This window comes from Nesoenas mayeri, assembly GCF_963082525.1.
Source record: "Nesoenas mayeri genome assembly, chromosome: 20".
NCBI lineage: Eukaryota > Metazoa > Chordata > Aves > Columbiformes > Columbidae > Nesoenas > Nesoenas mayeri.
This window is the reverse complement of record NC_137569.1, coordinates 3096882-3338898: the sequence shown is the minus strand read 5'-3', so window position 1 is coordinate 3338898 and position 242017 is coordinate 3096882. Positions and strand designations below refer to the sequence as shown.

General features: G+C 49.3%; 14 protein-coding genes across 27 annotated transcripts; 10 read left to right on the top strand and 4 right to left on the bottom strand.

The window, feature by feature from the left end:
- Positions 1-560: 560 nt before the first annotated feature.
- On the top strand, positions 561-18064 carry AKAP10 (A-kinase anchoring protein 10). 7 transcript variants are annotated; one of them, XM_080357191.1, is made up of 16 exons: positions 904-932; positions 4484-4531; positions 4969-5118; positions 6185-6367; positions 6673-7227; positions 8695-8793; positions 9241-9325; positions 9656-9779; positions 10625-10761; positions 11790-11934; positions 12656-12829; positions 13232-13341; positions 14171-14253; positions 14826-14878; positions 15529-15624; positions 16630-18064. In XM_080357191.1, the coding sequence occupies exons 4-16, from the start codon at positions 6286-6288 to the stop codon at positions 16633-16635; spliced, it is 1749 nt and encodes a 582-aa protein (XP_080213317.1). In that variant the 5' UTR covers positions 904-932; positions 4484-4531; positions 4969-5118; positions 6185-6285; the 3' UTR covers positions 16636-18064. The 7 variants fall into 7 exon arrangements, 4 of the variants coding, with proteins under 4 accessions (XP_080213315.1, XP_080213316.1, XP_080213317.1 ...); XR_013923103.1 differs by lacking the exons at positions 4969-5118; positions 16630-18064 and adding an exon at positions 14444-14637 and having other exon boundaries at positions 561-932; positions 15529-15605; XM_080357189.1 differs by lacking the exon at positions 4969-5118 and having other exon boundaries at positions 561-932.
- Positions 18065-18729: 665 nt separating this feature from the next.
- NLE1 (notchless homolog 1) lies at positions 18730-24930 on the top strand (the record flags this gene model as incomplete). Its single annotated transcript, XM_080356829.1, has 11 exons — positions 18730-18870; positions 18944-19161; positions 19253-19332; positions 19606-19682; positions 20904-21001; positions 22158-22350; positions 22771-22906; positions 23578-23624; positions 23777-23979; positions 24601-24760; positions 24856-24930. The coding sequence occupies 11 exons, from the start codon at positions 18730-18732 to the stop codon at positions 24928-24930; spliced, it is 1428 nt and encodes a 475-aa protein (XP_080212955.1).
- Positions 24931-32287: 7357 nt separating this feature from the next.
- ULK2 (unc-51 like autophagy activating kinase 2) lies at positions 32288-66784 on the top strand (the record flags this gene model as incomplete). Its single annotated transcript, XM_080356953.1, has 27 exons — positions 32288-32380; positions 33670-33762; positions 34803-34844; positions 43029-43061; positions 43436-43472; positions 44642-44815; positions 45903-45976; positions 46855-46956; positions 47309-47367; positions 47675-47757; positions 49688-49738; positions 50115-50203; positions 50941-51112; positions 51961-52021; positions 55251-55388; positions 56477-56622; positions 56852-56932; positions 59549-59835; positions 59948-60141; positions 60602-60711; positions 61521-61673; positions 62394-62602; positions 63900-64078; positions 64984-65102; positions 65456-65613; positions 66488-66623; positions 66717-66784. The coding sequence occupies 27 exons, from the start codon at positions 32288-32290 to the stop codon at positions 66782-66784; spliced, it is 3141 nt and encodes a 1046-aa protein (XP_080213079.1).
- Positions 66785-73484: 6700 nt separating this feature from the next.
- Positions 73485-80755, top strand: LOC308048309 (aldehyde dehydrogenase family 3 member A2-like). Of its 2 annotated transcripts, none has more exons than XM_080357352.1 (11): positions 73485-73524; positions 73934-74105; positions 74309-74540; positions 74641-74726; positions 75578-75786; positions 75914-76031; positions 76166-76307; positions 76475-76641; positions 77127-77226; positions 78094-78344; positions 79535-80755. In XM_080357352.1, the coding sequence occupies exons 2-11, from the start codon at positions 73944-73946 to the stop codon at positions 79556-79558; spliced, it is 1491 nt and encodes a 496-aa protein (XP_080213478.1). In that variant the 5' UTR covers positions 73485-73524; positions 73934-73943; the 3' UTR covers positions 79559-80755. The 2 variants fall into 2 exon arrangements, with proteins under 2 accessions (XP_080213478.1, XP_080213479.1); XM_080357353.1 differs by having other exon boundaries at positions 79416-79554.
- Positions 80756-81942: 1187 nt separating this feature from the next.
- LOC308047989 (aldehyde dehydrogenase family 3 member A2-like) lies at positions 81943-85347 on the top strand (the record flags this gene model as incomplete). The annotated part of the gene is made up of 10 exons (XM_080356828.1): positions 81943-82121; positions 82325-82556; positions 82658-82743; positions 82830-83038; positions 83166-83283; positions 83418-83559; positions 83727-83893; positions 84496-84595; positions 84981-85216; positions 85330-85347. Exons 1-10 carry the CDS (start codon positions 81960-81962, stop codon positions 85345-85347), a joined length of 1470 nt encoding a protein of 489 aa, XP_080212954.1. The 5' UTR covers positions 81943-81959.
- A 1327-nt stretch (positions 85348-86674) lies between these two features.
- On the bottom strand, positions 86675-93009 carry LOC308047988 (multidrug and toxin extrusion protein 2-like; the record flags this gene model as incomplete). The annotated part of the gene is made up of 17 exons (XM_080356827.1): positions 86675-86895; positions 87265-87409; positions 87879-87973; positions 88299-88431; positions 88705-88774; positions 88851-88926; positions 89094-89202; positions 89714-89781; positions 89914-90027; positions 90558-90655; positions 90834-90931; positions 91307-91351; positions 91695-91737; positions 91843-91991; positions 92235-92303; positions 92475-92576; positions 92893-93009. The coding sequence occupies 17 exons, from the start codon at positions 93007-93009 to the stop codon at positions 86675-86677; spliced, it is 1752 nt and encodes a 583-aa protein (XP_080212953.1).
- Positions 93010-94909: 1900 nt separating this feature from the next.
- Positions 94910-102826, bottom strand: LOC308048265 (multidrug and toxin extrusion protein 2-like; the record flags this gene model as incomplete). The annotated part of the gene is made up of 17 exons (XM_080357281.1): positions 94910-95145; positions 95488-95569; positions 95803-95897; positions 96258-96390; positions 96562-96631; positions 96967-97042; positions 97128-97236; positions 97494-97561; positions 97775-97888; positions 98025-98122; positions 98345-98442; positions 98842-98886; positions 99557-99599; positions 99753-99901; positions 100229-100297; positions 100819-100920; positions 102716-102826. 17 exons carry the CDS (start codon positions 102824-102826, stop codon positions 94910-94912), a joined length of 1698 nt encoding a protein of 565 aa, XP_080213407.1.
- Positions 102827-109122: 6296 nt separating this feature from the next.
- On the top strand, positions 109123-152562 carry NXN (nucleoredoxin; the record flags this gene model as incomplete). Its single annotated transcript, XM_080357213.1, has 8 exons — positions 109123-109440; positions 140749-140866; positions 142152-142285; positions 142622-142722; positions 143242-143348; positions 147997-148176; positions 149779-149903; positions 152380-152562. 8 exons carry the CDS (start codon positions 109123-109125, stop codon positions 152560-152562), a joined length of 1266 nt encoding a protein of 421 aa, XP_080213339.1.
- A 2137-nt stretch (positions 152563-154699) lies between these two features.
- Positions 154700-157088, bottom strand: MRM3 (mitochondrial rRNA methyltransferase 3; the record flags this gene model as incomplete). Its single annotated transcript, XM_080357120.1, has 4 exons — positions 154700-155328; positions 155496-155663; positions 156046-156290; positions 156826-157088. The coding sequence occupies 4 exons, from the start codon at positions 157086-157088 to the stop codon at positions 154784-154786; spliced, it is 1221 nt and encodes a 406-aa protein (XP_080213246.1). The 3' UTR covers positions 154700-154783.
- Positions 157089-157132: 44 nt separating this feature from the next.
- GLOD4 (glyoxalase domain containing 4) lies at positions 157133-162118 on the top strand. 3 transcript variants are annotated; one of them, XR_013923095.1, is made up of 10 exons: positions 157133-157251; positions 157445-157494; positions 157982-158102; positions 158867-159011; positions 159190-159326; positions 159642-159728; positions 159948-160061; positions 160149-160235; positions 160814-161494; positions 161749-162118. XR_013923095.1 is itself a non-coding variant. In XM_080357121.1 (9 exons), the coding sequence occupies exons 1-9, from the start codon at positions 157162-157164 to the stop codon at positions 160877-160879; spliced, it is 897 nt and encodes a 298-aa protein (XP_080213247.1). In that variant the 5' UTR covers positions 157133-157161; the 3' UTR covers positions 160880-162118. The 3 variants fall into 3 exon arrangements, 1 of the variants encoding a protein (XP_080213247.1); XR_013923096.1 differs by having other exon boundaries at positions 160814-161580; positions 161749-161791; XM_080357121.1 differs by having other exon boundaries at positions 160814-162118.
- Positions 162119-162234: 116 nt separating this feature from the next.
- On the top strand, positions 162235-165659 carry GEMIN4 (gem nuclear organelle associated protein 4). The gene is made up of 2 exons (XM_080357066.1): positions 162235-162355; positions 162438-165659. Exons 1-2 carry the CDS (start codon positions 162253-162255, stop codon positions 165629-165631), a joined length of 3297 nt encoding a protein of 1098 aa, XP_080213192.1. The 5' UTR covers positions 162235-162252; the 3' UTR covers positions 165632-165659.
- A 1992-nt stretch (positions 165660-167651) lies between these two features.
- On the bottom strand, positions 167652-171413 carry TLCD3A (TLC domain containing 3A; the record flags this gene model as incomplete). The annotated part of the gene is made up of 5 exons (XM_080356993.1): positions 171281-171413; positions 170647-170730; positions 168620-168833; positions 168350-168445; positions 167652-167921 (listed from the first exon to the last, which is right to left on the bottom strand). The coding sequence occupies exons 1-5, from the start codon at positions 171400-171402 to the stop codon at positions 167652-167654; spliced, it is 786 nt and encodes a 261-aa protein (XP_080213119.1). The 5' UTR covers positions 171403-171413.
- A 336-nt stretch (positions 171414-171749) lies between these two features.
- VPS53 (VPS53 subunit of GARP complex) lies at positions 171750-231097 on the top strand. Of its 5 annotated transcripts, none has more exons than XM_080356949.1 (23): positions 171750-171853; positions 174515-174595; positions 176032-176081; positions 176726-176785; positions 176913-176979; positions 188703-188789; positions 189073-189188; positions 190284-190403; positions 196388-196466; positions 197380-197523; positions 198624-198766; positions 199381-199519; positions 200963-201064; positions 203734-203828; positions 208081-208323; positions 209756-209903; positions 210792-210874; positions 214352-214430; positions 219209-219357; positions 224440-224509; positions 226844-226981; positions 228788-228892; positions 229246-231097. In XM_080356949.1, exons 1-23 carry the CDS (start codon positions 171773-171775, stop codon positions 229414-229416), a joined length of 2550 nt encoding a protein of 849 aa, XP_080213075.1. In that variant the 5' UTR covers positions 171750-171772; the 3' UTR covers positions 229417-231097. The 5 variants fall into 5 exon arrangements, with proteins under 5 accessions (XP_080213075.1, XP_080213074.1, XP_080213076.1 ...); XM_080356948.1 differs by having other exon boundaries at positions 199381-199522; XM_080356950.1 differs by lacking the exon at positions 176726-176785 and having other exon boundaries at positions 199381-199522.
- Positions 231098-234367: 3270 nt separating this feature from the next.
- RFLNB (refilin B) lies at positions 234368-237771 on the top strand (the record flags this gene model as incomplete). The annotated part of the gene is made up of 3 exons (XM_080357279.1): positions 234368-234571; positions 236054-236163; positions 237441-237771. 3 exons carry the CDS (start codon positions 234368-234370, stop codon positions 237769-237771), a joined length of 645 nt encoding a protein of 214 aa, XP_080213405.1.
- Positions 237772-242017: the final 4246 nt, after the last annotated feature.

Below are 242017 nucleotides of genomic sequence, written 5' to 3'. Positions count from 1 at the left end.
CTTCACACAGCACTTCAGCTCTTGCCAGTCCTGCCATGCTGCTCCTTCCTGCCCTCCGGGGACACTGTCACCCTTCACCCAGGGACGTGCAACTGGAACACAAGAGGTTCCACTTAAATTTGAGAAGAAACTTCTTCTCAGTGAGGGTGACAGACACTGGAATAGGCTGCCCAGGGGGGTTGTGGAGTCTCCTTCTCTGCAGACATTCCAACCCGCCTGGACACCTTCCTGTGTAACCTCATCTGGGTGTTCCTGCTCCATGGGGGGATTGCACTGGGTGAGCTTTTGAGGTCCCTTCCAATCCCTAACGCTCTGTGGTTCTGTGTGCTCGAACTGCCAGAACGTCCCCAAAACACCCTATTAAAACCCCTTTGCCCCCATCAAAGATGGCTGCCCCCCCGCCATGAAGCCCCGTGAGCTTAATGCCCTTATCCAAGATGGCCACCCCGGCTCGCGAATTGGCCCGCCTGCCCGACGCCGGGGCGGCCATGTTGAGTAAGGCAACGGGCCGCGTCCGCATCCCGTCATGCTCGGCGGGCCGCCGGCTGCCCGGAAGAGGGAGCGGGGCGGTTGTTGACAACATGGCGGCCGCTGGCGCCTCCGCGGGAGGAAGAGGCGGAGGGAGAGGCGGCGGCGGGCGGAGGAAGGAGTCTCATTCATAGGGAGCCCAGCTCGCTGCCCTTGCCCTCTCCCTCCCCTTACTCCCCCCCCCCTCCCCGTCCCCAGCGGCCGCCTGCGCCCCCTCCCCGACACCATGTCCTTCTTCAGGCGGAAAGGTAGGGGGACGGCGGGCGGGAGGCCCGGGGCTGAGGGGCGCCCGCCGGCCTCGTCCCCCGCAAGGCCGCTGGGCCCCGGCCCGGCCCCACCGGGGATGGCGACCGGGCCCCGGGAGGACGCTCGGCCCCTGAGGAGCGGGCTCGCTGCGAACGACGGTCAGTCCCGGGATGCCGCGGCCCTTTTCCTGCCTCGGGGTCGGGGAGGGGCAGGGGGGGTATAAAATGGAGCGGTATAAAATGTCTCGTGCAATTTTTGAACCTCTCTGACTGTTTGCAGAATGTTTTTTTCACAACGCCGATATACATTTTTGGTTTTTTTCATAAAAACATAATAGGCTTAACGATGTTGCAGCAGTAGCTGGAAAACCTAATTGAAAGAGGGACTGCACCGCATCGCACTGAGTTCTTCCCGAAAGCCAAAGAAATCGTTGACCGTATATTTTCTAACGCGTTTGATGCTCTGGAGCACAAGCTCAGGTTTTAAATTTAGGACTACTGAAATATTTATAACATCCCTATAGCAGAAATGGATGTAGTTTAAATGTTGTTTGCGAGTGAAATGTTTTGGAGGCGCCCGAGCTGCAGGCTGAGATGTGCTGTGGTGCCCTCTCAATCTGCACAATACGTGGTTTGAGTGGTTTTTGTTGAAAGTGGCACCTTTTAGGAAGGGGAAGCAGCGCTGTTATCTGTAATGCTGTAGTTCAGGCAGTGCGACCATTGCTCCTCCAGCAGCAGCTCATCCAACGCCCTCCTGAAGCATTTCTCAGTTACTGAAGCCCAGAATGTGCATCTTGGGAGGCAAGGCTGTAAGTTAGGAGGAAAGAAAGTATTATCTGAGGTGATGTTTTTGCTCTTGACCGACACATCCTGTTGTGAGCTTGCTCAGCCAAAGTAGCAGCGTCAAAAATTTCATTCTTTGTGGAGGTTTTTGCAGTAGTCTTGCAAGAAATGAGGTTAAACTTCTGTTCACATCAGCAGTTTTGAAGTCCACCGAAGGTTTTGCAAGTGCCATAATCCTTTTTGGAGTGTTTACATATTAATGTTAAGCTGCAAAATAAAACTTTTGTATTGCATATAAACTGCTCAAAAATAGCATCTACTGCTTCATTGCTGGAGAGGATTGTGGAGCTGATGTTCCACCGTGATGCGTAATCACAGAAACAATGTAAGCTTTGCTGAAAACTTTCTCAGGGAGAAAGTAATGAAACGACTAATTGAGTATCTGTGTTGCTGTGATTAAAGGATCTTTGGTCAGAGAAGCACAGTCAGGACTAAGTGCCCGAGAGAAGCACTCTGAAGGACAGAAGTAAGCTTTCATCTGGGTTGTACATAAAATAATATTGCTTTGTATAATCTCCATTTCAGATACTGCCTTTTAGAGAAGATCTTAAGCTGCAGCTGGGAGAAAAGCAACAAATTAAGGCTTGTGATAAACTGTAGACTAGAGGCATGCAGTCCAAAACAATATGTGTTCTTGGGTTGAGCCTTTGTTGTGCAAGAGAATATAGCATCAGATAAAAGTTAAAACCACCTTTTAAATGAAATCAGTGAGGGTCATAAAAACATGACATAGAGAAAAATAAAAAACAGTAATGAGACTTTTTTAGCGTAGACCTTAAAATAAAGGTCTAGAAAATGGAGGATGGATATAGGTTGAAAAATTATAACAGTTGGGTGCATGAGGGCAGATTAGGAAAGTGTTATTGGTGAAAACAGCTGGACTACACGCTCATTCAGTGGGGATAACGTGGAAATAACGCGCACAGTCCTGCGTGGCTGACCTCTGACATTATGTACTGGTTTTTGTGCACATACATGTGTGAACAGTTTAGATTTGTTCATTCTTCTGTATTTCAAGACATGAATTAAGATTCTTAGGTCTCGGGTGGCTGGCTTGCGGTGGTTTGATGCGTCACCGCTTTGTGAATGGGATTTGCTGCTGGAAATTGTCACAAACTTTTAGCCCCCGGTCACCAGATACCGCAGTTCTCTCTCTGGTTTCGCACAGACACTGAGTGACATCCGCTTTTTGGAGGGAAGCGAAAGGAAATCCCTCTGGTGCAACTTCACTCTCTAAATTTGGGGTTTGTCGCGTGCAGTTTTGGTTTGTCCTCTGCTGTTACTTGTTTAGTTTTGTTCTGCTTGAAGCCAGTGGGGACAAAAGCAGCCTGTGTGTGAAGAGGTTGGAAACATGCACCAGGAGTTTGTACTACAAGTAGTAAGTAGGTAATTAGACAGGGAGGAACAACTGAGTAGTTAGTAGGAAGGAACAGATGTATTTAAGCTGAAAATAGGCATATGGAGGACTCTGAAACTTGAGAATCATTGCCGATAGGGATTGGTTTGACGAACCAACTATTGGAATAATTTTGGAAAGATAGTTTATAATACTGTATAGGGGTTTCTTTGTCCCCATCGTCCCTCAGCATTACTTAAGATGTGCAGATTTTTGCAGTGATTTTCCACCTGCATATCAGCACGTCCCCAGTTATGTAAAAGCTGGTTATTCTCACTGTCCACGGCTGCATCTGGCTGCATGAGTTCGGTTTTAGCAGAGTCCGGCTGTTGTAACGGCGGCTGAACCCTCTGTATGAGAGGGGGAATGTGCCGGCCGAGGGTTTGAATCCGAAATGCTGCGTTGCCGGTTCGCAGACCTGCAGCATGGGCAGAGCTGCAGCCGCCACCCAGCAGCTCAATTATGTAACCGGAGACTGGAGTTTCCCTTTAAAATATTTTAAAAAAACATAGGTCAGAAAAGGAAGGGATTATTTTTCTTCTCTTTTTGAATCTGCTGGTGCTTTGTGATGTAAATGTTTGTCTGGGTTATGTGGTGGTTGGGTTTGGAAGGGCTGGCAATCGGTGTTCTGAGGTGACCTATTTGTAGGAATAATCCCAGCCTGGAGCGGCCAGAGGTGGTTTCACTGGTAGATCACGTTCTTCGATATCACTGCTTCACTTGTTCCTCGTGCTGTCCTGTTTATGTCCTCCTTCAGTTTTGTTTTAAACACATTTCCTCAATCACTTCCTTCAGGAGCTTCCTATTAAAAAACCCAAAGCTTTTCCATTACAACTTTTAACCGTTGTCTTCCCGTGAGTTGCTCGCCATAGGCGGGTCGGTAGTTAAGCAGGATTATGTGTGAGTGAATTAACTATTTGCAGTTTGTTTCCAGGCTGTTTCTGTGGTACCCACTGTGTGTCATGGGCTGGCTCTGGCTTTGTGGGGCAGGTTCCATGTCTGTCTCTCTGCCTGGGTGTATTTTACTGCTCTTCCTCTAACACAAGGGAGACATTGGGTTGAGATGTGTGATTTCTAGTTCATAGAGAGTATCTGTCGGTGTCCCACACTTAAAACACATCTATGCCATCCTTTGCAGTTAATGCTGTTTATTAAAGTAACCTTGAACATGGCCTTGCTTTCATCATATAGAAAACAAGCATCCTAATGTTAATTTGAACCTGCTGTATTTCATTAGACTTAATTCACAGATGATAAGGTTTGTGCTTTTGAAAGTGAACCAACAGAAGAACTTTGAAAGTCTCTGTCAGTGACTAGATGTGCAGATTTAAATATGATAGATTAGTTTTAACAAAATGATAGTTGATTTGCCTTTGGTACTTGCTGAAGTTGGGAATTTTTTGTGTCCAGTCTCTGGTAAATGCCATTAGTCACCCAAAATAGCATTAACATTTTCCTGTGTGTTTTACAGTGAAAGGCAAAGAACAAGAAAAGACCACAGATGTGAAAGCAATTAAAAGTAAGATCAATATTTATTTTGTCTATAAATTGAGATATCTAATATAATTTGCTATTTTTCTTTTAACCAGTGGAATAATTTCCTTATGACTGAGCACAGATGTGACCTATGCATTAATACCAAAATAAACCCCAAACTTAATTCTGAGTATTTATAGTAACTAATCTTTCCTGGTCATCTTGCTGAATCTGGAAGTACAGGAGGTTATTAAATTAAGTCAGACATGAGCTTTAATTCACAGCGATCATGTAATTCAGTCACCTTTCAAATAGTGGTTATTTATCTGTAACAAATCACTTCTAAAGTTTCTTGCTGATGTGTGGCATCCTTTGCAGTTTGAAAAATGCAGCTTTGCTGTGTCTAGTAGAGGCTGCAAGTGTCTGATTTAACGTTGATGTGGCTGTTGAGACTGAAGATCTGAATCTTGGTCTGGACAGCTGTCCCAGCGCTGCTCTGGGGATACAGAAATCTCGCTGCTCAGGCTGCTGCGGGAGAAAGAAGTATTGACGGGAAGGAGGTTTATAAACCGTGGGAAAACAAGATTATTTACCTTGACAGTTTTTATTGCAATACTAAGAGGACTTGAGGTAATTTGTGTGAATCTGACCTGTTCCTTTTATATCTTCAGCCAAAATCCTGTTTCTGTGCTTGTTAATGTGTTATCTGGGTATTGAGAAAATTAAAGGTGTTTTTCACCTTGTTGGTCTGTCTTTCGAGTCAAATACAGGAAAGAGACCTTTTAATAGCACAGCCTGTGATTTCAGTGCAGCTACAGTCTCCAGTAACTGACTGAAAGTTTAGCAGGAAAAGGCTCCCGTATGGTGACCCTGTAAATAAAAATAAATTTGAAAATGTATTGTATTACACCTTGTGAGCTGCTGCACAGAGCATCGTTCCAGTTTGGCAAGCAGCTACTCCGTGGGCTGTTAGGTCAGCAATGTGCTGCTGTCTGGAGGTTTTGGAACTGGTGCTTGATGCTTAGATTAATTTTGCCTCAAATGTTCATGATATAAAATGAAATTTGAATCTCATTCACGAAAGCCTGAACACGTATGAGGAGCGTGGCTCTGGTTCTACATGAGAAGCCTCCAGCCAGGCAACTGTCTGCCACCCTTTGGCCTGATCATCTGAGTTTCGTCAGAGATTGCCTTTCTCTTAAAACCAAACAGAGGCAAATAATGTATTTTTGAAAAATATCCTTATTAAAACTCTATTTTCTCATTCAGGCTTTTGTGACATGTTTTAGCCTTCAAAAAGTTAATGGAAATGGATTTGCAAGAATGTTGCAACAAAGCTCTTAACCAAGTATTAAGCCGTTACAATAGCAGTGATAAAGGAAGTGGGAAGACCGGGGGATAATATTTCACATATAAACTTAGACTTGCTGTCTTTTAGCTACTGAATAAGGAAAATATAGGTGGTGGGTACCACTGATCTATTGGAAGCGAGTTTATTCTTGCTATAATAAAACTTGTTTCTTTCTGTGGTCTTTTATCAGACCCTTGATCAACGACGAGACAGTAATACAATGAGATTTTTAATAAGATTGACTCTGGAAAACTCTCTGGCGTGTCTTGAGGTGCTTGGCATTGGATGCTGCTTAGAAGAGGTCTGGGGATCCTTGTCTTTTAATGGTTCCCGTCTTGGTTCCAGCTGCAGGACCAGTACATTCCCCTCAGAGGAGCACCAGGAATCACGCCTTGCTGGAGGCCGCAGGACCAAGCCACGTGGCCATTAACGCCATCTCTGCCAACATGGACTCCTTCTCCAGCAGTCGCACAGCTGCCTTGAAGAAGCAGCCAAGTCACATGGAAGCTGCTCATTTTGGAGACTTAGGTAAGGCTTCAGCAGCTCCGTAACGCTGTCAATATTCCTTTTTATTCTTTATTACTGGTGTGCTCGCCATCCTTTGGTTCTCAGGCAAGTACATATAGTAATTGTGACTGTTCCAGTAGCATCTTTGTTATCTGAGAAGGGTTTTAATGGGGACAGCACATTCATTTGTTAAGAGGCTTGTTTACCTTGTGTACCACCATTAAGTTGGAATTGTCTCTTCATCAGTTGCATTGCAGGGCATTTTTGTATCCAATACAAGTGTCTGTAGTACAATATGGAATTATTCCCTTTGTATTTTCCTTTAGGCAGATCGTGTCTGAATTATCAGGCTCAAGAGACCAAATCAAGCCTTTCAAAGACCCTTGAACAAGTTCTGCAGGACAATGTAGCGCTCCCTTATTTTATCCAGTTTATGGAACTGCGCAGGATGGAACATTTGGTTAAGTTTTGGCTAGAGGCTGAAAGCTTCCACTCCACAACATGGTCCCGTATAAGAGCACACAGCCTGAACACAGTTAAGCAGAGTTCGTTGGCGGAGCCGGTGTCACCCTCAAAACAGCAAGAAGTCGCGTCGTCTTCTCCAACTGGATTGCTCGAGGAGAGACTGGAAGATTCCAGCATGGTCTCTCTGCTCAGGACCAAGCCGGTGGCTTTGGACAAGAACGACAGAACTGGCAGCAGCCAGAACCACGTGCTCTCTGGTCAGGAGAGCGACAACTCCAGTCTTCTTTGTCTAAGAAAATCGGAGACGGGGACCTATTCTGTTCCAGCTGATCAGCAAGAATCTTCCAAGCTTACAGTATCAAATAGAAACAGCCCTTCTTCTGCACTAAAAGACTTGTCAGGAAAACTAATGAAAAGTAAGTGCCGTGGGTTCCCTTTCTTAAAAATTTGGGGGAATGGGGAACATACCTGCTGCTGCTTTGTACCATGAGCTGCCGCGCTCCTCGCTTGTTCTTTGTGAGCGTGATAAGATGTTGCAAGGAGGAAAATAATCGTGTATGTCGGTAATGTTAACTTGCCACATAAGCTAATGGTCAGTTTGAGCTATGTATTATTTGACTGTCTGGTTGTTCAGAAATAAATGTGCTGCTGAAGAGACTTCAAAATCATTATGTACTCTAATAAGCTTAGGTTACTTCTGTTCCTACACATGTAATATTAAGAAATGAAGATGAACATTGCAATGTCCCCTCTTCCCTCACCCATCCCAGCCCCAGCTTAAAGGAATTGCAGAGAATTTGGATGATGGGACTGAGAATTGATAATTAACTTTCCACAGAAGGTAAATATCCTGTGCCATGCAAAATGACATAAGTAATCGTTACAACAGACTTGTAGAGATTCTTGTGTGGAACATACTGGTTTTGTTCTTGGATTTATTTGATAGAGTTCCTCCCCTTGGAACTGATCTGTTCTCATTGGGAGTCCATGTCTTCAGAGGCTACAGGAAGTAAGGATGAAATTCAAATATTTACATTTGATAGAAAGCTACACACACAGTAACCTGTTTCTCTACTTTGCATCTACTCAGTCCTCCCTCGTTTGTGCAAGTCTATAGACAGAAAGGAAGCGCTCTGTTCTTCACATTGGTTCCTTTTGTTTGCCCAACCGTTTCCTTTTGTTGCATCCCTTTCTCTTGCAGTTTGTCTTGCTCACATAGTTACCGATCATGTAGCTCCACAGTACATAACCTCAGCCCCAAAGTATCTTAAACACAATGTTACTGTAGTCATGTAGCACAGCTGCTTTCTGACATGTGAAAAGAATTTGGAAGAACGAGGTTGGCTTGGGGAAATCTGGAAAGTCTGGAGTATAATTTCTTTTCTTCTCTTCCAAAGCAATGTCCCAACTCTCTTGAAGGATGACATGTAAAGTGTGCATGTTCTGAGGCTTCCCATTTTCAGATTTTTCTTTTTCCTTTTAATTCCTTTATGATGTGAGCGCTTTCTGTTCTCTGTGATGAGAGTGAGAAATTGGGAATTTCACTGCAGTTCTTGCCAGAAGGGCATTACTTCTGGGACTTAGGGGTGCAGCTGAGGAAGAGGGTGCTCGTCTCACCTGCTGGAATTCCGAGCTGTGTTGCTTTGTTCCATCTCCCAAGTCCCTCCATGCTGGGCTTGTTGTGACCTGGCTGGAGATACCATGGGCGCTGCAGCTTGGCAGTAGAGAAGTATCAAGGAGTGGACTGAAAACCTCATTGGATGGAAACTTGTCACTGATGATTAGATACTCACTTTTCTGAAGAGCGGGCCTTTGTTATTAACTCCTAATTTTAGACATATACCAAGGAATTTAAAGTTTTATTCTGTATTTCTTCCTTGTAGGTATAGAACGGGATGCAGTTAGTACTTTTACCAAATATATTTCTCCAGATGCTGCTAAACCAATACCCATTACAGAAGCAATGAGAAATGACATAGTTGGTAAGAATTCCTACTGCCTCCTCATTTCAGAGCTTCCTCCGTCCCCATCGAAATGTACCTTTATTACCACACACACTCGTATTTCTTTTTATTTTAAGAATTTTAAAGGCGATTGTAAAGAGATAGTGGATCCCATTACATGCATTGGTGGATCTGACCTTTCAGTAGTGCTGTGCAGTATCCCCAGAATAACGTTCAGAGACTTTGCTTAAATTAGTGAAAGAATTCCTGGCAGTTATGGAGGGAATCCAGATTTGAGTCTCAATCCAGTATTTTAGCTGTAATATCATCATTCAGCTATCTGCAGTGCTTTGAAAGCTCTTTTTGCACAGTCAGAACCAGCTGGTTCTAGTTGCTTTGAACTGCAGTTTTTCATTAACTACTCATCGCTCGTGTCTTCACGATCGGTCAAACACACGTTAAAATTAACTTGGTCTTTCATTGCAGCAAAGATTTGCGGGGAAGATGGACAAGTGGATCCGAACTGTTTTGTTACAGCCCAGTCAATAGTGTTTAATGCCATGGAACAAGAGTAAGTTGATTGAATGGCTCGGTTTCTTGTGCCTACCATCCTTTTGCAAAAGGTGGTTCTGTTAAAAAAGTGTGTGGAGGCAAAACCATATCACTTTTTTTTAAGTTTTCCTCCAAATCCATTCTCGTGATCATTTGTTGTAGTTGCATGTGTGCGCTATTAGTGCGTTCTTGATATCTTCCTTGTGTCATTTGTAAACCTGTGCGGTTTCTTGCTTGTTTTTCCTATATCTGACTAAAAGTATAAGAGTTCTGGGGCAAGAATTGGTTCATAAGGTGCCTTGAATGCTGTTGACCCTTAGTAACTAATGGTTATTCTGTCTGTGTGCAGGCACTTTAGTGAATTTTTGCGAAGTCATCATTTCTGTAAATATCAGATTGAGGTGCTGACTAGTGGGACTGTTTATTTGGCTGACATACTTTTCTGTGAATCAGCCTTGTTCTATTTCTCCGAGGTGAGTGTTAGGCTTTGTTTTGTTTCAATAATTCCTTTCTATCAAATGGAGAAAGCTGTTAATTCCCTCATGGCTCTAATAGATACCTCAGATATAACCAAAAAGATGAGGTGTGTCTTTTTCTTGGAGAAAATGCATTAAACTTTTCCTGACTGTGTGTAGAAGTATCTCAAATGTTCAAACCTGCACACTGTGTTGTAGAACGAGTATGTGTGCAGATCTTTTCCAGTTAGTGAGTGTTTCCAAGTGCCCCTCTGCTTGTAGAGCCTTTCACATAGTCACCTTAATCTTGCCAAACGAAGCAGTGACTTTGAAAGCCTTAATTGTTATTACAGATAACAAATAATTCACTCGTTTTACAATGGAGAGGGCACCAGATTGGGATGCGGTAGGTTAAATGTATGATTTTGCAGTTGTGGTGTCCTCGGCCTTTAGGGAATCATCTGTGAGTAGTAAAATACTTGTCCTGAGAGTCAGACAAGCCGGTGTAGTTTGAAACAGCAAGCTGGGAAGACAATACGCTCAGTTCACTGTAAGCTAAACATAGCATGAAATTTGTCTTTGCCTTTAGTATCATACAAATAGTTGTTTGGAAACGTAATGTGAAAATCAGTACAGAAAAGAAATGTCAGGAGTTCCTTTGTTTTTTTTAAATGAACTAAATCTGTCTGTGACACTTCACCTGAAAATTCAGAATATTTATATGCCCTAGTGACTATTTTGCATCATTAACATATGGACTATCTTTCTTGTTTTAAATGGGAAGGAGCAGGTTTGTCTGTTCTTACTAAAAGTTTCTTGCTAAAACTTTTTAAATTTATCTTCTTTTTTAATTTCCCTTCTAGTACATGGAGAAGGAAGACGCAGTTAACGTATTGCAGTTCTGGTTGGCAGCAGATAACTTCCAGTCTCAACTTGCTGCCAAAAAAGGCCAGTATGATGGGCAAGAAGCACAGAACGATGCCATGATTTTATATGACAAGTGAGGGAATTCAACAGTTACTTGTTTTTGAAGCTCTGATTTTGTGCTTATACTTCTGCGTTGCACTGTGCAAAAGGAACTTTCCATCTGCAAACCACACTGTGCAGTCGTGCACTGTTATGCTGAAATGCCTTTTATTAAGGTGGCTTTCGATGTCTATGCACAAAGTAACTTTTAAATGTTTTTATACATATGGAGAAAATCCTTATAAGAACTCCGTTCTTAAACACAGTTCAGAATTTTCAGGACTCAATTACTTGAGCCAATTGATTGCCAGTTAAAAAGGTAAAGGATATAAACCCAATAGCAGATGCATCACTATAGAAAAACCTTAAGGCTATCAATTTAAAATAGGCTGTAGGAGCTGTTATCACACATAGTAAAAGCCAAATAGGACTTGTTAATATTTAAAAGACTTTCCTTTTTTTAAGGAAGTGACCAGATCCCTTTTGATGTCAGACTTTCAGTACTGTAACTTTTGTCCTTTATTTTGTACTAAACCATCACAATAATGCAACTGGAAGATGGACATCAAAACTGCTTCCAGAAAAAACTTTGTTCTTAAGCTGAAGTGTGAGAGACTCATTGCTGTGAGCTTGTTATTACCCTAATAGGAAATAATATTTGGAGAGGAAGCAAAACAATTCGCTTTGATCAATCATTCCCCCACTTCATCCACAAATTCAGTTTTCAATGATGTGATTAGTAGAGAAAACGCCACTTCAGAGTTTCAGGTGTTCCCTGCTGCAAAGCTGCGTGTGTCAGATTCTGCTCGTCAGTAGCCGCATGTTGCTTGGTTTCTTTTATCTGTGTCTTAAGGCCAAGGCTTTATCAAAAATATTTCTGTGAATCGGGGATGTTTTTCGCCTGTTCTTGGTGAGGATCAGTTGTACATATGATTTTGAAGCCAGCACCATCTGGTGGCTGCAGCACAATGAATGGCTTTCGGTGGAAAGGCTGGGTACCAACCACCTGCGGAGTTTCACTAATCCCTTTGTGTTGTCTCGTTCCCCCGCCCGGCGCTGCAGGTATTTCTCCCTTCAAGCCACACATCCCCTGGGGTTTGATGACTCGGTGAGGCTGGAGATCGAGTCCAACATCTGCAGGGAAGGGGGTCCTCTCCCCAACTGTTTCACGACTCCCTTACGGCAAGCGTGGACCACCATGGAGACGGTGAGATACCTTCTTCAGAATGGCTTTTATTCTGCAGCGTGTTTAGCATCCACTTTAGCGTCTCTGATTTGTTCTGTTCTTTTCCTGACTTCCTCTTTACCTCGATAATATTAGATAAGAGCTTTAGCCAAATTTGCTGGCCTATTTTCGCCAGCCTGATTTTAAAAGATACCACTCACTGACTTCTGTTAATTCGCTGTGAAATGTTTGTCTTGGATGATTATTGCATTTTAATGGAAGTAACAGAATTTCATCCCATGTGAGTAGCTATCAACATCTTATTATGTACCTTTAGAAAACTGTCCTTCCTGCTAGCAGCACTTGTTTGCAAATCCAGTACCAGTGGTGTGGCCGATAGTGTAACTCTGGGCTGTGTAGGTACTGGAGCTTAATGGTTTGATTCTGGAGCTGCTGCTGATTTTTGAACAGTGTAGCAAAGCAACTGTAGAACTGTTGGGTTGTCAGGCCATTCTAGAGGTAAAAAATACATTGAACTTCAGTTCCAGCTACTGGAGATTTTTGCTTAGTACATAGTTGTTTTGCAGTAGGATTCAAATTTAAAGCAATGCAGTTGCTAATCCAGAATAATCCTGTGTGTGGACACTTACCAGCGTAGCATCTACACAGAAACTGAGACGTTTGTGTGTCCCCTCTGTTCTGCAAACGATCTACAGCAGTTGTGCAGCCGTGATTAAAGAAGGTTCCTTCTTCTGTCTCTCAGGTTTTTTTACCTGGTTTCTTGTCCAGCAACCTTTACTACAAATACTTGAATGACCTCATCCATTCAGTACGAGGAGATGAATTTCCAGGAGGGAATATTGCCCTGAGTATTCACGGCCCTGGTAGCTCTCCTGACAGCGACTCTGTTGGGGGCCCGGATGGATCTGCCTCCCAGGTATGAGTTTTAGGGTTTGATCTGTTAGAGGAAATGCTGTGATCACTTTTCTGTATCAATATCAAAGTTCCTGTGCTGTAAGGAAGCATCTTGTAATTTGAAACTTCCCGTTCCACTTTAACATGAACCTCTGTGTCCTCAGGACGTGTTTGGTTTACTTGCTGCTGAGTTCCAGCAGCGTTGACATGGAAGGGTGTGCGTCAGATTTGTTGTAGTCCTCTGTTTAAAAACAACGTCGTACTGCAACGGGATTTCAATGCTGTGTAGATGCTCTCTAATCCTTTTATGCTTGCTTAGAGACTTTATGGAGGTTTATCTAAGTGTAAAAGCACTAAAATTGCAGTTTTGATAAGCCATTGGTTGTCTGCATTGGACACTAATACTTAGAATTTTTATTTGTAGTCCAATGTCAAAAAGGCTAATGTTAAAATCCTGAAAAATTTTGATGAAGCAATAATTGTAGATGCTGCAAGTCTGGATCCAGAATCTTTATATCAACGAACATATGCAGGGTAAGATTCATTCAGTGTATCTCGTTCTTTCTAGTTGTTTCACCTCTCTTTCATTTTTGCTGTGTCCTCCTGCACTGAGAATACGCATAAATACAACGTGTTGCAATCTTAGTATGTGTTAATATTTGAAAGTTAATTTATTTCAGTATTGTGATTTAACACCAGTGTCATAGTGAATGTTTCCCTGACCAGAAAAACATTTCCAATTGTTTTTTCTCTTTCTCCTAGTTATTATTCCTCTTTGAGTCCAAAATACAGCAAAGTAGTTCCTATTTGGGGTTGGAACAGAAAAGAATAAGCTCAGGTGCCTTTGATAATGTAACGTGCGATTTTTATTGCTCCCTACCCCTGTGGTAGAGAAGGGCTTGTGCTTCATTTCTTTAGCAGGTTGCAAGCGATTCTTTTGTTTCTAAAGTTGTTCTTTGTTATAAAGCTCTTCTGCTCTGTGGATCTCATACAGAAATTCATTGTTTCTGTAGCTACTTCGCTTTTCTGTTGTGTACCAGTCTCTTGTCCTTGTAGGTCTTGTAAGCTCTTTTCTCCCTAATGATGTGCCTTTACGATTGAGTCATTGAAGCATTTCCCTACTTCTAGTTTCTAGAAGAATTTTTAAGATACATTTCTAATTCATATATGTGAGAAGAGCGGGAGTTTTTTTTCCCTAATATATGAATTTTAGGTGGAAAAGCTGGTAATTGGAAAAATTCCAGTCTTGGGACACTAGAGTCTTTATTGTGATGGCCTTTTTTGTTTTCTTGACTGGTAACTTTCCACGGTGCCCAAGTTCTCTTGGTAACCCATGTGGTTCTTTCCCTCCTCCTCTGTTCAGGAAGATGACGTTTGGCCGAGTCAGTGACCTGGGACAGTTTATCAGAGAGTCTGAACCGGAGCCTGATGTCAAAAAATCAAAAGGTTTGTTTTGCTTTTTCTCTCCATTTCTGTAAACATCTGCAGAACCGCCCCTACTGCAGTCAAGATAAACAAGGTTCTTGACTCTTTCCAGATGTGTTTTAAGGCAGAGATGCTTAGGGGATTGTCCTGTACTGAGGCAAAACGCATCTCTGGCCCAGTTTCCTACCCAAATTCTGCTTTTCTGGTCCAGCTGGACTCCTGGGAGTATGAGCAGCCTGTGGGAGTTGGAGCTGTCGATGGAACCTGGCAGGGATGAAACCCACTAACAGCTGAGCTGATGATCAAACCTGCAAAGATTTGGTCTCGAGATGAAAAAGAACTTCAGCTCTCCACACGCTTCCCACCCAGTTTGGGATCTGCTGTCAATGCCGCTTTGCGGCTCTGGTAAAGAGAAACGGCTGGGGCTCGGTGTCCGTGAACCATGGCTCCACGCCATCCCTTGTCCTTCCCGTCGCTCTCCTGGCTTCTGTATCACCAGCAAACCCGTCAGAAGGATGGTAGCAATTAGCGTTTGTAGAGCTGTGCCACAGTTTGCTAATATACCCTGCTTGCTGTTTTTTTATCTCGACCAGGGTCCATGTTTTCACAAGCAATGAAGAAATGGGTTCAAGGAAACACAGATGAGGTATGTCCTCTTTTATGTTGTCCTTGTGACTTACTTTGGGGTGTAGATTATGGAAGTAGAGTACTGAAGTTCCTAATCCTGGCTGTTTCTCTGAGGATCTTTTTGATGCTCCAACAAGAACTGTCAGCCTCTGTGTGCTAAATATAATTTAATGTGTGAAACTAGTTTTATTTTTGCCAGTGCTTGCTGGTTTAACTAATATAATGGTGAACTGTGTGCTTGCAGTCAAGATTTTTCTTACTGTGCTGTTAATAAGATCTGCAAATAGGAGTGGAGGTGCTGTTGCTCTTTGGTTTTTACTGTGGAGTGACCACTGTATGTGGATTACAGGCTGCATTTCTTCTCCCTTGGAGAGGCTTGGAAAACTGCCCAACAGATAAATATAAATATAAATTTATATATATATTTATTTATTTTTATATAATTTTTTGGGAAATAGCATCAAGCCATAAATATGATAGTTGAGGTTAATGCTGTACATGGAAACCTGGTGCATTTCCATCGAGGGAGGATACGTTTACTCCAGGTTGCTGAGTTGTGAAGGTTAACGGCGTCTCCAAGGCCGAGCGTGTGAATTGTACTGAAAGCATGGTATTTTTACTGTAAGAACGTGAAGCTATCTGCCTTTTGGGACGTCTTTTCTCCGTCAGGCTCAAGAAGAGATGGCGTGGAGGATAGCGAAGATGATCGTCAATGACGTTATGCAGCAGGCGCAGTGTGAACAGCCTTCGGAGAAGGTCACGAAGGTAAGAGGGGGCGGAACTGCCTGCGTCTGAGTGACGCCGGCCTGTGGGGTGAGCAGAGCTCTCTCCTCTGGAACCCACGCTGGTAAATGTTCAAACGACACAGCGTCACGTGAAGAAACGGAGGTTGGAAGCATTTCAGCCTATGTATGATGTCAGAATTTCTTAACAGTGGTTCTCTTGTGCAAGCGATAAAATTCTTTTCATTTTGAGTCTTTACAAGCTGCCATGTCAGTTAAAAGGGTTATTTGTGTTGCAGGATCAATGCTGTAATTCCTGTTTGAGTTCACGCTTGCTGTTTCATGTTAATGAATGCTGGTGCAATCACCTAAAGTGTCAGTACAGCTGGAGCTTGTCTGTTGGGTGCAGTAACACACACAGCAGCCCTGTCCGTAGGCTGATGGTTTAGTGTTGGACATTGTTGTTTAGCTACTTGTTGTTGTACAAGTCCACACATTCTCTGTTGTTTTTAAAACAAAAAGGTTCTGATGCAACAGTTAAATTTTGTGACAATGACGACAGCAGTTCACCAAGTCAATGTCTGATACTTTCTGGCTTCCAGGCATCTGACTGTGTTAAATTAACCTGTGCTTCTATTATTATTGAAGGTAAACATGTGCCTAAGCCCAGTGATAAGACCCAAACGGATGGATCCATAGTTTCACTATGTGACTGTTTTATTTTTAATAGAGGAGTTAAATGATTTGTATAATGATTTCACTTAATAGCTCGGCTGCAAATGACATGATTCCAGGCTGGCTAGATGAAGAGGTCTCTCAGCACAGTATTTAGAAGTACCAAGTGGCTGCAGATGCTCTGGATTCAATTAAGCCAGGACAGTTACAATCATTGGAAGGTTGAGTGTGTTGTGGGATTAGTGTTTTTTCCTCTCCCAAACTCCAGGGTACCTGGCTGCAGCATTTTTAAACACAAAACATCTTCCTGTTGAGCGATTGCCTTGTACGTTTTAGGGTCGAATGAACTCTAACCCTGTTCTTCGTTTTCCAGCTATGATTTTAGAAACACCAGAACAGGAAATCTGGTTTTCCGCTTCGAGAATGAGTGAACTTTCCCGTTTGGTGGATTCTTTAACACAGCCAATAAAAACAAAGCACTGTTACTCCAACCGCCGAGAGCTCCCTCGTTTATAAGGAAGAATTAAAAAGAAGCAATCCTGTACCTCCACTGTAGAGCGTGAAGAAACACTTTTTCCTGTTGTATGTGGCATCACAATAATGATGGTTTTTAAAGAGATGAAGACACAGTTTGCAGATGTGTCACTGAGAAACTGTGATCAGCTTCACAAATTCTTGACCTGTCTCCAAAGGACTTTTAAGCAAAATATCTGGAATGGGACACAAGCCACAACAAAGAGGGGAAGGTTTTGCTGTAGTTTCTAGTTCTACTACTTGTAATTTTTGAACACGTAATTGGAAAGGCCACGGGGCGCGTCCCCAAATCGGCCGTCGGAGAAGTGAACCTGAAACGGTGAATTTGTTGGCAGTGAATGAGCTGAAAAGTTTTAAGGTTTATTTTTCCTTACTTGAAATAGGTGTGTATTCAACTGTAAGATAAATGTATTTGACTTCATAACTGCATTAACTCTGAAGGCAGCGCAGAATGAAGGGGAGCGAAGCCTTGAGCTCTTCTGCAGGCGAACGCCCGTCCTGCCCTCCTGCCGCCCTCCCAAGGAGCCGTACCCTCCACACCACTCCATTTTCTTTCCCCTCCATCCCATGAGCAAGGAAAACAGTAATTGCTGCCATTCTCCATAGCTTGTTGTCCTCCAGCCCACAGAGTATCTTAATTCCAGATGTTTGGTTTACAAAGAAGTGATTTTTAATGACCTCTGGCCTTTTCCTTGGCATTATCAACATTTGCAAACCCCTTAGCTGAAGTAAAAAAGCCACCATGTTACACAACACCTCTGTTTTGATTTGGTTTCTTTTCCCAGTGAATTGATTTTGCAGGGTATTAAAACCACTCAGTGTGTCACCATTATGTTATTGCATTTTTAGGCTACAACACTTTGATTTTGGGATTTTTATTTTACGATTGCTTTTTTCCTCAAACTTGTGCAAAAAACAAAATCACTTTGCAAAGAACTCAAATCATCTCCAGTGTTCAGAATATCTTGATTGACTAGCAAATGTTATTCTGTTGCAATATTCGATTGTATAGAGACACTGTATTGTCTATTAAAAAAGCAAAAAAGGCTGTGTATAGGTTTTTGGTACTATGTACCACCTCTTATTTCTCTCATGCCTGATTATTCATGTACTTAAAACATACTATATTTAATTGTGTTTTGATTTAAAATATATAAATATTAAAATTTGTGTCTGTTTTCTGTTTTGATGGGATTTGACTTTACAAGTTTGTTTGTTTGTTTGTTTTAAATGTGAGTCCTGGGGGTTTATGAAAGAAAAGACAAACCAACCCTTAAGCAGTTTGTTCTTAGTATATTTGCACATTTTTTAAATGTTTGAATGGATGTCCAGCCCCATGAGCTGGTGTTGATGTGGTGAATAAACTGTGTCTCATTGCAGCCCCAGCCCTTCTTACACGCAGCAACTGGGCAGGCAGCGGCCTCGGGTTAATTTCTTAGCGGAATGAGATATTTGGGATATTTTTTCCTGGTTTTGCTGCTGTTTTAGAAACTCGATAAAAAGCGCCTGTGTGGTCACTGTGGAAGTTGCCCCGGAGCGGCCTCGAACCCGTGGCTCTGCGGTTTTGCGCTGTTCCCACCGCCGGCCGCCCGGGGGCAGCAGCGCCGCGTCCGGGGCCGCCCGCCGGGAGGCGCCGCTTCCGGCGCACGTGGGGCGCGCGGACACATGGCCGCGGTGAGCGGGACCGGGATCGGGACACCGGGGGGGTGCTGGGGAACCTCCTGACCCCCGGGTTCCCCGGCGGGGCTCCCCTGGGTGCTGGGCTCCTCCTGCGCCCCGGTCCCTTTAGGGTGTTTCTCCCCTCCACAGAGTCCACGCCGCGTTCCCCCGTAGCGGCTCCTTCTCCCCCCACGCGGGTACCGTTTCCCGAGTGGGGTTCTGTGGGTTATCCCCGCTCCCCGCGGGGACTCCCGGTGCTGAGCCCGCTGTCCCGCAGAGCATGTCGCCGGACGAGGACGTGCAGCGGCTCCTGATCCAGTTCCGGGACGAGGCGGGGGAGTCCCTGGGCTCCCCCTTCGACGTGCCGGTCACCATCACCCCGGACAAGCTGCAGCTGGTCTGCAACGCGCTCCTGCAGAAGGTGAGACCCCCCGGCACCCCCGGAGCCCAGCCCGGGCTGCCCCTCGCTATGGCACCCACCCTCTGTCCCGCAGGATGAACCGGTGCCTCTCGCCTTCTTCGTCCACGATGCCGAGATCGTGGTGTCGCTGGAGAAGACCCTGGCGGGGCAGAGCGTGGAGACGGAGAAGGTCCTGGACATCATCTACCAGCCGCAGGCGGTGTTCAGGGTGCGGGCCGTGACCCGCTGCACCAGCTCCCTGGAGGGACACACCGAGGCCGTCATCTCGGTGGCCTTCAGCCCCACGGGAAAGTACGAGGGTCCGGCTGCGGGTGGGGGGCTCGGAGTGAGGCGGCAGCCGCTGGGGACATCGCGCTGAGCTGGGTGATTCCTCCCCTCCCAGGTACCTGGCGAGCGGGTCCGGAGACACCACCGTGCGCTTCTGGGACCTCAGCACGGAGACACCGCAGTTCACGGCCAAAGGTGAGTGTGGGGTATCCTGGGAGGGCAAATCCTGATCCCCCTCCCTCATAGACCCCCTGCCTGTTCATGGGGACAGGGCAGAGCCTGGATGCTGCCTGAGCCGCACAGCAACCGCGGCTCAGGAGGAGAGTGGCTCTATTTGACTAACAAAGAGGAGGAACACGGAGCGTTCCCCCCACCTCCGGTCCTGCCTCAGGGTGGCTGCAACGCCAGGACACTGGGGACAGACAGTCACAGGTCTCCACTCACTCCCGCTCGCGCTCTCTCCGCCAGGTCACCGGCACTGGGTGCTCAGCATTGCCTGGTCGCCCGATGGCAAGAAGCTGGCCTCGGGCTGCAAGAACAGCCAGGTACGGCTTGGCAAAATCTTTCTTTCTCTGGGGCATGAGGGGTGTATCCAGTTGTTCTGAGCGGTGTCCTGTGCCCCGGAGGAGCTGTGCACATGGATGTGTTGCAGCAGTCTCTGAACTCTGCCAGGCAGGGCTCTGGCTTTGTCACCTTTGTTGACCTCGCGCCGCTGAGCCCTGATATCTTGTGGCAGATGCGTTTCCCTCCGTGCAGGAAAGAGTCCGGGTTTTGGACGTGGTCCTTGGCAGACGGCTCCGTCACGAGGGAGCTGTCTGGAGCGAGAGGGGGTATCGCCCAGCCAAGCCAGGGCTGCGGTTTGCGTGACCCAGACGTGCAGCGGCAGCCTGTTTGCAGAGCTCCCGCTCAGACACGGCCAAATTCCCTCTTACAGGAGCGTAAAGGGGACCCTGCCCCAGCTCTGGGGCAAAATCTGTGAGATTAAGGTGTGCACAGAAATGCCTGGGGAAGCGGGAGCGCTTGTGGGCAATTCAAAGTGAGTCAGCGCCTTGCTGAGCCACAGACGGGCACACGCTCGCTCTGGCTTTTGAACAGTTTGGGGGCAACACGAGCGGCCCCGGAGCTGCCGAGCACTGCGGTCCCACTCGGTTTCTGAGCAGCCGCTCCAGCCGGCCGCTGCGATCCCAACCCCAAGGAAACGGGCCAGGCCGGGGTGGTTCTGCCCCAGTTTGGTGCTGTTCTGGCTTAAATCTAACCCAGGGAGCCGCTTGTCCTCCGTTTCCCTATTTCTCCCGGGTTCTTAAGGAGGAGATGACTAATGACTTGGCTCTTGGGATGAACATTTATGTAGAGAGAGAAAAAACAAGAGAAAACCAGCATGTGTCCCACCCACAGAATCCAATAATAAGTAGCATTTAGCGCACTCTGGTTTTCGTAGCACTCTGCAAACATTCACTAACGCTCTGGCACGGAGCATCAAAGGCTCAGGCTGGCTTTTTGGGGACCTGGATTGGTTTAGAGTTGAAGCAGATAATGTAGCACCAGCGTTTTAGGCAGAGAGGAGGGCGATCAGGTCTCATGGCTTTGAGATGTCAGCTGATTGCTGCCGGGATCTGGAAAAGCATCTGCCCCCCTCCCTCCCCGCTCCTTGCCAATGTAAATGCAGCCCCAAGGACACTTATGCTTTCTAAATGGAGCCCGCGCATCCCTGGGGTTCACATGATGCGTGTGGCCTGACGTGACCCTCTTGCTTCTCTCCTGGACAGATATTTCTCTGGGACCCGGCCACCGGCAATCAGATTGGCCGGGTGCTCGCTGGCCACTCCAAATGGATCACGTATCTGTGCTGGGAGCCGCTCCACATGTAAGTGAAGGGGGCAGCCCAGACCTTCCCCGCGCTTGTGCAGAAAAGAGCAGCCTGACCTGGAGGGCACAGCTCCCATTGCGGGGTGCGGGTGGGACAGCAACTCCCAAAATGGGCTGGGAAAAAGGCACCCAGCTCGGAGGCAGCTGCTGCCCATGGTCCCCATGGGGAAGTCACTGCCTGGCTGTGCTGCTTTTCCGCTGTATAAAAGATGTACCTGCCTATAGAAAATAATGATTTCATGGTGCTGGACAAAGATTTGAGATGCTCCTCCCCAGCGTGCTGAGCCGGGAGTAGCAAAACTGCTCACGTGTGCCCCCCGGCATCCTGGTTGCCTCTGTCATCCTGTTTATTTATTGCGAGGGCTGATTAACGGTGCAATCCCCTTATCCCTTCGATCAGCTCAAGCTCTGCCTGGGAGGGGTGGGTGGGGGAGGTCAGTTGTAGCCAATAATCCAAGACATTATAGAAATAAATAAATAACCGAAAGAAATGCCCCTGCAGAGCAGAGCCCTGCAAATTGAGTTTGCCAGTAGGAAACTCCAGCTGTTTGCAAGCAATTAACTGAATTAGCAAAAACTGATTGTAAAGGAGGATGAGGAAATGGAGAGGAGCGGGTGACCCTCCCAAGGCTCCACTTGTCTGTCTCCAGCCAGCTGCTCTCCCTGCTCGGCTCCTGTGTGACAGGAGGGGCTGAGCTCTTCCTCACTGCGGCCGGTGCCAGGGACAGCTTTCTTTGATGTTAAAACCACGCTGAGTGATGGAGATGTTGTTAAAAGGACAGAGGGCTGTGTCTCCCCAGCCCAGGCCCAGGGAAGGTGCCAGTTGTGGTCCCCTCAGTAGCCAGTGGGTTGGAGCTGTGGAAACAAGGTCATTGCCAAGGGCTCGGGTTCCAGGTTTAGTGTGGATTGATGCCTCCAGCATGCAACCCCGAGCTGGCTTGGAGGGAAGTTCTGTCTGCTTCTCCCCGGCCTTGTGGCATCCTGTTCTCTGTAGGTCAGCGCTCTGTTTCTCCCCGGCCTCTCTATGATCTTCGGCCAAAAGAGAAAGTTGTTTTTTATTGACTTCTGGGGCCTCAAATCCTCGGGGGCTGATGGGAAGAGCTTGGTGGAGCAGCTGTGCGCGCTGTGCAAATGGATTTGAGCTTTTTGTGCAGAAACCCAGAGTGCCGCTACCTGGCGAGCGCCTCCAAGGACGGCAGCATCCGCATCTGGGACACGCTGATGGGCCGGTGTGACAAAATCCTCACGAGCCACACGCAGTCGGTGACGTGTGTGAAGTGGGGGGGTGACGGCTTGATCTACTCCTCCTCCCAGGACAGGACCATCAAAGTCTGGAGGAGCCAGGACGTAAGTGCGGCGGGAAGCCCCGGGGCTGCTGCGAAGGGCGCTGGACACACTGTGTTGTAGCTTTGTCTGCTCCTCCTGGCACAGATTGTGCCCTCGAAGATGGACGTGCTGTGTCCTCTTGACCTGGCAGAGCCTGTTGCTTAGCGCTGTTTGGAAGGGTTAGCTCTTCTGCAGTGCTTTTATCCCTAAAAGCTTAAAATGGGGTTAAAAGCTGAAAACGCCCCTGGAACGACCTGTTCTGGGGAGTTCCCTGCAAGGCCCTGCAGGAAACTGGTCTCTGAAGCTCAGCAGCGTCGTTTCTTCCCTGCTAAGCCTTGCTGCAGGGTTTGGGAGGTTCAGGGCTGGTCCCTGCGATGGGTCTGGGTGTCCCGCACAGTCTGTCCTCCCCATCCCTGTCTAAGCGAGTGGTTTTGCTTCCAGGGCGTCCTCTGCCGCACCCTGCAGGGCCACGCTCACTGGGTGAACACCATGGCCCTGAGCACCGACTACGTCCTCCGCACCGGTGCCTTCGAACCTGCCGAGGCCACCATCAACCCGCAGGATCTGAGCGGCTCCTGTGAGTGCAGCACCCGTGTTGTGGGCCGGGGGAGGAGGGCGAGGAGACCTGATGTCTCTTCTTAATGCTGCCGTGAGCCAAAACGATCCTGAGAGCTGGGAGCAGGTCCTGTGCTCGTGTCGGTTGAGCTGGCAGCCATGCGTAGGGTTGACCACCCTGTTTTCAAGGGCTTTTCCTCCCTGTGACAGAGAGAAAACGGGTGAGCAGTCACAAACACATCTGCTTGGCCCACAGAGCCAGGGTTGGAATGGGCATCACAGGGTTATAAAGTTTCCTTTGACCTAATCTTTTCTCTTCTCTCTTCTCTCTCTTCTCTCTCTTCTCTCTCTTCTCTCTTTTCTCTCTTCTCTCTTCTCTCTTCTCTCTTCTCTCTTCTCTCTTCTCTCTTCTCCTCTCTTCTCTTCTCTTCTCTTCTCTTCTCTTCTCTTCTTGTCTTTTCTTGTCTTCTTCTCTTTTCTTCTCCTTCTTCTCCTCTCCTTCTCCTCTCCTTCTCCTCTCCTTCTCCTCTCCTTCTTCTCTCCTTCTTCTCTCCTTCTTCTCTCCTTCTCTCCTTCTCTCCTTCTCTCCTTCTTCTCTCCTTCTCTCTTTCTTCTCTCCTTCTTTCTTCTCTCCTTCTTTCTTCTCTCCTTCTCCTTCTCCTTCTTCTCCTCTCCCCTCTTTCCCTCTCTCAGTGGCAGAACTGAAGGACAAGGCACAGCAGAGGTATGACCAAGTCAGGGTAAGTCCCTTTTGTCCCTCCGTGGTTTCTAACACAGTTACTGCTGGAAGCAGTAAATGCGCACAGTTGGCCATTGACCCCTATGTTGATGTGCTTCCAAGCTCTCCACACTTGGCTTGTGCAAGACTTGGGCTCTTTCATCCCTTTTTCAGGGCCAGGAACCAGAAAGGCTTGTCTCGGGATCAGATGATTTCACGCTGTTTCTTTGGAGGCCAGCAGAAGACAAGAAGCCACTAGAGAGAATGACGGGCCACCAAGCATTAATTAACCAAGTCCTCTTCTCGCCAGACACCCGGATAATCGCCAGCGCTTCCTTTGACAAGTCCATAAAGCTCTGGGATGGCAGGACAGGGAAGTGAGTTGGTTTGTTCGGTTACAAGGTGGTGCTCGTGTGGGGTCTGCAGGTAATGCAGAGGTTATGCAGAGATGGGCCCTGAAGTCATTGTCAGCAGCTCCCCAGTGTGTCCAGCACCTCTGTAGCCTGAACTCATGCAAATTCTGGGGCGTTCCTGCCCTTGGGAAGTCCCTTGTCGGCTCTTCTTGTGTGACGGGGTCTGGAGTGCTGGCGAGCTCGCTGGGGCAGCAGTCCTGCCCTTGTTCTGCCTTCTACTGATGAGCTTGGGTTCCACGTTAGTAATTTTAAAGGTCCTTCAAAATGCAGTTTGCTCAGCTAGAGAGGGGAAGGACACATCTGCACAGCAGGGCTGTCGTGTTGCCTGCGGGATGAGGGTTCTTGGCAGAGGAGCTGGGGTCTAGCCGTCCTCTAGAAGACTCTGAGCCCATCTGGGAGGGTTTATAGACTGAGCCGCCTATGGATGCTATAGCAGTTGAGTGCCTTGTGTGTGCTGGCTTGGGGTTTGCTGGGCATCTCGTGACATTGGCTGGGGAAGAAACATGAAGACTGGGAAGAAGACGGGTTCGGAACAAACTCAGCTGCCTGCTCTTCTAACAGCTGCTTCACGTCTCCTTCACCCAGGTACGTGACATCGCTGAGGGGACACGTCTCGGCTGTGTATCAGATCGCCTGGTCAGCCGACAGCCGCTTGCTGGTGAGCGGCAGCAGTGACAGCACGCTGAAGGTCTGGGATGCCAAGACGAAGAAACTGGCCATCGATCTGCCCGGCCATGCAGACGAGGTGAGGTGGCTGGTGGAGCTGAGGCGTCTGGGAGAGGCAGGAATGACTCCTCCTGCCATGAAGGCAGAAATAACTGAGTCTTTCCCCAATACTAGGTGTACGCAACAGATTGGAGCCCCGACGGACAGCGGGTGGCAAGTGGAGGGAAGGATAAGTGTTTGCGGATGTAAGTAGCCTGTTGTCTGTCCATAGAGGATGTTGCAGCTACTCCGTGTGTCCTTCAGAGCTGCAGTGTCTTTGCAGAGACCTACATGGTTACGGCATGATCTTTCCTTGGAGAGAGCACAGCGCTGGGCCAGATTCCATCCCGGAGACCTGACCTCCCTCGAGGCAGGAGCTGCTGCTGTCCCCTGGGACATGACTAGAAAGCAGAGTCCCTCCAGCTGGGTAGTCAGGGGTGAAATTTGACTCAGATATTTTGGCTCCTGGAGAGGGGAAGGAGCAGTTGCACCAGTCGGTCAGACCCGTTCTCACCTTCCCCCATCTCCCAGTTATGCAGACAGACAAATTCCCTTGAGATGGTTGTCGCTTGTCCTTGGCTGATGAAGGAACCCGGTCCCCAGGCCCCCGCTGTGCTGCTCTCGTACGGTACCACGTGGCATCGCTGGGGCTGGACCACAGCAGCTCTTTCTGTTTGCAGATGGCGCCGATAGGAGCAGCGACACGAAGCTGCTGGTCCCGTCCGAAGCCGCCTGTCCTCATCACAACCTGCCCGGGAGATCTGCGGGGTGATGGACAACGGAGGCCGATCGGAGCACAACGCCCTGCTCCTGTTGGCTGCTCTCTCTCATGGACTCTTTCCTTATATTTATTTAAGGAAATTTTAATTCTAGTTCTTATTAAGAGCTGTGCTTTGCAGGATGGTTTCCTCTGAACATTACAGGAGGGTTATCTCATCTGCCTCCATCTCAGCTGGCTTTTTTATTGAGATTTCAGCCTCATGGCAGCCTGCTGCCTTGAAAGGGGCAACTGAAGGGTGGGGACAGCTCCTGCCCCTTCTTGCTGACAAAGAATCTGCAGAGAAGAGGCTTTTAGTGGTAACAGAAAGGGATGTCCTTATGTGACCTTCAGAGAGGGAGAGAGGAAGGGCACATGACTACACTGCAGGGTTGTGCTCGGCTATGTGACTGGGACAAAGATCTGCTGAGAATAACTTCTCGTTCTTCCAGTGAGGTTTTGCCTTTCCCCTCAACCCGTTTCCCTGTGGGCTGTGCTGAGTGTTACCTGTTAGTGTTACCTGTTAGTGCTTCTCTGCATCCACAGCAGGTCACTCATTCGCTCATCCATTCGGGGTGCAACAGGCATGGACTTCAAACAGCTGGTAGAGCTGTGCTGAGTTTTCAGATCTCAATGGCTCTTGGAAATAGGGGAATGAAGCACTAGTGCCTCTGAACAGGGGAGGGAGTGCCTGTTTCTCATCCGCTGCTGGCTCGGGAGGGAGGAAGGGGGAAGGAGAAAAAGGGAGCAGGCATTTTAGGTGGTGTTTGTCCCTTGCCCTGGATACGTGCTGACAGCAGGGCTGGGACGGTCACACTACATGGCAAAACTTCCATTGCGCAGAGTTGGCTCCTTCTGGAATTTCTCAAATGCATTTACTTGCCCAGTGGGTGAGAGGGATTCAGTCTGTTATATGTTTGTGCACTTGGGTATGAGCCTTTTTGTAAGGCAGTTCAGGCCTTCAGCAATCATGAGGCAAACAGTGTTTATTTCCAGGATGGTTGGAAAACAGTGAAAATGAAGATGAATAAGACACAGGAATTATATTCTCACATTTAGTTGCAGCAATCCAGCATGAAGGCCAAAATATTCTCTGTAACCCTCATATTGCAGTTTCTACTCCATGATTACTACAACTCAGAATAGGAGTTTGGGTATCAGATGCTTCCCAGCTACAGAAGGTGTATTTTAGGACTTAATTCCTGCTGGCAGGATTGCTTTGGAGAATTACGAAGGGATGGCACAGTAATGGCCATTTGCTTGTCTGCAAGTGTTCAGGTGAGCAAGAGACTGGAACAAAGGGTTAAATCTTTAATGTGACTGAGAAGAAATTGTGGTTCCTGGTGTTGGTGTCTCTGCCAGCCAGCTCAGCAGGCTCCATCTTCATGGGATGTGTTGGGAAGAGCTCAATATCGTGTACCTGCGCTTTCACCCATGTGCTTCCTCCAGCTGATTCTTGCTGACAGTCAAGGCCACGTTGCATCCATCTGCATAAACAAAACCTTTAGTAATTTGCTAAGGCAAATGTTGTGGGACAGGGTGGTTTAAAACCATAGCTGACAATTCTGCCTCCCCAGGCTGCCGTGTCCTTGGGAAGGAGAGGAGCACACGTGCAGCTCCGGATCTCTGGTAATGGCTGAGAAGTCTCCCTGTTTCACGAGGTTTTTGGGGTTGCCTGTGCTAAAGGACACAAACCATATGCAGGAGTTGAGCTCTGAAGCTGCGTTTGAGTTGCTGAAAGCAGCGGTTCCTGCAGCTCCTGGTAACTGTGGCTCTTTCCGAGGGAAGCAGCATCGCTCCCTGCTTCCTCTCCCAAAGCGCTGCCTGGGGTCACTGCGCCCTGTTAATCCACGGTGTGTTTTGTGTTAGAAGTGGGGATGTATCAGGTCTGGGGGAAGCGATCCTGCCTGCGGGGACTGGCTGGGACATGTGCATGTGTCTGTGCTCCTCAAGACCATTTCCTTGCCCACCGATTTCCGAACCAGCGCTGTTACCACGCTCCTGCCATCCCTTCCGACCCTGCCTGTGTAACATTAAGCACCAAGCAGAGCCTGATTAACCCCCACCTTCCTAACGCAGGAGCAGAAAACTTCCAAAGCAAAGCATGACCGTTTGAAGAAAGAGAAGGCCTTGCGAGTAAGTTTACACCAAAATAAGCCATCTCAGCCTTAATCTTTCTGTGACCTGATCGTGGGCAGATTTTGAACCGTGCTGTGTGATGGGTTTGCACGTAGACCAAATCGTATTTTCCCTATCTAAGCAGCTGCTACTATTTTTATCCTTCCTACGGTACCAGCCTGCGTGCATACCAAGCGCTGGCCCCATTCCAGCCCGATTCCCAAGCAATCCCGTAACTCTCCTCCCAGTTTGATTCGAATGCGGCGTTTCCCAGCCTGGCTCTGCAGCCAGGGAGCAGCTCCTGCCCTTCTCTTCGGGGCTGGATCCTTTTCGGCAGGAGGCGAAGCGAGCGTGTGACCTCCCTTGCTCTCCTGGTGGTGGTGACGTGAGCTTTAATTAGCCAATTTTTAGAACTGCGGTTGCAGATTTGGGCTGATGGTGTTAGTAGCGGGGAAGACGTTGCCTTTTGTTAAAGGACAGGTCTAGAAGGCAGGCCGGAGCTTGCTGATGATTGCTTTTCTGGGAAGCACATCGCTTGCAGGAAACCTGCTGAAACACCTGAACTTTCCCTGTACCGTGTGATGCGAATATCAGTGTTGCTGCTGTGTTTCAATGCAGTTTCACCCAAATTCCTGGTTGAACACACCGCACAGGTGTGTCTACCACAAGGGCATTATTTCTCACTGGTAATATAAGAATAATTTTAAGCCTATCTGGAAGCTGTCCCGCGGAGCCCTCTTGACACTTTCTCCTTTAAAAGCTGTGATGGCTCAGCTGATGCAACCATCAATTTTGTTACAAATCCCCAATGGGAGGACAGTGAGGATAAGGACTGGGAAGTGTGCCAGTCCTCTGAGAATGGTTTACCTGGCTCATAAATTCTTGGGTATGATGGAGGAAGGGGAGAAGAAAATGGTCAGATCACCTAGAGTGAAGAGAGCTGTGCGGTAGCACTCAGGTGAGCGGGACGGTGCCAAACTCCAGCCTTTTGGGTAGATTTAGACCTAGTTCAGGCCTTAGCATCCTTCTGAAAATGATTTTCAGGGCTGTGTGTTCTGCTTACTCGCGCAGGATCGCTGGGCAAGCAGCGTATGTGTTGTGCATATGGGTCCTTGGAGCCACATGCTCATGTTCTGGTCAACTCAACTGGCCTCTTGATTATTTTCCCCAGGTCAGTAATTTAACTTCTGTGTGCATGTTTGTAGCCTGGGGAGAGATATAAGAAATAAACTTTTGGTAAACAGGAAGAAAATAATCTTCATTCATTGTTTTGTGTGGACGTGAGGAAAAGCAGTCTTCTTTCTGCCTTTCTTTGGGTCAGCCCAGGCACTGTTCAGGTGATGCTTCTATCTCAGAAAGGCTGAATTTCAGCGATATGTTGAGAAAAGGCTTCCTGTGAAGACCATTAGCGCTTTTGAGGATGAAAGGTGTGGTGGAAACTCAGAACAGTGTTGTCTGTGTTCTGGGGAGCCGCTACCAGATGAAAGTGTACTTCTGTACACCTGAAGGTGCTAATTCCTTCGCAGATCTGTTGTGCTTGTGATCATGAGTCCCAACTCACATCTGAGGGACTAATTTGACTGAACCAACGTAGTGCAGCTGGGACAGAGCCACGAATCCACCTCCAGTGCTGTTACTCTGTGTTTTCTCCGCCCTGGCCCTGTGGTCCTTGCTGAGCTGTAGGTTGGTGGTCTCAGTCAGTGGGCTGCAGCTCTTGCACAGTACAATGTTAAAAATCAACAAACTCGGTGCTTTCACCCTGTGCTTTTGGAGGGTCACCGTGCTGGGTCAGGCACGGTGCTGGTGCCCGCTGGCCGGCCGTGCTTTTTGAGCATGCTGAGTGTTTTATTGCCCTGCCTCAGGGTTTGTCAGTGCATCCCTGCGAGTGCTGCAGTGCTGGTGCTAAATGTGTGTATTCCTCGAATATCTGTGTGTTGGTCGGGCGAGGGAGGAGGAGCACAAGCCCCGCAGGTTTATCCTGCATCGTTCTCCCAGTATCTCCAGTAACAAGGCTCCCTTTGGGGAAGGCGGGCAAATACAGTCTTGCACTTCTTTCTGCAGCAAAAGTGAAGGTGCTGTTCATAACCAGGTTTATTGTAGCCCTCCAGTGCTGGAAATACCGACAATTAAAAACCTTCCCAGAGATGAATCAAGGACCCAGCTCAAACGAGCGTCTCGCATGCAAATCCCGCGGCCCTTCACCAGGCGGTTTTTCAGACTTCATCCCTTCAGATCCCGTTCAAATCCCAGCGCGACAGCAACATATTTAGTTATTCTGGTCAATCCTCCCCGCCGCTGCTGCCTGTTTTGTCCTTGCTGTGCTGAGACAAACCTGCTCGAGGGCTCCAGCCCCGTTATGGGGACAAAAGGACATCAGATGTGTCTCGACTGAAGCAAAATGTGTCTCATTTTTGAAGTGTAACGCAGAATGGGTGGCTTAGAAATTCTTGAAGTGGCTTTCTCTGTCCAAAAGGCATCTTGCTGGATTTTGGGGGTTTTAGCTTGCTTAAAATGCAGCTTGCGACATTGACTTTGGGGTGAGGATACATGCTGATGCTCAGAGGATTAATACTGAATGTGGGAATTGGTGGATGACAATGAACAGCCAATTCTCAGGGAAATTATTTTCTGAATCAGAATATTTAACACATTGAGACTTGTGGGCTTTTTTCTGTTTTTAAATGGGCACTGTGAACGCACACTAGAAAGTGTCTGTGTTACTACCAATACATTAATTTATGATTAACTCGGAATATTTTTACATATCATTTATTCCTTCCACGGGGCTGTTCTGATCTGCAGAAATTACTCTGTCAGCTTTGCTTTCTCTGTTTTGTTTGCTAGGTTAGTGCTATGGATGGATTTTGGATGGGAGCTCAGAACTTCAGAAAATAAAGGGAGGATTTGGTCCTGAGGGAGTTTAAAGCCCTTCGGTTCTCTTTGACACAAAATAGATGTCTTAGGATTCTTCTGATGCCTCCATATAATGTCTAGAGCTTACAACAGCTTTATAAAGCTGTTGATATTCGCTTAAGTGTCTCCTGATGAATATGGAGGTTTTGAAACAGCAGGCAGCTCCAGTAGTGCTTGGTTTTGAGTGCCAGAAAGCAAAGGGACATAAGTGAAGAACAGGGAGAAGACTCTGTGTGACTCTGCTCAGTCTGTATTTTGATCTAATGGTGCTGGGGAACCTGAGACAGCTTGTGCAGGTGAAACTGGGATGGGGACGTGGTGTGATAGAGAATGCAAACAGAGAGGAAGGGCAAGGGAGCAGTGGGGAATAGAAAGCAAAGGCAAGGAGTGTCATTATGTAGATCTGGAGGTGAAGGTCAAAGGCTCCATGTGACTGGTGTGTGGTGGCTGGTGGTTTGTTTTTTAGTGTTTGTATGTTGCTTTCAGCAGCCCCAGGCTGATCTAAAGGCGCTGGGGGGCAGAGGCTGTAAATTAAAGAGGTTGTTCTCATAGAGAGACTGAGCAACTTGAAGTGTCTTTGGCTTACAGCATCTAGCGGGCTTGTTCCTCCATTGTGTCTCCATTGATTTAAGTTCTTGTATTGGGTCTGATGTAGCATCTTGCTCCCTAACGGTGAGCACTGTTGCTGCCCCGGTCCTCGCTGGAGCCCCCGGCCCTTCCCACTCTCCTCAGCTTCGTCCTTGCTGCCAGGTGGGCTTGAGGTGGCCGAGAAAACAGCTAAAGCAAAATAGAACAAGCATTAAGTGCGATAGCCAGGCGTGGTGGGGCTGAACTGGAGTTTGGCCTCTCTGCTTGGGTGCTGGGCTGAAGACAGGGAGTTACGGGGGTCCCCTGGGCCTTGGGTCACTGACCGACCCCAGCAGCCGTGGTGGGGTGTAGGGGACCGGAGGGGCAGCGGGGCCGGGCTGGCCGCACTCCTGGGGGGATAGCGACGACAGAACGGCGTCTGGCACTCCCGCCGGGTGAACCGGGGTGAGGCACTCTTTGACCGCCGGCGGAAGCAGCCGAGCGCTGGGGCCTGCGCGATGCGGCCTATAAAGTGCGTAGGGCGGCGCGGAGGTCTGGGCAGTCGGAGCCGGGGCTGGCGGGGAGCGGATCGGCTGGGGGAGGCTGGAGGAGCAGAGGGAGCCTCAAGAGGCGGTGGCGGCCTGAGAGACCCCCCCCGCCCTGTCCGCAACCTCCCTCCTTACTCTTCTTTTGCGGGGGGTGCGGCGGCGACAGCGGCAGCCACCCCCGGAGCTGCGGGCCGCACCTCCCCCCGCCTTGCTGGATGCTCCGGGGCTCGGTCCCTGAGAGGGGCCGCGGCGCCGGCAGCCCCCGCTGTGGCGGAGCCATGGGGGCGGGCAGCGGCAGGGCGCGGAGCTCCCTTCGCCGCTGAGCAGGCCCCTCGTCCCGGCGCCTGTGCCGCGCTGTGCCCTCACACCCGGCCCCTGAGAGCCTTCCCCCCGTCTCCCCTTCCCCGCCTTGCCCTCCACATGCCAGACGGAGCCCCTCGCCTCGGAGACGCCCTGCAGCAGCCCCGCCGGGCCGGGGGTCTGCGGCTGCCCCCGCGGGATGATCGGAGCTGCCCCCGCCGCCGGGGGCAGCCAGCACAGGGGCAGGATCCCGCCCCGCCGCCCGCTGCCGTGAGGCGGCTGTAGCTGCCTGGGCTGGAGGAAGAGCCCCTTTGTTTTCCCTCCCGCCTTCTTTGCTTCCTGGGGCTTCATGCCCCCCTGAGGGATGATGGAGGTGGTGGGGGACTTTGAGTACAGCAAGAAGGACCTGATAGGACACGGAGCCTTTGCTGTGGTCTTCAAAGGTCGCCACCGCAAGGTAAACAGCGCTGGGCTTCGCCCGCAGCCGGGCTGGTTACACAAGCCCTGCCCGGCCGGGGCCGCTCCCGGTGGGTGACAGCTGGGGGGGGGGTGTCCTTTGGGGGAGTTTGGTCGTTATTTGGGTGTTTGGGGAGGAAAAATAAAGGCAGGACGGGAAGGTGTGCGGTGGGCTGAGGTACCGGGCGGGGGAACTGGGGCCTGCGGCTGCTGCGGAGCTCCGCAGCTCCCTCCATAAACCATTTTATTTTATTTTATTTTATTTTATTTTATTTTATTTTATTTTATTTTATTTTATTTTATTTTATTTTATTTTATTTTATTATTAATCCCCCTCCCCTATAAAACCAGCAACCCCTCTGCGTTCCCACCTCTCCTCTCTGCTGTTTGGTAGCTCCCTGACATAACGGCGAGGGGAGAGTTGCAGCTGTAGGGGAGGCTGAGCCCTTTGTTTGTCAGGAGGGTCATGTTTATCTCGCTGTTTGACGAGGGATCTAATGGAAAATTGTCTCCTTTGGGATTGGCTGAAGATTTCTTAAATTCGGAGATGTCTGGTTTCCTGGCGTGGCTTACTAATCGCCCGCAATATTCATAGTTACATTATGGTTTCTTGATGCTGTGGGAGTTTATTCTGGTGTTGGTGCCTAAAGTCCTATGCTTTCCAGAAAAAAAACCACTTCAGATTTACCATCTTGGAGCGCTAGGGTAGTATTCACAACTTGGAGAGGCACAGTGCAGTGATTTGGGGGTAAAAGAATAGGGAGAAAGGAGAACAAACTTTAAAGGCCAGTGGAGATGCTTCCACATTGAGAATAAATAAGTGATTTATTTTTAGATAATATATATAAATAGACAATATATAAGTTTACCTAAAAACACCCAGATATTTTATTGTGTAATTTTCAGCTACACAGAATAAGGCAGCTGTAAATGGGAAGTCCTTAAAGGAGAGTAAAAGTAACTTGATCACTGAGAGAGGACTAAAAAGCAGATACATAGCACCACTACCAAAAAATAAATGGAATATGATTACTTACCCCCTTTTTCTTTTTTTTTTAAATGCTTTTAAGTCCATGAAAATGCAGTGTAGCTGCAGCTGGATTTTAATAGCTGTCTGAGCTATTGTGGAATGAAATCGTTCTTGATGGTATCATGTGATGCAGTAATCACTGGTGGGTAGAGTAGGGGTGATCTCGCAAGGTTTTCTCCAGTGGTTTGCTAGCTAGCTGTTAGTAGATAAAGCTAGAAATATATAAAACTGACAATACTTTTTTGTTTGTTTCCTTCCAGAAAACTGACTGGGAAGTAGCCATAAAGAGCATTAACAAAAAGAACTTGTCGAAGTCACAAATCCTACTTGGAAAAGAAATAAAAATCTTAAAGGTATGTTAATTTGCAGTGATTTTTAAAGCTGCTTTAGTTGAACAGGAAAAGAGACTTTTGACCCGGTTCATTCCAGGTCATGGGTAGTATCACAGTAATGGCTGTTCTGCCTGTTGTGTCTTTGTTAGTTCCAGAAGAAATCCAGAACTAAAAAGACCAAGAAAAAAGGAGAAAAATACAGGTTTTTTTAGTGCTGGAAATGGTCTCAGAACAGGTTATGGGTGTGCTTTTGTAGCTAAAAGCGGAAAATTGTTGTAGAACCAGTCTCTGTGCTTTGCTTATTGCACATGTAGAAAACTTTGTCCTTCAGGATGGCTAATGTGACGCTTCCCTAGCAGCGCATAAACAAAAGTCATACCTGAGGGTAAAACATCAGTCTTTGATCTTTTCCTCATCTTCTTTGCTCACATGCCTTGAGAGTTGGAATTGTCATGCTGAATTTGATTCCTGAAGCAGCCTTCCCGCTTCTGAGTTGTTAATTGACTTAAAATTTGTAGTGTGACTCTAATGAAGGAAAGAAGACAGAGCATCATTTAGTTTTTCAATGTTATTTTACACAAATGTCGTCTTGAACGGTCTCTTGGTGTTCTTCGCTCTGAACTTCACATCTCATTTTACGTAGCTTTGCAGTAATAAATAGTGCTGCTTTCTTTCCATGTTTCCAAGCTTCTTGAGATATGTCAGTATTTTAAATACTAATATCTACATACTATATTCTAGTATATTTATTGTATACCAGAAATTGTAGTGCTGGGTTTATTACTGTGCTGCAAGTACTTAGCAAAGACAGATGCTTTTTTGAACAGTTAAAATTCACAGGACAACTCATGCAATTACTTTTATTTGATGTTATTTTTGCTCAAATTCGTGTTCCTGTAAATATTGTCTAAATAGCTGAGATTTCCCCCAAATTCCATCAGATAGTCTAAAAAAGATATTACCTTTCTTTGCAAAATTTGGTTCACTTTGATTGTCAGCTGGCATGTTAAAATAATAACAACAACAGGCTGTTTCCATAATATAAATATTTTGTTTTATAGGAACTTCAGCATGAGAACATTGTAGCTCTCTATGATGTCCAGGTAAAATATATTTTGATACCATTTTCTTCCTTAAAGTTTATGTATGAAAATACAGTTGGCCCTTTAATTGGAAAGTGGGTGTTTGCGGATAACGGCTGAATACACCTGAGGGAAAATGTACCAGTAGGAGTGTTCCCAGGATATACATTAGGCAGACTCAGGTTTTATTGTGTGTAGCGCTATGGGATATACTAACTTCTGCTGACTTTTGGTACAAAGCGATGGTATTCATGCAGTGACAGACTATGCATCAAAACTTCCTATTTGGATGTATAGATTCTCTTCCTTCTGGGTCTTGTCTTCAGAACGCTGCATTCTGAATTATTTTAGCTGCTCTGAGAGGGAAAGTATAATCTCTTATGCTTCTCAGAGACTGGGCTTTCCTGTGTATTGCTAAGTGGAAATGATCTCTCAGCATCCTAAATTTAGTACATTCAGACATCTTAAAAGAAACTGGAATTGTTGACTGAGGGCGTTGGTGTGTGAGTAAGCAGCTGAATTTCAGATTTATCATTTACAGTTGTTTACACGTGAAGATGACTTAGTAAGCTTTGCAGCTCAACCTGAGGGTAGTTGACTAGATATGTATTTTGATAATTTAACATGGTGTGTCTTCCAAGTCTTGGAGAGGCTCTTGCTTCTTTTGATTTATGCACAGATGATCCACAAAGGAAGAGAGGATAGAGCTGTACACTTGTCAATGATATTTTCTTTACTTAAAGGTTATTTAAAAGCATAAATTTTAATGTTTTCCTCTTATGCCACAAGAAAGAGTGTCCTTAGAGTGACAGGACTTCTTGAATGATCAGTCCTGTATTCACCTTTTGAGAAGGGAGTGTTCCTGCTTGTCACTGACTTGCATTTAAATAATATGAACAGTTAAAGCAAAGAGAAGGGAAAACCTGTGTCTCATACCTTGGATATATTTCAAATACATTCATGGCAAACATAAAGCTTGGCAGTATGATGCTACTTCTATGGAAGAAATTGCTTTGCAAAATGTGGTCTAAAGAATGTGACGCTTGCACAAATAAGCTTTTCCCTTTCTGCACAAGGTTGTGTTTGTGAAATATTATACATCATTAACTGGTATGATTACATTAATTTATAACCCAGCAAGAATGAACACTATGCAAGGCATTCACATGTCTAGTGGGCTGTCACACCTACTAATTTTCTTTAGCATGTCATGTTCTAGCATGTATTGCCCTTTTTGTTTACCATTGTATCAAGAACATAGCAGATAAGACTTGAGGATTTCAAGCAGTTTTTAAGTTAGAGAAGCTATATTTTTTCCGCAGTGCTAGAGCCAGTGGAGTCTGTGTCACAGTAGGAAGTTCCAAGTGAGACTGGAGGTTTATTTTTGTAGTTCTGTTGGTCTGAAGGTTTTCTTAGCCTTGGACAGTTTGAAATAAGAAGATGCTCGTATTTCAGATGCACTGTTTGTCAGACCGTTTAGCTGAATAATCCAAGAACTGGTTGTTTTACCGAGTTTTCACATAGAAAAGATGATGTGCAATGTGTGTGGCAATTTAATTGCAACAAATAATATTTTTACATCTCATAATACTAAATGAAATGCTTTGTACTAATGGCACTACTACTTGATTTCTGTAAGGTGGTTGCATGCAATGGTGACAAGTTTGATCTGCATTTAAGCATTTTACATGAGCAGAGCATAGGCCGTTGGTGGTTGTGCCATCTCAGAAGGCCGGGGAAATGTACACACCAGGTGTGGAGACCAGCAGTTCTAAGAGTGAAGGCATTTATGGAGATACTTCAATATGAACTCTCCATCTGTGAGAAACAAATGTTTTGCCATAGCAGGTCTACGAAAAATAAGAAGATGCAGCTCACATCTAAATGTGAAATTAATTTTTCATGAAGTCAAATGCTCAAAAAACACCCGAGAATATAATAGATGTGTAGTGAGGTATAACCTGCTGAGACGTTTTTTGCTTCTTGGGGAAGAGTTCTTTCTTTCAGGAATAAAAAGCTCTTGACTCTCTAAAATGGTGTGGGAATGCAGCTCTTTTCCCGTGGTGTTGCTATGGGATATCATTCATTCTGCAAAGAAGATGAGACAGTCTTGAATCATGTTAATTGAGGAACTGGAGCCCACTGTTTCTCACAAGCAAGAGGAGTCTAAAATAACCTCTTAACTCACCAGCGTGAAGTACATTGAGGTCCTTGGATAAAGTATTATACTAAAGTATGAAGGTATCAGTAAGTTATTTGGAATGTGCTATATTTAGGGCATGAATTTACAGTTTTGTGCAGTTCATGATCCCAAGTGTGTGCTGAGTAGAACTAATCTCACACAGTGCCAGACAGTGCCTGTTTTAGCAAATAATTTAGTTCAAAACCTCTTTAGCATGTCAGCCATCAGAATGAAAGCCTGTAATGTATCTGGGAGAGAGCGTTTTAGGAGACTGAATTAACGACTTCACTGCATGGAGTCTGAAGTTTGGTATTTGAACAGTAGTTTAGGGAGAACTAATTTCTAGTGTGTTATTGGAGAAACAGTATCTGAACAGAAATTGTTCCTTGTCTTAGCTTGTTGCTACATGGCAGATAAAATAACTGCAGCTGTTCCTGCTGCCTGTGAGAGCTGGTGGGAACGAAGCCCGTTGTACCCACACCTCAGCCTTTGCTCATACACAAGTGTCCGTGAGTTCCTATCAGGGGTGCTTGTGGAAAGAACCACGTTTATGTGTACATGTTGTTTTACCAGTGGGAATTAAGTATTGCGATTTGGATTACCCAAGGACTCCAGTTGGTCTGGCAGTATTGCATATATTTCTTGAGGTGGTTCCTTCAAGTATTCTTGTGTGTGCTCTTGATCTTGCTGTCTCACAGCTCGGACTACTTTTGTACTCTCATCACAGCTGTTTCTGAACTGTCGTCTTTTTAAGGAGAATGTCTCAATATCTTTATTTTTTTTCCCTTAGCAACTTGATTAAGGCCCTAGTGTTTCCACTGTGTGTGGAAATAGTCATACGAAAACATGCTGTCCAGACAAGTTTTCAGATGAAAAATCCTGCCCTGTAGAAACCGTGAAGGTTTTGAAATGCTCCCTGGCAGCTGATGCTCACTGCAGGTTTGGTTGTGACAATATTGGACTGCAAGGAATGACGCCAGTGTAGGCGTTGAAGGTTGGGGACAACCAGTTCCGATTTGTTTTGGCCCACAGAACCCCGGAGCTGAAGTTACTACATAGTCCTTAGCCTGTGGTGCCTAAATGCTGTAATTTGTATTTCAAAACTGTTTGAGAAGATCTTAAAGTGTGCGAGCATGTTAAATTCTTCGGTGTGAACAGTTTTGCTTTTCCTTTGTGCTGTGCAGTGGGCCAGTCTCTTTCACTACCTCCCATATATATGAGTATCTGGGTAGGAACAGCCCCAGGTTCCAGTATCAGTTGGCGAATGACCTATTAGAGAGCAGCGTAGGGGAAAGGGACCTGGGGGTCCTGGGGACAGCAGGATGACCATGAGCCAGCACTGGGCCCTTGTGGCCAGGAAGGCCAATGGTACCTGGGGTCGATTAGAAGGGGGGTGGTCAGTAGGTCAGAGAGGTTCTCCTGCCCCTCTACTCTGCCCTGGGGAGACCACACCTGGAATATTGTGTCCAGTTGTGGCCCCTCAGTTCCAGCAGGACAGGGAACTGCTGGAGAGAGTCCAGCGCAGGACAACAAAGATGCTGGAGGGAGTGGAGCATCTCCCGTGTGAGGAAAGGCTGAGGGAGCTGGGGCTGTGGAGCTGGACAAGAGGAGACTGAGGGGTGACCTCATTAATGTTTACAGATATCTAAAGGGTGAGTGTCAGGAGGATGGAGCCAGGCTCTTCTCAGTGACAACCAGTGATAGGACAAGGGGTAATGGGTTCAAACTGGAACACAAAAGGTTCCACTTGAATTTGAGAAGAAACTTCTTGTCAGTGAGGGTGACAGACACTGGAACAGGCTGCCCAGGGGGGTTGTGGAGTCTCCTTCTGTGCAGACATTCCAACCCGCCTGGACACCTTCCTGTGTAACCTCATCTGGGTGTTCCTGCTCCATGGGGGGATTGCACTGGATGAGCTTTCGGGGTCCCTTCCAATCCCTGACATTCTGTGATTCTGTGAGTTAAGTACAGCATTTCACATAACAGAAAATGAGTGATCGAGCTATTGTGGTACATTTCTCCATGGCTGATTGCTCTTTTTGCTCTTTTATGTGACTAATTGGCAGCTTGCATGCCATTTGAATCCGACAGGCACATGTCAACTGGTATTTAGGCTGAGACTTAACATGTAGTCAGAACTAACAAAATGTTCAGTCCTTTAGACATGAAAGCAGCTGAACACGTTAGAAGCTGCTGCAGTGGTGCACTCGCAAAGCACAACAAGAGTATCTGTAATACAGTAAGAAACAGCCTTAAAAAGATCTGGACCAGTCCTTCTTCAGTAAATCATTAGAACGTTTGCCAAATGTATTTAATGCTCAGAAAAAAATGAGGAGTGTATTCTTGGTCAAAAAAATTAAGCAAATATAGCACAAATTAACATATCAGAAAATTAATCAGATAATAGCAGTGCACAAGCTGTCAGGTTAATTCTCATGCTCTTGGGAGTCCAATCATAAACTACAGCTAAACAGAATCTGTAAACTTGGAACAAAAACCTAGTTAACTATTTCTGTGCCACAGTTTCTGGTTGGGCAACTCACTAGACTTCCAGCTTGTTCTAAAGGAGGACTCCCTAATCCAAAAGAAATCCAGGGTATGTTCCTGGCAGTATGTTAGAGTTCTAGCAACAGCTGTCAGCAGTAACCATGGATGTTTTGACTTCTTTTTCAATTAATGTCTTTAAAATGGAACTACTGTGCTGAGCCTGTGATTTGGGTTGGAACTTCACATCCCCTGAGACAACTGTTGGAAGTCTGGGATTAAAACACAGCATGTTTTGGCAAATACATGGCCTCTTAATCGCTTTCTAGTAGGTTTATCTGTTAGCTTTCAGAGTTGTAAAATGGTTTCCTATTAACCTTTGCTATCTTTTTCTTCAACTTGCAAGTAAAACCTGGATTCGGAATAAGAAGGAGCAAAAGTAGGTTTTTGTCAAGAAAACTTTAAGCAACAAAGCAAGGCATGCTGGGCAAAACTGTTCTGTAATTGTTGCAACACAACATACATTTGTTTAGCTTGATTATTTTTCTAGGTGGAAGTGTAAGCCAGAGCAACTCCAGCTGCAGGAATTTTGTGAACTGTATGTCAATGTAAATTTTTGAACACTTTGTTATCTGTTTCAGGAAGCAGTTTAAAATAGCTTGCTGGGTCAGCTTAATTCCTGAGTCTTAGATCTGAAACATGCTGGTTTACTGATCTTTTCCTATTTGAGCACTTTGCTTAGCAAGTCAACAGAGACCACAAGTCTAGAGGATGATCATGGAGACAGCTTTGTTTTTCAGCAGGATAATTTAGAAGGGAAAAATGCGTCTACAGAATTGACTGGTGTTTTCTGAGTGTATTCTTAAAATGGAGATCACATTCCCAGTCGGGCTGGCCGAGAACGGTAATGCAAAATGTGCAACTGCGAAGGGTTGAAGAACTTCAGCTGTTTTGAACTAAAGTTTGCATTGATCAGATGTTGAAAAGTGTCTGGTTATGAATTAAAGTTGGGATGAGATGCAGGTGGGGAGCTTGGTACCAGTACTGCTCAAAATATTACTTCTGCAATATGAATTAGATGTGACTTTTGACCAGTCTGGGGAAAACTCATCATGGGGAAAACTCTAATCTGCTCTGCTAATTTAATAAAAAAAGATGATCCCAGCTACAATAAGGAAGCACACTCTACTTCTCACTATGACTTTAATGCAGTGACTTTTTTGTTATTATTAATCAAGAATCTCAGTCAAAAAAAAGATGAATAATGCTATTTGTGGGAAATCTAGTGTAGTTTGTAGGAATGACTTTCTTTAAACAGGTGAGGACTAGCACAACAGGACAATTTGTCAGCTCCGTGTTTCTGAAAGGAGCAGTTTCATTTGAAAGGACTTTGTTTCCGAAGGAATCCAGAAAACACATTCTCTTAGTTCTGTGATGGATGAATAAACGTCTGTCATGAGCTAAGCATTACATACTGCAATAAGCTGCTGTTTTTGTACAGAGTGTGTTGTGAGTGGAGGCACTGACGCTGTGGAACATCTATTTCTGATTCATGGGATTGCAATGTTCGGCTGGAAATCCACTTGCTGAGCTGCTTTCTTGTCACCGGCAAACGGACCATTTCCCTGCTGCTTAGTTGTGTTATTCTTCTACATATCACAGTTTTCTTTAAGTTGAATGATCCTCAGCTGGCAGAATTTTCAGTTTGATAAATGGGGATCTCAGAGTTGCTTTTTGGCATCATTGGGGTTCCTAAAACAGCGTTTGTGTCTTGGAAGATGTTGTTGCAAAGGAACAATGTAGAAAGAAACAACCTATATCATTTTGTATCCTCAGTAATTTACAGAGCAAGTAATTACTTATCTTTTTTTTTTTACTTTAATGTATACACTTAGGTTTTGAGGTATTTACAGGATTGCAAATTATGGTTCTTGTTGGCAACAGCTGTTACAGAAACACTGAACAAATGGGACTTCTGAAATGTGATCTACTGCTGCTTTAATATTCTATATTGGTTGGAGTTTGCCTTTCATTTCCAACAGATTTGACTAATGTTCCTAGAAACTTGCTTTCTTTGAAGCTGATTTCCAAACGTAAACAAATCTGTGATGTGCTTGATGTTCTGAGCTGGAAAGAACCTCACATGCATTTCTGTAACACAGACGAGGGTGGCTGAACTAAATGTTTCCAGAAAGTGAAGCAGCCTAATACAGTCTTGAATTAACCTTAAAACATCCAGTTCATCTTGAACCGCACTCACTGCAGTTATTTGCGGTCGATACCTGTATCTGTGATGGATTGGTAGAAATCGACTTTACTGGTTTGTACCATCCATGCGCTCTGGGCTGTGCTTGGTAGTTGGTTTTCATAGCTTGGGCCCATGGGCCCATTTTTCCTTTATTTTTCTACAAACTGTCAAGTTTTGTTTGTTTTTAAAGTGAAAGGGAGGTAACATACTATGTAACTAAAACCATCACCCTGTTTATTGTCTACTTGCCTTATGTTTCCTTCCAGTTCCCTTTGTGTTCTTTCCTTTCAGTCTTACCTCACAGGGCAAAAATGCTTTTACTTTATAGATCTCCGAGTGTCTCCAACTTTGTAGGCACAGCAGAACTATTTTATGCAGGAGACTTTGTGGAAAACAATGTTGATTATTGGCATAGACAGGTAGGCTCTTTCTTCCCTCACACAAAACAAATATTTGTCAAAAAGATAAATGTTCTTGTTAGTCGGGTTTACGCACAGACATTTTTACTGCGTTTTTGTGGAGCCTGTAGATAATTTACAGTAGAAGTTAGCTAATCTGTCTTTCAGTAACTTCCACCCAGTTAGGAGGGAGGGAATTCAGGTTGTAAATAGGTCAAAAGGGGTCAGTGCTTTGGAAAATCTGAGTGCAGAATATTCCGCCTTGGCCATAAGGCATTTAGGTCCATGGCAAGGATGCACTTCTGCCAGTGACTTGCTGAGAGAGATGATAGTTTACAGATGTATCCATGGATCCTGAAAAACAGCGTTTGGGAATCGGTTCATTCAGTTAACCGCTCTGTGTTTGTGACCGACCTTCGCCTGCTCAGCTGGCAGAACCAGAGCTCGTGTGACCCAGGAGTGGGGAACCAAACTTTGGAATTCCCCCCTAGAAAACTGCTGGTCGTAGTCAAATTGTCTTGCTTGCAGTTTGTAGCTTTGTCTAGTACATTTGTGACTAAATATCACTGTCCTGTTAGTGACTCATTTCAGTGATGTCTGATAGTGGAAGTTCACTTATTTCTAAGAGCTCTTAATAAGAGGTTGTGTTGATAGAATAGTCCAAGGCAGCTGAAAGCTAAGGGAGCAACATCTTTTTACATCTACTAATGCTTTTGAAAAATGTGAAATACTTAATGGTGGGGAACGTACGTATTTGCTACCCTCTAAAATAGTGACTTTAACATAAGGTGTCTCGGTTGATTAAAAATCTCGTGTTACACTTGGTTAATGCAGGTACTGAAGGCTTTGTCTTGTCACATTCTTAAATGGGATTTGTTGTCTTTCTCTTTTAGGAAATGCCCAATTCTGTCTTTTTGGTAATGGAGGTATGTGTTAACATATATGTTTCTTTCTGCCTGATTTTAAAGATGATTTTTAGACAAAACTTGTGTTTTTTCACAACCGCGAAATAACCATGACTTGTTAAAACAAGCAATTCGGAAAACTGCGTTATTAATTTCCTATGCACTGCTGAATTTATCAGCAGTGTTTGTTCCACGATTTGGTTTCGTTTTATGATACTGTAAGTGTTGATGAAGTATTACACCTTAAATTATTAATTACGAATAATTGACGAAACAATTCTAAGGCAAACAGCTGGAAAGGATCTTCTAATGTTCATGAAAATATTACAAAGTAAAAATTATATAGCAAGCATTTTAGTCCTTGTGTTTTGAATAAAAACCTTTCTTTTTAACAGTACTGCAATGGTGGGGATTTGGCAGATTACTTACAAGGTAATTGATTACTGTATTTCCCGATTAAGAAGCTGTTGCGTTACATGTTTGTATTTTGTATTCCTGTGATCCATTGGTGTTCCTCTGAGGTTGTTTTTGCTGATGGTTTAGATGTTTTTCAGTCCATGGAATGTCTACGATTCCACAGTGTGTGTCCACCCTGGTGTGATTTTAGAGTAACTGAATTCCCCAGGAATCTCTTGAGGGTCTATTGTGTCCAGCCAAGGTCAGCAGCAAAGAGCTGTTGGTTGTGTTTGTGTTCTATCCTGCGAACCTAAAAACTAAATTTTGAAGCTGCAGGAAGACAGGAAGTATTGCATTTATTCCAAATATTTCCCAGTGTTTTTAAATGCAACTCATAATTGAAAATAAAGCCCACAAAGTAGCAGTGAGGTGAATAAAATAATGCACAGATGGAAAATGCTTTTTGCCACTGGTTTCAAAACAGCCGAATGTAACATTCGTTTATTTGTAAATGAGGGGGAAGGTGTAGCTAACCATAAATAACGTGCTGAAAAACATATGGTTTTCTCTTTCTAAGGTTGTACTTTGGGGTCTGCTCCCAGTGTTTTGATTCCACCTGCTTTCTTTTCCTATATGTGAACTTAAAAAATACTGAATTACTTATATAATAATGCTGTCTACAAAGAGGCATTTCTTGCTTAGGAGAAATTTCATCCTTCAACATTGCTCTGCCCAAAGTTACAGAATCGTGACAAGTGGATTCTTTATTACAAACAAAATCTTGAGCAGAGATGTTAATCTTCATGTTTTTCTTGATGAAAATATTCTTCTCCTTGTGTTGCATCTCAGTATGTTGAAGGAATCTTTTTGTGAACAGCTATTGTTATGGTAACTGTGTATATTAAAAGCCTAATTCACTTCCCATTAAAATCCTTGGTAGGACTCATACAGTATTATCCTGTGTTCAGTACTTTTTCAGCCTACAGAATAAGGTAATACCTTCTGAAGAGGCTTTTTGAGTGGAGTGGTTATCTGCATCCCCATAATTTGTTTAAAGAAGAGGTTTTACAGCTTCAGGCTGTAACATGATTGTAGATACATTTAATGTTCTAAATTGTCAAGTTCTTTTATTTTCTTGACTCCTTAGCCTACATAATAATAATGGTATTTATTTTCTCATCTGCTAATGTGCATGTTCTTTCCAGCCAAAGGAACTCTCAGCGAAGATACCATCCGAGTGTTCCTCCAGCAGATCGCAGCCGCCATGCGGATTCTGCACAGCAAAGGAATCATCCACAGGGATCTTAAACCACAGAATATTTTGTTGTCTTACGCCAGTCGCAGGAAGTCAAGCGTCAGCGGCATCCGCATCAAAATAGGTAAATACGCTTTTCTCTGATCTAAAGGTAAATCGTCACTGATTGTTTCTGTACTCAGAAGTGTCATTGTAGTGAAAGCGCAGAGGGTGTACTGGATATAGTGTGTATTAAATTGATGCAAATCAGACTGTAAGTCTAGAATGATGAGCTTCATGCTGTAATGCAGATTCTCACTATTACAATGATTGAGTCATAAAGACGTTTTTGATTAAATCTGTAGGAAAAAGAAACCCATTTAGCTGATGTTTCTGCTATTAAACTACGTTAATTAGACATAAATCTGTAACCTTTGAGACTTCGGGTAGCCTTTAGCCCATTTCAAAACTGTGTGTATGTGAACTCCAGTTGCAGTTCCAGCTGGGAGTTTTGTGCTAGAACTTCCTAAGGGTTATTTGAGAAGTTTAGAAATGTAGGTTATGACCTATTTTTGGCAGATGGAGGTTTGGCACTGTAACTGGGGAGAGATGTCATCTCCTCAGGATGCTACCAAACTCCAGAGGACACTGCAGGAGTTCTAATTTCTCATTGTCTGTTAAGTGTCTGTTTAAAAACACCTTATTTTTACCAAGTTTCTATGCTTTTGCACAACCAAAATATGAGATCTCTTCCAACTCCATCTTCTGAACAGCACAGAGCAGACAGAGCAACTTCTCTCACTGTCCCTACTGAATAGTTCCAGGCTCTTTTTGCCTGTGTGGAAAATTCAAGCATCGGAAACTTAAACTTTTACCTGATGTGATTTCACTGAAGCAGATTGTATATTCCTCATTTTTAATGAACCATTTATATTTAGCGACTGACTTTAATCCTTTCCTGCTGACGCCAGACAGCACGCTCTGCAGCTGGGGAGATGGCTGAGCAGCAGTTTGTGCAAATTATGCCACTGCTGTTTCTTGGCTTGCTATTTGGAATACATCATGCTTTCAGTGGAACACATATTTTACAATTCCATGTAGTTTGCTTTATATTATACCTGTCTTTTTCTCTTTAACTGGTAATTGTAGCAGATTTCACTAAGATCATTTCTAGACTTCAAAAATTTTAAAATGATCTTTCTTTTCATTGACAAATGTGTTTCTTTACATAGCTGACTTTGGTTTTGCTCGTTATCTGCATAGCAACATGATGGCTGCAACTCTGTGTGGTTCCCCTATGTATATGGTAAGCGACAGTGTATTTCAGATTATGGTGTTTATCTCAAACGTTCTCCTACCAGAACAAAATAATTTACTGCTTGCAGATCGACAAATGCCTAATGTTGCTTCAGAAGTATTGGGGAGTATTTCTTGAGATTGTTAAAATCAGAGAGACATTGAACATTACTTAGCACTGCAGGGAGGAAAAATCTTAGAGAATTAAAAAGCAATGCATCTTAGAATTCATTTTTTTGGCAGCATCATTCCCACTTACATACTTTATTTTCCCTGAAAACAGGGCATTATCTCCTCCTCAGTTTCTAAGAAAGTAAAAAGTGATGAAGTACAGGCTAGAAGAGCTTTACACTAGTAGTTAAAAAACTACTTGATGTTTTCATTCTAGTTAATGTATTCTCTCACATTTGTGGTTGGTTTTGTTTTTAAAAAACTATTTGGAGTTAATTGCCATTAATTTTTACTAAATGTTGTGGTAGGCAATCAAGCTCTGAACTGTCTGACTTCAGCACTACCGCTACTGTCCTGTATGGTCATGGGAAGATCATTTTGCTTTCCCTTGTTTTTGTATATGTAAAATGGTGATAATGATATTTCTTACAAAATGCTTAGTTATATATCCACAAGGAGAACTGCGTAAGTCACTTATCTCTTATTCCCACACATACCTATCACTGGATGCTTTCTTTAGAACATCAGCGTTTCTAGTTTTCTGTGTTTTGAAGCATAGCTTTCATTCTAGATAGAACTATTACCTTTCAAGTCATGTGATGCAGATTAAAATGCCAATTTTGTCTTACAATAAAGTGGTCTCTGCTAATACTGTAGAATTCCTCTTGCTGTGTCTTTGCTTTCTTTTGCCTTCTGAGATTTTGCTGTTCTTTCCAGGCCCCTGAAGTGATTATGTCTCAACACTATGATGCTAAAGCAGACCTATGGAGCATAGGAACTGTGATTTATCAGTGTCTTGTTGGAAAACCACCTTTTCAGGTAACACTTTATTTCTTTTCCCTCTTTTTAGTCTCATGGAAATTCCTAGGGCTTTTCCTTCCGGTCATGAAAACAGAATTAGTGATGTTTGGGTGTAGTGTTGGAGATTCAAAGGCCAGATCGCTTGAGGATCCTGAGGGAGAAGTTGCTCGTATTTGGTCTGTAATGTCCGTGTGTTCAATCCAGAGGAAATACGTAAAAATATGCAATACTGAAGTCACTGCTGTGCTTGGGGTTTTCTCCTTTAATGCCCATATGCCAAAGCCACCTTTTTGTGTATGTGCGCATACGTACGGAAGCTACTTTTCTCTGTGAAACTGAGCTTTAATTAATGTACATTTTTATTTGACAGGCCAATAGTCCTCAAGATTTGAGAATGTTTTATGAGAAGAACAGGAATTTGATTCCTAGGTATGTCACCATGGCCTTTCCTGTCACTTACATCTGTTGATTGAACACTTTTTCACCTTTGGGAATGCCTGGGATTCATAATGATGTTGGATGTTGCTGGCTGACAGGGATGTAGTACGATACCAGTGACTCGTGTTGCATCTTGCCTTTGTACCTGGCTGAGTTGAAAGGGTCCTGTACTGTATAGAGCGTGTGTAGCGAAGACTTAGGGACCTGGCAGAATGCTGACTCCTGAAATGTAACGTACTATGCATTATTTAATGCAGGTATTCAATTTAATGCATGCTTTGCTTTCTCTTGTGTGCAGTATTCCTAGGGAAACATCAGCTTATCTGGCTGACCTGCTGTTGGGTTTGCTTCAGAGAAACCAAAAAGACAGAATGGACTTTGGTATGTAGCTTTTCCTTTTGCTCTCTTGACTTTCCTTGTTACTTGTATTCATGTCAGGCATTCCCGGGTTTTGTTTTTGCTTATGAAACTTCAGCATTGCTCTTTTTTTAATGCATGCAAGCTTGGTCTTGCTGTACTGAAAAACACAAATTGACTCATTCATCACATGTGGTCCTTGTGTATTTGTGATAAGAAGACTGACTGGTTAGGCTGTGGAGAGAGAGGAGGATTCAAAAGGTGTTCTAGTTCTTCACTTGAGGCTCGAGACTCTCCTAGCTACAGTTGTTTTTTCCTTTTCAATTCCCGCCGTGTTTTGCTCCAATAAATATCAGACCTTTTTTGTTGTTTGTTTTTAGTAATTTGGAATTTAAAACATCCATACCAGCATAATTAAGGTGCTGCTCTTCTGAGAACCAGGCATGGGTGTTTGTGTGTAGATGTGACTGACGCAACTCCATTTAACTGCTCTATGTAAAATCCTAAGTAGAAGTCAGATCCAGAAAAAGCTCATGAAAATTGGGTAAAATGTCTCAATGATAGTGACAGTATTGGAGGTTGATACATAAATCTGTATGTGTAGAAGTAGTAATACATCACAAACATGGACTTTGAGTAACTGATTCCACTCTGCGCACTGAGTGTGCTGATCCCTACAGTTTCTTCAAACATGGGAAACTCCCTGTGTTGTTTGTGGTAGTGGGAGAACGCGTTTGTGCTTAGAAAGAAAAATAGAAAGCAGAGTGGCCGTGATGAAAGTCGTGTTTTCCTTGGCTGAGCCTCGTAAATGGCCTCAAAGGGGCTGCTCTGGAATGTGCTTAGCCGAGGGAGTGAGAGGGAGAGTGCAGAACTGAGCCCGGTTGCCTGTTGTTAAAGTAAAAATAGCATTGGAAATCTTGTTGATCTTCCAGCAATATAAAGTAGAACAGCAGGTGTTGTACAAAAGCTCACGAACACCTGATCCTTGTGTCGAAGTTAATCATTACATTGTTCCTGCGTTAGAGCTGGCCTCCCTTCTTATCGAGTGGTGGAAGAAAGTGGTGTTGAAGGAAGAGGAGATACTGCAGGCCTCAGATTCTTTCTTTTTTTTTCCCTGTTATTTGCTGGGGTCTGATGAACAGCGTTGTTTTTCCTCCACTGTCAGAACGTTAAAGTTCACAAAACTCAGCAGCTAGCTTCTTCCAGCCCTCAGTTTCCCCTAACTAGCTAGAAGTTGCTTCTTGGAGAATGAAACTTTCCATGTAATCTCCTAGCCAACTGGTTATGCCAGGTCGATTAAATACATCTCAGCACGCCCATTTACAACAAAAGCAAAATGTTTCTGTTGTAACAGCAACAAGTTAATTGAGGAAATTGTTGAAGAAATTGTGCTTAATTTGGCTTTAAGCTGTGAACCAGCTGCTCAGGTTGTGCTTTGTTGGGAAGTGGGAAGGAGAACGGCTGCTCCTCCCTTGTGATTTTTGGCCACCTAAGAAGTGGCATTAACGGGTTCAGAAATAAGCATTCAGTCCTTGGGAAAGGCAGAAGTGAAAATAGTTTCAGTGTTTGATGTGTGAGATGCTCATAGTTTTGAAGAGAAATTACAACTGAGTTAGTACCATATTGAACAATGAGGATGTAATTTCATGGTGAGTATAGAATGGCTTCTTGTGTGCATGACCCTTAAGTGCAGTCATAAAATGCCCCGCAGTAATTGTCTGATTTGCCTTGCTGCCTGTTGTTTGAAGTTATTCAATTGATTTTTTTGTTTCCTTTCCAAATGCTATAGCAGCATATAACATAGAAAGCTTTAATCTTTTATAAGCGCTTCACCCTCTGGCTGTGAAATATTGATTTTGGGAAGGCAACCATTTATCACTATCTGCAATGTAGTCTGTAAATTCTGTGTCATTTGTACCTTCACTCACCGCAGTTGTTGTTTCTTGTTCTATAGAGGCATTTTTCAACCACCCTTTCCTGGATCAGATTTCAACCGTCAAAAAGTGTAAGTAGTTTTGTTATTCCCCTTATTTGTGTAAATGATGAATGGTGGGGGCTGGAATGGAGAAAGATCTGCCAAGTGTCACGCTAAGTGTTCATGGGACATTTTCCTGAGTCTGAGTTGTTGTTGTGCTCTATTGTGAGCCTAAGTGTTGAATCCTTTTTTGTATTATGCCAGACTGAAATGTGATACTTATTTACTAGTTCCTTTGGCATTTCAAATGAACTTAAATACCCTCGTGTGTTGAAGGATGTGCTGTGCTTTTAAGTTGCATGAGGGTTTATGAATGAAAAGCAGTGAGGAAATGAGTTTGTTTGAAATTCAGCCTTTCAAAATCTTTGTCCTGGTTTTTTCTTCCCCTTGGGTTTTCCTCGTGTAGCGTGTCCTGTGCCAGTGCCCACGTACGCAGGCTCAGTCTCCGGCAGTTCCTGTGGCAGCTCGCCTTCCTGCCGCTTTGCTTCTCCTCCAGTAAGTTCTCTGTTTTACAGAACAATCTCTAGAAAATATTTTCTATAATGTTTATCCAAGAGTTTATCCAGTTCTGGGCCCCTCAGTTCCAGCAGGACAGGGAACTGCTGGAGAGAGTCCAGCGCAGGGCAACAAAGATGCTGAAGGGAGTGGAGCATCTCCCGTGTGAGGAAAGGCTGAGGGAGCTGGGGCTCTGGAGCTGGACAAGAGGAGACTGAGGGGTGACCTCATTAATGTTTACAGATATCTAAAGGGTGAGTGTCAGGAGGATGGAGCCAGGCTCTTCTCGGTGACAACCAATGATAGGACAAGGGGTAATGGGTTCAAACTGGAACACAAGAGGTTCCACTTAAATTTGACAAGAAACTTCTCAGTGAGGGTGACAGACACTGGCCCAGGCTGCCCAGGGAGGTTGTGGAGTCTCCTTCTCTGCAGACATTCCAACCCGCCTGGACACCTTCCTGTGTAACCTCATCTGGGTGTTCCTGCTCCATGGGAGGATTGCACTGGATGAGCTTTCGGGGTCCCTTCCAATCCCTGACATTCTGGGATTCTGCGTTACTGAATTTTAGATCTTTCCATTCTTCAAACAGTGTCAGTGTAATGAATGTTACAGATAATTTTAGGGATGATGATTCTTACTTTAGAAGCTTCATAGTTAAAAGAGCAATTCTACCTTCCAAACCACTGGATTTACAGTGGGTTTTTTTCCTTTCTTTTGTCCACCACCCCTCCAGTCTCTGCCAGACATGCAGCATATTCAAGAAGAAAATTTGTCGTCCCCTCCGTTGGGTCCTCCTAACTATCTTCAAGTCTCTAAAGACTCTGCCAGTACCAGTAGCAAGAATTCCTCTTGTGACACAGACGACTTTGTTCTTGTCCCACACAACATCTCTTCAGACCACTCATGTGAGAACCTTCCTTATTTTTACATTTTAAAACGATTTCCATTCATACCTTTACATCTTGTTACGTTTTGGCTTTCGTTTCTCTAAATGTGTCTCGGTTCACATTGGAACTAATTTCTTTGATTACTCTTTTGAATATCAAGGTGATTTAAAGTCATGGAAAATATTGGGGTTTGGCAACAGAACAGTCAGTTGTAACCAGTTGCTGATGAGAACCTGAGGGTTCTCGTGATGGAGGCGGGACCGGTGTTATGTCCAGACTAACCAAACATTGATAGACGATGCTGTAGAGCTTTAGATAATAGGTAAAAACATAAGAAAAACATTTAATGTGAAAGGTAAGGGATAAAACTGGTCTTAATATAGTAGAAAGGCTTGAATGTAGCACGTTGCCATTTTATGACATCTGACATCCTGAATTTTCACTAGGAAGCTCATCAGCTCATTCTATACAATGCCACCAACCCATGCTAAATAGTTTACTAAATGAGTGCCTTGATTTCTGAAGGGTTTCTGTGATTTGTTATTGTAAATTTCCCAATGCTGATACCTTGTACTCTTAAACAATGTAGAATTATTATGACTAGTATAGAAAGAAACAAACCAACCACCCACAAAAAACCCAAACCAAACCACAAACACTTGTTAAAGAACTGCCTTCCCCAGTCACATTTTTGTTGTTGGTCACATTTGAATTATCGTCATACATAAAACTGTTTGTGGGAAACTTAATATGTTCATAGGAATAATCACTTCTGACACATTTCTATAACAGAAATATTGGAGATGTGTGTTGTTTTAAGATTCTGCTTCATGCCGAGGGTTTTCACTGTGTTGTGCTTCCTGTAGATGACATGCCGTTGGGCGCAGCTGGCAGACGAGCTTCGAGCGAGTTCTTGCTGTGCGGAGGGTAGGTGTGCTGAGCTCTGTCCAGAAGACGTCTCATGTTCTAAAACGGATACTGCAGCTGGAGAAGGGGTTGCTGGGGTGTTGGCACCGATGGGATTACGTAGCTGTCTATGGATTTAAAGGAATATGCCAAATTGAATGTGGTATGAACATGTAAACAGCTCAGATTCAGAAAGTCTACGGCGAAGTCAGTAGTTTCTCTGATGGAAGACCTGCCACTTGACAGTGGTTTTTGTTTTCACAGGCAGTCGCCACTAACTATTTCAGGAAGCTCAGGAACTGTACAGAAACCATCCTCGGCCTCTTCTCGAAGTACTGCTTCTGGTACTCCTAACAGGTGTGTGATGTCGCATTTTCTCTTTTAAAAGGATTCTCTGCTGATGTATGTTGGGTTTTTTAAATTGTGGATGGCTACTGTAATCTGAGTTGAAATAGAAGCTCAACCTGATTTTGCAGGCACTCTGCACTTAGTGCATTGTCATGTCCGATGGTTGCGTAGCTGGCTTCTGGCTCCGAACCCCTAAAAGATTCCTTAAGGGAAGAGCAATCTTCTGTCTGTTGAAATATTGACCTGCTTGAAAGCAGAAACTTCAGAGACATAACTGACTCGTCCTCTTTGGTGTTATAAAGCACAGCACAGTCTTCGCTTAGTGAGTCAGGATGTTGAAAGCTGTGTACATTTTAAGAAGTAGCTGTGAGAGGAGAGGAACTTAGAAATCCCAGATTGCTCTGGATTTGTGTCTTGTGGCTGGATTGTGTTTGGTAACTGGGTGTGGCTTCTGTGCAAGCGATTACTGGGAATTTCGTGTTTGTGTCTCACAAGATACCAAAGAAGCCACACGAAGGAGATAAACATGTATTGCAGCTTTTCCATCAGCAGGACCGTTAATAAATCCTTTTTCTTCCACATAATTGTAGATGTTTCTGCTATTTTGAAATAAAACCGGTATTCATCAGTGGTGCCCAAAATCTTTATTATATTGGTAAATGTAGAGCTTAATCATGCTGTTTAACTACTTGTGTAATATTGAAACAGAAGGGTTAGATTTGTTATTTGATCAAGTGATTAATTTCATCATGTTTTCAGTACAAACAGAAAGAGGATGAGCAGCCAAATGAGGAATAAAGCTATTATGTTGGGTGTATTTTTGGCTTATGCTAATACTACAGGGCTGCAGGTCAGCATTATTTGTTTAGAAATGCTTGTCACAAGGAAAGTTTGCTACTTTGTGCTGATCTTTGTGCAGTTTGTGAAATGTGCTGATGTGGACTATCAATACAGCTTTAGTCTTACCTTTTATGTTTAAGGGCAGATAATGGGGGTGGTTTCTCTGTAAAGATCTGTCTGCTCTGGATTGGCCATGTACAACATATTAGAAATACATTGTAATTTCCTATTTTAAATTGTGTTTAGAGTTACAGGTTTTATGAAAATCTGCCAGTTAAATTATTTGTACATCACTAAGTTAAGAGCTAAATAGTTGTATCATTAGAAACAGGTGTGTACTGTTCAGACTTTTGTTGTTTGTACTATAACAGCTTGATTTAGTTTTTGGTTGAGTAAATTTGACTGCTTGCGGCACAGCCTGAAGGGAGCAGAGTGTGTGTCTGATGTTCTCCAAGATGCTGCTTTGGGGTTTTGGTTTTTGATTTCCTGAGAAATGTTATTCCATAGTGTGTGATTTTTCTTTATCCCCCCGCCCAATGAAACAGTGCATCTTTCCGATTAGTTGATCAAACGGAATGAATTGTCCCCTTAGTTATGCTGCTTTATGTTAAGTAGAAGCAGCTGGAACACTTCTCAGGCTCCAGCCAGAATGTGCAGAATAGGTCGAGGCAGTTCATTCCCCTGTGGTTAGTTGCTAATTTTATTCTCTGGATCTCAGAGAAACAAGATTTGCATGCGACTCTGCACGCATCTGTGTTGCGTTTTCTCCAATCAGTAACAAACCACATCAGACTGGGGGATGCTGGAGCTGGGGAGCCCTGATGGGCGGGCAAGTACTGCCCTGTGCCTCCCCACCACGCCAACACAGCATCGCTGCCTCCACATCACTCGTGGCTCACAGAGCTCGCTCGGCTGTACCTGCAAGGCTGTGGGAGAGCAGGAAAAGGCATTTTCCACGCTGAGGCCTTTCAAAGTTGAAGTGCCTTTATGGCCTCCTCTGTGTCACTGCCACAGGTTAAATAACATCTGCTTCTCTTCTGCCCAAGGTCGGGCTTCGGGAGCTGCCCTGTGCCACCTCGCTGTGTTTCAGATCTTCCACTGACCCTGCTCACTGCTGACTTCCAAGTTACTCTGTAGTATCTAGAAACTGGGTAGCAATTGAAGGACAAAAAACTTTTCCTAAGGAAGTTCTCTGCCCGTTAGGAAGTAGTATTTCATTTGCAGAGGTAGCAAAGCGAAGGGGACAAATAGAGCCAGAAACCCAGCTGTAGCCATGCAGTGAGTGCTGTAACTGCTTGTTTTCTAGAGATTGCACTAGAACTTTTTTGGCATTTTCTTTCTCAGAAGAGATGATCAATAAAGGACCAGATACTAATTATCTTCCAAAAAAAGCCCATTAGATTGAAATTTATTCCACTGAATTTTCTCTTCCTTTAAAGTGTTGGTAACTGATTACATTGCAGTGGTATGATTTCCTTATCAGCCAGTACACTGAGGTAAGGCAGGGCACTGACACTGCGGTTGAACTTGGGTAATGTTAATCTGCCGTTCTGGTCTGTGGATTTAACGTTCAGGTGTGTGGCTTTGGTCATTTTATCAGGGGTTGCTTACATAACATGTTTTCCTTTTGCAAGTTCACCGTGTCTCTTGGGATATCTCTGGCCGTGCTTTAGTGGCTTTTGTGCGCATTCCAGCCCCGCGGCTGAACTTCCTGTTCTTAGCGCAGCGGGTTTTCCTAGAATGCTATTTTGGAGTGTGGTAAACAGCGCGGGCCGATGGGCAGGAAACCCGAGGGACCTGGAGGTGGCTGCGGTGCGTGACCGAGTGCCTGGGCTGGTACTAACCAGTGTGAGAGAGGCAGGTAGTAACACACAGTTCCTGGTCTTCTGCGAAATGGTAGAGCTAGATGAGGAGAAGCTAAGAACAAATTGCATCCAGCAAGAGCAGAAGCAACTTATTTGCCTGTCTCCCAGATTATCTGAGCAATTTCAGCAATGGTACAATTCGGAGAGATACCTGTCTACCTGTATTCATCTCCTGTCTCCATACCTTTCAACCTCAGGCATTGTCAGCCTTCCATATCCCCCCGCAGCGAAACGGCACCCATCCCGGTTCCCACTCAGCTACGGAATTACCAGCGGATAGAACAGAACCTCTCCTCTACTGCCAGCCCCATGTCAAACCCCCACGGGTCACCAAGGTGAGTTTGGGCTTGTTTCTGTGTTTTTTTGTTTCTGTGGTTTGTTTTTAACTCCTTTTTCTTGGTTCGAGTTTGTGTTTGTACCCTGACAGATGTCCATGCTTTCTCGCTGATGTAATTTTTTTCCCCACACACAAACATCCTAAAGAAATATTTTAATGATAACAAATAATGGTCCTTCACAATCTCAAGATTGCTGGGTGGGCACTTGACATTTTTCATGAAAACAAAATGAACTTGTTCTTTCACTCAAATGCAACCCAAGAAGGTAAAAAGATGAAGTCTTGTTCTTTATTCCTCTTTGTCTATTATATGGCATTACATCATAAAGTCAGTAATAGGTTATGTTTTGTTTTCACACATGTAGTGATGAGATTAACGCATTGTTCTGTAGAATATCAAGGAAACAATTTTTGGCATGCTAGTTAACCAGTTGATCTTATTACAAAGCTCCAGTGTGCCCAGCTTATCCTCTGCCTTGTGGTCTACAGGACCAGGGTGGTGAAGGTTAAAGACTCAGATTACTCAGAACTCTAGAGATCTTTACAAAAACAAAACCTATGGGTCCTTGCATTTTTTCAGGATATCTGATTTTGTAATAGTTGCCTCACTTGGAGAAGTGTCTTTCCTCTAAATAATTGGTTTTCAGTTATCTGACCTGCATACCAGACAAAATGTTTAAAACTTTATCATAATCCTTGTTGTAGATTCCTTCCTTTTCCTACCATAAAAATGGGCATTTGCAGCAATACATTGCACTTGATAGTAAAATTAAAAATTTGATAATTGAGTTGTTTGACAATTAGGAATCCATGTACTTAGGGATATCTGTTTTCATTTTCTCCAGTTAACAGACTATTATGGCATTAAAAATTAAAAACACTGTATGAAAAAAAGGGAATTAAATCTTGCTTGTTTTCAGTATGGGAAGTTTAGCTGAAGTTATTAGCTTAATAAGCTTCAAGTCATAGCTTTCTCTTTAAATATCAGTATTTAACTGATCATTATACTGCTTAGGGGATTCCGAAGCTTGTATTGAGGAACCACAGTTACTATAGTGTGTGTAACCGCACTTTTCACCCTCTTAGAGCTGGAGTTGTGAGACGCTCAAATACCAGCCCAATGGGCTTCATGAAGATGGGCTCCTGCTCTCCGGTACCCGCTGACACGGCCCAGGGCATCGGGCGCAGGCTGTCCACAGGGTCTTCTAGACCATATTCTCCTTCACCACTAGGTAAGCCCGTCCATTCTTGGCAGTTAGTGAAGGTTTATCTCAAGCAGTAATTCAGAAAACTAATTCTTGCTTGAAATTCTCTTAAAATCTGCCCAGCTAGGTCACATCTGCAGAAATAATTTATTTTAAATGACTTACAGAAGTAAACCCAGTAGGGTTTATTTTGCTTCGCCTTCACCTGTAGGTGAAGTATAAAGTATAAATTCACGTTTTGGTTTTGTTTGCTTAGTTGGAACCATCCCCGAGCAGCTTGGACACTGTTGTTGCGGCCAACTTCAAGGACACGAGTCAAGGAGTAGAAACTTCTCAGGTGAGTGACTTTGGTCAGTGCGTCGGGTGCTATTTTGATGGAGTTTCTACAGCGTTTTGTGAAGGGGGAGGAGAGCCAACAGTGCATTAGTACAGGTTGACAGGGACACTGGGTAGGCGGTTTGCCGAGTTTCTGTTGAAACATAGCCCCGTGGTGGCTCTGTCAATTCACTTCTCCCCATAACTAATTCCCTACACAATAAGAGTGCGACTGAAGTTTGTTTCTCAAGATGAAAAAGCAACTGTGACGATGTCTGTCTTTAAACAGGGATGGAGGTGGCTGGATTACAATGAATGGTAGTAACATGCTTCCCAGAATCTGGTTTTGCTAGAGCAGCTCTGTCATACCGCTCCAGAACTGTCAGTGTACAGTGTGCAACGTGTTTTCATCATTCCCCTAGGAAATCGACTGGGATCTGATGTTAGTGTTGCTAAGCATTCAGTAAGCTTTCCAAGTCGTAAATTATCGTGGCATGCCAGCAGGAAAAAAGAAAATCAAGGAGAAATAGGACTTGAAGATGTTCTGAGACTGTTCAAGATGGAATCACAGTGTGATGCCAGAAGGATTAGGCATAAGAATTTGCAATTCAGCAACATGTTCTTTTGCTCTGTGCATATTTTGGGTGCAGTTTCTTTAACTAAAATGCTAGGTATACTGTTTATTTTGACTTTCTAAGATGTGGTGTTTGAAACTGTATTGTGGGTTTTTTCCCCTATTTAAACACTTTCCAAAATAATCTGGAGATGACAGGGCCCTCAGTCTTGAAGTAGACATATTTAAAATATCTGGGAATGGTTTCATCCATATGAAATAAGATCTATGATGTCTCACAAATTGCCTTTGTAATTGCTGTGCCATTGTCAGTCTCAGCAGAAGATGAGGAACGAGCGAATCCTCAGATTTGAAATAGTCTCTTGAAAAAAGTATGTGAAGAGAATCCAAAGCTGTGTATGCTTTTTGGCTGCGTCTTTTCTTGGGATAGCATTTTGTAGGGCTGTTGGTTTAGTGACTTCGCCAGTGTTAAACTGACTTGTAACAGACCACAGCACTGTTTTTATGGCTCTAAGGGTATTTAATGTTTCATTTCTTCATCTGCTTCCTGCATTCTTTTCCTCAATTTCAAATGACTGCAATGGTATTTCTGTTTGTAACATACCACAAACTGCAGCAAGTCTGTTTCTCAGCATTTCAGTGGCTCTGGGAAAGCTGTCTTTTGCTGCTGGGTGAAGTGAGGTCATCTGTACTGAGAATTTCTAAGGACTGGAGGTTCTGTTGTAATGTAGCTTCTGAACTAATTGAGTTGCTCTCGCTGCCAGTGGCAGCAGATGACAAACTTCTAATTCAGAAGCCTTCCTATGGTGGCAGTAACACAGAACAGTAACAGGTGAGATTTAAGACTGGTTTCTGAAACAACAGGTGAGGACTTTCGGTGCTACGAGAGGGATTTTGAACAAGCGAATTCTTGGCTGGGAAGTTAATGAGAAATAGACTCGATCCCGCTCCTGGAGCTGCAGGCGGAAAGGCTGTTCTGAAACCTACTGTTTAATGGAGTGGAATGAAATCAAGATGAAGTAGCTCATATTCGGAATCTAACTGGCAAAAGCATAGGATTAAGGAGGTTGAAAGATGTGTCTTAACAGATGGGCACTTCACTGAGCAAACTGCAAAGGGTTTGTGATAGTTTTTTTGAGCATACGTGTACGACACGGAGCCTTTTTCAAAAGATTGTCTTGGCCAGCTCTTGAAAGTCTCATTACGGTTCACTTTCATTTTGCCTTTTTCTTTTTTTATAGTGCAATTGTCACTTCAGTGTCAGCTCTTCGAGGTTGCAAAGACAGGCGTTTTATCTGGGAAGCTGTGGCCATAAAGCTGAAGTCTTATGTACTGTTTAACTGTGCACAGTTCCTCATCATGAGACATAAACATACCACAAGGAAGAGACCATTTCATCAAATTTCAAGTTCCTTATTTTGAAAGGGGAAGGGCACCTTTGAGTATGTGAGATGTTCGTAAGATTTGGTCTGGCAGGCTGAAAAGTAAATGACTGCCCAAAGTAATGATCCCAAACTGTTTCATTGGAATAATTTGGTTCTTTATAATACCCAATTTTGCTGCAGAAGCCATGAGATGAGCTGCCTTTTGTGGCTGCAAATGAAGTCGTTATGTACAAAACAAGTCATTAACATGCGATGTTGCATTCATGCACTTGTTTGCAAGACTATAATTTCAGTACTTTAGAACCTCTATTCAGCCTACAGTCTTGGCGGCTACACTTGAAATTTCAGTATCGGTTATGCCATTCCTGCCAAATCCAACCACTTTATTTGTCTCGATGCAGGTTGCCAGAGGTACCGCAGCTGCCAGTACAGCTGTCACCCTGAAATCTTGCCTGTTTGGCAGCTCAAACGTCCCATCAGTGTAATGTAGCCTTAGTTCGAAGAGCCGACAGGCTAAATCCGTTCTCCTTGCCATCTAGCAAGCTGATGATCACATACATCTCGCGATATTTACAGTCCTATCTCCTTTCAGCTTAATGTTGATCTCTGGCATTTTGGGCTTCATCGATACAGTTTCCAAGCAAGTAGAATTTTCCTTCATTGTTTTCCATCCCCACAGGTTCTCCAATACCACCATCTCCGTCTCCTCAGTCACTTTTGATGGGAGCGAGGTTGCAGAGTGCTCCTACTCTTACAGATATTTACCAAAACAAGCAGAAGCTCAGAAAACAGCATTCAGACCCAGTGTGCCCATCCTATGCTGGGTATGGATACAGTCATTCTCCACAACCGAGTAGGCCGGGTAGCTTGGGAACATCACCGACCAAACACATGGGATCGTCACCCAGGAGTTCAGACTGGCTGTTCAAAACTCCCTTACCAACCATCATTGGCTCTCCTACTAAGGTTTGTTAAGTTCCCACTGTCAGTAAAATGTAAAGTGATGACACACTGCTTGAAACAATTCCCAAGAACATTTTGGGGTTCTAACTTGGCTTCTTGGTCTTGATTCTTAAAGGCAACAGCTCCTTTCAAAATACCTAAAACTCAAGCGTCCTCAAACTTGCTGGCCCTGGCTAATCGCCAGGGCTTGGGAGAGACTCCCTTGCAGCCTAAAGACATCACCGACCCAAGGGATTTCACGCACTTCCACTCGACCCAAGGAGCTGAAAAGCAAGCAGGAGAGCAGCACAGTAAAACCACATTTGGCAGGTGGGCACTGTAGGATTTATAACCTGTAAAGCTGGGTGGGTGACTTGGCAGAAGAATGTACATTGCATGCAGAAAGCTCGCTGTGAGGAGATGCTGAAGTTTGCGTACAACAAAAACATTTTGTACTGTGTATAAATATAGAGTGGACTTCCTGCAGCACTTTGTGTTGCTGTCTAGTTCTCTTTTGTTTTGATTATCTGAATATGGAATTTTCATTGCCTCTGTCCTGTTCAGTTTTTGCTTGAAAAATTTATACGATAAAGTTTGCAATATAAATTTTTGAGACAAAGTCTCTATGGTTCGCTCTGTGAACTGTGAAATGTTGAGATTTTCTGCATTTTTGTTGAAGAGTTCTCTGTAATAAATACCAAGAATCTGAAAGTCAGCCTTGGTTTCAAGTCAGTTAGGAAAATCTTGCTGAAAAGAACATTTTTGTGAATTCATATGTTTTTCTGTCTAGGTCTGTTAGTACTGGGAAGCTGTCAGATCAACAGGTAAAGACGACCCTTGGTGGCCAGTTGTATCAGGGCAGTACGGACAGTCTCAACACAGAGCGACCAATGGACACGGGTAAGGAACACACTGAAACATCCGCATTGTCTTTATGTGCTGGGGTTTTTATGGAGTGCCAACCAGATGCAGTTCTGCTTCCAGCTTTGGTAATGGGCTCTGACAGTTTTTAGTCTCAGTACAGAAGGCTTTTTAAAAAAAAATCTTTAAGGGAATATGTTCCGTTTCTTTAGCATAGCCTTAAAAATAACTGAGACAATAAAATATCTATTTCTGTGCTCACACAGAAATATCTCAACTGCCTATACTGGTTAGAGGGGTTTGGTTTTTCGGTTTGGTTTTATTTTTAATACCATGTTGTTTGCTGTTTCATTTCCTAATTCTGCCTTGTTTTCACATGAAAGCCAATTTATGTAATTCTGGGTCATTTTTCTCCTCCTCCCTCCCCCAGCTTGTCCCTTGCCCTAAGTGGCCACCAGGAGCTCTCACCTTGGTTCTGCAGACAGGGCTGCTCTGTTACCCCCCAAACCTGTTGTGCTCTGCCTTGAGAGTTTTGCTCTTGTATTAATATCTTGCTGCGGGATGGCATTGTCCTCAGGCTCTCAGAGAGCCTCCGTTGCTCTTTTTTTAGGCAGAGAGAGATTGGAAGTAAAAAATAGATACTTGAAGGCTGCATCTCGACTCTTTTTGTGTATCACCAAGTCTGTCCACTCAGCTGGTTTTATTTGCTGTCAGAACTTCTAACCAGTCCAAGTCTTGGATTAACATCAAAGCACGTTGTGTTGCTGTGTTCCAGTTTGCTGCACATAATTACTTAGTGGTATGATTATATGTAATAGAGACTCACTTGCTGCAATTTCCTCTTGCAGCTCCGGCAGGGGCCTATGGAATTGCAGTGGCACCTCCTGCCGTGGGAAGCGGGGCGAGTTCTCGGGCTGTCATGTTTACTGTCGGGTCCCCTCCGAGCAGTGCCACCCCTCCCACCTGCACCCATATGGTCCTCAGAACAAGAACCACCTCAGGTAAGACTTTCCTAACTATAGACTGTCCTCAAGCGGTATTTAGGCTTGTCCACTTCTGCTTACTGCCTCGTGCAACGGCTCCTCTAGGCTGTACAGTAAAAGTGCTCTGTAAAGTAGATTAAGATCAGACAACCTCTGCCTTTTCCTCTCCTAAAGAGAGCGCCAGGGGTGTGGATTTACAATACAATGGTGGGCAACCTCCTGTGTATGCAGCTTTACTCCACCACAGGACATAGAATAGATCTTTATGACAAAAGTGGAGAGGAAAAGTTAGATTTCTGATGCTGCATTTTTGCCTGCTGCTGTTCATTGTACCAGAAGCAGCACATAAGGGCTGTGAGCTGCCTGCATTCCCGTACGTGGCAGCTGTGTTGCCAAATCTCAGAGATCTGAAGGCGAAGGCCTCCGTCTGCTCGCGATGAGCAGGGCTCTGCAGCAGCGTGCTGTTGTGAACTGTCGCACAACCTTTGCTCTGTACCATTGGACTGTCTGCCTTGGAATCCCTGTCAATCGTTTCCCAGAATTTGTGTTATAAAAAGTCACTTTTCATTAAGGTGTAGCCCTTGCATTCTCTACAGAGCGATGCAAGGAACGGTGAGGAGAGCCTGCCGAGAACGAATCGGTGATGACTACTGATTTTCATTTGCTGTCATCCGCAGCCCCAGCGCTGTGAGATGGAACCACCTTTTAGACTGAATGTATGTGTTATTTTTCTTGTAGTTGGATCAAACAGTTCTGGAGGGTCTCTCTGCTCTACTAGTGGCCGTGTATATATGGGCTCTCCTCCTGGTATTTATATGGGTTCTTCTCCTCCGGGAGCCGAGGCAGCTCCGAGTCTGAAGTACATGCCTTATGGTACTTCGCCTCCCAGCTTAGAGGGCTTTATCACTTTTGAAGCTCCCGAATTGCCTGAGGAAACTTTAATGGAGGTATAGAAAAAATAATTTAATGTTTTATAATGTATAATGCTGCTAAAACAGAGACATGGTAAAAATGGGACTGCTCAGCGCACTTTGTAGTTTCCTCTTCACTATCTCACGTATTCCTTTTTAAGATCTCAAAAATATTCCTGTGTCAACTGTGGCTAATTTCTCTTTGGTAGTTACTCCTGGTATTTAATGTGTTCAAATAAGTAACCAAAGGCACGTGGCTGCTTTTGTTCACCGGAGCCTTCCAGAGAGGCCTCTGGTTTAGTGCCAAGTCTCTGGACGTGGGTGCTGACAGCAGCAATGTTCCTCTGGCCATTGTTTTTAACCACTTCTTCACAGCCAGTGGATGACATTAAATCCTACTTGTGGGAAGAGCGTCCTCTATTTTTCAAAATGTGTGGAGGAGTGATACTTTAAAAACCCAAATTGGGGTAATCTTTCACCAGAATGTTATCGTTGGACTGTAAATTTCACAAGGCAGATTGCTGTTCTGGTTTGTCATTCACATCTTGCTGGAAGGTGTTTGGATCCCTATCAAATCTATATGTTATAACATGAATGTTTGACAGTACGCTGTATTCTTCCCACAGGCAGAGTTTAAAATTTATTTAGATCTGCATTGCTAATGAAAAGATTATAAATATTGATAAGATATGTTTGATTAGTTTTGATGGCTAATTTTTTTGAGCAGAGACTATGAATGTAGTATGTGTTTAGTCTCCAAGCAGCAGTGAGTTATCTCCAATTGAAGCTGTTTAGTTTAAATTGTAAAGTTTGGCAACAGCCACCATTTAACACAGTGTAATTCCAGGTCTAAGTGTAAATTAGAGTGAAGCAGATCAGTATGAAACTTTACATCAGTTCTCTTGTAGGTATCAGGTCTGTTATGTAATAAAAACCAAATGTTCCTTCTGGTTTCTCGTACAAGTGCCGAGCATATTTTTGGGTTGCTGATAATACAGTAAGAAGTAATATGTCCCACTTGTGATTTCTTTAGTTGCTCAGGTTTCAACAAACATAGAACTCCATGTCCGAATTCCTTTGGCTTTGTTGAAAGACTCTTAAGGATAAGCTACAGTATCTTGAAATCATTAACAAAGACAGAACAAGTTACTGTTTGTTGGTCTGTTTGGACCCGTTTGGTTCTGGAGTCCCTAGTGCTGACTCTGCTACAGTGTGATTTCTGCCTGGAATTGACATACCAAGAAATCCTCAAATGATTAGCAAGAGTTTTAAGTGTACTCATTTGCCTTACGGCTGATAATGGTTAAATTGTTGTCGTCTTTCCCTCTGACAGAGAGAACATACAGATACACTGCGTCATCTAAACATGATGCTGACATTTACAGAATGTGTTCTGGATCTGACGGCAGTACGAGGAGGAAACCCAGACCTGTGTACTTCTGCAGTGTCGCTGTACCAAATCCAAGAGAGCATAGTTGTTGATCAGATCAGCCAGCTAAGCAAAGAATGGGGGTAAGTATGCGGTCAAATAATATCAAGAGAATTAGTGAATGTTGAATACATCAAAAATGTATTCAGGCAAACTGTGCCCTCTTTTTGTTGGGAGCGGTTGTTTTACTGTCTAGAACGTTTTATAGGAAAACATTTTTAACAACAGAAGACAGATCGGAAGGATAGAGAGACAGCTGCTAGCAGACAAATAAAAGGACAGTGTTTTCTGTCCTGGCACAGAAGTTGGGGAAAGTGGTGAGGAGTTTGGGCTGGAGGTGCAGGAGAGCATTTCTAAGCCTGGAGCTTGTGTTCCAGGTTCTGCCAGGTCTGAGCCCTCTCCTGTTCCTGCTGGCCAGGCTGAAGCGGTAGCACTGGGGTTGAGGTTGGGAAGGGGGAGACTGTGTCCAAATTTGACCTTTTTTAGTGGAACCAATCAACAAAATGAGAAGCAAGGAGAAATATGAGAAATTTGGAGTGGTGGGAAAGGGCAGTTCCACTTCCTGCCTTTTTCCTGAAAAAAAACATAAAATAACAAACCACCTGCAAAGTGTTTGCTTTTCACAACTCAGAATTCCAGTGGCATAGGAAATGACACTGTGAGAAAAGTACACCCAGTCGCTTGTGGTAAGACATTGACCTCGGACAGTGCGTCCCCACAAATAAATGTTCCTTTTGAAAGTGTCTACATTAAAGCAGTTTGTATTTGCTGCTGCAGCTCCTGCATGAGCAGATGTACTCTCCACTTGTGACAGAGCGTTTGTGAAGGGAAGGGTGGAGTTGCATTTTAAACATCTGTCTTCCTTTGCTGCCGCTACTGGGCCCTGTGTAGGGTTGTGATTAAAAAGTGCTGCCTGCCCATGGCTTGAATGTGTTCAAGAAAGGTCTTTTGATACATAATTCCTTTTTTTCCCCCCCTTCCTCTCTAGACAAGTAGAGCAGCTGGTGTTATATATGAAAGCGGCCCAGTTACTCGCATCTTCTTTGCATCTTGCCAAAGCACAGGTCAAATCGGGGAAGCTGAACCCATCTACCGCTGTTAAGCAAGGTATACGCAACATAATCTAATTTGCTTTGCTTGTGGATTTTCGTTGCTGATCCGTCACTCAGAAAGCTTAGGTTGCAACATTTGTTTGTTTTCTTCTGTACAGGAGAATTGTAGATATGTAAAATTGCACAATTTTGATAGTTAACAAAGATACTGCCAGAAAACGTTAAGAAATGGGCAGTTACTAACTTGACAATGTTTGATACATACTGAGTTCATAGAAGAGGCAGAGTAGATCAATAAAAGCACAAGTTTAAACAGGTTGACTTTGCTAGTGCTGGGAAAAGCTGAACTTAGGTTATGTTGTTGTTGGGTTGGTTTTTGTTTTTAATTTCTTCTTACCTTTCTTCTAGTTGTGAAAAGCCTCAATGAGAGATACAAATTCTGTATCAGCATGTGCAAGAAGTTAACGGAAAAGTTGAATCGGTTCTTTTCGGACAAGCAAAGGTTCATTGATGAAATCAACAGCGTAACTGCGGAGAAACTCATCTACAGCTGTGCTGTAGAAATGGTAAGCCACTCCTTTTACCTAAATGAGAGGACATTGAGATGAATTGCTTCCTTCTCTCACATACCTTTTCTACATAACAGGAAAAGAGAATGTATGTTACCAGAATTCTGCTCGTGGTCATTTTTGTTAGTTTTTCACTCTCTTTCCTGCCCTGCCTTAACTGTGGCTGAAGTTCCTGGCAGATGCTGTTCCTCGGGGACGTTTCCCCCAGATCAGCACATTTGGTACATAAACACCAGGAAATGAGTTCCTCAGCCTCCCGGCCTGTGCACTGAAATCTCCCCCACTAACGCTCACTAAAGCCTGGAAGCAACAATAACAGCTTCATCCAGCTACCAGCTCCATTTGAAGAACATCAGCCTGTCCGTACAAAGCACAACCAGTAGCAAACATGCAGAAGATTTTTCATGTAATTGATAAACTTTGGTGTGGAGCAGATGCAGTAATCATATAGGAAACGTCACTGCTTTTGTGGTGAGAGGGACATCTTTTTAACACACTTGTCACACAAAGACACAGGCAAATATTGTGTTTCACCCTGATAATGGTGTAGTCATGTACAACTAACTTGTCGTCTTTACAGGAGAATGTAGATGTAAGAACAAGCATATTTATTCAATATTGTAACACACGTAAACACGAAAGATCAAAAAGTGCTTTTATAGCTCACATGTGCGGAATACCCTTATTTAATACAGCACAGGTGCTCCGTTCTCTCAAACTTTTTGTTGTCTTACAGTTATAAAAACAGATCAGCTAAATTAAGGCTCAAAAATAGTTTCATAACGACACTTTCATATCATTCCATTTGAATCTTTCATTTCATTACTTACCTAACGCAGTTTATGTAACTGAATCTTCTGATTGATTCCAGGTTCAGTCAGCAGCTCTGGATGAGATGTTTCAGCACACTGAGGATATTACGTATCGATACCACAAGGCAGCCCTGCTGCTGGAAGGACTGACTAAAATACTGCAAGACCCTGCAGATATCGAAAATGTACACAAGTGTAAGTTTGTCGAATAATGAAAGTATTGAAATTTGCATGGAATTAATGTAAAATAACACTGAAGTCATCACCTATTTTTTTACCCCTCTGCAGATAAATCAAGCATCGAGCGAAGGCTTTCCGCGCTTTGCTATAGCACAGTGGCTGTGTACGAGCAGTAGGGATATCCCGAGGACCAGATGGTGTGAACATAAGGGACCACATCAGTGATACTGCACTTTTTTCACTACGGCTTCATTGTTGTCCTTGTTCTGCCCCACGTGGAAGATGCTTCTTATATTTCTGTGGTGACTACCAAAGAAACAGCAGCGTATTCAAAGAGGAGAAATTCCAAAAGTACACTTGCCTTACCAATCCAGCAGCTCCTTTTTCTTCCTAAAATGTAAAAGAATCTCTCTTAACATTTCAAATTGATCTTCGTAAGTGTGCTTTGAACTTGAATGATCAGGTTTGTTGGTTCTTTTTTTCCTTATGGAGTTTATAGAGTGGATCCTTCTGCATCAGGTACAAAAAGACATTTCCCTCAGAAGATTCCCTCAAAAGTTTGTGGAAAATACTTTTTAAGTTGTCAGTAAGATGTGGCTGAGTGAATGTGGGAAACCCGAACCACGTGCACGTACTGTCGGAAGCTTTTGGGGCAAAGCTGGCTCGCGTTGGAGCTCACATGTTGTAAACATGGTTCAGCTTGTCATGCGAAGGGATGGCAAGAAAGCGCTTTTACACCGGGGAACGGTCGTAACGGAAGAAATTGCGTTCCACCCGTGCAGAATCCCCAGTGAGTTTTCATCTGATGCGGATACAATTTGATGATCTTCTTCCAAAATATTTTATTTTGCACTAATTTACTAAAGCAACTGTATATTCATTTTCAAAGAACTATATATATATAAAAAAAAATTAGAGAAAGAAGGCACAATGGACTTGGCTGAATTCCATTTCAGTGTACATAAAATTCTTTTCAGAATTTCAAATGTAGCTTCTAGAAGACTTTCAAACAAACTGTAAAAACTTGTATTCATGTGAACCTTTCCATTTTATACCTATTTGTCTAATACTTGAGTAACTACTGCTCTGGACTTTCTCTGTAATAGCAATGTTGAGCTGGTTGTTTGCTTTTTATATAGATTTGGTTGCATCTTTTGTTGTGCATGCAATAGGTGCATTAGTGCCTGCAGTCTCTAGGGGTGTGATGACAGTTCTCTGTAGTTTGTCTCTCGGGCAGTATTACAATAAATACTGTAAACTGAAAGGTTCTGCGAGGAACCATGCAAAATGGGAAAATAATGGTGAGGTTGGAGATGCTGATAAATTGATGTAGAATGTCTACATACAGTGTGTGAAAAATCAGGATTATTATGTGTGCATTTGGGGGGAGAGGTGGGAAGCGTCATTTAGCCTTATAGGCATTATCATTCTGAGCATCCCATGAGATCATCCAGACAGCGATTTGCAAAGTATTTAGGCAGATCAGCTTCTCTGGAAATGGTTCCTATACTTTATTTTTGGGACTTTGTTTTGTTACTCAACTGCTTGAATACTTGAATAAACCATTCTCCAGGACAAAATCATTTTAATCCTCTTAAACACAGTGGTCTGAACTGTTGGACAAAGTTGTACAGGGCTTACACATCAAAATATTGTTTCAGTGTTCGGATAACCATGTGTTTCCTTTACTTTGACAAGAGTAATGTACTTTTTACCTTATTTATCTGTATGAAATTCCAACAGTTAATTTGAAAGTGTTTGTTTATATAATGTTTGTATTTTTAGGTCTTTAATACGGTGTTTCTACCTCTCCTTTGTAATTGCATGCATCATTCTCAAAACTAGGTAATAACTCACTGAACTGTTGCGTAATAGCCTTTTTATTATGGCCTGTATAAATGTATATTAAGGTAAAATAAATACTGACACTAGAAGTGTTTCTATGGTAAAACCAAGGTTCTGTGTGTCTCTAACCAAAATCCAGTGGTGGTAACTTTGAAGAAATAATCTGGTGGACCTTGGTGCTCTGCTCAGCAGCTGGATGGGGCAATTTGCTCGAGTTTGTTATCTCTTTCTTTCACTTGCTTTAGGAAAATAATGTACCATGCCTTTTTTTTTTTAAACTTGAAGACAAATCTGGTGAGTATGTTCCTGGGTAACAGCTGTATGTTCTTTCAACACGGTGTTTATTTGTTGCCTCTAGCAAAGAGGAGCTGTCTGGGCTGCCAGAGCAGCAGATACAGAGCTGACTGACAAAAACGGGTGGTAAGTTACAATTTCCATCCAAGCCTTACAAAAACCAGGCTTTGTCCACCCTGTAGCCAATATCCTCCTGCGGCTGAGGTGTGCTGTGGGAGCTGGTAGGTGGCTGTTCTATTTCTTAGTTGTATTATCAAATGTTTATAATTTCTTTTTTTTACAAAACCCCTTTACTCCTGCCACATAATGATAAAAGAGGATGAGGAAGGAGTGAGCGGGGAATGCAAATGATATGTCTGAACACGAATCCAAGAACAAAGCGAAAGCCTTAATGCACAAGTCTAGGAGATAGGCTGCTTTTCCCAAGAACTCACTGCTTTTTGTTGGCTTTTTCTTTCTCAGAATTCAAGCTCCTTTTCCTTCCCCTCTTGCCAGCGAGACTCCAGCTGCACAAACAGGAGGAGAAGAAAAGGGCTATTCTTGTTTGCTGCGTTCAGGAGGAGGAGACCAATGTTCACGGCCTGTCTTTCTGCATAAACTCATTCCACAAAGGTCCTGAAGCCGTCCTCTGTCTCCAGCTCTCCGCTCTGAACAGCAGGTGCTTGTTTCTACCAAATACTTCTATCTTTTTTTTGCCAGTCTTTTGAAAGATAGAGCTTGAAAGGAGGTATTTGGTGCGCTGCTTTTCTAGTTCAGCTCTCCACCATCTACTCAAGCACCACATTCCGTTCTTCTCCTCTCTCCATAGTGTATGATGTTGACAGAGGAATCTAAAACATTTTGGTTTTGACATTGGCTGCTTTTTATAAGCAAGAAGTTGAACTCTGGGCCCTTCCTCTGATGCAGAGAATGAACTCTAGTTAATTTAACTTGCAACTAAGATGCTAATAATTATTCTGAGCAGCATTTTTCAGCTGAGAGGTGCGAGTTGTTCGTGGCACTCGTTGCATTCTGTGTAGTTCTTGCTGCTTCCTTGCACAGCAATGTCAGGTATTACTGTTGTATCTTGTTGTGATCACAGCCCTGTGCAGGACACAGCCCGGCTGCGCTGGAAAGGGACACTTGTGTTTTTGTCTAGAGCGAGTAAAGCTGGAAACTGCTGCTTTTGAAGCTTGTGGAGGCTTTGAAATTCGGATGGGCTGGCTTGGGACCCACCTTTGGACTCCTGCTTTCTCTCCTATTTTATGTGTGCTTTTTTAAAAAACTTTTCATCCTTTGACTTCTTTTGCCTGCTCTGATCTCTGCTTTCCACTATTTTTTGACTGTCTAGAATGCCTTTCAGTCTTTAAGCAGATCTCTTACCCTGAACTTCCCTCTCCAACCTGTGCCTTCTTAGTAAGCGCCTACATATCATAGCTCCTCTCTGCCGATCAGTGAAGTGTAGCTCTGTAACCCCTCTCTTGAGGTCTTTAAGTCAGCTGGAGCCCAGTCTAACTAAATCTTGGCACCACTTCTTCGGACAAACACCTTTTCAATAGGCTTTTGTATGTGGCAGGCTCCCCCCTCCTCTCTGGCTGAAAGCGAACGAAATGCCAGCGGTGCTGTTGAGTCTTGTTGCGGTCTTTGTGCCAATCATTTCCATTGTTTCTTTGTGTTGCTTTCCCATTTTCTGTGGCCCCAGCTCCCTCCACAATGCAGCCCACAGACCAGGGCTCTGTACTACACAGTGTCTTGTTCTTGCAAATGTGAGATCAGCCGCAGCTTTCAAAACAAGTGATGCCATAAATGAACTGAGCTGCATTTATTCGTGTGGGTTCCTTAAAAACCTCTCTGTGTTGTTAATCTTCTGTGCCTGCTTTTATGATTGAGTGCTGTTTGGGCTGCTGTATCCACCCATCTTTGTGTGCCACTGGCCGGATTGTGTGACTTTTAGAAAACACTTGGAACTCGAGACTAGGTAGACATTTAAGCAGAAATTGAGGATTGTCAGCCTAGCTAAAATCTTGAAGTTCTGTGAGTGTGGTGTGTGAGCTAAAAATGATTTCTTGATTAGCTGTTATTTGGTGGACTCTTGAAACCAACTACTGCACAGCTTATCTTCTAAACCAAAGTCCTCCTTCCCCAGGCTCTGCTGGATGCTCCCCCAGCCCTGTCTCACAGCAGTGCTTTGCTAAAACGGAGCCCAAGAGGGGAGTGAGAGCAAAGGGGTGTGAGGAATGGAGGGAGAGGGGAGTCTTGAGCTCAGCTTCTCCACAAAACATCTCATGCTGCTCTAAGTGCAGCCCTGGGGATTAGAGCACCCCCGGCACTGCTTACCTCCCGATTCCTCCGGAGTTCAATTACTTTCCCATAAATAGTTCCCCTCCTTATTGTTTCTTAGTGACTGAATAAAAATAGAAAGCAGTGTCAGATCCGAGGCGTGGGGAGCACGCTGCAGACCGTGCGTTTCACAGCGTGCCGTCTGGGGGATTCTTCGGTCTCACTCGAGATCCCACACTGCCCTGAAATCCACGTGTCTGGCCCAGCTGCTTCACAGGGGCTCAACTGATATTTTGCAACGTTTAAAACATCCTCAGCTTGTTTCCTGTCCATAATTGGCTAAAAGATGTCCCTGACAAGGACCAGAAGGGACCGTCTCCCAGGATGCAGCTGCTCTGCTGCTGTCCCATTCCTGCGAATACCGAGGAGCCTGATGAGCAGGTGTCTGTGAAAGCACAGCCCTGCACCAGCCTGCTGGCCACGGGGATGGACTGGGAGCCAGGACGTTTGCCTCCTGCCTGCGATGCCAAGCACAAGCAGCACTGCTCCGGTGTGAAAACCCTCGGGCTAAAGGCTGAGAACAGGCTCTGCAGAATGAGAAAGAGCATCTCCCTGTTCCTGCAGAGGGTGACCTGCAGCACCATTTCCCCAGGTGCACAATAAGCGCAAGGACTTTTACTCCGACTGCAGCAGCATTTGTTCCTTATCTAATTTTCCTTAGACCTTCGGACAGCGTGGTGCCTGGACAGAACTCCTGCCTGCAAGGATGCTAACAGGATGGAGGCGAGCACGTTTGCATCAGGTAACGCTCCTGCAAGGAAAGTTACTATTTCTACCCACATCTCCTTGAACACAAACCCAGCTCCTTTTCACGCACCACAGCGCAAGGGCTCTGTCAAGCCCAGCGTGTTTTTCTTTCACGTGTTGCCTCCTGCATGTGAGCATTGGCAGTTGCTCTTGTCATTCTCTTTCCAGGCTGTTTACTGCTGAGATCTGTGCAATAGCTTGTGAAATGTTCACGTGGTTGCTGAACCACAGCCCACGAGTTGCAAAGCTCAACTGACTTCACTGAAACCGAGCTTTGTGTTTGAGGGTAGTCACGGCTCAGGCACAGACTGCTGAGCGAAAGGGCAGCCCCCAGCCTCGGAGAGTCACGCTGATCTGGGAAAATGTCATGAAATTTTGGAAGAGGAGCATCTGCTCCGCAATAGCCCCATGCCCAGGGCAGGAGCACCCAGGGGCAGAGATTTTGCTGGGTGCAGTTTTGGCTGAGGAGCATTAGCAATAGATGGCTTGTGTAAGAACACAGCAGAAATGGTCCTGCATAACAACCCGGGAGGAACTTTCAAATAATCCCCTTGTGTTACTTAGAACAAGTTGCAGCAGGACTATTTTTAACTGGAACGAGCCCAGCCTTGTCTCAGCTCCTTTTCCCTGCTTTTTTTTTGGCTTGTTTCCCACGCAAGTGCTGTATCAAAGTTAATTTGACTGTCCTGGCCAGGCTATTCCTGTTGCCTGTTCTGCCTCCTCCCAAACACCAACTGCAGCCAGTTTGTCTCTCCCCCCTGGACCCCACGCAGGAGGTTGGGAAGGGGCACCACGCTCTGCGCTCAGCCAGTTCATGTGCTCTGCAGGGGAAAACCACGGGTGAAGCTTCCCCGTGTCAATGACCTCCCTTAGATAAGTAACCCCGAGAGGGGGACTTTGCCTCCACCCCGAATTCTCAGGAAATACGTTTCTCTGCCCTGCTCCGCATTGCACAACCTGCTGCTCTTCCCACCCCCGCAGGGCACCGGCAGCTCTTGCGAGCAACCGGCGCTGCTGCAGCGGAGCCGCCGGGAGCGGGGAAGGAGCGTCCCGCCTTGCGGAGCCAGGTGCGGGCTGCGCGGAGCCAGGTGCGGGCTGCGCGGAGCCAGGTGCGGGCTGCGCGGAGCCAGGTGCGGGCTGTGTGGAGCCAGGTGCGCGCTGCGCGGAGCCAGGTGCGCGCTGCGCGGAGCCAGGTGCGCGCTGCGCGGAGCCAGGTGCGGGCTGCGCGGAGCCAGGTGCGGGCTGCGCGGAGCCAGGTGCGCGCTGCGCGGAGCCAGGTGCGGGCTGTGTGGAGCCAGGTGCGGGCTGCGCGGAGCCAGGTGCGCGCTGCGCGGAGCCAGGTGCGGGCTGCGCGGAGCCAGGTGCGGGTTCCTCATCCGCCTCTGCTCTTTCGTTCTTTCCTCTCTCCACTTGCGCTCTTGCCAAACTCCCTGATCTGCCTGCAGCTTTCGTGCTCCGGCCCCTTCCACCCGCTGCCGCGGCTCGCACCGCGCTCCGCTCCTCCGGGGGGCGATCGTTGAACCGGGGCCGAGCGCGAACCCGCGGCCGGAGCGGCGGATTGACGCCCCCCGGCCCTGGCCGCTTCCATTCTGCTCCAGCCCGGGGGGAGACACGGGTGTGGGCGGAGCGTGGCCTTGCGGCCTCTCCCATTCCACCTCGGGCGGCGTCACGTGGGCGGAAAGCGGAAGCGGCTGAGGCAGCGAGGACCCGGGTGGGCGGAGGGGCCGCGGGCGCTTCCCGGGAAGAGGGGGCTGAGGGGCCCGGTTTGCAATGGGGGGTCCGTGGGGCTCCTCGGAGGGGCCGCCGCCTCCCGGCCGCGCCGCCCTCGGGGGCCCTGCGCTCGCCGCGGCCTTGCTGGGTGATGCCAGGACGCGGGGGAGGCGGCCGGCGTGACAGCGCGGCTGTGGCGCTGGGGATCGCTCCCCGCGCTGCTCCTTCTCAAACTTTTCCAAATGAAACAGCAGGAAATTATTCAGGAGTTGAGAAGCATTAGGGCTGCGTGATAGTGGGTGTTGGGGGGTGGGGTTGTGGGTGGGGGTGAGTGGCCAGGGCTGTGAGGCAATGGCAGCTGCTGCCTGGGGAGGGACCCCGGGCTGAGCTGGGTCCGTGTGTCCCCGCAGCGTGAGCGGCATGGAGAGGATGCAGCGGGTCGTCGGGCAGGCGAGAGCCGCCTTCAGGTCCGGCCGGTGCCGCTCGCTGGAGTTCAGGCTGCAGCAGCTGAAGGGCCTGGAGCGGATGGTGCGGGAGAGGGAGCAGGAGATCCTGGCAGCCATCCATGCGGATCTGCACAAGGTCAGGGGCGGCGGGAGGTTTCCCCCTTCTGCGCGTGGACCACGGTCAGCCCTGAGGAACATGGAGACCCCAAGGGCTGCCTTTGCGCTGCCAGGTGGCTTTTGCCGATGTCCCCCTTTGTCTTGGATGACTTTGCCCTGCTGCGGTGGGTGCAAGCGGTGAGTGTCTTTGCTGTCCTCTCCCCAAGCTCCCTGTCATTGCAGAGCGGGCCCAACGCCTTCAGCCATGAGATCCTGGGCTTGCTGGGGGAGCTGGCCCTGGCCATGGACAAGCTGAAGTCCTGGGCAGCCCCCCAGCCCGTGAAGAAGAACCTGCTGACGCTGCGGGACGAGGCGTACATCTGCCCCGAGCCGCTGGGGGTGGTGCTGATCATCGGCGCCTGGAACTACCCCTTTGTCCTGATCATGCAGCCTTTGGTGGGGGCCATTGCAGCAGGTGAGGACCCACGGCAGCCCCATCCTTTGTGGGATCGTGGGTAGGCGCTGCAGGAAGCAGTGTGTGAGGGCTCAGGGGCTGCACTGGGTTTGTCTTTCAGGTAACGCTGTGGTGGTGAAGCCTTCAGAGATCAGCGAGAACACGGCTCGGCTGGTGGCCGATCTCCTCCCCCAGTACCTTGACCCGGTGAGTGCGACCCCGTGATTGTCTTGGCACCTGTTGTGCTTTCAAAGGGCTCCTGCTTGTTGGAGTCAAATCAGTTGCCCATTCTCTCCAAAGGAGCGTCAGCAGGAGATACGGGAGGGATTGAATTACTCTTAGAGTACAGAGACACGTTGATATGGTCTTCCTGTGTTTGTGTAACCTAACGTGCTTATGTAATGTTACTGCAACGTGACAGTGTTTTGGCATTCGTAACCCTATGAAGAGGTGTGTGTACATCTTGCTGCAATAATTGTTCTCTTGGACACTGTGCTGGGGTTGCCTCTAGGTAAGCACAAATTTGCATTGGATGCAGCTGTGCTCGGCCCTACCTGCGAACTGGCTGCTGTTTGCTCATTGGCACTGTGTTCCGAATTTTCGTGTCCTGCCAAACCACCATCATAGCAGGAGGGGTGTTTCTCCTCTGTTTGTCTGGCAGTTGTGACGTGTGTCGCACTGTGTTTCTGAGGCTGTGTTTCTGACAGCAGAGTCCCGCTGTGGGGCTCCCTGCGGGGAGTTAGTGCTTCTCTAAGCGAGGGGCAAGAGCTGAGAAAGGAGACGGCCTTTGTTAGAGCTCAGTGCTTGTATGTGCCCTTGGTCTTAAAGTGTGGGAGAAGCTCTCCAGCCCTGGCCTCAACTTTATTTCTTTTAGTTCATGAGGCTCAATGCAGCAATTGAAATGTCATTTCAGGGGAAGGAGCAGAAATTCCGTCTGTTACCGTTCTCCTTTGTCCAGATCCCAGTGTAGCTCACAAGAGAGTGCCCCGTGCAGAGCTGCTCCCTTGATGTCTTTGCTTTAAATCAAGGTAACTGTAAGGCTCTTGTTTGCCATGCAGGAGCTGTACCCCGTGGTCACTGGAGGAGTACCTGAGACCACAGAGCTGCTCAAGGAGCGGTTCGATCACATCCTCTACACCGGCAACTCCACCGTGGGGAAAATCGTGATGGCAGCGGCCGCCAAGCACCTGACACCCGTCACCCTGGAGCTGGGCGGGAAGAGCCCCTGCTACATCGACAAGGACTGTGACCTGACTGTCGCCTGCAGGTCAGGCTGATGAAGCCCTCAGCGGGCTCTTGTCCCCAGACCGTGGGTGTTGCTCAGGGATGATCAGCTGGGCTGTGGGGTCTGGAAGGGGCTGGTTGTAGAGAAACCATCTCCCTTTGTCCGGCAGGCGGATAACGTGGGGGAAATACATGAACTGTGGGCAAACGTGCATCGCCCCGGACTACATCCTCTGCGACCCGTCCATCCAGAGCAAGGTGGTGGAGAACATCAAGGCGACTCTGCAGGTGAGCGTGGAGTCCCTGGTGCTGCAGGAGTTACCCCCGTTGCAGCCCAGGTCTGAGTTCAGTGGCTGCAGCCCTGGAGCTGTGGCTGTGGGGAGGTGTGTTGAGGGGGTTGGTTCTGCTGTGCCCTTTGGCAGGAATTCTATGGGGAAGATGTGAAGTCATCTCCGGATTACGAAAGGATTGTCAACAAGCGTCACTTCCAGAGGATCGTGGGCCTGCTGAAGGGGCAGAAGATCGCTCACGGGGGAGAGGCTGATGAGGCCACCTGCTTCATAGGTGCTTCTGGCAGCTGTTGGGGGGCAGGTGGCAGCAGGTGCCTTTGGGGGCTGCGTGTGTCTGTGACTTGGTGGGTGTTGCATGCATGTGGTTGAAAGGACGAGGTTCTGTGATGGGCCACGTTCTTCTGTCCTGCTCACACCATCTCTTGCCCTTGTTTGCCTCAGCACCGACCATCCTCACCGACGTTTCTCCAGAGTCAAAGGTGATGGAAGAGGAAATCTTTGGACCGGTCCTTCCCATTCTGACCGTGAAGAGCGTGGACGAAGCCATTGAGTTCATCAACTGTCGGGAGAAGCCCCTTGCCCTGTACGTCTTCTCCAACAACAAGAAGGTGGGTCTGGGCTGTGCTCCCCTGCGGAGGTGTCTCTGTGCTGTTCCTTCCTGAACGTGGCCAGTCCTGGTCACAGCTCCCTGCAGGGCCTGTATTGGCCCATTTTTGCTTCTGAATCACAGCATTTGGGTCATGGGAATGCTGAGCATCCCCAGAGCTGCTGGAGGCTCCCCGGCTCTTGCTGAAGTGCTTTGCCTTTGTTTTATTTGTGAAGTAGAAGGCTAAAAGGCTGAATTTTCTCTTTGGTGCCTTGTAGTCTTTTTTGATTCGTTCATTTTAATACATTACTGGGGAGGCAAACTCCCAGGTTTCCAGCTTTCACCTCCTTCCTCTGAGCTTTCCCACTGTGTTGAGGTTGCATGGAGAGGGCTGATCTGGGTCGTCACTTGGAGGAGGTGAACCCAATGGGGTGTCCTGCACAGTTACTGTTCTGGTCTCTTCTGGGAACTCTAATGTTTTGTTTGGTTTTCTCTTTCTTTTGTCAGTTAATCAGAAGAGTCATCTCAGAAACCTCCAGTGGGGGTGTTACTGGCAACGATGTTATCATGCATTTCTTCCTCTCAACATTACCCTTTGGTGGTGTCGGTAAGTTACTGCAGCTCCTGAAATGTTGTCACTTGATTCACAGTGTGACCAGGGAACGGCAGCAGCTGATTTGTTTCCAGGTTGCCCTGCGTCTGTTGCAGCTGCAGAGTCTCTGTCTCACAGCTCTCGATAATAAATGCTGAGGGTACATTAGGAAAGGGGCCAAAAGAGAAAAACCCTTGGGCGTGTTTTTGGGAAGATGGAAGCGTTTAGTGCAGATGGATGTGAAAGTTGCATCAGCTGCCATGGGACCGATTAGCAGTAATTGCAGGAGGAAGGGTGGGAGCTTGGGGAGTACTAGAACAGGTTACGGAACAGCCTGCAGGAGCTTTGCAGAGAGGGTTTGGGTGTCGTGGTGCTCACAACCTGACTGAACCATCAGTGTGAGCAGAATGAGCTGTCCTGGAATTGTTAAACAGAGGTGTAACCACGGGGCTCCTCAGGAAACGCTCTCACACAGCACTGGTGGGATCTCAGAGCCTTGGCGTGGTGCTGGGAGAGGGAGCTAAACCCAGGGAGGAGCTGGAGACAGCTCAGGGGCACAGGGAACAGCACACACAGGGACACAACAAAGTACTGGAGAGTATGGAGTGAAACTGGGATGGGGAAGAAGGATGAAGGATAGATGGACATCTTAGAGACTGAGAAATGCTGCAGAGAGTAAGGAGCAGTTCTCTCTGAAGGAATATAGAGGAGAAGTTGTGCTTTAAACTGCAGCGAGGCAGATGCAGGAGAGGTAACAGGCATGGCTGCTGACAAGCAACTGGAATTTTTCTGTGTTGCTTCTTGCCCTGCTGGTGGCCTCCAGTGGCCAAAGGTTTGACTGACCGAGCCCCTGGTGTGACCCGCCTGGGTTGTGTCCCTCAGGGAACAGCGGGATGGGCGCCTACCACGGCAAGCACAGCTTTGACACCTTCTCCCACCGCCGCGCCTGCCTGATCAAGGACCTGAAGATGGAGAGCATGAACAAAATGCGGTACCCGCCTGGCAGCCAGAAGAAGGTGGATTGGGCCAAGTTCTTCCTCCTGAAGCGGTTTAACAAGAGCCGAGCGGGAGTGGTGATCTTCGCCGTGCTCATCTCGGTCCTGCTGGGGATTGCGACAGCGGTGGTGGCGAAGGTGAGCTCTGGCCCTTCGCCCTCTGCATGAGTGCGTGTGCAATTCCCTGAACTTTGGCAAGTTCCCTCTTGCCAGCTGCAGTCCTTTCTTAGAGCCCGGCCTGTTTTATCTGTCTTGAGACTAAATATCTGTCCCGCCTGAAGTTACCAAGATCTGCTTCTCACTCTTGGAAGTGCTGTCTAGAGTAGAAATGTCCTCACAGAAGTGTCCCCCGCCGCTGTGCTGTTGTTGCTCTGCCTTGGTGGGTGACACCGCGGGGAGCTCCCTCCAGAGGCAGCGCTCAAGATGTTTTGAACAGGTCTTGAGAGCGATTCTTGATTCCTGGTCTTTCTTCAACGGCGTTCTGTGCTGCTCCACAGCCTGGCGGGTCTGTGCTGCAGGGCTGTTGTCCCCCAAACTCCAGGGAGGTGTCAGGGTGGATCAGGACTCTGCCCCTCGGTCTGCTCGGTGCTATCAGTGCTGTGAGGAGATGTGCTGGAGCCCCACAAGCTGGGGAAATAACCTGCTGTGTGTCTGAGCCCAGGAGAGGGTGTAAGAGCCAACAACTGGCTCAGGCTTCGAAGCCCCAGCCACGGAGGTAGCCAGGCCCTGTGTAGCTGAACGCCTTCTCAGCAAAGCGGGGAAACTCGCGGCATCGTGAAATCCTTTGGGTTTTCTCAGAACCACCAGTCTGTGCTGAAGAGCAAAGCCCTCTTGCTGGTGCTGGCGGTTCAGAGCCTGGGCGGGCGCAGGCTGTGGTAAGGAGGAGCAGGTTTCAGAGCTCCGCTGTGGCTGTCGCGCTGAGGTAGGAGCCTTTTTCTTCTCCTGTGTGTAGACCTGAGTAGAGATTGGGCAAAGCCTTGTAAGAGTATGAACGTGGGGCTTGTTTTCCCTGGAGCCAGAGCACGATGCTTTCCCTGTCCACAATAACCGGCAGTCAGTGCATGCTGAGGGGGCAGGAGAAGGGCGAGCTGGACCCCGGGGACGCCACCCTAAGCGGAGGGGCTTTGCTTCAGGCTGCTCTAGAGAGTTGGTTTTCCTTTTTTCAGCAAATCCTTCGCAGGACATCGGTGTTGTGTTTTGCTTTCACAGATGGTTTACTTCTGAAGAGAGGAAAAGGCACCATGTGCAAGTCATACCCTGAGCGCTCGCATTGGGTCTGTTTCCTTAAGCTGAGAAGTCACTTTTTCTTTTGTGCTGGGTTATTTCAGTGGGCTGTCGAGCGCAAGGAGTAGCCTGAGAGAGACACTAACCAAGCGAAGGCTCGGACTCATTTACCAAAACGCTGCGCTGAAACAGAGGGACCAGTGGGTACCAGCTCTCCTGAGGAGGACGCAGAGCAAGAAACAGCATCCCTGCCTCCACCCTGTGCCGCGGCTCCCGGAGACACACGCGCCGTGTCTGGCACCAAACCGCTCCCTGCCCTTCAGCAACAAACAGGAGCTCGAGTCTCGGCCGCGACCGTTGACGGTGTTTTCCCTGCAGTTTTCAGGATGGTCGATTGTGCTGCGAACAGCCACGCTCTCGGTGATGAGCCCAAGACAGACTGTGCTGGTTTCTACCAATTGTGTTAGTTGTGAATCAACCTCGCAATGTTCCCACTTGCTGTTTAATTGAGGTGAAATATTCGTGGATCTCTATAAGCCAGGATCAACCATGGCTGGTCAGGAGATGCAGCTCACGCCCTTTTTGGGGCTCTGGGTTTCATCGTGTGCCTGTAACAGTTAGAAAATGACAAAGGTGGTACCTGCACTGCCTGTATTTTGCTGATAAAGGTGTTTTATGCTCATCCAAAAGAATTTCCAGACCTGTTTAGAGAAGCGGGAATTGCGAAGTGCCTTGTTGTGGGTTCGTCCATGTGGACGCCCAAGCCCTGCACAGCCACGCACTTGCTCCCCTAGTGGGACAAGGGGGAAGATCAGAACAGTAAAAGTGAGAAAACTTGTAGGTTGAGATAAAGTTTCATAGGTAAAGTGAAACCTGGGCTCATGAGTGAGCAAATTAAGGGATTTATTCACTACTTCCCCTTGTTGGGCGGATGTTCAGCCACCCCCGGGAACGCCGGGCTCCATCACATGTGACAGCACCACCCTGTGATGAAGAAACTTAGCGACTATGATGAAAATTAACTCCATCCCAGCCAAAACCAGTACAAACCTGTTCTGGTCCTCCAAGGGAAAACGATTGGTGAAAGAGTGTGTACTCCTGTGTATTTGAGCTGCTGGGTCTGCTGTAATCTTGCATTGGGAGATAATATGGGGCTTGGGGCAAGGATGCTGGAGAAATTTAAGGGGAAAGGAACTTAGAAATATTAATGCTTAAATAAGACAAAATTAAAAATTATTAAATGCAATTACTCACTATAGAGTGGAAAATTATATTTACTGTGCAATAGGTGGGATTTCATCATGTCTGGTGAAAATCCATGCGCTAAGCCTTTTTAATAACGATGCGTTTTGCAAGTACTAAATAAACAGAATTTAAATAACAGAGCGTGGTAAGTCCCTGCAGTCTCCTGGGGAATCCTGCCCGTCTTTTGCCTCTCCCGGCTCTGGCCACAGCTTGGCTGAACGTCACACATGTTGCAAGGTGCCTCTGTCCCGCAAAGGGCTGCGTGTCCCCAGCGTGGTGACCCCCTGCTTGTGGGGCGGGATCCCCCAGACCCAGGCAAGCCTGGGGCTGCTTCTCCTCTGCAAATCCACCCCCCAACTGCCTCTCATCTGCTGGCACCACCAGCCTGGGGTTTGTTCAGATCTGGATGACAACGCGGGCTGTGTTCGGCTGCAGCCGCGTGTTGGACGCGCTGCCCCGGCCTTGTGTGCCCAACTTGGGCAAAGCCACGTGGCCTCTGGCAATCCCGTGCGGGCAGCTGAGTCCCTGTCCCATCTGAACGCGGGGACCCGGGGCTGGTGGATACATCTGGATGTCTCTGGGCAAAGGGCGGTTTGTGTTTGGCAAGAGCCCTGGGCCCGGGCCAGCTCTGCGCTCGTGGGAGGAGAGATCGCTCCGAGCCGCGTCAGGGGAAGGGCTTGCGCCTGCTCGCACTCGCTGCAGGAGAACGGCGGAGAGAGGCTCCTCTGAAGGTAACTTGCTTTTTTGCCTTCTTTTTTAATGAGTCATCTGCTTTCTCGGTCAGGATCGGGGCAGTCGCGCAGCTGTGTCAGGGGGCAGGGAAGAGCAGAGTTTAATGCTTGCGAGGGGACTTTGGTGTCTCCTTTGGTCAGGCAGGTCTCTCGTCCTGACCGAAAGCGAGAGGCGGCTCCCCGGAAGCAAAATGAAATCTCTGCGATGTTTTGTCATGTTTCTGCAAAGCCACATGAGGATCTCGTGGTTATGGGGAAGATGGGTGGAGGCTGAATCTGGGCACGCAGTTCTGCTTCCAGCCCAGCCCACGGTTATCTCCGTGTTTTGGCACCTTGAGAGCCAAGGGTGGGGTGGCTGGTGGGTTTAAGGGTGTCCCTGAGCTAGGAGAAAATCTACAAGCCATGTGGTTGCCATGGGAGGTGCCCAATGCTGGGGCATGGGAGGGGGTGATCCCCAAGCAGACAGCCACTGAAGGAGGAGAACATCTGACCTGAGCAGCCCCTGATGGCCCCATAGTGACCTGGGTCCGTGTGTCCCCGCAGCGTGAGCGGCATGGAGAGGATGCAGCGGGTCGTCGGGCAGGCGAGAGCCGCTTTCAGGTCCGGCCGGTGCCGCTCGCTGGAGTTCAGGCTGCAGCAGCTGAAGGGCCTGGAGCGGATGGTGCGGGAGAGGGAGCAGGAGATCCTGGCAGCCATCCATGCGGATCTGCACAAGGTCAGGGGCGGCGGGAGGTTTCTCCCTTCTGCGCGTGGACCACGGTCAGCCCTGAGGAACATGGAGACCCCAAGGGCTGCCTTTGCGCTGCCAGGTGGCTTTTGCCAATGTCCCCCTTTGTCTTGGATGACTTTGCCCTGCTGCGGTGGGTGCAAGCGGTGAGTGTCTTTGCTGTCCTCTCCCCAAGCTCCCTGTCATTGCAGAGCGGGCCCAACGCCTTCAGCCATGAGATCCTGGGCTTGCTGGGGGAGCTGGCCCTGGCCATGGACAAGCTGAAGTCCTGGGCAGCCCCCCAGCCCGTGAAGAAGAACCTGCTGACGCTGCGGGACGAGGCGTACATCTGCCCCGAGCCGCTGGGGGTGGTGCTGATCATCGGCGCCTGGAACTACCCCTTTGTCCTGATCATGCAGCCTTTGGTGGGGGCCATTGCAGCAGGTGGGGACTCGCCACATCCCCATCCTTCATGGGGCCACGGGCAGAAGCCATGGGAGCGGCGAGTGAGGAGCTTCAGGGGCTTCAAGAGGTTTGTCTTGCAGGCAATGCCGCAGTGGTGAAGCCGTCAGAGATCAGCGAGAACACGGCTCGGCTGGTGGCCGATCTCCTCCCCCAGTACCTTGACCCGGTGAGTGCGGCCCCATATCAGACCCCAGGTTTCTCTGCTGCAGTGATGCGCTGGGTTGGGGTGACCCCAACACCCTGGTCCCACAGGAGCTGTACCCCGTGGTCACTGGAGGAGTACCTGAGACCACAGAGCTGCTCAAGGAGCGGTTCGATCACATCCTCTACACCGGCAACTCCGCCGTGGGCAAAATCGTGATGGCAGCGGCCGCCAAGCACCTGACACCCGTCACCCTGGAGCTGGGCGGGAAGAGCCCCTGCTACATCGACAAGGACTGTGACCTGACTGTCGCCTGCAGGTCAGGCTGATGAAGCCCTCAGTGGGCTCTTGTCCCCAGACCGTGGGTGTTGCTCAGGGATGATCAGCTGGGCTGTGGGGTCTGGAAGGGGCTGATTGTAGAGAAACCCTCTCCCTTTGTCCGGCAGGCGGATTACGTGGGGGAAATACATGAACTGTGGGCAAACGTGCATCGCCCCGGACTACATCCTCTGCGACCCGTCCATCCAGAGCAAGGTGGTGGAGAACATCAAGGCGACTCTGCAGGTGAGCGAGGAGTCCCTGGTGCTGCAGGACTTGTCCCCGTTGCAGCCCGGGTCTGAGTTCAGTGGTTGCAGCCCTGGAGCTGTGGCTGTGGGGAGGTGTGTTGAGGGGGTTGGTTCTGCTGTGCCCTTTGGCAGGAATTCTATGGGGAAGATGTGAAGTCATCTCCGGATTACGAAAGGATTGTCAACAAGCGTCACTTCCAGAGGATCGTGGGCCTGCTGAAGGGGCAGAAGATCGCTCACGGGGGAGAGGCTGATGAGGCCACCTGCTTCATAGGTGCTTCTGGCAGCTGTTGGGGGGCAGGTGGCAGCAGGTGCCTTTGGGGGCTGCGTGTGTCTGTGACTTGGTGGGTGTTGCATGCATGTGGTTGAAAGGACGAGGTTCTGTGATGGGCCACGTTCTTCTGTCCTGCTCACACCATCTCTTGCCCTTGTTTGCCTCAGCACCGACCATCATCACCGACGTTTCTCCAGAGTCAAAGGTGATGGAAGAGGAAATCTTTGGACCGGTCCTTCCCATTCTGACCGTGAAGAGCGTGGACGAAGCCATTGAGTTCATCAACTGTCGGGAGAAGCCCCTTGCCCTGTACGTCTTCTCCAACAACAAGAAGGTGGGTCTGGGCTGTGCTCCCCTGCGGAGGTGTCTCTGTGCTGTTCCTTCCTGAACGTGGCCGGTCCCGGTCACAGCTCCCTGCAGGGCCCGTATTGGCCCATTTTTGCTTCTGAATCACAGCATTTGTGTCATGGGGATGCTGAGCATCCCCAGAGCTGCTGGAGGCTCCCCGGCTCCTGGGTTTGCAGAGCTCCCGTGTATCTCCCACCCATGCTGGTGATTGCTGGTTCCTTGCACATCTCCTGCCCCTGCTCCAGGCTCTGTTGTGCCAGCTCAGGAATTTAGGTCAGGGCTTTGCCCCCACACAACCGCCCTCAGTGCGGGTGGGAGGGCTGAGGAGCACCCAGGTGCTGGTCCATGCACCACCGCCTCCAGCCCACCCGGCTGAGATGGAGCCTTTTCATTTCATGGCTGTTCCAGCTGGACAGATCTTGTCCTTAAGTGATATAAACCTGCCCCATCTCAGGGAACAAGGCACAGCCTGCTTCCAGAAAGGGGGACACGGGCCTCACCCTGACACCCCCATCTCTTGTGGACAGCATGGTGTTGGTGGCCTCTCTTGATTTCCTTCTGTTCTGTGCCATCTCTCACCCTGGGCAGCTGATCAGACGGGTGATATCGGAGACCTCCAGTGGCGGCATGACAGCCAACGACGTCCTCATGCACTCCTTCGTTCTGCACATGCCCTTCGGCGGCGTGGGTGAGTCCCTGCCTGTCCCCTACGCTTGGCCTCAGCCTTCCCACAGCAGCCTGTGGCCCAGGTCCCCTCCATTTGGAAATTCAGGAAATTTTGGCTGTTTTCTCCCATTAATACTATTTGCACTGCTGAGTTTCTTTGCAAAAAGGCTCATTAGTCATGGAAGCGGTGTGGTGGTACATCTGTCCGCAGCTCTGATTCTGCTGTGGGATGAAGTTGCCCGTGGCCAAGTGGCTGGTTGAGTTTCCACGGTCACTGTAGAGCAGCTGCTCTAGGCATGAGAAGCACCACGACCAAGCTTAAGGGTGTCCTGGGGGCTGCTGAGTAGAATTTAAGAAATGCAGCTGTCTCCGTGCACGGTGTGACCCGCCTGGGTTGTGTCCCTCAGGGAACAGCGGGATGGGCGCCTACCATGGCAAGCACAGCTTTGACACCTTCTCCCACCGCCGCGCCTGCCTGATCAAGGACCTGAAGATGGAGAGCACGAACAAACTGCGGTACCCACCTGGCAGCCAGAAGAAGGTGGATTTGGCCAAGTTCTTCCTTCTGAAGCGGTTTAACAAGGGCCGAGTGGCACTGGTGATCTTGGCCGTGCTGGGGATCGTGGCAGCGGTGGTGGCAAAGGTGAGCTCTGGCTCTGTCCCCTGAGCCCCACCTGGTCTCAGCTTCCATCACCCTGTTCCCTCTGGCTCTGCCCCCTCCCTGTGCGACTCATCCTCATTTCTGTGCCTCTCCAGATGGTGTCCGCTGGATGAGAGAGGTGACCAGCACCCAGCAGCATGCCGGACCCATAACCCATCACTCACGCCTTGCAATCCTCGTGCTGAACGTTCTTTTCTGCAATTTCTTTTCTTCCGAGGCAGTCAACGCACTGAAGAGGTAGAAGCAAGTAAAACACACCTAAAGCAGAGAAGCTCTGACCTGGGCGTTCCAGTTGCTGCTAGAACTCCAGAATTGATGCAGACATACAACTGGTCATGCAGCAGCAGGTGGAAGGACGCAGAATCTGCCCCGCTCTGCAAACAGGAGCCCAGCTGAAAGCTCTTGGGGAATCATTTGCCACAAGGATATCAAAACAAAGCCAGTTGTTACTGAGCCCGTTGTCTACGTAACGTCTCACATGATCCCCATCAAAAGCTGTTTCACAACGATAAGCCTAACAAGGTGTGGGTCTTACTGATGGGGACAGTCCAGGCTGGTTGTCCCCAGCAGAGAGGGAAAGAGCCTCTGGGAACCTGCAGCATCCCGGCCTTGACAGGACTCGTGACAGGGTGATGTCTCGTTGTAGGGGAACACACCTTCAGCCACCGACGTGTGCACAGGCTCCCTCAGGTGACAACCAAAGTCTTCTGAGCGGTGGCCACACTCTGCCCAAGGACTCAAGGAGCACCAGGGAGCGTGGCGCTGCTGGTGCACTGCGTTTGGGGCTGCTGGGGACAACAACAGGGACATTAGTGTGATCAGAACCCCAGGTCTGGGAAGTCCTTGGTCTGAGCAGCCAGCCATCTCATCTGTAATTTAATTTTGATTTTTTTACTGGTTTATTGGTGGGCTTTTACCTCTGAACGTGTAACTGACAGCTGACCTTGAGCCTCGCTGAATAAACCCCGTGTGTTACTGTGACGGCCGCCTCGGGCAGGGCGAGACCCGCGTGTCCCGGGCTCCCGCAGGGGCTGCAGCCCCCAGGTCGGATGTTTCCCTGTGCTGACCTGACCCCGGCCCTCAGCCCCCTCCCAAAGGAGCCAGCCCAGTCCAGCGGGGTTTATTCTTTATTTGGCGTTTGTCACGGAGCAGCGGTGTGAGCCAGGCTGTGCTCGGCTCCAGTCGGAGGGTGATAGCGGCAGCGCGGGCTGGATGGGGTCGCTCCCCAACTCGGGGTGCCCAAAGCAGCATTTTGGGTGTCAGAGCAGCCACAGGGCCCGTTCCCATGTCTGAGCAGATGCTGCCGAATGTGCTGACCCTTTGGCTGCCGTGGGACAGGCGTGTGCTGGGTTCTTGCGCTGGCCGGTCTGTGTTTTGTACATCCGTCTGTCAGGAGGGGGTTTGTCCCGAAAACAAAGTCCCCAGCGTCCCTGGTGCGAGTCAGTGTTTGCTGGTTGTCAGCTTTATGGCAATGCTGAGCACGAGGACAGCGATGGCAGCAGCTGCCGCCAGCCCACGCCGGACGAGCAGCTCCTTGGTGACCACGGCGGTGACCGGAGGGGACGTGGCCAGTGTGGCTTCCTGGGCCTCCAGCTGGTACGTCGGTCCCTCCGTCCTGGTGATGCCCGTGAGCACGACGCCGTTCTGCGCATCCACTCCCGCTGCGAGGAGAGCGGGGCAGTGTCACTGAGGGCTTTTCGGGGATTGAGGGGTTTCTTGGGAGGGTTTTGTCCGAGGTCTGAAAGCACTTTATGCGCAGCACAGAGATCTCCAGCCCTCGGCAGAGCTTCGGTGGGACCTGGTGTCCGCAAGGTGAGACCTACCCAAGGTGCCCCAGGTTGTCCCTGTGCCACCCCCCATCACCCTCCTGAGCCCACCCTTGTGATCACTGTTTTCCCAATAACCGAGGGCATCCCCAGTGTTATACTGCACCCCCCCTTCATGGGCTTGTTCCTGGCTTATGTGACTCCTTGGGGGCCCTCCTGGACCCAAACCCCCTGCCCCGCGCGGTGCCCAGCTCCTGGCCATACCTATGCACCCCCGCAGCATCGTGGCGGGGGGGTAAGCGTGGGGTGGGGCGGCTGGCCCCACATCGGGAGGGGCTTTGCAGGAGGGTTCAGGGCCTGGGCTTGGCTCCTCCAGCGATAGTTGGGTCACTCCTGCACGATGCTGAGCCTGGGGACGGAACACAGTGGGTTTATTTGGCAGTTCATGGTGCAAGAAAACCCCACCCAGCAAAGCCAACGTGTCATCTCTCGTGAGGTTCATCTGGCTGGAAATGGCACAGGCAGGTGAAAGATGCCTGAGATGAGAGATGGAAACCTCAGAGCTGGGGCGCAAGGCGATGCTCAGGACAGTAGGGTTGAGGTACATCTCTGTCACCCTGTCTGCTTTGAGCTTCATGTCCCCAGGCCAGGTTGGCACAAGGTACACAGAGACACTTTGAGGCTGTCGAGTGCACATATGGGGAGGAGCTGAATCCATGGGTATGGCCACAGTCCCAAATACGGGAGCACTGGGTTTTGCTGGGGACCCAGAGCAGCCTGCAAGGTTGAGCCCGTGGTGCTGTCTGATCCTGCTGTGATCCCAGCCGCAGCACCAAGGACCTTCCCGCTGGTGGGACACAGTGGGGTGCGTGAGTTACCTCCTCGGCCGCCTTCCTCCAGTCTACGCGGGAGATGTAGACGACGAAGCAGGTGCAGAGCATGGAGACACAGACCAGCATGCTGAGCCACAGGCCTGCGGGTGGCATGCCGGCGTCAGCCGGGCACCATGGCTGCACCAGACCCAGCCAAGATGGCATGTTGGGATGGCGAGCCAGGAAAGGGGACGTCACCGAGGTCAGCAGGGACATGGGGATGGGGTAGCGGTGGGTGTGTGCTGCTGTGGGGCTGCCTAGCAGACCTGGCAGTGGTTGCTTTTTCCCAGTAAAACTAAAAGCCGGTCCACCCCCGTGTGCCCAGTCCCCAGGCAGGAGGGTCATGAGAAGCCATCGGTGGGGCTGGGGGTGACCCGCATCTACCTGCGGGGGGTTTTGGGGGATGCAGAGGGTGAGGGTCGGTACCTATGACGCCGATCCTGGCCACGAAGAGCAGCACGGCTGCCAGGGGCAGGCCCACGCCGTAGTAGCTCACGGCGTTGAGGATGGCACCAAATTTCTGCTTGCCTATACCGCGGAGCACCCCGCTGCAGGCGCCCTGCGGGGACAGGGAGAGCAGCTGGCGCCAGGGCCGGGACCCCTACCTGCGCCAAATTCGGGGCTCTGCCAGGTGGACCAGCTCCCCATCTCTGCCCAGTTATTTCTGTGTCCCTGCCCGGTCCTGTGGGTCATTGTCTTTTTATGCATTTGATGTTCTCTAAGGGGTGACCCCAGGAGCTCTGCAGGGTCCAGGTGCCCACCCTCGACTGACCAACCTGCCGCTCAGCACTGAGGTCCCCTCCTGAAAACAGCAGCATCCCCAGGGACTTACACACGTGGCTTCAAACAAGTGGAAGACAACGTAGACCGGCATGACCCAGGCCACCAAGTCAACGATCTCCCTGGGGACAGAGACAAGACAATGATGGCTTTTGGGAACCGATCTCCGTGCACCGAGGCTGGGGCAGGGGCACTCACTTGTCACTGGTGAAGATGTACCCCAGCACATCCTTCGTGGCTGCTAAAGTGGCCCCAATGGCTACACAAAACCCCCCTGAAAAACAGCAAAGTGCTGCTCCCAGCCCAGCTGTGATGTGGAACTGGGGGGCAGCTGAAGGGAGAAGAGGGGACACGGACAGGGGACACAGGCAGGGGATTGCGAACGCTCCTCGCTCTTGCTCTGGGGCCTTGGTGAAGGCTCCTTTGCGCGGGCAGCCTGACCTGTGCAGAGGAGGCTGATGGAGGACGATCTCTTGGCCGTCTGGACGTCGCCAGCACCCAGCGCGTTCCCCACCTGCACGCTGGCGGCCATGCCCAGCCCCAGCGGGATCTGTAACCACAGGGCTGGGGCTCGCGAGTGCGTCCGGGCGATGGGGACATCGCAGTGACAGCGGAATAACCACCCGGCAGAGAGGGCGACGGAGCTCGGGATTTAATTTGATGGGACAAGGGGCGATGGTTTTAAACTAAAGGAGGGGAGATTCAGGCTGGACACAAGGAAGAAATTGTTGCCCTGAGGGTGGTGAGAGCCTGGCCCAGGTTGGCCAGAGAGGTGGTGGATGAACCATCCCTGGAGACATCCCAGGCCAGGCTGGACGGGGCTCTGAGCAACTTGAGCTGGTGAGGATGTCCCTGCTCTTGGCAGGGGAGGCACTGGATGAGCTTGGAAGGTCCCTTCAACCCAAACTATTCAGTGATTTTATGATTCTAATTTAAAGCACCTCAGCAGGAGGGATCGGCAGGAGCAGGGACAGGCTTAAGTGCAGAGGAGTAAGACTGAGGTTTGGTGGAGCTGATTTTTGCTGGGTGTCTGGTCTGAAATAACAACCCTCAACCCTTACCATGAATGCGACCACAGACACCTCATAGATGATGGACTGGGCAGAGAGCTCGACAACGCTCAGCAGGCCTAGGGGAATGGAGAGGGTCAGCACTGGGTTTGGGTGCCCAGCAAGAGCCACTTTTGCCCCCCACGACTGCCCTGGACACCCCTCTGGCTCACACCCTGTCCAGCTCCTCGTGGTTCCCCCTCTCCACTGACCTATCAAGAAGCTCCCGATTTCGTAGGTCCACCACTCGATGCACATCATGAGCATGCTGGGGATCGCCAGGGAGGTGAAGCTGTCCCACTCCAGCAGGCACTCGCTGGACCAGCCTGCAGAGAGGAGGAATGTCACCTGAAGGATGACCAGACTGGCCACGTGTTACCTCCTCGAGAGCCCCCGAAGCAGCTGGAGGTGCCGTTCCTGTTTGCAGAGCCACCAGGGCAACGCTCCTCAGCTCCATAGGACCCGAGCAGCAGAACACGCACATATGAGCTCTGCTGATGCCATCCTGTGGGCCACAGAGCAGCGCAACCCTCAGCCCATCCCTCCCGGAGAGGAGCATCTAAGAACAACCTCATGCTTATGTCTGTGCTCATCCGGCTTTGGGGCTGAGCCCTACAGAGCCTCAGCAGAAAGTTTCATTTCTGCAGAGTTAATGTTTACTGCCCACCAGGATGCTCTGCCAGCGCCTCGCGCATGACGTGCTGCCACCGAACCAGCACCACGTTCCCATGGTGGAATGGGCTGAGGTTAATATTTCACCACCAGGACTAACAGAATTCACTTGATAGAACTGGTGGAAAATTCATGAATATTAAAGTAAAGCGTAAACTGGAGGGAGCTGGCAAGATGCTCTTACCTCCCCAGGTCTTCACATGGAGTTTCTTGCCTATAATGTACAGGAACAAGAAAATGGTTTGTGAATATTGAGCAATGGTGTTGGCCCAGGCAGAGCCCCTGCAAAGGGAACGAGAAAGGTGGTCAGCACCCTGCTCACACCTCCTTGGCCTCGCAGAACTGGAGCATAAGGTCCCACTGTGCCCCCGTGAGCGCAGGTGGTCCCAGCGTCCCTGAGAGGTCCTTCCCAGTGCCAAGTGTCACGTTTTCCCCTCCATGGGATGCAGGTGCTACTCACGTGATGCCAAAGTGGAGCACGTAGAGGAAGATGCAGTTTGCGATCACATTGACGATGTTGCCAACGATCCCGCTCAGCACCACCGGCCACGTGATCATCTGCAAACAGGAGGAGATGGGGCTGTGGTGGCTCCGCAAAAGCTTCGGGACATGCAAAGGTCCCCACCAGACCTGTGCTCAGCAGCTTTCCCATCCAAAAATAATCTTCCAAGAAGATGGAAAATGAGTGTATTGGAGGTAAATCCCTGGTGTTGGGAAGTGGGAAGGGAGGAAGGGAGGACCATTAGGTAGATGGATACAGCTGGCTGTGAGTTGGGGTGATCTCCAGGGTCAGAGCTGCTGTGGGGCACCCGGGCTGTGGTGGGATTAATGCTGCCTCTCCGCAAGGAACAGCACAAAAGCCCTGGGTGTATGGTCAAGGGGAGCCCGGAGCCGGAGCTGCCTGTCCGTGGGTGCGAGGGCTGCAGGACGCACCTGGTTCTGCAGGTATCGTGTCTCCAGGTTATACAGAAAAACTGCCTGAAAAGGAAATTGGTGGATGTGGTGAGGCCAGTGCCGAGCAGGGGCTGTGCTGCTGCAGTGGAGAACAGAATCATAGAATAGTTTGGCTTGGAAGGGACCTTCCAAGCTCATCCAGTGCCACCTCTGCCATGAGCAGGGACATCTTCACCAGCTCAGGTTGCTCAGAGCCCCATCCAGCCTGGCTTGGGGTGTCTCCAGGGATGAGGCACCCACCACTTCTCTGAACAACCTGGGCTGGTGTTTCACCATTTTAATTGTAAAAACTTCCTTCCTCTTGTCTAGGAGCAGGATGGCTGGTCCCCATGCACAGCCAGCATCCAGGGTTCCCGCAGCGACTCACCGGCAGAGCGGGGACAAACGCCATCACGTAGCGCTGGGTCAACCTGGGGGGACACAAGCGGTGCAGTCAGTGCGGAGCCACCATCCCCCAAGCTCTGTTGTGCAGGGGGGGACAATGCGATGGTGTCTGGGCCACGGTACCACCTGACCTGGAGACCTCTGGGTCCTGGCGGATGAGGAGCAGGAGCTGCTCGATGTTGATGAGGATGGCGCAGCAGGGGAAGCAGCAGAGCAGGAGGATGAGGATGGCGCGCTGCAGGATCACCCCCACGCGCAGCAGGTTCTTGCTGCCGTAGGTCTGCGAGGTGAGAGGGGGGTGAGCCCTGCACGGAGCAGCCCTGACCACCCTGGGGACCGCCCGGGGAGGGATTTGGTGTTATATTTCAAGGAGATATGGAGCTCCCTGTTCTGGGGTTGCTGCCTGGGGATGAGTTTTCCCCATTCACGGGTGTAGCCAGGGCTCTGGGCAGTGCCTGGGCAGCATCAGCTGACGCTGGAAAACCCCATGTCTCCAGGATGAGTGCCAGCATCTCTTACCAACCTGTGATATCAAGGTGTCACATGCTGAAGACAAACCATAACCTACAGAGATGGCAGTGACGTTTATAACCTGGAAACAGGAGTTAAAAAAAAAAAAAGCAAATGTGAGCGTTTAAAACTTTTATGAAGAGAGAGGGGTCAAAAGGAAAGATGGGAGTCTGAGATCTCTGTCCTTGTCTGCCTGCATTCCCGTATCCCGTCCCAGTGTCAGCAGGTGGGAGCTGGTGCCAGGAATGCTTACAGCAATGGCCAGCGTGACGGACGCCAGCTCGACCTTGCCCAGGTGGCCACAGAATATGGAGCTGATGAGGTGTATCAGGAAGATCAGCAGTTGAATCAGGATCTAAGTGCAGGGAAGAGGAGAAACGGAGGTAAGCAGAGCAGGCTGTGCTGGGGGGACCTTTGGGACAGAGAGTGGGACGGGAAGGCAGCTGTGTGTCTACAGCTGAGTGCCTATAACCAGCCAAGCTGCCCAATCGCCCCAGCACATCAGGTGAAGCTGCTCTGAGGTTTTGAGCCCTTTGCCAGGTGTTTAGCAGCACTCTGTCTCTTCCAGGAGGTGTTGGGCTCCGCTGCCCAAAAATCCCACTCCCCAGGGTCCCTGTGCCATCGGGCTGCGGGCACAGCCCCCCAACACACCATCCTCCCAGGCTCCTTACCAGCGGCCCCGCCAGCACCAGCAGCTTCTTTGCCTCCTCCCAGAAGTTGTCCGGGACCAGGCGCTGCAGCCAGCGGCGTTTCTTCCCGGCTGTGAGCTCCTGCTGGCCAGTGGCCATTGCCGCGCCAAAGCCCTTCTCCTCGGGAGCACTCGCCTGCTTCGTGCCACCGCTCTGCCAGGGGAGTGACACAACCCTCTTCCTCCGCGCTGGGTTAAACCCCCCAGGGTGAGCAATGTGTAACCATGGTGGGGTGAACTTCAGCCGGGACTGGACGAGCTGACCGCCCACTCCTTGCTGCTGCGGCGGGGATGGGGAGCACCAGCAGCGGGTCCGGGCAGGTCTGTGCACCGTGGAGGAGCCAGGACGTGCGATGCAAGGGATTGAGCCTTCCCAAATTGCCCCCACCAGCCCTCATACCTCTCTCCTGCTTTGCCGTGGCTCCACCAGCCATGGGGCTGGACGGTCATCCTCTTCCAGCAGCGACGGAGGGTTCATGGGTCCGTGTGCGGTGTCCTGTGAGCTGCTGCCGGCAGTGACGGGGCTGCTGCCTATCCCGGCCCCTCTCATCACAACACGGAGGTGGCCAAGACAAGCGCCTCCAGTTGTCAGCCTCGCACAGCGTCGGGTTTCACCGGCACTGCTCGGCCAGGACAAATATAGTGTTGTGCCTCGTCCCAGCACAGGGCAAGGAGGTGGAGAGGAGCTGCCACCGTGAGACCCTCTCCTGAAGAGCAGAAGATGGTCTGCGGTGGGATGGGGCAGCCCATGGGGGACTTCCTCTTATCCCCAGGCTCCCATCCCAAAACTAGTGAGACTCTGAGTCTGCCACATCCTCCCCACATCTGGGCAGAGGCTGCTGAGACAGAGGTTGACAGCTGGTTCAAGCTCATTTGTGTCACATCTTTTCATTTCCAGCCCACAGGCAACCAACGCCATGTGCCAGGGAGCTGTGGGGTGGCAGGGAGATGCTGTGCACTGATCGTACGTGGTTTCATCTCCAACAACTCAACTTGTGCCACACCACGGTGGCTTCACTGCTGGCGCGCAGGTAAGAGCATGGGATGGGTTCCAGTGGCTGGGGTGGGCAGGCAGTGCTGGGATGTTTGCATTAAGCCATATGGCAGTTCTTTGATGGCTCTGTAGGGCTGTGCATCCCACTCCCCTCCTGTGCAGCTCATTAATGGTGTGGGAGCAGTCCAGGAGCACAAACCCTGCTTTTGTACCTGAGGGGAGCAGCGTGCTCTGTCAGCCCAGCTAAAAACAAGCCGCTGGCTGCTGTTGCACCCACAGCCAGCCCCAAACAGTGGGGCTGGGAGGCTGAAGCCGAGCCCTGTGTGAGCCCATGATGCTGCACAAAGCAGGCACACATTTCCCCTCCCACAGCTCAGTGGTGCCAATGACCGGAGTCAAGCTCACACCACAGTAACAGCACAACATTTACTCAGAAAACTTTATTGTATCAAAAATCCCACCCTACGAAAGTGCAAAGAAGAATTGCTTTAGGCCCTGCGCCTGCCACGCTGCAGGGAGAGCAGGGCCAGCACCCAACACCCGGTGCAGGCAGAGCAGCCGGCCATCTCCTGCCAAAATTGGCATTTCTCTGCGCTGCCGCAGCAGTAACCAGTGGGCTCTGCCACGCTGAGATACTGGCACAGACTGGTGCGTGAGGAAACGTGTTGTGGGCAGCACGAGCCTCTGCCATTAGCAAACGACATGGACAAACACCCCCGGGCAGCAGGATAGCAGCACAAGGTCTCTGTCTCCTTCCCGGGCCAGTCCCAGGACACAAGTGACATCCCAGTGCAGGAGAGGGACCAACTCTCAAGCACTTTCAAGTGCTGCATCCTCACCCCCTTTACGAACTCTGCGCGTGGGATAAAACATTGTGAGCTAACCAAAAACCGAGCAAAGTGACTCTTCCCAAGGACCCGAGAGGGAATTCCTTCCCCCGCACCGTTCTCCTGGGACATCACCACACGTGTCCTGCTCTGCGCGCAGCTCCCCGGTGCCACTGGCTCTACCCATTGCTGCTCAGGACCCGCACCAGTACGCCCAGCAGCAGGACAGCCACGGCGGCGGCAGCAGCCAGAGCGCGGCGGATGATCAGGGCCCTCCATGGCACAACGGGAGCAGCAGGGACGACAACGGGCTCCTCCTGCATGATGAACTGGACATCAGGTTGCCTCTCGCCCCCCACCATGCTCGCAGGCAGGACCGCGGTGTCTGTGGTGTCCGTGTCAACCGAGACGTAATCTGTGGGACAGAGAGGTGAGCGCTGCAGCGTTGGGTTCTCAGTCTGGTGCTGCGCTAGTGACAGTCCTAAGGGTCCCTTCCCAAGGCTCAGGGACATTGGGACATGCCCAGAGCCGATGTTCCCAGGCTCTTCCCTAGCACAGCAATGGTGGTGACAGGGCTACCAGGGTATCTTGTAGCCCGTTGCTAAGTACAGAAGTGCCACTGGCCTGGGACCAGCACCAGACCCTGTCCTTTTTCCAGCCATCTGGGGCAGCAGGACAGACACAGCTGCCACACTATGAAGGAAAGGTTGAGTGGAGAATTTGGGCTCCCTCCCTGTTCTGAGCCCTGGTTACATACCCACAGCAGATGTTTTGGTAGCAGCTGTGCCATTGGAGTTCACATCTTCCAGCTGTTTTTTCAGCCCAGCTCGCACTTGTGCCTAAAAACACACAAAAAAATTGCTTTTCTCAGAGCAAAGGTGTCCTGCCCAGCCAAGCAAACCTGAGCCTCCTCCCAAAGCAAACGTGCTCAGCACCAAACTGCTCCTCTGCTCCAGGAGAGGGACAGATCCCATTTCGCTTTTGCCTTCCCCGAGGGCTGTGGCTCTGTCCTGGGACAGGAACTCGCCTATAACACTGTTTAAGAGTTACTAGAGAGACGCAGAAGTCTCACCTCATCTGCAGCTTTCTTCCAATCAATGCGCACGACAAAAGTCAAGAAGGACAGGGCTTGCAGAGAGATGCAAATGATCATCCCTACCCACAGACCTGCAGTGATGGAGAGTTATTTCAGGGGGAGCTTGAAGAAATCCTGGTTTTACCAGATGCTGCCGAAACGCCCACGGACTCTACGAGGTCAGATATTGCCCCGTGTCTAACCCAGTCTTTATGTTCCTGAGACAAAACAGCTCCTGGGAGGTCCTATGCTGGGACCAAGCCTGAATTTACCGGAACATCTCAGCCCCGATTTGATGGAGGCTACTGAGCCTCTGCCAGACACTTCAGTGAGCAACTCAGCCCCACTGACACAAAGGAAGAGCTGAGCACAATTTCAGGCTCAAGTCAGAGGGATTGGTCCAACAGAAGCAGCATCAGCAGCTCATGGGATGTGAAACAGAAGACACGTACCCAGCACCCCCATCTTGGCTGCAAACATCAGGGAGATGCCAATGGGGAGGCCGACGGCGTAATAGCCGACGGCGTTGGCGATAGCACCCATCTTCTGCTTCCCTGTGCCCCGCAACACACCGCCGCAGGTCGCCTAGGAGAGCAGGCAGAGGGGTCAATCCATGGGAAAGCATGTGCTATGGAAGGTAACGCCACAGGAGCTCTGGGGTACAACTTGGGGACCCCACAGCACTGTCCCGCAGAGCCAAGAGGGGCTTTGTGCTCTCCATTGCACCCCAGCCTGCAGGGATGTGGGGATACTCACTGCTGCTGCATCAAACAAGTGGAATGGAGCAAAGATGATCATCACTTTGGACACGAGGATCACGATCTCCCTGTTGGGAAGATGGATGTGCTGGTCAGTGAAAGCAGCACAGGCTGGTCCCAAGAGACTCTGGTTCTGCCACATCTCCCTCAGACAGCAAAGCTGGATCCCAGCCCATGAGACCCACGGGGATGTGGGCAGCTTGGGTACCACTGCGGTAGTGTCCCAGTGCCAGCCCCAGTGCCAGCAGCATCCGTGTTGCCCGGCGACACTGGGCAGTGGGGAAGAACCCTTGAGGAACATGGTTATCAGATGGAGGTTTATGAACTCTTGTCAACAGTTTCTGGGATATAAATCACATCCCCTGAGAAGGTACCAATACTCAAAAGAAAGCTGTTAACCCACTTGTCATTGGTGAAGATGTATCCCACCACACCCTTTAGGGTTCCCAGTAACGTTGCAACTACCACAGCAAAAACTTCTGAAAGAAAAAGAAATACATCATATTGCTTCGCCACAAGGGCAGCAAGTCCTGCTCCTTTTCCCCTCCTCATGCCCTGGCTGACCTGCGCACAGCAGCGCGGTGATGCAGGAGGTCTTGGCTTGCACCATGTCCCCTGATCCTAAGGCATTGCCCACTCTGACACCCACGGCCACGCTGAAGCCCAGAGGCACCTGAGAAGCAGGAGACGAGGAGGTGAGTGGCGACAGAGCGTGCAGCAACGTTGCTCTTCCCCAGTAGGGATTTAAATTTGTATTGCTGCAGGAAAGGGATTTCCCATGTGCAGCACAGCCCTGGATGAGCACAGCAGGTCTGAGAGTCATCACCTGCCTGGGACCGACTCCTGCATCCCTCCCTAGCCCTGGTCTGCAGGGCCATTGCTTGGGGGATCCTCCCAGGCTGACCTTGGTTTAATTCACCCAGCCCTTACCATGTACGCCGCAGAGGAGAGCTCGTAGATGACAGACTGTGCGCCCAGCTCCACCACACTGAGCAGCCCTGCAAAACATCCACCACATCCTTCATTATGTTGGAATTAAACTCCTCCTTTGCTAACAAGGAGGCAGCAACTACAGGGTCCCCATCAGAACCAACCCTGCAGTGAGGAGGCTGCTGGCAGGAGGTGCTCTGGGGACACAGGCGCAGCCACCAGAGCAGGGATGGCTGGAAGATGACCTGCTGAACCAGAGGAAAAAGAAGATTTGGACTCACCTGCCAAGAAGCTCCCAATCTCAAAGGTCCACCACTCAATACACATCATGAGCATGCCAGGTACCGCCAGCCGGATGAAGGAGCCCCAGTCCAGGAGACAGTCCCTGGTCCAACCTGCGGTGAGGAGCAGTAGAGTGAATGCATGCTGTCCCTCTCCTCCTCCACAGACCTGCACCGTGGCTGCTGGTGACAGTGCCAAATCCCCAGCACCAGCCACTGGTGTTCTGAAGGATGAAGATGTGAACACTACCTCCCCAGGTCTCTACATGGATCTTCTTCCACCACACATAAAGGAAGAGGAGAATGGCCTGGGTGTACTGAGAAACAGTGTTGGCCCAGGCAGAGCCCCTGTGGAGAGACAGACAGATTTCAAACATCCTCCTCCGCCATCTCAGCTCCAGCAGGAGGAGCCCGGTGGCACCCATGCACGTCTTGTTGCAGATATGGGGCAGATCCCTCCAGCTTTATCCTCCCAGGTGGGTTGGCTGGGGGCAGAGGATGCAGAACTGAGCCCACAGGACACCCCCAGCGCCCTGAGCGAAGCCTGTCACCAGCTCCGCTCACACTTACACCACGCCCAGCTTCAGCGCGTACAGGAACAAGGCGTTCATGGCCACATTGAGGATGTTGGCTGCGATCCCTGTCAAAATCTGAGGCAAAATGATCGCCTGGAAGCCAAGGAGAGATTTTTGGAGTTTGTTTCCCCAGCATTGCCCAAGCTCCCATGCAGTGAACACAGGGGACACCTTCATCACCACCCAGGGAGAAAGCCAAGGCGGCAGCTCCTGTTCCAGGCAAAGCTGGAGCGGGTTAGACATGCAGATGGCAGCATGCAGGGCTCAGAGACGCTGCAATCAACCCAATGCAGAGTCGGGAGGCAGAAGTGGGGAAACGCGGCAAGCTAAGGGTGATTCTCACGAGTTCTCCAGGCCCAGCTGAGGGTTGTGCATCACATACTTCCCAGCCCAGCTCTCCCCAGAACAGGATGAACTTAGATGCCCAACTTTATCCGTGTTCCTGGGAATATCTTTAACCTATCGCCCAGAACCTAGTTAGTTATACAATACCTGACTTAGCAAATATCTTGTCTGCAGCTGGTACAGAAACGCCGCCTGCAAAAGTCAGGATTCACTTCATCAGCATCACTGCACTGTGGTTCAATAGCCAGCTACCGTTCAACACATAGGCAGGTCCTTCCCTCAGCTCCTTCCCCCAGCTTCTCAGGGTGCCAGACACCCCGTTCCTGAGCTCTGTTTGAACTGTGGTATCAGCCAGGAGCATCCCCAAGCCAGGATTAACAACAGGCACCTCCCGTTCCCACTGGGAAGAGACCAGTTTCCCAATAAGCAATCTCCCACGCTTCCTTATCAGCATGAGAGAGCCTGGAAACCTTGGAAGCAAGTATTAACTTGTACTTATTCCCCAGAGGAGTCCCTCCAGAGACAGAGCGACCAGCCAGGGCCCAGCGGCTCTGAGTGTTTGCAACAAGCAGCTGGGAGGTAAGAACAAGCCCTGGAGCACCCAGTTCCAATGTCCATCCCCAGTTACTTGTGCAGAGACGTGCCCTGCAGTAAAAGCCTTTGCACAGCAAGATGAACAAGGGCATGTTTGCTGGTCTAGCAGCTGCTGGCCAGCGCACACCTGTTAAAGTCCAAGATCAAGGGGCAGATTGTAAAACCCTAAACCATGCTGTTCTGTGATCCCCAGAGCAAAGATCCTCCCTCCTTTCCCTAAATGTCACTGAGAGATACGGAGCTTCTAACAGTTTTAGCAGCAACTTACAGGAAGCGCTGGGATAAAGATCATCACGTAGATCTGGGTTAACCTGGAAAGAGAGTCATTTCCCCAGTTAATGACACAGCAGAGCCAAGCCAAGCAGCCTCATACTCGAGCTCCACAGAGGCTCGATTCCAATACAGCACGGCAAACCAGCCCCAGCCAAACGCCTGGTCCGGAAGGGCTCAACCTCATCCCTGACCTGGAGACCTCAGGGTCCTGTTGGAGAAGCAGGAGGATCCGCTCGGTGTTGACGAAGAGCGCCCAGCATGGGAAGCAGCACAGCAGCAGGATGAGGATCCCCCGCTGCAGGATGGTGCCCACCTGCTTCAGGTTCTTGCCACCATATGTCTGAGTCGGGAGAAAGGACCGAGGTGAGCGTCACAGGGAACCAGAGGGGCCAGGGCGGTGATGGGCTGGTTCAATGCATTTCCCATGCCCTGCAGTGACTCGTGACAGGCTGGTTGGGTACAACTGGCTCTCGGGGGGATTGCACATCCCTTTGCTACCCAGGCACAACCTGGGGAAGCCACAGGGAGGGAGCAGGCTCCATCCAGGACATCTGTAGCCCCGTGTTGGCTGGAAGCTGCCATTGTCCCACCCTTTGTGCACAGATCACAGGAGAGACACCATCAACCCAACCCCACCAGCCACAAGAAAGGGGGAGCTGCTACTGACCTGGGACATCAGCGTGTCGCATGCTGAGGCTAAACCAGAGCCGATGGAGATGCCCGTAACGTTGATAACCTGGAGGAGAGACAAAGGACATGGGTTGCAAGGGAGGGTGACAGGGGACCTGGCTCAAAGCACCGTGTTCCTCCCATCTGGGTGGGGAGCCAGTTCTGCTGTGAGTTTTTGGGAGGTTTCCAGCCCTTCTCTACTTCTCAGAATAACATGTTCTTGTTACCTAAACAGCCTCTTCTCTGGTGTGGAAAAGAATCCTCTGGCAAGGGCTGAATATCTAAAGGACCACAAACAGTGCTGATCCTGGCCACACGCTTGGTCTGGTGGGTTCTAAGAGCTTGGCCCAGGCTCCAGCTCCCTGCCCAGGTCTGGCCTTGCACTGGCACAGCCACTGACTGCTCAGTTCCCATCTCCTGCCTGTGCTCAGGGCAAAAGAGCAGTTTGCTGGATGAGATGTTCGCCTCACATCAGGCTCTGCTTACACACAGGGTCCTCACATATGTATTCCTCCAGGTTTTCTTCTTTTTTTTGGTGATGTGTAACTTACATGTTCTAGATCAGAGAGGAATCAGAGCAATACGTACGGACACGGCCAGCGTCACAGCATCCAGCTCGGCTTTCCCCAGGTGGCCACAGAAGATGGAGCTGACCACGCTGATCAGGAACCCCAGCAGCTGGGCGACAAACTAGGATGAGAGGAGGAAGAGACAGTGAGATGAGGACTGGTTAGGACTGGAGGAACACCGCTCCTCCCCCGACCTTGGACTATGAACAGTCGGGGTTCCTGGTGTCACCTGTTGTCTTGGGAGCCTGTCCCTGCTCCCCATGGCTGCTGCACCAGATCTTGTGCAGACATCTGGTGATTTTGTCTTTCAAAACAAGCCTCTACCTGCCGTGTGGTGTTTTGATGCCACACAGCCAATCTGTCACATGACCTTGTTTATGTGTCGCTTAACAGATTCACTAGAAATCCTCTTTTCCAGGATGAAAGATGCATAGAGAGGGAAAATCAAAAATCCTTATGTTTTTCTGCACTTCTGTGCATCTAGGAAAACTCCTCTCCCAAACCACAACGGCTTCTTCTCCTAGAGAGATGCCAAGTCTAGTCTGCTTGTTCCTTAGCTTAGCGATGCTGTAGCAGAGATTACACTCCAAACCTCATTTCCCCTTGGCAAGGGGACAGCTCCTCTACAGGCATCTGAGGCATGGAGTCATGGCACAGCTAGAAGCAGATGGTAGGAGTTAGAGACATTAATACCCACTGAAGGGTGGGCAAGGCTGGGGACCATGCCCAGGGTCTGCTCACACTCCTTTCCACCCCGCAGCTGGCAAGCCAAGAGCACAGCGCTGCTGGAGAACCAGCTCCTGCGGGGTCAGAGGAAGAGCAGAATAAAAACCACCTCTCCGCACCTCCCACCGCTGCCTGCAGATGCAGTTCAACTCCTCCTGCCAGGCCTGGGCATGCTCAACCTGCTGCTGGGAGTAATTCCTGCTGGAATGGTCTGTACCTCCACAATTGTTCAGTGCAGGGTTTGCCATTAAACGAGCGTTAGCTAATGACAGCTGTAGGTTTTGTCACGAGGTTGTGCACATGGAGAACCAGGCTGTGCTGCAGATGGAAAGGTTGAGGGCACTGAGCTAGGACTGATGTATTCAGCTACAGAAACGGAAACCCATCTATACTTCATCTGCTGCCCATTCACAGCAGGTTGGTGCTTTGATGTCAGGGAGGGCATCTCTGAGTTCATCAGTTGGTACTAATTTACCAGATAGATTAGAAAATGCAAAGCACAAAGCTTCATGTGTAAGGGATTTAGACCAGGGCTGTGGTGCACGCTCCCCTCTGCAAAATGTGACTCCCACAGGATGTGTGTCCTGGCAGACAAACAGCAGCCCGGGGAGGATTTTGGGACAGCGGGCTGTAGGTACCTTTGCATCCAGAGTCTGCTGGAAGGCCTGCCCAAGGAGTTGGTGTCCAGCTAACCAACCTGCTTGACACCCAAGGGGTAAGTGGCAGTGCTGGAGATGCAGACTCATTCCTCAGAGCAATTTAACAGTTTATCACCCCCTCCCCAAATCCACTGCTCTTCTTTCAGAGCCACGCAGGAGAAGAGCACTTGGACCGAGCTGGACAGCAACAGGAATTGCTGTGGTAAGGAATAAGCTCTTGGATGACAATTAAGGAACAAATAGTGGAGGTTAAAGTCTGGCTGTGCCTCCTGCAGGCACGGCCGGCGGGAGGGAGCGGAGCCATGTGCGGGGGAGCTGGAACCCCGTGCCGAAGGGCGATCCGGGGCCCGATGGCTCTTCCCAGCCCGGGATGCGCTGCCAGGCTCCCGGTGCCCGAGCCCCGGGGCGCTCCCCGGCTCTCACCTCCGCGGCGCCGCCGCCGTTCCCCCCCGGGGCTGCTGCCGCCGTTCCGGAGGGGAGTGAGGTCCTGTCCCCATCCCCTGTGTCCCTCCGCCCGCTCCCGGCTCTCACCACGGGCCCCGCCAGCCGGGCCAGCTCGCAGCTCTCCCGCCGTGCGCCCGCGGGCAGGAGGCGCCGGGCGCCCCGCAGGCACCGCGCTGCTGCTCCCGCCGCCGCCGCCATGGGCCGCTCCGCCCGCCGCCGCCGCACACGCCTTATGGGCACGGCCGGGGCCGCTCCCGCCCCCGGGGCTGCCGGCGGTGGGCGGTGCGGGCCGGCACGGTGGGGCAGGGGTCGCCCCGGGCATGGGCTTAGGGCTGGGGACCCGCCGCCGGCCGAGGAGGGGCAGCCCCAGCTCCGTGCGCCGGCCCTGGGGTCGGGAGCGCTGCGGGGGAGGCAGGAGCGGGGGATTCCACACACACATAGCGCACAGTGGGGGGGTTGGGGACCCCCCAGATGTGTTGGAGGGACTTGAGACCCTGTTGTGTGGGGAGCAGAGAACCCCCCTATTTGTTAAACATAGAATCCTAGGATCATCTAGCCCTAAACTATGTCCCTAAGAACCTCACCTACACATCTGTTCAACCCCTCCAGGGATGGTGACTCCACCACTGCCCTGGGCAGCCTGTTCCAATGTCCGACAGCCCTTTCTATGAAGAGAAGCATCTTAATATTCACTCTGAACCTTTCTTGGCACAACCTGAGGCTGTTTCCCCTCTTCCTATCACTTTTTACTCGGGAGAACAGACCAACACCCTCCATGCTACAACCTCTTTTCCAATAGCTCTAGAGAGCATAGAATCACTGCATCATTTTGGTTGGAAGAAGCACCCCTACATGTTGGCTGTGGGGTGGGGACCCCCTGGGGATCCCACACACACTGACCAGGGGGGTCACCAGCAAGAGTGCATGAGCTTGTAACCAAGTAGCTGTAATCAAACCTATTTCTAATGCATAGAAAATTACAGTGGAAAGTGGGGCTTGGGTTTACAGCTGTTCAAACACTGCCTTGGTGCCTTATAGCTGTGGCGTCACCGTGCAGAACTGTAAAGTCTCATTAATGTTTCACTTACCTCTTTGCTCCTTCAGATATAAGCTGACACAATGAAAAATTGTGTAGTAGTAGTGATGAGTCATAGCCGCTCTGATTTTATTAATATGAGCCGTGATTTAATCAGTGTATTTCAGGACAAAAGAGTGCCTGATGCTGCTGCAGTCTGGTCTGAGCTCCTCCTGATGTTGCTGGTAGTCAAAGGGGAAAGAACAACTTGCAAAATCCACCTGGAGTTGTTTCTTCAAGAACTGCATGTTTCAGCGTAGCCAGAGGATTCCATTCGCAAATCACTAAAACCTTTTCGCAAATGGGTAAGGAACAATGTAAAGCTCAATGTGAAGTTTGGGAGCGTATTTGAACTTTGGAACAGTTTCTTCTTCCTTTGGTGCTGTTCACATCACCATGACCCACCCTGGGTGGCTCAGGCACCCTGATGTACTGGCCAGCACAGGCTGGGCTCCGGGAAACACTTTGCTCATCTCTGTTGGGGCAAAGGAGAGGAACAAACTGACTTGCAGAATGGAAACATGCTGGGCCAACGTTTTCAGACACAGATACTTCCAGTCGGATTTTTATATTAATGTTTCAGAGACTTAAGGCCTTTCTTGCCCTGGGTGCTGAGTGCTCGCACCATCTAGAGTGCTCAGTTGCAGACGGGACTGCTCACCACTGAAAAGAGGCTAAATAGAGAATTTGCAAGCTGGTGTTAAGAAAACTAGTGTACAAACCTCAGGCACAACTTCTGGGGGTGGAAAATGGACAGAAGAAATGAAAGATAAGGTGTCACTCCAGCCTTGTTCTAGGGAAAAAGCAGCAAATTTTGCTGGCGGTTGCTCCGAAGGGCATGAGTTTGTGCAGGGCTCGGTGAACCAGGGCCACGTGTTTTCTCCGTGATCCTTCCATCCCTGTGGCTGACAGAGCAGCGGGGTGGTTGGGTGCTGGTGCTGGAGCCTGCGCTGCCTGCGGGATGACACTTGAGCAGCAGTGATGAAGAAATACAAGTAGTTAGCGGCAAACAATGTGTGTCCTGGCTGGTAGTGTGACCGCGGCCGCCAGCCTGGCTGCGAGAAGGCCAGAGGGTTCCTGCGGTGCTGTTATCTCACGGGGAGGCAGGAGGGGCAGTGATAAGGCTCAGATGGTGCCTTCATGTTCCTCGACAAGCAGTGTGAGCATGAGCCCCTTTGAAGTTTACTTGTGACCCTGCTGAGATCAATACCCTGGGCTGGCAAAGAGGAGGCAAAGAATCAGGCAGAGACCTGGGGAAAAGAGCTTTGAAAAGAATACTGGGAACTTTAAAAAGGCTTAGGGGAGAAATGTTACCTCCTGGCTGCAGGAGCCAGGTAGTGAGCTGGCATCTGGAGAGCCAAACACATAAGACAGTCTGTGATTGAAACCCTCTTGTGTTTTGCTGCTGCTGTTTGAAATAAAGTCTATTTGCTTTCAGAAGAGCTGTTTTCTGTGATCATATCTGGATCCTAGTCTTGCTGGGAAGGAGCACGAGCACTCCAGGACCTGGTCTGATGACATGGGGTGACCTGAGGTCTCCCCCATTGCCAGCACATCCCTGGCTCTGCTTCAGCCTCCCCGCTCTCAGATGAGCGTGTGAGCCACCGAGGGGGACGTGGGTCGGTGCAAACTTGCAGGCAGAGCCTCGCACTGGATGCCAGCACATTTGGTCCTTCACCTTCTGTGATGGGGACAAGGACCTTGCCAGCTGCCCGGTGAAATTCAGTGGGGTTCCCGTGCTAGAGCCCCCAGACAGATGGGGAGGGTCAAAGGTACCGCTGGCCTCACACCAAACTGCCCTCAGCCAGCAGATATTAACAGTATTGCAACACCGGTTGGAGGAATTCAAAGGGTCAAATTCCTTTTGAGTGGAACATCATTGAACTCAGTCATTTTAGACCTCCGCTGAATTTGGAGCAGGGCTTGGGAAGGCTGATCCCTCACCACAGACCTGTTTGAAGGAGTTAATGTGTGACGGCTACGAACCATCTGGAGCAGGCGGCTGGTCCTGCTGGAGCTGGTTTCAGCAGCCGGGACCTGTGCAGTTCTCAGCGATGCTGACGGGAATCCAGAAGAAAGCAGCTGACGGGAGGAGGATTTCAGTTTCTTGCATCATCTGTAGAGCAGAATTAGACCATTTTTTCTGCAGATTCCCAGCAGTACGACTACGCAGGGCTTTCTCTAGATATGTATGGCCATATTGTGAAATGCAGCCAACATCCCGTTACTAAAATGTACCCCACAAATGTACCGTGTCTGGAACTATTGCAATTAAGAGCTACCAAATAAGAAAAATGTCAGAACACAATGGATTTATGTCAAATGCTCAACTACATGAAGAGTGTCCCTTTCTTTTAAGAGACATTGCCGCTGGCTGATGTCCAGATACCGTGGAAAATCCATTCTCCTCCATGCTATCTGGAGTTCTGAATACAGCTAAATTAAATACTAAAGAGCCTTTTGCAATCAAATTAGTTTTTATTTAAGCACCGCAGCATAGGATCAGATTATCAAAACCCTCATGGATACAGCACATGAATTTGGGCCTTTTCAATGGGGAGAATGAACCAGAATACCCGTCTTTAAATAGCTCCCCTTGCGTGATGGTCTGACAGCAAAGAAAGTTACTGTATTCCGGAGTAGTGAGTGCATCGGCAAAACATGCAAATGATTTTAGACTATGGTGCCCCTTACTACAGGGCAGCATCTCTACTGGGCGCACAGGGATTCTTTTTTTCCTGTTTAATGCCATGTAAATGCTCTGAAGTCCATTCTACAGATCAACGAGGCTTCCTTGGACCCAGGAGAATTCACATTCCACCACTGCCTGCATCTCCAAGGTATAATTAATGTTCGGTAATGTCAAAAACCATAATGCCTAATATTGTTTTAAATGCTGCTGGCTGGTGATGCAGCTGCTGCACTGAAGCGCTTACAGGACTTGCAGTGACATGGTGACCACAAAGGTTGAACTCTTGCCTGTGAAGCAGGACAGTGGGCAGATCCCAGTGGTTTCTAATAATCCTGGGTGTTCTTCTTACTGCGAGTTTTCAGCATAGACAGTCACATAAACAGGTCTGTTCACACCACTATTTGTCCTAGCTTGCTAGTGCAGACATGCCTCTGTAAGAGAAGCTTGACACCGACGTTTACAGCAGCTGGAATTTGTCCAAAAGGCAATTGCCTGTTTAAAAAGAAAAGCAATGAGAAATTCAGTGCCTCGCTGGCGGCCGCACACTTTGCACGGTCCCCGTGTCTGCATTGCTGCGCGGCCGCCGCTGTGTGCTGCTGCCTGCCCGCGTTCTCTGCCGCCTGCGCTGCGATCAACCTGGAAGATCCACGTTAACCGCGATGGGGTTTCTTTCTGCTGTTGGTAAATCGGATTTTTCTGCTGTTTAAAAAGCGCGCTGAGCGTATCTTTCTTTTCTTCTTTGTGCTGCCATGGGTTTAATTTGCTTGAGCTGATTGATGAGTGTATATCCCACAGCTTGGGCTCATCGAGGGGTGGGAACGGGCCCCCTTTTCCAGCCGCTTTTTCTTCCCTTGGCAGCAGCCTCAGGCTCAGCACTTTCACCCTGATGCATTTCCCCAGTTTTTATCCTAATAAACACTGCTTGTTGGGGAAACAAATTCAGGCAAACAAATATTTGGCAAATGCTTTGGCAAAATATTTGCTAATTATTTAGTGAAATGTACAACATATAGTAGTCAAAGGGGACACAGTGTAAAAAACAGTACTTAGGAAAGATGAATCAGAGTTAGGGATGTGCAGACTGGCAGCCCTGCAAGGGTTCGCATGGTTTAACCTCAGTTTAGTCCCCTCACATTGTGATGTTGTTCGCTAAGAACAGCTGTTTTCTCATTTTATTTTACTGTTGTTTAAGAGACATAAATGCTTTTTACTTGCTCTGTATTTCAGAGCATCTTAGTTCTGCTTTGTTCACTAAATAAGGGGCCAGACAAATTGACCGCAGCCACAAGTATTATTCTTACAAGAGAATATTTATATTGCCACATGGGTTGGTTGAGTTCAGGGGTGCAGACTTAAAAAACAGCTTCCCTGCCCTGAAGAGCCCAAATACTTAATTAAGGCAGATAAGGCAGGACAAATAAAAACAAGACAAAACTCCTCTTGCTTTGATCCACCTCTAGGGAGCAGGTCTTGGCCAAAGAAAAGAGAGATTGTAAAGCTGTAATAATAATAATAACGATAATTAATTGTATTTATAAAGCATCCCCTAATGGCTCTGGATGCTGTACAACAATTTTAAATACAACTGAACGCAGCAAGAAGAAGCAGCCAAATGAGGAGGCAAATAAGGAAGTGTCGTAAAAGTACAGGTGTCTTTTGCAGTAGCTAGCAAGATTTCGGAGTGCTGCTTTGGGGCTTTTTCAAAAGGAAAAACGGAGGCGGTGTCCAACCTGTGCGCACACGTTGTGTCCGTGCTGTGCCTGTGCAGCTGCGGGGCTGCAGAGGAGACCAGAAGCCTCCAAATTGAGCCCCCAGCCCATAATTTGAACTCAGCCTTGCACATCCTTACACATGTATTTTGTTTTTACCGGTGTGTGTGCGTGCGGAGCGGTTTGTGAGCGGGGTCAGTGGGTCAGGCTGTGCCGGATGGACACACGGACACATAAACATCAGCCTAAAGGATCCATGCTGCGGTAAATTCTGCAGGCTTGCAGATGACAGGCTTTGATTACAAAGAGCAAATCCATTTTAAAGCCTGGTTTGCATGTCACCGTTTATGCTTTATTTCCTTTCTGTATTCCAGCCAGCTAGACAGCGTAATTCAATGCAGCCGAATTTACTTGTGTTTACACTTCTGGATAGGCTTTCAGTTGTTTTTCCGCCCGCCATTGATAAGGGTAAACACGTATTTACATGAGATTTTGGAAACAAAGAAGGGAAGAGCTCTTTGTAAAGCTCGCTCGGGCCAGCTGGACACTGTGATTTACGGACGGGTGTCCCAGCCGGGGGAGGGTGTTTGTACCGGGAGCGGGGGCTCAGCGTGGGTGACGCGGGGCTGTGGCCGGGACAGACAGAGCCGAGGCTGGAGACCCCTCCTTGGGCTGTCGGTACCGGTCACCCCCCGGGCCAACCGGGTCCTGCGGGGGGGCTGAGGCGCGGGGAGGCTCCCCCAAGGCTTTACCCACGGCCGAGCCCGGCACCCACCCGTGCGTGGGGAGCCGCGGGGTGTCCGTGGGTGACCCCGGGGTGTTCGTGGGTGACCTCAGCGGGTCCCGGGCCGGAGGGGCCGGGCCGGGCGCTGGGCGGCGCTGCCGGAGGCGGGGGCGGGCGCGGGGGGCAGCGCGTCGCGGCAGCGCCCCCTGGCGGGGCGGGGCTGGGCTCGGCCGGCGCGGGCTGCGGCGGCTGCGGGCGGAGCGGGGAGCGGAGCGGGGAACGGAGCGGGGCGGGATGGCGGGCGCCCTGTCGGAGGTGCTGGGCGAGGTGCTGGTGACCGCGGATGGGGAGGAGGTGGCCGTGTCGGCGCTGGCCGCCCGGGGGGTCTCGCTGGTGGGGCTTTACTTCGGCTGCAGCCTCGGCGGCCCCTGCGCGCAGCTCGGCGCCAGCCTGGCCGCCTTCTACGGGCGCTTCAGGGGGGAGGCGGCGGCGGCCGGCGGGCAGCGCCTCGAGATCGTCTTCGTGTCGGCCGAGCAGGAGCAGCAGCAGTGGCAGGAGGCCGTGCGGGCCATGCCCTGGCTGGCGCTGCCCTTCGCCGACAAGCACCGCAAGGTGAGACCGCGGGGTGGGTGTTTGCGGGGGGAGCCCCCGGGCTTTGTCTGTGGCCGGCGGGGCTCGGCCGGGCCCCCCCCGCGCCGCCGGGGCGGGTCCCGCGTGGCGGCGGGCGCGTGGCGCGGGGTGGGCGCCTTCCAGAAAGTTCCCGGGGGGAAGCGGGTGTGGGTGTAGGGGGGGGCGCTCAGCTGGTGTCCCGCGGGGCGACGCCGCCTCGCCCGGTGTCCCCGGTGCCCCGCAGGCTCCGTCCGCCGCGGGTGGGGGCTGAGCGGGGGAGCCCCCGCCCGGGGGATCGCGGTTTCGGGGAAGCGGGGGGCGCTCGGATCCCTCTGGGCAGCGGGGCGGCCCCCGCGGGACGTGGCTCCTACGAGCCCAAATTGCGGAGCGCACTCTGCCCCGCAGCCCGAGGGAATGGGGCCTCGGGGAGGGCACACAAGGGGCCGTGGGCTCCACCAACCGTGCGAGGGCATCGGGTGCTGGAGCCCGGCTGGGCTGGAGCTGCTGGCGGAGCTGCCAGGTGAGCTGCTGCGATGGTGTTAATTATTTGTCTTCATCGAGCAGCCGGTGCGTTCAGTGCTCTACAAGTTGCAGCCTCTTTATCTGAAGAGTTTAATGCGAAAGGCAGATATGGGACAAAAAGCGCTCCGTGAGCCCCAGCCAGGGCCGGCGGGGAGGGACAGGAAGACAAGGGCTGGGCTTTCCATCCCAGCGAGCTCACAGCCTTGGGAGCTTTAAAAAAAGAAAAAGAAGGCTTTCCAGCTCTAATCTCTGGAAGCTATTGAGGAAGAATTCAAAAGATGGTGCCCCACAGTGCCATTTCTAAACATCTTTCGGGCGAGTGATTGCGCAGCCGGTCTGAAAGCCGTTCTCCGTGGCAGCAGGGACTGGGGGGACCCTGGTACCCGTGGGGCTGGCTGAGCCCCTTCTGACACGTTTGGGCTCTGTGAGGCTATGTGGTGACAGGAGGGACCATTCCTCCCTGAACCAGGGTCTGGACCATCCTTGCCGGCACGTTTGTTAAGCAAAGGAGTCGTTGAAGGGAAAGCTGCTGTTGTCTGGCTGCGCCGTGTGATGTTCCCTCTGCTCAGAAGAGCTGTAGCTGGTTTGAAAGCCCCATTTGGCTTTTTTTTTTTGCTCGTTTGCTGTGGGTTTTGGTTGCTAAGCCCCCAGTTCTGCAAAGGCTCTTGTGTGTTTAATGCCGTGCACCTGGATGGTGCTGCCAAAGGGCCCCAGTTTGCCCCTTTGGAGTCCAGACACTTCTAACTGGGAGCCTGCATGAGTGGTCACAGCTTGGGCTCTGAGATCAGTTTCATTATCAAGGGGATTTGCGACAGAAGCTTCATCCTTCTGAGAAATTACAGTTTCATTCTGGTTTCTTAAAAACCAAACCCTTTTCCTACAGCGATGTGAAAATATTGTGGTTCCTATTAGTAGCTGGTCATTTCCCTACAGAACATTTCAGATTATTTAGGTGGTGGGATTTTTGCTTGGTGTATTTGCCTTAAAAATTCTGCTGCAATGTAGTTTAGATGGTTGGGAAATGATAGAAGTGGAAGGTGGCATTAATTTCACATGCCAGCCAATGCTTCCATCTATTAGCTTGCAAGAAAACATGAAATAAAAAGATTATGGGGTCTTAAACTCTTATTCCAAGAAGCCCTGAGTTAAATTCAGGATTATTTTTGTGCAGAGTGTAAAGTAATTGAAGCTTGTGCTGTATATTTTCAAAACTAAGCAGATGTGATGTGGCTTTGGAGGAAGCTTAATCTATGGATAACAGAGAACCTATTTGTAAGTTATAAGGGCAATTATGTCAGGATATCAGATTTCTAAACAGGAGATTTATAACGTGAAGTGCAGGCAGTTGGAAGTTTCCTTGTATAATAGGCTGATTTTTAAATAGTTGGGTTAATGACCCGACTCTCCAGAAAAGAACAAACTTTCTGTTTTTCAAAAACATGCCAGCAAAAGCTGTGCGTGTCCAGCATATGTTGAATACCTCGCAGGCTTTATTTGTTTAAAAACAAAAAGCATTAGAAAAACGTAGGCAGTCCTTTTGAGTTATGGTTCCTTTGCACTAAGGGCTGCTCCTCAACCCTATGCAAGACAAGCCCCACAGAATTATATAGATTTATGGAAAGAAAGGGATCTTGCAGATACAGAGCAGAGATAACAGAGAGATGGGAGCGTTGGGCTGGGAGCTGAGCTCTGTTCTGAGCTCTCAGCCCATGGAAAGGCTGCGGACCCTCTGTCCTTGAAGGTTCAGGGCTTGACTGCATGAAACTGCAGCCAACAGGGTCTCATATTGGTGATTATTGGGCTCCAAGAGCTCAGAGGTCCCTTCCAGCCAGCGCCTCCCATTGCGACTTGGTTCATTTATTTACTGAGGTCGTGAAAGCTTTGGGGAGAGGTGTTTCCCCATCCCATATTGGCTGTAGCATCATTGTTGCCTAGAATTATTCAATAATATGGTTATTATGGTCCTGATTTCCCGCTGAAACATCTATCAGCGTGTGCTTTGTCTTTTCTCCAGCGTTCTCTGTGATTTTTTTTGCGTTTCTCCCTCTTCTGAAGCCTGGGCACGGAATGCTGATAAATCTTAAAAACCAGGCTCCTTTCTGGGCGTGCAGGAAAATTCCCACAGTCTTAAAAGTCAAATAGCATCTTGCTCTCATGGTTATTGGTGAAAGTAGTTTGGGTTGTCAAAGCAAACAGCCACTCTTCGTTGGATGCCTCAGTAACTCAATAATGCCGGGGTGCAGTTACCAAGGGCATTACAGCCTGCGCGTCTTGCTACAACCGGTTGAATTTGGGTAACTTTAGCATACAGCAATTTCTGTCTCCAAACCAGCAATAAAAGAGAGCAGCACAAGTCAGCAAACATCTGGATGTGGGGAAAGCCTTTGATTAATGAGGAGGATGGCGTTGTGCCTCCGTCTGAGCCACAGCCAGCCGGATTGTTGGGTTTTATTTTCAAGAACAAAACCATAACGCGCCAAATGGGATTGGAGGATTTTAACGCGTGATGCACATCCCTCAATTAAGCCGTTGGGCCCTGGATTCGGATAGCTATACGCAGCTGTCGATAATTGATTTGCCTTCCGATAACGCCTGGTGTTGCTGAGCCGAACTGGGGGGAGGGATGTTGCCCTGTGTCTTTTGTTTCGTTTGGGGTTTGGGTTTAACATCACCCTGTTGTTATCTGTTGGCGTGAACAGCTGCTCGAGTTCTGGCGGGTTGATTTAATAACAGCTTTAATTCCCCATTGCTACTGAGAACCTCGGGAATGTAAACAGCCCCCATCTGCCTACGTGCCCTTGTGTTGCCATCACCTATAATGGGGCAGCCCCCAGCTATTGGGGGGACCCCAGACTTCTGGTGAGCTCCGGACCCCCACGCTCAGGGTGATTTTTGGGTCATATTTAAGGGCTTTCAGCACACAGGCTTTTGGAGGAGAGCGGGAGGGTGTTGTGCTGCTTTGCTGTGGGGCAACTTGGTAATTTTTGCCAAAAAACCCTAAATTTGGCCACATTCTATGTAGGTCCTGTCACACTGACCAATGTAGGAATGGCAGGAAGGAGGGTCCAGGTGCTGGTGGAGAAAAGGCTGTAAATGGGTCTGTGCCGGGAGAGAAGCGGTTTCTTTTGCTGTTATTTGCCTTTGCTTTTGTTTTTACTTGTTACTTGGCCCCATCATCTTCCTCATCCCTTTTAATCTTGACTTTCCCAGTTAGTCGCTGTCGTTCTGGGTTTACTTTCCGCGGTATTTACGCATCTGCTTGAGTGTTGCCCAGATCCTTCTTGAGAAGGCAAAGCTTTCTGCTCTGGTTTTCAATAAATGCAAAGTATGTTGAATATCTTTCTGTGATACCCAAAAAAGGGGCATTTTCATTCCGTCTGCTTAAAAACGTTGCCTACTGTGGGAGCCTCTCTTAATAAGGTACCAGGTTTTTTGGTAGGGTCTGTGCAAGAAGTGGTGGGGAGGAGGTGGAAATGTCATTAAATTAGACTGTACACATTTTTGGGGGGAGGAAAAACCCTTGATTACTGTTTAAGATATACCCTTTTTTTAAGAGGGAATTGTAACTTTTCTTTTTGAAATCACCATCTGCTGAGATCTGGGAGGCAAGTGGTCAGCACAGATGTGGGATTTGTCTAACAGAGAATTTAGTAAATCACTTGAAGCAGCTTTTGAGTTTCATCATATAAAAATATCTAGGTAATCACTTTCAGCTGTATTCCCGACTTTGCGTTTCTGGGGTGGGAATGTATATGAAATCTTTGGCTCACGGAGATGCAGATTTGAAAAATATGGTCTTTTCATGACATAAGGCTATTGAGTAAGAAGCAAGGCATTAGCAGCACCAACTGCTTTGTTTGCTTTGAAACTCGCTGGTTCTGAAACATAAGAAAGGGAGATGTATGAAAGGAGCGGAGAGAAGCCTCTGTGCTGTTTTTCATTGTGGCATCTTAATCCAGATGTTGAAATGAAAACGCTCATTTAAAAATGCGTGGTTGACAATTTCATTTGTTACTCTCAGGTTGCAGAACTAAGCCAAGCAACTTTGCTTTTTAAAGTAATCAGCGCATGGTTCTTCTCCAAAAATGCATTCTTTTAGGAGCTGAACATGTAAGAGCTTTACAAAAGAAGGTACAAAATACCGGAGCGTTTTTCTGTGCGATTTTGGAGAAGTACAGCAGTGAACTTCAGTTATGACTAAGGAATAAGCTGTTCAGCATTTCCACATTGTGCGGACGGCATAGGAGCCAAAACGTTCTCTAATTCTTGTTTTTGATGCTGCTTTTCAGAATTATTTCTGAGTATATTTTGCAGCTTTGCAGTGACCCTCCATGCAATTAGCAGTCACCTCTCGTGCCTAATCCTTCAGTGAAATCCTGGGAAGCATCCACTGCTGTCAGAAAGCTGCAAACCTGGGGCTGTGGTTTAAATCCAGGTCCTGCAATAATTGCAAAACCCACTGACGCCCTTCGAGGTTGGATTTTCCTGTATATCCAAACTGTGGCCTGCCCGAGTGCTTTCCTTGGAGAATTAGTGTTTTAAATGTCTTGCTGATGTGTCCTCTGCTGTGCTGGTCATCCTTCAGTTGCTGATTGCTCATGTTTGAGGGCCAGCTCTGAAAGTCCTTGGGCATCTTTCCATCATCAGATCCCCCCTTGGAGGTCTTTCCATCATCAGATCCCCCCTTGGAGGTCTTTCCATCATCAGATCTCCCCTTGGACGTCTTTCCATCATCAGATCCCCCCTTGGACATCTTTCCATCATCAGATCTCCCCTTGGACGTCTTTCCATCATCAGATCCCCCTTGGATGTCTTTCCATCATCAGATCCTCCCGACTCTGCAGTGGGGCGAAGCAGCCGGAGCTTTTGCTGCTCGTACACGGTTGAGTCTTGGACTGGGCTCTGCAAGTCCTGTCCTAAAAACTGCCATCAGGATTGCAACGCCTTTGGACAGTGGCTTCTTCAAGCAGTTTGATAATGCTTTACTTTGAAATGCATTAAGCTGCCTCGTTTAATACTATAAACAATCCTTTTGTAGCATTGCCTATAGGTACTTGCTGTAGGTGTTTCTTACTACGGGGAAAGTTTGGGTGGAATTCACGGTGAGTTCATCGTACGAGCTTTGAGAATCCAGGGGGTTTGGAGTTTTTCAGTCCTTTCTCATGGACTCTATTGAGTGTTCCAGAGCGGGTTAGCTCATGCGCTGGGGTAGGGTTTCACTTCTGAATTGCATCTGGGTAGAGCTCTCTGCTTTGCATTCCTGTTGCGGTATGGTTTTAATCTGAGTCAAGGCAGAAGATATTGCACTTTTTGGCGATCAGACCGGGGGATTCTTGCCCCAGTCCCATGCGCCCTCCTCCCTGACAAGGCGGATTCGACGTAGCGATCGCCTGCTCCTCATTGCTGGAATTTTGATGTGAAATGTAGGGATGTAGAGAAACTGAGGGTGCACGGGAGGCTCTGGTGGAGTGGGCTGAGCTCTAAATTCAGGAAAACAAGTTCGAGCAGAGCTCGTCTGAGCATTTGCTTGATGAGAGCTCGGTGCTGTGTGTGGGTTGCTGCTGCCTCCTCCCCTTCCCCTCCCACTTTTTATCAGAGAAACAAGTTCCAAGCAAAATATTCCAAAGTGATATTTAATTACTCTTTAAAATGCAACTATTTGTCTTATCAGCCATGTGGATTTCTCTTCGCCGCTTTGATTTGACAGTTAGTAGTTTGTCATTTTTAAGAAGCTTACACACTCCAGGAATCTGTGATATTTTTCTTTTAATGCTTTTGAAAGTAGAGATGTTGAATTAACTGCAGCTTTGAACTATTCACGGATAATTTCAGGCCCCCTGCTTTCAGCAAATAACAAGCTGACTCCTGAGCTTTCGGGATGGGTTGAATACTGAATTATCACGACTTTTTAGCTGCGTGTCTTCTCTAAGCCGGTTCCATGGCACATCAGAGCGTAATGCACGATGGATGTGAAACATTTCTCTAGACAGATCGCTTTGTGCTCCTGCCATCTCCAGATAAGAACGATTAGGAAGAGGGGGGTGATGCCAGCATGGGGAGGGCACTTGGATTCGTTACAACTTGGGCTTCTTGCACAGTAATTACCCAGTTCCTGGGGTGGGAGCCCCGGGGTGTTGAGCAGGGGACGGGGTTTTGTCCCTGGTGCTCTCTGCAGTGTCCTCTGTGCTGGCCGGGGCTGCTGCTTCTCTGCTGGGGCTCTGTAGGTAAAATAAAACACAATTAGAGTTAAATCTGTAGGTTTTAAGGTAAAGACATGGCCAGTGGAGAAACGGCGAGTGGGACGAGTTGACAAGTAAGCAAATAGACGTATTAAATTCTCTCGTGGGAAAGCGAATTATACAAGTATTTCAGATTATGACACGAGCGTCTCGTTGTGATGGCTGGTCGCATTTTCATCATCTCGGTTTTCCAAAGAAAATGTGGTGTCGTATTGATTTGGCTTAAAGAACACACAGTTAGTGGAAGAGTGGAACTAAAAGGATGCGGGAATGTTTTCTGCATACTCTCACATCTGCCTTTCAACGCCGTGAACAATTGCAACCAACAATTAATATGTAGAGAATTTGCGGTCTTTATTCAGTGTGACTGACTGCTTCGGTTGCGTCAGGGCTTTGGCTGAGCTTTTGCAATCCGATCAGCCCCCTGCTTGGAGCCCAGCAAGTCCTTCTGGCCTCCAAACAAAGCGATGGAGCCCCCGGTGGGGAGCGGGGAGGTGGGTACCGGGGGGGTGAGGAGCATCAACGCCGGGGAGAACCTGGTTCATAAAGGATGCGCTTCACATGAGAGGTGCCATCGCAGCTGCGGATACCAGGGGTGGTGCAGGGAGGGAGAGCATCTTCAGCGGGGTGAAGCAAAGTCGGGACAGAGCAAACTGGGAAGCCTGGAGCAGCAGGGAGATGTTGCCGTGTGTATTTTGCATCCTGTGAAGATCTTGCAGCAGTTTTCTGCCCAGCCAAGGAGAGAAACTCCAGGGTCCATTTTTGGTCCATCTTTGCAACTGTGGCTAAATCCAGCCTAACTTTAAAATACTTCAACAGAGAAAAGGTGCAAAGATCCCTATTTAAAATGGATTTGACAAGGGTTAGCAGGTTGTTGTTTCGTGTCTGTGGCATAGAAGATAGCTGGTGGCATCTTCAGGTGCAGGTGGGGGCTCAGTGTGGCTGGTCCTGGGGAGGGGTCGGGTCCCACTGGAGGGGTCTCTGCGAGGCTGCGCTTTGACAGCGGAGAAGGGAGCGTTGTTTTATGTTTCAGTGCGAGGATTTGAGAATCTGGGTGAGAATTAGGTAATGTTTGCAGAAGAGAGTAGAAGGCAACTGGAATGAATCGCAACTGCGCCAGAGAGAGAAATTCTAGTTCTCCCTCCTCCCCAAGAGGTTCCCACCGGAGAGATGAAGTCATCGCCATTACTTCATTAGCGTTAATTCAGGATGCTGACAAACGGGCCCTCTTGATTTGTGCCGGCCCGATTGAAGGGACCGCGGCACGGCTCTCGCCCCGTGCCCGGGCAGCGCCGCGGCGTTGGCAGGAGCTGCCGCCGCGCTGATTCAGCTCGGCCTTTCCTTCTGAACCGCCTGCCAGCTCCGAGGTGGCTTTTATATAAACCCTGCTGCGCAGAAGCTGCCGGCAGACGAGCTGGTGAGCGCGAGCGGCAGCTTCTGCTCACCAGGACCTCTCCATCAACACCGCGGTTCTTAATGGTGCCCGGCGGCGCGATCCCGGCTTCCAGAGCACACGCACGGGTGGGGGATCTCGCCCTGGCAGCATCGCTGCGCGAGTCCCCTTTGGAAAATGTGTGAAGTTTATTGTAATGTGCGCCGAGGATCTTACGGCGGGATCCGAGCCGCTAAACCCTCTAAACCTGAGCCCGCGGCTTCATTGACAGGGCCTCTCGCTTTCCGCGGCTCCAAGCTTATGGTTTCACCGCTCCAATATTTTTCCATAGATGGAAGCATTCCTGCCCCAGCCTGGGCTAATCCTGACATGCCACTGCATCTGGATGTTAGCTCATTTCTCGCAGCTGACACCGTGCAAAGGCAGATATCTGAACTTACTTTTGTTTAAATAGACTTAATTCAACCAGCACAAGTGCCAGCCCATAGGTAAGCTGGGAGAAAAAGGAAAAAATCAAGTGTTTTTCCATTTTAAGTGTGTGTAAGGTGCTCTGTGATGCTCTGCTGAAAGGCCCTGCGTGAGGGCCATGCCTTTGAATAAAAGCTGGAGACCTTTGCCACCTGTGGGGAAGGAATTGGAGCTGAAACAGTGAGACCCAAGCAATTGAACCTGAACAGATGTCGGCTCTCTGCCACTTTGATGGTTCAAAAGGATTATTCTGCCTCTCCAAAAAAAAAAAAGGAACACAGTGATTTTATTAGCGTTGCCAGGGATCTCGGCTCCATCCCCTCCTGCTCGTTAGGAGTTTGCACGCTGGGCTGTTGGTGTGCGTGGAGCTTTGGTCCTGGGCTGTGCTGTTGTGTTTGTGGTTCGGCGTCCCCTTGTCTGGTTCTCTCCGGGCTGCTGGACACACCGTGGGTCCCAGTTTGTCCTCCTTCGCTTGGCTGCTGCTGTGTGCAGGAAGAAGACGACTTGAGCTCAACAGGGAGGAACGCAGCAAAGGTAAAACTGGTTTTAAATGAGCCCAGTTGTGTGATGGCACGGCAAGGAGAGGACAGTTTCCAGGTTTGCTGTTGGAGCTGTGAGGCAGTTGAAACCTCCTTTGTGTGGCTTTTTCAGCCCCCAAGAAGAGCTGTTGGGGTCTGTGGTGTCCCCAGCCCCACCGAGGGACCCTCAGCCGCTCCGTTTGCCCCTCCACGTGCAGCCCTGGGTCTGCAGCACTGTGGTCCTCCTTGCACACGTACTGGGCTCTGATGGGATTTCAGCATCAGATGGGTCACCAGGGTGTTATAGAAGTGTTCTTCCCCACCCTGTTTTCCTGGCCGCTGTTCTGTCATTCTCGAGCGAGTCAAATCGAAGGGCACCAGGCGACAAATCCTGCCTTGCAAGTACAGCCTGGGTGTTCAGCTTGCAGGAATGCGCTCCTTTTATCAACTGATAGCTGGTGATTTAAGAGGGCAGGGAGCTGTGCTTATTTCCTTCTGAGATGTTGATGACTCTACAAGCTTATTTTTTAGGGTGCTTTTTGATTTGCGTTTGTGGCTGTAAGGCAGAGGTTGCATCGCTGTAATGTTTGAGGCTACTTGTAATGAGCTTTTCCCTGTAATCTCGGTGCTCGGGAGCTTTGCACATGGCTTCATGCATTACAGAGGAGTCCTGATGTCTTCATCGGAGGGGTAGGGAAACTGAAGCAAGAGAGGTTTGGGGACTGGATGCCCCAGACACATGAATTTGAGCTCTGAGTTGTGCTTTATTTCCCTGCCGCAGCCATTGCCCCCCGCTGCTGCCGCCGTCGTGCCGCACGCTTCCAAAATCGCTTCGTTCCAGCCTTAGAAAAGACCCGTTTTTGTGTCCTGAGCGCTGGATTTCACAGATACAGAAGGGGAAGGTCTTAATGCCTGCAGCTCGATCTACTAATAGGAAAGCATGGGACGTTTTTCCCAGCAAGGTTTGCTGCCTGGGTTTCTCAATGCAAGTTTGCACAAGTGTGGTTTATTCCTACAATGGGTCGTGGCAGCTGGATACCTCCCACCAAGATTACTGATAGTTAGGTCTGATTTTGGCGGAGACACACAGCAATAAATAAATTAAATAAGCGGGGGAGTTTCAGAGAGCAGTGCAGATGGTGGGAAAGTGAGGGCAGGGACTGTTTAAGTGCTAACGTATGGCACAGCTTTGACTCCTTTCTTTTTTAGATGTATGGAAGTAGCTATGAGCTGCTGTACAGGCAATTTTACCTCCCCTTTGTCTTCAAAGACCTGCAGGCCACCATTATCACAGTGTTTTCTGGGGATCCCCTTCTCTGTGTGAATTCGCTGTGTCTCCTGAGTGATGGTTTAATTATTGTGGGTGACAGGAGCATCCAGATCCCCACTTAGCAGAAGGTGTTTATCACTGCCCTGGTGCACCCAGGTGATGTCTGCCACCCCGCCTGCCCCCAGGATGGGTTTTTGCCTAGAGAGGCAGTTTTCAAGGCAGATAATTGCCACCTTATGAAGCAGAAGGGCTGGGAAGGGCTGTCTTGGCAGAAGGATGGTGAGTGTGGGAGGAGCGGATGGATGGATGGATGGGTGGATGGATGGATGGAGATGTGAGCACCAGGCTGGAGCAAAGAGTGCTGTCTCGCCTGCACTTTGCTCCAGACAGCCCGGATTTGAATTGCATTAAGGCTCCAGATTTTAATCCGTTTTAAAAATTAAACACCCTGGGAGCCCTGCGTGGTTGATGTTGCTTTTTGGCTGCCCCGCGTTGGGCTGCGTCCAACCTCTTCTTCTTGATGTTCGTCTCTGCAAGGATTTGCAGGCTTCACAGCTGAAAAAGTGAAGTTGTCTACCCACTGACTCTCCAGATAAAGAGGCCACAGAAAAATACCTCTGTCTGTGGCCATCCCTCTAATTATTAAAATAATTACCCCAGGCAGAGCCTGCAGCCCCACTGGTGGCTCAGGGTCTGTTCTGTTCAGGACAGGAGTGCCCTGTTGGACATCAATCATGTCACTGTTTGCAGATGATGTAACTGGCGAAGATCAGGGATTTTTAGGATTTCTTTGCCAGAAAGTGGCGGTGGTGATTGCCAGGCTTAGTAATGAAGAATTTGAAGTTGTGATTCACCCCTCAGTCCGTGTCTTAAGTATGCGGTGGTAAAGCTAGGAAAATCTGTGTATGTACAAAGTGTTTCCTCTCAGGGAGCTGAGAAACCCTTAAGGTACAGCAATTGTTTAATTGAGATTGATATATGCTCAGAACGTGCCAACTCACGTCTTTTGTGGGGAAAACTCAATTGCTCAATAGAAATGTCTTCTCACCCTGACACACTGAAGAGAAAATGAGGTTAAATCCATTGAAAAGAAAAATTCCCAACATTTTTTCTGTCATCTGCTCCAATGGCTGTTTGGGCCGGTGGAGGTTGCTCAGCATGGATGGCGCTTGTTGGGGAAGGTCATTTGTGAGAAGCAGCTCCTGGGAAGGAACGTGGTTCTTTGCTGATGCTCAGGCTTCTGGCATTTAGTTTGCTCTTCTACTTTTTAATTACCCTAGCAATTAGCACAGTTACAGGTTGCGTGTCTTGCCTTTGCTGTTGTGTATACGCACGGCGTTTGCTGGCCCCGAGGATGAGCTCCTCGTGCAGAAGTGCATTGGCGCTGCAGAGACGTCGCTGTGCGTCCGTGGATCACCGTCCGTGTGGATGTCCGCTCTGCACATCCGCAGCCGCTGGGACGCTGCTCCGAGCAGCCCGTGCACTGCACCGTGCTTTGCTTTGAAACGGAGAAATAAACTTAACAGCAGGGTCAGTTATCCTGTTAAACGTCATTCTCTATTTTATCAGCGCTGGGGAGCTCTGGGGATCATCCTCCATAAGTGCTGGATGCTCTTGTGTTGCTTATATTCACATAATTATTACGTATGCATTACAATTTTTGAAAATTTTGACATACTAAGAAATCATTGATGATGTTATAATTTTTTAGTTTCTTACATCTACTAATTATTAGTTGATTATAAACTAAGCACTCCGCTTCTAAACAATGTGTTACTCAGTCTTCTCTCTCCCTCTTGTCTTGCAGAAGTATCTAAAACTTTAAAACTATGCCCTCAATTTGCAGGTGGTTAGAAAGCATTTGTCACGTCAGTTGGTTAATGATGGATACGTCATTTATAACTCAATCACAGCCTACATTAAGTTAGCAGCTTCTCTTCAGCTTGTGCTGCCTGGGTGCACCTACAGACAGGCAAACGATAGGCAAAGCAAAGCTGTGCCCGCTGTTTTCCTCCACTTGATAAGTAATTATAATCAGCCTCGCGATATTTGAAGGCGAGTCAAAGCCTATGGGTGACCCTGGGGTGCTGGTGCTTCGTTCAGAGCTTCCAGCCGGACGAACTGGTGTGTAATTCCCGTGGGGGTCATGCCACGCTGGCGCTTGGTTTCAAAGTTAGGAACTACCATTTACTCGCACGTTTTCGGCGTTCCTTGTTCCTGCTGGTGAAAGCACCGACCGGCAGGGAGAGGGATATTGATGGGAACAGCAGCGCGGAGCCTGTTGTTGAGGTGAATGAACAATCTCGCTCCAGCTTCCCCGTTGGGAGCCGCCAAAGAGCACTGCAGGGCTTTTCCCCCCTTGCTTAACTAAATATTACTAAAGAAAATAAGTTTAATCAAGTCCAGACCTTGTTGCAGGAGTCACCGTGCTCTTTTCCCCCCTGTGCTCTCCTTCCCCTCGCCTGTTGTGTTGGAAGAGCCTCGTTTGCTTGGTGGAGTTTAAAGATCCTGCAGTGACTGAAGAAAAGAGCGAAATCCCAGGGGTTTTGCTGCTGTTCCTCCTCTCCCCTGCCCGTCGCAGCCCGTCTGAGCCCAATTTCTGCTCAGGTATGAGCTCTTTCCCATCCTGTTTACACTCCACTTACTGAAAGAGGTTGGATCCAGCTGGTTTTTCTGCAGAAAATATAATTTCATTGGAGAGAAGCAGGAGTTTGTAAAACAATCCGTGGCATTAGTAGCACCTCAGCTCTTGCACAACCTCCCTGTCCCCTTCTCGAGTCTGATTTCTGTTCTTTGGGGGGTGGTCAGTAGGTCCAGAGAGGTTCTCCTGCCCCTCTGCTCTGCCCTGGGGAGACCACATCTGGAATATTGTGTCCAGCTGTGGCCCCTCAGTTCCAGCAGGACAGGGAACTGCTGGAGAGAGTCCAGCACAGGGCAACAAAGATGCTGAAGGGAGTGGAGCATCTCCCATGTGAGGAAAGGCTGAGGGAGCTGGGGCTCTGGAGCTGGACAAGAGGACACTGAGGGGTGACCTCAGTAATGTTTACAGATACATAAAGGGTGAGTGTCAGGAGGATGGAGCCAGGCTCTTCTCGGTGACAACGAACGGTAGGACAAGGGGTAATGGTTTCAAACTGGAACACAAGAGGTTCCACTTAAATTAGAGAAGGAACTTCTTCTCAGTGAGGGTGGCAGAGCCTAGAACAGGCTGCCCAGGGGGGTTGTGGAGTCTCCTTCTCTGCAGACATTCCAACCCGCCTGGACACCTTCCTGTGTAACCTCATCTGGGTGTTCCTGCTCCATGGGGGGATTGCACTGGATGAGCTTTCCAGGTCCCTTCCAATCCCTGACATTCTGGGATTCTTTGAAAGCAGAAATTTCCATTGCTGCTGATGCCAGGCACTCTAGCAGGGTTGCTTGTCCTTGGATGCAGTTCAAGAAAGCATCGTTCCTTTTCTCCATTGTTTGTCATCAGAGTGAGGGGAGAACCTTTCCCTGCACGGCCCTGCTGCCAAGAGAAGGTGCCCATGGATGCTCCTCAGACCCATCGCGCTAGAAATGTGGATTAGGAAAGATCTTGATGGAGAGGAAGCTGAAGCATTTGTGTCCTCAATATGCTTCAACTTGGGAAAAAAAAAAACAACAACACAAAAACCCCAAAACAAAACAAAAAAATCCCCCTTCAGACCAACAACAAACCGAACAAAACCAAACAAAAATAATAAAAAAGCCCCAAACCACAACCAAACAAACCAACCCAAAACAGTGATCTGAAGTTGAAAGGCTCATCCTTGTCCTGTGCTTTAGGTTTGTACATTTGTACGTTTAGTGGCATAAGGACTTCTAAGAGACTCATATCATGACGGTTTTATTTTAGTAAACACTGCTGAAATCAGAGATTTTAGTTAAAATCTCCTGGGCCCAAGGACGACTTAAAAACTGGGGTGATTTGGGGTCTGCCCTTGGCTGTTCTGTTCTGTAAAAAAATAGGGTTTTTTAGAACTAAAATGGCAAAAACCAAAAGAGAAATATGTCTAAGGAAAAAAAGAAAGACTAAAAGTAACTTTCTGCTGCTTGTAGGAGAAGCTGGACCGGGTGTTTTCTGGGTGCTGCTCCGTGCATGTCTGTGGGATCTCTTCAATCTTGGTGGTGATCTCTTCAATCTTATGATGATATCTTCAATCTTGGTGATGTGCATCATTTAAGTAGATTCTGTTGGGTGAACTGATGTGTCTCTGCTTCCTAGATATCCACCTGATTTACCTGACCTCTCCTTATCCCCTGCCTTGCCTTGGCATAATGAAACTACAACAGGTTGTTGGGGGAAAACTCGTTTTCCTAGAGAGAATATAGAGGCTCGCTGGATTTTTAGAGAAAATGTTTGAGCTTTACTGGCAGAAGAACCGGCCGAGCAAGTTCGCTGTGGCTTTGCGATGTTAGCTTTGTGGCTTTTGTCTACCAGAGCCCAGGCAGTATTTGATGTGCAAACATGTTTTCAGACATTTCTCATAGAGAAGGTGTTGGCAGGTCTGTTGTTAACACCCTTGCCTTTAGGCTCAAACTATTGAAAATTCAAGTTCAGCTTGAATCTCATTTCAATGGCTTGGAAGGCTGCAATCTGATGGGCTGAAAAATCTTGTCCAACTCCAGCCCTTATTAGGAGCTTAATCTGAAGCGCAGCCAAAGCCAAATAAGGAGGAGGGGAAAGGGAAAAAAAAAAAAGACAGTAAAATGGAACAAGAAATGTGCATCCAATTTACAGTATTCCTCTGCAACCTTAATTCAGCCCCCTGTATGCGTTATGATGCAGTTTCTAATTACGGGATCACGCATGGCTTTTTTCCATGGCACCCCTGCCCTCGCTGCTCGGGGAGGGCAACCAGGGTGGTTTGCTGAGGGATGGGGTTGTATGCATAGGGAAACCAGCAAGGGTAAAGCGATGGTTAAGGAGACGGGATTCCTGCTCTGCTCTGCCGCAGGGCTCGTGTATGGCGCCGGGGAAATTGCTTTTCATGCACAACGAGGGACTTGATTTCCTGGGTCCCCAGGCTGAGCTGCACAAGTGCCAAGTGCTCCTGCTGCAGATGATCTCATGGGGAGTTGGTACGTCAAACATTTAAAATGCTGCTCGGTGCTATTTATTTTTTAGAAAGGGAGCTGCAGGCTGATTCTGGAACTGGGTGCCCAAAGCTTCTCTGTGCCTCTTTTGGCTGTAAACCGGAGATGTTGTGAACGTAGCTCCCTAGGACTTTATGCAAATAAATACATGGTCGTTTGAGAAGTATCCCAGTCTGCAGCGGCAAAACGCCTTCATTTTTGCTTTGGAGCAGCACATGAAACGTGTGAAGTGAGGAGGGCTGAGTGCCGCGCGTTAACAACTGCTCGGAATCCAAAACGGAATAATTCCTCGCTTGTCGAGCATCTTCTGTTCTCAGTACGAACTGCGTCAGGGCTGCGCACACGTGGTACGGGGCCATGTTTGGAGAGACCCTACGCGAGCGGACCAGATTAGAGCTACAGAGAAAACTCATTTCCAGCACATCCTCGCTTTTCAGGGCTTGGCAACGGGAATATTTTCTTAATGCAGCCATTCAGATGTAATATGGTATAAATTACAGGACTGTACGAGTAAGGATTTGTGTGCGGAGGGTACAGGCATCGCTGTGTAGCAAACCTTACAACGAGGAGGAGGTCGAATGCCTTGATCATCCTGAAGGTGGTCATTAATTTGCTTTTCTCTAGCAGAAAGTGGGGAGTTTTTGCGTCATCCAGGAAGGACGTGGTGTGTAGTTCAGGCTGCTGACACCACGTGTCTGCTCTTGGCTTATCTGACCGTGGGTTTCATTTGATCTTTGGGTTGGACCGCTGTTGTGCGTTGGAGCCTCACTCACAAAATAGCTCCTGTGTCCATCGAAGAAAGAGGTTTTGAGGAAGTTTTATTTTCCTGTGGTTTTACGGAAGTCTATACCATCATCTGTCTCTAAGGAAGATGTGACGCACGATGGCTTTGCAGCTATGCAGCCCAACAGAGGCGTGTAGCTGTCCCAGGGATGCTCCTGCACGAGGTTTGCGAAGCCGAGAGGTGGCCAGCGTGCCTCTTCCTTCTCCAGCACCCCTTGGACTTGGTTCCAGCTTGTCTCCATCCCCTCACAACACGGATGAGGACCTGCACAGCTCTCTGCAGGAGGAGCAGCACGTTTCGTACCAGCCTGGCAAGAAGAGCCCCGTCAGCCGTGCCGCTGGGGGGACGGGCTGCGCTCTGCTGGGCTCTTCCAGGGCTCCGCGAGGTTCTGAAGGCAGCTCGCTTAAATCAGCAGACGCTGTCAGGCATGCACAGGCTAAATCTTGCTCTAATTCACTAATTATAAAAATTCCTGGCAGGAGCTCTGTGTGAGTCAGCTACGAAAAAAAACTACTTAGGAAAAAGAAAAGAAGTTTATGGTAGAAGGCTGATTTTAGCATGCAAAGAGAAGGAAGCTGAAGCCTTCTGTAAACCAGTTAGTCGCTCAGCGTTTGCCCAGCGTGGCTGTGTCTGGAGAGTGTGGCGAGGGGACAAGCAGAGCGGTGAGAGCCAAGGGCTCGTCCCTCCCTGCCCGCGGGTCTCTGAAGCTGGTGGTGCTGCAGGGGATGGATGGACGGACGGGTGGACAGATTCCTTTCCCCCGCCGCAGGACAGGCGGTGCCCACCGCGGGAGCTGGCGTGGGGACACGGCAGCCCCGTCCCTGCCAGCCCTGGGGACGGGAGGGAGATGCTGCCGCCTGCTCGGGCTTTGCCTTTCATTGGGGAACTGAGGATGCCCGGGATCTGGGCAGGTCTTGAATGCTCTGCAGAAGATGTTCGCAGCGCTATCTCCTATGGGAGCTGCCTTTTTTTTAACTTTATAAATGTTAGGTTTTCTTTTACTGTTGTTGTAAAACCCACATAACTAATTTCCCTTGGAATCTTTCGCAGGCGTCTGCTCTGAGTGTGTTTTGGCCTCGCCGCCCAGTGCTGGTTTTGAATCCCAGTCTCAGTGGTGGGAAGATTTTTAGAATTAATGCCAGTTGTATTTTTTTTAAATAGAATCACAGTGTCCGCCTGCGGGTTTTAAACAAATATCATTGGCTTTATGTTTTTCTTGCAAGTAGCCGGTATCCAAAGGGTGTGTAGCCAACAACAGCAGTTCGGCAAGGACGCAGCTTTTCCCTCTTTGTCAAAAACGACTTAGTATTTATTTTGGTAACCTCGTGTGCGCCTCCCCGGCCCCGCTGCCGTGCCGATGTTCTGCTCCACCGTAGCAGGAGCGATACGTGGCTTTGCGTGGAGCCGAGCTGGGTGGCAGCCTGTCGAGGGTTTAGATGGTGGGGTGACAATAAAACCCTGGCAGATGTATTGTTAACCTCCTCTCCCCCCCACTTCCCCCTTTTGCCCCTCCTTCGCCCCCCTTCCCACTCAGCACAGGTGATCGGGAGGGAAAGAAGGACAGAGAGAAGAGAGTTGGAAATATTAAAGATGTTTTACTAATGCTACTAATAAGAATAGAGAAAATAATACAAAATGTACAAAACCAATCTTGAAAGTCCCAGCAACTGCAGAGCTGGCACCCAAAGTCCTGGACTGGACTCTGCAGCCAGCCGGAGCTGGATTCAGTCTGTCGCTGGGCCTCAGTTCGCAGGGATGACTAGCAAGGTCCCCTCCTAATGTTGGCCATAAGCTAAAGGGACGAAGAAGGAAAAAGGGGACGAGATCCTCGTGATCTCCCACTTTTATATGAAGTATTCACGTGAATGGAATGTTATACACAGTTGGTCAGTTTCTTGGTCACCGATTTCTTGTTGCCCTTCTCATGACGTGTCCATCCATGCTTATCAATAACTTCGCATTCCATTGCTATATTTACCAAAACATGTATCTGGTTCTCCAGGAAAATGCAGCTAATATGAAGCTTTAGCTGACAGGCAAATTCATTAAAAGAGAACCTTGTTTTTTAACAAAACCAGGACACAGCCCCAGCAGCGAGTGATTTCAAATCACACCTGGGGAATACGGAATGGGAAACCACCCTGCCGGTGCCTCTGGGGATGGATGCGTCTTTACAGGATTGACTTCTCAGCTGGGCAAAATGTCTTTACTTGCGCTGAATTTTGTGCCTCTGCTGGCTCACTCTTCGCTTTTGTGTTAGTAGAGGAATGAGAAGCGAGCAGAAGGGCCGTGTGGTGGTTGCACCAGCAGGAACACCCAGCAGTTGATTTTGGTGGGTTAAGGTTGGTATAAACGTGCCTTTCACCTGAGATGGGAGGCAGAAAGCCTGAAAATGCGTTTGTATCTGCATGAAGCTTCTGTACCCGAAGAGCCATCCATATTCTAGAAGAGGTTTTTATTTATTCCTTAGAGTCTGGAGTCCAGAAAGCACGTGTTGGCCATGTAAACCCTCAGCTTTGCCATAAATCTGTGTTTTAGCAGTGCTTGTCCAAATGGAATATTATCCAGATAGGAATAGATAGGGGATTAAAGCAGAATCCTTTGCTATTTATGGACTCCCTTGGGGAACACGTTGTAATATTCTTTTGAATTGACAAAGAGGTAACCACAACAACCCAGTGCTGCACATGCTAAATCTTCCCTTGGCCCTCCTGTGGACCTGCCGAGGGGATGGGGGGATGCGGGAAGGCATTTCAGCTTCTTGATCTGAAAGAGAAGGATCTGAAGCTCAGGCTTCAACCATCTGCCACCTGATGATTCCCCGGCATTCACAACAGAATGTGGGACACGTGCTTATTTTGTTTTCTACAAACGGGCTGGATTTGGAGCTTTAAATCTCTCATAAACAAGTGCAGACTTGGAAAATATTAGTTAGTTTGTACTGTCTGTTGCAGCATCTTTCTGTAGAAGTAGCTGAGTCCTTCCCCCCCATTTCCCAAGTGTCTTGACCAGCTAAAGTCCTGTGTATCCCAGCGTTGTCCCCGTTGGTGTGGTGGTGGAGGAGCCCGAGCCTGGAAGGGCTCAGTGGAGCTCAGACCATCCTGACACCCTTCAGCAAACTGAGCGGCAAGAAGTAACCCAAAAAAAGGCTTTTCTCCCCTTTTTGAGAGTGTCCATAATCCAGAGCGTTGTGTATTTGTGCGCGGGATTTACCTTTCGGTCCCCAGCTCTGCTCGATGGAGCGAGTGGGTCATCAGCCCTCCTGGAGAAAGCACAAAGACCCGGTCCAGCTGTGTTTGAGTATTATGCTGCTGTATTTTGGGGCCCTGTAGAAGGGTCTGTGCAGGTTGGACCTCGTCCCTCGGCTGTGTCCTGGCAAGCACAGGGCAGCCGGACCCTCGGACATCCCATGGTTTGCCCACCGCCTTGCGAAACTATGTGTAGTTCATAATGTGCAGAACGAACGCCGCGAACTTCATAAACTGCAGACAAGCAAAGTTTTAGTGTAGGGATGCAGCTTTACAGGCCAGCTGGCTCTGGTTTGGTTTCTCCAGGCTTGGGAGTTTCCCAGTTTTGGGTGTTTATTCCAGCTGCCCAGCCCCTGGGTTGTGTGTTGCAGGGGGGTCGGGGTTTGCTGGTTGTGCTCGGCGGTGTGGAGGGCAATGCAGAGACCCTGAAATGCTGGTTTCCCTTACAAAACGCTCTCACTTTTTATTCAGGAGCAGCAGGTTTGCTCTCGGGGGATGGAGCACACCTCGCAACAGCAAACATCAGGAGCAAGTGGATGGCCGGTGCTCTCTCTCCTTTACGTGCCCATTTAATTGGGTAGTACGCATGGCCTTGCCTTTCTGTTTACCTTAGGCTTTGTTATGACAAAGGAGATGGATTTTTCCTGGCTCTTGCACATATATAATAGTATGTAAACCAGGATGTTGCAGTACACGGTGTGAATCCCGCCGTGACCTGGGAGCCCGGGCTGTTTCTTTGGTGCAGCCCTCGGTGTCAACTCATCTACCTGCACCTTCAGCTCTTCTTGCTCTGTCCCCTCTTAGTACAAACAAATTGCCCTCTAATCTTGGGATGATTTTTTTTCCAGATTTTTCCCAGGGTCTCCAAGCTCTTATTTGCCACCTGGGGAACTGGGATTTTTCCCTTGTGCATCCTAATTCCCGGGTGATTTCTGTAATTTATCAGTGCTAGCTTGTCAGCAGAGACTTGGAATAAAAGGCTTTGTAGTGTGCTGCTTAGCTGGCTGTATAAACATGAAAGCACCGGGTTTTTAACTAGCTTGCTCGCATGGCTTTCCTCTGCAAAGCTTCAGCCAAAACACTCCGCTAGATAAAAGAGATGCTGAGAAAGTCCAGGTCAGCTGGAGATTGTCTGAGAAGGGCTATAACATTGATCTTTGTTTTGCTTTTACTTTTATTTCTTGTAACTTCTCAGTAAGAGCGGGGAAAGGGGATAAGTTGTTTTCATCTTTCGGTGGTCAAAGATGAAGATGGATGAGGCAGTGGGCTGCCTGGAAGGAGCTGTTAAGTAGGACCCCAGTTGTGTCCCTCCCCTCCTGCATCTCGGGTGACGTTGGCTCCACGGTTCCTGCGTCCCAGCTGCCCTTCCCCACACCCCTCCTCAAATGTCTGAGCTGGTGAGTGATTGCCTTGAGTTTTCCGAGCTCTTTGAACTCGAATCAATGAGGAGGGCCCTGGGGATGAGGCCTCTCATCAGCCGCTCGCCTTTCACCTCCGAGGGCAGGGCTTTGCGTCAGGTGTGGCATTAAACGCACGGGCTTTGCTGCCCCTTAGGTCACGTCCTGCTAAGCCTGACTGAGTCACCGGGTGTTTGCCATCGTGCGTGCAAATCCGGGAAGCCAGAGTTTTAGATCTGAGTGTCATCCCATAAGGTAAGCCTGGAAGGAAAAGAGATGGGCAAAAGTAGTAGTAGAATGACAGACAAAAATGATATCCTGATTAGCAAGTAGAGAACTAATCAGATATGGTGAGCAGCGATTTGTATACTAAAGACAACACTTAAAAGCAGAGGAAATGTGACATTTTGCCAATTTTACTTGTGACCTTATTTGGGAGGTTGATAAAGATGCATTTAAAAAGTGTGAAACAGTTCCCAATACAGTCTGTGAGTGGGTCCATAGCGTGTTCTACTGATGCTGGAAACCAGCTTGGAGTTACAAATAGATTATGGAAGGTTCTGGAGGAGCATGTTGTTTAGAAAGCCATTTCAAAGTTGAGAAACATCGAAAGAAAGCAGTATGGGAAATGAGTAGTGATTTTTGTTCTCAGACTGACAGTAGTCTTAATAGTAAATAAAGGGCGAAGGAGGCTTTGGGGAGAAGGCAGGGTGGTGTTTGGGTTCAGGCTCTGGGGTTTCAGGGTCTTCGTTTGCCGTTGTTTGTGCAAGTTTTCATGGCTCAGGAGCGTGTCTCATCTGCGTCCCAGATTCAGGTCTGCGGGGAGAAGTTTCTGGGAAGCTTTAGACAATATTCATCCTATTTTGGAGGGGTGTGCTGCTGGGAAGTGGGATTTTGGGGCTGGCATCTGTGAGATGGTGCTCGTGGTGGGGGTGCACTTTGAATTTTGTTTGTAAAAGTGGAGTCAGTTCATCAGCACGTGGTGTTGAAAGTGCGAGACCCTCAGACAGGGGAAATAGTTGTGTCAGAGCCCCAATATTTTGCCCTGGTCATGAGAAAAAGGCCGTATTTGAGGCAGGGGGGAAGGTGCTGCTGTTTGGCACCCACGCAGGTGTAATTAGGACAACTTTACATGGCAGATGTGAAGCTGCCGCGCTGGGGCAGAGCAGAAGAGGGGCTGGATGTGCTCTGCCCCAAAACCCGGGGCAGCAAGTCCTGCCTCCCGTGGGTGAGTGAGAGGCTCCCAGCACCCTGTCCTTGCACAACACTCTAATCACGCTGTCATTTTGTTAACGAGCGGCTGAAGAAGGTGCAGGTGAGGATTGCCAAGCCCTTGTGTTCTTCTTTATGCTCAGGCACCGCTGGGGAAGGAGCATCGGGGAAATGCTCAGCTCTCCACCCAACACACGCGGCTCCCTGTGTTGCTGCAGTAGCTGGACTTGAGTTTTGAAGCAGCCAGAATATACCCTACAAAACCACGTTACTGCTGGAATAGCCCTGGCTGGTGTCCGTAGTGTCAGTAAGAGGGGACTGAAGCTTGAGGAGGCCAATGCACTCACCCTAACCCAAAATGTTTGGGGTGGAGAGGAGGTGGTGTGTGCGGGCTGGGTGCATGGCGGAGCGGCTGCCTTCCTCCCTTTGATGTGCCGCGGGGTACGTAACGAGCATCTGCCCTCTAAGAGAAAACAGATTGGAGTTATAAAGCTGAAAATAAAGAAACAAAAAGAGGGAGCAATTTTGCTTAATCATTTTCACACAGATCCAGAGGAGTTTGTGTCAGAGCGGGCGGCATCTGCTGCAAGGGCCGCTCCGAGATCTCCTGCAGCCCAGAGATGGATGTTCCAGATGCTGTTCCCAGCAGCTGGATCGATGACATGCTTATTCAGACTTTTCATTTTTTCAAAGAAAGAAAAAAAGTAGATCATATTTCTTAAGATCATCTGAAGCATCAAGGATCTGTGATCCCTTTTTTGCCGGGGTAGATGTCACAGGTTAATTTTTCCCCATTCAGGGTCTGGACGCTGCATGAGATACAGAACAAAATTCCACAAAGCGAACTGGAATTAAGTTGCAGGTTTTGTTCTCATTAGTGTAAAATCATGAAATCTGGTGTTTCTGATGTCTCTAAGGAAAGAAGGAGAATTAACTCCTGGAGAATGTAACTGGAGGATACTTAAAAGGCAAATTGTTCGCATACTTTCTTTAAAATTTGCATGAGTGTAGTAAAAGGTCATGGTAACTGCGGAGTCTCCTCAGATCCTCGCCCGCCGGTGGCTGATTGCAGGAGCCTGTTGCTAAGTGTTCCTGGAAACCGAATAGAGATGAAGCAAGATAATTGAACAAGAAGGAGGTGGGGGGGGAATCTTGGAGCTCGTGGCTGAACCCCAGAGCTGCCAAACGAGATGAGTATGTTGGAGTTTGACTTGGTGGCTGAATTTAATCAGTTCTGACCCAAGGGTGGAGAGAAGGGGGTGACCGAGCCTGAAATTCCCTGGCAGATCCTTGGAAAAAGCCGCTTGGGTGAGAGCGGGTGGTTTCGTTGTGTTTTCCATGGCCGGTCCAGCTCCAAACCCTCGGGACGGGGAGGCAGATCCTGCTCCTCGGCGCTTTGTGCTCATTCCCTGGGTAAAATCTCTGTTCTGCAGCCTGCATTTGGCTAGCCTGGGTTCTTCTGGATGGTCAGTAGTCACGAAAAGCAACGGGCTAAAAGAAGAACGCAAACAAATCAATCCGGGTCTTGAGTAATGCAGAAAGCCCTCAACTCCAGATGACGTAGAGCATTATTTTCTGCCCATCTCTGGCCAGGCTCCTCTCTGAAGAACAAACTGCGGGTTGTTCTGGATGCTGCAGAATCGGATAAACCCCCATGCAGTTCCTTTTTATTGCTGAGAAGACAAGGAAGCAAAAATTCCTCCCTAACTTTGGTGTTTCTCTATTTGAAGGTCTTGTAAAAACACCACAGACTTTCCCTGTCTCCATGGATCGATTTCCTGCAAACAGTTTTAATAACTGTTTCTGGAGTGATTTCCATCATCCCAGAGCTTTTTACAAACTCTGAATATAGTAACAACTGAAACGCAGCCACATCTGAGGAAGGTCGCTGACAGCGCACAGCAGCCTTCAGCATTTTATGAAAGAGCACACGACCAGCTCTTCATTTTGCACAGAACCTCCCTTTTTCCCCGAAAAAGCAGGATGACCATGAGCCAGCACTGGGCCCTTGTGGCCAGGAAGGCCAATGGTACCTGGGGTGGGTTAGAAGGGGGTGGTCAGTAGGTCAGAGAGGTTCTCCTGCCCCTCTGCTCTGCCCTGGGGAGACCACACCTGGAATATTGTGTCCAGCTGTGGCCCCTCAGTTCCAGCAGGACAGGGAACTGCTGGAGAGAGTCCAGCGCAGGGCAACAAAGATGCTGAAGGGAGTGGAGCATCTCCCGTGTGAGGAAAGGCTGAGGGAGCTGGGGCTCTGGAGCTGGACAAGAGGAGACTGAGGGGTGACCTCATTCATGTTTACAGGTATCTAAAGGGTGAGTGTCAGGAGGATGGAGCCAGGCTCTTCTCGGTGACAACCAGTGGGACAAGGGGTAATGGGTTCAAACTGGAACGCAAAAGGTTCCACTTAAATTTGAGAAGAAACTTCTTCCCAGTGAGGGTGACAGACACTGGCCCAGGCTGCCCAGGGGGGTTGTGGAGTCTCCTTTTCTGCAGACATTCCAACCCGCCTGGACACCTTCCTGTGTAACCTCATCTGGGTGTTCCTGCTCCATGGGGGGGTTGCACTGGATGAGCTTTCGGAGTCCCTTCCAATCCCTGACATTCTGGGATTCTGTGTGATTCTGTGAAAAGATGAGGTAGCAGTCCTGCCGTCCAGCCCTCTGCGTCTCCTCCTCGAAGCCCGCGATCCCCCGGCTCCAACTGGGGGGAATTAATACACCGCGTCTTATCTGACATTTCCAACACCCCTTGGGATTCACGGTGTCACCGGCTCCTGGCACCAGTCCCTGGTTGCGACAAGGGGGACGCGGTGCCCAAGCTCCTGCCTTCCCGGTGCCGTATTTCACCCGTGGGCTCTTGCCTTACCATGCAACTATATATTTTGTGACTTCCATCAAAGTCAGGATGTAGCTGGAGCTTTTTGACCTTGCTACTGATTTATCGTTCTCACTGTTTGTCTTTTTAATTGGTTCGGCGGTACAAGACGTACCGCTCAGGGCTGAAAATAGAAGAGGAAGCCCCAGCCTCCTGTCTCCCTGTTTCTCCCCGGTTGATGGCTCTGGATCCAGGACCCCCTTGTGTCTTGGTGCTGGGTTTTGCGGGACAAATCGGGTTCCCCTGCGTGTCCTGCACCCGCCCACCATGTATTTCACAAATCCCCTATCCCCTCAGACCCCTCTGGGCTCACCCAGCGCTGCTTGTCGGTCCGATTGTGCAAGGTTCCCTTTCAGATTAACCACTGAAAACAAACCAGAAACCACGCTAATACAGCGTTGTGTGTCTTAAACAACAACAAAAAAACAATCCTCATTTTTCCCTGCGGGTTTAAGAGGGTTTTGTGTTTGATGGGAACTCTGTCTAAACTCAGGGCTTTTCAGAAGCGCTTGTTTCTTAATGACCGAGGATTGCAAGGCGGTCGAGGTTGCTACCAGTGCTCAGTGCCTTGGGGCCAACGGTAGCGGCACAAGCGAAGGAGACCCGGCGGGACGTGCGGTGGTGCTGGCAGCCGTCCCGCTCCCGGTGACGGATGAGCCCGGGGACCGAGAGACACCCTGAACTTCAATTCTACGTCCCAGGCTGCCACCCCTCCCCATAAACAGATGGAAAAAACATCCCTTCCCCATAGAGAGAGAGAAATTATTATTTTTTCTTATTACCTTTGTGTTTACATAGCTATTTCTTACTCAGTGCTAGTCATTTGCAGGCGTAATTTATAGGGGCCACGTATGATACGCTTCTAACATGTGTCTTAAATTTTTTCCCGCAAACTCCCTCCATCCTCATTGCTTTTTATGTGTTTGTCTTGCTGTCTTACTTACTAGGAAAGAGTGAAAAAATACCAGTGAAAACAGGTAACAGAAAGTGGTTTGAGGTGCTGGCAGAGCCGCTGGGTTCTGCACCCACCTTTGTGGGAGAATTCTTTATGATGTATCTTGAGATGCTCACGTGCAAGCCTGATTTTAAGAGGTAAAGCAAGGTGTGCACATGGAGAGGAAAAATAATATATATTTGAAGTGCACGGAGGTGTATTTCCTAGTTCTGGGTACGATGCTGTGTCCTTAAATTCTGGATTATGATTTGAATGCGATTTGAGGAACACTTGGAAAAAATGAGGTTTCTAAAAGACATCCTTGTTTATTGATAGACCAGCCTGTCTTGTAGCATCCTCCCTGCATGATTTGCTGCCTGCCTTATTATCTGTATGTTTAGACAAATGCTCCTTCACCCTGATCCTGGGATCAAATCAAGCTGCCAAGCCCAGCGCCGCTTTGAAAGTTGCACGTACAAACCAACCAGGTCACTTCATGTGTCAGCTTCGGGCCCTGGGGCTTCGCTTTCCATAGATCACATTAACCACTCTTCAGTTCTGCTCAAATTAAATGTTTTCCTATCAGACAGGGGCTGCGGAGCATCCAGCCTGTCAGCCAACATGTGTGTCCGGAGCGGAGGCGGCTCGTGCTGTGTGCCAGCCGAATGCTGCGTCACCCCCAAATAAAATGCTCAGCTCGCAGTTGGTTGAACGGGAAATCACAAAGAGCGACGGTCCCAGGTGACCAGGACGATAAGAGGAAGATGAAGGGCTGGGATGTGAGGTTGGGCTGGCCCGGGTCCCTCACCCCGGGGCTTTGGCCGCGGAACTTTTCAGGGGAACAAAGCGCAGCCCACGGCTGCCAGAAAACCCCCGCGGAGAGGATTTCCTCCTGCTTCGGCTCCAAAGCTTTCGCCGTCGTGTTTTCACGGCTGGGAAGAACAAAAGCTGCGGGGTCGGCTCCTGCCAGGGGCTCCGCAGGCCGGACCGCGCCGTGCCGGGCTCCCGCCACTGAGCCAAAAACAAGGAGAGGGTGGAGGTGACAAACAGGACTTTGGGTTTGTTCTATACTTTGCTCGCGCCGAGTCGTATCGCTGTAACATGAGTGGCGAGGGGACCCTGCAGCAGTTGAATACTGGGGGAAACTGGTCCTAAGGTTGGTTTTAACTGGGTTTTATCCCACCACAGGCAGCGTAGAGACTGATAACGCGGCAGCCTGTCCATACGAGCAGCCCCGGTGCCCTGTGCTGTCAGTCTCAGCCGTTCACATCAATCTTGTTTATTGCAATTCCAAATCCTCCTTCCTCAGCTCATTAACGTTCTCAGAGCAGACGTCTCTCACCATTGTGTTTTGTAATTAGGTTTTGATTTGCTTTCAGAGAGAAACAGCAGCACAATAGACACTAATTCATCCCAAGCCTTGCTCGATCTCCTCCGCGTCGCGAGGTCAGACCTTGACGTGCACCATCTGCCCTCGGCGCATCCCCTGCGATTGGGTTTCATGTTGTTCCTGCTCCATGTCCCCTTCGGTTAAGGGGGTTCCCTTACGAACGAAGGGAAAGAAGCGGTGAAAGAGAGCTGGAAGAGGAGCCTTCGCTTGAGCTGAACTTGAATCACAGGGACAGGCGTGACCTGGGTTTAAATCGCTGGGGCAGCCTGTTGTGCAGCCTGCTCTCTGCAGAGCCTGGGTGGCCCCTGCTGCTTGTAAACCCTTTAAGGCACGACGTAAAAGCCTCAATTTAACATTGCGAGCGAGCGAGGGCAGAGAGGTTCCCCGCAGTGCCGGGTTGTGGGAGCGCGGCGGTGGGGACGGCCGTGGCTGTCCGTCCAGCCCGGAGCCGCTCTGTGCGGCGGAGATGGGCTCTGCTGGTCACAAGGGCGCTTTTCCACCCAAATCCTGCTTGTGAATTCCTAGGGCAGACTTCATGTTCCAGCCTATGGCTCTGGAAGGAGAGACGGGCAAGAGCTGAGCTCATGTCCGTAATGGAAACCTTGCTGTGCTTCCATGGGGCTGCTGGAGAGCGGGGTCTGTCCAGCACCTCCCCGGAGGAACTGCGCAGACCCTGGGGTTTGATTTCTAGAAGAAAATGAGCTTTGTGTTTCATTTAGGAGAAAGCAGCAGCCATCTGCGTTAGGAACATGTTCATTATTGCTGAGGGATCTGCTTTTGAGCTTTGCCTGGGTGTTCCCGGTCGGGGGGAAGCAGGGGGTGCAGGATGAGCAGCGGCAGCGTCTGCGCGGCTGCCGGCCTGGGCAGGTGCCTCCAAATCCTCTGGGTCTCCTGGGCAGAGCCAGCTCCATATCCTATGGAGGATGGATGTACAGGACCTTCTACAGTCCAGGCTCGAACAACCAGGCAGAAACGCATCCCCCAGCGAGGGTGGGGGGACCACCTTCCCACCCACTCGGGCTCATTTCACCGCAAGCAATTTCCTTTATCTTCGGCAGCGTTAACCGCTGCGGCTCAGAATTTATGTTAGCAAGCGAATGCGACCAAGGGCTGATAAATCAGTCAGCACAACCAAAAATAGCGCCTGGCAGCTGTTGGGAGACGGGGATCCCTTCCCCGTCAGTACGTGGTGGAGCAGGAGGGGGTTTCATCCCTCGGCCGGGTGCCAGCCCTGCGCAGAAACAGCCCTGGGCTCCTGGGGACACCTCTCGTCTGACACCTTTATCTGGAAAAATTACTGCGGCTGCCTGCAGACTTCTCCCTGACGTGCCTCTTGGACAGACCTTTCCAAGTCACCAGGGCGGGGGATATAACCAAACCGCCTGCCGGTGTGGAGAGTGGCTTTGCAAGCGGTGGCCTGACGACTTGGGATCACAAGTGATCATTTTCAAGCCTCTCGTGACCGGTCGTGGGTGGAGTCGCAGAGGGAGCCCGGGCTGTGATTTCCAGGTCCTCCGGCACCGCGTGGTGATGCTTTGCGCAGGGATAAGGTTACCGGAGGAATCTGGTGACTCTGGTTTTTCCACTGGACTGTGGCACTTAACCACCTGCACGGGAGCCAGGGAGGTTTCTGTGAAGCTGATCAGCCCGTACGGTCTTTATTTCCTTGCTCCTTCTCCAGCGGCCATTCTGGGGTGAGGATGGAGTTTAGCAGGCGTGCGGCTTGAACCAGGAGCGAAGGGCGCTCCGAGAGGATCAGCTGCTTTTGGGCTGAATGGTCCGTAGATTATTTCCACATCTGTGTTAGCTTTGGCGTGATCCCGCAGATTTGCAACAGCTGTTGGGAAGCGGAGCAGAGATCCCCTCTTTAAATGGATGATCAAATCCTCGGAGTGCGGAGTGTGTTATTTCTATGTCATCCTCTTCACGACAGGAAAAACATCTTTTCAAAGTTGCTGAGGCAGCACTCTGCCCTGCAGCCTGAGCTATCATCCCGTCATCCTGCGGTTTCGGAGCAAGTCGTAATTTGCTTTCCGCATCCCACGCCCAGCCCGACACGGGACCCTTTGCGAGGTGGGCGGTTGTGCAGGTACGTGTACCAGAAGTGCCTGTTTTATTTTCTCCTGGGCTCCCTTTCGTGCCTGGACCACAGTGAGCGGAGCGGGACCGAGGAGGAGCTCCTCCGCTTCCCAGAGCCTGCGTGTCTGCAAACCCTCAACGTTTTACCCTGAGAAAAACTAAGCGGTCTGATAGTTTGCCACAAGACAGATGAGGTCATCCTGGTGTTCAGAGGCTTTAGGTGGAGATTGGATGTTTTTGCTCAGCTGCAAAAAAGTGGCGTGTGGGAATCCCGCAGCGAGCTGTCTTATCCAGAAAACCCAGCTAAAATGAGCCAGGCTTATTTCCTATCAAAGTTCTGTTCTTTCAAGGTCCTAGTAGATGGAGATTACTAAAATCTTCCTAGATGGGCGTTAACGCTTTCCTTCAGACCCAGGAGGGTTTTGTGAGCGCCCCGTTGAAAGCAGGCTGGCTCACACCACCATTCGGTTCTAACTTTTGTAAAAAGGTATTGGAAGAAATATTTAATACAGTGCTGTTAAAATCTGAATGTGGACGTGACTCAGCTCCATCTCTGGTGAGCAAAGCGAGGGCTCTGGACGTTGCCTCCCTTTCCTGCCCTCAATCGCCTGATGCCCAGATCGTTGCCTCTTCGCAAGTTGGGGATGGGGATATACAGAGCTGCGGCCTCTTCTGGGAGGGAATCTGGGTCCGTTTTCCATACTGATGGAAGCAGCAATATGTTGTGTGAGGGTTTCTACAGCTCTCATGGGTGGGATTCTCCATCCCCTCCTGCATTTGCTGGGTTTTATTTTCCAAACCCCAGCGAGTTGTAACTGCCCGGAGCCCGAGGGGCTTTGCAGAGCAGAGCTTAGGGGAGGGAAGGTTGTGATTCATTTCCTTCCTTTCTGGCTCTCGGCCGTGGTTTGGCTTTTGTTTAAGAGTTTGATAATTCACTGCTTGAAATTTTTGGAGAAATGTAAGTAAAGGTGGCGATGGCAGCAGCACAGCGGGGAGGCTGGAGCCAGCCACCATCTGCAGCCTTCGTCACCGCGTTCCTCCCCATCCCCGTGAGCTTCTGTACGTGAGTTGAGCTCCAGACTACCCTGTGCCAGCAGCACGTGCTGAGAAACGTCAGCCCAGGAGCGTGTGACGCCCAGAGCATCGGTCACCGCCGTCGTGTGGAGCCGAGCTCGCTGCAGAACACAGTGACCATCAGACAGCAACATCTGGAGTGGGGCATCCAAAACGTGGCCGCTGTGGCAGCGTGGGATGGATGAGTTGGGCTATACGGCCCCTGGGCTGGTGTCAAACCCGTCAGTCGGCTCCTGGGAACAAACCCGGGAAGCCTCATTTGCAGAGGAATTGTGTTTCTGTGCGTTGGCCTTGTTTTCAGCGCGGCTGTGTCTTGGCAGGGATTGCTGGTTTGTTTAATTAACATTGAAATGGGAGGGGAGGAAACAGCCAGGGAAGTGTTACAAATTACTTCAGAACAGTGGCGTTAAAAATATTTGTGCTTACCAATGTCTTCTAAACAAAGACCTCAAAGTATTGTAAATATTTAGCCCCATTTCACTTGCAAAGAGGCGAGTGCAACAGGAGGAGAAGCTTTACTGGTGTTCATGGGTAAGGCTATGAGACAAACGCTGGTCTTGCCCACATTACCAAGGGGTCAGTGGTGACAGATCATGTCTGTGTGGGCACTGGAGGTCCAGACTGGCCCATCAGCTCTACAGAGGTGTCCTCACATGCCTTCAGGTCCCTTGCTGAAGCACCAACTCTGCCGCTTTGCTTAGTTCCCATCTGAAAGATGCTAACACCCCAAACTCTTCCTCTTCGCGCTGCCAAGTTCACCTTTCTTCTCTCCCCTCCGACCTCTTTTCCAGCTGAAGCTGTGGAACAAGTACAGAGTCTCCAACGTTCCTTCCCTGATATTTATCGATGCCGCCACCGGGAAGGTGGTTTGCAGGAACGGCCTCCTGGTCATCCGAGATGACCCAGAAGGTAAGACTGGAGTCCTCTCTGCCAGAGAAACGTGGGCACATGGCTGCCTGTTTATTTTTAATTGCCTTGGGGGGGGAAAGGAAACAAACAACTGTTGTCATACTTAACTAATCAAGGCACTGTATTATTTTCAGCATAAAATTTTCTGCCTTATTCCTGCCAGATCTTGTGTTTTGGTTTTGCCTGTTGAAAAGAACAAAGATTTCCCCTCCAGGATTTTTTTTGTCTGAAGTGCTAATGAGGAAAAAGTCAGACTAACCGAAACGTTAGGTTTGGATTTTTCCCTGCTGGAGGCACATGGACAGAGAGACCGAGGGCCCAGACTTGCCATACCTTGGGAGCAGAATCCTTCCAGAATACTGAGCGCGACTCTATCACTGACATCACACTTTAAGGATAACGAATTCCCCATTATTTACAAATGCAACAGAAGAACGCTACTGTTCTCCATTTCTGAGGTTTACTGTGCTGGGGGTTGTTGTTAAATCCATCTTCTTCCGATTTGCAAAAACCAAAACAAGTAAAACGTGTGCCTGTACTCACAGCCCCATCATTCATCCATGGACACGTATTACCCCTCCGTCATTTCTTCACGCAGTAGGCACCGAGCGCGGTGACTGAGTGTTTAATTCAGGTGGCAGGAACTGTGCAGCGAGTACAACCGTGGCCTGAGCCATCTGGGACGTTTCCTCCTGCCTGGCTGAGCAGAGATGTGCTGCTCGGGGAGCTGGCAGCAGACGGTGCCGAGCATGTGTTTGTGTGTGCGCACACATGCTTGCTTTGGGGTGCACAGGGTTAGTCTAAGTTTAGATGTATAAAAATCTATATATAAACCACCCTTTATATATAAGGTTTTATAAATAAATAAGTATATATACATATATATATACATATATATATACACACATATATATATATATACACATATATATACACATATATATATATATATATATATATAAAAATGAGGGTAGTATCTTACAAGGCGAATAGTCTGACTGCATTCCTGAGCATGTACCACCTTGCCTTATGGAAACAAACGCTGTACATAAGGAAAAGGTGCCTCACCAGGCACAGAACCAGAGCAGGCTTGATCAAGCCAATGGTGCCTGTGTGAAAGAGGTGGCCCTGGCTCTGCTGCAGATCATGGCTTCCCCGGCTCCCCCATATCTTTGCAGAATGCAGGATGGGGTTTTTTTGGTGGTACTTTTTGAAACTGTGACTACTGCTTGTGCATCTTGCTGTTTTGTGTCTCCTCTCCACCCCCATCCCATCCACTCCCCAGGTCTGGAGTTCCCCTGGGGGCCAAAACCCTTCAGTGAAGTTGTTGCTGGGCCTCTGCTAAGGAACAACGGCCAGACGCTAGACAGCAGCGCCCTGGAGGGCTCACACGTTGGCGTCTATTTCTCTGCACACTGGGTGAGTGTAGATGCTTGGAAGAGCAGTTGGAGTGAGCTTGAGGTGCCCTGGGGATCCCCCTGTGGCCTTGGGAGAATAAAGACCTCGGGCCAGTTGGCGTTGAAGCAAAGATGCTCCAGTCATTCTGGAAGAAGCCGCAGCATTGCAGTGCCCTGTCACCCTCAGCTGGCCTTTCCGAAGTGGCCAGATTTTAAAAATGGATGAGGTTTTGTGGGCACCTTATGGGCCATAAGCTTCAACCACATCCAGGGCTGCTGCTCCAGCACAGACGAGGTGACATCTGGCTTTTCCTGGACACTGGAGATAATGTCCTTATGCACATGTTGTGTTTTGCAGTGCCCGCCGTGCCGGAGCCTCACCAGGGTCCTGGTGGAGTCCTACCAAAAAATCAAGGAGGCAGGACAGAAGTTTGAGATACTCTTCGTTAGCGCGGACAGGTAGGGAAGGCACTAACGCCCCGTGCAGGCAGCGCTGGCTGTTCCCCAGCCGGCAAGCTCTGGGCATTGCTGGAAATTTGATTTGAGGAGGAAATTTGATTTGAGGAGGAAATTTGATTTGGGGTATCACAGATTGGCCGTGATATCACAAAGGCTGCCTGAATCTTTGCCTTCCGCCCAGCAGCGAAGCGCAACAGGGGGTTAGCGAGGAGCAGCTCTGTATTTCGCTTTGTGGCTTGTGGGTCTGAACGATGCTTGAGCTGCTGCTGTCACCATGAGTTGACATTCAGATGCCCTTGGAGAGTTCGGAATATTTTTTTGGGGGGGAAAAATGCACCATGGACGCCTTCTTGAGGCTCTGGGGGATTTAAAATTGGTCTAGCACTCCCCAGGTTGTGTCTGCCAGCAGCCCTCACTGGTGGGCTTTGGTGGAAGGGATTAAGGGCTTTGCAGGTCGGGTTTTAATGAAGAGCGAGCCTTACAAGATGGATCCGTGCCCTGTTCCCCTCGCACACACAGGTCAGAAGACTCCTTCAAGCAGTATTTCAGCGAGATGCCCTGGGTAGCCGTGCCCTACGCCGACGAGGCCAGGCGGTCGCGCCTCAATCGACTCTACGGCATACAAGGTAGGACGGGCCGTGCCGACGCGCAGCTCTGCTCCTTTCGGTGAATATTTGTAACGTCTCCTTTTGTTTAACTAAAACACAAGAGCAGCAAAGCACAGCACAGTGCCCCAGGCAGAGCCGCTTCGTGTTCCTGCTCTCCACAAACTCACATTCCTACCACCTGCCAGGCAGGCTGTTAGTTGAAACAGGACTTCCATAAACAACCTAATTCTTCCTGGAAACTTGGAAACTGTTTTTGGCTTGGATGTTTTTTGCCTAATTACTGATTTATTTATTTTGCTTTTTCTTGGAGGTTTGAATTTCTTTTTCTTGCTGTTTTATGTATCGCAAAGGCAGGCCATCGTTCTCTGCAGGGGCTGAGGGAGATGGCATCTGGTTTGTGTTAGTGACATGAGTTACAGAAGAGCGTGTGTTTGATGTAAACCATGGCTGCGCCTTTACTGTACGTGCCAGTGCCAGAATTCCAGCAGCCGCGGCTGCTCGGAGGGGCAGGGGAGGGCTCTGTCTGTCTGGGTGGCTTCAAAGGGTCCCAAAGGCTGTAAAAACTCGCAGCAGACCCCCCTGGGACCGGCACCTTGTTCCTGCAGGGCACAAACTGCCGTGCAGGGCGGTGCGAGGTGAACAGCTCACAAGGAGCTCTTCTGTACGCACGTGTGGATTCTCCCTGCGGTTAAAAGGTCTTTTTGCAACTTATCGGTTTCTTACCCATTTCCATGTGGCACTGGTGAGGTGGGCACAGGCTGGTTTGTAAGGTCTGCAGGTGGGGAAGGGACAGAGGAGGAGGGGGAGCGTTGCCAGAGGTGGCCCAGGGCTTGGGGACAGTGGCAGGACAAATAATCCCTCCTTGGAGTCCCCTCCGAACACCCTTCTGAGTGAGCTCAGGTGCCGTCGCTCAGCTCCTTTCCCTGACCTTAAACCAAGAATAACCATTCACCTGCTTTAAATAGCCATCAGTGTGCTGCTTAATTACCTTCCCATGAGGCAAGAGCTTTCCAAGTTCATCCATCTTTTCCCCAGCCCTCTCACAAACCTCTCCAGTGCCGGTTTCAGCTGCAGGACTGCTGCCCGTCCTGCTGTAAATAAGGTGTCGAGCCCTGGAAACTGGAGCAGCAGGCATGCTGTAGCCAGGGAAACAGCGACAACAGCTTTCCCTCCGACTCCAGCCGCTGGCTCCTTAAATGTCTCTCGTCATTGTGTGCTGATGTGAAAATGTCAATATTTGCTGTCCCCCTGGGCCCTGACCCCTTCCTCTGCCAGGGAGTTCCTGTGTCACCCCGTGTTTCAGCTGCTCTCCCAGGGACGCCGACCCTGGGATTTGGGCACGTTGGAGTGCAAACCTTTCTGCGTATCTATCGCGGTTTTCCTGTGGAGTGGGAAGCTCTGTCCAAGGATGATCCCACAGAGTCACATCGAACTGTGGAGATGGGGTGAGTGGCACTTTGTCCTTGGCATTGCTGTCCCACGTCCTTCCCCACCCGGGAGCCACGCAGGCTTTGCAAAGCTGGGCTTGTGTTTCTGCACCACATCCGGAACAGCGCGCTGCGACCCCTGCTCTGCTCCCCAGGGGCTCCACATTGTCATTGACCCCCGCACGGGCAGCAATTGGGGATCCTCCGCACCGGTGTTGGTGTTGCCCACCTGTTTGCCGTCAGGCTGCCGCACCACCGGGGGCAAAATCTTTCTACAAGCACAGCGAGACATCGCGGGCTCAGCTCATCGCCGCTGGTGGTTATTCCACCTGCATGGAAAACAGGATCTGTGTAGTCTCACGTTTTCCCATATTCGTGGCTCCGATGCTGCGAAGCATCTTCGAAGCCCATTGAGCTGCAGCTCTGAGCCGGCAAGAGCGCGTAGCCCGTTCAGCATCCCGGTTATGGTCCCGGCACTGCATCGGGTTGTGAGCAGTGTGCACATGGGGTGGTTTTCCTGCTGTTTTTCGTAAGGCTGGGAGCTGAAACAACAGCAGAGCTTGTCTTCTCCAACTGCTTTAAGTTCCTGAGTGGTGGAAAGTAGCAAGAGAGTCAAATCTCGTGTTGTTTTAGTGCTGCGTTGGCCCCTACAGCGCTCAAAAACTCAGTGTAAAATGCAAGTTGAGTTATTGGCCTTTATTTGGGTTTACTTGAATGCCTCTATTCATAACCCCTGCGCAGTCGGTGGGCTGGACCGTACTCACCTATATTAAATTGCCTCTGGGTGCAGCACTATCTCGAAGAGACTCATGTCTTGTGTCCTGGCTGCTTAGAAATAATTCTCTGTTTTGTTTGCTGCTCCCGGGCTGCGTGGTCCTGCCTCGGGTACAATCCCCTGACAGATGAGATTTCCATGTCAGATATGAGTTTTAATATATAAATAAGTAGAAGTATCGCCAGGTTCGGTAACAAATCATTTGGCCTCCGTGTTTTCATAAAACGCTGGCCCCGCGGGAACCGAATCCATTTTCTAATGCATAAAAATCCAACTGAGCCCGTCTATGCTAATTCTCATCCAAAGCTTATACAATATACATTGCAGAGCGTGTGATCCGTGATTCTTCTTGATAAGTAAATTCTGGTGTTATGACTCATGGCAATTACCAGGGCCCCCAAAAGGCACTAAAATAACATGTAGTGGCTGGGATGAGCAGGAAGGGGGGAAGTATTGAGGTTAGTGGGTGTGCGTGAGGTTACGGAGGGTTCCCCGGTGCTGCTGCTCTGTGTCCTGTCCAAAAAGGATGCGTCCTGTCCAAAAAGGATGCGTTTGCCAGGGGAGCAATAACAAGGTTCACCGTGCTAAATCCAGCATGAATTATCTTAAAAATCTTTGTTTTCCGAGTCACTTCTGCGTTTGCAGTTGGAGGTTGGGCTGGGTGCTCTGGGGGATGTGTGTGGGTCCACATACAAAAATCAGGTGAAGTCTGAATGGTTTGAATAGCGGCTCTGGGATCGCACAACGATCTGTATCTAAATCAGGCGCTTAATTTTCTCAGATCAGCAAAGCTCATTTGAAATCCCTGCCCTGGAACGTGCTGCATTGTTCAGGCGACGGGGAGGGGTCTGGAGGGGATGGAAAAGGCGGCATTTGGAATCGTAAATGGATAAAGACCCGAATCCTGTGGGATGCCAATGGTGTGCGCTTCTCCTGGCTTCAGTAGCACTTTGTGCCTCGAAGGGCAGGGCCAGGGTGTGATTTCCCAATTCCTTCCACGCTGTTTAACCCATCCCTGCCCTAGAGCTATTTGGAATACCAGCAGGTAATGAATAAGCCTTTTTTGTAATACAAAAAGGTTTTCTTGGCATACCCTTAGGATTTGCAAGCCCAGCCATCCCCTGCACCAGCCCCGGCACACCGGCAGGAATGTGAGCGGCGCTGCCGGGCTGGAATGAGGGGAATGCGGCCGCTCGCCGGGACCTGCATGCAGGCTGGGACAGACAGACAGACAGACGTGTATTTCCTAGAGAAATGCCTAGAATTCAGGGCACTTGTGAGTAACCTGCTGTCGGACAAACATGGGAGCACACGGACGCTGGTCGCTTGACCCGTCTCTTGTGGTCTGATCTCAAACTCCCTCCTCGTCGTTCCTCATGGGATGTTTCTTAGCCTCCTCAAAGAGAGAGGAATGGTGTGCTTTCCAGATGAAGACACCAACATGAGCCACTCGTGTTGACTCTCCCCGGACTGTTTGGTGGCCAGAAAGCGTCAGTGGTGCTTTATCAGATGGGACAGTCAGCAGCTGGTGTCCACCCGGCCAGGTTTGAACAGGGGACTTGGGCTAAATCTCTGCTGCGAGCACGTTTGCCCCCCTTTTCCAACAGCAGCGGCCAAGCGAGGTGGGTGCCGGGTTCATTTGTGAGCATTGGATGCGGTTTACATGTGACAATTCTGCTGCATTAGGATCCCTCTCCGCCTCCCCTCGCAGAGGCCTGTGCTCTCTTCTGGGTATTTTTGGGGGGATCCATGGCCCTGAGCACTAAATCAGTGCTGGTCTGGGGGCCTTTCCTTCACCGTTGGTGTCAGATGCCTATGTCACTGGGCTCTGTGGTACAAAAAGCATCCGAACCAGGTAATAATGTTTGTGGCTGGTCAGACACAGCCCTGTGCTCTGGGAATGGATGGGTGGTTAGCGCCGAGGAGGGGCGTGGGGGTTCACGGAGGAGTTCGTGGCTGCAAAATCTATGGTGTTGGTTCTGGGAAGGAACACACCCTGCTTCTGGCTGCCATCGTCCATGATCCGCCCCGCAGAAAGGTTTGCATGTGTTCCTGCGGACCGGAGCTGGGCTGTTCCAGCGGCAGCTGCGTCTCAGCGCGAGGGTGACGGTGCCTGCGGGGCAGCGCTGGTCCCGCTGCGCTCAGAGGCATCTGTCCCGCGCCTGGCGAGAGGGGATGCGTGAGGAGGGTCTCTGCCTGGTCCCTTTGCATCCCGCAGCATCAGCGTGCGGTGGCGGTGACGTGTGCCTGCGCTCCGGCAGGGACAGGCCATGCCAGAGCCTGAATTCCAGCGCTCTGCGAGGACACAAACAGGATCCCGGGACCCCAGTTGTGCGCCGGTGCGAGCTGTGGAGAGGCAGCGGCTCCCCGGGCTCCCGCCAGAGCCGGGGCGATAGGAAAGGGCTCTTCTGCCGCCGGCTGGTTCGCATTTTGTCTGATCCTCCCCCATTTTTTTCCATCGCAGGCATCCCGACCCTCATCGTGCTGGACCCCAAGGGGGAGGTGATCACGCGGCAGGGCCGGGTGGAGGTGCTGAACGACGTCGAGTGCCGCGAGTTCCCCTGGCACCCCAAGCCCGTGCTGGAGCTGACGGACTCCAACGCCGTGCAGCTCAACGAGGGGCCCTGCCTCGTCCTCTTCGTAGGTACGGAGCGTCCTGGGGGAGCGCGGCTGTCCCATGGCGGGGTTTGCTGGAGAAGCCCCCTGTCCCCGAGCCTGCGGGGATGGTGGGGGGGGCCTGGGGCAGCGCTCTGTCCCGCTTCCTCGCACACCCTTTGTGAGCAGCACGCCCTCCTCCGCAGCGCTGATAACGCGGCTCTCGCTCTTTCCCTTCTTCCCTTTCAGATTTCCTTTTGACCCTGATTATTTATTCAGCAGAGCCCAGCGGGGAACGTAAGCACAGAGCCAAAAATACTCCCCTGGCGCGGGGAGGACCGGCCGGCCACGCCAAGCGTGATTGATTGGGGCCGGCGCTGCAGGCCTCTGGAAAGAGTTATTTTTATCTTGCTCTGAGCAAAGTTTTGCTATCACCTTGTTGCAAACCGGGGCTCTCGCTCAGCGCTGGAGGGGATGCCCGGCCTTGGTGAGATGAGCCGGGGCTCAGATGAAGCTGGTGCTGCGCCGAGGCAGGAATTGGGGACAGGAGCTCCTGTCGGCCCGTGTCCTGCTGGGAGACCCCCCGGCAGAGCGGTGCCCACGCTGCGCGAGTGGCAGCACCCCCAGGAGAAAAGAGGCTGAGCAAGAGCCGGTTGGGAGTAAATCCCGACCGACCTCCATCTGTTCCCGGAGGGGCTGGGGCTGGGTTAGCCAGAGTGTGCAGAGCTGCCTGGAGCGCTGCCAGCAGCGCTTGTTTGGGGAAGAATCAATCCTTGCAGGCACCCCACAGCTCTGCAGGTTTCTCACTGTGACAGACCCCAAAATGCAACGTCTCTGGTGTCCCCCTCTTCGCTTGGAGAAGCCAGAGAGGAGGGCAGGGGAGTGCAGAGCAAGGGCAGAGAGCACTTCGTGTAGGGGCTGGTTTGGTCGTGTTGGGTGGTGACATTGGGGACCACCAGAGCAGCACGAGCCGTATGTGACTGGGGGACCAGGGGCTGCTCTTCTGCCTTTTTTTAATGCCAAAAGTTGTCCCTGAATTGAAATGGTTTCATTTCGCTGCTGCTCAAGGACACAGTCTTTCCTCTTTCCAGCTCGGTATTTGAACTTCAGTGGTGGCTGGTGTTTGATTGATGTTGCCATCTCTTTCTGCTCTACCTCTGTCAAATCAAAGCTGCCTTCAGAGCGCTGCTGCCGCAGAGACTCGAGCAGAAAAGCTGCCGAGCAGCCGTCCCGAGGCGGAGGGATGGTGGGTGGCGGGCAGAGGTGGCAGGCAGCCTCAGATCAGCACGTTCGTTTGGTCTTCAAAACATCCCAACGCTTCTCAAACTGCAAAGCGGCTTTTTTGTGCCTGTTTGTCCCTTTGCTTCGTTGGCGGCACCAGGGAGTGAGCAGGGAAGTATTTCGGGAGCAGGAGCTGCTCTTCTGTTACGTGTTTCCCTGTCTCACATGAAAAGCGCGTTTCAGCTGCTCCCTAATTGCTACAGAGCCGCGCGGCTTTGAAGTTTGGCGCTGCGCATCCGGGGTCTGGTTTCCTGCGCGGTGCTGCTGTGGGACAGAGCTGCCAGCGCCCGCCCGCTTTGCATCCCTTTGATCCTAACCTCCTTTTTGACTCGCCTCTTTTGTTTTGCCTCCCCACCTCTGTGCCCTGCAGATTCAGAGGATGACGGGGAGTCAGAGGCAGCGAAACAACTGATTCAACCCATAGCTGAAAAAATCATCGCCAAGTACAAAGCCAAAGAGGAGGAGGCACCGTTGCTCTTCTTCGTGGCGGGCGAGGTAAGCGGGAGGAGAGCACAGGGCTGCATCCTGCTGTGTCTTTGTACGAGGACGGACTTTAGTTGGGTACTGCTATCGCCACCTTTCAGGTGGGTAAACTGAGGCATGGAGCTATTGCAGGTGGTTGGGGATGGCAGAGCAGAGCCAGACCTGAGTCCTGGCTCAGTCCCCGTGCTCAGGGCTGGATATTAGTGCTGGTGAAGGGGTCCAGTTGCGTTTGCTCCGAGGTGGAAACGCCTGACGGAGGGTGAGGGAGCACTGGGGATGGGCAGAGCAGCGCTGGGGGAGGCAGGAGGGAGCAGGAGCTGCCACGCTGGGGCTGCCAGCCCCAAGCTGCACTGCGCCCTCAAACCCTGCGGCCGTGCGGGCAGGAGTCGTGGCTGGGCAGGGGGAGAGGAGCCAGGGTTTGGAGTTTGGGTTCAGCACGGCCCCAGCGGTGCTGCCCTTTGGTGCTGCTGCCTCCTTCTCCTCCAGGAGGAAGGCAGGGATGGGTGCTCCAGCCTACCAGAGAAAATGGGACATGAGAAAATGGGCCTCTCCTGGCCTCCCTTTCCCCCACACAGGCGCTGCAGCAGGTTTGAACGTGAGGAAGGCTTTAGTGTAAGGGTCCAAAAAAATCTCCTGGTCCCCACTAGCCCTGCACTTCCCTCCCGCGGCACCGCTCGGGTCTGCGCAGGTGGCGGCCGCTGCGTGGCCGTGCGGCTGCTCCGTCCCCCGCGCCCACGTCACAGCCGCAGTGCGCCGCGAGCGGGGCCCTCCAGAGCCACCCTGCCACAAAAGGGTCCCCACGCCGCACCCCAGCCCCCCGCCAGGCAAACTGCCACCTCCCGCAGCCCTGTCACCCCCTCCAGTCAGGTCCCACTCCTGCCGCCGTAACGGGTCTCTGAGCGTCCCAGCTCAGCCCCGCGCCCCTGAATGAGCCCCTTGTTGGAAAGGCTGGTTTGGGAGGGTCCATGACCTGCCCCCCTCCCCCAGAGCCTGCGAAGCATTTTGCTCCCGCTCGCCGGCTGTAGCTGAAACATTGCTGCTATTCATCCGGCTCCCGACGTCCCTGCGGCGGCCGGGCCGAAGAATGGGGAGCGTCCGGCACGTCCCATTCATCCGTCACCTCAATAGCCGGGAGCGCTGGCCCCGGGTCTCGCTGGCCCCCGTGCACAAAGCAGCTCGGCCAGAGCAGGCGCCTCCCATTCGTCTCCCGATGCCGTCTGGGCTGGTTTCGCATTGATTAAAAATGGGTTTTGGTCCCTTTGCAGCAATCGGAGAAAGGATGAGGCATCCCAACACCTGGCAGGAAGGGCGGGGGGCGGCTGAGCACCCCGGCCCCGCTCGCCCTTCCCTGCCACGTGGTCCGGCTGCGCCAGAAACCCCTGCAATGGAAGGGGAGGCGCGACAGCCGCCGCAGAGCCACCAGCCTGATTGATTCCTGTCACTGCCCTCGCAGAGGGGCTCAGAGAAACGCCCCATTTGCGATGCCGCGCATTGTGGGCTTGGCCGGGAGCGGGAGCTCAATCACCCCGGCTTCGGGTTTTGCACCACGCAGCCTTGGCAGAGCCAGATGAGTCTTTCCCTGTTGCCCAGCGTTGTGTCTGGCTGAAGGGAAGGCACCCCCACCCCTGTGCAGCCTGCTGCTGGGGCCTGTGCCTCTGTGTGCCCTCAGACACTGGAGTCTGCTGGGGGGTTCAGCGTTGGCTCAAAGCCTGGCCTTTCAGCCCATTCCCCTTTTCTGCTTTGCTCTGGTGTGCACCTGGGGCCGTTCAGCCTGCACCAGGGTGAGCGGTGAGGCCGCGGCCGTGCCGGCACTGAGCTGGCGAGTCCCCGCATTTGGCGCTTGCCCCCAGCTCCTGAGCTGTGGATGCTGAAATCTCTTCTGTCCCAGAGGCTCTGGGGTGGCCCGGGGAAGCAGCTCAGTCTGGGGGTGCTGGGAGCTGTGCCGGGTGCGGAAAGGGTGGGAAGAGCGCACGGTCTCATCCCAGCCTTTGTCTCTTCCGACCAAAATGATTCTGTGATGGGACAAGAGGAAATGGCCTCAAGTTGAACCAGGGGAGGTTGAGGTTGGATCTTGGGAACAATTTCTTCCCAGAAAGGGCTGTCAGGGATTGGAACAGGCTGCCCAGGGCAGTGGTGGAGTCACCATCCCTGGAGGGGTTGAACAGACGTGGAGATGAGGTTCTCAGGGACACAGGTCAGTGGTGGTGTTGGGTGAGCAGTTGGGCTCGATCTTGAGGGCCTTTTCCAACCACGATGATTCTCTGATAGGATGGGAGGAAACGAGCCCGGTTTGGTTTTGAGACAAACTGCAGGCAGCAAGGCGGGTGCTGCCCGCTGTACTGGGCTGTACTGGGTTCTGCAGCACTGGGGCAAGGCCCAGGCTCTCCGGAGGAATTTGTGGGCTGGACAGTGGTGTGGAAGCAGCAAACTGCTCCTGTTGTCCTGACGCTGCTGACAGCTCCTCCCTCCCTCTTGTTTTGGTCTCCAGGACGACATGACCGACTCCCTGCGGGATTACACCAACCTGCCCGAGGCTGCGCCCCTGCTCACCATCCTGGACATGTCGGCCCGGGCCAAGTACGTGATGGATGTGGAGGAGATCACGCCTGAGATCGTGGAAGCCTTTGTCAGCGACTTTCTAGCAGACAACCTAAAACCTGAGCCCATCTAATAGGGGGCTTCTGCACCAACAGACGTTATTTAAAACTAGGTCTCTCTTCCGCCGCTCGTGGATTCTCCAGCGTGTCCTCACGCCCGACCCAGTATCCAACCTCCTTGTGGTGCCTTGTTTTACGCAGTGAATCCTTCTCCTAAGCAAACTCCTTGAGATGCACTTTCAGCAGGGAGTCGTTGGCGTTTGGAGACTTCGCTTGTGCTTCATGGTGATATATTCTCTAATAACCAGGCCAGAACTGTTCCCGTATCGTTATTTTATAGACGGCACTAGCTAGCAGGCAGATCTTTTTTGCATGGTGTTCTTCCCAACGTATGCATCAGGCAGTGGATGGGTTTCTCGGGGCTCTTTTCTTTTTCTTCCCTTTCTTTCCTTTCCCACCGCCCCTGCTGACTAAATGACTTTAAGGAAGCAATAAGGAAATTGTCCCCTTTGCCCCCGGCCTGTCCTCCTTCTCCCCATGCCCAGTGCCCTGTCGAGGCCAAGACAAAGTCTTAACTGCTGACAACCTCTGAAAGGCCATGGCGCAGCCGAGCTCTTCCTCCTGGGGGTGGGACCTTTCTGGGTGTGATTCCCACCTCCCACCCCGAGCACTGGTGGTTGTGCATGTCAGGGGGACATTCCCGTCCCCCTTTTTGGAGTCAGGAGGAGATCCAGCACCCCCGGGCTGCCCTCGCCTCTCCCTTGTGCTCTCCCCATCCCCTCTCTCCTCTGGTATGGATTGTCCTGTCCTCTCTATGTTAGTTGATTGAGCTGTTTTTCATAGGTGTGTCCCAAACCCAACGTTAATGGTGCTGTTCTTTAAAAAAATAACCAAAAAAAAAATCCCAACAACTAAAAAAAAATTCCTTCCCTAACCCAAGCAGCACAGCCAAGCCCCCCAAAAGTGACATTGTAAAAACTGTACATGGTGATTGGAACTTTGTAATAAAAACCGTTATAATAAGCTCGTCCCCGGAGGTGCCGCTTCCTGTGTCCGGCCGTGGGTAGAGGGGGCCGTCCTGAGACCCACGTGGAGTGAGGAGCCCCCAGCCCACCCAGGGTAGGTGTTGGTTCCCTTCATGGCGTTTCACTGCACATCACCCAGGGCTGGTGACACCCGCAAGCTGTTTGGGGACACCATGGAGTGGCAGCGTGGCCTCGCTGCCCCACACTGTGCCCATGTGCCCCCTGGGCTCTGCTCACCCCCAGCCGAGGGTCCCTGGGACGGGGGCGTCTGGAGGGGTGTGTGAACAGCCGGTGTTGTGCGAGGCTCCGCTTTTCCTTGCAGCGCGTCAGGCAGCAGTGGCGGGATTGCGGCCACTCCCTTTTATTGCTGTTGCAGGAACACCCCCGGGCTGGGAAAAAGAACCGCACAAATCCCCGCGTGTGCAGGTTTCAGCTCCTGTGTTCAGTGGTGACTCACTGAACTGTGGGCTCACCTGTCCCAGGGAGGGCAGAAGCAGAATTTGGGCTGTGAGCAACCTACCCTTAATTAATTTATATCCCCTTTATTGGAGATTTTTGAGGAAATACTCTTTTCAGTGACCCACCTGCACCACAGGGTGAAGGTCTCCGCAGTGAGCTCTGTGGGGCTGGACTTGGTGGTGGTGTTGCCCAGGTGGGGACAGATACCCTGGACAGACACCATCACGCGTGCTGGAGCTCGGAGACCCCAAACGGCAGCCAGCCCAGGCACCCTGGCAGGGTCACAGAGCACGGGGTTTGGTTGAGCACAGGCAGCCGTTATTTGGCCTTTCTCACCCCAAAACCAGTAGCGGTGAGGCCATGCAGCCCAGGGCTGGGAGAGGAAGGACACACGCGCTGTCAGAGGCATCCGGGCCAGGCCGGCACAAATTCTGCTGTGGCAGCTGCGCCCTGACCCCGCGGGGGGAGCTGAGACCCCCCCAGATCTGCTGGGTGGGCCTGGAGGGGCCTTGCCCTGGGCTGTGACAGGAGGGAGGGGAAAAAAGCGAGAAAAGCCGAAAATCCGGGCAGTGGGAGGTGGCTGCTGGCGAGGGCCCCCCCGCCATCCATTCCCTTCTCTCTAGCATCACCGTGCGGCCACAGCACCGTGGGGCTGGCCCAGGAGCCCAGCGCTCGTCAGGCACAGCTCCAGCCCTGCCAGAGCTGTTTGACATCCACTTACTGCAAACCAAACAGCACGAGCTGCTCTTTTATTAACAACACAGCGCGCCAAAGGGAAGAGATGCTTCTTCAGCACCCGAACCTCAGTGGTTTATCCCACTACAGGAAGCATCTGCCTTTGATCCTCCCGCTGGTGCTTCCACAGCAGCTGTCTCTTCCCCTCAAACAGCAGGATGCCCGCGGCGATGGCGGAGTTCAAGCTGTCCATGCCTGGCACCACAGGAATGACCAGTCTCTTCCCCCCGGTGCTGGCTGCGAGGTGAAGCGCCTCCAGACTCAGGCCATGGGTCTCCCCACCGATCACCACGGCCACTGGAGTCTGTGTCCAGTCCTCATAGTAACACTGCGTGGCCAGGTTTGGGACACAGACACTGTCTGCTCTCTCCTCATCCTCGTGCTCCGGAGCAGACGTGGGTTTGGACTTCCCGGGAGCAGAGCCGGCCCTGCCAGCTGCCCTCGGTGCAGACACGGCCTCGGCCCGAGCACCTGGGTCCTTGTTGTCAGCCACGCAGACCCGGACGCCGGCAGGAAGGTTGCTGGGAACAGATTCCCAGTCCAGGTTGGCGAGGACGGGCAGACGGAAGTGAGCGCCCATCCCTGCGCGGAGCACCTTGGGCTCCCATGGATCCACGCAGCCTGCAGCGGACGGGAGAGAAACAGCCACGCTGCGGCAGCTCCCACAAAGCTGGATCCAGCAGCAAATCACATCTGGGCTCTCTCATCACCTTCCAGCACCTCTTATTCCCTGCCTTACCCCCAAATGACTCAAACTAAAATTCTTCCCCCCAGGGAAAGGCTCTTACCTTTGGTGAGCAGCACCTTCTCGCAGCCAGCGCCTGCTGCAGATCTCAGAATAGTCCCCAGGTTCCCCGGGTCTCGGATGTTGTCACAGATGAGGAGCAGCGGCACGGAGCGGCTCAGCTGGGCGGCAGGGTAAGACATCTTGGTGTGGTCGGGCTTGGAGAAGATCCCTGAGGAGACAAAGCGCCAACAGGCTCTGGCTGACACACCCCGAGGAGAGGCTGTCTGCAATTTAGTTGGCCCAAATGTCACTGAAGACTAAGAACATCTCTTAAAAGAAGTTTGAGAAGAGTTTGTCACTTTACGAGATTATTTCCCAGCAGAGCTGGAGCAACGCACTATTAACAATGAGCATCAGCACCTTCAGTGCCCTCTGGGAGCTGCTTCCCCTGTTACCAAGCCAGAGAAAAGGGAATTCTCTTAAATGATGCCACTCTCGACAAGCTGCCAGAATGTCTAGAGCAGGGTTATGAAGAGACTCATTATCCACTTATTAAGTGTGAAATAAGTTTCCCTTTGAGCAATGTTGTGACTGTTTCTAAGACAACTCACCTATAAGCCCCTGAGGAGTCACCAGGTCAGACCAGCTCTTAATCTCCTCAAATTTCACCTTGACTAAGTTGGCTCGTTTTAGCGCTGCCTCGGGCAGCTCCTTCAGGTGCCCCACAGTGCTGAAGAAGAGAGTCTGCAGCACTGCTCCTGCCTCCAGAGCGTCCTTGATCAGCCTCTGACCCTCCAACAGGACTTTCCCGTGATGATCCCGAAACTTCTTTGACTTGGCGATGGTCACCACTTTTCTGCAGAGGAGTTAATGAGAGAAAACAGCTGTGACAGTGACAAAACCTTCAGTCTGATGCTTGCCCATCACTGAATCACAGAATCATTGTGGTTGGAAAAGCCCCTCAAGATCGTTACCCCACCTCTGGCACTGCCCCATGTCCTGAGAACCTCATGTCCGTCTGTCCAGCCCTCCAGGGATGGTGACTGCATCACTGCCCTGGGCAGCCTGTTCCAATGCCCCACAGCCCTTTGGGGAAGAAATTGTTCCCAGATCCAACCTCACCCTCCCCTGGCGCAACTTGAGGCCGTTTCCTCTGCTCCTGGCGCTTGTTCCTGGGGAGCAGAGCCCGACCCCCCCGGCTCCAAGCTCCTTTCAGGCAGTTGTAGGTTTGTCCGCTCAAGTGTCTCCAGAGCAGCGGTAACGGGCACCGCGGTGTCAGTCCCCCCCAGAGCCCCAATATCGCCGTTTGCCTCAAATTCCGCAGACCCGACACGGGCGGTTCCGCGGGCCCAGGCGGACACACGCACCCGGCCGGTGGGTCGCAGCCTCACCCCAGCCTCTTGTCACCGGGCGCCGCCTTCTCGTACCACAGCCCCGGCCCGGCCGCGCTCCGCTCCACCGCTGGAGGAGGCGGCGGCGGCGGCTCCCGGGGCCTCCGCTGCTTCTCGGCCGCTGCATCCCGCTCCTTCTGCGGCGGCAGCACTCGGACGGGGCTCCTCCGCAGCGCCCGCACCCCGCGCCGCCCCAGCGCGGCCTCCCCGGCCCGGCCCAGCACCGGCACCAGCACCGGCACCACCCTCCGCAGCGCCGCCATCTTGGCGCGACGGGCGCGCCGCGCGTGACGTCATCTCCCGGCGCCAGAGGGCGAACCGGGGCGGCTCGCGACCATGGCGGGGCGGCGGGCGCTGCACTTCGTGTTCAAAGTCGGGGATCGCGCGCGGACCGCGCGCTTCTTCCGCGAGCTGCTGGGCATGAGCGTGAGCGCGAGCGCGGGGCGGGGCCTGAGCGGCGGGGGCGGGGCCTGAGCGGCGGCTCCTCGGCGGCCGTGAGGGGTGAGAGGCGAGAGGCGGCACCGCCAGCGCCTCCGGGGCCGCCAGCGCGGGGTGGGCGGGTGGGGCGGCTGCCGAGGGGCCCGGGACGCGCTGACCCGATTCTCGCCCAATTCGGCAGGTGCTGCGGCACGAGGAGTTCTCGGAGGGCTGCAAGGCGGCCTGCAACGGGTGAGTCACGGAACCACGGAGCGTGGGGGGTTGGGAGGGGCCTGGAAAGCTCATCCAGTGCAACCCCCCATGGAGCAGGAACACCCAGGTGAGGTTACACAGGAAGGTGTCCAGGCGGGTTGGAATGTCTGCACAGAAGGAGACTCCACAACCCCCCTGGGCAGCTGTTCCAGTGTCTGTCATCCTCACCGTGAAGAAGTTCCTTCTCATATTTAAGTTGAACCTCCTGTGTTCCAGTTTGTATCCAGTATTCTGGTTTGTCCCCCTCCTCGCCCCACACCCGCCACCCCTGTGCCCGTATCTACACCTGACACGGGCCCGTTTGGGTTTGGTTTGATTTTTCTTCAGTACTTCCCTTGAAATCAAAGCTTTCCCTTTTTGTGCAGGTACAACGTTTACACCGAAACACAAATATTGCTGTATGACACCTATAGGCTTCATAAAATCGTTTATAAACTTTCCTTCAGTTACGTTGTTTTTGTTCCAGGCCTTATGATGGAAAATGGAGCAAAACGATGGTGGGGTACGGGCCAGAAGACAATCACTTTGTTGCGGAACTGACTTACAATTACGGTATTGGAGAATATCGCCTGGGCAATGACTTTCTGGTAAGGACCACACTTGGCAGTGAAATCTTCCTTCGGACAATCACCTTTTTTACTTTTATGATTAGGAGCCTGTTCAACATATAGGTGATACCAATAGCTTTTTTATGTTGGTCGGCCCCTTAAATGCTTTTCGTTGTTGTTTTTGTATTTGTCTCCGAGTTGGAAGGGCAGAAACTGGAGCAGCTTTGTGCTCACTTGGGATGTAGGAAATGCTTCCTCGAGCTGCTGTGTGCGCAGGACGTTGGTATTTGATGCTACACCCGAGGTGGAGCGGTTAACTAACAAGGATTTGCTGTAGGAAAACAACTCTTTTATGTGTTATTACTTATTTCTTTGTTTTTTACTAACTGACAGCCAATTAAGATCTTGCGTTTCATCTATGAATACATGTAACTGTGTTTTCTCATTGTTGCCCTTGAGCTAATATTGCTCCCCCAGTTTTTGGGGTGTCGGGGAACAGCTGCATGCAGCCACAGACCCAGTAGGACAGCGAGGAACTCCCTTTTCCATTTCTGTACAACGCATAGCATCGGAGTTTTAAATTCCTTTTGGTGTGAAATGTGTAGATTAATGCATTCCTAATCTATGTGGGTTGCCTGCTAAGACTGTTTAATAGGAGCAAGATGCCTGGTTCTCAGGAGATATATGGTTCATCAAAACTAATCTAGTTTATTTCTAGTGGTTTGTAGAGGCAAGTTATTGAAAAGTAGGACTCGGGCACCATCCACCCTGTGAATTCTGTGTGTCCATTCTGTTCTCCTCAGGGCATTACGCTGGTGTCCAGCCGGGCTGTGAGCAACGCTAAGAAGCTGGGGTGGCCCCTCAAAGAAGTTACAACCGGTATTTTTGAAGCTGAAGCCCCAGGGGGATACAGGTTCTACTTGGAAGACAAGGAACAGCTCAAGCAAGGTGAAACACGCACCCTTGCTCCTGTTGGTGTTCATGAGAGATTTACTGGTGGGATGCTGGGATGGGCTGTGCGTTTGTCTCCATGGAATTTTATGCTATTTCCCTTCTCAAGAATGTACAACTGAGTTTAAAACTATAATATGTTTGTAACTGACTTTACATTATTGCAATTTTATAGATCCTGTGCTGAAGGTAACCTTGGGTGTCTCCGATCTGCAGAAGTCTGTTAACTACTGGTCCGATTTGCTCGGGATGAAAATATATGAGAAGGATGAGGGAAAACAAAGGGCTTTGCTGGGCTATGCAGATAACCAGGTTTGTCCTTAGAAAACTTTCTAGGTCTGATTTTTAAGAGTTGTATCTCATGATAGAAACCTCTCCTTTCTTTGGAACAAAAGCTCTTAATTAAAAGTAACTGTGCACTTCATTCTGTGCACGTTAATTAAAGCTTGTGTACATTTAACTGCATTTCTTTAAAACAAAAGCTGTGGTTTGCTCTAGTAATTCTGGCTTGTTGGGAAATATGCATATGGGTGGTTTTGAAATCATCCGCACAACTGAAAAGCGGGAGCGAATGTAACGCTGAGAGCAGCGTCCTTGCAAGTCAGGTTTTCTGTTTTCCTGTTTCAGTGCAAGCTGGAGCTTCAGACCGTTGCAGGAGCGGTGGATCACGGGACAGCGTTTGGGCGGATTGCCTTCTCCTGCCCAAAGGACGAGGTAACGATCACATTTCCCTTACCCCTTTCCTTACGCAGGAGGTTAATTTCTAGTACCAGCAAAGTATCACAGACGTGAACAAAATCATACTGAGCAGATACTTTGGTTATGTTTCTCGCAGTGGGAATGCGGTGGCGTTGTGGGTAATGGGGAGCTGTAAATGAGAACAACCTGGTCTTCATCTGGCTAGGGTTCATTTTTGCTTGTTTTCTCTTCAAGTTGCCAAACATCGAAGCACTGATGAAAAAGGAGAATCAGAAAATTTTAACACCTCTGGTTAGCTTGGACACACCTGGCAAAGCCACAGTGCAAGTGATTATTTTGGCTGATCCTGTGAGTAATATTGGAAATAGTGATTAAATTAGATTGAAGTTTCTCTCTCCTGAGTATCTAACTTACCTGCTCTTACATTTCCTTTAGGATGGCCATGAAATCTGTTTTGTGGGAGATGAAGCATTTAGAGATCTATCCAAGGTGGATCCTAATGGTGACAAATTGTTAGACGATGTAAGTGATGCTGTCTACATGTTCCTTGTCTTCCCGATTATAACTACCCGTAGAATCTGATTTTCACTCCACGTGGGGTTTTTCTGAGAAGAAAGTCGTACAGTCTCATAGCTCAGGTTGCTTTCTTGCTAAGAAAAACAAATTGAGTTTTAAAATTCACTTAGTGTCCTGGCTGATGTTTTCCAGCCTCGCTGTTGGGGACGTGTCTTGTTGGATGCGTCAACAACGCTTTGGTGTAAGTTCCTACAGGAGCGGTTTGTGAGGCGCAGTAACACCAGCGCAGAGGCTCCAGTGTGGAGTGTGAGCTCTGTGGGAAGGCTGCATTTAAACTATGCAGTTTTACTCTTGTATTACCATCTCTTTATTTGCTACAGCGGAGAACATTGGTTTTCAGTGCCTGTTTTCCTTACTAGTATGTAAAAACAAAACTGGGTTATCCATCAGAACAGCTTTCCTCCAAATTAGAAAGCGTCCTTGTGATCAGTTTGGGTTTGTGGGCAAGGCTGGTGAGCGTGAGCAGCTGGGTGTCTGGCAACTCAATTGCTGTTCTGAACATATCGGTGCTGTTCTTTGTGCAGGCCATGGCGGCGGACAACAGCGACAAGTGGTTTGCAGCGCAAAAAATGAAGAAGGCTGCCGCTTAGCTGGAGAAGAGGACTGGACTGCGCGTTCGTGCCTTGTTTTTCATCTGAGAAAAACATTAATCCTGTGTAATGTGTTGCATTACCCCTTCCTGTAAGAGGGGGCCGTAATGTCTCATGCTGGTTTGTTTGATTTACGCTTGTGTCTCTTGCTGCGTGTCTCTCCTTTCAAGCAAAGGTCACGTTCTCCTGCAGAAAAACGAAGCTGTGCCATACGGAGCTGGTTCAGCACGTGGTTTCAAAAACGGGCCATCCGTTAAGGGGAAAACCTGACGTTTCTGTTTTATACTTGAAAAATAGGTTGCTAGATTCATCACAGTGTCTAATTATCTAATTGGTTTTAGCCGTCTGGGGTTTGCAGCTTAGAGAGGAGATTTTCAGGTGGCCGTGGCTGTATCGCAGGAAGGGCTGTGCACTGAAACCTCAAGCAGCTCAGCTCGCCCAGTGCACACCTGATTCTTGGGAACAGAAAAATCATCTCGCTAAAGCATGTGAATATTCTAGTTGGGAACAAACCCTCTTTCCATTCCAAGGTGTTTCCCCAGCGTCTGGGGTGAAGTATTCACCAGAGAAGCCCGTGGTGCGTTCCTCACTGGGGACACGTCATTGATGTTGGAGGTATCGTGCCTGTCTCCTGATGGCAGCACACAGGCCATGCCTTGGGGTGCATGGCAGCATTGCGCTGGCTGCTGAGGTGCTGGGAGGTGATTTGGAATTAACTAATCATGGTTATGCAATTAAGCTTTTGATGAGAAATTGCCTTTGGAAGTAACAGTTCGGGGTTCATTTCGTTGGAATGAAGTCACTCTGCTTTTGCTAGTGGAGTAAGGGCTGGGAATTCAGGGAGTGATTGGCAGCGCTGTCCGTGTCAGGCACGCCGCCGGCTGTGTCATCGTGCTTGATGAAAACCTGGAATAACTCGCGGGGAAAGGAGGCGAAATCAGCAGCGTTGGCAGTTCCCGAGGCGTGTCGGCGCTTGCACTCGAAGTTGTGAGTTCCAACAGCAAAACGTTCCTCGCTGCGGTTTTGTTGTGGGAGCTTTTCGGTTCAAGTTCCTCACTGTGATTTTGTTGTTTGAGATTTTTTGGTTCGAGTTCAGTGATGATTTTCAGTCGTGTACCGTTGCGGTTACAAATGTCACGTCTGAGCTGCCGCTCACCAGTGTCCCCCTGAACCCAATAAAAGCGATGTGGAAGGACGCTCTGAGTGCCCGCCTTCATTCCAGTCCCCCGCCGCGGCGCCGCACCCCCGTTCCTCTCCCGTCTAATTGCGTTCTCCTTTTTTCTGCGCACTAATTAATCCGGCGAAGGGCAGGCAGCGCCACCGCCGGGCCGCCAGGGGGCGCTGCGGAGATGGGAGGGGGCGTGGCCTCCAGCATGGCGTCCGAGCGCGCCGAGGCGCGCCGCGAGGGGGGCGTGGCTTCCCGCATGACGTCAGAGCGCGCCAAGGCGCGGGCCGGTCACGCCGCCATGGAGCCCGGTGGGTGCAGGAGCGGGGCCGGGGGCGGCGGGGGGAGCCGGGGCGGGCCGGGCCGGGCCGCGGTAACGGTGTCTCCGCGCAGGGCCGTGGGGCGTGTGCGAGGAGACGGCGATCCTGCAGGGCGGGTTCCTGCTGGCCGCCCGGCTCAGCCAGCGGCCGCTGCGGGAGCTGCGCAAAGCCGAGTGGCCACGCGTGGGACCCCCCATCACCGACGCGCTGGGGGAGATCGGGGCCCGCTGCCCTTCGCCGCTGCAGCACGACGCCTGGAAGAAGGAGGCCGTGGCCATGGTCTGGGCTAAAGTCCTGCTGCCGGGCTCTGCAGCCGCCTCGCTGGACGAGGGCTGGAAGGAGGACGGGTTCTTCTCCGTGGGCAGGATGATCCCCGACGTTAACCGCACTATCCTCTTTGAGCTGGTCAAGGCCCTCGGTGCGCCCCGGCTCTTCGTGCAGCTGCTGCTGGCGCTGCCCCGCGACATGTGCCGGGACGAGCTGGAGCACATGGTGGAGTACATCACCAGCGAGACGTCCCCGTCGGACGTCACCTTCTTCTTGGACGTGTGGTGGGAGGTGATGAAACACAAGGAGGGACAGGAAGACGCAACGGTCTCTGCATTCAGCGCTCTCATACACCAGCACAGGTGCGAGTCCTCTCTGGATGATGGTTTCCACCCTGCAAAGAGGTTCAAGGGTGACCCTGCCTCTCTGAATGACCCCCCCGCTGCCACCAGCCTGCTCACGGTCCTGATGGAGGGGTTAAAGCAAACCTATGGGAGCATCGCCCTGCCCCGCACGAGGTGCTATGCCTTGGCCAACCTGGTGGAGCTGCTGTCCGTGTTCACTGAGCTGGAGCCGGAGCGCAGCCCCATCCCCATCGCAGAGTACCTGGACAAGGTGAGCTCTGTGGTCAGCCTCTGGAGCAGAGATGCTGAGAGCCAGTTCCACCACAACGGAGTGGACGAGAAGGTGAAGGAAGCAGAGAGGAGCATGAGGCTCTTGTCCAGCACCAAGCTGTCTCGTGAGCAGCTGATTGTTGGCTTGGAATTTCTCTGCAGCTTGTTGCGTGCCTGGGGAGAGGAGCTGCAGGGCACCCTGAGCAGCTCTGAGGGGCTCTGCTACGAGAGCTACCGGCTCCTGGACACTCTCACCGCTTTTGGGAAGAACCTGATTTGCTTCTCAGAGACTAGAGACCTGGGTGAGGATGAGACACGAGTAGTGTTGGAGCTGACCCAGATCACCAAGGACTTCCTCAGGGAGGTCAGCGCCAGCCTGAAGAACAAGGCTTTGGACACCAACCTTGTGCCTTCAGTTGCCATGACAATCATTGAGCACAAGCTGGACCGACACGTGGAGATGTGCTCTGTTTTTGCATCGCAAACAGCCTGGGCCTTTTCGAAGGATTGGCTCGACTGCCTTGTGAAAAACAAAGCTCTCTTCCAGAAACCAGAGCTAGTTTTGAAATTGCTGGAGACACTGGTAAACTTTGGCATGTCCCACCAAGACAAGGAGGCCCGAGAGCTGCAGACGCAGGTGACCCAAGCCATTGTGGAGTGTTACACCGAGCTTTCGTTAACTGACAAAAACAACGTGATCTCAGGCGTCCTGGCGTCCTGGGGTGGGCCAGGTCTGTCCCACAACTTGCAGTTTGTCATGGAAGGTTTCCAGGAGGATCTGAATGTGACGTTCAACCAGATCGTGTCTGATCAAGGCCTGACCGGGGCCGTGGCTTCTGTGGCCAGGCTTGCGCTGCTGTGCCCTGAGGCCACCGTGAAGCAGGTTTGTAATCTTGCTGTCGTCAATGTGGGGGCTCACCGGTTCCTCGCACAAATCCTCTGCTCCTTCCCAGCGCTGAGCTTCCCGGAGCCCCACGGCGAGCCGGGCCGGCCGCGCAGCCTGGTGCTGAGGGCTCTGGAGGAGGCGGTGTGGGGCAGGCTTTCCTCTGAGAGAGAGGAGCAGCAGTTCCTCGAGTTCCTGGCCTTTCTTATGCAGCCAAACTCAGCTGTCCCGCTTGTGTCACCTGCAGAGGTGACCAAAGCCTTTGTCCTTCCCTATTTGACATCAGACTCTGCTCAAATTGAGCTGAGCCTGCAGATCCTCGGTAAGGTTTTGGGGATACAGTCCTGTTCGGAAGAGCACTGGATCAAGTCCTGTCACCCGTTCCCACTTCTCCTCAGCCTCTGCAAGCTTCTAGATGGTTACACAAGGTACTGGCATCAGAATAGGGACCAGCCCTTCCCTTCACTGGAGACCAAGGACCTGCTGCTGGACGTTCTCTGCCAGCTCTGCGAGGTGCTGGGACCAGAAGCCGCCCCCTCCCCTGAGCTGTGGGTCCAGTCGCTGGCTTGGCTTCACAGGAAGGTGGCATCGCTGGACTGGACCGTCGGTCTCCGGCTGAAGAAGCTTTATGGAGACCACTTCAAGAACGAGGTCCCGGCGACGCTGTTTGAGATCTGCAGGCTTCCTGAGGACGAGTGGACCTCCCAGCCTTTGCCAGCTTACGGGCCGGGCAGCGGGCTCCTGGCGTGGATGGAGTGCTGCTGCGTGTCCACAGCGCTCAGGGACACGATGCTGGAGCTGCTCACGGTCAATGTGGACAACCCCGAAGAAGTTAATCTCTTCAGCAAAGGCTTCCTGGTGGCCCTCGTTCAGGTCTTCCCTTGGTGCAGCCGCAGCGAATGGAAGAGGCTCACGCACGTGGTGGAAAACCTGCTGCAGAGGCAAGTCCTGCACGTGCCCTACACGCTGGAGTATGTGCAGTACATGCCCTTGCTCAACCTCCGCCCGTTTGCCGGCCACCTCCAGCTCTCCGTGCTCCTCCTGAGGGGCTTCCAGCTCCTCTGCAGCTCCAGCTGTTCCAGCTGGCTGCCGGCAGACGCTTGGCTGCACGTGGTCCAGCTCTACTGCAGCAGCCTCACGGACCTGCTGGGCTCCCTCAAGAGCATCGCGGGGTCCCCATCTCACCCCGCCGAGGACGAGGTGTCCTTCGCTCAGGAAGTGTCCTTCGTCTGCATCCAGATGTTCTGTCACCTGCTGCATGTCGCTGCCATGCTGCCGGAGAAGGGCTGCGGCGAGCCGCTGGTGGTGGTGGCTTTGGAGATCCTGTCGCAGTACGAGACGTTCAGCAGCGCCGACACGTCCCCCAGCAACACGCTGCGGAAAGCCAACGAGAGGCACTTTCTGGAGTCCATCACGGACAACGGCAGCGACGCCGCCCTGCGCAGCACCCTCCTGCAGAAGCTCAGCAAGATGGGAGCCAGCTCGGCGGGGGAGCTGGTGTGAGAACCGCAGAGGAGAGCACGGACCCTGCTGCAGGAGCCCTGTGCCTGGAAAGGTGTAATATCTGTAATAAACCATATCTATTTTTCTCTTTTGAACTCAATTCCTCCCACTGTGTTTTCTTCCAAGCAGCAAAGGGGCTGTGTAAGGATGGGGAAGAGCAGCCACTCTGATGTTCCAGCTGTGCAAACAGCTGCTGGCTGCACAACTCCAGCTGTGCCTGCTGGCGCTCTGGGTTTATACAGAGACGCCCAGCAGCCTCTGGCATTGAGGAAATCGCTTCTGCCCGCCTGCCCCGTGCTGCTCTGTCCCCGTGCCGGGTGCGTTGCTGGGTTCACACGTGGAGGTGCGTGGGGTGAGCTCAGGACTCGCAGGTGTCTGTCCCTGAGTGCTGCTCCCAATCCTGCCCGCGGGCGGGGGTGCAGCGGGAACCCGCGTGGTCACACCCGCACCCCGAAACAAACGGCACGTGTGGGAGACGGCCCGTGGTGTGACTCAGAGAGGAAATCTTTATTGGTCTCCTGATAGGTGCAGTGGTAAATAGGGCAGTGTTAGTGCAAAATGAGATGCCTCATTGGCTTTTTTTTTTTTTTGACCTTACATAAGGCACATTACTTGGAATGAAAACAGCGAGATACAAACATTTTTAACAGGTAGCAAGCGTTTTATAACATCTGCTGGTCTCGGTCGTTAGTGTGACAGTAATGTTTCTACAATAACCGACCGCACGGTGGAGAAGGCCCTTTTATTTTATTCTTTGCAGAACACATCTGTGGCTGGGACATCTGACACCTAGAAGACCTCAGCCCTTCCAGCTGTGGTTTGTAGACAGAACGAAAGGCACCAAGTGGCCACAGGTCTCTGGGCACGGGGGTGCAGGGGCTGTGCTGGTGTGGTACCTGTCCTGGGACAAGGGACCCCGGGAGGCTGCAGGGAAGGGACCTGCTGTCTGACCCGCCCGCACCTGCGAGGCTCGGGGACCCCGTTTCACTGTGACCGAAGGTGGAACAGGCTGAACCGGTGAAGGACACAGCTCGGTCCCCTGCTCTGGGGTTGCTGGTTCGTCCTGCAGATGACTTTAAATACCCGTTGGGGGGATGCGGGGCAGATAAAAGCCACTGCAGTTTGGGGAGGGGGTTGGAAGCTGCATCCTCTGCCACAAAGGGCTCTGCATAGTGCCTGTGTGTTGGTGGGATGAGGACTCGGCAGTCTCCTGTCCCCGTCCTGCCCTGCAGCCGTGGGCGCTGCACATGTTCTAGCACAGCAGAACCGTTCCTCTGTCCTGGTGTGAGCTTCTCTCCCCTCCAGCCCCACTGGGGACACCAGAGCCCCCCAACCCCAGGACCGCCAGCCGCAGACACCAGCCAGCTGCAGTGAAAAGCACCTTTGGGTAAGTGGAGTCTGAGAAGCCTGGAGCCCAGCAGTGGGAGGCGAGCGGCCGGACGCGGCTGTGGTGCGGAGGCGAGGTCGGGAAAGGTCAGAGCGGGCTGTGCAGCACTTTGCCGGCTCTGCTCGAAGCTGGAGGCTGTAAACCAGAACCGGAGCGAGCTGGAGCTGCGGCGGGTCCGGCCCGCGGCTCCCCCGGTCCCCAGTGCCGCTGCCCGGGGCTGGGCACGCTCCAGCATCGCCTCCAGGCTCCTTCACAGCCCTCTCGGTGCTGGGGTCAGCCCTGAAAGATGGGGGGTTGTAACAAGCCCCTCTCATGTGACCGTCGGTCCAGTGCCACGGTGTTTAATCCCAGGCGGAATGTCGTGCTGATGGGCAGATTTCCTCCTCGCTGGCTCCTGCTCTGGCTCCCGCATCGGGACACACAACAGGCACTGGTGCAGCGTGGGGACAAATCCTTCCCAGCCCCCAGGCATGGCAGTGGGGAGGGCAAAGCTGCTTCCAGCGATGACAGCCCAGTGGCATCGCTGCGTCCACCGCTCTGCTCCTGCACAGTTCCTGCAGCGCCGATGGTGAAGGTGCAAGAGCCGGGGGGGTCTGACCCGTCTCCAGCCCCCGCGCTGGGCCGCCGCTGCCATTATCTGCTCTTGTGGGCGGGCGAGCTGCCGTAGAGCTGGGCGGCTTTGCGGCAGATGAGCCTGAACCAGTAGAGCTGGGGGGCAATGAGGGAGGCGTTGGCGATGTTGCAGTGCATGGGGATGCGGAACGGCACCAGGTAAACGGGGATCCCCGCCTGCCTGGCGTAGGCTGCGTACATGAAAGGGAAGAGGAGGATACGGCAGAGGAAGAAGGTCACCAGGATGAGGATCCCGTTCACCTTGTGCAGGAGCGTGTCCTGCATTTTGAGCTGAGGGAGCAATGAAGAAGGCGAAAGTGAGGTGAGCAGCACCCCAAGGCCCTTTGGGCACTGAGCACCCAGCTGGGGTGGATGGGGGAGCAGGAGTGCGGGGTGGGAAGGGATGGAGGGGGGCAGAGGGCTGGGGCAGGAGGGGGTGTGTGTGGGGGTACAGACAGCACCAGGACATGGCACAGCCCCCAGTTTGGGGATGCCCCCGGGCTTGCTGCTTACTGGGGAAAAGGGATGGGACCCTAACAGGAGAACGACAGCTCTGTGGGGTAGCTTGGGGTTACAGCTGTGGGGCTGCCCCCATTTTGAGACCCCCCCAGCCCAGCTCTGTGTGAACAGGGGCTGATGGAGAAGGGCAGCCTGGGGTGGGGAAGGGGCACAAACTGCTGTGGGCTTCCCAGCCCCGAGCCTTGTCCCTCCTCACCCACCTGCATGAGGATTTTGCCCAGCGATACGAAAGGCGTGCTCAGCTCTGCTGTGAAGATGCAGCCCACGAAGAAGTCCCCCAGCTCTCCCCTGAAGTGCTGGAAATAAAGACAGCAGGGAACATGGGGTCCTCCTGGAGGGGTGGCCAGGAGCTCACACTGAGCATCTCCATGGGGTCAGGGGCTCCCGACCGGCAGAGATGCTTTGCCAGACACAGCGTTGACCGTGAGCACTTTCAGATGGGTGTCACAACTGCCATGCCTGGCCCTTACCTGGGTGATGGGGGTGAGGATGATGAGGATGAAGAGGTGGTGGGTCACCATCAGCCGCTCCTGCAGGAGGAAGCTCCGGATGCTGGCCAGAGAGTGCTTCTTCTCAGCAATTCCCTTGTCCTGGCTCTTGTGCCAGTGGCAGAGGTACATGACGTAAATGTCATAGGTCATGTAGGGAACCAGGACCCAGATGTACTCCACTGCCAGCCAGTGCCTGGGGAGGAGCAGCACACACAGGCATCGCAACAGCTCAGAGCACCTCGCGATGCTCTGGGGGCTGGAAGAGAATCTTTAGGTTTGAAATAGCAGCAGCGGATTTGGGAGGCGATGGTAAGCTGCGAGGTTTTAACGCGATTTGGCTGTGCAGGGAGCAGGTACCTGGTACGGGGAGGACGGCTCCGTGCCAGGCGCCGAGCTGGGCTGAGCGCAAACACGGCGCTAACGGGAGGTGGTGATTAGCCCTGTGGCCGGGTGTTTGCTGTGGGGACAGGGGGCACAGCGCCACTGGGATCCTGCACTAATCCAATGCCTCTGCTGCAGGGAATCCCCTCCCTTAAGCCCTGGGACACCCAGAGCTAAGCCTGGTAGGAATAAAACCCGAGTCCTCCCCGCAACTGCCTAACCCCGGGGGGCATTTGGGAAGCGCCTGGAGACCTCAGAATTAATTAGAGATGCCTGGCCCAGACTTTGGAGAGTGAAGCGCAAAATATCCAATAGAGGCAATAAACCCCCATGAGACGTTTGTCTGTTGGGAAATAATTGCAGGCAGCTGCCTGTTCCCAAAACATGTCGGAATCCTGGTTGCACAACCCGGGCAGCAGCAAGTGCTGCTCCGTGGGGAGACCGGGCTCCTTAAAGAGCCCTGAGTGAAATCACACTCAAAAAAAAAAAGAATACATAGCTTGAGGCCCAAATAAATCTGCTTTTGCTCTCCTGCCGACTCACGAAAAATGTTGTTGCCCGTGTTCCTATTTTGGATAGAAAGATGTAAGTGATGTAAAACAGGGAGGGGAAGTGACCAGCTATTGTGTTTGCAAAACATGCCCAGGGCTTTGGAGGGAAATTATAGTGCCAGCAATAAAATGATTGTCTGCCTGTGTAAATAAATTGGCAATTTCTGCTGCAACCTCTGTGGTGCTTCCTGGCTCTGTGTCTTGCTGTCATTCTCCAAAGTCTTCCCTGCTGAGCACTGGGCTGTGTTTCCTCCAGATTCAAAGAAAATCTGGGTCTCTGACCACAAAGTGTTTTAGAGCAAAAAGGTAACACATTGGACTGCCTGGGTTAAGCGGGACTGAGCAATTGGATAGACCTTGCTATCTAGGGCAAGGCAGGACATTTCACATCTGTGTATTAAGAAGTCTGCAATGACTGAGAGGGCAGCCCTCCCTAAAATCTGGTGTGATGGTCAAATTCCAGCTCAGCATAATTGTGTTCTTCCCTCCGACAATTTTCCCTGCTATTCTGGATAACAGCTCTGGTTTTAAGTCTTCTGACCCAGATTGCGCTATCACTGCTGCCCAGAGCCACTTCTGGGGCAGTTTATCTCAGAGCACTGAGGATGAGGTGATGTGGTTTTCCTCCAGAGCCAACTCCATACTGATCGTCTAGTTTCTGGACTCCTTCAGAATCCATTGGGCACAGAGAAGGCGATGCACCTCTAAAATCCATTCTCACAAGGCCTGCTTCACTCATTAGCAATTTCAGCTTCCAGCAAGGGTACTCCCTACCCCTTTAGAAGCGACGATGTCTTCATTTTTTGCTCGTACATTGCCCATGTTACAGCCCATCCCCAGGAGACCCTCAATGCTGGCAGAGCAGCCCCAGCTCTGAGAGCACTGAACAAACCGGGGTGCACAGCAGCGCATTGCCCCACCCGAAGCTGAGGAAAAGGGAACATGAAACTGGTTTCTTCTTTTGTTTTCTCTCCCCTTTTCATGTGCAAGCCTTTGGCATAAAACAGGCTGCAAGGCGGCCAGGCACAGCCTCCACGTGCTGCCGGCAGGACGGCGAAGCTATCGGACAATTACCTGTCGTGCACCACATCCTTGCAGTTAAGGACAACTATGATCCCCGATACTGTAGCCATCGTGGCTTGGACCGTTGACACCAGCCTGAAACCAAGAGAGAGGAAATGGGTCACCCCAAATGTCACCCCAGCAGGGCCACGGAGCAGGAGTGGCCCCAGCGCGGTTGCACCAGCAGAGCTGTTGGCACCAGACGCCCACTCCGTGCACACCCCGAACGCCTCGTCACGGTGAGGAGCAGCTCTGTCCCCAGCCCGGGCAGCGTGGGACGGACGGTGGCTATGCCAGGCGCTGTCACCCGGGGACACGGCGGGGGGGATGTTTCCAAAGTCTCGTCCCTTCCACGCCCGTGGATCAGCGGTAACTCTGCCCGGTTCCCCGCGGGCAGAGGGGGAGCAGCACCGGAGCATCCTCGCTCCCCGGGAGGGTACCGAGGGTTCGGCCGGGCAGAACCACCCCCAGAACCTGCTCCCCGCGGGGGTCTGGGCTCGGCACTGCTGGGGGTCCGGCCTCCCCGCTTGCAGCTCCCCCGCCGGGGCTCGGAGCTCTTGGCTCGTCCGGATCGCTCCCGGTCCCGGCCCGGTGGCGATGCCGAACCGCCGCGCTCCGGGTCACCTCCCGCCGATCCCGCCCGTACCTGCCGCTGAGGAGGATGCGGTCCTTGAGGCTCCATCCCGGGGCGGCCCAGCGCAGCAACCGGATGCAGAAGACGAAGAGCCCCGGGAAGAAGGCGGAGGCGAGGGCCAGCGTCCGCCACATGGGGACGACCGCCGCCGCGCTGCCGACCGCCGCCGCTTGTCAACAGCGGGCCGGGAGGCAGGAGGGTCGGGCTCGGCAAGGAGCGGCACGGCTCGGCTCGGTACCGACCAGGCTCGGTACGGACCGGGCTCGGCACGAATCGGGCTCGGCATGAACCGGCCTCGCCGCGCCCGCTCCCGCCGCCGGGACGCGCCCCGCTCCGCCGGGCGGCAGGCCCCGCCCCCGCCGCGCGGAAACCCCGCCCTGCCACAGACCACGCCCACTCATAACCCCGCCCACCCTCTAGCCCCCGCCCCTTCGGCCGGCGCGGCGGAGGGGGTGTGTCCTCCCGCATCCCGGCATGCCCCGCGGCCCGGAAGCGGCGGCCGCCATGGAGGAGGACGAGCCGGAGCTGGCGGGTGGGCTGGAGGCGCTGGAGCTGGCGCCCGCCGTGCAGGCCGCCATCGAGCAGGTGCGCCGGGGCCGTCGCCGCGGGACGGGCGGGGTCGGCTGGTTCTCGGTGGGGCAGGGCCCGCCCGGTGAGGGGCCGGTTGCGGGCGCGGCCCGGTGCCCGCTCTCTGAGGGTCCCGGCGGGCTCTGCCCCCCAGCGAGCTCCGGGCCTTCCGCTGCTGGGCCCCGCGGAGCCCCAGGGCGGATGGTGCTGGGGGCAGAGCCCATTCAGCCCGGTTGCCGCCGCTCGGCCCCCCGGGTCCCCGCAGTGCCGGGGGTGTCACCGTCCCCGCAGTGCCAGCCTGGGCCTGCGCTGCCCGCAGCCGAGCACATCGCACCCCGTTGCTTCCCCGTGGCTGAGGGACACGGGACATGCCTGTTCTGGCTCCTCTTTGTGCCCTCAGTGTGTAAAGCATCTCAGTGGTGTCCAACGGTGCTTGACTCACTTGGAGTCAGGGTAACCTGAACGTCTCGGCTTTTGTGATCATTATTATGTTCCAGCCCAAGCCGTCTAGTGTTCTCTGAAACCCTGTGTGACCCTTGGAGCCCAGCAAAGTCCATGAGAACTCAGGGTCAAACTATGTGTTGGTTAGAACCCGTGGCAGAGTCTGTGCCAACTTCGGTCAACCCTTCAGCACGAGGAGCTCTGTCCCATAGCAGGGCTGCGGGCAGACACAGGAGCTGGCTCGCTAAGTATCACTCAAGAAAGTTTTCTCACTCTCTTTGAGTCTTGCAGATCATATTTGGCGGCTCTACCAAGAGAACTAGGGCAGAGCTAATGAGCGCAGCACCAGAAGGTGAGGAAGGTTTCAGTTTTGCTGTGGGTGCTGTGCCAGATTTGGAATATTGTTGCTCCAAAGAGACACTGCACACAGTCCATCTTTGCGTAGGGTTGGCACACCTGAGTAATTTTTGATGAAACCTTGAGAATTGCTAAATTGAATGCCAGCTTCTAAAGGAGACCTGGACCTTGTCTAGAAAAAAAGAATCCTCTGCCTGTATGTTTGAAAGCCAGAGAAGCCTGGTGTGCTTTCTAGCATTGTACAGCAAAATGACTTTTTAATCAAGCAGAAAATGCCTCTTCAAGGTAAAATGCATCTTTTAGAGACAGTCTTGACTTGAGGTTGTGAGCAGTGGAGAATGCACCACATCCCTGGCTGAGTTATTGTAACAAGCAGTAAGGCTGTGGGCAGATATTCCCGTCCCGAGCAAGGGGAGGTGTTGAGGATGGCGCTGCCTCCTGCCTCTCATCACTTCCCAACCCAATAATCATCTTGTTTTCCTGAGTGTTCCTTCGTCAGCTTTGGGCAGGACCTGCCAGGTTCTGGTTAAATGAGCAGAACTGGCTGTGCTGACTGCTGCGCGGAGCAATGTCAGAGCACACGCAGCCTTGTTGCTCCACCAAACCTGGGGTAGTTGTTTCTGGTTAACAACTAGGACAAAGACCTGGGAGTAGCAATCTCTTGAGCCGGTACAGCTGCCTGCAGCCTTGATCTCTATCTGCAGTCTGGGAGAGGAGTTCCTGACTGGCCTTTATCTTCCACACCCTTTGCATCAGCTGCTAATAACGCTGGTGAGATCTGGGGTTAATGAAACCTGCAGGAGCTGTGAGCCCAGAGCAGGACAGGCTGGTTGTGGTGCTGTGGGGTGATGTCGGAGTGGCCTCATGCATATTGAACTGCTGCCTGCTTCTCCTTGGCCGCAGGAGTAGCTTTGGGAAAGCTGCCAAAGAGGCCTCTTTCAGGGAGAGGTTTCTCTCGTTTAAATGATCTGGAAAAAAACACTGCTTTTACAATGTGAAATGTGTTAAACGGTGTAAATGCTGAGTGTGCCCAGGTGACGCAGGTTTCTGTGAGGGCTTTCGGTGACTGGGGTGATGTGTGAAGGTGACGCTGAGGGGTGAGCTACACTTTACCGGCCGGGGTTTGACTATAGAGCACGGAGCTAGTGGCTGTATAAATATAGAGTGAATATGGTAGCAGAGAAGGGAACGCAGCATATTTTAGTCTGCGGGGACAAAAACCAAAGCCTGGCAGGTGCGCTTGTATCGTTTGATCAGCTTCTGAGGAGAGATGAGATCTGTTGGCACCACAGCTGCTCTTTTTCCTTTCCCGTGGGCAGGAAGAATCCTTCAGCAGATTCTGTTTCTCTCCTTCTTTTTCATGTGAAAGTGGCAAACCCAAGTCTCCAGGGAACTTGTGCAACCATTTCGTAATTCATCATGTTTCATGTGACACGGCTGTGAAAAGCAAACCCTCCGTCTGTCACCACGGGGCCGTGCAAAACCCAGGCAGAGAAAAGGGAGCTGCCTTGGCAGAGGGGAGGTTCATTTCCAGACACCAACAGAAGCATCACAATGGTTTGGGATGCATAATTAATGCCTTGCATGTCGCAGGAATTCCTTGCACATGATGGGTTATGCTGGGGCTGTATGTGGAATCTACATGTATATTATCTGCCTTTACCCAGGCTGATACCCGCAGGAATTTTAACAGATCTGAGATCTCCAAACCACAGAGCTGCTGCACTCCTGGCCGCTCTCTGTGCACATTTGTTAGAACAACACTGGGCGACGCCATCGGAACTGGGTGCTGAAGTAATTAAAGGAGGAGATACTGCTTAAAGTGACAGAAATTAACCACGATGGATTGCTGATTGTATTTATTTTGCTCCCTTTCTCCAGGTGTTTCCCAGCCAAGATCCGCTGGACAGAGCAGATTTTAATGCTGTGGAGTACATTAACACTCTCTTTCCCACTGAGCAAGTAAGTAATTCTGGCAATGTGGCCCTCTCAAAGCGAGGGGTAACTTGATAGTAAGTGACGGAAGGCGTGCTTAAACCTGCAGCCAAACCGTTTCTTTTAAAGGGTAGCACACATAATAAGACTATAACATAACAATTATCACTTCTTAAATTTGCATCTCACAAGCTTCTCTGTCATGATGTAGTTTCTTTCTACCCAAAGTGCTTGCTGCAGTAAAAGTCCTGCTTTGATCTGTAGAAATACGTTTTCTGTATAGAGGTTTCTTTTGCAGTAAATTTCATAACTTGCCTTATATTAATCATTGACCCCTCAGCGGTTTCAACCAAATAAGGCAAATGTTGCCTGTGAAATGTCACTCGAGGGACATCCGTGTCTGAAACCTCTTGTTTCTTTTGCGGTGTGAAGACTGAGGTTGCCGTGGGCTCATATCTGTACTTTATGTGCCCCATATCAGCTCCGGGGGCAGTTTTGGACTAAGCTATCGCAAAAAGCAGGTGTTTCTGCAGCTGGAGGTTGGGTTGTATGCAGCTCTGACATTTACCGTGGTTAAGATCCTCTGCAGCACTGGCTTTTTTTGCTTTCAGCTGTTTCTAGGCAGCTTGCTGGTGGTGCTAACTTGGCTCTTTTCCCTCTGCCAGTACTGGAGTAATTTCCCTGCCGTCCCCTTCTATAGCTCCAGCAGCAGCTGTGTTTCCACCCGTGTGCCGGATGTCTGGGCTCTGCAGGAGGGTTTTTTGCCTGGGAAAAGCGAGGGCTCTGTCCCCGTTGCCACTGGAGGTCACTGTCACCACGTCTGCTGACAGGGCAGGGCTCAGGGCACCCTGTGTGCCTGGTGCTGGGTGGGCACTGGGAGCCCTGGGACCCACGGGGCTGCTCCCTGTCCCATCTCTTGCAGCTCTTCATTAGGGACGTGATTGTCCCCTTGTGCTTGGTGCTGCTGAGGCCACACCTCAAAGTCTGGGGTCAGTTTTGGGCCCCTCATGCCAGGAAAGCCCTTGAGATGCTGGAGTGAGTTGAGAGAAGGGAACGAAGCTGGTGAGGGGCTGGAGCACAAATGTGATGGGAGCGGCTGAGGGACCTGGGGGGGAACAGGAGAACAGGAGCTGAGGGGAGACCTTCTGATCTCTGAACTGCCTGAAAGGAGCTTGGAGCCAAGGGGGTCGGGCTCTGCTCCCCAGGAACAAGCACCAGGAGCAGAGGAAACGGCCTCAAGTTGCGCCGGGGGAGGCTGAGATTGGATGTGGGGAACGATTTCTTCCCCAAAGGGCTGTGGGGCATTGGAACAGGCTGCTCAGGGCAGTGCTGGAGTCACCATTCCTGGAGGGTTGAACAGACGGAGGTGAGGTTCTCAGGAACATGGGGCAGTGCCAGGGGTGGGTGTCACAGTAGATGTTCCTCATTTCACTTCTCTCTGTTTTTTTTTTTCCATCTTGTAGTCTTTGGCAAACATCGATGAAGTTGTGAACAAAATCAGATTGAAAATAAGGTAAATATTTCTCCATTTCATTGCATCTCAAGTGGCGAATAGTCTTATTGTCACCAAGGCTTCATAAATACAACATCTGTGCTATAGCTGGTAGGAATTAATTTGCTTAAAAGGCTTGAATAGGGTCACTCGCAAATCTAATAGTGAGACAGAGACAAAAATGACTCAATGTAACTATAATTCTTTTTTATACCTTGTCCCTGTTGTATAATATGTGCCTTTCAGGTTATTTTAGCTGATGGTTTGCAAAGTAGAGCTTTGAAAAAAACAATAAACTAAGAATGAACAAATATGACATTTTAATACGGTTTTAAGGCTCAGAGAACAAACTACCCAGAAGATAGTGTTGCCGAGAATTTAATCTGTTTGTGAGGTCAAAGTAGCAATTGTAAAAGCTCTCATTATGTATATTTTTATTGCTGTTATTGGTACTAAAAATACAAAATAAATATAAGTAAGTGTACAGGAAATACTTACATTTTCTGTGCCGTCTGGCATTACCAACCTGCAATGATTGAGACAGCACTTTAATATGTGGAAAGTGAAAATGGAAACGGACAGGGGATAACTGACAATATTGGTTAAGGGAAGAGAAATGCAGCAAGCCCTGATTAAATTAGGAAATGGATGGTGTATTTTTGCAGCAGGAGTTTTAAATTATGGAAGATCGCAATGTCCTACAGAGAGAGAAAGGGAAAAACCCGGTGAGTTTAGCATTGGTAGCACCAGTTTTCTTATTATAAATCAGTTCTGTCGCTCTCAGGGTTCCCACATATGGTTTGGGTCGGGCACACAGGGAATGAGTTTGACATTTTAGCTTCTTTTCTCCAGGAGGCTGGATGACAACATTCGAACTGTCGTGCGAGGACAGACCAACGTGGGACAGGATGGCAGGCAGGTATGTGTGTCTCGTCTCTGGTAATGCCGAGGGTTCTCATCTGGCAACTCTAAATTGGGGCAGAAACCCGCTCTCATCGTCAGGGAGGTGTTTCTGCTGGCTCCTATGACTGTGCGAGCTGCTCAGTGAACAGCTGCTGTAACCTGCCTCTGATCGCCCTGCAAAGGGAAGTGAATGAGAAATTGATTTAAAAATCAAAAGCAAAACCAGGAGGCTTGCGGTTGTGCTGCTCTGAAGCTAATGATAAAATGAATGCGATTAAATAGGTACAAGCACATTTGCTACTGAGTAAGGATCAATAAAAGGATATTTAGCCTTTTAACGAGGTTGTTTGCTGAAGTATCCCGGGTTGCCTGTGACTAAGCCTGATGACCAACTGCCAGTTCATCTTGCACGTCTTGTTCAGCTGTCAGGTTTTCGCTTGTACTTTGCTTGACAGATATGTTTGCTCAGGGTACGTATTGAACAGCACGGCCACGGCTGCAGCGTTTGTGAGCGCTGAGCTTGCTCTGTTTCAGAATATGCCTAATCAAACTAACTTTTAAGTTGCATTCTCATCTTTTAGCTGTATTCTTTTGTTTGAATAACCTATTTTAGCATGAGTAGCCCAACTTGGCCTGAGTGACGGTCAGGCGTTATCTGATTTTGAGGTAACACCCAGCGCTGCTGCATTTCCTGTACCTGTTCTGGTTTAGAACAAGAACATTGACATCTTGAGTCATCAGCCATTCTGCTTCCCTTGTTGTCAACATTGACTCATCTTTTTAATACCAGATTTAAGACTAGGTTGCTGGGATGGGATCATCATTCCCTCACCAGCGTGGCTGGCTGTATTTTCCACTTATGGTGCAGTAGCCACTGGTTACTAATCCCACCTCTGCCACAGAGTCCATGGCCATGAGTGAACTATTTAACTGCTCTGTGCCTTCGTATTGCTTGCAAAAAATGCAAGAATTGAGTGTTTTTATGGTTCCCTGACTGCTGCTGTTAAACTGGAGATGTGCTTGGGATGTGGCGTAACCAGGAGTGGAGCTGCCCGTAATCACCATGCAGGCATGAGATCCAAAATCAAGCGGGGAGGCAATTACAGAAATTGAGAAGGGAGTGGAAACTTGTGCGGTACTTGGAGAGTTTGGGTATGATTGGAAAGCTGTTTGGGCCCATTTTGGGTGACAAATTTAGAGCAGACTGCAAAAAAGCAGGATCACAAAGAGCTCTGGCTGAGAATTGCCCAGATTGCCTCAGGATCTCAGGTACTGAGGATGAACGTGGTGAGAGATGAACAAGCGGTGCTGTGGTGGATAATAGAAGTCTCTCTGTGCTGTGAGTGTTCAGGGAGCTTGTTTAGAGCTTTGCTTTATGTCTGTGCTTTCTCACTCTTTAATCCCATCGAAGTTCTCCAGAGCACGTACAACCGAACTTGGACAAAATCCTGCTCTGAACCACAGGGGAGGCAGATCTGGCTGTGCAGCCCTTCGGTTAATTTGGTTGCGAAGGAGCCAATTAAACTTCTATCCAAGTAAAAACCTTCAAACATGCATGTGTATGTGGTGTGTCTGCGCAGGGCTGCTTTCAAGCGGCCTGGAGCTGCAGTTAATCACCCATATTCTTGTCTGTAGCTGTGAATTTTCCAATTTTCCATCACTTTGCTGCTTTTCAAGGTAGAAGCGGACTTCAAGAGACACCAGAGCTTGCGGCTGCACCGACAGCATGGGCTAAGACCCAGCAGTCACCCAGAATGTCAGTTGTTTCTTACTTTCAGAGGTCCTATTAAGTACTGAAACCATTCAGTTATTGAAAGTGTTCGTTCTCTGGTAAGAAAAATTGTTTGAGTCTGAAATGCTGAAATCTTTCGCACCGTTTCGCACTCATACTTGCGAATTGCTGGAATATGAGTGTTAAGAGTGGCAGGACTTGGCTTTGCCTCGAAGTTTGAAGCAATAAAGGAGCGTCAGCGAGCTCAGTCCTCGTGTGTGGGCTGGTTGGAGGCACCCGCAGCACAGGAGTCATTTACAGTGCTGGGGAATGCTTGGGTTGCACTGCAGTTTGAGACAGAATCTTGTATTTGTTTTCCCAGAAGCAGACAGGGGAAGCCTAGAGGAAGCGTCTCCTGTCACCCCCTGCACTGTTTCTCTGAGTAGTTTATCTTGTGTGTAGGCGGGAACTGAGGCAGCCTTTTGGTCTGCTAAGAAATTCTTTTGAAGCAACTGAAAACAAGGTGCCTTTAAGACAGCTCAGTGCTGGGAGTTGGTGCTACTGAAAGGGTCTTTTCTTCTTATTTACCTTTTCTGGTAGTAGTTTGGTCCCACAATAAAAGTAGTTTATTCCTTCTACTGATCTTATTAAATTTGTCAGAAATTTGTATCCTCAAGACCAATATCTCCTTGCAAAATTTGATTGAAGTATACACAGGGTTAGGTATTGTTGTCGTGCGAAGCCCAAGATCGTTATTGCGTTTTGTCGTATTAACCACAACTGCAAACCACCCTTGGTGAATAAAGAAACAGTCAGCCAACAGCCTTTGCAATAGGCTCGAAACAGCAAAAAGTTTAATCTTCAGACACCTTTTCCCATTTGTAACTCTTTCTTGTCATGTGAGGTGTCTATAGCCTGTAATAAGCAGCCGACCAGATTTTGAAGAAGCCATTCGTGGCTTTTGACTTATTTTGACCCCTTGACACACTGAGAACGATGCAATCCATCGTGCCCTTGAAAACACACACTGTAAATAAAAGCACATCTGAACTCTGATGTTGCAGCCACTTGGATTTCAGTGCGAGCTCAGGGTCTTTGTGTGTTTATTGCAAGATTGGACATGGAAGGTGTTTTGCAAAAGCCTCTTTGGGCACGTTCTCTCGTAACAACTCCCGATGCAAACTGTGATCAGCGATTCCTAGAACTGCCTGGTGTCGGAACTGAATGCGATGTTCTTGTCTGGAGAGTGAAGAATAGTTTTCATAAACATCCTTTCAAGCTCTACCTTCCTTCCAAAGGAAACATAAACCTCAGATGCAGCAGTAGGAGAAAAAACAAGTTCTTGTTGAAGTCAAAGCAAGGCAGGGGGGGTTTCCCTGCTGAGCTCTGTTCTCAGTTGTCCTAGGGCTGTGGTGCTGCTCATCTCCTTTACCGATAGCATGTTCAGAGGCTGATGATACCAGGCAGATTGCTAGAAGACAAACTGAGGGTATTAAACCTTTAGCAGCCTGCTTTTTCTTTGGGGAAGGGGTCAGTTGAGCCCAGCAAAGCAGCTTTCCCACTGCGGAGGAGCTGGGCTTAACTGGGCCTTGTTGGGAGCTGCAGCTTCGCGGCTGTCCAGGAGAGGGGAGCCCAGCCTTCGTTTTGAGACCAGAGCGATGTTTTGCTGATAATTGATGGTGAGGGAGTGCTGCCAGGGGAGACATGTCTGAATAGTGTTATTCGCCCAGTTAGAACAATCTAAATCCCAGTTGGACCCAGTGGGGAATGCGCAGTACGCGGCTGTGGAAATGTGCTCTCTGTGCTCCATGAGGAAGGAAGAGGAGACCTTGGGGCCAGCACATTCAAAATGTTGATAGCAGATCCAGCCCTGGCGTCCCTGTGATCGAGTCTCTCATCCCGTCTGGCTGATCGGGTGGCAGTGGTGACGTTGGGGACACTTTTGTGCTGCCCCGGGTGCCGAGATGATCAAACGGGTCTTCAAGGTGAATTGTAGGTGCGACAAAGATGTAACAGTAGCTTTTTATAGTCAGTTTTTGACTTAACTGTTTCCCAAATAGTCTTGATCACACACACTTTTGTATAAAATAGTATTTAGGTGTCTGAAGAAGCAGATTCTAAATCTGAAAACAGTCAATCAAATAGACGTGGCCCCAAAAGAGTTATGTAGACATCTCTAAGGGCAGGAATGCTCCCTTCTCCACAGAGTGTAACGTTGCCCAGTTCAAAGCATCTGCCTTTTTGAAATTTTGCCCTAGAATTTCCTCCAAATGCAAAAGGCTTAAAATAGTCTGGCTCATTTGGCTTCCCCTTCCTGGTGCGATATTTCAGTAAATCTGTAGACAATACCGCGAACTTCAGAAATTGTCTCACTAATGATCCTTTTATGGAAGGAAACGACAGCCGTGGGTGGAACATTCCTCTGCAGGGCGTAACAAAGTTTTTCCTTGGGAGTCCCAGACACGGGCTGTTTCGGATGCCTTGGGAGAGGCTGGGAATGCAGGAGCTGCCGAGGTTCAGCTGTAACAATACGCGGTTCCAGCTGTGCCGGCAGTTTCTGGGGAGCCAGAACGACCCAGTTTTTCCTCCGTTAGGTTGTTCTCAGAGCTGCCGCTGAGCGGGACTCTGGGCTGACCTTGCGAAGAGCCACAGTCCAGTTGTGGCATCATTTCCCCTCTGCCCCAGGGTGTCGTATAAAAAGTTCCCATAGGTTTTTCCACTGAGCGTTTAACACGCTCTGTATGGTTTTATTTGTCACTCTTCGGTTGTGTTTATTGCTGAACCTTCTGCATGGGCTGGCTGTAATTTTTTTGACAGTTGCTGACATGTCTTTACTGGTTGTTTGGCTGAAGCTGCTTCACCTACCAGGGTTTTGTCCTTGGAATAAAGTGGCCTCTGCATTTTCAGTCTAGTTTAACCCTTGATGGTACCTGTGCAACCAGGATGTGGGTGCCTGGGTCAGGAAAGGTGAGGCAGCTTTATACAAAATCTGTTTTGGAAGGCATTGAGAATTCAAGAGGAATTCCAAGGTGGATTGTGTGGATTGAGGATCCCAAATGGATTCGTGACTTCATAGTTTGAATCTTAAATATATTTTTGTTATCTCTGGTCCATTTTTCCTGCCCTGTGCACATACATGCATAAAGTAAATTACTAGAACTGAATGAGTAAAGATGGTGTTTTAAAGAAAAGCTTGGTTTATTGCTTAGTGTCTCCTACTTTATTAGGGTCTGGCTCAGTTAGCACTAGAACAAAGTTAAGCCTTAAGGAGAAGAGGGATGTTTTCTGCGCTGGGAAGAGCTTTGCATGTTTCTCACGGCTGAAGATACTGCTTGATAACTGGGGTTGCTTTGCTTGGCTCCTACTTCTTTGCTCTGTGAGAACAGTAACAGTATATTTTTTTCGTGACTACAGCAGTGCAAGAAGAGCGATGGCAGCTGCCGTGGCTAGAGAATACAGATATAATCTCACTGCCCAGCCTGAACCCAGCACAGCAGCAGAGAGTTCAATTAGCCATCCCCTCCTCTGGTAACCGGTGCCGTCCTTCCTCGTTGCGTGTAAAAATAAACATCCGAGCTCCGCAGCTGTGGGGAGCTGTGCCTGCCCTGCCCTGCGCGCTGCCGTGTCTGTGGAAGGAGGAGGATGTGTCTGGCGTAGAAAAATGCCCACAGGTTATTGAGTTTGACAAGGTCATAGATGGAAATGTGTGAAATCCTTTTTAAAAATTTCTTTAAATAGAGATCACGAAACGTTTTGCAGAATCGCTATAGGGAGGAAGAGAGAGATGAGGACGGGCGGTGAGCAGAGGACGGTGATATGGGTGTCCGTGGTGGTGAGCAGGGGTACGGTCCTCTCCTGCTCATGGGTCATCCCAGCTCCTCCAGTGCCCTGAGCTTGTGGGGCAGCTGGGGATGGTGCATCGGGGTCGGTGGCTTGTCCTCTCCTCTGCTCTGGGTGCTTCAGCCTCTTCTGACCTCCACTGGTTTGCATGGAGGCAGCTTTTTTGACTGCAGGTTCTGTTTCACGCTAAGCTGAGGTAGTCAGTGTTTTCAGCTCTCCCACCGTAGGCACTTTTATTTCATTTTTTTAATTAATTTAAATATATGTTCACTTCCTTGGCTCCCTCGGCTGCAGTGCCCCGGCTGGGCGCACGCGGTTGGCGTTGGTGTCTCTGCCGCATCGCCAACCTCAGCCTTCAGAGCAGACGGGGAAAATCACCACGAGCTCTTAACTGGTGAAGTCTAAGCCTATAAAATATTTGGAGGCTTTTTTGTGACACAATCCCCAATGTTGTAGGTACCATCTTTCACTTACATTAATTCTCTCTTGCATGGCTAAGCTTTATCTCCTGTTGTTTTGATGAATGGGCCATTATTCTGAAATATGAACAGACTAGTGTTAGATTTCAGGGCATTTCAAGATGGTGAGTGGATGAGGGTTAAATATTATGTCTTAAGCTGTGTAATTTTATATATTTAAAAAAAAAAGGTCATGACACAGACTCTGTAAGACTCCAGTCGAGTGATTAAAGTCCCATAATATTCTTTTGTAACCAATGAATAATAAACAGAAGTTGAGCTGCCAAAATAAATCAAAAGTGAGTTTCATTTAGTCATTTCCCTAGTGAATTATGACAGTTGGACAATGCCCTTCCCATCTAAGAAACGCAGTGAGCTTTGTTTTCTAGCCTAGAACATATTTATTGCAAAGGGTTTCAGGTGAATGGAATGCCAAGAAGAAATAGTGCTGTTTGTTATCCCGCTGGCTACCGGGCATGAAAACTGGCATCTGCAAGTGTATGAAGAGGTCAGGCATAACTTTTACCATCTGCTGCAAAGCCTGGCTCAAGGCAGAAGCAAGTCTGAGCTTGACCTTGCCTTGTGCTTCTGTGTGTTGAGGCGGTGGATGCTCCTTGTCGCTGTCCTGAGGCTGGAGATCGTGTCTCATTTTGGGCTGGTGAAAGGAAACGTTCTCGTGCTGGTGGCGTTGAAGGCAGCGCAAGTTGCAAAATCAAAGCGGGCTGTTCCCAGACAGTGCAGTTTGGTTTTCATGCCAGCAAAGCGAGAAGCCCAGCCTGAAAATAGAAACGTTGACAACAGGCAGGAGGTTTTGTCTTGCTGCAGATCTTTTTTAGTATTTTCTTTCTCTTTCTCTTAGGCTTTGCTTAGAGGATTGTGCAACTTACGCAATTTATGTTTAAATGGCCGTGGCACTCTGGTGCACATTAGATGCATGACTAAAATGTGTAAAATCACACGCTGAAGCGAGACCGCGGGGCAGCTCCGGTGTGCGGGGCTGGGCGGTGGGATACAACCTCGCAGCTTGGAGGGTGTTGGAGCAGCACGGGAATGCAGTTCAGGAGTTAAAATGCAGGTTTTCAACCAGCAAACCTGGAAATCACCTCTCGCTTCACCCCCCGTGTCTGTCAGTGTTCGTGGAGCTGTTCAGCACCGGGGGGTTGATTTCTAAGCACCACGTGGGGGGTTAAGTGAAGGGGCAATAGGAGCAACTTTAAGCTTGGTGCAGTGCTGGACATAATCTGCTTTGTTGATTTAAAGCGCAGCCTTAGTGGTGAGGACTGGAGCTGGTAACAGAAAACTCTGTTCTTTAGTGACAATTGCAGTGGTTATGTAGCATTTGATGAACTCCTTGGGTAGAAACCTACTAAAAACAACCCAAGGGTGCTGAGCCCTTGGGGTCTGTGTGCTGGGGCCGTCGCTGGCGCAGCCGCTGTAAAACCAAAGAGTTTTCTCTAAAATGAAATTGCACGAAGAATCAGAGCGTATTTCCGTCCTCTCTCAACCTGGAGGGACTCATTTGTGGCAGAAATTGTTGGGCTGGTCACAGCGCACAGGACTTGCTTTGAAATCTCTGCAACTGGGGCTCCGTGGGGAATTGAGGATGGGAACTTATTTTTAGTCGTGGTCTAGGTTCTCATTGATCTGGGCTGCGAGTGCGGCAGCAAATGAAAGAAGCATTAACGCTCTGTATTCAAGAGTGGGGACCGATCCAGGAGCATTAAATTCTCAGCATCCTGACCACAGCCCAATTTGTAACATTAAAAATACATTTGGATGCTGTGAATTTGGCAGATGTGTCAAGTGTCTATAAAATCCTTAGTAGAGGGCAGCTTTCTGATGTGAGTAATAACATCCAATTGAAACGTATATTGGCTAGAATCAAATAAAACCAGCACATTTCTAGCACAACACCAGTCAGCATATGGAAACTATCGAGGTATTTTAACCATAACTGGGGACAGAATAGTGTTAATTCAGTCCTCAAGCAAGCAGACTCTGAAAATTTACTTCTTACCCCAGTCTTGTAGTAACACACAGACCTCTTTTGATTCCTCTCTTTCCATATTTCCAACTACCTCAAAATTTGCTTGCACGAGGTTCCTGATAGGGAGAATAAAGAGAGATTTATAAATCAGCCCACCCGCTAATGAGGAGGAAGAGGCTCCATCCGCCTGTAGCGGCCGTGGGCATTCAGAGAGACCCACTGTAACTCACTGAATTGTTTTCTTGGCTTGACTATTGTTGCTAATACTGGTTTTGCGAGTGTTAATGTCAGCCTGGTGCTGTAAATCCCTGGAACGTAACCTTTGAGAGGACGCATCGCTTCAAAATGGGATGAATTAGATGTGGTCTCGTCACACCTCTTACTTGGGTTATTTTCTTTCCTCTTTTTGCTGCTTGGAAGATCCGGTGTGAAAAGGTGGCACGAGGGATGACTGCAGGCTGACCTGAGAAACTGCTCAGGGTAATGCCAAGTAAAGCGATTTTTTAGACTGTCTTTTTCTTAGTGATTCACGCTTTACCTTTACCCCCGATGCTTTTTCACTGGCGTGTTTGGACTCTCCCTGTTGCATCTGGAGGTGAAGAAGGTTGGAGACCCACAGCTGATACAAGTGCCGTGTTTTTCCCTCTGGCTTTGGAGAATTTGATTGAAACCCGCGTAGCGGAGGATCAGACACACTACACCAGCGGAGGAGGAAGGTGATACGGAGCCGAAACCCGCCTCATATTGAGTGTTCTGTCTGGAGTCTCTCGCTGGTCCTGCCCTCTGCTAAATTTACTGGTTTGGGAGCAGCCGGGTACCCTGGGGACAAACATTACGGGTGTAACGGACGGGGTGAACGATGGCTCTGCCTCTCGAGCGGTCGAGTCCTCCCCGTGCCGTGTTTCTCAGCTGGTGCCGGGCGTTCGGGGACCTCGGAGGTTGCATAAAGTTTAATAAATAATGCTGATGGGTTAATTGTAGCTTGCAGGCTCAGTTGTTGATTAGAGTCATATGGTGTTTTTCCAGTACATCGCAACCTTAATTTCAACATCCTCGTTTCGACGGATTCTGTCTCCAGTCTCTTTTATTTATTTGGGGTCCTCTGCCCCCGAAATGAACTGCTGTTGTAGGAAAGGAAACACAATAACTTAACTTTTGTCCTCGTTTGGGCTGCATACATTTACATGTTTCCCAGTTGCACTGGCGAGGAGATCAATAAATTAGTGATGCGAGGTGAACGCCGCGTCGAGCCGCAGATGTGAGATTGCTGGAGGTCGTTCATCACCTAAACCAGTTTTGCTGGAATAAGAGTAATTCTGAGTCTTTCTGTTGTTTCGGTTTTAGAATTTCTGTCCAAAATAAACCATCTATTTATACAATAATAACAAATGCGGTAAGAAAATTCCTTTAAAATTCACAGTTTACTGTCTTAATGGGAGCAGAGTGTGAAATGGATTCTCCCCAGTGCAGCTACGGTTTCCCCTCCACCGTTTTACAGGTGAAAGAAGAATCGTTAGCTACATTAATAAACTTCTGTATTACACTTTGAACAATTAGACCTACTTTCACGCCCTAGATGCTGGTGTATAATCCCTTAATAATGAACACCATTTATCAAATACGAGGTGTTTACTCAAAAATCAAATTTACATTTCCTTGAGTTTGCTCCTTGCTTTACTCCATCTTTACAGCAACCAGGAAGGTGAAGATTTGTTCCATTATTGGTTAGTTTTCTTTATTTCCTTCCTCTATATTCAGTATTTTACTTTCAGATGCTACAATTAGAATGTTACAGCCCACAAGCATTCATAGTTTTATAACTAAAGAACCATAGGAAAGTTTAATTGTGGTTTTTATGTAAGAAGTAACGCTTCTAATTTGGTTCTGAACTTCCCATCAGGTCGACTTGACCGTGCCCTCTTGACTTTTCACACAGTGTTACTTTCAGCAAATCTTATGTAAGTTTGAAGAAATGTTTTCATCTCTAAATGCAGACTATATAAAAACCAAGCAGGTCGATGAATTAGTGTGTCGTGACTCAAATAAGGAATAGGCAGCTCTTTTTTGGGAGAGCAGCTAAAGATTTATGTCTTAATGGCTGAGCAAATATTTGGAAGCAGGTTTTGAGATGTAAAATGAGTGTTTATGGGCAACTCGGATTTGCTCAGGTCTAAGTTTGCTCTCGAGTTCCATGCATATTTATCTCAAATGTGGAGTAATTCTGAGATGGCCTTGGCCGTGGGTGTGAAGGGGGATAACGGCTCTTGTCGGAGAATCCTTTTGTCGGCTGGTGAAATCCTCGTCTCTTCTGGGGATGGAGCAGCTCTGCCTTCCCCAGGACCACGCGCAGCAATTAGCATTTCACATTAGTGCTGAAGCAAAGGGAAACGCAGCAATTGGCGTCTGTGAAGAATTTCGGTTGGACTTTATTTTTTGCAGAGCTCTCCAAATTGTAGAATATGCGGGATGGTTACTTGCTTAATAACCCACTTGAGTAACGTGCTGCAGTCGCGGGCCTGAGTACAGAGACGTAGTGAAATCTGTTGAAAGGAGCATTCTTTAGTCCTTTGGTTTGCACTTAATCCACATGCCTTTAAATGGAAGAGAAGGGAAATTCTTATTGTGAAACGTGGCTGAAGGAGAAGGTAGGTGGTGGTTGTTTCTGATCTAGTTTCCCCTGCAGCACATTAGTGTGTCCCTGGTCACTACACGATCTCGGTGTGACACTAACAAAGCGTTAACTTTCACATCATTCAGAAGATATTTCAGAGTCTTTTTTGTTTTTCCCCCTCTGGAAAATGAATTATAAACCGTTTCCAGCTTTTCTACTTTTATTATAACGTAGCTATGTTCCAGCAAAAGCTCCTGGCAGATTGTTCGCTCGTACATTTCCAAATGAAGATGTGTTAAATTTATTTGCTGAAGGAGCTTGTAGCTTGTGCTGTAACCTTGGTCATGGGACTGGATATAAAACCGGAGGGACGGGAGCCCGTTTAACAGCGGGAAACAAAGCGGAGCTGGAAATATTATCAGACTGGGAAGGCAAAACGTGTTGAATTACTCCAGAAGTCGAGTTTTGGACGCGTGATTTGGGACACGCGGCTTCGCTCATTGAGTCCACGTGTGGTTCACGCTGGGTGTGTGAGGTCGGGATGCTCCGCGGTTCTATAAAGGGGAGCAGGTACCCCAAGAAGCTTTCAGAAAATAGCACAGAAATCCAGGCAAGGTCTGTTTCCCATACTCGACCCCCTTCACCTGCTGAACCCGAGGATGATATGCCGCTAATTCAGTGAGACGTTTAGGCATGCACTCAGCGTTCTATATGTAACGTTGCGTATTTTTTATTTAGATTTAATGGTGAGCATAGAGGTTTTGCGAAGGATTCATGTTCCTTCTCTAAATACATATCGATTGGCGGCAAGTTCTATGTGTTTTTCCACACTCAGAGAATCAAAATTCATTGCAGTAACCTTAAACCTATTCATAGTTCATATTACAGAAGGGCTTTCAGAGAATATATTGATCAGCTTTTGCCAGAGCGTTATTATAAAATGGATGCTGAAAATCTCGCCTACTCGGGTTAAAAATCCCAATGTGGTAAATTGATTTTTGATGTGCTGGCCGCATTTTCTTTGTAAAAAACCAGCTCCCAGCCCAGGGGCTGTAGGTGCAACTGTGTATTTCTGAGAAGGTGAAAACCGAATGCAGGTTTTCTTTCCGCTCTGATCTTGTTTCTTTTCCAGGCCCTGGAAGAAGCCCAGGCAGCCATTCAACAGCTCTTCGGGAAAATTAAGGATATTAAAGACAAGGCTGAAAAATCTGAACAAATGGTGAGCAGCAGTTTCTTTCTCATCTTTGAAAGCGGGGACACTGACTTTTGCATCCAGTTCTCATTAAGAAGGGAACATTTTTGTCTTTGCTCTTGCTGACTGGTAGGTAATTTGCTGTAGAGCGCGTGTTGAACCTGTACCCGTGTCCACGTGTTGACGTGGCTGTGGAACTAACACATCTCTAATCGCAAAAAAGAGGAGAGCGTGTTTCTTGTCTCCTTAACGTTTTGTTGCTGTGGCTTGATATTTAACCAGAGTCTTGTTTGTTTTCTTCATTCATTAGGTTAAAGAAATCACACGAGATATCAAGCAGCTGGATCACGCCAAGCGGCATCTGACCACATCCATCACCACCCTCAACCACCTGCACATGCTGGCGGGGGGGGTGGATTCACTCGAGTAAGTAACGCGGATTTGTGGGGGTACTCGGGTGGCACAGCTGGGTTCTCCAGTTCGGTGCAGTGCTCTGAATGGGTCTGTGACAGCTGCTTGTTCTTCTGGAGGGAAGTTTGCTTAAGAGGTTCCAGTCTTGATTTCTGCTGGCTTTCTGTGCTGCTCTGAGGGACCTGCAACCTGTGTTGCTGTATTTAATGGTTTGCGGCCATCGATTGCTCGAATTGCTGTGTTGATCCTTGACGATAAGGACTTATTAAAGAGTAAGCTAGTCTGTCCAGTTTAGTGAACATTGGGATGTTCTCTTCAGGGATTTGGGGGTATTTTTATCACTCTTATGTCTTAAACTAGAGTGAGCTTACTATGTCAGCAAGGTCTACTCTAGTTCTGAGAATGAATTCAAAGCAGCCTTACAGCTTGTACTGTGTATGAAGTGGGGTTAGACGTTTGTAATAATCCTTCAAGGGTTTTTTTAATGTGCTCGAGGAACACACAAGCTAAGGAAATTCAGTTTTTTACATATTGCATCTGTGAAGCATCGTAGCAAATTCTGCATGAACGCTGGGTTGTTTGGAGTAAAATTTTACTTAGGCTCTATTGGAATGGTCCTAAAGGATGAAGTAAAAATAAATAAACTTGATTTTCTTTTTCAGTCGGTTCCCTGTGAAAGTTATTAACAGAAAAGTCAAGGCTAACAGCTTTCCAGCATAATGATTCTCCTCCCTGTGAAGCCTTAACTCGCACTTTGTGTGTGATGACGAATGGCTTAACTCAGGTCATTATAGTGAAATAACATTTACTGCCTCCGGACCCACGCTGGGAAGCGGATGCATTCAGTAGTTTACATGTTCTTTGCCAAGTGTTGCTTTTGACATTTCTGCTTTTTGAGGCATTGTTAGATGTGTGCTGGATTGGTTTATTTTAGCATCGGTTAAGTGAAATTTTAAGGCTGCATTGGAATGTTAATGAAGAGTTGTGTATTTTAGAAAAAGAAAGGTCAATAGGGACCGGCATGACGCAGTGTGGCTGAGGTGACCCGTGGAATTACCACCCAGGATTTTCGTTGAACCTGCCTTTGTAAATGTTCCGTTTCCTCTGCAGGGCTATGACCAGGAGGAGACAATACGGAGAAGTTGCCAACCTTCTCCAAGGTGTCGTGAACGTGTTAGAGCACTTCAACAAATACATGGGGATTCCTCAGATTCGACAGCTTTCCGAAAGGTAAAGTGATCAAACCCTGAGTGCTCGCATGCCTGCTGTGAAGAAAGGTCAGAAAATGCATTAGGTAGAATGGGTTTCTCAAGGGTGTAAAGGCTGGAGATGGTCCTTGGAGCTTCTTTCCAGCCAAAACAAACACGTTAAAATTGAACAGAGTTTGCTCAAGTCTTGAGCAGCCTATTCTGTTAAATATCAGTAATCAGTACGCATGTAATCCATGAATGATCTGCGCTTCTCGTTGGTGAGCTTTTTAATTTACCTACCTGGAGTCATTAGTGGAAGTGCAAATTCTTTTGAGATCTTCACGTGCAGGAGTTTGTGGTGAACCCTGAGGCGATGCTTTCTCCTTCTTAACAGCGCGGTGATGCGGTTCAGCAGCATGGCATGAAGCAGAAATATATACATTAACATCGTGGTGCTTGGGGCCCCTTTCTGCCCAGACATCTGCCTTGCTGCTGTTGAGTTGCTGTCAGGGTGCAGAGCTGCCCCAGGGTTTGGGCAGTCAGGGTTTCTTTTGGTGCGTTTGCCATACTCAGTTATTCTGAGCACCCTGAGTTTCTTCTGAGCACCCTGAGTTTCTTCTGCCCAAACCTGCTCCCATTGCCCAATTCTGCTGAGATTTGAGGCTTCCAGCACATCTTCCCAAAACCACCTGCAGCACTGCTCTAAACATTTGTGCTGAGCTTATATAGTCTTGATTTTGTGAAGTTACATGTTGGAAGGTGATGAGTTTAGGTGCAGCTCCAGCAGCCAGTGCCCACTGTTCTCAGCAGCAGGTGGGGGCTCAGTGGTGACTGAGCCACAGATCTCCTGGGGTCTTGATTTTGTTTGGGACGTGACTGTTGGGTGTCAAGGGAACGAGACCCTCCCTGTTCTGGGAGCCGAAACCTCCCATTCGTGTCTTACAGCTGGCCTGATTTCTCTCACATCACACATGTTGTTTGCTTTACAGTCCGTCGTAGTGCTGAGCGCAGCTCAGAGGTGAAAACAGCCTAATAACGTTAGGGATGAACCTTCTTAATGGCAGGACCATACCTGATAGTGTTTCTTTTCAGTGTGAGAATTGCAGATCTGTCAGCACCATCCTCTTGATGCCAAAGATGACTTTGCTTGTTATGGAGGAGCCTTCCAGGCACAGTAATTAATGAATTTTTCTGGTGACTCCCTTTGCTAAGACAGCAGCTGGCTGCCTGTGCTGTTTAGTGATGGAAACAGTGTTTGAGTGATTTGTTTGTAATATTTTCATGTAAATCTGTTGGACTTTTCTTTACGGTATAGATCGCTCTTCCAAAAAACCCAGATGGAATCCATGAGACGGAGCAAAAGAAAAATCCACCCTCAATCTAGAGAGGGAGATGGGGCTTTGTTTCAACAAAGCATTTGACTATAAGCATTTGCTTAAATGAACATCAAGGAAATATAAACATATGTCAGTGCTTTTCTGAATGTAGGCTGTTGTCTATTCCAACCTCATGCTCAGAAAGATAACTTGCTTCATTTTCTTCCAGCGTGGTAATGCCCTTGGGCAGAAACCTGCTGTCATTTGGCCGTTTTAAGGCCAAATATAATTTAAGCCTTAGTGCAGAATTCTGGCTGGTTTTCCCTTTCTGATGGATGATTATTTAATACTTTTGCAGTTGCTGATAACTGGAGAAAACAATTCACGCTGCTGCTAAAAAGCCCAGTGGTTTCGAGTCACGCCAGAGAGACTGGCAAGGACACGGAGGAAAACTTCTTTTGTTTTATTCTCCCTTCGAGATAAGGATCTGAAAAGCTCGAGAAAGTCTGTTCCTCCTATTTTTAGAATCGCCTCGACAGGGTTTTCCTTCCAGTGTTTACACAGGGAGAGTTGCACCATCTGGTAGCGATAGAAGCGGCTGCTTGTGGGGCGAAAGGAGCGCTGCGCGGGGTGCTGCTGGTGCTTTCCTGCTCTGACAATCGCTCCAGGGAGGTCTATGGCTCGGGAATATCTGCTCTGCAGTTTGACTGCTACACGTGTACGTATTAGGGCCCAATTTGGAGTTGGCTTTTCCCTCTCTGTGCTTGGAAATACTTTCACGATTCCTGCAAAATCAAAGGGATTTTGCCCCTCTGTGGAACTGCTGGGGTTTGGTATCTCCTGAATTGGGTTTAACGGGACAAGTGAAGCCTCTTGGATGTTTGTAAAGGCAAGAAATGCTTTACTAGGTGTTGGCACAGACCCGTGACAGTAACCAAAGTCTGTTATATACAATAACTCTATTATACACACTGCTAAACAAGCAGATTCTGTTGCTTTCTTTAATAAAGAGCCTCTTTTTCTTGGTGTGAATGGCGTGAAGCCAAATACGAATGGGACACCATGAGAAGTTCCTGCTTGGTGGTGTTGGATGTGCTCTTTGCCATGGGCTGTTCACTTTATGTTCCTGCTCCTAGATGCTGTGAAAAGTGAAAACTAATGTGTTTTTCCTGTGTTTTCCACCTGTTATGTCCCTTTGAAAATAACCAAACAAAACCCCACTGCGAGGATTCATTGGAAACCTGACCGAACTCTCAATTAATTGGCTTCTTATGCGGATCCTGTTGAGTGTTGACATAAAAATGTCACAGCTCACATCCAAACGTAAATATTTTCCTAATCGTGTTCCTAAAACAACTTCTCGTATGGTGCATTGGAAGTTGTTTGTTGTAGTAAACAAGAATATTCTGTTATCTCTTGATCCTTTTCTGTTTTCTGCCTGTGGAGGGGAGGGTACAATTAGTGGTCACAAACCCACCCATGAAAGTGGCCGTGAAAGCTTAGCAGATAGTGGAAAAAAGCCTGGAAAGTATTGAGGAGAAAGATGATTACAAGTTTGCCACAGAAAAACAGGCTTGCTCAGCCTCTTTTTATCTCAGCAAGCTGCCAGGCGTAGTTTAAGATTTCTAGTAGCTTTGGCTGAAGGAATTGTGGTTTCTAGTGATTTAATGTCATTTGAAACATAACAGTGGGTTTTCTTGGGTTGTTGTTTATAAAGGCAGGGGAAACAGAGAACAAAAGCCACTAATAATAAAACAAAAGTCAGAGGAACAGAAATCGCTAATGCGTGGGACGGCAACGCTTTGGCACACGCGAGCAGCCCCAAGACGAGGCAGCTCCTGCTGCGATGGCGCCGGTGGCTGCTGCCACCCCAGGGAGGGATAACGCTCATCACACCCACCTGAGAAGAGATCCCACATCTGGTATCAGAGGTCCGACATCTGAGAGATCCCACATCTCAGAGAATCCCACATCTGGTATCAGAGGTCCCACATCTCAGAGATCCCACATCTGGTATCAGAGGTCCCACTTCTCAGAGGTCCCACATCTGGTATCAGAGGTCCCACATCTGGTATCAGAGGTCCCACATCTGGTATCAGAGGTCCCACATCTGGTATCAGTGATCCCACATCTCAGAGGTCCCAAACCCACATCTCAGAGATCCCAAATCTCAGAGATCCCAAATCTCAGAGATCCCAAATCTGGTATCAGAGATCCCACATCTCAGAGATCCCAAACCCACATCTCAGAGATCCCAAATCTCAGAGATCCCAAATCTGGTATCAGAGATCCCACATCTCAGAGATCCCACATCTGGTATCAGAGATCCCACATCTCAGACGTCCCACATCTGGTATCAGAGGTCCCACATCTCAGAGATCCCAAATCCACATCTCAGAGATCCCACATCTGGTATCAGAGATCCCAAATCTGGTATCAGAGATCCCACATCTCAGAGATCCCAAATCCACATCTGGTATCAGAGATCCCACATCTCAGAGGTCCCAAATCTGCTATCAGATCCCCAATGCGTTATCAGCCCAGAGCGCCCGAGGCTGCTGAGCCTTAGCAGGTTAATTCACTTTCCATGAGTGTGGTTAAACACACTCCATACATGTGCAGAATTGGTCCTTCAGGAGTGAATCCAGCCACAGGTCGAGGATTTTACCGCTGCATTTTCCACCCCATGAGGATTATTCTGAATTATCACAGGACTCGCAGCTTTCCACAGGGAGCGAAGTGCCCGTGTTCTCTGAAGAGGTGGCACAAAGGTTTCCATGTTTCTGGATAGGTTCTTATGTATAGAGCGATAGTTCATGGGAGGGCAGTGAGGCTCCTTGTCATTGCCCACACCTACCTAAACATTTGGCTACTCTGATGTCTATTCCCTATCCGTATCTTACAAAATATAAAGAAAAGGCTAAATCTCATTTTCCTGGTTTGCTTTTGAGAAATTTTAAAGCAGGACATTTTTTTTTTAAATATATATTTTAACATGCCGGTTCAGCGAGGCATTCATGCAAGTTTCTTGAATTAAGGATATGAGAATCCCCATTAAGACTGCCCTTAAGTACTTTTCTGAATCAGAGCCTAAACCAACAAAGCCCGCGGACGGGGCTTTTAACTGCCTGACAGTGCCTGTGTTAAATTTGTTTAGTCTTTAGGAATCCAGCTGCTGCTCTTTCTTCGGTGCCTCTCAGTGCTGTGCAGCTGTCGTCGAATGGGAAGGTCCCCGTAGCTGGTTGTAAGGAAAGAAAAACCACAGCTAACACATCCAGTTTATACAAACTCATTCATTTCTGCGACTCCTAATACTAAAGGCTTCTTGTTTCTCCATTATTTAAAAGCTAGAAATTTTCAGTCCATGTTTAGTGTCTTTTTTTCTTCTTCACTTCCTAAGCTGGGGAGGGTTTAGTTCTGTGGTGGCTTCTCACATGAATTACTAGTGTTTGTGCAATTTAGGCAGGATTATACCTGTAGTTGTGGCTGCGGGGCTGAGTTCCGCCTTATTGCTTAAATTTCCCACTCTTATTTCAACATATTAGTGAATCCCTTTTGTTTTACAGTTCTGAAGGTGTTAACTGGGGATCTGTTACACCTGGAGGGGTAGAGGAGTTTCTAAACATTCCTATGAAGCAAAGAGCCTAAGTGAGAATTAAGTTTGACATTGCAGGCACGAAGCTTTTCCAGCAAAATGCCCATCAATAAATCCTGGATAAGGCAGCTCATACATCCAGTTAAATCACAGATATAAAGTTATATTTCAACCGTCACTTTTAAAGGACTAGAATTTGCATTTGGCACCGTTAAAGATCATTCCTTGATAAGGTGGAGGAGTCTTAAACAAAAAAACAAATGTCCAAATTCTTCTCCTCACAGTCTGAACAAACATTTCAGAAGGTAAATGTAGCCACTCTTTGTAACAAATCAATCTAATGGAAAAATCCACTGCTTTGAATGATCATTTTAGACCTTAAGGCATTTCCAGTATAATAAAAAGTGATGGAAGAATTCAAGGGCTGCAGTGGGGTTTAAGTGCTTAACTGTTTGTTTTGGCTCTTTCTAGCACGTGTAGGCATTTCCATTTCCCTAAAAGTACCAATTAAGCCATATTGACTTTTATTTCTGGAAATTGGAAGCTTTATTCTCTCAGCTAAATAAAGAGCAAGATTGTGGTTTGTTCAAAACTTTTTCACCCGTTTCGTACCTTCGCTCTTTTATGCTTCTTAAGACGTGGAGGATTTATAGGGTAAAACCGCTGCCAACACCATTCACGTGGACGCATTTAAAAGTAGGTCAGTGCACCTGGAGCCGTGAAAGGTTCGCGGTGAAGATTGAGGCATCGTGGAGCTTTTTCCATGTCAGAAACGTACTTTTGTTGACATGCGATCAACATGTGTAAAGATCAATTGATCACGTTGGCATTAAAGGAACCCTGCTGATCTCTCAGCTGATTAACTGGCCCTTACTCACTAAATTGCAGCGAGGACGGTTCTGCTGGAGCTCAGGCTGTAGAGCTGGAGTTGTCATCCTGGTGTGGCTCAGGGAGCAAACGCTCTCCCAGTTTTGACATACAGACCTTCTTATTATGGCGATTTTCTTTAGCTTGCTCTCTTTTTTTTGTCCCTTTAAAACCCTTGTGTAGCTGTGAGTGTTTCAATCTTTGTAGGAAAATTTGCAGCCATGAAACACGTTGTCCCCTCCGCAGGGTGAAGGCGGCGCAGAATGAGCTGGGCCAGCAGATCCTGGCTGACTTTGAGGAAGCTTTTCCTTCTCAAGGTACAAAGGTAAAGTTCTCACTTCCCCTCTTCCTCCCATTGAAAAGTGTTGCTGAAAACCATTCAATATAATTCTCGTCGGGTTGAATCCCATTTTACTCATAGCTTGGATCTCTCTCTGTTTCAGGAGTTGTTTTAGAAAGCAAATGAGTCTCTTGGACTGAAGGGCTAATGCACCAAATGTGCTTCCCCAAAATTATGCATCCAGACGTTTGCAAACAGTTTTGGGGGAGGTGTGAATTTGAATTTATTTTAAAGCCAATACTAGTTCTGTCTTCCAAAGTACCAGCTCTGCTGGTTTCTTCATCAAACTAACAAGTTTAGGAATGAGGGAACTATTTGGAGAACAGCTCTTTGATGAAGGGCAAATCTGTGTCCATGTGAAGCAACATCAAAAGAGCATTTTTTAAAAACTTTTCTAAATTTTCTGCCTTCTCCACTAATGTCATAATGTGCACAAAACAGACCAACAGATGCTACTTCAAGTGTAGCAAACTGATCATCTCTAGGCTGCTTTTTTTCCCCATTAAAATGAGCTTCAGGTTTGCAAACAAGGGGTTTGCTTGTCCCACTTGTCAGCTGCTTCTCTTAACTGTTCTTCGGAATATCTGCACTGATGAAAAGCTTTGTAAGAAGTGATGGGACAGCAGTTCTTTCTGTAGACAGAGCAGCTGCCCTTCTGCAGTGAGGAGCTTCCTGGCTCCTGAGCTCCAGAACAGTTTTACAGCCAGTGGAATGGAGGCTGCTCAGTTTTCATCCAACAGAAGATGAAGAATTGATGATAAAGAGTAGCAGCAGAAGCATCAAAAAAGAGAAGAACGATGGGAAAGGATAAAAACAAGAGAACCTGGATGCAGTACAATTTACAATCACCGGTTCAGCTATTTAACCTTAAATCATTTGTTCCTGTTTATTTCAACAGAGGCCTGGTGGACCCAGCAATGTCCTACGTGATGCGTGTCTGGTCGCCAACGTCCTGGATCCCAGAATCAAACAGGAAATCATCAAGAAGTTTATTAAACAACACCTCTCGGAGTACCTGGTCCTTTTCCAGGAAAACCAAGATGTAAGGGAAGCTTGGCAAGCGACGTTTGGATGTTGCACTTTGCTCCGTTGGTGTTCATGAAGTTCACGTTCCCCGGGTTCCTGTGGTGAAGTGTTTCTGAGCCGGTGGCCCAAGGAGCTGGGAGGCAACGTCCCCTCTGCCAGGGTGATTTCCTCCCCAGCTCTGCACATGCTTTCCCCTCCTATCATAAATATATACATTCGAGTGAGATATGTATTTTCTACCCTGTAAAGGGTTGAAAAATCAGACTCTGTAAATTGCAAACCCCAAAACATTTAAAAACAACACCACCTCCCATCAAACAAACCCAAAAATATACCCAAAATGCATAAGAAGGCGGGCAGGGATTTCCAGGAAGCGGATTAATCTTTGTAGTTAATTTATAAACTTCCTGTCTTCATGCTAACAGCTCTTTTAAAATTTACTATAATCATCTTGGACTTGAGGAAAAAAAGCCCCAATAACCAAACAAAACCCACTTCAGATCAAAATGTATTTCAACGATTTTGAAATTTTGACATTTTGTGACAGAAAGGAGAAAAAGGCTAAAATGCTTCATTTTAAATAGCATTTTTCCATCAAAGATTTTTGCTTTAATCTTTCTACTTAATGATGATAAACACTAATATTAGAAGTGGGGGGGGGAAAATCACATCCTGCTCAGGTTGTATCAATTCTTGTAGAAGTTTGCGAGTCCACAGTGCCCAGAGTGTGAAAACCAGCTGAACATGAGAATCCAGGAATTCCTGTGTTCTCATCCCACTGTTAACTCTGATTTCTCTGTCTGCGAAACAAGGAGGGTGGGAAGAAATCAATTATTATTGAGTTTTCAATAGTACCCCCATGATTTAGGAGCCCTGCTATCCTCATTTTCAACAGAACTTGCACTCTTAATTGGCACAAGATGGTGTTTGCAGTCTGGCGTGTGTTTAAGCATTTGAAGAACGACTGTTAGCATTCAAAGTATTATTAATAGTGGTCAGGTTGGCTTTGATCGATCGCCCAAGCCGCTCCGCGGAACTGCGGCAGCGCCGTTAAGCAGCCGGGCTGAATGTGAGCAGCTGCCGTTGTTAAGGATGCTGTTCTCTGTCTTCTTTCAGGTGGCGTGGCTGGATAAGATCGACAGGCGCTACGCTTGGATCAAGCGTCAGCTGGTGGACTACGAGGAGAAGTACGGGCGCATGTTCCCGCAGGAGTGGTGCATGACGGAGCGCATCGCCGTGGAGTTCTGCCACGTCACCAGGTGAGCATTTTAAACGCAACAGGTTGGCTCGTCTGCCGCCTGATTGATCGTATATCCATTTGTCCATAGACAAATATCGGTGTGGAATTGTCTGTGATTAAAAGCGAGTGGAGAGCGAGGACCCTGAGAAGTGTCACTGAAATGGCAAGTGCTGTTTGTTGAGAGAGTGAGGTGATGTGGACAATATTCAGTGTAACAGAGATAAAAATCAGTCGTATTAGAAGCTGAGTGAAGTAGCGTGAGCGTCACGCTGTGACTGCCTCTCCCCGAGCTCTTTGCCAGCCAGAGATGGGACCAGCTGTGTCCCAGTAGCACCATCGCCTTTGTTCTGGGACCCCAACAGGGACACTGTGCTTCCCGAGTGTTGGCGGTGCGGGATACGCTGGGTGTTGGGAGATGGGCTCCTGTTACCCACAAAGCTGTAAACATCTGTGGTTTTGTTCAAAGTGTGATCCAAGCAGTTTTATGCCAGAGAGCATCTTAGGAATTAGCTTGAATTTTGTGGTGGAAATGTCACTAGGGAATAGACTGAACTACAAAGTTAGGTTTCAGATCTTTCTATTTATCGAAAACCACATCTCTTTTTTTTTTCCTGTTTCCACCCTCTCTTTCAGGACAGAGCTTGCTAAGATAATGCGCACAAGAGCAAAGGAGATTGAGGTGAAATTGCTTTTGTTTGCAATTCAAAGGACAACCAACTTTGAAGGACTTCTAGCTAAACGCTTCTCAGGTTGCACCCTCGCCGATGGGACAGTGGTAAGGGGATTTCTAAAGAGCAACTCCTTAGTCCACAGCTGCTTTGGGGGCAAAAAGCTCCCTATCACACGTGGCTGTGGCAATGGGAAGTGGCAGGTTAGGCCAGGCTCAGTGGGTTGTAATTGGGAAGGTGATTCTTGATCTTGCAAAGTGTAGTAAAAAAGATGGCATAAAGCTCAAAAAACTACAGTTTATGTGCTTTTTTGGTTCTCCTGGGCACTGTGCTGTTTACAACTGTTTGCTATGGAGAACCACAAAGTAATTACGGCATGGTGACTGCATTATAATGTTTGTTCTCTGCATGTCGATGACACATTATAACTAAAAGTCCCTTCTTCTCTTCATTTCCAGTTACCACACGTTCACCACACGGTACCAGCTCTCACTGCCACACTGTCTGCTGGGTTAGTCTTATTTTCAGGGGCATTGGTAGCTTCTACTTTTCAGTGTCTCATTTGGTAGATCATAAAGGCAGAGCCAACAGAAACAGCTCAGTGAGTATCTCTGGGCTTTTTCTGCCTGCAGTCTCAGCCAAAAGCTCTGCCAGCCAAGTGTCCTGGGAGCACAGAGTCCACGTGTGGCTCAGAAGCCACTGGTTTGAGGTTGGCTTCTCTGTCCAGCTGGTGTCTTCAAGCCTTCTTGGATGTGCTAATTCAGCCTACCAGGCAATCCTGCTGAAGCTGTTTGTAATTTACTGCGGATCAGTAGGTGCCGCTAATTAAAAAGAGGAGCCCTGTAAGGTTTTCCTCCTGGCTGAATTTAGATCTCTCAAGGATATGGCTTTGTTTTTTTGACAAATTTCATGAGAAATTTGCAGCTTTAATTAAATTGGCTTCACTGGGTTGTTATCCCTTTGGAGGAGGTAGGTACAGAAATTGTTATCACTGAGAAAAACAGAAGGGGAACGCGTGGCTTGAAATGAAAGAAAATCCTCTTTGTCCCCCTTTGTGAGCTGCCTAGAGGCTACGGCACTCTGGATGTCACCATCTGACTTGTTTTGTATACAAAATGAAGGCCATAATTATAAATAGCTGTCTGGGGAGTGCACAGCGGGGACGAGCAGTGATGCAGGATCCACTGCAGCAGCAGTTTTGGCATCTGCTGTCGCGGGTCCTCCTGGCAGAGACCGCCTGCTTTGGCATGTGTGGTTTGAGAGAGTGGAGATCCAGCACTGGTCAAAACACTCTTTCTGGGGACAATTCAGGTGGGTGGGTGATTGTGTGTGCAAGAAGAGGAGGCTGTAAGAGGGTGCTGAAGGTGAAGGGTGCTGGTGGAGTGATGGAGAGGGAGCCAGACCCCGTGGTCCTGTGCTCTGGTCTTTTTGGAGAGGCACAGCCTCTGCAGTCACCTCCATGCTTGAAGGGCTTAGTAAAGCAAAACTGTGTGTGAGAGGGGTCAAAACAGACCATTCTCTGAGAAGATTCCTCTTTTTTTTGACAGAAGAAACCAGAAGTGCCACCTCCCTCCACCAACCCATTTCTGGAGGATGAAACTGGGACAGAGACAGATGAGATTGTGATTGAGAAAAGTGATACGGACAAAGTAAGTCTTTGAAGTTCTCCAGTTGTCAAGGGAGGCAATCTCTGTGTCAAAATCTCTGGTGGTGCCTAAGCTTTTCCCATCACATTGATTTGAAAGGTTTGTTTTTCACAGCAATTAATTTAGTGCAGTTTTGATCCTTTGTGCAGCGTACAGGCTCCCAGTACGACCATGGTTTGCTCTGGCTCACTTCCCTGAAACCAAAGCAATCTTTATTTCAGTTAATAATGTGGAGACAACCCTGCCACGTGAGAGTGAGTTGGATTCTGTTCTAACCCGTGCAGCAACAGCTCAAAAGTAACTACAGGATTTCTGTCAAAGAAAGATGAACTAGCGTAGTTGGGTTTTCAGACCCCAGGAGAAACTCCCACTGCAAGGAGTTGCAATTTGTATTTTGCTTTGTCAGCCAAACAAACAAAGTCTGGAATCACCAGGCAACTCATTGAACTTTCAAGTGTCAAGTTTCAGATTTTCACTCCTAATATATTACTTCTGGGATTTTTTATCTCTATAGCGTTTTTCAATCCAGTACCTCTGCAAAGCAGGCAACACCTCACTGCTTGTAAAAGCACTGGTTTCCAAAGCCCTCTGCAAACATTAAAGGACTGAATAGCAAAAGCAATTGTTTTAATTGGCACCAGTATCAAAGCCTGTAAGCCCCGTAATTTTTACTCACCAGACAGACGTTTTCTAAGTGCTCGGTTGTGCGTTGCTCAGGGCAGGTACCCTCTTTGTTTGGGGGGTTCACAGCCCTGTCAATGGGCCGCTTACAGGTGGTACCCGATGGGTGACCAGGGCCCCAGCACCCACTCCTGTCTGTGTTTTTGGGGTGGTAGCTGTTCACCAGCACAGCTGGGTGCAGCACATCCCCTCCAGATTTGCACACAAGCAGGGCAGCTCCCCTCTCCTGGACGGGGAAGGTTGAAGATGAAGAGTTTTGAGTGGTAAAGCTCTTCCGAGACACTAGTCCTGAGAATTTGAGACACTTGGGAGTGTAAGAGGGAGCACAAGAGTTGGGGGAAGGGGGATCCGTGTTAAAAAAGAACCTCTTTTAGTGATCCTAACAGTTCATTTTAATCTGTTTACTTTGGATAGTAATGAAAGGAAACTGGGCCAGCTGCAGACCTCCTTACTGTGACAACAGTAACCTTTTATTATTTCCATCAAACTCGAGGAGGAAATAGCTTAAACATCTGCAGCTTTTGGACAGGATTGCACACTCAAAAATACAGCTTCACTGCTACTGTTAAAAGATTTAGTATTCTCTCCACCAGACATGCTGGGAGCAGCACGGTGCAAAGACACACAGAAAACCAGTCCTGCAGTAGGAGTTGGCTTTTCCAGCCTGGTAAATCATAAACATCATGAACCTGCAGCCTTTGTCATCCTGGGGACTTGGCGACCGGCTGGTTTCTGTAATTCCCACCTATTGTTTTCCTCCTGACCCCAGTGAGCAGAGGGGCTGGGGCACCGGGCAGTGGCTCTGTCCCAAAGCTGGAAAAACGTACATTCTCCAGCCATGCTGTTGTGAGAAGGTGAATGAAGGCAGTCTCATAGGGGTGGTCTGCTCTCCATAAAACCACTTGCTCATTTTTGGCTTGCACGTGTCTTTGAGTCTTAATTATTCCTGAGAAGCGCTTCCCTTGTCATTCTTCGCTATTTCTGCAAGTGACTTTGCGCCACCTCCTCTGTCATTTAGGAGAGCGTGTCCTTTAGGCTCTCTTGTTTTGCTTTTCTTATTCTAAAAAAGAAATGGAGCTGGAAAATTCATCTCCTCGTTGGCTGGGAGCTGCTCCTGGCTTTTTGCGGAGAGGTAGGAATTCCATTGCCGATCACCGCAGCCCTCTTTGCAGGCTTCGCAGTGAAAAATCGCCAGCTTGCCGGGAAGCAACAAGAAAAGTTGTCTATCAGTGAACATAAAATCTAGCTGAAAACGAGCTTAAAGGCCCTGCCCAACCTGGTAGTTAAACGTGCACAAATTAAAGCATGTGAGTAGTCCCGATGGCTTCAGTGTGATGTGTTTGGCCACTGTGTAGAGTGCAGCACTAAAGTAAAATGAGAGTAAACCAGATGACTCCCCAATGGCATATGTGCTTAATGCTCTAAATGTGATTTTAAAATAGAAGTCTTTGCATCCTCAGAAACTTGTTTCACAGTGAAAGCAGTCCTGTAATGTTGCCTGTATAATTCCAGTTCCTCCAGTAATTTTGTTCTGTTTATCTAAATAAAATGCGTCCAGATGAAATCTGGAACTGTGAGTTATTAATGTTCTAAAATGTAGGGATTTTTTCAATGCTGCTTCCAAATAACTGCTGCATTTCATTTCAGAGGTGGCTAGTGGAGTCTTGTTAGTGTTCAAAGGTTCAGCAAAGTTTTGTTTACCAGCTGCATTAAGATTGTTCTACTGAAATCTGTTATCATGCAGCAGGCTTCTCTTTAATAATAAGAATATTTTACAAGTGAAAAGATATTTCCTTGGAATAGTAACAGCTCCGTAAGAGCAAGGGGAGGCTTGGACACACTGGGGCTGTGTATACTGTTCATTACATACTGTCCATGATTTGACAGTAGATTTATGTGTTGTAGTATTTCTAAAGAGGTAGATCCTTCTGGGCTGTTACATTAATATTTCTCCTAGGTCTTAAACCAACACTCTGAATGTTTCCTTACAGCCAAAGAAGCCAAAGGTCCCTGACAATCCTTTCCATGGCATTGTTTCCAAGTGCTTTGAGCCTCACCTTTATGTGTATATCGAGTCCCAGGACAAGTGAGTAACCAGCACGCTCTTTTGGGTTTGTTTTTGAGTGTGTATTGGAGTTGGATTGAACTAGAGTCTGTACTCGAGCTGCAGAAAATTAATTTATTGCAAGTGTGTTTTCTGATCTCAGCAGGAGCAGTGTTTGTGGTTCGAGAAAGAACGAGCAGGGCCTTTTCTTGGGCAGAAATGAGCGTCCAGAGCGCTGGGGGTGTCGGGTTGTCTGTAATTGCGAAGGCCGGCAGGAACGGTGCCCGTTGCTGTTCTGCGGAAGAGGCTTTAGTGCTTCTGAAATTGCTTCTGTTCCCTCTGCAATTCCCACTGCAGACAAATGCTTTTCTTTCGTCTCATGTCTTCCACAAATAGCAGGTTTGCTTTTTCTGTAAAATACACATGTGGCTTCGTGGCAGAGGAGTTTGAAGATTTGCTTTGTAGAAATAAGTTATTTGAGATCCTTAGATGAAAGCTGCTGTAGATGAGCTGGCGGTAAGATAACATTATCATTGCTCACAGATTGGGCTTTAATCCGCAGAACCCTTCTTCATCTTCCTCTTTGACTTGCAGCAAAATAACTGGAATGAAAGGAGCTTTCAGCCTAGAGCTGTGAGAAGTTTTGAGAGCTATCACCTTATTTTTCTTGTGCACCTCAATTCACACCATGGTTTAAATAACAACTGCAGAGCCAGTGGGGAAAGGGCATAGGTGAAAAAGGTTTACTATGGTCTTTTAGTGCAGGTTAGTGGCTGGAGAGGAGAAAGAGGAGCCAGTTGCATGTAACTCATCTATCTATGCCCTTCTATTTTCCAAGGACTTACACATGAGAGAGTGAATAACTCGAGGCTCGTACTGCCCTGATTTTTCCATCTTGAAAAAGGTTTCCTGTGTCGCATCAACATTTTATGCTTAAAAAAAAAGAAACAATAAAATTAAACCTTGCACAAGGGTCTGTCGTGCTGGCTTTAGGTTCCGCTCTGCAGTATAACAAAGGGAACAGATATTTTCTCTGAGCACTAACTTGTATAAATATTTCTTCCCATCTCACTGGAGGCCGTTTTATTCACCATTTCCGTAATTCTACCCCACTGTTCTCCTGGCCCTTTCCATTGATTTCTTTTTGTCTTTTTCTTTTCCAATCTTGAGATGTTTTCTATTAGCTTTATAGCCACGGGCTGCAAGGAGTTCAAAGAGAAACTGCCACAGTATTCCCCATGCTGACTCTGCCTGCCAGAAATTGTGCTCCTTCGTTATTTTCCTGTCTTCTTCCTCCTTTGGTTGAACTTTTGGGGAATCTGTTGCTGATGTCTGAAAGTGAGGAGTTGCTTAGGTAATTAATTGTATATTTGGGCTCTGAATAGTGTGACAGTTTTGTTCGTCGTTGCCTCAAGTCTGTGGAAGAAAGCAGCCCGGACCTTTTCTCCTGAAAAATTGTTTCCGTACCCATTTAAAGAAGCACATTGCCAAAATCTGCAGCAATTTAAGAGGCGACACCTGAAAGAAAGACTTTGAAGATGCTGCTGTCCGCCCTTAGCTGCGGTGTAAATATCAGATTTCTGAGCAGCGAAGCAGGTTTCATTTCTGCCCCTTTGGGATCGGTGTCTTGAGCTCTTTGTGGCGTGTTGGAGCCGGGTCTGCAGCCCTGGGAGGACGCAGAGCTGTGCTTAAACCTGAGAAAATGCACATGTGCATTCAGATGATTTGGAGAACAGGCTCTTTGTGTCTCTGGAAACTGTCCTGCCAGGTGTCTCAGTGCCATTGTCCTTCCCGTACCCACCAGATACCGACTGTTCACAGCCCGACTTAGCAAGCACCGTGTTCTTCTCCCGTGCTGCTCAGGAGTTGCCTGGTTTCTCTCCTGGTTGCCAGAGATGCAGAAAGAACACTGAGTAGGTTGAGTGAAAGCAAAAAGCAAGAGGAATATAGGAATTAAAGGACTTAAGACCCACAGTAACATTCCCTTTATATGATTTCATATTTTCTCTTGGTTAGATTTGGAGAGTTCTTGCTCCCAATAAATACACTATGGTTAGGAAATACCACATCTGCGTTACCAGAGGATCTTCTGTGAGCTTTTTTGCAGAGCCTATATAGAGAAAATGCCCATTTTCTGTAGCTCTCCCACCTTCTCCATGTTTCATCTCCTGCCAAATTCTTTGTGCTCCCGTTGTACCACGCACCGGTTGTAAGAATTCCTGTTGTATTTGGGCCAACTGAGACTGATGTGTAAGTCTGAGTGACATGGACTGAGGTGTTCATTAGTCATATATTAGTTCCATTAGCGCACAATATCCTGCATTTTTGCTTGTATCAGTCCCTTCTGAAGGAAGAGCAGTCCTTTCACAGGCTGTTTGTCCAGGTTGGGATCAGAACACAGTGCTGCTCTCCCAACTATTCTGGACAGCTGCATTTGCTCCCGCATCCCAGTTGACAAAACCTTGGGGAACCAGGAAAATGTAGATACATTTCATTTTGTTCATCCGGGAAAATGTAGATACATTTCACTTTGCCTCGGAGAAGAGGAGAACATGTGGATAAGCACAAAGACACAAACCCGCTGACATTCCTCGCCGCGTCTTGAGACCGAGAGAATGCAAAAGAAGGAAAAGCGGCTGGTGAATGCAACGAAAGCTCCACTTTTTCTCAGATGGAGCAGCGCAGAGGTGGAAACGCAGCTGGTTGGTTTGGTGGGACTTTTGATGAGGAACGAGCCGCGGCCACTTTGCTGGAGAAGCCGGTGGGATGCAGCAGCACATGGAGCCCCTGGCAGCAGCGGCTGCTTGGGTCCCGCAGCTCTAGAGGGACATTTTCCTTCTCTGTGCTCAAACACAATCAATACTTCGGTTCAGCCTTCAATTGCTCGTGCCAGGGTAGAGATTTATCACGTCGGTTGAGCAGCCTGATGCTTTTACAGTTCTTGTAACAAAGCCGAGGAACTGTGTGTATCTGTGGAATCAGAGCTATGTAAAGTGCTCGCAGCAGCAAGCAATAAGCATGAAAAAAGGGGCTACTTGTCTTTGCGTTTGAGCCTAGCTTAAGCCAAGGCTTAAGGTTAAGCCTCGTGATTTAAAGCCCTGATATTGCCAGCACATTTCTGTAGGTGAGTTTGGCGCAGGGGATCATCCAGGGTAGGAGCTCGTCTCTTTGCAGCAATCTGTCAGGAAAGAGCCAGGTCACCTTTTCTGCTTGTGCTGAGATGGAATCAGTGGTTTTCTCTTCCACAAGACTAAAATAAAGAAAGGGGTAAGTGGAGCCGAGACTGGTGTTAAACAGGAGTATAAAATCCAGGAACTTCTTCTCGCCTCCTTTTGGTCAGCGGAGTTGCCATCCTGTCATCTGAAATGTCTTTATATTCCTCAAAAGACTTCCTTGTGGAAGTTTGTGTGCATTAGTGTGTCTGAGGGAGGAGGCTGATTGCTGTAATTTAGTTCGTCTGTGCTGAGCTCCAGTGTCGGGAGGGCTGCTCTTGGTTCCTGACACGGATGTGCTGTCTCTGGGGGAGTAGGAGCAGAGGAACACCCCAGGATCAAGAGACTTCTCTGGTCCCGTGGTGATGGTTCTGGCCCTCTGCCGTGTTGAAAAGCCTTTTTGTCATGATGAAATGGTGGAGTGAAGTTTATTGTTGCCTAAAACCCAAAATACTTGAGTAAGGACCAGGTTATAATGAATCACTTGAGACAACAGGAGGGCTTTTTGTGCTTTTAAAAGGAGTTTGAGTCAGAAGCGCGCTTTGTGCTCGCGGTAAATAAAACCTCTTTAAAGGATGTGTGAGGTTCTGCAAAACCAGGTGGTATCCAAATGGGACCAAGAAATGGCCAATTGCAGACACCATTCTGAACACATCCCTTTAAAAGCTGTATTCCCCGGGCTCTGTGCCGGAGGCCGGTGATTTGGGAAGCCCGACTGTTACATTTGCCAGTGCCAGGAATGAAACTCGAGCGTACGCTTTATGCACTTGCATCAAATGTGCTGAACCCAGCCCTGGCAGGTTTGCGAGCTTTTATGTGCGACTGGAGGACAGATCGAAGCTGCCACTAAAACTCTGGAGTACAAAAGGTCGTTACTCATCGGTCCCGTCCGCGTTATTGCGTGAGCTTTGTGCTGAGAGGGTGGAGATAAGAAAAGGCTGGAAAACCCAGCTGTTAAAACCTAAATGCATTTGCTGGTGTGTCACAAGATGGGGCATCTGATTTGAAGCGTTATTCTCTTTCTTCTCCCCATTTCCTCCTCTAACATCCTAAAATATCTTTCTGTTGTTCCCCCACATCAGGAATCTCGGCGAGCTGATCGACAGGTTTGTGGCTGATTTCAAGGCTCAGGGTCCCCCCAAGCCCAACGTGGACGAAGGAGGCGCCGTCCTGCCCAGCTGCGCCGACCTCTTTGTGTACTACAAGAAGTGCATGGTGCAGTGCTCCCAACTCAGCACCGGTGAGCCCATGATCGCCCTCACCACCATCTTCCAGAAGTACCTTCGGGAATACGCCTGGAAAATTCTCTCTGGAAACCTGCCCAAGTGAGTTTCCCTTCCCAAACGGTCTCAACCATCTGGCGAGACGTCCCAGGGAGGAGCGGATGCTTTGTAAAAATGATTAGTAAATACATCCTTGTGGACACTCGTGTTTCACTGTCAAATCAACACAACTGCATTTACTTCACAATTTCCTCAAAAGTTCAAATCGTTGCACTGAGAAACAGGGAGAGACCGAATGGACAGTCACAGTATTGTTTTTCTTTTAATGGCCCCTGGCAAATAGGTTCATATTTGGCTTTGATTAGCAGTCAGATTTGCAGTTTCTTGAGGTTCCTTTTGAAACGCCAGCCCAAGTCTGACTTTTAGAATTGCACTTACCCTGCCACTTGGGCAACAAAGTCGTGCTGTCTTAACTCAGCATTAAACGTATCACAATTTACAGTCAGGGTGGTTTATCTGTGTGATGCTGAAGTGCTTACTTGTAACTCCCTCTGCTCTGTAACTTCTTCCATATGTATGAATAAAATATGTAGATGTAAATCCAGTGCAAGTAAAGGAAATTGTTATGGGTTTACACCAATATGGGTAAGTGTGCAGGCTAAAGGAGCTCCCTGAGATATTGCCAGCCTTAGCTACTGATATTTTATATGCTATTTACCATCTCCAGTTTGTTTCCCTGGTAAACCTGGGAGCAGCCGAATGTATTTCTGAAACCAGTAAAATCTTTTACAGATGGAAGGGGAAAGGGTTATATCCAGACAAGTGGAAAGATAAATTTAATGTGCATTCTCCATCAGACCTCAGTTGCATTCTTTATACACATTTTTTTGTGTGCTCCATTTTTCCTGTCCAAGATAAATATCACTGTCCTATTTTTTTTAATGGATTTGGATTATAGAGTTGAGAGGTAGGGAATTTCCTGACTCTAAACTGTTCTGAGTCCTTCTTTGTTGATACACAGCCATTAATCACTTGAAGATGGTGGAAAGAAGCCGTATCTTTTATAATTTACTGTGTTGATATCATCAGTTTTTAAAACAGGTTACCAAAGTTTCAAATGCATGTTGACATCTGTTTAGGACGGAGAAGATAAATATGACAATGTGCCTGATAGCTACTGAGATTTTTCTGTAATCTTTAATTGGATTTTGAGTAACTGGCGGTGAAGGTGAAGGTAACTGGGGAAAGCTGTTCCACTCGCATCCTGATCCGCCGTGTTGGGAATGAGGGAGTTGTCCTTTGCCTGAAGACTTGACACACAGTTCTGTTTGTCTTTCTAAAAGATATTCCTCAACAAAAATAGCCGCTGTGGTTTGACGTAGAGCGGCGCTGACCTATGTTGCACAGCACATTGGACTTTGTGGTCATCAGGGCTTTTCATAGCGTTGAAACCTTGCGGAAATTCTGCGATGTGTGCGTCTGCACACCTGCAAGCCTTACGGGTTTTGTCTTTTTTACATATTTCTTTTTCCAGGACAACCAGCAGCAGCGGCGGGCTCACCATCACTAGTTTGCTGAAAGAAAAGGAAGGCTCCGAAGTGGCCAAGTTTACTTTAGAAGAGCTCTGCCTCATCTGCAGCATCCTCAGCACCGCCGAGTACTGTTTGGCCACCACCCAGCAGGTGAGCACCCCTGGGGGGCACCCGGCAGCACCCCCCTCTATGACAAGGTGCTGGAGGAGTCAGAAGTACTCAGATATCCCTGGTGGTGTCTGCTGCACGTAGCATCCCGTTGATTATTGAGCTCTGCATTATTAAATCTATATTTCAAAGAAAGAAAAGTATTGATTTTCCTCTTTCTACATGAGAAAACTCATTTGCTGTAATCCTGCTTTGCAACATCAGTTTTGGATTCAATCCTTTTGTACTTGTTATGTAATCTGTTTTGGATTGGGGACCAATTGTTTTTGAAGACTCTTCTCACGGTCCGTGATCCCTTTTTTATAAAAATAAGAAAACCAGTAATTCAAAATAGGTTTGGGAAAATGCTTGCATGAAATATTGGGGCAAAGTGGAGTGAAGAGAGGCAGTATTGATGCTGGTATGGTTTGCAGCCACAATGCTTCTTACACCCAGGTGCTTTCAAAATGCAGTGAGTTAGTAGATGAGCTGCGATGTTTGGCCGTACCAAGGCCTCTCCACCACGAGAACTGGCAATCCTCCTCCTCCTCTGCAGTTTGGGCGCAGACAGGGTGTTGGAAAACATCTTTATTAGCAGGACAGGTGCCACGGTGTTAAGCTGGGACATTAGCATGTCAGACTAGAGTTACACAGATGACCTTGGAGGTGACTCCTCTGAGGACGCGGTGCCACCGTAGCCCGTCCTGGCAGATCCGTTTGTCTGGGTGTCCAACAAGGAGAGACATCCACCATTCACTGCCGGAGTTTTGGAAATAGGCTGGGCTTAGATTAGGTTTTAAGAAGCTGACTTTTCCAGGACATAAGTTTTCAAAAATGATCATTTCAAATAAGAAATCTGACCTTTCTGTTGCTTGTTTTGTTTCTTAACAGCTGGAAGAGAAACTCAAAGAAAAAGTGGACGCAAGTCTAGTGGAGAGAATCAACCTGACGGGAGAGATGGACACGTTCAGCATGTACGTTCAGCAGGTGCATCCTCCCAGAGTATCTCAAACATCCCAGTTTGTCAGCCAGATGGTGCTGGAGTAATACAAGCCCAAGATCCCGCTGTGGTAGAACCCACCCAGACACGCAGCCTTAGGCACAGGCGTTTCCCTGGTGAAGGAATGGTTGCCCTCTGGCCAGTCCCAGAGCAGCAGGACAGACTTCAGATGTAGTTGTTCCCCATCGTCCTCGCCAAAGGAGCAAAAGCACTGGAAAGGGGAAAGGAAATAGTGAGTTTCCATTTGAAACAGCATTTGCATCTTGGCAGCTCAGGGAGGTGGCTGTTACATTTCAAGAAAGGAAGCTATTTCGGTACATTCCTTCCTGCTTTAACTTCCCACTGTTAATCAGCAGCCTTGTCAGTATGATCAAACCCCATTTCAGATGACATAAAAGACCGATCCAATCTTATATTTGGGGATTATAATTGAGAGAAGATTATGACTCATTAAAATAACTTTTCACGTAACGATGCTAAAAATACTCCCCTCTAACATCCTCTCCTCTCCGCCACTGACAAACAGATTGAATATTCTTTGAGAGGAAAAAAGTAATAGTTTTGCCTCACATCAGACAAACTAAAAGCTTGGCAAAGCTGGGAAAACAGCCCCTATCACCAGCTCTCCTTCTCCCTAAAACTAAGAGTCAGCCCAGGCAGCAGAAAGACCTTTTAGAGACTTCCTTCCCGCGATTCCTCCTCTCTTGCTCCAGTGGGCAGGATCCCGCTGAATCCCCATCCAGGTTTTTCACGTGGTCTCGGGCTCCGTTCCAGGCTGCAGAGACTCCCTTCCTTTAGATATTTCTCAGAGCTGTTTAAGAGCGGATCCTTGACCAGAAGCTGGGGTTGCCGTGTCCACTAAGCCAAAGCAAGCAAGGTAGCTGGGGACTAGAAATAAAATACGCCGTATGATGGGTTTTTCCCAAGCCAAGGGTGAGTTGTGTGTTTTCTTGTGGCGTCTCTGGCAGGAGCCACCTGCCCTGCGCCACTGCTCTGTTTGCACCGTGCCCGTCTTGCGAGGTGGTCGATCATAGGAAGCCAATATGACATGTTTCAGGAATTGTTTAAATGTATAGTTCACGTGTGCCTTTTTGGACAGCTTTAAAGTTAAACCGACAGGCCTGACGTATCTTGTAACAAAGGCTTTTTAATTGACTTTCAGTCTGTTCCAGGATAGTGCTTTGTCCAGCCTTCTGTCAGCGTAAGTCAGAGCTATAAACCTCTCTGGCGTTTGCTCATTCAACATCAAACAAGTTGTTTCTTCTGGGATTTGATGTCTTGTTAAGCAAAGTCATAAAGAAAGTGATAAAACGTTGCTGCTGAAGCCTGGAAAGTGCTGCTTCCTTCACAGAAAGGAGGTGCAGAACCACCCCAGTGTATATAAAGTGATCAGCCTGGGGGTTTTACCCTTGCGGTGGTGAAGCATTTTCCTTGGGAAATGTGGAAAAGATAATGAGCTCTTCTTGAAGCTCAACATGTGGAAAGATTTGTTGTGTAAATGCAGAAATCCACGGTTCCCACCCCCTGCACCCTCTTGATCTGTAGTGAGATTATGGGCAGCGTTCAGAGACCCCCTGAAGGCCCAAAGTCTTGAGTTTCCTATAGTAAGAACTTACTATACTACAACTTTACTACTGCTTCCCAATCCATCGGCAGGGATTGCGTGGGGATTCATTAACAGCCACTGAATTCCTGTTCTGTGCTGCCCGAGGCGAAGGTTGGAAGTGGCTTCTAGCAGCACCAGGATCCAAACCCTCCTGCATGTCACAGTGCTTTGCGTTTGCAACACACTTCTTGCTGCACCATTACCCATCTACAGCAGGTATTTATTTGAAAACACAGACAAATAGGTTTCTCTCCCTATTCGCAGTTTTGTGGTTCTCAGGCGAGAGCCCGTAGTTGGTGACGCAGCTTGAGACAAACTCCTGACGTGCGGAGACTGGTGATGAAGTCACTTGCTTTCCCCTGTGAGTGTTGTGTTTCATTTTGGTGCTGAACCACAGCTCTTTGCTACGAGTCGCTGCCAGCCGTGCAGCCGTCAGCTGTGCCCAGGGGACAGTGGTTTCAGTCCGGCTCCCTTGGCATCGCTCGAGCTGGTGGAATCCCCCAAGGGAGTAAATCCCATAGCGCCCAGCAGAAGCACCAGCAGAAACAATCACAGGCTTTTTTTTATCCTATTACGAGTTTCAGATCATGTAACGTGGAGCCAGTGGTCACTTCATCTCCCATATTAATTTTTCCAACTGATTTTGGATGAGTTTGCCGTTACAAATTATTGCTCTGAAGGAACAGTCTTTACGTGGCATCCTGTGCCAGTCTTTGTGTGCTCTAGGAAAGGGAACAGCCAACTTCTGCGGCTTGTGGTGAAGAACAACACCGAGACCCCAGCAGTGGTTGTACCGTATCTCAATGAGGATGCCTAAAAGTATTTTAAATAGTGAATTCCAGAGTCGTACCCAGAACTGCACAAAGAAGACGAGGGGGAGGAAAGATGGTATGAGGAAGCGCTGGTCACATTTCGTACAGGTCTGTGATTCCCATCTGCTCTCCCATCACGAGAAGAGCAAAAGGCAAATCCAGTTCTTACATATCTAATCCTGAAGTTGTAAACAGGCATGTGTGGCAGATTTAAAGTTTACGCTGGTTTTTTAAACTGTACTTACTTAGTGAAATGGTCACTTATTGCTTCTAGCAGAAGTTGTCTGCAGTGCCGGTGCTGGGTTACATGCCCCTGAGGGTGGGCTTAGCGTCTCGGCTGTTGGTTTAGGATCAGTTGCACCTTTGTGCATGTTGTAATATGGTGGCATCAAATACATCTCTAAGCAATATCATGCTGTTTAAAACAGGAGGAGGAAGGGAAATGTGTTTGCCTAATTTGGCCTTTAGCCTGGTGTATGTCTGTGTGAAACCCCAGCGATGGATGGCGGCAATCCTAGACATAGTGTAAATAAGACATCTGCCTGATCTGCTCAAACGGGAGACACGTTCAGAACTCACACAGATGTGCTTTGTAAAATCCTCTTTGCAAGTTTCTGTAAGTGGAGAGATGATAAAATGTTAGTTTTATGCAGACTGGATTAAATTTGAAGCCAAGTCCCGCTCTGGGCTCAGTACTCGGGAGGTTTTCCTCTTTCTGGTGCGTGGGTGGGGGGTTACCCCATCTGACACCCTTGATCTCCAGCTCCTTCGATGTGTCAGCACAGAGAAAAGTCAACTATAAAAATGTCGTCTCCACACTAAAGCCGGTTGTGCAGCTCCCTGGTGAACAAACAGTGTGCAGAACTTCCCGGGTTCTATTCCGTACGAGCTTTATCGGTGTGCATTCACAGCACAACGCTACTGTCGGCTTGGAGGTGATTTTCCTGCTGTCACGGTCAAACCCGCCAGTTCTGGTGCTGTGTTGCTGAGCACTCGTCTCAAACTCCTGCTTGATTTTGGTTTTCTTTTGCAGTGTGATCTCCAACAGCATCCAGCTGTTAGTGCAGGACCTGGATGCAGCCTGCGACCCTGCCCTGACCGCCATGAGCAAGGTAGGGGATGGATTTGCTTCAGGAACGGGGACTCTTGTTCGCTTTGATCGCTCGATTTCGCTATTGACCTGTCCTTTTATGCTGCCTGGAGACTTACCCATATATTGATTTCTTGCTTTTTACAGCAGCAATTGCTGTATTTATAAATATATCCTTCACTCCAAAACCTCTTATTATTCAGATTAGAGCTTTCGGTCTTTTGCAGCGCAGCGAAACACACAGACAATTAAATACTTTCTGTAAGTACATAAGGCTTTCTCTTTCCCTTCCTAATGCTACCGAGAGCCTTTAAAATTGGGAAAACTTTTGTTAGTGTGAAATTTCAAATGCGCCTTCTGGTTTGCTATCCTCTTTGTGTTCTTTTTGATTTTACCAGCCTGCTTGTTTGTGGTTGTTAAATGGAGGTACTCAAAGGGGAATGTGGAGCTGAGATTGAGCCCCGTTGCTTCTATGATCCTCTCAGGGACATATGGAGCCGTTCCTAGAGAGGCCCATGCGATTAGTGCTTAAGGATTTTGTTGCAGTTACACTGCTGGCTTTTATACGTTTGAAATGCAGAGCGGGGTTTTCTTGCCAAAGTATTGTGCAAACCCAGACTGCTTTAGGCAGAGGTGAAGACAACAAAAGTGGATTGAACTTTTTTTTTTTTTAATTAGAAATATTAAACAGAGCGCTCCATTTTTGTAGGATCAACACACTGTCTCGCTGCCATGAATTTTAATAGCTTTCTGCTTTATGATGTATTCCAGCTGCAACCAGCCCCGCCACCCCCAGCTAATATTGGAAGTGGAATGCAGCTGGTAATAAAGCTTGTACGTGTTCCAAAGGAAAAGAGGATTTCTTTTTCCCCAGTAAAATAACACGGTTAGGAAGGGCTCGGCGCTTCAGGTGGTGTGTGTGCTGTGTCGGTCCCTCAGATCTCAACCTACGCGGCGCAGCGGTAGTTGAATCACTTTGCTCTGACTGTTTATACCCAAGTAAACCACAACCTTGAGAAAGCAGCAGCTGGTAGGCCATTTATTTTTGTCTTTGGAGCACTGGTAAAATGCAGCACATGTGATGGGGCTGATGATATATAAACAAGTTAAGTGTTATGAAATTAGCTAAATAAATACTTGTCACTCGTGCACACATTCCTCTATTTGCATCAGACAGAGTTGCTTTTATCTGATGTTTACTAGACCTGGGTTTGGTGCAAGGTTTTTTCCTTCACCCTCCTCCTCCTTTTCCTTCAAGGCTGGGTTATTCTCACAGTTGAATAAGAAATGCATATAATTACTTAAAAGCAGAGTTAGTATTTGGAATATGTAAAATTTCAGTCTGTATTAAAGGAGAGAAGACTGTGTGGCAGATCCATTCCAATTTTCCTGTCCTGGGAAGGCACGTCCCTGCTCCATTAGGGCTCTTCCTTTGTTTAGCTTCTTTTCATTTACTTCATTCTAGTGTCCTCCAAGATTGAACATTCCCAGTCCTTTGGATTCTGGAGGTTTTTTTCCCTTGCAAAAATGTTCAGTGACTACAGAGGTAAATTAAGAAATACTTAAAGCTCTAAATCCACTTTGGCTGCAGGCCACTTTGAGAGATTTAACACAGAAAATGGCATCATGGAAATTGCTTTCAGCTGGGAATGGTGCTCAGTTTCCCCAATTCTTTACCTTGTGTGTTCTGGAAGAAATGGAAAATGACAAGAAGGCCCCATATTACCCAATTTGGAGGCAGTAATCTTTCCTCAGACTCTACAGCAGGTGTAGAATGCTGAGACGTGGCTGTAGATGGGGAGCTGGGGTGTGGGGTGGGAGAGGAATTTGCCCTAAACCCCTGTTGTCGTATTCTGGATAACAGAGCACTGTGAATGTGTTGTACTGATCTGTAGCGGGCACTTAAATTACCTGATGTGCTTTATTTTTAATTGCTGGGATGAGGGAACCGCTCGTCTACATGGGATGTTTTTGTCCCAATTAAGTTTATGGATTGCACTGGATAAGGTTTGATTTACTGCTGAATTAAGCATCGATTTATATGCAAAACTGTGCTTGTAAGTGGGGCTGGGGGACGTTTTAGTGACTCATGTCGATCACTTGCTGGTTTTTTATATTTTGCTAAAACATTCTGGCACAGCTGCAATTTCCTCACAACTCAGTGGACAACAGCGAGCGCTTAAAGACGGAGCTCTAATAATCACTTCAGTACATACAAGAAGAGCCCCGAGAGCAGAGCAATCAGAGCTGCCAGCTGCTAATTAACAGTCAGCGTGAGGGTGTTTTAACCACGGCACAAGGTGCGGTGGGCGATGGCGCAAACCAGAACTCATGTCGGAAAACAAGGGTGGTGGTTTCAGAGGCTGCAGTGCCTGCTGGTTCCCCTTCCCTCCCACCTCCTGCCCGAGCACAAGAAGTCGAGGGAGGAGACGCTGGTTTTGGATGCTCCCCGTGCCCAGTCTGGAACCAGTAACGACCTCGGCAATGGGGTAAGACTGGGCATGGGGAGACTCAGAGATCGATTAATCCTCCATTAAATCACAAAGCAACTCCTGTTGCTGGAGACCCATATCAGTGCTGGATGTGGAGAAGGGACCTGCTGGTTCCTTTTTTGGCTTGGCCACCCCCCTCCCAGCTCTCTGGGGACACAGGGACACATGGGGACATGGAGACCCACAGCCGGGCAGAGCCAGCAGCACCCTTGAGCCCCTGCCGTGCCCAGAAGGTAACGCAGCCCTTGCGATGTGCAAACCTCCCCAGTCCTGCTCAGGGTTTCTCTCCTCCTCTCCCTTTTAAGAGAACACCCTAAAATCTTGACAATCCTGTTTTTGTTGTGAAAACCAGCTCTGGTCCCGCTGTGTCCCCCATGTCCTCGTGGGGCGCGGGTGCCTTTTGGCTGTGCCGGGGCACCCTGGGCATGGGGCATTGCTGCTCCTGCTTCGAGCTCCTTTTCAGTGTGTGTATGTAGGTATATGTAGTCTGTGTGGATATCCCAAGAAAAACATAGGATGAGGGAAAAAGAGGAATAAATTTAAAATGACAGGAACAAAGCTTTACCAGAAGAGTTGGGCTCGTGTTTCTTTTGATGGCTTTTCAGTATGTGTACTACGTCTTTCATTGCAGCTACTGGTCTTCTTTTTTTTCCTTGGGTGAAACACACCCACATACACACACACAAAGGGCTATTTTTACTGTTCATGCTTTAAAGGTTCGGTTGTAAAGTATTACTTTTGGAACGAATACCAACAAAATGAAAAAGCTACTGTTTTATTGTTGTTGCAATAACTCATCTCGGCAGTTCCTTCCCACTTTCTGGCCGTTCCTCCCGTATGGGGATGGTCTATTTGTTGAGGATTGCGGTCTGTCGAGAAGCGCCAGCCCTGGGAATGTGCGAGTCTGTAAGGAGACAGTCACAGTGTTTTCTTCGGATGCAACAGGTACCACGAGGAGCGGCAAAGCAGTTTTCTCTTGAGCAGTCTTCTATATGAAAGTAAAACGGAATGAAAGCTGTAGAGCAGGCGGTGAGAGCGCTGGCCCTTCCAGCCACCCGGGTATTGCGAGATGAGCAGCTGGGGGTTAGTTGGGTTGGTTTAGGTGAGGACAGCTTTGGTGGGACACATGGAGATGCTCTCAGACACTGCGGTTTTGCAGAGGATTTGGCTTTTCTTGCCCATTAAGTCACTTACGCCACGCGTTGTTTGGGTAGAATGGAATCAGCTGCGTTGCAGGGGACAAAGTAGCCGTCATTAAATTAAAACCTTACATGCAAAATCCAGAACTTGAGAAAACAAGTTTGAGGAAAAACACCCCCTTGAGATAAAAAGTTCATCTTCTGCACGTGCCCCGTCTCCTGTCCTGATTTCACATCCATTTTCCTCCTGTTTCATCTCCAGCATGAGGAACAGCATCTCCAAACAGCTTGTGGGAGCACATTGCAGAGCACACGGTCTTGTGAACAATAGCAGAGCTCAAGCACTTCTCGGGATGCTTCTGTTCTTCCTCAGATGCTGGTATATACATGGGCGCTTGGCCAGGCCTTACCCAGTTACCTCTTGAGCTTTTCTTCATGTGACTTATCCCATGTACTCCCTATATTCTGCAAATCAGGCTCAGAGAAATTCAAGACAGTCGCACATCTGGCTCCCAGGGGCTATTCGGTTGCGTTTCTGCTGACGGTAAATGAAAGCAAAATGGGAGGTTGAGTAACTGTTCTTGTTTTGTTGGGTTTTTGGGGTTTTTTTTTCACATGCGTTTGGGCTGAGCTGAAGTTGGCATCCCAGCTTGTACTGTTTTCAGTGTGAGCTACGCTGGTGTAGAGCGCTTTGGATTTTAAGACTGTTTCTACCTCTTCCATCTATCTGTCATCAGTCTCACCAGTATTAAAGTCTTGGCTGCTATACAGGAGTCCAGACTTTGCAAGCTTGCAGATATTTTCTCAAATGCCTGTAATCAGGATTTATATGGGCACTTCATCCCAGCAAACTGGAAACTGTTAAATATTAAGGCAGTCTGGCGTGCTCCGAAAGCTTTTTTAATCCTCGTGGTCCCTATTTGTGGAGGTTGCCGGTCACAATCTCTCTCTGCTCTGTTGCAGAAAGGACCATTGTGGGTTTTCTTTGTGTTTAGTCATGGAAGGGTTTTGCTCAATCAGTATCGTGACCTTGGTGGTGAATTGCGGAGGCGTCTCTTGATGATTCCGTAGAGATCTTTTGGCAGGAAGTTTGTCCAGTTTTCCTTACCTATCGCTTGAATCTTAATGAATTAAACAGTCTTCTCGGTTGTTTTTTCCCCTTTGTGCAGATGCAGTGGCAGAACGTGGAACACGTTGGTGACCAGAGTCCTTATGTCACCTCGGTGATTCTCCACATCAAACAGAACGTCCCCATCATCCGTGACAATCTGGCCTCCACGAGAAAGTATTTCACTCAGTTCTGTATCAAATTTGCAAAGTAAGTTACCAACAGGGCACAGAGTTTGTTGGGGTCTCTGGTTCTCGGTTGTCTGTCTGTAGATGATAATTTGCTTTCCGGCTGCCTCTCCATGCAGGTGGGGTGGGACAGCAAACACCAGCAGCTGGAGAGGTTAAAAGATACTTGAATTTCTTGCCTCGAGCTTCCTGCTGAGACCGATTTTCTCAGACATTTGTATTGATGGGTTCCTTTTCACGTGCCTAAACTGTCCCGTGAAATATTGTGATGATCACTGTCCGCTGTTTGGGGTTGGATGTCTGAAAAAGGCTTTGAACATCTGAATGTGGACATGACTCCTGCAATGGGAACCTATTTTCCTCCCAGTGATAAGAGGCTGTGGTGCTTCAGCATTCTGAGAAATGCGGTTCATCATTTGCCTCAAAATGACTTTTATAATAGGTATAGCACTGTAAGGAGGGCTTGTGTGATGAGTATGTTCTACTTTCACAGTCTAAAAGCTGCTTTTCTCTGCCAAAATAGTTCGGTAAGGGAGGGGAAACAGACATTCTGATTTTGGGGGATATTATGAGCGTCTTCCTGGAAAGTCACTTAATGTTTGTGCAGCATTAGAGAACCGGAGGGTGAAACAGAAATTCCCCTTGCCTCTGGATCCAGGGGTGAGGGTGCAGCTCTCCAGCATCTCTTGGACATCCAAACTTTGAAGCTATGTGTATCCGAAACAAAAATTCAGTTCTTTGGGAGGATACTTTGGACTCTTCCCTGCTTGCCTGTGGCCAGCTGAGCTCCGCGTGCCAATGGCCCCAGAAAAACCCTCGGGAGGGCTCTGCCAGTTGTAGCTGCTGCTTTTGGTGCTGCATGTGACTGTGCTGGTGGACTTGGGAGCAGCACCGTGCAGATCATGTGTCACTCTAAAATACCTTAACGTTTCATTCATCTCTAATAAGCTAATCATCCTGAAATAAACCGTGTGGCCTGGCAGTGACTGTGTGGGTTGGAGAGCGGAGCTTCAGCAGGGAGGATGCAGGAGGCTCCCGAAACCACGAGCTGTCGCAGCAGGGAGCCCAGCCGGAGAGTTTCATTCCCTCTCACTATCTCAGGGTACTCGTTAGTTTGCATTAAGGAGCAGTTACGGATAAATCATATTATAACATTGCCCGTAATCACCATTTGAAATGCTGTCTCAGTGAAAATTTATTGCACTTAAGCCTTCTATGTGGTTACGCTTGAATTTTATATCACTAACACAGTGATAAATAAAAAACCCCATTTACTCAGCTGTTCAAAGAACACTCTTAATACCTCAGCTTAGTTGCCTGCCTTTTAACTTTATTGCTGAGCACATACCAAGTAAACTCCGGATAAAATACTCGGCTCTCACATTTGAGAAAAATTCGCATCTGAGCTGAGTGCCTTCATCCCAATTCGTGCTGTAGAGCAGCACAGACACCCACAAAACTACCGCTCTGCTCCAAAGCCTTTTTAGCACAGCTACAGCTCTGATCGCAGCGCAGTCACATTAAGACACAGCCCTGGGTTCGCAGTGCCGTGGATCAGATGCAGAAATGAAAATTTGCTTCCTGAAGATTGTTTTTGCAAGATATGTAGAGCCTTTCTGTTCAACTTGGTTTTAAGGAGAACTAGCCCGGTGCTAAGGGTGCGCTGATCTACTTAAAATGCTGGTGCCATTTCAATACATACAAACATTTGTGTTTTGGAAGCTCTGAATTCTAATGGGATACGCTGGCTTGCCCAATATAAATACCTGGCTTTTTGTGTGCTCCACGCTGAAAATCCTTTTAATAGGCGTTGTGCTTGTCCGTACGCTGATGCCTGTATCTTTTTGAACCACCAGCCACTTCTCAGCTCTAATGGGTTGTGTAAAGCGCTCGTGTTGAGTTACAGGACCACGGGGGAGAAGGCATCTAAAGTCACTAAATTTAAAACTGAGGGATCTGAGCCAAGTCTGGAAGAAGAAAAACGGCCATCAGAAATCGCATCAATCCTCTAACCTAATTTGTCATTTTTGCTTTGTTTTGACCAAGACGTAACTCTGACTCCCTTGAAACGGCGAGAAGCAGCCGGCTTTCCAGGAGGCACCGCGGGCAGGGCGAGGGGCTCTGTTCTCACCGCACCTCGCTCCTTATCCTTTGAAATCAAAAACCGCAGCGGTGGAGCTGAAGCCGCTACGCTGGGATGTGTTTGGAAAGTCTGCGACCTGACCTCAGCGAGGAAGAGATTAGAACCAGGAGGCAGGAAAAACAAACAGCTCTGCCCCTCGCCAAAAAGCGGCCGGTCCGTCACACAGGGCCAGGCGTGGTGGGTGACGGGAGCAGCTCTGCAGCGTGATCTTAGCGAGCTGGGTGGAAGAAGATGGTGATGAGGAGGCTCCTGGGGGTTTAGAGCTGAGCTAAGCCTGGGCGAGCCTGCGAGGGCTGGTCCCCGCCTGGGAGGAAGATGTAAAGCAAAACCCATCTCAGCTGCGGTGACACCAGGATGCTTTGGATGGTGGCCTGGAGGAGCTCGTGTCCCGCCAGACGGACAGACAGACAGTGGTTACATCTGTCTGCCGTGCTTAGGAAGGTGGTGCGTTTGATGCATCGTCAGTGCAGGGGATTAGGAAAACCCAGGCTTTGGCAGAGCTGGGGACGGGAGCCGCTCAGATGTTGTGGCTGCTGGGCGTTAGGTTTGTGATCTATCTTGCGCTGCGTTATTGTTTCACTGGGGACTTGTCTGCTTCCCTGGAGGGTTTGCTGCATTCAGTTTTATAGCCACAAATGAATTCTGCCATCCAATCTAGCTGTGTGGATGTGCAGGTAGTTGAGGCATTTAGAGTACAAACCCGCGTACAGAGCGTTACCATTGAACATATGCGTATTATTCACCTCAGGATTGCTGCTGCGTGCTCAGAGAGCCAAGTGTTGAGTCCAGCCCAGGCAGGAGACTCCGGTGAATTTTCCATTCAAGTGCAACTGCTCTTAATGGTCTCTGCTAGTTCAAAAAAACCCAGAAAAAAGGGAAAAATATACCAGAGCAGCCCTTGGATCTTATGGTTTGTCTTGTCTATCCTGCTGGAGTTGGGAGCTGTTTCCAATAAGGCAGCGCGAAATAACAGGCATGTGGGGATAGAAGGTCGCTTTACCCTCTGCATTGCTCGTGAGTGGCCTGGGAATTGTTTCATGCAAGACAGAATGCTGTCTATGGGAGACCATGTGGTTATATAGAAAATAGGATTTAAAGAAAAAGAGGGAAGGGGGTTCTTTGGCGGCTGCTCTGCCACCCTGCAGAAAGAAAGGCTTGTTGCCCTGTTCTCATACGCATCAGCTCCACACCTGACCATACGGGGAGAGGGAGACTTGGACCTACGTCCAAGATCAAAGGTACAATTAATCTCTTCTGCTCTTCCGCTGGTAGCAAGCTGCCGCATCCAGAGCACATTGATCATGTTATAGGGTTGCCTGAGCTCCAGCTGTGCTTGGCGCTCTCTAATTGCCCTCTGGGAATTAGCTGTACACCCAAAAAATGGACTTCTAAACCAGGTAAGTTACATCTCTGCTGCAATGATTTTGTGCAAGAGGAGACAGGGCTTGATTTCTTCCTCTAATTTATATTTTGTTGCCAAGGTTGTTTCTCTGGTGGCCAAATTCAGAGCTGTTTGGGGCAGCCCAGTAGCTGGTTCTCAATAGTAGTTTGAAATTGTTCTCCAGGAAAAGATGATTCACTTAGAGAGGTCGTGGTTGTGTCTGAGGGAAGGGAAGGAGCCTTCACTTGGAAGGACTCTTCCTCGAACCGTTTCTTTCGATTTGCTCAGCAGCTTGGCATGCTCTGTGCCTGAGTTACACTTTTGTCATTCTTCCATGAGAAAGGGCAAAAAATAAATGTCCTGGCTTGGAAAACAGGTGGCAGGACAAACAAGTTGCTGTCCATGCTCCTTGCTTTGCGGGAAGGAAACAGATGCAAAGGGGAAACCACCCACTTAGATCATCACCATAAACAGCACCTTGTTCAAAAGGAGAGAAAACAGACGGACTTACCTGAGCTTGAGATAAAGCCATTAAATTCTAAGACCTGCCACCAGGTCACGGACAAGGTCCTGGAAATGTGAGCCTGGTAGGCGCTCAGCCAAAGGCGTGAAAGAAGCAGAGCATGTGAAAAGATATGGCAGCAGGAGGAAGACAAGAGGACGGGCGGTGTGGTCCTAAGGACGCAGATTGTGTTGCTCGTGCTGGTCCCTCTCCTCGCGTCCAGCCCCTGGTTTGTCCTGGGGCTGCGGCTCGATGGGGTCGGTGGGGCAGGAGCTTGTTTTGCAGGTTCTTGGCCTGCGCTTCTCCAAAAGGGAGATTCTGCTTCTCCATCAGAGAATTAAACTACTGCAAAGCCTAAAATCGACAAGCCGAAACCTAAAACCAAAGGTGACACTCCGGAGAACATGGGCTAAGATGATGAATATTGGGCTTCTGTCCTTCCCAAATTCTCCCCGGTTTAGTGCGTGTTCCTTTCTGAGTCTGAAGTCCGTGTTATTGAAATCGCATGCTGGTGTTTTCCTTTTCACTAAACTTTTTCTTGTCTTGATTGTGTTGGCGAGAAGCGCTCTGGAAAAGTGCCTTTGTGTGAACGTCCGGGGCCCAGCGAACCTCCCGCCTTGGCTGGACCTCGAGTTCAGTGTGGAACATGCACGTTATGGAATTGCTGGTGTGCGGTAAAATGTAGGGTCTGGATACAATCAAGATACTTCAATTCCATGAACAGCTATTCTAATCCTGGAGTGTTGCTGTTTTTATTACATACCATAGTTTGTTTGCTTGTTCTCAACTTTGTACTGGAATACTTCATGTATAGTTTACAGCAACTTATTTACACAGAGTATGTGTGCAGCTTCTCAGTTAACTTAGAGATTGGTATGGGTTAAAGCACAAGTATCGTACCTCAGGTTGGTTTGTTTGTTATTTAGTGGATTTAATGTGGCTGGAATCAGCTTGAGAACGAGGCACTCACAGTGTCTGTGGAAAGCCATCCCGGTTGGGTTTTGCACGCTGTGTTACCCAGAGGACTGTGTGACTCCAAATCCATGTAATTGTGTCATTTTCTCTCTGTCCTCTGCAGCTCCTTCATCCCCAAGTTCATTAACCACCTCTTCAAGTGCAAGCCGATCAGCATGGTGGGCGCAGAACAGGTAAGAAAAAGTAATTGCACTGGCTGTAATTCAGTTCCGAAGTGTTTGTTACCGTCAGACTGTGGGTGCAGCTGCAGGGTGACCCCCCCATCTCCCACCCTGCCCGTGGGCTGGGACTCCACTGCTCTGCGAGGATGAGGGTTGGACGAGGCAGCGTTCAGCTGTCCCCGCACATACAGCTGCTCCCCCGTGGGATGATTCAGAATAATAAAAGCAGGATCGTCCCTAATGGGACTGCTGTGAACTTCAAATCGGTGCCTTAAAAGCCGCTTGGGTTTTAGGGATCAAAGATGGGTTCTGAGCGGTGTGTGTCTGCAAAATGAAACAGGAGCTTTACATCAAACCCTTCCTCTTTCTTAATGGAAAGCAAATGAGCGAAGCACGGTTTCTGCTCATCTTGTGCGATGAGCAATAACCTGAGAGTGATTAAATGAAGTCTTTTCTTAAATAAGCATCTAAAGTGATGAACCCGTTGCCAGCAGTGGGCTTGTGTCTGATGTTAAAAGGTTTTGATATTACCATATTGGAATAACAGGCCCAGTTCGGTTCTTTAAGGCAGACTGGGAACATTTTTATTAGCCCGATTCACAGCGAGTGTATCTGATGAAAGTGGGACATCCCGTCCTGGGTTTGGTGTGCAGAGATCTTCACAAGCTGCTCTCCTCTCTCTGCAGCATCTAAGTCCTCAGTTGCTTCAGCATCTTTTGAATGCTGCCCTGGTCACTCACCAGCATCTTTCTGCACACGTTTCTCTCCCTTGCTGCAAATGTTGCTGTAGAATTCTCTTTCCCGGTCCTACACACGGCTTTTCCTGCTCTTTGCTAATTATCACATTGGAAAACTGGGCACTGGGGTCGTATTTATGGAGGTGTCTGGCACGAGGAACGAGACCTCTGGGGTTTTTCACTTTCTGTGGGTTTGTGTCTCTGACTTAACAACAATTCTCCATCTTGGTGGGTGAGCTTTGGCAGCGAATTGGCAACGCCTGGGACGGGTGATGGGGAAACAGGTGATGGGACAGAGCCTGCGAGTGCTATGGCTGCGGAATGCACAGAATTCCTGCTACACATGAGAGGGACCGTGTGGGAAAGATGTGAATTCCTGGGAAAATCTCCCGTCTGTGGGATCCCTGGTAGACACGCAGGATGCAGCTGTGAGAGCCGGGGCCGGCGCCGGGCTGCAGCAGCTCCGGGGCGCACAGACCTGCTGGTTGTGCTGTGGTTTCCTGGCTCCCCAGGGTGAGATTGATGCCGTCGGTTCATCTCACGCAAACCGCGGAACAGGCAGCGCACGGTGATGAGACGCTGCCGCAGATAACGGGGTCCAGATTGGAGCCGGCGCGACCCACCGCCCCCTCCTCGGCTCAGTCCTTTGCATTTGAGATGAACTCCCACGTGTCCGAAAGCCGTAAATAATTCATGTTGTGACGGCTGGGGGTTCTGTGGTGCCCGTCACGTTGTGTGTTGCTCCAGAACGAGCTTCCACCTGCTTCTGGGAGCCCTTTGGCAGCAACTGCCCTGGCTGTGCCAGCAGCCCGTCGAGTTTTCACACTCGCTGCTGTGTCAATAAATCGTGCTCCTCGTCATCTGGTTTGATTTCAGGTTTCTGCCTTTCACTGGTTTTGTCTCACCTCTTCAAACATACCTCGTGCAATCAGAAGAGTGTGGTATTTAGGGTGATTTTGCTCTAAGAAACCTTAACGCACAGCATTTTGTCATCAGACAGTGCTTGTCTGTCTGGGCTGAATTTCGTAGCTGCTGCTTATTTAGCTGCTGGTCTGGTAAAAACCAACATGCAGGTTGTGAGTTTCAGTGTACCCGTGAGCACAGGATATTGAGCAGTTCTTGATGTAGCTGTATTGTGTTGCAGTTTTCTTTTTAAAGAAAAAAGAAATCAGGTGGTTAGGTAAATGCAGAAAACTTGCCCTAATGGGTGGCCAGGTGCAGGAGGAAGCATGACGTTAATTCATTTGACATCGGTATCTAAGTAACGATATGGCTACAGGTGATGGATATGGTTTCACTTTATCCTGTGGAGGGGAAGAGTGCTGGAAATCCGTGCCTGATGTGCCAGATGTTGAGCTGCCATAAGTCATTTCAAGCCAGCAGAGCAGCGCTTGGTTAAAATCAACGAACGGTGCTGATCTGTAGCTGTGGGTGATCGTGTGTCCTTGAGCATCATCACGTGGGTCAGTCCCTCCCGCTCCTGCAGCCCCATTACCAGATTCCGTTCAATGCGGGAAGTGTTAAACTCGTCAGGATGTTGGGTTATTATAGTGGCCAACGGAGCTTGGTGCAAGGGGCCTGAATAACAGGGTGTGATGAACTCTTGCAGCTGCTGCTGGACACTCACTCGCTGAAGATGGTTCTCTTGGATCTGCCCTCCATCGGGTCCCAGGTGGTGAGGAAGGCTCCTGCCAGCTACACGAAGATAGTGGTGAAAGGCATGACTCGGGCTGAAATGATCCTGAAGGTAACTCAAGACTTTTGATAACCTGCCAGCCAGACTGCTGGACTGGGAATCGGAGCGAGCGAGTTCCAGGGGGCCCTTCCTTTGAACGCGGCAAAATCTGCAATTGCACATGAACGTACGCGAGCTCGTCCGGGTGTGCTGCCAGCTGTTCTATAGAGCTGGCTCGTTCGCCTTGGGTTTGCCCCCACGCTCTTTTAACATCACATTTGAGTTTTCATCCTCGTTTTTCAAGGTAACCAAGGGCTCAGTTTCTGCTTACTAGGAGATGTGGGGCACCAGATTCCCTCAGGAGCTTGTGAAAATCAGAGCTAGCATCCGTAAGCGTCTGCTGCGGGGCAAACCCTCCAGTTCAGGTTACTCCAGGCCTTTGTGCAGACTCCATCGCGCCGGGGAGCCAAGCCGGGCTTGAGTCACCTGTTTACTGTCTAGTGTAACAGCCAGTGCAAACATGTCTGGGTTACTGTATTCACCAGAGTCCTTTTTCATTTTCCAGACCTGGTGCCTGGAAAATGACCCAAAAGCGATGTGTTGTCTTCATAAAAAGTAACAAGCAACGCAGTGTCCCTTTCCCCGCTGTTGCTGGAGTAAGAAGTGAGGTTTGATCCCAGTGGGAGCTCTGCAGTTGTACCCTTGGGGGCGATGGGATTGTCCCCTGCTCACCACCAGCGCTGGGAAGATGTTCCTGTGGGTGACTTAGAGGGACATGGGGACGGGCAGGACAGAAATGAGTTCTATGGTTCCATGCTTTTGCAGTAAGGTGACTGAGATGTTATTAGATACATTAAAGCAAGTCTAAGTTTTCTTAGGAACGACCTGAAGAAAAATACCTTGGTACTGCTAACAGAGGAGCAGGGCAGGCTGGTATCTGTCGCATACAGAAACAGATCTTTCCTTGGGTTTTATATAAGAATCGGAAAGGTCAGGGACTTAATTTGTCGGCCCTTAACATCACGTTGGCTTCATGGGGTGGGGGCGCGCAGGCTGGGGGTGCTGCTGGTCCCTGTCAGTGCTATTTCAGACGTCCCTGCTGCACGAAGCACTTCTGGCCCCAGGTGAGAGCTCACGTCAGTGTAACGAGTAATTAAACAGCGATACCAGGCACATACCGGTGCAGCTCATTCCATAGGAGCATCACTGAGCCCGTCGATGGCACAAACAAATTCATTGAGCCCCAGAGCGCAGCCGCGGGGGGTGCCGGGGTACGCACGTCCCGCAGAGCTCTTTCCTTGCTACGCTGTCTGAAGTTCCAGCTTTTCATCTTGGCAGAAGATTTTTACAAGGGCTGTAAATTAAGGCTTTATAAGTGTATACATGGCTATGATGTTTCATTGGTCTGAAGTGCAGGGAAAGAAAGAAATGTCTCGGTGACAGAATACAGTGTGGGGTGAGCTGGGTCAGTGGAAACATATGGAAATGTTTTCAGAGACGGGGCAGAGTCTGGTCCGGTGCACACACACGTTCACACACACACGGCTCCCCAGAGAGATGGGTTTGCTGCCCAGCGTTATCAAAAGATGTGTGCTCTGTGGAGCCCGCTGCTTATGTAATGAGAATATAACAATGAATAATCATCTTTCCAGCTTCAAGGCCATTTTAATTCTTTTTCCTGACTCGCCTGTTGCTGGGACTAAGAGGGTGTGAGCTCCGGGGCAGGTGTCAGCGGGGGGGTCACAGCCTCTTCCTTATTGCTTAAGCATTATATTTTAGGAGAAGCCAGTCCTGCTGTCACTCATGTACTTGAGTTGACTGGGCGCTGGTTTTAACTCATAGACTTTGCCCGATCACTTTTATTTCTTGTCTTGGCAGGTGGTTATGGCCCCACATGAGCCGCCGGTTGTGTTTGTCGACAATTACATCAAGCTCCTCGCTGACTGCAGCACAGACACTTTCCAGAAGATACTAGACATGAAGGTTAGAACCAGTCCTACAGAATTTCTGCTCCTTCACTAGCGCTGCTTTGAGATAGTTGGTGCTGTTTTTCTGTAGAAATATAGAGGGGTTTGGGAGTGGGAAGAGCACTCTAAGGCAAGAGTATCCTCTGTGCTCTGAGACAAACAGTTTTTCAGTTCATTTAGTGTGCTCAGAGCTGCTCTGGCTCCCAGGGCTGGGCTCAGTGGTCTCGGGATCACCCAGAGATCACACAGCACTTGGGTGAACGAAAGGCCGTTGTTTGAAACGGGCTTTCCCGCAGCTGTTCCTGTGCACGCCCGTTCCCAGATGGACGGAGTCCAGCCTGATCGCTTCTCTCTCCTTCGCTCCCGCAGGGCCTGAAGCGGAGCGAGCAGAGCAGCATGCTGGATCTGTTCCGCCAGCGCCTGCCCGCTCCCCCCTCGGGCACCGAGAACTCCGGCTCCCTCTCGCTGAGCGCACCCACGCCTGAGCAGGAGTCCTCGCGGATACGGAAACTGGAGAAACTCATCAAAAAAAGACTCTGAGTGAGCAGAGGGGAACTCTGTTGCTCAGGACTCGCTGCAGTGATCGGGAGTGAAGCTCGTCAGATTTATGATTTATGGCGTGCAGCTGAAAAATCTGTGTCCGTCACTCCCGTGCCCTGTGATCTCTTAACCATTCAGACCAGGGGAGGATCTGACCAAGGTGTTTGCCCTTAGCTTAGCGGGAATGAAACCGAGGACATGCCTGGGGCCACGTGGTGGAGAAAGCAGAGGTATTGGGAAGTCAGCTGCTATAAAAACGGTTTAGGTGGATTCAAAGAATATCTGGCTGTGATTCACTCATGTCCCAGCCTTCAGCCTGGCGGAGCTCCTGCAGCAGCGCCAAGGATTTGGCCTGAGAGTTTGGTGTTTCTGCTCACTCCCTGCTGCAGAGCTGTTCCTCTGTTTCATTATTTATTGAGTAGCGGGACCAACCCCAAACCGTCACCACCACCAAACCACCCCCAACCCTTTAACAGCTGGGATCCAGCCCAGGAGAGAACCCCAGAGCAGGTTTCTCCTCTGCTCCCAGGACAGGCACGTACATAAACCACCAGTCAGACAGCACGGCAAATCCTTTTCAGAAGAGGAGGAAAGGCCTGAATTAATGCTTTCTGCACCTTGGCAAACCTCCTGCCAACCAGCCGGCAGCCTCGGTTGCTGTTAGAGCTTAAAGGCCAAACCAGACATGTGCAGAGTTCGTCTCCAGCTGCTTGTTACTGCTCTCGCGTGTGCTGGACTCGCTCGCTGTCCTTGCCCTGCAAAGAGAGATGCTGGAAATGTTGAGCTGTTTCCCAGGACAGGCTGCTCACACCAGCCTCAGCCTGTGAGAGCCTTCCTCTCCTCCTCCTCCTCTGAGCCTCAGCTTGCAGCAGTACAGAGAGGAGGAGAACCAGAGGTGAGGTATTTCGGATAACACAGCCCCCTTCCTGGGGGAAGGCAGCTGCCGAGAGCCGGAGCGGCGACGTCCGTCGTAGAGCAGCAGTAACAACGCTGGTGGGGAGCGACGGCAGTTTCTCATCACTCCAGTCGCACAAATCCTCCCGAGTCTGCTGTTGCCTCATTTATTTCCTTTCCCGATTTCACGTCAGGTGACAAAAGAAGGAACAGTGGCTGAAAACACGTCGGAATGACAAAGGGCTGTTCCCCCAGGATGGATTATCTCAAGATGCACGTGGATGGTTCACACGTTATCAAACGTGGTAGCCAGGGAGGAGGGAACACGGGTTTGCACAGATTCATTATTCCCATGGAGGGATGAATAATTTATTTGAGATTAATTTTTCTTTGCTCTGTCTATGGCTGACTCTCTTAACTAAATTAGGAATAGCTGAAGACGATGTTCGAGTTATTGTCGCGTGTCTTTCCCCGAAGGCTTCCCCTGTTTCATTCTCTACATTTCATTCTGGAGATAAGAGGAAATAAAACACAAAATGAATGTTTAGTTTCAGCCTTTGGAGAATGCTACAGGTCCGGGTGTTTGGAATTCCACTTTTAGAGGGAAGTCTGTGTTTTTCTGCTTACGGTATAAGGGTTTTGCCCCCCGGCTCTTGGGGATTTATCAGATTGGGCACGTCTGTATGTGTATGTTAACTGTTTGGGGTTTACATCTCTGGGGAATAAAGGATGATTTTTTTTTTCTGTGCACAATGCTACTTTTTACATTTTTTGGCTGAAGCATAATTCTGGCTGTATGTCGGAGCGTGACACTAAAATGAATTCAATGATGACTGATGTTCATGGGCTGGGTGTTTTCTGTATGACCGCCACGCCGCAAACCCCCGGGGCCGGACCTGACCCCAGTCCCACGGCTCCCAGGGCTCCGCGTGTCCCTCTCCTTCCACTCCTCACACAGCTTCTCTCTTTTCTGGCTTTTCCACCTTCCGCTGCTCCAACTCTCCACCAGCAGCGTCTGCATTCGCAGCAGCTCCCACACCATGCGGGCGGTTCAGCAGAGCCAACTTTGTCCACCTAAATAATCAGATCATTTCTGATGACTTCAACAGCTGGAGAGATTTCTGAGAGATCCTAATTTTTTCCTTTGAAAATTAATTAAGAGGTAGTGCCTTCTTTTCTTCCACGATGCATGACGTACGAGGAGTTTCTTTCACTTGGAGAATTAGTGACTCATTTGCTTTTCTCCTGCCAGTCCTGCCCCCTCCGCCCATGGGCAGGAGCAGCCCACACCGGGCCATGTGGGTGTTTATTTCTTTCGCCGGATTTACAGCCGCGGCTTCCAGTGTCTGAGCCGCGATGGCCAAGTCTCCACCAGCCTTTCCTTGGCCACGGGCAGCAGGCACGGATGCGCATGGCTGTGCTGAGCTGAGGGCAATGAGCTGAAACATTCGTGTCAGGAAAGGCTTTGGCAAAAGGTGTTTCTCTGCGTGCCTGCTCCGCTGGGGTCGGTTACAGCAGCTCGTGCTGCCCTCACCCAAAATTTCCAGCTTACAGCCTGCGCTCGTTCCCTTCTCCCAGCCAGAGCAGCTCCAAGCCGGAGCCCAGGTGGGCTCAAGGACTTTGCCGGCCTTGTCCTTGAGAGATCAGGGGTGGCAGGGGCCTGGGGCCGGGCTATAAAACTGATCAGAATTCAGCAAATGAGCGATGTGCCATCAGAGTTCACCCTGCAGCCGGACCCCTCTTCATTCCCGTCAATCCCGCTGCTCAGAACTGCGTGACTCCCACACCTCGCGGGTCTGTGGTCTGTGCTGCAGGAACCAGCCTGGCGTTCCCATCGTTTGGAAATAATTTTCCATCGTTATCAAATAACACAGGGTCCTTCTGATTTGCTTCCCCCCCACCCACGGCGCTGACCCCCACACCACATCAATGTGCCTATTGTTACTTGCTGATTCAGCTGCGCACCCTGCCCTGGTGGAGAGTCCTTTATGGAAGGAGGATCCTGATAAGATACCGGTATCTGCTCTGTCCTGGCTGCGCGTAGGCAGTTCAAATGTAAATAACGTGGACAAACAGGCTGTGATGTACAGGGAAAAGATTTCCAATGCCATTGGGGATTGCACAGATTGGTACGGTTTGAGAGGCTTATAAAAAGACAGGATTTCCGAGAGGACAGAGTACGCACACACCTTAAAAGCAGAGCTGCTGTGCACGATGGCTGTCGATAGTACTTTAGTTACCCAGTAGTTAAAACTGGTTAAACGCTTCCTTTTCATGCTGGCAGGCGAATCTGCAGCTCTGGATGTCAGTGCTGCAGGGGCTCCTCATGTCCAAGCCGGGTGTGAGGCAGGACGGGCTCTGGTGCCCCTGGGCTGCTCCATTTCACCTGCCAAGCCCAGAAATGAGAGCCTGTAAGGGCACAAAAAAATTGTCATTTGTGTCAAGCCACACCAAAGTGAGAGGTTTTTTGCTGGTAAATAAAGAGCAGCAAGATTTCCAGCTCTGCCCACCTCAGCAGGGCCGGCTGCAGCCCTCGCAGCTCCCTGGGCACCGAGACCCCTGGCACTCGGACCCCGATCCCCACAGAGCAGCCCTGGGGACACCCACAGCCCCCGGAGGCACCACAGGTGTCCCCCCCGCTAAATTGCACCAACGCAGTTATTGGTGGTGTGGTTTTTAGCCCAGGAGCTGCACGGCAGCTCTGAAATAATGATCGCGTTCATCTGGAAACGGCTCCAGCACCTTCTGAGGCGTCTAATTTCATAAAGGGCTTTTATGGGAGATTTTGGAGTGGGGAGCGATCAGCTTTCGCATTGCTCCCAGAGACCAGAACCTCTCTTTTTTTGGGATGCATTTAAATCAAAAGGAAGAAAACACCTGTCCAGCACATTTGCCCAGACCCCAAAGATCTTAATCAAAATTTTTAATGTTCTTTTTCTTTCCATCTGCATTTTTCAGCGAAGACAAACAGCCTCATAGTATTTCTTCAAAGGAATGTAAATTCCTTGAGGAAGTCTCCGGAGTTCCCAGCACCACATAGCTGCAAACCACAGACGCCTACGGCTGAAAGCTCTGCTCTGCTTTTAATTTTGGGGCAGGGAAGGAATTCTTTTCAGGGCCCTGGGCTCACTTGTGCCGGGCCCGTCAGGCCAGACTGCTTGTTGCTGCACAGGGAGTGTTGACTTTGGCCGCTGCAGGCAGTTGCTTTCCCTCCGCCAGAGTATTCCCCCACCGAATCTGATGACACGGCGCAATTATTTCATTAGGATTTTCCAAAAAACGTTCCCTCAGTCTCCTCTAGTGCTAGAAAAACCTTTTCCCTCTGTTTTCTTGTTTCAGCTTCAGCAGCTTGGCCTGAAAAATGCAATTAAGGGTGGCAGCGGTCTGCTGCCCGAGTCTGAATGCTTGGTGGGGGGGTGATGAGAAAGAGCAGCCTGGAGGGGAAACTGTGGATTTTGAAGGGTGGTGTTAAACTCGCAGGGGTGAGGGAAGCCTGAAAGCTGCTGCTTTGCAGCCCAAACACGGCCCCCGTTTCTGCTGCGAGCTGCCTGCTGAGAAAGCCAGGGCAGCTGCTGCTGGGGCTGAGCAATGGGGCAGGGCAGCCGAACCGCAGTGTCCCCCCGTTCACCCCCCAGTCCTGCCCCAGTGCCCTGTACTTCTGCCAGCATCAACCACCGTGGTCTGTCCCGGGCCAAACTGCCCCTTGCTTTGGGCAGAGAGCGAGGTCAGTGAAAATGCTTTGCTTAATAAATCTGGTGACACTATTAATAATTCCCCGTTGCTTTCCTGTGCCCTCCAGCCCAGGCAGCTGTGGGGCTGGGAGCGGGGATGCAGGGACGGTGGCACAGGGATGATGGCAGCACTGGGATGATGGGGTCCAGGGACGATGGAGCACTGATGGGAGACGGGACGGCGCTGGGTGGAGGTGGGGGGGTCAGACCCCGCCCCTTCTTGCCCCGCCCCTCGCCCCGCCCCTCCGCGGTTCGCCCCGCCCCTCCCGCCGCCGCCCGGGGCAGCCGGCGCAGGGCGCGGAGCGGCGGCGGGCGCGGGTTCCGCCATGGTCGGGCGGCTCAGCCTGCGGGAGGTTCCCGACCTCCCGGACATGAGGAAACGGGGCGACGCGGGGCTCGACAGCCCCGACTCCGGGCTGCCCCCCAGCCCTGGGCCCGCCCCCTCGCCTTGGCTTCTCTCCTCGGGCAGCCCCGACCGCGCCGCGACCAACGGGCTACCGGAGCCCGACCCGCCCGCGCCCGCCGCCGCGGTGAGTACCGGTCCCCCCACCCCTCCTGCCGCCGGAGTGCGGAACCCTCCGCCCGGGGCTGCAGCCCGGGGCAGCCGCCCGTCCCAGGCTCGGTCCCACCGCGGCAGGTGCTGGGCCCGGTGTCCCGGGGGCTCCCGGCGGCCGGGGAAGCGGAGCTGCCTTTCGGAGCCCGCCGCGATCATCCCCTGGGAACCTCTTCTCCCCGGCCCTCCCGCCCCGGCAGCGCTCCGGGCGCCGCAGCGTCCTGCGGGGAGGAGAGGGTGGAAAAGCGGCCCGGGGGTGCCGCGGGTACGGAGGGGGCTGCAGCGGGGCGGACAGGTGGGAAACAACCGGCCCCCGTTTATCCCTTAACGGCCCCGCGGCGGGAGGGACCCCCCCGGGGCACCGGGACCGTGGCGAGTAAGGGGACCCGGCGGTGATTTCTAAAGCGTCCGGCTTTGGGGTGGCTCCTGCTGCTGCACGGGGTGCCCGTGTCGCTCCTGCCCCAGGTTGGGACAGCACCGCAGCACGTCTTTGGAAATCCCAGTGGAAAATGAGCTCACATTATTCCAAAGACTGACCGGAGTAGGAAGTTTGTGTCTTGAACTATGGTGTCGGTTAATAGTACCAGATAGAGCTGTGCTAGTTTTTGCAAAATGATGTTTGAATGTTGATGCTGAGCTGTTGGTACAAATACTTTGGGAACTACAGGTCTAGAGGAAGGATCCCTTTCCTACAGGAGTGCTGCTGTGAAATTGGAAAAAGCCATAGGGGAAGTGTGTGTTGAACAGCAGAGATTGCCACAGCCCACTCGTCCCTGGATAGCAAAGCACGTGGGCAGAGGTGGCATCAAAAATGTGGGTTACTTCCCTTTGGGGCTGCTTTGGCTTCCCCTGGCTGTGGGATGTTGCTGGGCTGGTGTCAGCTCACAGCGCTGCCCATCCGGGACAGGAGCACCGGGGCACTCCACAAATCAGTGCTCGGCAGGAGTGAGTTAGTCCTTCCTAGTGGATCGTGAGTGAATATGGTTGGATTTAATGCCTTTGAGTAGTCACCGTGGTGAGAAAGGAGGAGGTTGCTCACGGTGAGACGCCCTGCAATAATTTCCTGCTGTGATCCACCCATGTGGATATCTGATGAACCAGCAAGGAGAGCTGTTTTATACGCTCCTATAATGTTCCCTATAAATTGAACGTGAGCTCAGTAAATGGGCTTCAGTTCGTGCCGTAGAAAGCTGTCCTGCACCAAGGGGCTGTATTTCTCTCCCATTTCCCAAGGTGGCTCCTCTGAATTAAGCTCCCGGAGTTAGGACTTTGGATAATAGATGTTGCCACATCCTTGGCCAGACCCACAGGTTGCACCTGTAGGCATATCTCAACTAGCAGATCCTCTTGTGTGTAATGTGAACCTGGGCAGCTCTGTACCAAGGGCTGCATAAATGCATTTTCTTGAAAATATACTGAATTGTGACATAAGCAGGATTATTTTTTGCATTTTTTGCAGAATTGCGTGTTCTCTCCCAGCCCCATTCTCTCCAGCTGCCCTCCAAGGCTGTGTCCTTTATCCTTTGGCGAAGGAGTTGAGTTCGACCCTTTACCACCAAAGGAAATAAGGTAAATATTACGTTCCCGTCACCTAGTTTTGAAGGACTTAGCATGTCAATGAGTAGTTAGGCCTTATCAGTGCCTGTGAGTAAAGTTAATTTATTTGCAGAGCTATTGTTCCTTGTAGCTGTACATTCCTGGACCTGAAGGAGTGTTCTGCCTCTTTTAATCCTATATGGTTATTTTCCAGGAAGGCTTTCCTGTGTTTTACTCTCCCTCTTTTACTTCTTTGCACTGCTCCAAAATGTTCCCTTTCAACTGATTAACTAGAAGGTAATCATGAGGGAAGATCTTCAAAGCAGCCATCTTTTCAGGACTGTTTTATTAGTGGAAAGGAATTTTGCTCTTGTAACCTTATGGTTTTATAATAAGCACTTTCTGTCTTTTCAGCTGTGGCTGGTTGTGTGAACCAAGAGAAAAGTTAATATTCAGAGAGTGCATAATGATTTTTTTTAATGCGCTGCATCGCTTCACAGCCTGTGAATTATTCCTTTGAACATCATGATTTGCAGTAATGAGAGATGAAGGCTCCCAGGTGATTACTGTGCAAGCAGAGGTAGACTGATGCTGTCAAACGGAAGCATTAGCAGGGAGGGTATGAAGCGCTGATGGTGAAGGGTAGGAGCCTGCACCGTGGCTGGGATTGAAGACAGCGCCATGGGAAAGCGAACACAGAGTTGTCACAGTGTGCAGGAGATGAAAACTTTCCTTTGCGATCCAGGCACAGAGGATTTTCTTACCAGCAGAGTTTGATGTGCACATTGTAGTATTTCCCTGCCAGCTGAATCTTCAGAAGTTTGCCTTCAGAGAGAGCCCCATGCCAGGAGCGATAGCAGTGAATGCTCATGTGACTCTTGGCAGAGGAGAAATGAGAAAATAACGTGTGCTTCCATGGACTTGGTGTTCCAAGGAATTAGGATGCTTATGTGCAAAGCCTAAACGTGGCTCTAGGCCTCTGGGTTTAGGCACGGGAGTTTGAAGGAGGTTCTTAGGTTCATAGAGCTCAGGCTTCAAATGATGGGCGGGAGGACTGAGAAGGTGTTTGGTAGCACTGGCAGCTGGACAAAATACTGACAGCGTTGCGCGTGTTGCTGACATAAAGCTTTTCCTTCTTCCCATAAATGAGCAAGACACCAGCAGCAGCATTTTTGTGATGCGGCTGTGCCCATGCTGAGGTGGCAAATGCAGGGCTGAGGAGCCACCCAGGTACCCAGCAGCTCTGCTTTCCAAAAAATTGAGCCTGCTGCTCTGGAGCAGAGCTCACACACACCTCTCTTGTATTTCAGGTACACGTCCTCGGTTAAATATGAATCGGAGAAGCACTTCATCGACGACATCTACATGCCAGTGGGCTTAAGCGTTTCCTCTTGCAGTCAGACGGTCATCTGTGTCCCCAACTGCACGTGGCGCAATTACAAAGCAGAGGTCCGCTTCGAGCCCCGTAACAAGCCCCAGCGTTTCACCAGCACCACCATCGTCTACCCGAAGCACGCCAAGACTGTGTACACCACCACGCTGGATTACAACTGCCGTAAGGCCGTGCGGCGGTTCCTCTCCAGCATAGAGCTGGAAACGTCGGAGAACCTTGGGAACGACTGTGTCCTGGATGGTTGCTGACTGACAGCTGTCTCTCTTGCTCCGATCCATCCCAGTCCTGTGCTAACCCTCCACTAGCTAAAGCTAGTTGGGGTGCAGACCCCAACTTTCCGATCAGGCTAAGGGAACCTTACCTGTCGCCACCTCTTTCTCAGCTCTTAATTTCTGCTTTAAGCATCAGAGTGGCCTGAACGCAGTTTTCTGTGGGAGCATAACTTAGTAAGGAACCTTGTTTCTTTGCCTTTGAAGTTGTGAGTTCCCTCCCCTTCCCTGCAGTGCCGTAATCAGATAAAAATAAAGGGAAGTATTTTCCCAGGAAAAAAAAATTGGCAGGTAAGAAAGAATGTGGGGTGGTGCCTGGCAGGTGGAAATCCATTTGGTGCTTTGTGGTGATGTGCAAAAATAAGGGGGGTTCACTCTCCTGCGGAGAATCTACCCGGTCATTTGGTTACAGATAGGCAGCTGTCATTCGTTTCAGTTTAGATTGTGAGACTGTTTTCTCTAGAAGAATCATCTCTTGGAAATTGCTGGAAAAAGCTAAAAGAGAAAAATCTGAAATTCTGCATTCAACAGATACAAAAATTTTACCCTATGGCATTCATGTGTGGTTTGAAAGTTTTGAGTCAGAAAGAAGAGAGATTCTGAGTAGAGCAGGAGAGAAACTCCTTTGCAGCTCCAGGTGGCAGAGAAGGGATCAGGTAGTTCAAGTTCTTTAGATGAATGGCATGATGTGTCTTCTGTACTTATAATGACTTGTATAGCGCTGCAGTCTGACACACTAGCATTTGTGTGCGTGTGGTAGGACTTGGAATGAAGAATATCAGGCCAAAAATTATCCTTGTATTGTTGGAAAGTCAGGACTTGACAGTGCAGTGGTGGAAAAACACCACCAGTGTCTAGTTTTTACTGACGTTGTTCTGTCTGCACTAAGGGAGTTGTAACTGGGCGAGTTTCAGAAAATGTGTCACGTATACAGGGACCTGGAGTTGAAAAGGAGATGCTGGAATCGGGTGGGAGACAGTATTGTTGTAGAGGTTGTGAAGAGGTAGATGGTGCAAGGGATGGGCAAATTTTTATTGCGTAGCAAAGTCCACAGCTGCAGCTCTGCTTCTCTGTCATTGCAAAGGTCCGTGTCCTCTCTGGATTTAATATTCAGGATGTTGCTGGGATGGGGCAGTATTTGCCTGTCTGTAGGCTGCTGTATAACCCCTCCAGTCCCAAGCAGCTGATGAGTTTGGGGACCAAAGGGAATAATTTCAGATCCTATGAAAGGCCACCTGGATGTTACGTGCATTAATTTGTCATACGCTTTGAGGAAAATAAGACTGAGAGGTTTGTTACTTAACCCATATGATTCTTTTCTATATTGATGGAGAGCAGTGTAGTATGGAGAGCACCTGCTTTGGCGAACGTGGCTTACATTGGTGGCGAGCATGGTGTAGCAGGTCAGAAACACTTTGTAGACTTGACTTAGCTGGACACAGCTTTTCCATATATTCCAAAACTCCTCTGAGGTGCAGGTCACCTTCTGGTGCAACTTCAGCCCTGGACCTGCTTTTAAAGAGGACTTTTCTAGTGCACAGCCTCGAGGGTGGATTTTATCAGGGGCAAGTTAGAAACTCTGGAGCCTGTTCTTGAGCTGTACCTAACGTGTGTTTGTGCAAGTGTGACGAATGGTGTGGAAGTGTATTCTGGTGTAAACTGAAATGATGTGGGGGACTGAAAATGCAGCAGGAAGGAAAGCTTGAGTTTGTGTGCTTTGGAGTTTTTTGTTGTTTTGGTTTTTTACTTATTTATTGGCTCAAAACAGAATGTCCTTAATCTTTGATGCTTGCCTCAGAAAACCAGGGTGACAGAGGATGCCAAAGTCAGGTGGGCATTGCTCCAGAGTTGTTAAGAGCAGCACAGTCTTCACTGACTACAGTATTTAGGAGATGTGCCTTAAATATATGTCGCGATTCTCCCCTAAACATTGCCCTAAGACATACTTGTATAACACAAGGCACAAATCGGCCCCTTGGTGCGTGGGGTTTCAAAAGGACAGAAGTCTTGTTTTGGGGAGGCTATTCCATCACGGTGCGCTTTGCAGTTTCATGTACCTTGCTCCTGAAGCACCTGGTGCTGGTCACTGTTGGACACAGGACGCTGGAAGAACTCAGACCCTGGATCGCTCCGGCAATGCTCTTCCAATGAGTTCGTTTGCAGGAGACCTGAGAGATTATTTTAAGTTGTAACCATTAATTGTCTCTAGTTAAATTAGAAATTAAATTACCCTTACACTACGGTTTTAAGATAAAGCACCTGATTTTTATAAAGCAAACAAAATGATGCGCCTCTTAAAAATGTTTTAATTGGTAGAGATACCTTTTAAATTATTTATGTTTCAACATTTGCAAAGCTCTGATTGGCTCTGTGCAAGTGTTCTGGTGTCTGTGACGTTTCCCACCCCCTCCCTTCTAATTTTCATTTTGTCTTTTACGTTATTGGTAATAAATGATTTGAAAACCATTATATAGGGAAGTCTCTTTATTTTTAATTCAAAGCGTTTTGGTGTTCATTATAGTGTTTACTTAGTAATAAATACATAATATATCCTGCCAATGCCAGCTCCCCTCTTGTTTCTCTTATATCACGTGTTGCTATTTACATGATCAAGGAAGGTGTTTCCTGTATAAAACTGTGTATTAAAAAAAAAGCGGTTTTATCAGTTTAGTAAGACACTTGAAAAAGTGCCTTGAAGACAGCTGAAAATCCTCTCCAGTGTGTATTGAAGTCTTTAATCTGCTATAGTTTTATTTTTAAAGAGAGTTTCTGGTATGAATTTCTGCATATCCTGCAAGTGAAGCACTTATTCTTTTCAAGTACAACAAATATTTAACCAGACAGGGATTTATTTTAAATTTTGGTTACAAATGTGGATGCTAAAATTCTACTTTAGTAAATACAGCATAAAAATAAGACTAGAATGTGTTATGCATGAAAATTATTAAAATAGATGGTTACAACGGTTGTTCTGAGAGAAGCGCTGTGGTGTTTTTCTGGATGCTGAATCTGTTCTTTCAACCCTTCCCAATTTGCAGGCGTGCTGATTTTGTTAGTATCTCTGGCCGAGTAGAAATGGATGCAACTGAACATCAATTAATTAATTCATAATGGGATTTTTTGCTTACTTTTTATTGTTCATCTGGTTATCTGCTTGCAAGAGCTCTAGATTTGCATGTAATGACATTACTGGAATCTGGGGAGCTGTGAAGCTATTCTAAAGCACACTTCTGCTCCTGTGGAAGTCTGTGCAAGCATTTCAATATCGTGCACTGTTTAAAGTATTAAACAGGAGAAAAGCCATATATGCACATTGGTTGCTATATAATAACCAGTCCATTTGAAGAGCCATTAAGAAAAAACTTTAAAAATCATACCAGAAGAGCTTCAGGAAAAACTTTCGCTCCTTTCAGATGTGCCATCCAACTTGCAAATAATTCCTTTATTGTGGCCTGGGCTGGTTTCCTTTAATATTGTAGAGACACTCTGTATGAAGTTCCTTTACTATGGCTGGCTGAAGTAGGGGAGTACAAGGCTTGATTTTTAATTCATATTGGCCAAATGGGCTTCTGGTTGGTATGTACCACAACAAGGATAACCCCGTTGTTCTAAATGTGTTCAGTTTTCCTTGTGTGTGTGCTGCGCTGCTCCAGAATGTCAGATCTGAGGGTTTGATACAATTAATTTTTGTAACAAAATAAAATACCTGGCAATTAGATCACAAGCCAAGAGACAAGTGCTGGATTCCAATCCCACTTCTGCAAATAGCACAGTTTCACGTACCAGGTAAGTTTGTGTGCCTGCGAACAATTTCAGCCTCGTTCAGCTGCCCACACTCCATGTCCCCACCTGCTGCAGGGCTGTGCTTGCTGAGTTCAGGACCAGCAATTCACCAGGTGATTACCCGAAAAGCTCAGGTGCAATGCAGTGCATATAATTTTGAAATAAACCAAGAGCAATAACTAGAGATACTCCAGAACAAAGGGGCAGTGCAGAAAGGAGCGCTTTTAATTGCTGAAGTAGTCTGAGTTGCACCCATACTTTAACTAACAGATTGGTTTGCTTTTAAAATACAAATGTCCTGTTTTCCACGCGGATATGGGGACGGTGAGTAATCAGTACTAATCTACAGAACTCGTGAGATTTTGGGTGATACCACTGGTTGCAGCTTTGAGGCTCTGCTGGCTCGTTCAGCATTCAGGACCAGTTCACGCTTGCTCCCCCT

Excerpts from the sequence above, each read along its gene's own strand:
- AKAP10 (XM_080357189.1), top strand. The coding sequence starts at position 755 with ATGTCCTTCTTCAGGCGGAAAGGTAGGGGGACGGCGGGCGGGAGGCCC. Across the intron at positions 10,762-11,789 it reads GCCATGATTTTATATGACAA|GTATTTCTCCCTTCAAGCCA; the intron begins GTGAGGGAATTC and ends CCGGCGCTGCAG. Across the intron at positions 11,935-12,655 it reads CGTGGACCACCATGGAGACG|GTTTTTTTACCTGGTTTCTT; the intron begins GTGAGATACCTT and ends TCTGTCTCTCAG.
- LOC308048309 (XM_080357352.1), top strand. The coding sequence starts at position 73,944 with ATGGAGAGGATGCAGCGGGTCGTCGGGCAGGCGAGAGCCGCCTTCAGG. Across the intron at positions 74,727-75,577 it reads TCCCCCAGTACCTTGACCCG|GAGCTGTACCCCGTGGTCAC; the intron begins GTGAGTGCGACC and ends TTTGCCATGCAG. Across the intron at positions 75,787-75,913 it reads GACCTGACTGTCGCCTGCAG|GCGGATAACGTGGGGGAAAT; the intron begins GTCAGGCTGATG and ends TTTGTCCGGCAG.
- GLOD4 (XM_080357121.1), top strand. The coding sequence starts at position 157,162 with ATGGCGGGGCGGCGGGCGCTGCACTTCGTGTTCAAAGTCGGGGATCGC. Across the intron at positions 158,103-158,866 it reads GCCTGGGCAATGACTTTCTG|GGCATTACGCTGGTGTCCAG; the intron begins GTAAGGACCACA and ends TGTTCTCCTCAG. Across the intron at positions 160,236-160,813 it reads GTGACAAATTGTTAGACGAT|GCCATGGCGGCGGACAACAG; the intron begins GTAAGTGATGCT and ends TTCTTTGTGCAG.
- GEMIN4 (XM_080357066.1), top strand. The coding sequence starts at position 162,253 with ATGGCGTCCGAGCGCGCCGAGGCGCGCCGCGAGGGGGGCGTGGCTTCC. Across the intron at positions 162,356-162,437 it reads TCACGCCGCCATGGAGCCCG|GGCCGTGGGGCGTGTGCGAG; the intron begins GTGGGTGCAGGA and ends GTCTCCGCGCAG.
- VPS53 (XM_080356948.1), top strand. The coding sequence starts at position 171,773 with ATGGAGGAGGACGAGCCGGAGCTGGCGGGTGGGCTGGAGGCGCTGGAG. Across the intron at positions 198,767-199,380 it reads GAGTTCTGCCACGTCACCAG|GACAGAGCTTGCTAAGATAA; the intron begins GTGAGCATTTTA and ends CCTCTCTTTCAG. Across the intron at positions 208,324-209,755 it reads CTCTCTGGAAACCTGCCCAA|GACAACCAGCAGCAGCGGCG; the intron begins GTGAGTTTCCCT and ends TTCTTTTTCCAG.